This window comes from Lithobates pipiens, unplaced genomic scaffold (assembly GCF_037356315.1).
Source record: "Lithobates pipiens isolate NorthernLeopardFrog02 unplaced genomic scaffold, aLitPip1_a1.2 Scaffold_8, whole genome shotgun sequence".
Lineage (NCBI taxonomy): Eukaryota > Metazoa > Chordata > Amphibia > Anura > Ranidae > Lithobates > Lithobates pipiens.
In genome coordinates, this window is record NW_027507903.1 from 489,874,120 (window position 1) to 490,162,477 (window position 288,358).

At 43.4% G+C, this 288,358-nt stretch overlaps 1 protein-coding gene across 1 annotated transcript; it reads left to right on the top strand.

The window, feature by feature from the left end:
* The first annotated feature begins 116,565 nt into the window (after positions 1 to 116,565).
* On the top strand, positions 116,566 to 235,015 carry SYT10 (synaptotagmin 10). The gene is made up of 7 exons (XM_077469058.1): positions 116,566 to 118,222; positions 168,528 to 168,885; positions 187,364 to 187,928; positions 223,566 to 223,686; positions 231,455 to 231,626; positions 232,903 to 233,032; positions 234,063 to 235,015. Exons 1-7 carry the CDS (start codon positions 118,081 to 118,083, stop codon positions 234,132 to 234,134), a joined length of 1,560 nt encoding a protein of 519 aa, XP_077325184.1. The 5' UTR covers positions 116,566 to 118,080; the 3' UTR covers positions 234,135 to 235,015.
* The last annotated feature ends 53,343 nt before the right edge of the window (positions 235,016 to 288,358 follow it).

Consider the following 288,358-nt stretch of genomic DNA (forward strand, 5'->3'; position numbering starts at 1 on the left):
GATTTCAAGCATTTAAATAAAACACTCAGTGTTGTAAAGAACTGCATCTTTGAAATATCTTCTTTCAGCCTGCGGCGGCCATTGTTGTTATAGTAGCTGAGTCCAAGCTTCTGATCAAATTACACTCACTTTGATGGCCGTCTTATGGAGAAGGAAAGAAAGAAACACAAAAGGCTCAAGGAGAACAAAAAGAAAAAGAAATTATACTCTGTTTAATGAAGGACTACTCAAATGATTTTATTAATATAACATAAACAGCCATTTTCCAACATCCTCCTGTGTGTAATTCTGGAAGTAAAAAAAAAGGCCAAGTAAACTTTAAAGTGGATGTAAAACCTCCCCTATACCCAGCGAATGTGAACAGCCTCAGATGATACACAGAGATGAAACAAATCTCCCTACCTAAGTTTTATTTGTATATCTGCTGTCTTCAGTTTGTCTTCAGTGCACATTGTGTTAGAATGTTTTCTTCCTGTTCCAGTAGTGGGTATGGAGTCTTGGCATACACTGTGTGACAGCTGATTGGAGGAAAGGCACCCCCCAATCCCAACATGCAGAGCTGTACTGTGAATAGACCAGCTCTCTGCTAATCTGTCTCTATGCACCCTCCCTAACACAATTTTCAGGCTGGTTTTATCTTGTGTGTGGGAGAACTTGTCAGAAGTTATCATGCTATACTGAGGAACAAAGCAGCAGAAAGACATAGGACTCAGAGCTTTGGAGAGAGATAAATAAACACTACAGATATATCTGTCCATATCAGATTTCATGACTTGGGTTTACATCCATAGCAAATTGCTTTTTCATGATTTATTCACTTTTTCAGGGTATTCTTCCTGCACTTTTATAATATTCTCTTCTAATGCCATGTACATGTGAGCGGTTTTGCCGTCGGAATAAACTCTGAAGGTTTCTCCGACGAACAAAGCTGTTTTGCATACATACGGTCACACCAAAGTCTGACCGCCAAGAACACGGTGACGTACAACACATACGACGGGACTAAAAAAAGGAAGTTCAATAGCCAGTGCCCCACCATTTGGGCTCCTTCTGCTAATCTCATGTTAGTAGAAGTTTGGTGGGAGACGATTCGCGCTTTTCAGCTTTTGTGCTTTTCAGTCCCTTACTGCTCTTCAGTTTGTGCTTGGTTTGTATCTGCTTTTCAGTGCGTGTAGTCAGTTTGCATCTGTTTTTCAGTGTGTTCTTGTCCGCTCGTTTCCGATTTTCAAATCACTCTTGCTGTTCTTCAGTGCGTTCTGTTAGTTCGTTCTGACCAGCCGACCATTTTGAAGCCATGTTTTGGGTACGTACTCATCGTACAGTTCGTGCTGTATGGGGGCTTGGTGATGGGGTTCTAGCTTTGACCCAAGCCCAGTCTATGAACAAGGTGGGGAGGAGTTCATGGACCAAGAATTGGTTACTCCAGCGTGACTAATTCTCTCATATGCCTCTGCTTTGTGAGATCTAGGAGCATAATCCTGATGATTTCAGGAACTTTCTCCGGGTGACAGACCCCGTTTTTCACTGTCTGTTGTCCTTGCTGTCCCCTTATATTATGAAGCAGGACACCTGCATGCGGCAAGCCATCACTCCCAAGCAGAGGCTAGTCGCTACCTTGTGGTACTTGGTGACTGGGAGAAGTCTGCAGGACCTCAGGTTCTCTACAGGAATCTCCCCCCAGGCCCTGGGGATCATTATTCCAGAGACCTGTTCTGCCATCATTCAAGTCCTGCAGAAGGACTATTTTAGGGTAAGTTTTCTCCTTTAAAGAGGAAGTAAACTCTATCACTCTGATGCTTCTTTTCATTTAATCCATTATAATAAGTCATTATCAGACTATAGCCACTGTAATCCAGCCCAAATCGCATATTACTTACTGTTTAAATAAACTTTAAAAAACTTGTTTCCAGCGGTTAGGCAGCGCCATCTTAAGTATTGTTTTCTGAGTCCACAGTGGAGTGTATTTCCACCCTTACATTGAGCACTTCCTGTACTGTTAACCAAGCCTCCTTCTCAATCCAATGTTTCTATGGCAACCCTGCTTCCCTGTTCATAGCTTACTTGTTTATTTCATAGTATTTACTTGTGCCGATGTCTAATGTTTCCCTTTGTCGGACTTATCAGCTTCAGCTGATAAGACTGCAGTAATGGCCAAGTTTAGACTGTATGTGAGGTCACATGGTCACATGGTGTGTAGGAGGAAGCTCTGAGTGATTAGCAGAGTTCAGTGTTGTGCCGTAGAAAGTCCTGATAACAGATAGATAAGACATAGAGAGTGTGCCTTAAATCAGGGGAGATCTGGGCATGCTCAGTGACTTCATTCTACAGAACAACAAGGATTACAACAATACTAAGTAAGTAAGGAAATATCTACAAGCAGTGTTCATTAGGGTTTTTTATGCTGATTTCCATGGGACAAAGTTGTGGGGGAGGGTTTACAACCACTTTAACATCACATTCTATGTATTTTATGTTTGCTAATGTATTGTATTTCTTTCATCATTCCTAATTACCATGATTGGAATATGCTGTGGATGTCCCCTTTGTCCTCATGTATGCTGTAAGCTTTTAATGCTCCTTTTTTGGCCTACATGAATATTTGCCTTCACTAACCTCACCACAGCATGCTATCCTGGGCCCATATACACCTAGCCTAGTCACTTAACAATGTATTTTGTTAGCTCCATTGTACTGCTTTACCCTAAACATCCCCTAAAATGTGTACATATGTTATGTGTGTCCTTAAATCGGCGTTCCACCCAAAAATGGAACTTCCACTTTAAGCACTCCTCAACCCTTACATGCCACATTTGGCATGTAATTTTTTTAAGAGGTGAGTGGGGGCTTCATTAAGAGGGGGACTTCTTGTCCTACTTCCTCCTTCCATCCAGGGACTGCTTAGGCGACTCCTCCTTTCTGCTTAGGGGGCTCTTCCCTCTAGGCGATCTCCTGTGGCACGTCATAGGTCCCAGGAGAACGCCTGGCCACTCTGGTAGCACAGCGTGACTCGCGCATGCGCCGTGCGTGCCTGGCCGTGAAGGCACCGGCGGAGAGGAGGGGGAGAGGAGTGACACCCCGTTCGGCCGCATCACTGGAACGTGGAACAGGCAAGTGTCTGTTTATTAAAAGTCAGCAACTACGCTTTTTGTAGCTGCTGACTTTTAATAAACATAAAAAGCCTGGAACTCCCCTTTAAATTCAGGCAGAGTGCTTTCTTTTTGGTCCCAAACTCAGCTTGAACCCCCCCTAAAATGTTCACAATAGGCCATCAGAGGGGCTGAGGAATCTGATAAGTGGACCTTATATTTTTGTCTTGAATTACTCCTTAAAATAAATGTTATACTGATGTCGGCCAAGAATGTTTGTGTCTAATCTGCTTGCAATGTTATGTGAAAAAGTACAAATTTTTTTTTATGTTTTGACTCCACAGTTTCCTTTAATGCCACAGGAATGGCAGACTGTGGCATCCCATTTTGCCGACCGTTGGGACTTTCCCAACTGTGGAGGGGCTATAGATGGGTAGCACGACCACATCATGCCACCACCCCATTCGGTGTCTTACTATTATAACTATAAGGGGTTTAATAGTATAGTGTTAATGGCGGTGGTGTCGGCACAATATGAGTTCCTCTATGTGGATGTGGGGAAGAATCCGATTTTAGCAGGAAAATTTCCCTACCCCAGTTGCTAAACCATCAAAAGAAATTCGGTCCCGGCCATCCACATGCTCACTGTCTGAATGCTAGCACTGCAACTGCTGCCTTTTCAGCTGGTAGACTCTGCCCCCTTTTATGAATTTGTGGAATGTGCGGTACCTCAGTGGCAGGTTCCAAAACACCATTTCTTTTCACGGAAGGCCATTCCGGCTCTCTACCAGCATGTGGAAGGCAATGTCTTGGCCTTGTTGGACAGGGCGGTCAGCAGTAAGGTGCATATTACCGCTGACTTATGATCCAGCAGGCATGGACGGGGATGTTACCTTTCTTTCATGGCGCACTGGGTAACTCTGCTGGCAGCTAGGAAGGACAGGGTTCAATATTGTTGGAGCTTGTTCCGCCACCACACCTCCAAAATTCTAGTAGTGGTGTTTCTGCCACTGCTCTCTCTTCCACCCCTGCTCTTCTTCTTCCTTTATGGCCTCTTCCTCTGCAGATTTGTCCCCTGAACCCCTGTGCTCCATGGGCTTCAAGGAGCTACGCAAGCACTCAGGCAAAAAGATGCCATGCTGTACTTGCGTTAATCTGCCTAGGGGACAGGAGCCACACTGGGGCAGAGATTCTGGTAGCTCTGCAGGGGCAGGCTCAGAGGTTGACGCCATGCCAGCTTCAGCCAGGAATGGTTGTATGCGACAATGGCACCAACCTCCTCTCCGCCATCTGTCAGGGACACTTGACACATGGTCCCTGTTTGGCTCACGTCCTGAATTTGGTGGTGCAGCGGTTCTTGAGCAGGTACCCAGGCTTACAGAATCTCCTGAGGCAGGTCAGGAAAGTCTGTGGTCATTTCTGCCGGTCATATAATGCCAGTGCTGGGCTGGCTGACATTCAAAGAGAATGCAACCTGCCAAGAACCGCCTCATTTGTGACATGTCCACAAGGTGGAATGTTGGCAATGCTGCAGTGGCTGCACACGCAGCAGAGGGCCATCAATAAGTATGTGTGAGTATGGCACCAGGACAGGGTCAGGGGAGCTTGGCTTTTTTTCGCCACGCCAGTGGCTACTGATCAAGGATGCATGCACTGTCCTGTCACCCTTTGAGGAGGCCACGAGGATGGTGAGCAGTGACAATGCATGCATCAGTGATACTGTCCCTCTTGTCTTCTTGTTGGAGCACACGTTTTGTGGAATCATGGACAAGGCACTTGAGGCAGAACAGCGGGAGGAAGAGGAGGACTTTCTTACCTCTCAAGGCCCCCTTTATCCAGATAGTATTCCTGCGGGCCCACCGATCACACAGGAGGAAGAAGAGGAGGAGAATTGTGTCAGCATGGAGGTGGAGGATAACACTCAACATCAGCAGCAGTCTTCAAGGGATTGTTTTCATTCCCCAGAAACTCATGGAGTTGTATGTGCCTGGGAGGAGGTGGTCGAGGATCATGTGATCCTTAGTGACCTAGAGGACTCAGGATCGAATGCCTCTGCAAACTTACGCTGCATGGCCTCCCTGATCCTACAAAATTTGCGAAAGGACCTTCGAATTTGTAGTATCAAAGAGAGGGATCATTACTGGCTGGCAACCCTTCTTGATCCATGTTACAAGGGTAAGGTTGCAGAACTTATCCAGCCACAGAGGGAGCAGAGGATGAAACATCTTTGGGAGGTCTTGTAGAAAGGTTTGTGCAATGCGTTTCCAGAGGTTACAATTTCCTGGTGCTGGAAAATGTGTTGCTGAGGCTTCATTCAGTCACAGAGAGAGCAGTGGAGAAGGTGGCCGGCTGACCGATGCCCTCAGACAATTCTTCAGTCCTCTGCACCAAGGTCTGATCAGTTCCAGCAACCATCGCCAGCGTCTGAATTTCATGGCGCAGGAATATCTAGGGGCAAGATCAGACTTGGAGACCTTTACAACAGAACATCCACTGGGTTACTGGGTCTTGAGGATGGACCACTGGCCAGAGCTTGCTCAATATGCAACAGAGCTACTGGCCTGTCCTGCATCCAGCGTTCTTTCTGAACGCATGTTCAGTTCTGCTGGAGGCTTTGTAACCGATTACAGAGTGCGCCTGTCCACAGACTCTGTTGATCGGCTCACAATCATAAAAATTAATTAGTCTTGGATCACCAGCTACCAAGTACCTGATGCTGATGTAACCGATTGATTTTTCTATGGATGTGGGATCCCTTGAACACTGCATATGCTGAGTAACTATCCTATTATGCCGAATGTCTATCCTATTCCTCCTTAATCTTCTTGATTATAGCTTCTAAGAATATTTTTAGTTCAGGGCACCACTACCAATGCATAAGGCCACATTTTTCTGCCCCTGTATAACAGGGGCACGTAATTACAATTTTTGATCAAATATTACACAGCAAGGCCCGTTCCTACGCTCAACAAGAGTATCTGTGAGGCTTTACAGTGTTATGCCACCACCACCACCGCCTAAGACCCAATTTTTCTGACGATGTTTAACAGGGGCATGTAATTACAATTCAGGGCCCATTCCAGTGCCCACCAAGAGCAACTGTGAGGGCTTACAGTGTTCTGGTATCACCAACACCTAAGGCCCAATTTTCCACAGAGTGTATAGGGCAGGCTGTATAGTATATACAGGTGGTCCCCTATTTTCAAACATCCGACTTATTTACAAACAGAGGGAGACAACCGAAAGTGAGAGGAAATCTAACCCTAGGAAGGGAATTATCTCCTGTTAGAGTTAATATGGGAAAAAAGTGTCTCCACTGATGCTTTATCACCAATCCTAGTTTCCCTTATAACCCACAATTTTCAAAATCCTGAAATATTCTGAACAGGGGCACAGACAGCAAAACAAATGTTACAGGGGTGATAACCCTTCCCTATGTTATCCAAAACAGCTTAAAATAGATTGTTTGGCTGGAGCTACACTTTAAAAATGTACCTGTTCCAAATTACAAATAGATTAAATTTAAGAACAAACCTACAATCCCTATCTTGTTTGTAACCCAGGGATCGCCTGTATACTGCTGTTCAGAGTATATAGGGCCCCCACGCCTTTTTTTTGGGTGCGGGGTTCCCTTTTATATCCATACCAGACCCAAAGGGCCCAGTAATGGGTTGGGGGGGGGGCATGCCATTTTTCTCAATGATTTTCATCTATATTGCTGGGACTCGACATTACATTACAGCCACAAGCAGTTTTAAATTACTTTTATTCCTTTAGAAATGTCATTTTGTGCAGGGACTGTTCTAAATATGGGAAAATGTGCCACTTTACAGGCATACTATATTCACCCCCCCCAGGCACGATATTTAAAGTAATATTTCACTTTTGTTTCATTTTAAGCATTATTAAAATCACTGCTCCTGAATAAACTGTTGTTTTTAAAACTTTTTTTTGCATTGAAACATGTACCCTGGGGCAGGACCCGGGTCCCCAAACACTTTTTATGACAATAACTTGCAAATCAGCCTTTAAAATTAGCACTTTTGATTTTTCACATTAGAGTCCAATAGACTTTAACGGTATTCGCGTGTTTGCACAAAGGTTTTACCCATTCGCATGTTCTGCCGCGACCCCGGGGGGTATTCGGCTCATCCCTAGTTAGGAGGTAGGAGGGACAGTTTTACGGCTAGTTAGGTGTAAGCTGGAATTCTACTTTAATGAAAATACTTACTTGAAATTCTTTTTCTTGTTGTAAATAATTATTTTTATCGACTGCAGCATGTATTTGAAATTGGTTGAAAATGTTACTACTTCAGGGGGAGTCAATTCCCTAGCACAAACCCCCTCTCCTCTTCTGGGATTGTATAAATAAAGTCTGTACTGACCTAGCTTCCCTACCCCTCACCTCCCTACATAACCTTTTATGTAACTGCCAGCGGAGAAGTAAAGGAGAATACTATAGAGTATCACTTGAATGAATTGCTGGCATCACATCTAAGATGACAATGCCCAACAGCAGTCTCAGAGGTTTGACGTCTGCACATGGTAGACTTTTACGAGTATACACCATGCACAAAATACATTAAACACAGATATACAGTGGGTATAGAAAATATTTCCCCATCTTTAAAATAATCACATTTAGTCAGAGCCCAGACTTAAACCCAATTGAAAATCTGTGGGATGATTTGAAAACTGCAGGCCACAAACGATCACCACCAAATTTAACTGAAATTGAGCAGTTCTGCAAAGAAGAGTGGACAAATATTAAAAAGTTAGTAAAGACATATCCCAAATGTCTAAAGGCTGTAATTAAAGCAAAATGTGGTCCAACTAAATACTGACATAAAGGGGTGATCCTTTTTTCAACTCAGTGATTCTGTTTTTGATTTGTTTGTTTTTTTCTCATATGTTGGTGTTTTATCTTTCACTTATTATAAATTGGAGCAGTAAATACAGCAGAATAAAACAAAAACTGTTTCTCTTCATTTCTGGCTGCAAAGCAACAAAATGGGATTATTTTAAAGGGGGAATGATTCTTTTCTATACCCACTGTAAGCTTATAGGAAGATTGTTATTGAAAAAAATGATCTGGTAAAGTGTCTCTTTGAAAAGTACAGTAATGGTAATTTTTTTTCAGATACAGTCACACTTTCAGCCAAGAAGACAATTTCTTTCTTGTTTTTAAGACATCAATAAAGCTTTTCCATGTTGGGTAGACAGGGGCACTTTACAAGAGCGAAATATCCCTTAAGGGAAGGAACAAAAGCCCCGCAGTCGACAGCTCTGTGCGATGATATCCCTTCTCGAAAGGAGCTGTCTGGAAGTAATATTGCAACATTATTATTTACAATTACCCTTTAACACAATAAAGCGCTTATACGTGAAGTCGCAATTCTGATTCCAGTGATATATGAACCGCGGGGCCTTTGACAAAATAGTCTTTGGCAGCTGAGCAAGTCAAGTAGCAGAGCCTGTGTAATTATACCGCTTAATTTGACAGCTTAGTAGGAAAATAAAAGCATTTCCATGGAAATTTGGAGTGTCTTCCACGCTGCGTTTTTTTAACTTGATATATCAACAATGTGCCCACAGAATCTGCTGCTTTAATGTCTCAGGGGAAGACAGGGGGCTATTGTTTCTTGGAACCAGTAAACATCTGGGATACAGAGCTTCGTAAGTGAATTATATGTCCTGAGCCTGTAAGCTGTGTCGTGTAATACTCAAACATACTGCAAATGTGCTGCATAACTGAATTCTGCCTTTTATTATTTATTATTCATTACAGGTATTTATATAGCGCCATCTTTTATACAGTACTTTTACATGCTGTACATTCATATCAGTCCCTGCCCTCAAGGCGCTTACAATCTAAGGCCTCATCTCACATTCATACATACATATATTAGGGTCAACTTGAATAGGATCCAATTAACCACTTCAGCCCCGGAAAATTTGCGCCCTTCCTGACCAGAGCACTTTTGCGATTTGGCACTGCGTCGCTTTAACTTACAATTGGGCGGTCATGTGACATTGTACCCAAACAAAATTGACGTCCTTTTTTCCCCACAAATAGAGCTTTCTTTTGGTGGTTTTTGATTACCTCTGTGGTTTTTATTTTAACCCTATAAACAAAAAAAAAGTGACAGTTAAAAATATATTTACTTTTTGCTATATTAAATAACCCCCAAAAATATATTAAAACGATTTTTCCTCAATTTAGGCCGATATGTATTCTTCTACATATTTTTGGTAAAAAAAAAAATCACAATAAGCGTGTATTGATTGGTTTGCGCAAAAGTTATAGTGTCTACAAAATAAGGGATACTTTTAAGGCATTTTTATTATAATTTTTTTTTATTAGTAATGGCGGTGATCTGTGATTTTTATCATGACTGCAACATTATGGCGGACACATCGGACTCTTTTGACACTATTTTGGGATCATTGTCATTTATACAGCGATCAGTGCTATTTTCTTAAAGGGGATGTACCTGTACGACCTTTTGCCCACCCGTGCCATTCTGCCGATGTATATTGTTATGCACTGGTCAGGAAGCGGTTAACCTACCAGCAGGTCTATGGAGTGTAGGAGAAAATTGATGTACCTGGAGAAAACCCACTCTGGCACAGGGAGAACATGCAAACTCCATGGGGGTAGTGTCTTGGTTAGAATTCAAACTGATGTCCCTAGTGCAACATTTCATGGCATTTTAAATATAGTATATTAGGCTCACAAATGTACACTATAGCCTATGTGCAGTGTATTCCTCCTTTTTCATATACAGTACCTTGCAAAAGTATTCACCCCCTTGGCATTTTTCATGTTTTGTTGCCTCACAACCTGGAATTAAGATGGATTGTTTGAGGATTTGCATCATTTAATTTACAGAACATGCCCACAACTTTGAGGATGTTTTTTTTTTATTGTGAAGCAAACAAGAAATAGGACAAAATAACAGAAAAAGTCAATGTGCAACTATTCACCCCCCCCTAAAGTCAATACTTTGTAGAACCACCGTTTGCGGCTATCACAACACCAAGTCCCTTTAGACAAGTCTCTATGAGCTTGCCACATCTTACCACTAGGATTTTTGCCCATTCCTCATTGCTCCTTCAATTTGGATGGTTTGCACTTGTGAACAGCAATCTTTATGTCTGGCCACAGATTTTCTATTGGATTGAGGTCTGGGCTTTGACTAAGCCATACCAACACATTTACATGTTTCCCCTTAAACCACTGAAGTGTTGCTTTAGCCGTGTGTTTGGGGTCATTGTCCTTCTGGAAGGTGAACCTCCGCCCTAGCCTCAAATCACATACAGAGTGGTACAGGTTTTGCTCAAGAATATCTCCGTATTTAGCACCAGCCATATTTCCCTCAACTCTGACCCGTTTCCCAGTCCTGACTGCTGAAAAACATCCCCACAGCGTGATGCTGCCACCATCATGTTTCACTGTGGGGATGGTGTTCTTTGGGTGATGTGATGTGTTGGGTTTGTGCCAGACATTGCGTTTTCTTTGATGGCCAAAAAGTAAAATTTTAGTCTCTTTAGACCAGAGCACCTTCCTCCATATATTTTGGGAGTCTCCCACATGCCTTTTTTGCAAACTCAGAGCATGCCATTTTGTTTTTTGCTGAAAGTAATGGCTTTCTTCTGGCCACTCTGCCATAAAATCCAACTCTATGGAGAGTACAGCTTATTGTCATCCTATGTACAGATACTCCAGTGTCTGCTGTGGAACTCTGCAGCTCCTCCAGGATTATCTTAGGTCTCTGTGCTGCCTCTCCGATTAATGCTCTCCTTGCCCGGTCTGTGAGTTTTGGTATGCAACCTTCTCTTGGCAGGTTTGCTGTTGTGCCATGTTCTATCTGTTTGGTTATGATAGATTTGATGGTGCTCCTAGGGATCATCAAAGAATTGGATATTTTTTTAGAACCTAACCCTGACTCGCACTTCTCAACAACAGTTCTTTGGTCTTCATGGCAGTGTTTGGTTAGTGGTGCCTCTTGCTTAGGTGTTGCAGCCTCCGGGACTTTTCAAAAAGGTGTGTACTATTAGATTGCACACAGGTGGACATCATTTCACTAATTATGTGACTTCTGAAGGTAATTGGTTCCACCAGAGCTTTTTATGGGCTTCATAACAAAGGGGGTGAATACATACGCACATGCCAATTAATATTTTTTTATTTATGAAAAATAGTTTTATGTATTTATTTTCCTAATTTTACTTCACCAACTTAGACTATTGTGTTCTGATCCATCACATATAATTCAGATAAAAAAAAACATTGAACTAAAGGCTGTAATGTAACAAAATAGGTAAAAAGCCAAGGGGGTGAGGCCTTAGGAATTGTTTACACGCAGCGTATCAATGTGTAACCTGTGGAGGACTGTGTTTACCTGCATGGGTATGTACAGATGTTTTGTGCATCCCCATGCAGACAGTCCTATTCATGTCTATTGAGACGCAGTGGCTATACAGACACAACTGCTGCTCCCAATCTGACATCTGTGTGAGTACACGGCCCCAAACTCATAATGTCTGTGTTTGTGGCTGTGCACCTACACAGATATCAAATTGAGAGCAGCTGCTATGTCTGTACAGCCACTGCGTCCCAATAGACATGAATGGGACTTTATGCATGGGGATGCTCAAAACACCTGTACATACCCATGCAGGTAAACACAGTCCTCCACAGGTTACACATTGATATGCTGCGTGTAAACAATTCCTAAGGCCTCCTTCAAACAGGGTTAATAAGCTGCACCATTGCCATAGTTGCCAACTGTCCCGAATTTCCCGGGACATTCGTGGGATTAGGACATTTGTCCCGAATTAATTTTGTCCCGGGAAATGTCCCGGGAAATTCGGTTTGTCCCGGTAAATTGAATTTCCAGTTTTTTTGCCATGTTGAGCCCAGTTGCTAGAGGTCGGTGGTCGGCGGCCGGCGGAGAAAATGTCCCTGCCGGCTGCCATTTTTAAGAAGACCAGAAGCTGGTCTTCAATAGAAAACCTGTGGCGCCGCCCACCCCCACTGCCAGTGTGTGTTTTATTATATATTATTATTTATATTTATTATTATAAACTGTTTTATTAGTAATTTCTAGTGAACTAGACATGGATGTCAATACTGGATTATATTGAATATAAAATAAGTTCCCTATTCTTGAAAGCAGGAAATGTCCTGAAATATGTGGAGGATTTTTGGGTTTCGTTCTAGATATATAGAGTGAGGGTTGAAGTATTCAGATGGGAGTGTACCCGAGGTTTCTAATTATGAATTAATGTTCAGATAAATGGAGTGAGACTTATCACCTATGCATAGATGGGAAGATATGGGTGGTAGGTGGTTTAGGATATGACGTAAGTTGAGCCAATTAACCGGATGGTATCTCTTTTAAGAAAGTATTCGTTTTTTCAAACGCTGTCATTGGTGTTATTTTTAGATATAATTTTTATTATTTATTTTTTATATTTTTATATTTTTTTAGTATGTTTGTTTAATTAGGATTATATTAAATTTTTGTATGCACTCGTATAGCAAGGAAAACTTGTATTGATATAAATAATATAAGGTTAATAGTGATCACTATATTGTAAACGTAGGCGTATTGGTGACACAGCGGTTTATTACTGACTGGGGATATGTCGGATTATTAACTATGTATTAGTGAGTCTGACATACGAGTTCTGCGCTTGCGCAATTACCATGGATTGAGTATATATTGTGTAAGTAAGTTGAAGATGCAGTGAGATACTGTTCGTACGGACTGTTGGGATACTATGGATGTAGAGGGTTGTGACCAGCGGGAGCGCGTGAATCACGCTGCAGACTTGGTAACGAGGTGTGGGGACACGGAGTCCATTGTTTGTATAATGTGTGAATGGGGACATGAAGTCCCGTGATCCGCGCATGCGTGATCCGGGATTTTGTCTTCTGTGCAAGCGCTTGAGACCGGAGCGGACTTTACTTAGTGTCGAATGTGCAATATTTAGTGTCGAATGGACTTCGACGTATGCGTCTGATACCGAAGCGAACTTCTCTTGATGTCGAATGTGCATCACTTAATGTCGAATTTGCATGGGGACATCGAATGCCGCGATCCGAGCATGCGCGGACCGGGAGTCTGATTTTTGCGCGTAAGCCGGATGTCGGAGCGCACTATATTGACTATTGAATGTGCATCTGTGTGAAAGACAGACGGGGGAGGAATGGGATTGGACGATCGGATAAGAAAAGGTAGGACGCCAGACCAGGTAGCCAATCCCATGATTAAGTCTGGTATGAAGAAACATGTCGGGGGCGTGGCTATCTGGCGAACACTACTGAGCTGACATACACAGAGTTGGAAGGAGGTTTTGGACTAAGGGGACTGGACTATTAAGCTGAAGGCGCCCTATTCAAACGGACCTGTTGTGTGGGACCAGGCGGGACGTACGAGGAGGGGTGAGAGAAAGCGATCCAGTACCTTAATCAATAAGTCCGATGTGACCACCAATGCCCCAGCGTATTCAGAGCATTTTGTGAAGTTGAAGTGTGAAGTGGTTTTGAATTCTTTTGAAGAGATTTATTCGTTTATCGTTCATGTGAGTGCATAAAGAGTGATATTTTTAAAAATTAAATCAAATCCTCTGTGATTTCTTTTGAGGTATATACTTATACAGTGGAGTACCTGAGTGGAGAATATCCAATCGGATGTGCCGGTGTATTGGAACCATCTCTTGAGAGGTTTTAAAAGCTCCTTTAGCCTAGCACGTGAGTGTAAGGCTTAACAGCTGGTGAGTGTTTCCACTAAGGGGGGCTCACAATCACGGATGGTGTGGTGAAGGAGTTATTTATAATTGAGTTGGACACTGGAGACCTGCTTGTGCACTTACAGAAGGACTTTGGGGCCTGGAAATTTAATCATTTTTTGGTGGATGGACTATATTCACTTTTTTAGAGGCTTATACTGGTCACTTAATTGTCTATATGTGAACTAGTACACTCACTTATTTGTGGTGATTTGTATAATTTATGTGATTTGTGTTTATGAATATAAAGCACATTGATCCACACGGGATCACCCAACATTTTAGATAGTGTGTTGACACAGGGAATAGCGCTACGTGCAATCAATTATTTGTTTAATAGTTAAAAACTAGTTTTGATGCACCTATATATGTGTGTGTAATGTGCAGTGGGCGGCGCCACAGTTCAAAGTTAGTCTCTGCGCGGTGCGGCAACGTGAAGGACGGTATGTCGGGGGCCAGTCTGTGGATGGGATGGCAGAAGGGGCAGTCTGTGGATAGGATGTCATGTCAGAGGGGGGGGCAGTCTGTGGATGGGATGTCATGTTAGAGGGGCCAGTCTGTGGATGGGATGTCATGTCAGAGGGGGGCAGTCTGTGGATGGGATGTCATGTCAGAGGGGGGCCAGTCTGTGGATGGGATGTCATGTCAGAGGGGGGCCAGTCTGTGGATGGGATGTCATGTCAGAGGGGGGCCAGTCTGTGGATGGGATGTCATGTCAGAGGGGGGCCAGTCTGTGGATGGGATGTCATGTCAGAGGGGGCCAGTCTGTGGATGGGATGTCAGAGGGGGCCAGTCTGTGGATGTCAGAGGTGGCCAGTCTGTGGATGTCAGAGGGGGCCAGTCTGTGGATGGGATGTCAGAGGGGGCCAGTCTGTGGATGGGATGTCAGAGGGGGCCAGTCTGTGGATGGGATGTCAGAGGGGGCCAGTCTGTGGATGTCAGAGGGGGCGCCAGTGAGTCTGGATGTCAGAGGGGCGCAGTCAGTGTCTGGATGTCAGAGGGGCACAGTTGTGATCCGCTGATGGACACCAGATGTGAGGAAGGCTGCTTTGATGGACACCAGATGTGAGGAAGGCTGCTTTGATGGACACCAGATGTGAGGAAGGCTGCTCTGATGGGGCACCTGATGGTATCTGGTGGCAGGCAACATGGCTAGTGATGCGCTCAGGGCTCCTACTGATTGTGCATTATGGTGAGTGGAATGATTTCATTTCATATTACAATGTAATAATAGAAATAATGCGCTTCAATCATCCTGACACCATAACAATCATGGCGCCGGGATGATTGAATCGCTAACACCAGGTATTTGGAGTATCTTTATCTGCTGATTGTTAAACTCTGGAAAACACATTGCTATTGTGGTGTAGGATTGGGGGGCTGCTGTCCCTCTCCATCCCGCATTCATCTCAGACACTAACCACACCCCTTTGAGCCACCTCTCAAGTAAGCCACACCCAATATTTTACGTAAACCACGCCCAGATTTTGCAGCAGCGCAATACGCGCAACGCATTTTATCCTTTTCCTATGCCACACCTATAACCGCATGCCCCGCCCCTAATTATAACACAACTCCACCTACTACCAAAAAAGTGTCCCGAAATTTTTTTTTACAATGTTGGCAACTATGCATTGCATGCAGAAAAAATGCTGCATCTGGACACAACAGCACTTTGCATACAAATTAGACGATGAGCTGCATACAGAAATGCCAGAGCTGGTCAGAATCCCTAACCCCATGTGGCCACTCCACTGAGCAGTCACATGGAAATGGTGTTGGTCATTCATCTGTACAGGGTGAAAATCTGACTGTTCACACACAAAGTGTACACAGAGATGAAGTTCTCAATTGCAGATTCTTGTAGTGGAGATGCCATTTACCCATATGTCCGTGCTTCAGAACTCAGTGAGTAAAGCATGAGTTCTGGAAGAGATACCTTCCTGTTCATAATAAAATAAAAATAAGGACTAAGTATAGATAAGTCCCCCCTCCCTTTTGTTGTCTATGGCAGTATACAGCAACCCCTGCTAGGGATCAAGACTGGAGAAGCTCTGCCTAGTACATGTCCTGCTGAAAGCACTGACCAGGGTGATCGGGAAGCCCGGCATCCACTCTCAAAGACATCCTCCAGCTGCTTCTTCACCACATGCTCGTTCTCCTCCCATGCATTGTTGCCAAACGCCAATACTTTTCCTGGCAGCCAGTAAGAAAAGGGCATATTTCACCTGCTAGTGCCAGTGACAGGAAAAGGTTGCCAGTAAAAAAAATATGGCCCTGGCCATCTGAGTGGCTGCTATAGTGTGTTCGGGCGACGTGGGCGGGTCTGGTAGAGGCAGTGCCTGAGCGTGTCGTGTGATGTCATGGTGTTGCCCATACTTGCATTCCCATCTTGAGCTCTGCTGATATCCTGCAGGGGTCCCCCTAACCAGAGAAATGTTAGTGAGAAACAAGATGGCAGCCTGTCTCCTGCGGGGGGGTCTATGAGCTGTTGCCTGCTGACATGGTCCAGGCTCTGTTGCAGTGGAAGAATAAATATACAGTGCCTTGAAAAAGTATTCATACCCCTTGAAATTTTCCACATTTTGCCATGTTACAATCAAAAACGTAAATGTATTTTATTGGGATTTTATGTGATAAACCAACACAAAGTGGTACATAATTGTGAAGTAGAAGGAAAGTAATGAATGTTTTTCATTATTTTTTTTTACAAATAAATATGTGAAAAGCGTGGCATGCATTTGTATTCAGCCCCCTTTGCTCTGATAACCCTAACTAAAATCTAGTGGAACCAATTGCCTTCATAAGTCACCTAATTAGTATATAGAGTCCACCTGTGTGCAATTTAATCTCAGTATAAATACAGCTGTTCTGTAAAGCCCTCAGAGGTTTGTTAGAGAACCTTAATAAACAAAAATCTTCATGAAGGCCAAGGAACACACCAGACAGGTCAGGGATAAAGTTGTGGAGACGTTAAAAGCAGGGTTAGATTATAAACAAACATCCCAAGTTTTAAACATCTCACGGAGCACTGTTCAATCCATCATCGAAAAATGAAAAGAGAATGGCACAACTGCAAATCTACCAAGACATGGCCGTCTACCTAAACTGACAGGCCGGGCAAGGAGAGCATTTATCAGAGAAGCAGCCAAGAGGCCCATGGCAACTCTGGAGGAGCTGCAGAGATCCACAGCTCAGGTGGGAGAATCAAGACAACTATAAGCCCTTGTACACACGGTCGGAGAATCTGTCGGAATGAGTCTTATCGGACCGTGTCGTCAGATAATCCGACTGTGTGTGGTATGCATCGGACTGATTCCGTCCGAATCTCCGTCCGACCCAATTTTCCAACATGTTGGAAATATTTCCCGACCAACTGGGCCGGACGGACCTAATCCGATCATGTGTAGAGCATTTTGATCGGACCAAGTGCCACGCATGCTCAGATCAAATTCCTACATCAAAGCTATTGGCTACTAGCCTGAATGTAGTCCCATCGTAATGAAATTACGTCATCACGTTCTGAAAGATCGGATTTTTCGCCAACTTGGCCCGACTGTGTGTATGCAACAGTTTCGGACACAATCCGTCTGACTAAATCCGACGGGCAAAATCCGACGGATTTGGTTGGCAAAATCTCCGACCGTGTGTACGTGGGCTTAGTCATGCACTCCAGAAATCTGATCTTTATAGAAGAGTGACAAGAAGAAAGCCATTGTTAAAAGAAATCCATAAGAAGTCCCGTTTGCAGTTTGCAAGACGCCATGTGGGGGACACAGCAAACATGTGGAAGAAGGTGCTCTGTTCAGATGAGACCAAAATTAAACTTTTTGACCTAAAAGCAAAATGCTATGTGTGCCAGAAAACTAACACTGCACATCACCCTGAACACACCATCCTCACTGTGAAACATGGCAGTGGCATCATCATGTTGTGGGGGTGATTTTCTTCAGCAGGGACAGGGAAGCCGGTCAGAGTTGATGGGAAGATGGGTGTAGCAAAATACAGGGCAAGCTTTGAAGAAAACCTGATAGAATCTGTAAAAGACTTGAGACTGGGGCGGAGGTACACCTTCCAGCAGGACAACGGCCCTAAACATACAGCCAGAGCTACAATGGAATGGTTTGGATCAAAGCATATTCATGTGTTAGAATGGCCCAGTCAAAGTCCAGACCTAAATCCAATTGAGAATCTGTGGCAAGACTTGAAAATTGCTGTTCACAGATGCTCTTCATCCAATTTGATAGAGCTTGAGCTAGTTTTCAAAGAAGAATGAGAAAAAATTTCACTCTCTAGATTTTCAAAGCTTGTAGAGACATCCCCAAAAAGACTTGCAGCTGTAATTTCAGTAAAAGGGGGTTCTACAAAGTAATGACTCAGGGAGACTGAATACAAATGCACGCCACACTTTTCAGATATTTATTTGTAAAACTTTTGAATACCGTTTATCATTTTTCTTCCACTTCACAATTATGTACCACTTTGTATTAGTCTATTACATAAAATCCCAATAAATTACATTTACGTTTTTGGTTGTAACATGACAAAATGTGGAAAATGTCAAGGGGTATGAATACTTTTTCAAGGTACTGTATACAGGGCATTTTTTTGCCTCCCACCCCCCATCCTTGAGCTGGCCCTGCCTCTGGGACGCCCAAGGCCCCTACATGTGTATGGGCTGCCCCCCCCCCCCCCCCCGATGACGGCCTTGGTAGTGTTTTGGCAACAGGTCCACTTTAATACAAAAGATATCTTCTGTACATACTCTTGTTTCTGAAATTGTTACAGCTACTCTGAAGGCCCTGTGTGTGTCAGGGTTGTTATTTCAGCGACCATTTCAGAGCAGTGTGAATGCAGTCACTTTTGGCTTGAAAGCTCGACAACCTGGAAGGACGTTTTGCCATTCAATAGACTTCAATAAAAAAGAATCACGAGCCATTCCCATGAACCATAAAGGAGCATTAGAGCGACAATGTCGGACCCTTTTCCTTCTGAAATTCTCAGCTGTAATTTCACCGACAAAAGATCACATCTAGTAATGGAACAAATTTCTTAAACATATCCCTTAATCCAATGATTTTAGGTAACACCTGTGTTTTTCGGTAAATAAGATCAGCACAACGAGCTGCGGGGCACCCTTTCAATCTAGACATAGTTACTTGTAGTTCTTGAAAATGACACTGTTTACCATTTGCTATATTATTAACTGCACATTATAAAGCTCCTACATTTCTTTTGCTCAGAGCCGGTTCTTTGTATACTACTCAGCGCTGCATAATAAACATTTGTACGCTTAGTGGCTGTCACATTTGATGACTTTAAACTACTCATCTGTTACATCTTTTTGTGTTACTGCAGAGTCTGGGGTTTATATCATCCTTTTAAAGCCCAAGCAAACTTTGAGCTTAACCACTTAAGGACCGGGTCTATTTTTCAAACTCAGTGTTTACAAGATAAAATCATTTTTTTTGTTCGCTAGAAAATTACATAGAACCCCCAAAAATTATATATATTTTTTTCAGACACCCTAGAGAATAAAATAGCGGTCGTTGCAATACTTTCTGTCACACCGTATTTGCGCAACAGTCTTACAAGCGCACTGTTTTTGGAAAAAATACACTTTTTTAAAATAAAAAATAATAAATTATATTGTGAAAGATAATGTTACACCAAGTAAATTGATACCCAACATGTCATGCTTCAGAATTGCGCCTGCTCGTGGAACGGCGACAAACTTTTACACTTAAAAATCTCCATAGGCAACGTTTAAAATTTTCTACAGGTTATCAGTTTTGAGTTACAGAGGAGGTCTAGGGCTAGAATTTTTGCTCTCCGTCTATCGATCGTGGCGATACCTCTCATGTGTGGTTTGAACATGGTTTTCATATGCAGGCGCTACTCATGTATGCGTTCACTTCTGTAAACATCCCTTGTAATAGAAAAAGCAAGCATGACAGGCCCTCTTAAATATGAGATCTGGGGTCAAAAAGACCTCAGATCTCATATTTACGCAAAAATATTTATGCAATAAAAAAATTAAAAACAATTTCCTTTAAGAGCATTGGGCGGAAATGATGTTTGACGTCACTTATGCCAGTCAATGCTATGGAGCCAAGTGGGGGCCATCTCGGCAGCCAGCCAAACAGGGGAGAAAATGTGATTGTCTGCTGTTCCGGTAAGTGGCTGCTGCTCCGGTAAAGGCTACTCCGGTAAGTGGCATATACCACCGGAACGTGGCAGAAACCACTTTTTTTTTTCAAATATACATTTTATTTAACTCGAAAAAAGGGGTGAGGACCCCGCAGTACAAGCATAAGTGTGTATATTGCCAAGGTTACATCAAATAAACAACAAATAAATGTATACAACAGCGATTACAGTTTATCTGCTAGTAGGAAACATTTGATCAAGTGTTTATCTTCAACAAAGTATATATTCTTCATGAACAATGTTCACGTGGGTAAGTATGATAGCGGGGCTCCCCTCTCCTACTTTTCCAGCTTTTCCTTAGAGGGGGGAATCCGGAGTTACCTTAAGGTTTGTGTAGGTAGGGGAAGAGGGGGGGGGAGAAGAGAAAAGGAAGAACGAAGACAGAAAGACACAACAGTAGCCAATGTGCACAAATTGGAACAGGGGATGGGGGCGAGCTATGACCCCAGCAGGCGCTGCCCCTCGTCAGAATAGGTGAAGACATTCCATATATCCCATGTCTTCTTATGGGTCTCTTGCTTATGTTGTGCAGTGAGGATCAGATCCTCCATTTTCTTCACTTCCTCCACCTTTCTCAGCCAGTGTGCAATGGCCGGGGGGGGGGGGGGGGGGGAGTGTGGTTTCCAATGGAGGGGAATACATGCTTTTGCTGCTTTGAGTAAATGGCTCAATATGTTTTGGTGGGAATCTTTGAATGGTGTAGGAGAAAGAATGCGGTCTCGTCTGGAATAACATATTCTGTAAACTTCTGTGTGATAAGGTGAACTTCTCCCACAAACCCTTTTAGCCTAGGACAAGACCAGAAGTTGTGGATCAGGGTTCCCTCCTCCTCGGCACAGCGCCAGCACCGGTTCAAGGCAGAGGGAAAGCATCTCTTTAATCTGGAGGGTGTTAGATACCAGCGTGTAAGTTGTGTTCTTTCGGGGTGTTGGGCAGAGTATATGCCTGGGATAAAATGTGGGTTAATGGGCCTGTACCTGAGCAGAGGTCTTCGAACAAAGTTTGCTGACGTGTAAAGTTTTGAGGTCTAGGGAGTGAAAGGAGAAAGTGGTGCAGGCGCATTGCTCTCCAGAAGGGGAGTTGAAAGGTTCCCATCAGGTCGGTCAGCTCCGGGATGGATGGCCATTTACGTCAGTGACAAATTTGGCTGTATGGTCATAGCCCACTTCTCTGAGAGTGGGATATACTGTAGGGTGTAAGCCTGGTTCAAAGTTCAGGTGGCCCAGTATTGGGAACAATGGGGAGTGTTTGGATATGAGGGAGAAGTCGTTGGTGACCAGATGGCTGTGCCTTAGGGTAGCACCCATTAGCGGATGCGTCTTCAGTCCAAGAGGTAAGTCATCATAGCACCATAATGCCCCTTTAAGTAATATATGGGTCTGGGACTGTTCAACCTGTATCCAAAGTTTGGATGCCTCATTTAGTCTCCAGTCAAGTATACATCCCAGGTGGGAGGCTAAGTAGTATTGTCATATGTCAGGTAGTGCTAGTCCTCCATAATGTTTGGGGGGTGTAATTTGGGAACGACTAAAGCCGCGTACACACGGGCGGACTGTATGGCCAACTTAGTCCGTCAGACAATCAGACGGACAGTCCGTCCTACTTTCGAATGAACGGACTTGACCACACACGATGCACAAACAGTCCGTTGAAAGCTTGTGCGATGACGTGTACAGCACGTACGATGGGACTAGAAATAGGACGTCCAATACACAGCAATGCAACCTTCGGCCGTGTAAATCCTTTCTGAGCATGCGCCATACTTAGTCCGTCCAACTAGCCTACTCACGAGCGGATTGTCCGCTGAAACCAAAGTCTGACAGACAATATTACGGAAATTCCGAAATACTTAGTCCGCCAGACTGCACGCTGAAAAAGTCCGCTGAAGCCCACACACGAGCGGACTGTCCGCTGAAATGTGTTTCGACGGACTAAGTTGGCCAGACAGTCCGCCCGTGTGTACGCGGCTTTAGTCTGGGTTTTTTATGTGCCCATACGAATCTGGTGAAGAGGACTTGTACTTGCTTGAAAAAGGAAGGTGGAATCTGAATGGGCAGGGCTTGGAAAAGGTACATGAATTTGGGTAGTATGCTCATTTTGATAAGGTTACATCTTCCGAACCAGGAATGAAAACCTGGATGCCATTTCTCTAGTAGGGTGCGGGTCTTGGTCAGTAGGGGGGGAAATTAAGATCAAACGTGCGGGTTATGTCAGGGGGTAGCTTTGTGCCTAGATGTGTTAGTGCTGTATTGGTCCATTTAAAACAGAAGTTGGCTTGCAGGTCATGTTGTGGGCAGAGACCACTTTTATCTGAAAGAGGACCTCCCTCTGAAGAAGAGGATACCAGGATTATGGCAGCTATCTGCTGTCATAACAATGGTTTTCCTCTTCAAACAGCCAACGTATAATGACGGCGGACGGTCTGTAAGTGGTTAAAGTGGCTGTAAAGGCAGAAGGTTTTTAATCTTAATGCATTCTATACATTAAGATAAAAAATCTTCTGTGTGCAGGAGCCCTCTTCAGCCCCACTAATACCTGAGGCCCATCGATGAACACGAGAGACTCAGCTATCTGGGACTCTCCCTCCTCATTGGCTGAGACAGCAGTCAAGTGCTATTGGATCCCGCTGCTGTTAATCAATGTCAGTAAGCCAATGAGCAGAGCTAGAGGGGGCGGGGGCCAGCCACGGCTCCGTGACTGAATGGACACAGGGAGCTGTGGCTCGGGTGCCCTGATAGCAAGCTGCGGGGGCACTTGAAAGGAGGGAGAGACCAGGAGCACCGGCAAGGGACCCGAGAAGAGGAGCATCTGGGCTTCTCTGTGCAAAACCACTCCACAGTGCAGGTAACTATAACACGTTTGCTATTTTTGTACAAAAAAAAGGAGACTTTAGTATCACTTTAAAAGAGTGTCTGATTCCAGGAAAGCCCAGTTGGGATTTAACATGTATATAAAGGTAATTTTTATTTACATTTTAGATAGTATAGTTTAGAATATGTAAGATTTAAACTTTTTGTCAAGTTTTTATTCCTGTCTGTGTCCTCGCTGGGAGAATAATCTCTCTACTTTTTGACCATTGTCACCAAGGCAGAAATTGTAGGTAAATAAAAATATTCAGAGTTGTCTCCAAATCACGAGGTAAGCAAGAATACTCCAATTGGGCCACCTTCTCCTGTGATAATGCTTTATGTTGGGAAATATGTTAATTTTGGTTAGATTTCCTCTCATTTCCTGTTGCATCTCAAGAACAGGAAATTAAGAGAATTATCCCTGGTGGGACACAGGCAACAAAAATAATTTTTACTTTCTTAATCTAGCTTTAAGCTTTGGATTTACATACACCATAATGCTTAAAGAACCGCTATTTCCAAAAATCATATTCTTACATAATAATATTGTGTGCCTTTTTATTTATTTGTGAAGTAATCAAGATATGATCCTGTAGTTCCTAGTAAGATATGGGATTATTCTACTGACCACTTACCTTGAAGCATTAAGATTTTTGCCCATAATCAATCTTTGATGCCACATTCACCTAATGCTTTCTTTCTGTTTCAAAAAAGAATAAAAACATTTAGGCACTTTTTCTATTGGCTGTTGTGACAGTGCTGTGCTTGGCACAGTGTCAGGTGGGTTAGATGTCACCCTGAGTTCTGACTTATGCAGCTTGAGGGGCTCCAGGATGTCTGTTCTGAGTGGAGAAAACAGGGTTTGCAGTGTTCACCAGAACTGGTAACTCCATAAATAGGCTCTGGAGGCTGAAGACTTTGTAGAGACTTGGGAGGGATGAAGCCTATAATCCTGGGATCACAATATACTGGAAAAGTGGAATTCAGCATCCTTTTTAGTATAGGGGCTGTATATAGTTCAGGGCTCTCTTCCTGGAGACAAGCTGTTGCATAAGCAACATGTGTCAACAGACACTGTAGGAGTGCCGTCTGGCTTCAGGTTAAGGCAATCTGACCAGGCTGCCTTTGAGATATTTAGGCTACATTCACACCTATGCTGGTGCGACAGATGTGCATCATTTTTGTGCATCACATTTAGAGCAGCACAAAACAAGTCATGATACCTTGTTACCATGCATTTGGCATGCAAGCATTAGCAAAGTGCTTGGGGGTGCCGTTAAAATAATTAATTGCACTGTTGTGTGTCTGTAAAAGTGCTCAGGAAAACATTTTGAAAATGGTTCTGTGTCTTTATACTGTATGCCCACATCCCATATATCACACAAAAGGCATTAATTTGTTGTAGCAGGGGACTTTAGAGGGCATATAATGTAAGTAGTGGCATCATAGAGCAAAACAAATCATATAAAACATATAAAGGTTATTGTACAAATGTTATAAACCCATGTGAAAACCATGTCTAATAACAGAGGGTTAACCTGTGCATCAATACATGATATAAGGATTAATGTCACAGTTTGGCAAATATATATTATACGTTTTATACAATTTGCTTTGCTCTGCGTTGCCACTCATTATTTGCCATTTAAAGTCTCTTGCTACTAAGAATTGGTGACTTTGCCTGTAAAAAGGCTGTGCGTTTCAGGAATTCATGTGTCATGTTGGGCAGTTTGTCACAAGACTTTGCAGTCTAGATAGCCAGGATGCTGGAAAATCTATATTTGTTTGTATGACACCAAAAACTTGAGAGTATTGATATAATGTGCTGGAAGCTTCATGGATACAGCAAACAGCTTTACTTTACGGAGGATGTCTTTATTATGGAACAGGAAGAGAACACACACAAGTGCACACACAGGAAAAACTGTACTTCCTCACATTACATCATATCATTGAATACATGAACTATACACTATAATACAACAGCGCCACCTGCTGCATAGATAGGTATAATGCATACAGTATTGTCAGTTTATTAGCAACCATGCTGTTGTTCTTTCCAACAAAATGTAGTCCCCCCATACGTTTCAAAGCATACCAGACCACATGCCCTCAACATTGGGAAGTGATGAGGACAAGGGCCACCTCCTCACAATCCTGGCCTGGTGGTTGTTTAGGGGCTGTAGGCAGGAATATGGAAGCTTCCTTTAAAAATATAGGGGAACCCAGCTACCACCCCCCCATGTGAATTAGTAAGGAGCACATACCCCTGGAATGAAGGCGCATGCTTGCCCCCTCCCCCCGGCCTTCTAGGCTGCATATTTGGATATCATGTTTTTATGTTTGGGGGGGGCGACTTCATGATTTTTTTTAAATCCGTATCAAACCTGAAGCCTGGTATGAATTGGGGGGTTAGGTTTTAGGGAAAAATTGATTAGTTTGAATGGGTAGATCTAGGAGGAAGGGCAGGCGTAAGCATTAAGTTAGATGTTAGGAATTCATTTTAAATGTTATCTTTGTTTATATTTTTAAAGGTAACCTAAATATAAAGCAAAGCAGGATTCTGCATTGCAGATAAATTTACTATTTCAGCCCTCTGGATGCTCTGAACTTCAAGGTGGTCATGTGTATGATATTTTTAAGCTTACACAGATGAGCTAGGGTAGAAAAATGACCAAGTGGTCCATCAAGTCTGTCCCATTTGTTTTTAAAGCGGAGTTCCACTCAAAAATTGAACTTCCGCTTTAAGCACTCTTTGCCTCCTTACATGCCACATTTGGCATGTCATTTTTTTGGGGGGGAGTGGAGGTCTTCATTAGGAGGGGGGACTTCCTGTCCCACTTCCTCCTTCCGCCCAGGGACCACCAAGGCGACTCCTCCTTTCACTTTAGGTGGCCCCTCCCTCTAGGTGATCTCCTGGGATACATGACAGGTCCCAGGAGATCGCCTGTCCACTCCGGGAGCACAGTGAGACTCGCGCATGCGCTGTGTGTGCCCGGCCGTAAACCAAGAGCTGTCACGGCCAGGTGCCCAGAGTTGCAATGGGGGCGTCGGTAGAGAGGAGGGGGAGAGGTGTGACACCGCTGGACCGTGGAACAGGTAAGTGTCTGTTTATTAAAAGTCAGCAACTACACTTTTTGTAGCTGCTGACTTTTAATAAACATAAAAAGCCTGGAAGTCCCCTTTAAACTTAAACTTCAACTAAAATACATATTTTACATATACACGTTTGTCTCAAGCACGTGTGAATCCACTTACTGTTGACTGACTCACTACCTCTGTTGGAAGTCTAGTTCTTTTTTTTATATAACTGTTTATTTAAAAAGTATTTTCAAATTTACAAAAGGTAACAAAGAAGAAAAGACATTCCACAGATATGAACTATAAAGGGCATCAGTGCAATCATAGTACATAGTACTATAGTACATATAGTACATATAGTACCCGCATTCCTGAGCTAAAAGCACATGGATTTGAGGAAGTAAATGCTGCATTAATCATCTGTCCTTGCTAAAGATGGCCACTTCCAGAAATGCTAGGGGGGTGTTTTTCAAATTGATTTCTCGGCAAAACAAAGCATGGAGACATGGAGGGATGGGTGAGTTTGCTTTGAATATTAAAAATGAAATAAATGGCATTTTTGGTTTGTGGTGCTCGGATGTAGTGTAGTTCCACTTTAAAGCATGAGCATATTATACATCATAAGCAATTAAAATACTTTAATACCCGTAGCAGTAATAACAACCAATACAGACAGCCATAGAGGTATTGGAAGTCTAATTCAATCATCAACTACTCTTTTAGTAAAATAAGATTTGTTTTGAACTTTTCTCCTGCTAGTTTAAAGCCATGCACACCTTGTTCTTGATCCTAGCTTCACTCCCTTCCAGTATTTAAAGGTTTTAGTCATATCTCTCTTATTCCTTCTTTTCTCAAGACTATGATTAAAGTGGTTCTAAGGGCAGGAGTTTTTTTTTACCTGAATGCATTCTCTGCATTAAGATAAAAAAACTTCTGTGTTCAGCTCCCACCCAATCCCCCCCCCCCCCCCCCCGCCCCTTATACTTACCTGAGCCTGATCTCAATCCAGAGCTGTGCCTAAGAGCAGCGGCTCTCTTGGCGCTCTCTCTCCTCACTGGGCAGAGAGTCATCAGCGGGATTCTTTCGCTGGATGACGCAATTGATTATATTAAGGGACATTTTTTTTTTATTAAAGGACTTTTATTACTCATTTTTTTTACTGAATGAACACTCTGCACTGGGGGTAAATAATACACTAGTAAGTAATGCAGCCACTAGGATTTCATAATACAAAAACCCTTAAACACATACCAAAGAAATATCATCCATAGTGCTCCTGCTCCTGTGTGCTGCCATGTAAAATACTATCAAAAATAGTCCTATTTGTGAATCACTCACACCTCCCACGCTCTCAAATGCATGTGTATAGAATAGCAATCTAAGACAACTGGTGTTGTGGACCACTGTGCTCAATTTCCACAAATTTGTGATCACATGTAATAAAATCAATGTGATACATGTTTATGCAATAAAATATATATAATGTAAACCATATACATGCAGGCATATAAGTGAACCAACTAATAAACAGTGATTTCTTGTGTGAATGTAAAACAGTGGTGTAGTGTTTAGCACTTTCACCTAGCAGCAAAAAGGTCACTGGTTCAAATCCCAAACATGACACTACCAGCCTGGAGAGTTTGCATGCTCTCCCTGTGCCTGCATGGGTTTCCTGCCACACTCCAAGACATCCTGGTAGCTTAATTGGATCTTGTCTAAATTGACCCTAGTATGTGTATGTATGAATGTGAGTTAGGGACCTTAGATTATAAGCTCCTTGAGGGTAGGGACTGATGATAATGTATATGTAAAGAGCTGCGTAAATTGGCGGCGCTATATAAGTACCCGAAATAAATAAAATAAGCAAGTAATATTGTCCTTGATGCCACTATCCCCAGTGACAAGAATCAAGAAAACAGTCCACAGTGAAGTGAATTGCTGTGTGATTTACCTATTACACTCCACTCTTCAGTGAAAAAATGTGATTTAATTGACCACACACTCTGATATGGTCTAAAATCGCTTTTGACCCTTCCTAGGGGACCAAGAGAATTCCTTCCAGGGGAAAAGTGATAGCACAGATATCTCTTCCTCCTCTTAACTCTCCTCTCCTCTCGCCTTATACACAAAAAACACCAAACGTGCTTTATCCTTAAAAACACCAATGTTTATTGCTTAGAATTTCCAAATACAGTGGTGTGAAAAAGTGTTTGCCCCCTTCCTCATTTCCCGTTCCTTTGCCTGTTTGTCACACTTAAGTGTTTCGGAACATCAAACCAATTTAAACAATAGTCAAGGACAACACAAGTAAACACAAAATGCAATTTGTAAATGAAGGTGTTTATTATTAAAGGTGAAAAGAAATCCAAACCATCATGGCCCTGTGTGAAAAAGTGATTGCCCCCTAAACCTAATAACTGGTTGGGCCACCCTTAGCAGCAACAACTGCAACCAAGCGTTTGCGATAACGTGCAATGAGGCTTTTACAGCGTCCTGGAGGAATTTTGGCCCACTCATCTTTGCAGAATTGTCCTAATTCAGTTACATTAGAGGGTTTTCGAGCATGAACGGCCTTTTTAAGGTCATACCACAACATCTCAATAGGATTCAGGTCAGGACTTTGGCTAGGCCACTCCAAAGTCTTCATTTTGTTTTTCTTCAGCCATTCGGTGGTGGACTTGCTGGTGTGTTTAGGATCATTGTCCTGCTGCAGAACCCAAGTTCGTTTCAGCTTGAGTACACGAACAGATGGTCGGACATTCTCCTTCAGGATCTCTTGGTAGACAGCAGAATTCATAGTTCCTTTTATCACGGCAAGTCTTCCGGGTCCTGAAGCAGCAAAACAGCCCCAGACCATCACACTACCACCACCATATTTTACTGTTGGTATAATGTTCTTTTTATGAAATGCAGTGTTCCTTCTATGCCAGATATACTTGGACACACACCTTCCAAAGAGTTCCACTTTTGTCTCATCGGTCCACAGAATGTTGTCCCAAAAGTCTTGGGGATCATCAAGATGTGTTGTGGAGAAATTGAGACAAGCTTTGATGTTCTTTTTGCTCAGCAGTGGTTTTCTCCTTGGAACTCTGCCATGCAGGCCATTTTTGCCCAGTCTTTTCCTGATGGTGGAGGCATGAACGCTGACCTTAACTGAGGCAAGTGAGGCCTGCAGTTCCTTGGACGTTGTTGTGGGGTCTTTTGTGACCTCTTGGATGAGTCGTCGCTGCGCTCTTGGGGTAATTTTGGGCGGCCGGCCACTCCTGGGAAGGTTCACCACTGTTCCATGTCTTCGCCATTTGTGGATAATGGCTCTCACTGTGGTTCGCTGGATTCCCAAAGCTTTGGAAATGGCTTTATAACCCTTTCCAGACTGATAGATCTCAATTACTTTCTTTATCAATTGTTCCTGAATTTCTTTGGGTCTCGGCATGATGTGTAGCTTTTAAGGATCTTCTGGTGGACCTTACTGTGTCAAGCAGCTCCTATTTAAGTGATGCCTTGATTGTGAACAGGTGTGGCAATAATCAGGCCTGGGTGTGGCTAGAGAAATTGAACTCAGGTGTGGACAACCACAGTTATAGTATGTTTTAACAAGGGGGGCAATCACTTTTTCACACAGGGCCATGATGGTTTGGATTTTTTTTCACCTTTAATAATAAACACCTTCATTTACAAATTGCATTTTGTGTTTACTTGTGTTGTCCTTGACTATTGTTTAAATTGGTTTGATGTTCCGAAACACTTAAGTGTGACAAACATGCAAAGGAACAGGAAATGAGGAAGGGGGCAAACACTTTTTCACACCACTGTACATGCTCACATTCACATGGTGCTCACGGTGCACCAGTCTTTTCCCACATGTATCAAATCAGTGCATGTATTTCGTCCTGCATTGTTATGCTTTAGCTATACAATCCTCTAGGGTGACAGTTACCACAGATCCTCTATCTCTGGTCTCCGACATATGAGTGTCGTGATGTCAAGCCCATCCCCTACGCATTATGCCACAGGATCATATGGCTTCCTCAGGGGGATTAGGTGTGTGCGAGAGACCACCTTATCCAATATAAATGTGTGATAAAGAAAAAAAAGGTGTATATCTGCGCTCGGATCTTATTACAAACAGCTGTACACTATACCCAGATAGCAGGCACATTCAACATGTATAAAACAAAGTGCAACACTAAACATATGATTACATATAAATAAAGTGTAAAGTGCTATGCAATAAAGTGCATGAATCAATATATGTAAATAAAAAGTGATCCACCTAAAGTCCATAGAAAAAAAGTCTCATACAGAAATCTAAAAATCCGCGCTGAGGATGGAAGATCCATGTGGTAAGTGTAAAACAGAAGAATCACCAGCGTGTCACCCTTCACACAAAAAACAGCAACCACCCTTACTCAGGGGGTCAGAAAGCACTCAATCGAATCTCAGATCCATGCAATAGGAGCCTGGATGTCCTCTTGGATGGCCATGAATGATGTACAATGGTGAACTCACAAACAAGCCAGGGGAAAACATCCAAAAACACTCAGTGATGCTCAATAACCTTAGTGCATGAAGCATATAAAGATCCACATAGCACAATACTGTACAAGTTTCACATTTATTAAAATCATAATGCATTTGCATGAAAGTGGCATTAATGAGCATGTATACACATGTAGCAAGATCCCAAGAGCTGCTGACATCCTTCCGTATAGAGTGGGTTGTACTGCAAGATAGATTCGTGGGCACCAGATACTTCTTGAATGCAAAGAGAATTTATTTCTCTTAAACAGAACTTTGGGAAAGAAGGTTAGGGCCAAGACACCCGTAAGTAGTTGCAATGTAAATTTGCAGACTTTTACCGGTAGACAGCCATGCAGGCAAAGGCATTCAGCAAAACACCACGCCTGCAAGTGTAGGGATACTGTCTCCTATGGCAACAGCCTTAGAACAGACCTAACACACGTTGTAACAAACTCCTTTACTTTCTCTACAGTCACTTCTTGTAGGTTCTCAACCCACTGAGCTACAAGTCTATCTCACTAGACTTGTTGATTCACTGCCACTGAATCCCTTGAGATCTTCCAATCTTCACTTAAGTATCTTCCTCAAGCGTCACCCCTGCTTCTCTGCTGGGCCCCTAACTTGGCCCTCCAGATACTTCTCAAGCTTCACCCCACTGGCCTGCTCGGTCCCTGGCTTGACACACAAGGCTGCTCTGCAAGCATCACCTCTGCTGGCTGGGTCCCTGGCTTGACACCTGCTGAAGTTTCTCAATTCTTCACCGTCCCCGGCTGGTGAGAATACTGCTCTGGTACTTGCTTCACCTACTCAGTGTGGTCACTGGTAATAAGGTGGTTGATCAATTATTGTTGACAGCTTCCCCTCTACCTCCGACCATGAGAGGTTCTCCGGCTGGCAGAACCGTCACTTCTGGTTGGACTGCAAGCTGCAATCTCAACCCTATGTTGCTCTCTTGCTTCTGGATGGGCCCTCAGACAGCCTAGCAGCCAGATGTGCCCAGGATAGGCCCAAACTCCGGCCTAGCAGCCTGGGCAATACAACACACTTCCATCCAGACAGCCGTCCGTGTAGCACAAAACACTGATCACCTGACTCCACCCAAATATATAGGTTCTTCCAGCAGGCCAAGGGATGTAAGAAAACCCCTGCCCAATGGCTGAGATACTCGTAATCTGTCCTTGCTTAGCCCTTGTCTAATCTAATGTCACCAGGTCACCTAGCAGCAGAAGAGAGAAGTGCAGCAATTCCAGACTTAGCCCTTGTACACACGGTCGGAGATTCCGTCGGAATGTGTCCTATCGGACCGTTTTGTCGGATATTCCGACTGTGTGTGGTATGCATCGGACTGTTTCCGTCGGAATATCCGTCGGACCAAATTTTCCAACTTGCTGGAAATATTTTCCGACAAACTGCTCCGATCGGACATACTGTAGAGAATTCCGATCGGGCAAAGTGCCACACATGCTCAGATCAAATTCCTACATCAAAGCTATTGGCTACTAGCCTGAACGTAGTCCCATCGTAACGAAATTACGTCATCACGTTCTGAAAGATGGGATTTTCCAACAACTTTGTCCGACCGCGTGTATGTAACAGTTTCCGACGGATTTGGCTGTCGGAATGTCCGACCGTGTGTACAAGGGCTTAGAGTGAACTCAATTGATCCCTAACAATGAGCCAAGGTAACTACACCTGACAGGTAAATTCAGGAGCAACCCTGCCTAAACATCAGGGTGCTACACACATCACATCCAAAGCTGATCAGTTTCCCTAGTGTAAACCGGCCGAACTTCGATTGCGCATGTGCAGTAGCGTGTGTTCATAGCTCCTCCCATAAATGTTTGCACAGAATTTATTTAACTCCTGCTAGATTGGCTAAAATATTTCCTTCTTTGTCACCTAGTTGTTGGCATTGTAATTGCTTCCATGTAGATTTCATCCATGTATTCTGGGACTGTACAGCAATACAATTCTGGCTCAATGTAGTACAATGTGTAAATTCTGTCACAACATTAAACATAATCCCTACTGTGGAGAATTTCTTCCTGGGATTGGTCGACCCCTTAGCCCCTACAAAGGTGATCCAAACTCTCCTGACCTTGTTGTTCTATTATGCCAGAAAAAGCATCTAATGCCCCTACGATTGCGGCCTGCAAGGCTCTAATAAACAAAGCCCTACCTCTTTATAAGGCTACATATGTCAGTAGCTGGGTACTGGCAAAATCTGACAAAGTGTGGGGAGGCTGGGTGAGCGATGCATCTACTGCATCAGAGTGAGAGCTGTCTCTCTTTGCATATGTGGTTCAATTGTTTTATTAATACCATACAACTGCATGTAGTGCTTCAGGTAGGTTTATAATTTCATTGGGGATAGGTATCAGCAGTGGTGGTCGCTCCATAAGGGGCAGGGCCACTGATAGGCCAGTACAACTGACCCTGCTGTACTGGGCCTGGGCAACCTGAACAGCAAAGTAAATTTGATGTAAAAAAAAAAAAGTTATTCTCCAGCCACCGATCAGCACAGCCTTGACGCCATCACACCGTTCCCTTCGGTAAACTTTTTTTTTTTTTTTAAGGACCTGTGTTCTTGTTACATATGCCCGTGACCACGTCCTATCGTGACGAAACGCGTAGGGAGGAGGAGCGACGTCCTGACGCCACCATCTCGTGTTGTATGTTTTCGGTGTAACGGGCGCTAACCGAGACCGGCCGGCTCGGTTTTGCTATAACGATCGTTTTAATCGTCATTTCTGTAAGTGTGCATTTGTCTCTTACGTTCGATTAAAGTTACTTTTGGGTTTTACACTATTGTGAGTCTCATTGCCTTCTATGTAAATCCACGAACGGGAGTGTATCGAGAGACGAGCGGGCTCTGAAGTCCCTTACATTTCATCCGTGTAGGCCCTGGACTGGGGAATTAGTCAACTGCTTTATATGGTTCTCTGTAATAAGGAACCATTCGTTTCTGGTAAGCGGCAATAATATCATTGGTGGAGGCTGAGCACAAGTCACGTTCGTGTTGGATATCTCTACTGTCACTACTTCACTGTGGGAAACTTTGCAAATAGAGACTGTATATGGACTCTTTGAACATTGTTCCATTCTCACTATGTTCTCAAACAATTTCCATATTCATGTCTCACTAATGTTATGAGTTAATGGACCATTGGATGTCACATTATTTCAATATTGTTATAAGACAACAGATTTTTGGATGTTATACTGTTTTTTTTGCAGGTTCACCTTATATGAATATTACTTAGTGTAATTTTTATTTTCACCATATATATTTTCGGATACCCTATACGATTCCAATCTTTGGGTATCATTGGTGTAATATATTCTTTTTACACGTTTGGGTTTTATCAGCAGAGGTTTGTTTGTATTATCTCACATTTATTTGATTATTCACTCCCATTAAGGGTATTCTGTGTATAACCACACTAAGAGGTATCTGCTATTTTCACTGATTTAGTATTTTTTATCTTCATTAGATAGTCTGTTTTGTCGCATTCTAACCCTTTTTTGGCATGCGACAAACACACCACTAAGTTCAAATTTTGTTGTTTCACTTGAGAAAATTTTTTTTTAGTTTAGTTATTATTTTTGTAGCGCAACCCACTCCTTTTTTCTCTTATGCCAAATGTAGTATAACATTTGGGTTGCTGCTTCTTTCTTTAGTTTTTTGTGTAATTTCTTTTTTAAGCGCGGCGTTCCTCTGTTTTCCATTCTTGTTACATATGCGGCTGCAGTCAGAGGAGGGACTATTTTTTGTATTTCGGGCGCGGAAGAATGCGTCCTCTGCGCCCGCTCCTCATGCTGGCACAGCCTCACAAGTCCCGGCCAGCACATCCTATTAAGTGAGATCATGGAGTGATATTCCTCTCTCTCTCTCTCTCTCTCTCTCTCTCTCTCTCTCTCTCCGCGTGAGAAGAAGTAGCAGAGAGGTTAGCAGAGAGAGCAGGGGCCGGGCAAGGAATCCAATTCCAATCGAAATATTGTGGACACTCAAGAAGAGGGAGGAAGTGACTCTGCAGTGCTGGGGCGAAGGCAGCTAACAATTACACAGGTGAGGTGTGCGCTTGCTTGGGGGGGGGGTGGGTGGGCTTCAAGTTCAACATCTACTACTACTGCAGTTACCCTGCCAATACTCTGCAATAAATACCCTGCCAATACTCTGCAATAAATACCCTGCCAATACTCTGCAATACTTACCCTGCCAATACTCTGCAATAAATACCCTGCCAATACTCTGCAATAAATACCCTGCCAATACTCTGCAATACATACGCTACCAATACTCTGCAATACATACTCTGCCAATACTCTGCAATACTTACCCTGCCAATACTCTGCAATACATACCCTGCCAATACTCTGCAATACTTACCCTGCCAATACTCTGCAATACATACCCTGCCAATACTCTGCAATACTTACCCTGCCAATATTCTGCAATACATACCCTGCCAATACTCTGCAATACTTACCCTGCCAATACTCTGCAATACATACCCTGCCAATACTCTGCAATAAATACCCTGCCAATACTCTGCAATAAATACCCTGCCAATACTCTGCAATACTTTACCCTGCCAATAGGGATGGGCGAACGGTTCGCCCGGCGGTCGTTTCGCGGCGAATTTCGGCTGTTCGCCGTCGGCCCGATCGGCGGACTATTGCCGCCGTTCGCCCGGCGGACTTCCGTGTTTACTGTGTAAAAGAACTTTGACCTATGATGACACATCCATCATGGGGTACAGGACAGCCAATTGAGACATTACAGCACATGGAACTTGGACATTCCCCCTAACTTATAAATAGTAAGCAGAAAAAAAGGGGGGAAAAACTGCGCTACGGGATGTTCAAAAATGAAAAAGTGGTCGGAAGCTGCAATTCTAATGTATACCAAAAATACACCAATGAACATAAGAAAAAAAAGGGGGAACTGCGCTTAACCTCAAAATCCCAGAGTGAACAGGATGTGTGTATGTATAAAAACAAAAGTACAAAACCTAAAAGTAATACCTATGAAATCACCTCCTAGTATGGCACATATATATGCATGTGCATCAGTGTACAACACTACTCCCCTCAAGTGAAATACAATAACATAATATTAATGTGACAAAAAGGAAAGAAAAAAACTATATAGTGAAAAACAATAAAAAGGCCAATAATCAAAGGACATAAAGGAAAATTAAAAGAAAAATAAAGGTTGGTCCAAAAAAAACAAATTATGTACCTAATATTGCAAATACATAATAATAGAGCAATACTTTAAACCAGGGGTTGACAAATTTGCTTGGAATCTAGGAGCCAGCTTAAAAAGTTAGGAGCCAGGTCCGTGACGGCGATCCGGACCTGTCCATGGCCTGACATGGAGACGAGTGAGGGGAAGATAGCAGCGCCGCCATCGCCGCCCCCCCCCCCCCCCGTCTCCAAGTCATTGCCCATAGCTCTTAGAGGGACATTTTATTAATTTTTTTCAAATGACAATTTTTTTTTCAATTGCATTTTAGTGTAAATATGAGATCCGAGGTCTCTCTGACCCCAGATCTCATATTTAAGAGGACCTGTCATGCTTTTTCTATTACAAGGGATTTTTACATTCCTTGTAATAAGAATAAAAGTGACACAACATTTTTTTTAAAAGAACAGTGGGAAAAAAAAAAGTTCAAATAAGCAGAAAAAATAATAATTTTTAAACGCGCCCTGTCCTGCCCGCATATAAAATCGGTGTTCGAACCACACATAGGAGGTAGTGCCATGATCGGTAGAGCGAGAGCAATAATTCTAGCCCCAGACCTCCTCTGTAACTCAAAACGTGCAACCTGTAGAATTTTTTTAAACGTCGCCTATGGAGATTTTAAAGGGTAAAAGTTTGTCGCCATTCCATGAGCAGGTGCAATTTTGAAGCGTGACATGATGGGTATCAATTTACTCGGCGTAACATTATCTTTCACAATATAAAAAATAATTGGGCTAACTTTACTGTTGTCTTATTTTTTTATTAACTAAATTATTTTTCCCAACAAAAGTGCGCTTGTAAGTCCGCTGCACAAATACGGTGTGACAGACAGTATTGCAACAACCACCATTTTATTCTCTAGGGTGTTAGAATAAAAAATATATATAATGTTTAGGGGGTTCTAAATAAAGGGAAGAAGAGGCAGGTAATATAAAACAGGCAGAGGCATTGCTGGTTTGTCATACCAATGGCGACCACAAGAGGGCGCCAGATTCCATAAGGAATCATAGGACCGCAGAAGGCCTCAAAGCCGCGACCTAAATTTTCGGCCGCCGGCGGAACGGCCTGACGCGATCACGCTGGGGGGGTCCACAGAGACAGGATACCCCCAGCTGTGCTGCCCCAGGCGCGAGGTCGCTATTTCTAGTCGCCAATGCGACCTGGCTCCCGGGTTTTGTCGAGCCCTGCTTTAAACACCAATGATTTAAACAAAAGTGAAATATCCAAATAATTAGTCCAACACCAGTGAAAGATCTTCATAAAGAGAAGCTGGATTGAGGCACACTATCCCTTCCTTCTCCAGAAACAATGTGCGTTTTCCCGTCACCAGATATATAAATTGGCTCCTTACCAGCTAGAGGCGACCCCCCGTTACAGAGGGTCACAACAGGCGAGACAAGTTTAGATGGACATCCAGGTTGCTGCACCCTTCGATCGGTCCCAGATCATCCACAGGAAAAAGGTATAGTGGTCACTATCATCACTCCATGTTACACTCCCCACTCAGCATAATATCATATAGAGGAAACACAGGCTCCATATAGTGTAAAACCGATAACTTTTAATTTAAAATCAGAAAATAAGCACTTACATGTAAAAAGTGACAACAGGCTCGATAAGAGGCTTGCGCCGGCCGGACACACGCCAAAAAACCAACCCGTCCTTCCTGGTGTATGTCAAGCGAACACGACTGGGGTGATGTTCGTACATCGCTCCGCCCTACGCGTTTCGTAATAACTTATGTCGTCCAGCCCCGTACGAACGTCACCCCAGTCGTGTTCGCTTGACATACACCAGGAAGGACGGGTTGGTTTTTTGGCGTGTGTCCGGCCGGCGCACGCCTCTTATCGAGCCTGTTGTCACTTTTTACATGTAAGTGCATATTTTCTGATGTTAAATTAAAAGTTATCGGTTTTACACTATATGGAGCCTGTGTTTCCTCTATATGATATTACGCTGAGTGGGGAGTGTAACATGGAGTGACGATAGTGACCGCTATAACTTTATCCTGTGGATGATCTGGGACCGATCAAAGGGTGCAGCAACCTGGATGTCCATCTAAACTTGTCTCGCCTGTTGTGACCCTCTGTAACGGGGGGTCGCCTCTAGCTGGTAAGGAGCCAATTTATATATCTGGTGACGGGAAAATGCACATTGTTTCTGGAGAAGGAAGGGATAGTGTGCCTCAATCAAGCTTCTCTTTATGAAGATCTTTCACTGGTGTTGGACTAATTATTTGGATATTTCACTTTTGTTTAAATCATTGGTGTTTAAAGTATTGCTCTATTATTATGTATTTGCAATATTAGGTACATAATTTGTTTTTTTGGGACCAACCTTTATTTTTCTTTTAATTTTCCTTTATGTCCATTGATTATTGGCCTTTTTATTGTTTTTCACTATATAGTTTTTTTCTTTCTTTTTTGTCACATTAATATTATGTTATTGTATTTCACTTGAGGGGAGTAGTGTTGTACACTGATGCACATGCATATATATGTGCCATACTAGGAGGTGATTTCATAGGTATTACTTTTAGGTTTTGTACTTTTGTTCTTATACATACACACATCCTGTTCACTCTGGGATTTTGAGGTTAAGCGCAGTTCCCCCTTTTTTCTTTTTTTTTTAACTTATAAATAGACCCAATCCGGCTGCCATTTTACATTCTTTCTACTGTCACTGTAGGGAGAGGTTGCTGTGTGGAGCAGGGAGAGACTGCAGTGACCCAAATCGCTAGCTATTTGGTCCACAAAAGTTCGCTTAAGGACTGGTATCATGGTATAGGTGTTAGGTGTAGTTCAGGATATAGGTTTGAGGCACTGCTGTGCTAGTGATTGTTGCAGCAGCCTGAGTGTCTTTTGTCAGTGTAGAGAAAGGGACAGGACACTGTGTGCAGCAGGGACAGTCAGTTTAATTATTAGCTGTTACTATTAGGTCCACAAAGGTTATTTTTAAGGACTGGTATGGTAATAGGCTTGTACACGTATAATATTCTTTCTTCCAAATATAGAAAGAATATTATACTTGGCTGCTGCCCTTCTGCTGCAGTAGTCCTTTATAAGTATAGGGACTGAGGTACAGTGTGCTAATCATTCACAACCTACTAGTTCCACAAAGGTCCTTATAAGGACCGGTAAGGTCTAGGGTACTACAGTACATAGGGTTGAGTGAGGTACAGTCTGCTATTCCTTAAGGACTGGTATAGGTCCACAATATATAGGGTTGAGGTGCACTACTGCTGACTGCTGCCCTATACTACAGCAGTCCTTTATCAGTATAGGGACTGAGGTACAGTCTGCTAATCATTCACAACCTACTAGTTCCACAAAGGTCCTTATAAGGACTGGTAAGGTCTAGGGTACTACAGTACACAGGGTTGAGTGAAGTACAGTCTGCTATTCCTTAAGGACTGGTATAGGTCAACAATATATAGGGTTGAGGTGCACTACTGCTGACTGCTGCCCTTCTGCTGCAGTAGTCCTTTATGAGTATAGGGACTGAGGTACAGTCTGCTAATCATTCACAACCTACTAGTTCCACAAAGGTCTTTATAAGGACTGGTAAGGTATAGGGTACTACAGTACATAGGGTTGAGTGAGGTACAGTCTGCTATTCCTTAAGAACTGGTATAGGTCCACAATATATAGGGTTGAGGTGCACTACTGCTCACTGCTGCCCTAGTGCTGCAGCAGTCCTTTATCAGTATAGGGACTGAGGTACAGTCTGCTAATCATTCACAACCTACTAGTTCCACAAAGGTCCTTATAAGGACTGGTAAGGTCTAGGGTACTACAGTACACAGGGTTGAGTGAAGTACAGTCTGCTATTCCTTAAGGACTGGTATAGGTTCACAATATATAGGGTTGAGGTGCACTACTGCTGACTGCTGCCCTACTGCTGCAGCAGTCCTTTATGAGTATAGGGACTGAGGTACAGTCTGCTAATCATTCCCAACCTACTAGTTCCACAAAGGTCCTTATAAGGACTGGTAAGGTCTAGGGTACTACAGTACATAGGGTTGAGTGAGGTACAGTCTGCTATTCCTTAAGGACTGGTATAGGTCAACAATATATAGGGTTGAGGTGCACTACTGCTGACTGCTGCCCGTCTGCTGCAGTAGTCCTTTATGAGTATAGGGACTGAGGTACAGTCTGCTAATCATTCACAACCTACTAGTTCCACAAAGGTCTTTATAAGGACTGGTAAGGTATAGGGTACTACAGTACATAGGGTTGGGTGAGGTACAGTCTGCTATTCCTTAAGAACTGGTATAGGTCCACAATATATAGGGTTGAGGTGCACTACTGCTCACTGCTGCCCTAGTGCTGCAGCAGTCCTTTATCAGTATAGGGACTGAGGTACAGTCTGCTAATCATTCACAACCTACTAGTTCCACAAAGGTCCTTATAAGGACTGGTAAGGTCTAGGGTACTACAGTACATAGGGTTGAGTGAGGTACAGTCTGCTATTCCTTAAGGACTGGTATAGGTCCACAATATATAGGGTTGAGGTGCACTACTGCTGCCCTACTGCCCTATACTGCAGAAGTCCTTTATCAGTATAGGGACTGAGGTACAGGCTGCTCATCATTCACAACCTACTAGTTCCACAAAGGTCCTTATAAGGACTGGTAAGGTCTAGGGTACTACAGTACATAGGGTTGAGTGAGGTACAGTCTGCTATTCCTTAAGGACTGGTATAGGTCCACAATATATAGGGTTGAGGTGCACTACTGCTGACTGCTGCCCTATACTGCAGCAGTCCTTTATCAGTATAGGGACTGAGGTACAGTCTGCTAATCATTCACAACCTACTAGTTCCACAAAGGTCCTTATAAGGACCGGTAAGGTCTAGGGTACTACAGTACATAGGGTTGAGTGAGGTACAGTCTGCTATTCCTTAAGGACTGGTATAGGTCCACAATATATAGGGTTGAGGTGCACTACTGCTGACTGCTGCCCTATACTACAGCAGTCCTTTATCAGTATAGGGACTGAGGTACAGTCTGCTAATCATTCACAACCTACTAGTTCCACAAAGGTCCTTATAAGGACTGGTAAGGTCTAGGGTACTACAGTACACAGGGTTGAGTGAAGTACAGTCTGCTATTCCTTAAGGACTGGTATAGGTTCACAATATATAGGGTTGAGGTGCACTACTGCTGACTTCTGCCCTACTGCTGCAGCAGTCCTTTATGAGTATAGGGACTGAGGTACAGTCTGCTAATCATTCCCAACCTACTAGTTCCACAAAGGTCCTTATAAGGACTGGTAAGGTCTAGGGTACTACAGTACATAGGGTTGAGTGAGGTACAGTCTGCTATTCCTTAAGGACTGGTATAGGTCAACAATATATAGGGTTGAGGTGCACTACTGCTGACTGCTGCCCTTCTGCTGCAGTAGTCCTTTATGAGTATAGGGACTGAGGTACAGTCTGCTAATCATTCACAACCTACTAGTTCCACAAAGGTCTTTATAAGGACTGGTAAGGTATAGGGTACTACAGTACATAGGGTTGAGTGAGGTACAGTCTGCTATTCCTTAAGAACTGGTATAGGTCCACAATATATAGGGTTGAGGTGCCCTACTGCTGACTGCTGCCCTAGTGCTGCAGCAGTCCTTTATCAGTATAGGGACTGAGGTACAGTCTGCTAATCATTCACAACCTACTAGTTCCACAAAGGTCCTTATAAGGACTGGTAAGGTCTAGGGTACTACAGTACATAGGGTTAAGTGAGGTACAGTCTGCTATTCCTTAAGGACTGGTATAGGTCCACAATATATAGGGTTGAGGTGCACTACTGCTGCCCTACTGCTGCAGCAGTCCTTTATCAGTATAGGTACTGAGGTACAGTCTGCTAATCATTCCCAACCTACTAGTTCCACAAAGGTCCTTATAAGGACTGGTAAGGTCTAGGGTACTACAGTACATAGGGTTGAGTGAGGTACAGTCTGCTATTCCTTAAGGACTGGTATAGGTCCACAATATATAGGGTTGAGGTGCACTTCTGCTGACTGCTGCCCTTCTGCTGCAGTAGTCCTTTATCAGTATAGGGACTGAGGTACAGGCTGCTAATCATTCACAACCCACTAGTTCCACAAAGGATCTTATAAGGACTGGTAAGGTCTAGGGTACTACAGTACATAGGGTTGAGTGAGGTACAGTCTGCTATTCCTTAAGGACTGGTATAGGTCCACAATATATAGGGTTGAGGTGCACTACTGCTGACTGCTGCCCTATACTGCAGCAGTCCTTTATCAGTATAGGGACTGAGAGTTTTGTCACAGGGTCATTTAAAAAATGACAGGCAGAGGAAGAGGCAGGCCCTTCCGCAGGGGTGGTAGGGGTAGGGCAGGAGCAACAGGCTTGAGCCAAAGTGGGAAGTTGCAGAAGGTGCGTTCAATTACTTTAAAGGACGCACCAGACTTGGTTGAGTGGCTCACTCAGCCTTACTCTTCTGCACCCTCCTCATCCTCTCGATATGCACCCTCTTCTTCACTCTCTGCTATGTGCACCCCCAAAGACACTACCACCAAAAACACCACCACCACCACATACCTTCCACTTGAGTCACAGGAATTATTTTCCGATCCATATCAAGACATTTCTGATGCGCAGCCACTCTTGGCATTGGATCAGGAAGAGGAGGTAGCAAGAACCGCCACTCAGCAGTCTGACGACAGTACCTAGATCAGCCCAAGGAGGAGGTTGGTCCCCGGTGTTGCTGCCTACTCCGAGATCTCTACTTATAGCGGTGGGGAAGGTGACGTCGATGATGACGTGTCTAGTGATGTCACATGGGTGCCCACAAGAGAGGAAGAGGAGGGGAGTTCAGAGGGTGATATGGACCAGCAGATAGGGAGGAGAAGCAGGAAAAACTTACATTGCACAGGAGGGACAAAGCAGACTGCTAATGTATCAGGAGCGAGTCATCGACCATGTACGGTCACATCTGGCGCTCCCAGGACGCCCGCACATGGCTCCGCAGTGTGGGCTTTCTTAACGTGTCCGCTGCTGACAATAGCGTTGCCATCTGCAATCTTTGCAGTCAACGCATTAGTAGCGGTAAGCCCAACACTCACCTAGGGACGACCGCCTTAAGAAGGCACATGAGCAGCCATCACCGAGCCCAGTGGAAGCAACGGAACACACAAAGCCACACTCCAGGCTCTCACCGTCCAGCCTCGTCTTCTACTTCTCCTTCTCCTCTCTCCTCACAATTGTCCTCCACTCCACCTTCCATCACGCCAAGCTCACATTTTTCTGCAAAAAGGCAGGCTTCCGTGGGCCTAATGTTCGAGCGTAAAAAAATGATGACGCCGGATAACCCTCTTGCCCAACGGTTGACGGCTGGCTTGTCAGAACTCATAGCCCGCCAACTACTGCCATATAAACTGATGGACTCAGAGGCCTTTTGAAAATTTGTGGCCATTGGAACACCACAATGGAAGGTCCCAGGAAGGAAGTATTTCTCAGAGAAGGGCATCCCAGAGCTATATGGCCATGTTCAGAGGCAAGTGAATGTATCTCTGGCACACAGTGTCGGTGCCAAGATACATCTGACCACAGACACGTGGTCTAGCAAACATGGGCAGGGAAGGTATATCACTTTTACTGCCCACTGGGTGAACCTTCTGATGGCCGTCAAGCATGTAACCCGTGGCACCCGTGTAGATTTGGTTTTACCGCCATGGATTGCATGCAGGCCTGGCTCTTCTTCTCCTCCTCTTCCTCCTACTCCTTCCTCCTCCCTCTCCTCCTTGGCTAACTCCTCCTTTTCCGCTGCTAGCGTCTCTTCCGCTGCGCCGCCCAAGCTCCCCAGAACCTATTCGACATGCCAGGTGAGATGTTGCAATGCCGTGCTGCGTCTATTGTGCCTGGAAGCCAAGAGCCACACTGGCCCGGCACTCCTTTCAGCTTTGCGTTCACAGGCAGATCAGTGGCTAACACCGCTCAATTTGACAGTTGGTAAAGTGGTGTGTGACAATGGTGCCAATCTGCTTAGCGCATTGAAACAGGGCAAAATCACGCACGTGCCATGCATGGCACACGTCTTAAACTTGGTCGTGCAGCGATTCGTTGTCAAATACCCTGGGGTCCAGGACATCTTGTGGCAGGCAAGGAAAATCTCGGCCCATTTCAGAAGATCTTACACGGCCATGGCTCGCCTTGCTGACATTCAGCGGCGACACAATCTGCCAGTCAGACGTCTTATTTGCGATTGCCCGACGCGATGGAACTCAACCTTCTATATGCTTGATAGACTGCTTCAGCATAAACGTGCAGTTAACATCTACCTGTATGAACTCTGCGGCAGAACAGGTTTTGGGGAGCTGGTTTTTTTTTCACCGCGCCAGTGGCTGCTCATGCGCGATGCATGCAGACTTCTGCGCCCATTTGAGGAGATCACCAAACTGGTCAGTCGCAGCCATGGCGCCATCAGTGACATGGTACCTTATGCCTTCTTTATGGAGCGTGCATTGCGTCGTGTCATTGATCAAGCTGTGGAGGAGCAGGAGCGGGAAGATGAGGAAGTCGCAATGCTGGATGAATTCCCAGGGGGGCTACTCTATCTGAGACAAGTGAACAACAGGAGTCTGAAGAGGAGTCAGAGGAGGATGGTGCCGGGGCGGATGAGGAGGAGCAAGAAGAGCATGCTTTAAACCTTTCTGGGATCCCTGTTGTGCGTGGATGGGGAGAGGAGAATGAAGAGGACGACATTATCCTGGATGATGAGGAAGAGCCAGGCCACACCACCTCTTCCAGTTTAGTGCAAATGGGGGCCTTCATGCTCCAGTGTTTTAATAGGGACCCCCGTATAAAAAGCATAAGGGTCAAGGACCAGTACTGGGTGGCAACGTACTTAGACCCCCGGTACAAACACAAAATGGTGGAAATGTTACCGCCGTCACAGAGGGCTGTCAGAATGGAGCACTTTCGGGCCTTGCTTCGAGAAATGCTGCATTCTGCTTTTGTGTGCGCTGGCAGAGGAGCAATTCCCACTCCCAGAGAAGGAGTTGCGGGTACCAATCAAACAGCGCCTGCAAGAAGAGGCCGGTTTGAAGATGTGATGGTGACTTCGGATATGAGGTCATTCTTTCAGCCGACCCATCGACAGGTGTCATCCGGGTCCAGCATCAGGGAACGCCTAGACCGTCAGGTGTCCGACTACATCGGGTTAACCGGCCGATGTGGAAGCTCTGAGGAGTGATGAACCCCTGGACTACTGGGTGGGCAGGCTTGACCTTTGGCTTGCCCCTCGTCCTGTGTCCTGTCCGAAAGGACGTTCAGCACAGCAGGGGGGATCGTGACCGATAAGCGTACTCGCCTAGCTCACGACAGTGTTAACTACCTCACATTTCTAAAAATGAATTAGGCCTGGATCTCGGAGGAATTCAACACATGTGACCAGTAGACCATGTATATGTCTAGAAACGATTTTTTTAATCGAACACACAGACCTTCTTTCTTCATTTGGCTCATTTCCTTGTCCAAAAAAGTACACCGTACTATATGCCCGTACCCTCCTGTTTTTTTGAGCAGTGTCATATTTCTACTGGGGCTGCTTATTATGAGGGGCTCCCACCATCCCTGTGCTGTGCTGATTTCCTACTGGGGCTGCTTATTATGAGGGGCTCCCACCATCCCTGTGCTGTGCTGACTTCCTCCTGGGGCTGTACCTCTGCTGTGCATATTATGAGGGGCTCCCACCATCCCTGTGCTATGCTCATTATGAGGGGCTCCCACCATCCCTGTGCTGTGCTGACTTCCTCCTGGGGCTGCTTATTATGAGGCGCTCCAACCATCCCTGTGCTGTGCGGACTTCCTCCTGGGGCTGCTTATTATGAGGGGCTCCCACAATCCCTGTGCTGTGCTGACTTCCTCCTGGGGCTTCTTATTATGAGGGGCTCCCACCATCCCTGTGCTATGCTGACATCCTCCTGTGGCTGTTTATTATGAGGGGCTCCCACCATCCCTGTGCTGTGCTGACTTCTTCCTGGGGCTGTACCTCTGTTGTGCATATTATGAGGGGCTCCCACCATCCCTGTGCTATGCTGACATCCTCCTGGGGCTGCTTACGGTGCAGGTGTCAGTGCTGTATATCACTGTGCTGGTGTGAGTGCTTTATGTCACGCTGCTGATGTCAGTGCTCTCTATCACGGTGCTGTGTCAGTGCTGTATATCATGGTACTGGTGTCAGTGCTTTATGTCACGCTGTTGATGTCAGTGCTCTCTATCACAGTGCTGGTGTCAGATCACTCTATCACGGTGCAGGTGTCATTGCTGTATGTCACGCTGCTGGTGATCATCTCCTGCACCCTCTTCTTTGCCTACCCCGACCTTCCCTCTCCTCCATTGCCTTCACGTGCTCCACAGTCCTGAATTGTCACAATTTCACATATAAAAAAAGAATGCTTGTAGTTGTCGATCCCAGATTCACCTCATACATGTGTTATGTCATTGGCCATGTGGTGGGACTATGTTTGCACAGCTAGTAATTATTTTGTGGCTGCAAATTTGACCTGTAGGTTTGCAAAGTTCACCTTCCATTGAAGTCAATGGGGCCCGCCGCGAACGTTACGGTTCGCGAACTATCGGCCGCGTTCGCGAAACGTCCCGTCGGAAGTTCGTCCATCACTACCTGCCAATACTCTGCAATAAATACCATTTTATTTATTCATTAATGGTTTGTATTACATATAGATATTAAAGAGGTCTGTTCTCATCTGAAAACAGTATTTCTTTTGGATAATCAAACCTATAACTGGCTGGAAAAAAACAAATATCACTTGAAGACAAACCTACACTTTGTTTCAAGGTGGGGTCTGGGGAGGGGCAATGGGTGGGGCCAGGGGTGGGGCTGAAGGTGCAACCAGGGGTGGAGCCAGGGTGGAGTTGAAGGGGGCCCGGGTGGAGCTGAAGGGGGTCAGGTAGGCTGTACGGGGCCCCATGATTTCTATCAGCGGCCCTGATAAGGGGTGCAGGGGCGCCCCCACATCCATGCATCCAGCCCCCTAATTTACATGTGCGCCAGACGCATGGATTCCAATGTTTTTTTTTTGAAGCACGTGATTAGAGCCTGAGGCTGTAATAGGCTTCAAAAAAGGGTGGGCTCGGTGAGCACACCCACTTGTTCTTCTCCTGGCCAATCAGGAAGACTCTATTGGCTGGGTGCTTAGGTGCTGGGTGATTGCTGCTGTTCATCTACCACGGGGGTGTGGATGATCACCACAGTTGGTCTGCCGGGGGGGGGGGGGGGGGGGTTAGGTGGTGTTAGTTTTTGACACACCCCCCAAAAATTTTGAGCACCAGTCATCACTGGGTATCAGTCAGTAATACAGGTGGGATTTATCTGTGAAGAGTTGATTGTATATCTGGATGCCGGTATTGTATATTATATATATATTGTTTGTATATCTGGTTTGTGCTATAAACAAAAAAAAGACCGTCAATTTTGAAAAAAACTATATTTTTTACTTTCTGCTACAATACATAGTCAAAAGAAATATATGAAAAAAAAATGTATTCATCAGTTTAGGCCAATATGTATTCTGTTACATCGTTTTGGTAAAATAAAATCTCAATAAGCCTATATTGATTGGTTTGTGCAAAAGTTATAGCATCTACAAAATAGGGGATAGATTTATGGACTTTTATTTATTTTTTATGTTTTACTGGTAATGGTGGCAATCTGCAGTTTTTATCCGGACAGCGACATTGCGGCGAACAAATCTGACCGCAAGTGACACTTTTTGGGGACCGGTGATATTTTTAGTGATCAGTGCTAAAAAAAAATATGCACTGATCAATGTATAAATGACACTGGCAGGGAAGGGGTGATCAATGGGTTAACTGTGTTCCCTTGTTGTGTTCTAACTGTGTGGGGGATGAGCTCACTGGGACAACACAGTGATCACTCTTCCTGATCTCCATGTTGTTCCCTGTCAGAACGGGGATCCGCCTTGTTTACAGATCTCCGCTTTGCCTCTCTGTGGAATGACCGTGGGTGGCCGGTGGATATCGGGTGCAGCAGATCCACGTGTGTGCTCCCCTGCTGCACGCTTTAGGCAGTATCTTTTGCATGAAACAATATACAGGTACATTGTTTTTCCGCAATAGAGCCGACCTGCCATAGTATATATACTGTGGCGGCTCGGCAAGGGGTTAAAGCAATCTACTGAGCTGGCCAGAACCAGCTCTTGAGGGAGTCTATTGCACATTTTCACAGCTCTTACTGTGAAGAAACCTTTCCATATTTTCCTCTAGATGTAAAGATTGCCCCCTTGTCCTCTGTGATGACCTTAAAGTGAATAGCTCAACACCAAGTTCACTATATAGACCCCTTATGTATTTATGCATGTTGATCATATCCCCCTTAATCTCCTCTTCTCAAGAGAGAATAATTTCAGTTCCTCTAATCTTTTCTCATAGGTGAGCTCCTCCATGCCTCTTATCAGTTTGGTTGCCTTTCTCTGCACTTTCTCCAGTTCACCGATATCCTTTTTGAGAACTGGTGCCCAAAACCAAACTGCATATTCCAGATGAAGCCTTACTAATGATTTGTACAGGGGCAAAATGATCTCTCTCTCTCTGGAGTCCATACCCCTCTTTATATAAGAAAGGATTTTCTTTGCATTGGAAACACCAACTTGGCATTGCATGCTATTATTAAGCTTATGATCTACCAAGACCCCCAGATCCTTCTCCACTATTGATTCCCCCAGTTGTATTCCCTCCTAGTATGTATGATGCATGCAAATTCTTAGCCCTCAAGTGTATAACTTTACATTTATCAACATTAAACCCCATTTATCACCCAGTTGCCCAATTAAACAGTACATTGAAGCAGAGGTGGCTCTAGACTTTGTGAGGCCTTAGGCAAAACTTAGACATGAGGCCCCATTCACGCCCATAATGGGAAAAATATTATAAAAATGAACTGTATAAATGTGCATATATTAACTTAAATCCTATGAACTATGAATTCACAGTTTCTATAAATTTCTCTAACCAATTATTCTTTAATCTAATATCATTAAACATATATATATATATATATATATATATATATATATATATATATATATGTGTGTGTGTGTGTGTTACATGCACACAGATATAGATGAAATTGTGCAGCTGCCTACTTATCCTCTGTGTTGTCTCGTAAATGTGAATTCATGCAGGAGATGGTCATAGACTATGGAAAATTATACAGGAGATGGTCAAAGACTGTGCAGCCATGATACAGGAGACGGTCAGAGATTGTGTGGACATGATGCAGGAGACGGGCAGAGACTGTGTGCGGCCATGATACAGGAGACGGTCAGAGACTGTGTGCGGCCATGATACAGGAGACGGTCAGAGACTGTGCAGCCATGATACAGGAGATGGTCAGAGACTGTTTAGCCATGATACAGGAGACGGTCAGAGACTGTGCGGCCATGATACTGGAGATGGTCAGAGACTGTGCGGCCATGATACAGGAGACGGTCAGAGACTGTGCCGACAGTGATACAGGAGACGGTCAGAGACTATGCCGACAGTGATACAGGAGACGGTTTTATTATGGTAATGACAAGCAAACTCTTACCTGGCTAACACGGTATGAAAAGCTGGAGCCACAGACAAGGTGCTGAGAGACAATAACACCACAAAGATGCAGGTGATGGTCAGAGACTGTGCGGAAAATGATACAGGATATGGTCAGAGACTGTGCAACCAATGATACAGGAGACGGTCAGAGACTGTGCGGACAATGATACAGGAGACAGTCAGAAACTGTGCGGACAATGATACGGGGATGGTCAGAGACTGTGTGGCCATGATATAGGAGATGGTCAAAGACTGTGCAGAGAAATGATACAGGGGATGGTCAGAGACTGTGTGGCCATGAAATAGGAGATGGTCAGAGACTGTGCGGACAATGATACAGGAGACGGTCAGAGACTGCGCAGCCATGATAACAACAGAATGAGCATAATTGATAACTTAACAGTGTAATGCTTCTTCATGGTCAGCAGGTTTAGGGAGAGGGTAAATAACACTGCTGTATTACTTAACTGTAATAGAGAAGGTGGTACTAGTACACCATTCTGGGTGTACTGTCTGGCAGAGGAATATGATGAATCACAAAAATAGCTGCACAGAATTATAAATCTTTTGGTAGAGGAAACATTTCACATATGTGTGTGAATAGATGTTTGCCTGGCGTTAATTTTGAAAGCAGAACGAGCAAGATAAGCAGCAAGATAAATAGGGATGGCCGAACGGTTCGCCCGGCGGTCGTTTCACGGCGAATTTCGGCTGTTCGCTATTCGCCCGATCGGTGGACTATTGCCACCGTTCGCCCGGCGGACTTCCGTGTTTACTGTGTAAAAGAACTTTGACCTATGATGACACATCCATCATGGGGTACAGGACAGCCAATTGAGACATTACAGCACATGGACACTTGGACAATCCCCCTAACTTATAAATAGATCCGATCCGGCGGCCATTTTACATTCTTTCTTCTGTCACTATAGGGAGAGGTTGCTGTGTGGAGCAGGGAGAGACTGCAGTGACCCAAATCGCTAGCTATTTGGTCCACAAAAGTTCTTTTCAGGACTGATATAGGTGTTAGGTGTAGTTCAGAATATAGGTTTGAGGCACTGCTGTGCTACTGATTTTTGCAGCAGCCTGTCTTTTGTCAGTGCAGAGAGAGGGACAGGACGCTGTGTGCTGCAGGGACAGTCAGTTTAATCATTAGCTGTTACTATTAGGTCCACAAAAGTGCTATTCAAGTTATTGTTCCAGCAGCCTCTGTTTTGTCAGTTTAAATAGGGACAGGCAGGAAGCTGTGTGTGAGGCAGTGAGGGACAGTCAGTTTAATCAGCTGTTACTATTAGGTCCACAAAGGTTCTTTTCAGGACTAGTATGGTAATAGGCTTGTACACGTATAATATTCTTTCTTCCAAATATAGAAAGAATATTATACTTGACTGCTGCACTTCTGTTGCAGTAGTCCTTTATCAGTATAGGGACTGAGGTACAGTCTGCTAATCATTCACAACCTACTTGTTCCACAAAGGTCCTTATAAGGACTGGTAAGGTATAGGGTACTACAGTACATAGGGTTGAGTGAGGTACAGTCTGCTATTCCTTAAGGACTGGTATAGGTCCACAATACATAGGGTTGAGGTGCACTACTGCTGACTGCTGCCCTTCTGCTGCAGTAGTCCTTTATCAGTATAGGGACTGAGGTACATCTCTGCTAATCATTCACAACCTACTTGTTCCACAAAGGTCCTTATAAGGACTGGTAAGGTATAGGGTACTACAGTACATAGGGTTGAGTGAGGTACAGTCTGCTATTCCTTAAGGACTGGTATAGGTCCACAATACATAGGGTTGAGGTGCACTACTGCTGACTGCTGCCCTACTGCTACAGTAGTCCTTTATCAGTATAGGGACTGAGGTACAGTCTGCTAATCATTCACAACCTACTTGTTCCACAAAGGTCCTTATAAGGACTGGTAAGGTATAGGGTACTACAGTACATAGGGTTGAGTGAGGTACAGTCTGCGATTCCTTAAGGACTGGTATAGGTCCACAATACATAGGGTTGAGGTGCACTACTGCTGACTGCTGCCCTTCTGCTGCAGTAGTCCTTTATCAGTATAGGGACTGAGGTACAGTCTGCTAATCATTCACAACCTACTTGTTCCACAAAGGTCCTTATAAGGACTGGTAAGGTATAGGGTACTACAGTACATAGGGTTGAGTGAGGTACAGTCTGCTATTCCTTAAGGACTGGTATAGGTCCACAATACATAGGGTTGAGGTGCACTACTGCTGACTGCTGCCCTTCTGCTGCAGTAGTCCTTTATCAGTATAGGGACTGAGAGTTTTGTCACAGGGTCATTTAAAAAATGACAGGCAGAGGAAGAGGCAGGCCCTTCCGCAGGGGTGGTAGGGCAGGTGCAACAGGCTTGAGCCAAAGTGGGAAGTTGCAGAAGGTGCGTTCAATTACTTTAAAGGACGCACCAGACTTGGTTGAGTGGCTCACTCAGCCTTACTCTTCTGCACCCTCCTCATCCTCTCGATATGCACCCTCTTCTTCAATCTCTGCTATGTGCACCCCCAAAGACACTACCACCAACAACACCACCACCACATACCTTCCGCTTGAGTCACAGGAATTATTTTCCGATCCATATCAAGACATTTCTGATGCGCAGCCACTCTTGGCATTGGATCAGGAAGAGGAGGTAGCAAGAACCGCCACTCAGCAGTCTGACGACAGTACCCAGATCAGCCCAAGGAGGAGGTTGGTCCCCGGTGTTGCTGCCTATTCCGAGATCTCTACTTATAGCGGTGGGGAAGGTGATGTCGATGATGACGTGTCTAGTGATGTCACATGGGTGCCCACAAGAGAGGAAGAGGAGGGGAGTTCAGAGGGAGATATGGACCAGCAGATAGGGAGGAGAAGCAGGAATAACTTACATTGCACAGGAGGGACAAAGCAGACTGCTAATGTATCAGGAGCGAGTCATTGACCATGTACGGTCACATCTGGCGCTCCCAGGACGCCCGCACATGGCTCCGCAGTGTGGGCATTCTTAACGTGTCCGCTGCTGACAATAGCGTTGCCATCTGCAATCTTTGCAGTCAACGCATTAGTAGCAGTAAGCCCAACACTCACCTAGGGATGACCGCCTTAAGAAGGCACATGAGCAGCCATCACCGAGCCCAGTGGGAGCAACGGAACACACAAAGCCACACTCCAGGCTCTCACCGTCCAGCCTCGTCTTCTACTTCTCCTTCTCCTCTCTCCTCACAATTGTCCTCCACTCCACCTTCCATCACGCCAAGCTCACATTTTTCTGCAAAAAAGCAGGCTTCCGTGGGCCTAATGTTCGAGCGTAAAAAAATGATGACGCCGGATAACCCTCTTGCCCAACGGTTGATGGCTGGCTTGTCAGAACTCATAGCCCGCCAACTACTGCCATATAAACTGATGGACTCAGAGGCCTTTCGAAAATTATCTTCTGCACCCTCCTCATCCTCTCAATCTGCACCCTCTTCTTCACTCTCTGCTATGTGCACCCCCAAAGACACTACCACCAACAACACCACCACCACCACCACATACCTTCCGCTTGAGTCACAGGAATTATTTTCCGATCCATATCAAGACATTTCTGATGCGCAGCCACTCTTGGTATTGGATCAGGAAGAGGAGGTAGCAACAACCGCCACTCAGCAGTCTGACGACAGTACCCAGATCAGCCCAAGGAGGAGGTTGGTCCCCGCTGTTGCTGCCTACTCCGAGATCTCTACTTATAGCGGTGGGGAAGGTGACATCGATGATGAAGTTTCTAGTGATGTCACGTGGGTGCCCACAAGAGAGGAAGAGGAGGGGAGTTCAGAGGGAGATATGGACCAGCAGATAGGGAGGAGAAGCAGGAATAACTTACATTGCACAGGAGGGACAAAGCAGACTGCAAATGTATCAGGAGCGAGTCATCGACCATGTACGGTCACATCTGGCGCTCCCAGGACACCGGCACATGGCTCCGCAGTGTTGGCTTTTTTTAACGTGTCCGCTGCTGACAATAGCGTTGCCATCTGCACTCTTTGCAGTCAATGCATTAGTCGCGGTAAGCCCAACACTCACCTAGGGACGACCGCCTTAAGAAGGCACATGAGCAGCCATCACCGAGCCCAGTGGGAGCAACGAAACACACAAAGCCACATTTCAGGCTCTCACCGTCCATCCTCGTCTTCTACTTCTCCTTCTCCTCTCTCCTCACAATTGTCCTCCACTCCACCTTCCATCATGCCAAGCTCACGTTTTTCTGCAAAAAGGCAGGCTTCCGTCGGCCTAATGTTCGAGCGTAAAAAAATGATGACGCCGGGAAACCCTCTTGCCCAACGGTTGACGGCTGGCTTGTCAGAACTGATAGCCCGCCAACTACTGCCATATAAACTGGTGGACTCGGAGGCCTTTCGAAAATTTGTGGCCATTGAAACACCACAATGGAAGGTCCCAGGAAGGAAGTATTTCTCAGAGAAGGGCATCCCAGAGCTATATGGCCATGTTCAGCGGCAAGTGAATGTATCTCTGGCACACAGTGTCGGTGCCAAGATACATCTGACCACAGACACGTGGTCTAGCAAACACGGGCAGGGAAGGTATATCACTTTTACTGCCCACTGGGTGAACCTTCTGACGGCCGTCAAGCATGTAACCCGTGGCACCCGTGTAGATTTGGTTTTACCGCCACGGATTGCATGCAGGCCTGGCTCTTCTTCTCCTCCTCCTCCTACTCCATCCTCCTCCCTCTCCTCCTCGGCTAACTCCTCCTTTTCCGCTGCTAGCGTCTCTTCCGCTGCACCGCCCAAGCTCCCCAGAACCTATTCGACATGCCAGGTGCAACGTTGCCATGCCGTGCTGCGTCTGTTGTGCCTGGAAGCCAAGAGCCACACTGGCCCGGCACTCCTTTCAGCTTTGCGTTCACAGGCAGATCAGTGGCTAACACCGCTCAATTTGACAGTTGGTAAAGTGGTGTGTGACAACGGTGCCAATCTGGTTAGCGCATTGAAACAGGGCAAAATGATGCACGTGCCATGCATGGCACACGTCTTAAACTTGGTCGTGCAGTGATTCGTTGTCAAATACCCTGAGGTCCAGGACATCTTGCGGCAGGCAAGGAAAATCTCGGCCCATTGCAGAAGATCTTACAAGGCCATGGCTCTCCTTGGTGACATTCAGCGGCAACACAATCTGCCGGTCAGACGTCTTATTTGCGATTGCCCGACGCGATGGAACTCAACCTTCTATATGCTTGATAGGCTGCTCCAGCAGAAACATGCAGTTAACGTCTACCTGTATGAACTCTGCGGCAGAACAGGTTCTGGGGAGCTGGGTTTTTTTCACTGCGCCAGTGGCTGCTCATGCGTGACGCATGCAGACTTCTGTGGCCATTTGAGGAGATCACCAAACTGGTCAGTCGCAGCCATGGCGCCATCAGTGACATGGTACCTTATGCCTTCTTTATGGAGCGTGCATTGCGTCGTGTCATTGATCAAGCTGTGGAGGAGCAGGAGCGGGAAGATGAGGAAGTCGCAATGCTGGATGAATTCCCAGGGGGGGCTACTCTATCTGAGACAAGTCAACAACAGGAGTCTGAAGAGGAGTCAGAGGAGGATGGTGTCGGGGCGGATGAGGAAGAGCAAGAAGTGCATGCTTTAAACCTTTCTGGGATCCCTGTTGTTGTGCGTGGATGGGGAGAGGAGAATGAAGAGGACAACATTATCTTGGATGATGAGCAGGAGCCAGGCCACCACACCGCTTCCAGTTTAGTGCAAATGGGAGCCTTCATGCTCCAGTGTTTTAATAGGGACCCCCGTATAAAAAGCATAAGGGTCAAGGACCAGTACTGGGTGGCAACGTACTTAGACCCCCGGTACAAACACAAAATGGTGGAAATGTTACTGCCGTCACAGAGGGCTGTCAGAATGGAGCACTTCCAGGCCTTGCTTCGAGAAATGCTGCATTCTGCTTTTGCGTGCGCTGGCAGAGGAGCAATTCCCACTCCCAGAGAAGGAGTTGCGGGTACCAATCAAACAGCGCCTGCAAGAAGAGGCCGGTTTGAAGATGTGTTGGTGACTTCGGATATGAGGTCATTCTTTCAGCCGACCCATCGACAGGTGTCATCCGGATCCAGCATCAGGGAACGCCTAGACCGTCAGGTGTCCGACTACATCGGGTTAATGGCCGATGTGGACGCTCTGAGGAGTGATGAACTCCTGGACTACTGGGTGGGCAGGCTTGACCTCTGGCCAGAGCTTGCCCAATTTGCAATCGAACTGTTGGCTTGCCCCTCGTCCAGTGTCCTGTCCGAAAGGACGTTCAACGCAGCAGGGGGGATCGTGACCGATAAGCGTACTCGCCTAGCTCACGACAGTGTTAACTACCTCACATTTCTAAAAATGAATGAGGCATGGATCTCGGAGGAATTCAACACATGTGACCAGTAGACCATGTATATGTCTAGAAACAATTTTTTTAATCGAGCACACAGACCTTCTTTCTTCATTTGGCTCACTTCCTTGTCCAAAAAAAGCACACCGTACTATAGGCCCGTACCCTCCTGTTTGAAGAGGTTGAGCGGTGTCATATTTCTACTGGGGCTGCTTATTATGAGGGGCTCCCACCATCCCTGTGCTGTGCCGACTTCCTCCTGGGGCTGCTTATTATGAGGGGCTCCCACCATCCCTGTGCTGTGCTGATTTCCTCCTGGGGCTGTACCTCTGCTGTGCATATTATGAGGGGCTCCCACCATCCCTGTGCTATGCTCATTATGAGGGGCTCCCACCATCCCTGTGCTGTGCTGACTTCCTCCTGGGGCTGCTTATTATGAGGGGCTCCCACCATCCCTGTGCTGTGCTGACATCCTCCTGGGGCTGCTTATTATGAGGGGCTCCCACCATCCCTGTGCTGTGCTGACTTCCTCCTGGGGCTGCTTATTATGGGGGGCTCCCACCATCCCTGTGCTGTGCTGACTTCCTCCTGGGGCTGTACCTCTGCTGTGCATATTATGAGGGGCTCCCACCATCCCTGTACTATGCTCATTATGAGGGGCTCCCACCATCCCTGTGCTATGCTGACTTCCTCCTGGGGCTGCTTACGGTGCAGGTGTCAGTGCTGTATATCACGGTGCTGGTGTCAGTGCTGTATATCACGGTGCTGGTGTGAGTGCTTTATGTCACGCTGCTGATGTCAGTGCTCTCTATCTCGGTGCTGGTGTCAGTGCTGTATATCACGGTGCTGGTGTCAGTGCTTTAAGTCACGCTGCTGATGTCAGTGCTCTCTATCACGGTGCTGGTGTCAGATCACTCTATCACGGTGCAGGTGTCATTGCTGTATGTCACGCTGCTGGTGATCATCTCCTGCACCCTCTTCTTTGCCTACCCTGACCTTCCCTCTCCTCCATTGCCTTCATGCGCTCCACAGTCCTGAATTGTCACAACAATTTCACATATAAAAAAAGAATGCTTGTAGTTGTCGATCCCAGATTCACCTCATACATGTGTTATGTCATTGGCCATGTGGTGGGACTATGTTTGCACAGCTAGTAATTATTTTGTGGCTGCAAATTTGACCTGTAGGTTTGCAAAGTTCGCCTCCCATTGAAGTCAATGGGGCCCGCCGCGAACGTTACGGTTCGCGAACTATCGGCCGCGTTCGCAAAACGTCCCGTCGGAAGTTCGTCCATCACTAAAGATAAATAATTAAAATAATTAAAATGAAAAATAAAATAAGCCCTCCAGTTTGAACGACAGCCAGCCTCATTAAATGGCATTCAACTGGAATGTACATGCCCTCAGCCTGTCATTTAAAAAGTAAGGAGAAGGGCACAATGATGACCCCATCCAGTGGTGGCTGCTGCTCAAAATTTTTTGGGGGGAGCAAACAAACTGAAAAAAAAAACATAAATTGCAACCTCACTGTGCCCATCAAACACAGCCACTGTGCCCATCAAACGCAGCCACTGTGCCCACCAAACGCAGCCACTGTGCCATCAAACGCAGCCACTGTGCCCATCAAACGCAGCCACTGTGCCCATCAATTGCAGCCACTGTGCCATCAATTGCCGCTACTGTGCCATCAAACACAGCCACTGTGCCATCAATTGTAGCTACTGTGCCATCAATTGTAGCCACTGTGCCATCAAACGCAGCCACTGTGCTCATCAAACGCAGCCACTGTGCTCATCAAACGCAGCCACTGTGCCCATCAATTGCAGCCACTGTGCCATCAAACGCAACCACTGTGCCCATCAATTGCTGCCACTGTGCCCATTAACCCAAGCCACTGTGCCATCAAATGCCGCCACTGTGCCATCAAAAGCTACTAAGGTCCAAAGAGAATAAGAGAACCAACCTTCAGTATGGTGGAACTATTTTAATTCTATTGATCCAGGCAAACCAAAACCTCAGTAAAGCAGATGACAAGTTATTTTTACAATGTGGGAAAATAAAACTGTACATGATACATGAACTATTATTAATTTGAGAAAAGAAGCACTTTGCCATGAATGAAGAAACTCCTCCAAGAATTCATAATATGACCTAAAGCCCAGGCAGAGATAATATGGTCTTTGACTTGGGGTGCATTGTTGTAGTTTTTATATATATATATATATATATATATATATATATATATATATATATATATATATATATATATATATATATATATATATACATATATTGTGCTTTCGGCTAAGTCAATGCTGTATTCTAACTTGACATTACATTGGAGCAAGTACAATTTACATTATATATATATATATATATATAGATATATATATCTATATATATATAATATACACTACCTGCTCCTTGCTTTGGTGACTAAAGGTAGCAGGACTCAGAGAAGCAACACACGATGTTCTCTCTCTCTCTGCAGTGCAATCTGGGAGCTGTAGTCTCTGCAGAGCACAGGCACCAGGTGGCCATGTTGAAGTCTGTGTGCCTGTGCTCTGTGGGAGAACTACAATTTCCGCCATGCACTGGGGCCGCCGGGAAGGGCTGGGACTCGGAGGATGGCGCTGTAGCAGTGCAGCCTGCTATTGGACACAGGCAGCCTGAGCCATGCCCACACCATCCACCACCATGACAAGTGACTGAACATTAGTGTTATCCCCCCCCTCGTCCACCACCGCGGAGCGCAGAGGTGGATCCGCTCACTCTGCACCGCAGCTGTGTGCAGCGCGCCCGCCGCCCACTCATCCCGCCACTTGGGAGTCCCAGTGTCCCACACAGTACAGTACACAACAGCAGCACAACACCTGAAAGGCAAATTAGGCAATCGCGCGACAGCGAGGCCCTTTCTATGGGCGAGGCCTAAGGCAATCGCCTAATTTGCCTAATTAAAGAGCCGCCTCTGCATTGAAGTCACCTTGTAAGTTGGAGACATCCTGTAAAGGCATTATTCCACTGCATAGCTTGGTGTCATCTGCGAAGAGTGAAATGGTACTTTTTTTTTAAATTTTTTCATTATTAAAGCAACAAGACAGTGTCATATAAGGTACATTCAATAAACAATAAAGCATACAGAAGCTAAACTGAGCATTAGCATAAATGTCCTTCCATCAAAATGTTCCTAAGTATAAAACCTCTGAATGTTAAACCGAAAGACGGTCAACATAAACTGTGCTTGGTGGAAATACCGGTAAGATTGACAAAACAAAATAATATAGAAAGGATACAAATTGTTATTAATAAGGTCGAGAATCCACTAGAGACTTGACTGTATAAAGTCCCATCGAGCCACTTTGACTTATAGTACTGGGAAGTGCTATGCCACAGGAAAAAGATATAGTACAGGGGAAGAGGTTTAAGAGGGAAGGGGAGAGGGAGGAGAAAGAAAAAGACCAGTAAAAAGGGGGAAACCCTGTGCACATCCCTACGAGTATCATCAACATAGAACTTTATGCTCTATCATGACATCTTGTATTCATAAAAGAAGTCAGACAAACAAAAAATATAAAAAGAGAAGGAAAAAAGAAGAGCATAAAAAAAGAAAAGGAAAAAGAAAAAGAGGGTCAGCCAAAGGTGCATTAAGGTGCAGATATATGTCGTATCCATAGATCCCATGTCACATCAAATTTCTTAGTAGAATTGTGAAGGATACAGGTGAGTCTGTCATTAACCATGATCCAGCCAAGTTTATTCTTCATGTAGTCAAGGGGAACCATCGACTGCTTCCAATATTTAGTAATAGTTATTCTGGCTGCTAAAAATATGTATATAATTAGCTTCATGGATTTATTTTAGGGACCTCATCAGGAAGCTTTTGAAAAATCTCTGGGTTCTGGGGATCTATGGATATTAACTCCTGTGACAGAATACACCAGGTTAAATATTCAAATCCAAAATTTGGTGACAACAGAGTACTGCCACCAAACAAAGCAAGTGGGTGATGCAGATGGATTCATCCTTGCAACCCTGGTTGGGACCAAATACCAGTGAAGGAGGATCTTGTAATTACCTTCAATTAGTGTTGTATCAATAGATACTTTGGATAAAGCATAGGCATTATCTTGCCAGTCAGATAATTCAAAAGTGGTATTCATTCAAGTCCTGTTCCCATTGAATTATGTAAGGGAGCTTAGCATTTGGGTCAGTAAGAGTAGCGTATAACGTAGATACCGGTCCCCGTAGGAAGCCTCTCATTTTGGCAAGATAATACAAAGTTTGTAAGTGTAAGGGGTCATCTAACAGGTTAAGTTTAGATCGTACAAAAGAAATAAGTCAATTGTACCTAAACAATTCACTAGAGGGCATCTGTAATGTGCTCTTAAAATATTGCAAAGAATGTGACTGATCCCCATTGAGATAATCTCCTATCCTAAAAAGTCCCTTTGTTGAGCCACCATTAAAATTACAGTGGAGTCAGGCTGGGGGAGAACTCAGAGTTACAGAAAAAGGGGGCTAGCAGAATATGTGGGGACAACTGGGATTTACAATGTCGTTCTCTATCCCAGACTGCTAGGGAGTGAGATAGGGTGGGGCACAAAATTAGGGGGGGCTAGCAAGCCACATTAGGTAGCTAATGGCAAAAAGGGTGGCACAAAACAGCCTCAATAGAGACCCAGAGGGGTGGAGATCCCTTGGCTGTTGTGTAGGAAAGCTGAGTTATTTGAGCAGCTTGATAGTAAGTTTGTAAAATGTTTTGAGACATAATGTAAATTTATTCGAAATGGTACTTTTAATCCCAGACCCTATATCATTTATAAAGGTATTAAAAAGTAAGGGTCCTAACCTTGGGGTACACCACTAATAACTTTAGACCATTCAGAGTAAGAATCATCAACCACTACTCTCTGAATTCAGTCTTTTAGGCAGTTTTCTATCTACAGGAAGTCCCTGAGTTACAAACAGGTTAGGGACTGCCTGTTTGTTCTAAAGTCGGATTTGTTCGTAATTCGGACCTGCATGCTCAGAAAGGCGTTTCCGATGTTTTCCGACATTGTTTTACGCTGTTTTCCGATGTGCCCGCCGGCGCCTCCTGGCATTCGTAAGTAGGAGTCGTTCGCAAGTCGAGTGTTCGTAATTTGGGCACTCCCTGTATTTACAAACTGATCTTTCCAAGCCTGTAGACTTTACCTTACACAGTAGCCTTGTGTGGAGAACTGTGTCAAATGCTTTTGCAAAATCCAAGTTTACTATGTCCACAACCCCCCCTCTGTCCAAGATTTTACTTACCTCCTCATAAAAAGAAATCAGGTTTGTTTGACAACTTCTGTCTTTAATGAATCCATGCTCGCTGTTGCTTAATATATTTTTTTTCCAGGAAGAACTTATCTATGTGGTCTTTTATTAAACTCTCCAGTATCTTCCCGACTATAGAACTTAAACTAAAGCCCCGTACACACGAGAGAACTTATGTCCGACAGACTTCCGAAGGAGTTCTGCCGGAGTTCCGACAGAGTTCTGACGGACTTTTCGACTGAGCGGACTTGGCCACACACAATCACACTAAACTCCGACGGATTCGAATGTGATGACGTACGACTGGACTCGAATAAGGAAGTTCATAGCCAGTAGCCAATAGCTGCCCTAGCGTCGGTTTTAGTCCGTCGGAATAGCATACACACAAGCGAATTTTTCGGAGGGACCGGGTCCGGCGGAGTTCCGTCGGAAAAATTTGAAGCATGTTCCATATTCTAAAGTCCGTCAGACTTTGGCGAATCAAAAGTCCGTTGCAGCCCACACACGATCGAATAGTCTGACGGAATCATTCCGTCGGACTTTGGATGTTCAAAAGTCCGCTCGTGTGTACGCGGCATAACAGGTCTATAGTTACTTGGTAAAGACTTTGATCCCTTTTTAAATATGGGCACAATATTGGCCCTACACCAATCCAGTGGTACTATTCTTGTCATTAAAGAGTCCCTAAAAATTTGAAACAATGGTTTTGAAATGACAGCGCTCAATTCTTTTAGGATGCGTGGGTGTATGCCATCTAGTCCAGGTGCCTTATTCACCTTTATTTTGTCTAAATATTTCTGGACCAGCTCACTTTTGAGCCATTGTGGATCATTTAGGGCTGTGTCAATACCATCCCCATTATGGACATGAACTCGCCAATGCTCCTTTGTATATACAGAGCTGAAGAAAATACTTTCGGTGCTGTCACAATTTGAATGACAACTGTGGGATCATGCAACACTGTACCCAAATACATTTTATCATTTTTATATCAGCTTTCTTGTGGTGGTATTTATTCTGCACTGGGTTTTTATTTTTTGTTAAACAAATTAAAAAAGACTGAACATTTAGAAAATTTCTGTTTTAAAAATGTGCAAATAGCACATTTTTTCCTTCACTGATGTGTGATGTCTGATGAGTCTGCACTGATGGGCACTGATAAGCTTCACTGATGGGTGCTGATAGACTGCACTGATGAGGCTGCACTGATGGGCACTGAGGGGGCTGCACTGATGAGCACTGATGGCCACTGATTAAGTAGCATTGATGTGTAAAAGTGAGTACTCCTGCGCTAAAATGGATTTGTGAGTAACAAAGAAACAGGTGCTGCATACACCGTATGGACCAAACTCACGTCCAAATTGTGTACACTATAAAAGAGAGAGGGGGTGGTGTTGCGCTCCTTTATATCTTTTTAATGCACACTGAGAACTACACCATTTGAAGCACCCAGTGGAAAGAGAGGAAAACAAGGATTACCCTTACCTCCTTCCCCTACCTCCCCTGTCTGCACTTAAGAGTGAGAACGGACATCCAGGAAAGGACCAAGTTGAAGGGAACCTTACCCCCCTCCTTTATCTGCTATATGCTGTCTGCCTTACAGCAGTAAGGTAACCATTCAATTTTACCACGTGTCAGTGACGCTGAAGATTTTCTTGTGTATTTGCACTTAAAGGCACAGTGTCACCTATAAGTTAAAGACAGCGATACACAGCGTTTCAGCGCAACACCTTGCACGTCTGCACCTATATTGCACATTGGACTATTTAAAAAAAAAATTATAATAAAAAAAAAAATAATAAAAAAAAAAATAATAAAAAAAGTCCTTACCGCACTGGCTATTTGTTTAGCTAGAAGATCTGAAACCACTATTTTTTGTTAGTTTAAATCTATTGTCAATTTTATTTCATATATTTTTCTATACCAGTCACTATATGAATCATTCACGTATATATTTTGCACAGTGATATAATCACCTACAGTTGCACCTTTTAATGTGGATTTTTTTTTTTTTTTATATCACCCAATAATTGTTTTATTTATTCTCGCACAAGTGGCATAATTAATTTAGGTTTTTATATATATTTATTTATGAATGAAATTTGTCTTGCACTTTATCTATCATTGCGATATGTAGCCAATTGCACTATTTTGTTATAATTGTATCCAACATACCAAATAGGAGCACAACACCACCCCCTCTCCCTTTTAAAGTAGCATTGATGGGCACCGATAATCTGCACTGATGGGCACTGATGAAGAAGAGGCACTGATGAAGATGCACTGATAAGGTGGCACTGATGGGGACTGATATTCTGCACAGATATGCTGTTCTAATGAATACTGATTGGCACAGATAGGGCTGATCATCAGTGCCCTGATGATTAGTGCCGATCAGTGTAGGAAAGCCAGTTATTGGCTTTTCTTTCCTCACACAGTGGCAGCGCTGAGGAAAGGAAATGCAGACAACTGGCATTTGCTTACATGGGATCAGCTGTGATTGGATGCGTTTTGTCTGAGGGAAATGGCTCACCACTGATCGCCAGGCACAGATTGGTGCACAAGCGGCGTGAACGGGAGGACATCAAATGATGTCCGCCCCAAAGGGGCTGTGAATCTGCTACAGGCTGGGCGGGAACTGGTTGATTTAAAAGAGAATAGAAATGCTTACTAACATTGAATAAATAGCCAACAGGCTGCAAGGGTATATAATAATAGATCCCATGAGCTTGGCAGTTCATTCCCAGCAGACAGACAAAATTCAGCATGTGTGATGGCCGCACTCCTGTAGGCCCCGTTCTACATGTTTTATCATATGACTTTGTCAGGGGGATAGCCTTCAGCCCATTGATAGAAGAGCAAAGCTGGGGTTGAGCTGAGGGCAAAGCTGTATTCTTATGCTTATCAGTGGGAAGTACAGATCAGGAGTCTCCTTTACACTCATACAGAACTACAGTGGGGAAGTTTCATGAACAATGGCTGTGGGGATAGAGGGTCCAGCAACTACCAATTCATAGGTGTGCACAGTCTATTGCATTAGGGTGTGCACCCCAAAGCACAGTGGACAATGTCAGTAGTTTTTTATTATTAAAATTATTTTTATTAATTTTTAATTCATAAATATTATTATTATTATTTTATTATTTAAAAAAAAAAAGTATTTTTCTTAGGGGGCTCTGGTGGAATATTAGGGGTCTAAACAGAGGAAATCAGCCCACACATGGGTGGCAAACTGATCGTCTTGAAAAAGCCCTGGGTTCAGAAAACTTTTCATGCCACGTATTCCTCATATGCCAGGGGGGTCTCAATACTGATAAATAAATCCTACCCGTGTATAGTTGAGGCGGTCCATACAGACCCCCATGGCAAGTTTGTATTTGTGGTATTGACGGCCTGGCAACAAAGGTATATTATTGTAGGAGTCTATATCCCACCACCTTTCAAACCGGAAATATTTTCTGGCAGCCCGGCTGGCCATGGCAGTTTGGTGGCTAGTGCCGGATGCGTCCAACCCCGCAGCAGTTCTGGAGGCTGCTGTGATCTGTTCTGGAGGCCCTAAAACATTTACCCCTTTGAGGTCCCAAGGCTCAATAGGATTTGACCACCTCCATGCACACGACTCTGAAGGCCTGGAGGGCAGGACTGGGACTTGAGAAGTTCCCACTGAATGCAGTCTCCCCATGCGCCCCCCTATGGAACAACCCTACCTTACCCCATCTTTACTCACTACCAGATCCCAAAATATGGGCCAAATGTGATATTAAACTGTTATCTGACCTCACCACTGTCACGGCTATACACCCTTTCAATCATCTAGTATCCCACAGCAATGGGCCTCCCTCCATCTATTTCTCTATATGCAACTGTCATGCGTTTAATGCCCAAATGTTACCCGACACGCAAATAGTGCAATCCGATCTGGAGAGGGTCACAAGATATGAATGCACCAGGAAACCAACACATCTCCTTAGAGTTTCCTCTACAGATCTGTCAAAGCTCTGTCAGTGATGGACACAGGATGTCCCGGGACTAGACTCGGAGGATTGGGGGGACATGTGGGACTTCCCCTTCAAAATCCTGGTCTCACTTCGAGACTGTCTCATACAATACAAAATACTACACCAGGCATATATTACCCCTTATAGATTGCATAAAATGAGAACCTCCCTGTCGTTGGAGTGTTGGAGATGTACTGGGGATCTGGGCGACTTTATACACATCTTTTGGTCCTGCCCAGCAATTAAAAACTACTGGTCACAAGTAATATCTGTAATACAAGAAGTGGTGGGAATAGATATAGCCCCAACCATGCAGATATGCCTCCTAGGCTTAGTAGAAGAATTAGCCCCCAGGATAGTGGAGAGAACTCTGATAGGACTCCTGATTTTCTATGCCAGGAAAATCATCACTCTCTGCTGGAAAAAATGTGCCCGCTGTTCATATTGCTATGGAAAACACATGTCAATATAGTACTACCACTCTATAAGGAAACCTACCAAAATAGAGGATGCCCCAAAAAATACAATAGAGTGTGGGCCAAATGGCTAGTTGAGGCCTCCATGGCAACCACAGACTGAATGAATGAATGATTTGTATAGCGCTGCAAATGCGAACTGACTCGCATCAAGGCACTTGGTCTGTCCTGTGTTGTCCTGCTTCATTAGAAGAGGTGGGTCTTGAGTTTTTTTCTGAAGGCCCGATGGTTTTCTTCCATGCGGATGTTGGTGGGTAGCGCATTCCATAGCTGTGGTCCTTGGACTGCGAATCTTCTTTCTCCCTTAGATTTGTAGAGGGACTTGGAGATGAGTAGGCAGTTTTGGTTTGTTGATCGGAGGCTGCGATTGGGTATGTAGTGTTTTATCTTCTCACATAGGTATTGAGGAGCGTTTACTTGTGTACATTTGTGGGTGAGGCAGAGGGTCTTGAATGTGATCCTATCTTTTACCGTTAGCCAATGGAGGGTCCTTAGGGATGAGGAGATGGATTCCCAGGGTTTCTTTCCCGTGACTAGTCTTGCTGCTGTATTTTGGATGACTTGTAGGCGTGCAATCTGGTAAGCATCTGATTGAGCATGTACATAATACCACTCTACGGGTGGATGTGATTTTGATACATTGGGTGACTTTTGTATTGTAATCTCTGATATGGGTTTATTATATCTATTATCTATTATTGTCCCTTGGGTCTCAACTGAAAGATTTGATCCTTAGATATTTCAATTGAGCAGGAACCAATACAGCACTAGGTTGTTTGTTTCTTATTTTCTTGTGCACATGCTACAGCTGTATGTCACCAATTTCTGGCTGGTACTGACTCCTGCATGGGTCTAGTCCCAATGCTGTGGCAGGTTTACTGTTTGTCTGTTTGTATGTCTTACACTCAATAAAAAGATTAAAAGAATAAATAAAAATTATATATATATATATGTAATGTTTGGGGTCCTAAGTGTCAGAATAGACTTGGTAAGCAAGTGGTTAAAGTATATTTAGATACATTGGACTACACTTTCCGCTGCTTTGACCAATCCTTCAGTAATAACTGTCCACTTGTCATGGGGAACTTCTCCCATTAGAAAAGATTGATTCAAAATATTATTGGCTTAACAACTATACCCTGTATCTAAAAGTTCTCTTAGAACCCTGGGATGAATTCTGTCAGGACCCATTGCTTTATTAGGCTTTAATGGAGTTTCTGGGCCAAAAGGGGTGGCTCTGCCAGCTACTGTCTTCCATGCTTTAATATTGTCCAGTGAGGCTGCTAATCACATTCTTGCAGGAGCGTGTATATGTTAATTGCTTCTTGATGGGGCTATTTTTGCAGCCCTCTGGAAACATTCAGAAGCTGGTACGATTCCCCAGCTGTCATCCCTGTTACCATGGCAACTCTCCCACAATCCACCATAGAGCGGAAACATTACTTCTTCTTGCTTGCTGGATTGTGGTTAGAATGACGCAGCAATGGGGATGCCTACCGGAGATCATGCTAGCTTTTGAACACTCAAGTTACCATTCCATTTTGCCAACCCATGTGTCCATTCTTAGCCCCCCCCCCATTAATTGTTAGGACACTGGCAAACCAAACAATGATGCTGTGGCCAGGCCATCAGTATACCTGCAACTAAAGGCAGGGCTGCACAATTTCATTGGTTGCTAGGAAGCTAGCAGCTGGGTCGCATAGCCTCAGTGGTTGGTTTGGTGCCCTGTGTACACAGGGCAATATTACTGAACTCCAGTGAAGACAAAGGGTCTGGAATTGACACTATGGCCCCAATGTTACCCACACCCATCCATGTATTCGTGTTTCAGATAAAGTTCCTTATAGCAATCAGCAGAAGGTAGGAGAAACTAGGTTCAAATGGCAAACTTGAACTTGTGATAAAGTGGGAAGTCCACTTAAACAAACTTAAATAGCTTGTGGAAATGTCATGCAATATCAAATACTACACTGACCATATAATCCATATATTACTTATTCAAACACAGTACTGACTTTTATAATACTGTCACACAATGCACACACAAAAAGAACAGATGCTAACCACTGTGTCCTATTGTAAGTCTTTATAAGTACAAGACACTTCACTTCCCTTTTATTAGTTTTGTATGGAAGTTCTTTGTTGTTAAATAGACACTAAGTCATATTCTTTGTTTCCTATTCAGCAAATGTTCCAACAAGCCATGGTGTGAACGTTCCCTGTGTTCTTTTCTACATTAAATGTATCCCCTAGCTTTCTGAATGAAAGGTATTGTGGCAAAATATTTACATTTATTTACATATACAGTACCTTGCAAAAGTATTCGCCCCCTTGGCTTTTTACCTATTTTATTACATTACAGCCTTTAGTTCAATAATGTTTTTTTTAATCTGAATTATATGTGATGGATCAGAACACAATAGTGTAAGTTGTTGAAGTAAAATTAGAAAAATATATACATAAAACTATTTTTTAGAAATAAAAAAAATTATAATTGGCATGTGCGTATGTATTCACCCCTTTGTTATGAAGCCCATAAAAAGCTCTGGTGCAACCAATTACCTTCAGAAGTCACATAATTAGTGAAATGATGTCCACCTCTGTGCAATCTTAGTGTCACATGATCTGTCATTACATATACACACACTTTAAACATAAAGGTCACAACTGGTGCAAAAAAAATATTTACAGAAAAAAGTGTTTCAAAGAAATAAAGACATAATATAGCAACAGAGAAATAAGGCAGAATTGAAGAATAAGGATACTTGCAATTAATGTCCTGGGTTTTATGAGAGTTTGGTCAATGAGCCAGGTGTTATCGGTTCTCAAACTTGTTCCTGATTTGATGGTAAAGGAGAGCTATCAACTGTCTTGGCATTTCCCTTTTTCTCTGGGATCAAAAGGGTGTTGACAAATGCCCCTGACCAATAAAATGTCTAAAGCCCCGTACACACGAGCGGACTTATGTCCGACAGACTTCCGAAGGAGTTCTGACGGACTTTTCGAATGAGCGGACTTGGCCACACACAATCACACCAAACTCCGACGGATTCGAACGTGATGACGTACGACTGAACTCGAATAAGGAAGTTCATAGCCAGTAGCCAATAGCTGCCCTAGCGTCGGTTTTAGTCCGTCGGAATAGCATACACACGAGCAAATTTTTCGGTAGGAACTGGGTCCGGCGGAGTTCCGTCTGAAAAATTTGAAGCATGTTCCATTTTCTAAAGTCTGTAAGACTTTTGCGAATCAAAAGTCCGTTGCAGCCCACACACGATCGAAAAGTCTGACGGAATCATTCCGTCAGACTTTGGATGTTGAAAAGTCCGCTCGTGTGTACGGGGCTTAAGGAGTGTCCATGGACTGTCCTGGGTTTATGACAGTATAATGGCCCTACCTTACACACGGTTTTATACCACTATTCATATCTCCCAATATGTACTATTTGCATTCTTGAAACAGATAGATTGTTGTTCAGCATTGAATTTCATGTCCAGGGATACTAAACACAGGGTAGCTTAGATTAACTTGTCACCCAGGGGATATCTGACAGCTATCTTCCCTTCTGTAGGTGCTAGCATATTCATGTATGACCTTTATTCCTTCAGTACGACATTTCCCATTCAAAGATATACTTATTATTAATGTGTCATGTTCCTGTCTGATTTTATGAATCGTGCATGGATTTGTTACATTTTGAATTGGACAGAGGTCTCTAAAGGGTCACTTCTGGCTCTAAATGCCTTTTACGATCCCTATTAGTTTCGGGTATCCTTTTATGTTATGCTATGCTTTCCTAATGGATTTGGTCATAGTTTTACGATAGAACTGGACAGCAGTAACAGGCATCCTGCCAGAACTCAATTAGCTGTTTACAGCTCTGCACAGGCCTAAGCGCTGGTTTCTGACATCTCTTGAGATGTTGAGATAACGGCTTTTTTGAAGTGTGCTGAAGTTAAGCCTATGAATTCCATGAATTAAAGGTGGAGGGAGGGGGGTAAGATCACTGTTGCAATGTGTAACTGTTCTACATAACTGTCATGGCTGACCTATGATTCCTGAACATGATACAACTTTTCATGTATCCAGTATGTGATATCATAACGCTACCCACCATCTTCAAACCAGTCAGTGACATCACAGGCGTTTCCTTTTATTTCTCCAGCAGTGGGGGTGCGGTTATTCTCCCAGTCGATCATTCCCAGGGTACTATGAGCCCAGCCTGCATGATGACACCCCCATTAGGAGGCATGTAAATGACAGGCCAGACTCACAGGATATGGGCAGAATCACTGGATGGAGGACCAACGGCATTAGATTGAAGAGGAAGCCAAGGACACAGCTGGAACAAGTAAGTAGTGACTGGCAATATATTTTATTTTATATGTGAATGGAAAAATAATAAAAAAAACTTTGGAGTTCACCTTTCAGTAAAATGGTAATTTGCACATTCTGCGGTCCCTGGGCACAAAATCAGTATATTCTGGATGTTGAATGTGCACAGCAAACTAGGACCGCAATATTATTCTGCATGCTGTTGGGATTGGAGTGGTGACAGTTGCCATGGGTTACTGTGCTGTTCACATCCTTGTTACCCTCTCCTCTGCCTTACTAAATAAGACTAATGGTTCAAAGGGAAGAGCCAGAGCTGCTGGGCTGCCAGATAAGGCTATCGATAATATAGCTACAAATCACGTTTTATTAACCTATAGATTTTCTGTCACAGGAAAGAAGCTTCAACAAATGAGAAGGCTGGAGCTTTCACTGGCAAACAACTGCTGAAAGACAGGAGGCATTCACGAGGAAGTCAAACATGATTGAAAAGGGGAAAAATTCATTAGTTTCTTGTCATGCCGCTAAAAGGAGAAAGGAGACAATGAGGAAAGTGCGCCGATCGGCATCCGAGCAGAAGTTTGGATCGAGTCATGATTACAGGGTTCATTTAAAAATGTCCCTTGACGCTGAAACAAAAACTCTGCTTGTCTACAAAGTTTTCTTTAGATACTATTTCTGTACAATGTATCATTTGAAATAAAAAAGAGAACATTATAGTTCCATGGCTTCTTTTGCTGAATTTCCATTATTTTTCATAGCAAGCACACAGATCAAATGTGACTAAGCGGAAAAAGAAAAGAGAAAGAAAGCGTTTCGTGAAGTTAGATGAAAAAGAAACTTGGCAATTTCAACCCACCACCAATAAAAATCAGACCTGCACCCCTTGCACTCTCAGGTTGGCAAAGCTGCGCAAACCGCCATAGGTGTATGTCGGCTGCTTTAAGAGCTATAGGTTGCGCACGTGCGCGCAGCATGGCGCCGGAGCCAATGCTCGTGGCCTGTGGCTGCGATGTCCGCTGGCGACTCGCAATTCCTCCTCAGACAGCCAGAACAGGGATCTCTCAATGTAAACCGGCAGATCCCCATTCTGTCAGGGAAGTAGAGAGAGATCTACTGTTTGTAGTTATTAGGAACAGCGATCTCTCTCTTAACCACTTAACCCCTTGATCGCCCCCTAGTGTTAACCCATTACCTGCCAGCGATATTTATACAGTAATCAGTGGATATTTTTAGCTCTGATCACTGTATAAATGTCAATGATCCAAAAAAAGTGTCAAAAGTGACCGATCTGTCTGCCGCAATGTTGCAGTCCCGAAGAAAAAAAAAATCGATGATCACCACCATTACTAGTAAAAAATAAAAACTATAATACAAATGCCATACATTTTTTCCCTATTTTGTAGACCTTATAACTTTTGTGCAAACCAATCAATATACGCTTATTGCAAATTTCTTACCAAAAATATAAAGAAGAATAAATATCCAAATAAAAAAAAAATTTGGGGGATATTTATTATAGCAAAAAGTAAAAAATATTGTTTTTATTTTTTCAAAATTGTGGCTTTTTTTGTTTATAGTGCAACTACAGAGGTGATCAAATACCACCAAAAGAAATCTCTATTTGTGCGGAAAAAAAAGGACATAAATTTAAATCGACGCAGCGCTGTATCACAATAAATGGTCTGGTTATTAAGGGGGCATCTTTCTGGGGCTGAAGTAGTTAAAATAAAAATGAAAGACAAAACATTTTTGTACAGATATAAAAATACATGAAATACTTTTTTTTCCCTTTATAAGTGATCACATTCCCTCTGTTCTCAGCTGCATAAGAGCAGGAGGGAGGAGAAGAAGCAGTACACTGAGCTTCCCAGTGAATGGCTGTGCAGTGGGGGCGTGTCAGGACTTGTCTGATCATTGGTGGAGGGAAGGCTGAGTTCCCAGCATAGCTAGAGAACTGGTGTGCTCTCTTGTTTAGTAAGGTCCGTTATTAATAGGAAAGCAGAGGGACTGCCAGGAATACCAGGGATTTCACATAAATGAAGCAATACAAAGAGAACAGGATACTGGTACTTAATCATACAATTACATGGTACAGCAGCCACATATCAAGAATATGAAGTTGTGTGGTAACAAATGCTTTAATCTAGAAAAAGGCAAGAAAAACAGCATGCCTCAAAGAGTAGAAAATAAAATAGTACCTAAACTCTTATTGGAATTGGAAACAATCCTGGTTGAGCTAAGTGATGAGTGAAGCAATCCAGGTTCGATTTGGATGAATTTTGATGCAAATTGCATTGAATTCTATGTGTGGGTGCAAATTGTTTAGTCATTTCTGCCAATATGTTGTGCCACTAGGCAAGTTATTTAAAAAAAAGGCACGGGAAGCTGGGTACTGCTATGAGGAACCTTTGCCAATTTACCCACCCAAAAATATATTGTACAGCGAGGAAAGCGTGCTTTTCATGCATCTTCATATTCAACATGGAGAATACACAAACCCTTTAAGCCCTGGTTTACACTGGTGTGATTTGACATGCGATCTGACATGTCAAATCGGCGGCAATGGCAATGTCCTAATCGGTGTGACGCTGCATTTGCGGTGCCCCACCAATTTCAAAAAGTAGTTTCTGTACTGCTTTTTGCAATTTCAGGTTTGCGATTTCCATTGATATCTGTGCAGAAACCCGCACAGATGTCTGTGAAATCACCACTGAAATCGGGACTGAAATGCGGGAGCTGAACTTGCACAGCTTCATTCCTGCAGCTCAGTGTAAACCTGGGCTAAATGAAAGATTTGGGGATGCCTTAAAGGTGTATGGGGTGGTATAGAACTCTACGATTTTTCACAGATAACTACAATGACAGTATACTTTGCATAATATTTGGTTGTGAAGTGAATCATTTGTTCTTTAAAACATAACTGAAGGCAAAACTTCAGTAGAAGACCTATCAGGTTTTTATTGCTGTCTGTATCCCTTTTAGGGAGATTCACCCTCTCTATTTGCTATATTTACTATTAACACTAAAAATCAATAGGGAAGAAAAATAAGCCTTACAGGAGTTATAACCTTCCTTACTCTATTCAAACTTTAGTTTATTTTAACATTTAGCTTGGCTTGTAGAAACTGAAGAAGCAACCTAATCCACTGTTATTGGAATCATATGAGCTAAATAAAGGCTTTGCAGTAATTTTTACAGAGACATATAAAATAGCTGCTTTGAAGAGGATAAAAATTTGCCAGTGGTTTGCTGAGGCTGTCCTACCACTGACCAGTTTTTGAAAGATGTATCCTCAGAGGCTTCTGTAATAGTGAGAATCCCTGTCTCTGATAAAATGGGTTTAAAATGGACAGAGGACTCTCAAAGAGTCAGATTGAGAAGCTCCAGGGGAAGTTTTGTGAGCAGAGAAAACTGTTTTAAGTTTTCTCTGGATTTTTGTAAGTCTGGATCAGGGCTGGAAACTTGAAGAGTAGGGATGAGCCGAACACCCCCCGGTTCGGTTCGCACCAGAATCTTCAAGCAGACTGAAAATTTGTACGAATTTTAGAACCCCATTAAAGTCTATGGGACTCAAATGTTCGAATTCAAATCAAAAGTGCTAATTTTAAAGGCTAAGGCTCGGTTCACACAAGACGCGGCACGACTTGCAGCGCCGCGACCTGCCGCGACCTCAGCGGCGACTTGCAAAACGACTTCTGTATAGAAGTCAATGCAAGTCGCCCGAAGTCGCCGCCAAAGTAGTACAGGAACCTTTTTTCTAAGTCGGAGCGACTCGAGTCGCTCCTATTAGAACGGTTCCGTAGTACAGAACGGGGGCGACTTGTCAGGCGGCGAAGTCGCCTGGACAAGTCGCCCCTGTGTGAACCGAGCCTAAGATGCAAGTTATTGTCCTAAAAAAATGGTTTGGTGACCCGGCTCCTGCTCCAGAGGACATGTATCAATGCAAATTTTCTTTTTTTAAACGCCCGTGTTTTCAGGAGCACTGATTTTAATGATGCTTAAAGTGAAAAAAAAAACTGAAATATGCCTTTAAATATCGTGCCTGGGGGTTGTCTATAGTATGACTGTGAAGTGGCATGTGTTTCCCGTGTTTAGAACAGTCCCTGCACAAAATGACATTTAACAGAAAAAAAGTCATTTAAAACTGTTTGTGGTTTTAATGTAATGTCTGGTTCCGGAAATATGGATGAAAATCATTGAGAAAAATGGCATGGGTAGCCCCCCCCCCCCCCCCCTGCCCATTACCAGCCCCTTTGGGTCTTGCACGGATATTAAGAGGAACCCCGTACCCAAATTAAAAAAAGGAAAGGCATGGGGCCCCCAGGCCCTATATACTCAGAACAGCAGTATACAGGCGGTGCAAACAAGACAGGGACTGTGTAGGTTTGTTGTGTTAAGTAGAATTTGTTTGCAATTTTGAAGTGGTACATTTTTAAAGTGTAGCTCCAGTCAAAAAATCTATTTTTAAGCTTTTGGAAAACATGGGGAAGGGTTATCACCCCTGTATAATTTTTTTTTTGCAGTCCGTCTTTTTTCATCTCCCTTCCTGTTGTCTCCTTCCGTAGGAAGACGTTTTATAAGTTTGATGTTTGAAGTAGGGGCCTGCCCTATTTGCTCTGCAGAAATTTGGGCCTAAGGTGTTGGTGTTGCCACAACACTGTAAGCCCTCACAGTTACTCTCGGTGGGTGCTGGAACGCCCTGCTGTGAACTATTATATCAAGAATTGTAATTACATGCACCTGTTAAACAGGGGCTAAAAAATTGGGCCTTAGGCACTGGTGCCACAACACTGCAACACCTCACAGAAACTCTAGTTGGAGAACAGGAATGAGCCCTGCTGCAAAGTATTGCATCAAAAATTGTAATTACATGCCCCCGTTAAACAGGGGCTGAAAAATTGGGCCTTAGGCACTGGTGCTGGTGCAACAACACTGCAACCTCTCCCAGATGCTCTAGTTGGAGTGCAGGAATGAGCCCTGCTGCAAAGCATTACATCAAAAATTGTAATTACGTGCCCCTGTTAAACAGTGGCTGAAAAATTGGGCCTTAGCCACTGGTGCCGGCACCCAGAACCAAAAATGTTCTTCCAAGCTATCAGCAGGATCATTGAGGAGGAAGAGGATAGTAAGTCAACATAACAGGACAGTCACTCAGCATCAGCATAGGCAGTCTTGAAGGGATGTGACATTTCCAAAAAAATGATTTGGTTACATCAGCTTCAGGTGCTTGGTAGCTGGTGGTGATCCAAGACTGATTCATCTTTATGAAGGTCAGTCGATCAACCGAGTTGGTGGACAGGCGCACCCTGTGATCGGTTACAAGGCCTCTAGCAGCACCAAATGTGCATTCCGCAAGAACGCTGGATGCAGGACAGGCCAGTATCTCAATTGCATACTGTGCAAGCCCTGGCCAGTGATCCATCCCCAAGACCCAGTAACCCATAGGATTTTCGGTGGGAAAGGTGTCCAAATCTGACCTTGCCCCTAGGTGAACGCATCGGTCAGACGGCCACCTTCTCCACCACTCCTTCTGTGACTGACCGAAGGCTCAGCAACATGTTGTCCAGGACCAGGAGTTTGTAACCTCCCAGTCTCTGGGAACGCATTGCACAGACCTTTTTGCAAGGCCTCCCGGAGATTTCTCATCCTCTGCTCCCTCTGCGATGACAAGATAAGGTCCGCAACCTTACCCTTATACCGTGGATCAAGGATAGTTGCCAGCCAGTAATGATCCCTCTCCTTGATCCGCTGAATACGAGGATCCTTCCGCAGGCTTTGCAGGATCAGGGAGGCCATGCAGCGTAGGTTATCTGAGGCATTTGGTCCGGAGTCCTCTTGGCCACTAAGGACGACATGATCCGCAGCCACCTCCTCCCAGCCATCTACAAGTCCACGGGTTTCTTGGGACTGTAAATCATCCCTAAAAGACTACTGCTGCTGATGCTGTGTGCCAGGCTCCACTTCCATGCTGACACAATAAAGGGGGCCTTAAGAGGCAAGGAAGTCCTCCTCTTCCTGCCTCTGTTCTGCCTCAAGTGCCCTGTCCATTATTCCACTCAGAGTATGCTCCAACAGGTGGACAAGAGGTACAGTGTCACTGATGCATGCACTGTCATTGCTCACCATCTTCGTGGCCTCCTCAATTGGTGACAGGACAGTGCATGCATCCCTGATCACGGCCCACTGGTGTGGAGAAAAAAAACCAAGTTCCCCTGACCCTGTCCTGGTGCCGTAGTCGCACAGGTACTCATTGATGGCCCCCCACCACTGTTGCCTCTAGACACAGAGCCTGCTTGCCCTCTTTTATTGGCTCGTGACTGTCTGCCTCTCCTTGTTGGCCTTCCAGATATAGTAATGGCCTCAGGGAGAGGAGAACACCAGCAATTGGGGTAGCTTTAGGTGCACACTGAGCAGATGACACAGTACACCGACTGTAATTACTGCAGCTGCCTACCTGTGGTATATGAGCTGAAGAACACAAGCAATTTGGGTAGCTTCAGGTGTATACTGTGCAGGTGGCACAATACACCGACTGTAATTGCTGCAGCTGCCTGTGGTATAGGAACAGAACAACATGAGCAATTGGGGGTAGCTTCAGGTGTATACTGTGCAGGGTACACAATACACTGACTGTAACTGCTGCAGCTGCCTGTGGTATAGGAACAGAACAACACAAGCAATTGGGGGTAGCTTCAGGTGTATACTGTGCAGGTGGCACAATACACCGACTGTAACTGTTGCATCTGCCTATGGTATATGAACAGAACAACACAAGCAATTGGGGGTAGCTTCATGTGTATACTGTGCACTGGGCACAATACACCGACTGTAACTGCTGCAGCTGCCTATGGTATAGGAACAGAACAACACAAGCAATTGGAGGTAGCTTCATGTGTATACTGTGCACTGGGCACAATACACCGACTGTAACTGCTGCAGCTGCCTATGGTATAGGAACAGAACAACACAAGCAATTGGGGGTAGCTTCATGTGTATACTGTGCACTGGGCACAATACACCGACTGTAACTGCTGCAGCTGTCTATGGTATAGGAACAGAACAACACAAGCAATTGGGGGTAGTTTCAGGTGTATACTGTGCAGGTGGCACAATACACTGACTGTAACTGCTGCAGCTGCCTGTGGTATAGGAACCGATTAAAAGGAGCAATTGGGGGTAGCTTCAGGTGTATTTTGTTCAGGGGGCACAATACACCGACTGTAACTGCTGCAGCTGCCTGTGGTATAGAAACAGAGCAACACGAGCAATTGAGGGTAGCTTCAGGTGTATACTGTGCAGGTAGCACAATACACCAACTGTAACTGCTGCAGCTGCCTGTGGTATAGGAACAGAACAACACCAGCAATTGGGGGTAGCTTCAGGTGTATACTGTGCAGGTGGCACAATACACTGACTGTAACTGCTGCAGCTGCCTGTGGTATAGGAACAGAACAACACCAGCAATTGGGGGAATATGGTGCCAACGGCCCACAAAGTTCTGGCTTTGCCGAACAGACGAACACCCGGTGTTCGAGTCGAACATGCGTTCGACTCGACCACCCAGCTCATCCCTATTGAAGAGTCCAAAGAGCGTTGGGTGGGATGCAGTCTTCAGTCTTGAATCCAGGTTTTCCATAAATGTTGCATGTTGTGTATGTGTCCAGGTGCACACACTTGTCATAAGGCAGATCTGAGCATAGCTCAAAGGAGGTGGAGTAGGAGTAGGAGTTGATGTTGGAGCTGTTGCTGCAGCCAGAAAGGAAGTGTGCTTCTGTTTAGGGATCAAGGCAATTAGAACAAAAAGGTGAATATATCATGGGTTGGTGGCTGCTCCATCCCTAATCAAATTGAAAACCACATGCATCTCCCATGGGACTTTGTTGCAGCAAATTAGACAAAAGCAGGATAGATTTTTTTGTATAAAAGTAAAAAATATGTATTATATATCAAGATTAAAAATGTCTCTAATCTATATAATCAAATTCCTGGTCAGGTATTTGAATATTCTTACATACTCTTCTAACAGGGAGTGGTGATACCATATGGTGATACCATATACATAGTCTGTGCGTTGAAAAACCACCAAACTGTCTCAACGTGTTTTGACTGAATTCAGTGTTCCTCAGGGGATTTGTGGGAATATTCCTAAATAGATGGAAAAATAACAAGTATTTTGATCCAAAAATATTACAAAACCATAAAAATGTACTACAAGGTCATGTACAAGGTAACTCACATAGGTAGATAGACCACATGTAAACAAAAAACTGGCTGCAGCACATCTTGTGGGACCCCAGTGTGGATGGTAAAGTCATGCAGCCCACAGGGGATCAGGTATGGCCAAGCAGAGGCAGAAAATGCAAATGTAACCATATACAGTACTTGTAAATCTGATAATATAAACATAAGAAGAAAAAAATTGTATATTGTGGATTTAATAAATGTATTATGAAAAGCCAATAAAGTTCTATATAAAATATACCCAACCAGCAGTAACTAGACATATGTGGGAAGTGGAATATGCTAGAATGTAAACAAGGGGAATATAATATAAGTGATCAATAATAAGCACTATGAAAATATTATATGGTAGTAAGTGCAAAAAGAATGTAAAACATACCCAGCCAAGGGTGGATAGACAAAATACACTTAAGATTGAGGTAGCCCCACAAGGACCTAAATAAAACATAAATGGAGTGCAAAAAGTATCCACATGTCGTATGCAAATTAGGACTATATTAAAGGAGCTATAAGCAGGGGGATGTCCATAGGGCCTACCTTAAGAGAGGCTGTAACTAATGCCACGTACACACGACCGGACTTTCCGTCAGAATGAACTCTGATGGACTTTGACGGAGTTCCGCTGAAACGGACTTGGTTACACATGATCACACCAAAGTCCGATCGTTTAACGCGACAACATACGACCGGACTAGAAAAAGAAAATTCAATAGCCAGTAGCCAATAGCTGTCCTTGCGTCGTTGTTGGTCCGTTGGACCTGCATACAGACGAGCAATTTTCTCGTTAGGAACTGGTTCCTGCAGAAAGATTTGAAACATGTTTTATTTCTACAGTCCGTCAGATTTTTCGACAGAAAAGGACAGATGAAGCCCACACACGATCGAATTGTCAGACGGATTTGTTCCATCTGTAACTTTGCTGTCGAAAAGTCTGGTTATGTGTACACAATATAAGTGATCCTGATGTCTGGGGCAGAGAAATTGAACTGCTGTATTTATGCTGGTAAAAAGGAGGTAGGTAGATTTGCATAATTGCCATCAGCTGAAGTCATCAATCCCCCCTGGCATCCTGGGCAAATCACTCAAATAATGCCATTACTTCCGGGAGACGTGCGGCGGCCGCTACTGAACCAAAGCAACAATCTTGAGATTTATGCTGGGGAAGAACCACTGTGTGGGAAATCCATGCATGTATAAAATAGAATTTTGTTACTTTTAATAAAACTGGGCTACCACACCCTAAAACTGGAGTTATTTACTGGTAATATCACTGAAAAATGCATCTACCAATGAGCTAGACACCCCTCCCCCGTATTGCACTTCTAATTCTTTTAGGAACATACCCATCCATACTTTGGGTCCTGATCTTTTTGATAAGGACTTGACCAAAATTGTGAGAATTCTTTTAAATTTCTCCTGGCTAAATCTCTGGCTAAATACATTGGAGCCAATAGGGAAGTCAAAATTAGGGTGTTGTTTGGTGTTTTTTTAAGATGCAATGTGGCTACTGACGGCTACAGAAGCTCCTTTCAGCTATGCTGGACCTTTTTTTTGTGTGCCACTGTTTCCCTTTTTTCAAGAGTAAGAAAATGAAAAATAGTAGAAAAAAAGGTGCTTAAAAATAGAAATATATAAAGGACAATAAATAAAATGAAAACGCTACCCCAAAAATAGCCCAAGACCCCCTAAACAGGTAAAGTGAGTATCTATTTCAGCAAAAAAAATAGCAAATTTAGCCATGAAAAAGCCTAGCTTATTTCTAAATATAGCAGAGGAATAATGGCTCTGGTGCATGTGATTGTATTGCCTACCTATAACAAATTGTTAAAGATTTTATTTTTCTGTCATCATTTGGAACAATGAATAATGAAATAGTTAAATTAATCACCATGCAAATGAAATCCAAGAAAAAATTATGCTGGCAACTTGACATATCAGCAGCAGCTTTATTGCATGATCGATTGAAAACGACTCAAATATTTATGTAATGCCTGTAATATACACTTATTTGGAGTGTGGTTTCTATCACATATATTTATATAAAATTAAGTAACATTGCATGCAGTGAGGAGAGGGAAATGAATCATTTATGGTAAACCTATTTTGTTACAACTTAAGAGTTTATTACAGTGACAAGAATCAGACCTGGAGCGTAATTCAGAAAAATGTTACATGTAAATGTACTGAATAACTCAGCATCTACAACAGGGGTGCCCAATCAGTGGCCCAGGGGTCACATGTGGCCCGCGGAGCCCTCTGATGATCTGCTTTGGGATGGCTGGTTGGCAAGCCCAGATCACGGGTTCCCGACCCGGCATCCCAGAGCCAGCGGTAGAGGAAGCAATCAGTTGCATAGCAGAGCCACATAAGACGATGCTTCCTGTATAGCGCCACCTCCTGTGACAGGCGGAGTGATACCAAATGCACTCTGCCTGGAACAGCAACGGCTGGCGATACCCGAATTGAAGACTGTTATTAAAGGTATGTTTAATACTATAATCACAGTGTATATATGGGCATATCTGTTCTGCAGTGGTTACCAGGCTGCTTTCAAATTGCACTGAGCCATAGACCTCTGTTATTACCTACGGGTTTAGTGCGCTTCCAATAAGTGCACAACACCTGCAGGATATAATAGAATTCTATGGCAAGTGCAGCTAACTCACAGAAAAGCCAGAGGTGCACTGCTCTGGGTTGACCACAGCACATCAGTGTGAAAGCAGCCTCAGGCCCCTTTCACATGATCGGTCCGACCCAATCAGACCCTCCATTCACCTCTATGGAGCGGCAAATGTAAACAGACTTGTGTCCGTTTACACCTGCATACCTTCAATACGATCCACTAAAAAGAAAAAATAAGAAAGAAAGGGATCTGTCCCCTTCCATATGGGCAGATTGGAGGGCCCATAGAGTAGAGTGGGCTATGTCCGTGTCCGCTCTACATATACGGAGTGTACACAGACCTGTCATCCGCCCACTCTGCTCATTGTGGCCCACGAGTGGTTACCAAGCTGCTTAAAGAGGGATTCCACCTACAAAAAAAATATTAAAAGCCAGTAGCTATAAATACTACAGCTGCTGACTTTTAATAAATGGACACTCACCTGTCCCAGGGTCCAGCAATGTCGGCAGCCGAGACCGATCGATCGCTCGGCTCTCGGCTGCTGCCGCCGCCATTTTAGGTGAGGGAATCAGGAAGTGAAGCGTTGCGGCTTCACTTCCCGGTTCCCTACTGCGCATGCGTGAGTCACGCAGTGCACTAGGAATGGTCCACACTGTCTCTGGGATCCGCGTGTGTCCCAGCAGACAGCGCGGCGGGACAGGAAACAGCATAGACTCCCGTGGGAGTCTATGCCCGGAAGTGGGTGCAAATACCTGTCTTAGACAGGTATCTGCACCCCCCTCCCCCCTGAAAGGTGCCAACTGTGACACCGGAGGGGGGGAGGGTTCCGATGAGCGGAAGTTCCATTTTAGGGTGGAACCCTGCTTTAAGTGGCCCTTGCTCTTTAAAAGGTTGGGCACCCCTGATCTACAATATGGTTGGTGCATTGAGAAGTCTTTAACCAGTTCATAATGGGGGAAGAGGTCTTCAAACCATGACTTTTGTAAAAGGTACAGTAAGAAATATTCTCTTGATTATAGTTGGGACAGTTTCATTATTTCATTTATGTTCTTTTCTATAGTTTTTCTCCTTTTGTTCACTTGATCATTATTTGGAACTATCCCTTTAGATTTTATAATTTTTTTCTTCCAGTTTTTGATTAAGCCCCCAAACACACGAGTGCAACTTGTCATGCAATTGCCAGTTGAAAATGGCATGACAAGTCAGACCCTATTTGTGCCTAAGGAACAGTTCAAATCGGTTACAACTCCAACTTGCACAATTTTGAAAAGGTTCTTGCACTATTTTTGGGGACTTCATGTGCGACTTACATAGACATCTGTGCATGTAGTCTCACAAATGTCAGCAAGCTGCACATGAAATCACACTAACCAGCTGCTTTGAAATTACACTGAAGTTGCGCAATTTCAAAGCCGCATTTAGTATGAACCATTGCTTACTATGAAAAAACAAAAAGCAAAAATAATGAGGCGGGGGTACATTATTGACATAAGAACAGGTCCAAGATAGCTGAAAGAAACTTTCTTAACCTTCAGGAGCATTGAAACTCGTTACACTTCTAAAACCACCAAAACACACTCCAGGCAAACTTTTTTATATATACATTTCTCATTAGCCACAAAGATCAATGCACCAAACCTAATTGTAAGGTGATCATCACTGTGCTGTACATAGCTTGTACAGAGCTGTGGGAGGGACTCAACAAGCCCCACCCACTACAGGCTGCCTGTGGAAAACTACAGGAGGGGGCGGAGACAAGATTAGTCACCCCGTACAAGGAGAGAGAGCTGCAGTGGCCGGTCTTTCTTACAGGAAGCTCCTACACAGAGGAAACGTTTTTCAGTGGATTACTGCAAAGATTTGGAATGCACATCCTTTTGTATTTGGACAATATTTTCTGTGTTGATTCGATTTTTTTATTTCGCTGTCTAAACTGACTCAAATGCATTTCTCTAAAATGGTGAAATTTCAATAAAATAAAATTTTGAGGTAATGAAAATTTACAATTTCACTTATACCTAGCTGTAATGATAGGTTAGAATTTGGTTTAAAAAAAAAATTGTTGCTTTTGTTTCATTAACCGCTTTCAGACCAGTCGCCGCAGTTATACTACGGCAGGTTGGCACCCCTGTGCGAGCCGTCGTAGCTGTACTCCAGCTCTTTAAAACATTCTAGCAGGCACGCGCATGCCTGCAGCGTGTCCCCGCAGCAGATGCGTGTGCCTGGCGGGCGCGATCGCTCGTGACAGAGTGAGAACCAGGATCTGTGTGTGTAAACACACGAATCCTGGTTCTCTCAGGGGAGTAGAGATAGATTGTGTGCTTCTAATAAGTAGGAACACCGATCGGTTTCCTCCTCTAGTCAATCCCATCCCCCCACAGTTAGAACACACCTGGGGAACAGTTAACCCCTTGACCACCCCCTAGTGTTAACCCCTTCCCCGCCAATGACATTTATACAGTAATCGATGGATATATTTAGCTTTCATCCCTGTATAAATGTCACTGGTCCCAAAAAAAGTGTCAAAAGTGTCCGACCTGTCTGCCACAATGTTGCAGTCACGGTAAAAAATCGCTGATTACCGCCGTTACTAGTAAAAAAAAAAAAATGGCATAAATCTATCCTCTATTTTGTAGACGCTATAACTTTTGCACAAACCAATCAATATACACTTATTGCGATTCTTTTACCAAAAATATGCAGAAGAATACATATTGGCCTAAACTGAGGAAAACATTTATTTATTTTGTTGGGATATTTATTATAGCAAAAAGTATAAAATATTTTCAAAATTTTCGCTCTTCGCTTTTTTAGTTTATAGCGCAAAGAAATCAAAGTGATCAAATACCACCAAAAGAAAGACCTATTTGTGGGGAAAAAAAGGACATCAATTTTGTTTGGGTACAACATTGCACGACAATTGTCAGTTAAGGCTATGCAGTGCCGTATCACAAAAAATAGCCTGGTTAGGAAGGGGGTAAATTCTTCCAGGGTTTATTTTTATTTTTTCACATGTTCTCATTCACATGGCATAACTTAAAGTGCTACTAAACTCACAACAGTGAAATCAGGCTGTATCTGCAGTAAAGCATGCTTGTTATACTCACTGTGGAACATAAGGGGTTAATCCTCTGCATTGTGTCTTCTCTGATCCTCCCCTTCTTCCACAGTCTCCAAACCATCTCCATGGGGGGCAAGCTGTACTTGCTCAGTATGGTGTGTATTGTTGGAAAGCTTTTTTTTTTTCTTGAGAGAGTGCATGTGATCAGCACAGGGCCAATCAGCACTGTCCAGACAGAGAGTACGGGGCCCTGCAGCCCCATAGGACAATCAGAGGAGAATGAAAACTCCTCCTACAAGCTTTAACCAGACACTGATAAAAGTCACAAGACTGCTCTAACTGCTAATGGGAAAAGGTATTTAGCCGTTTATATTTATTAAAACTATTGCATTTCCATGTTTTGTGTACTGTGGAAGACCAGATATAGTAAATGCAGAGTCCTGAGTTTATATGTAGGCAGGGGCGGACTGACCAGTCGGTCACTCGGGCGCCGCCTGAGGGCCTGAGGTCATTAGGGGCCCGTCTCGGCCACACGAGAGGGCACTTGAAGCGGCTGTGCCCGTATCACATGCCGCGATCATGCCAATTACAATACTGCTAACGGAGCGCTGCTCCCAGCCGGCCCCTCCTTCCCTCCCGTCCGTCCCAGGTGATGTCACAACGCATACAGTACAAGCACCTGGGACGGACAGGAGGGAAGGAGGGGCCAGCGGGGAGCAGCGCGCCGTTAGCGGAATTGTAATTGGCATGATCGCGGCATGTGATACGGGCACAGGAGAAGAGTGGAGGGGCCGGCGGGGAGCTGCGCTGTTATTATCAGCATCCGGTAAGTGAAACCTGGGCCTGGCACAAGTGATGGGGGGGCAGTGGTACAGAATGCATGGGGCCCCGGATCCCCCCAACCCACAGTGTTCCCCTCTGTGAGTGCCCCCCATGTGTGAGTGCCCCCCCATGTGTGTGTGAGTGTCCCCCTGTGTTTGTGTCCCCGTGAGTGTCCCCCTGTGTGTGTCCCCCTGCGTGTGTGTGAGTGTCCCCCTGTGTGTGTGTGTGTCTCCCCGTGTGTGAGTGTCCCCGTATGTGTGTGTGTGTGTGTGTGTGTGTGAGAGTGTCCCCATGTGTGAGAGTGTCTGTCCCCCTGTGTGAGAGTGTCCTCCTGTGTGGTGTGTGTGTGTGCCCCCCTGTGTGTGTGTCCCCCTGTGTGAGTGGGTGTGCGTGTCCCCCTGTGTGTGCGTGTGTGTGTGTGTGTGAGAGAGAGAGTGTATCCCCCTGTGTGAGAGTGTATCCCTGTGTGTGTGTGTGTGTGTGAGTGTATCCCCCTGTGTGTGTGTGAGAGTGTATCCCCCTGTGTGTGGTGTGTGTGTGTGTGTGTGTCCCTGTTTGAGAGAGTGTGTCCCCCTGTGTGTGTGTGGTGTGTGAGTGTCCCCCTGTGTGTGTGTCTCCCCCTGTGTGTGTGTGTCTCCCCTTGTGTGTGTGTGTGTGTGAGTGTCTCCCCTTGTGAGTGAGAGTGTCCCCCCATGTGAGTGTGTCCCCCCCGTGTGAGTGTGCCCCCCGTGTGAGTGTGTGTGTGTCCCCCCCGTGTGAGTGTGCATGTCCCCCTGTGTGTGCGTGTGTGTGTGTGAGTGTCCCCCCCCCCCGTGTGTGGTGTGTGTGAGTGTCCCCGTGTGTGTCTCCCTGTGTGAGAGAGCGTGTCCCCCTGTGTGCGAGTGTGTCCCCCTGTGTGTGTGTCTCTCTCCCCCTGTGTGTGTGTCTCTCTCCCCCTGTGTGTGTCTCTCTTCCCCTGTGTGTGTGTCTCTCTCCCACTGTGTGTGTGTCTCCCCCTGTGTGTCTCTCTCCCCCTGTGTGTGTCTCTCTCCCCCTGTGTGTGTCTCTCTCCCCCCTGTGTGTGTCTCTCTCCCCCTGTGTGTGTGTCCCCCTGTGTGTGTGTCCCCCTGTGTGTGTGTGAGAGTGTGTCCCCCTGTGTGTGTGTGAGAGTGTGTCCCCCTGTGTGTGTGTGTGTGTGTGTGTGTGTGTGTGTGTGTGTGTGTGTGTGTGTGTGTGTGTGTGTGTGTGTGTGTGTGTGCGTTCTCCCTCCAGTTTCCCCCTGTGTGCCCCCCCATGTCTCCCTGTGCAGGTGTGGCGCCCAAGGGGGCCCCATGAGCTTCTATTGCCCCGGGGCCCCATTAGTTGTCAGTCCACCCCTGTATGTAGGGGTTGGGGTAGACGTGGAGTCACAGATACTCCTGCAGAGGCCTGGGTTTAGTAACACTTTAAAGCTAAAGTTTAGGTATAGCAATTTTTACATTGTTACATTGGTCCAACTTACCAATGTAATTCAGGCCATACATGGTCGAACTAATTTTCTTTTCAAAATCAGAAAAAAATTTTGTGATCCGATGATGCCACCATTGATTTTCGAAATTTGGCCGACCAAGCCTTCAATTTCACCTCATGTTGTTACAGAAAATAATTTTCAGGTCCGGAAATCTTCTTTTCTCTCCGTAAATCTTCTTTTATCTCCGTAAATTTTCTTTTCTTATTACATTTCTCGCACGATTCTCCCATCATTGGTTAGAAAATTGTTCGTTTTTCAAAAAATTTCCAACATGTCTGATTCCTCAAATTTTATTTCCACACAAAAATCTGCTGTTGCTGCAGCCCACTAATGGTGCGAAATTCATACGAAAATTCTTAGATACGATTTTTGAAAGAAAATTCTTTTGAAATTCAAACCGTGTATGGCTGGCATTATTTTGCATGTGCCAAACCTGTGGTATCCATGTGGAAGCTGAAAATCATTGTGGTAGGCACCATACTACAGTGAATGCTACTAGTTTCTGCATCCTGTGTTGAGCAGCTGTTTTGCAGCATTGCTGAATGGGCACTTTACAGAGAGAATGCAAGGTTTCTCCGATTGCACAAAGTGGAGTTTATGGTGTCATTGCCCTACTTTCCACCCCATCCAATTGACAATGCTTTGCATTCATTCAGAAAATGCAAAGTTTTCTCCTGAATAGCGCTTGTGCCAAGCAAATAAGAGACCACTGTAGTAGTGGTCCAAACTGGACCAATATAAAAATTGCCATACCTAAACTTCAACTTCAGATTAATGTAAAACATTTTACTTGCACTTTTTATGAAAACTCTAAAGCTGAAGTTTGCTTTTGCTATGCTGAGGGGGCTCTGCTATGCAGAGGGAGCTGGGGAGTTATTAAACATAATTAAAGCGTCATTAAACCCAGACTATGAAAAACTGTCATTACATGCCATAGGCATGTGTACTGGGTGTGCTGGGTGTGCCTGGGCTGGTAATGATTTCCCCTGCTTCATGGCATCCCCTGTATCTCCCCTGCAATGCTCCTAGCTTCCCTCTTCTTTCCTGCTGGCTGCTGCAGGGGATGTTTCAGGGTGGCTGAATGAACACAGTGAGTGATCTATACCGATTGCTCCTGTGTTCATTCTTAACTAATGTATTGCTCTGTCCTCAGTCCCTTTCTCTCTGTTTATACCCTTGATATTTCACAAACAGGCCTAACAGGGCTTCTAAAAAATAATACAAAATAATATTGTAAAAAATTATTAAAAATAATAAAAAGAAAGACTACTGACACCGTCCCACTGCCCTACAGACACCATCTACTTCTCTGTTAATATACACACACACACGTGTGATTGTGCTCTGGGGTGCACACCCTAATGCAATAGGCTGCACACACCAATGGTACATGCTATATAACAGAGTGTTCATACTCACAAAGCCAAAGAAGCATTTGTTTTGTGTAGAGTAAAATATACCTAGTTGATCCTGCCTTCAGCTGTCCCTCCCGTATTCTCTGTGTCCCCACTGCAGGTTGATATTGTGCAGACCAGCTGATGTCCTCTACTGAGCATGCTCAAATTTGAGTTCCCTTCTAAGCTCTTCATTTCCTGCTTTTTTTTTAATCTGTGCAGCACATATGGCTATAGACTAGAGCCACACATGTGGGCGTATACGCAATGGCAAATGAGATTCCCCTCCCTCCTCCATGTCCTCCTATTGCTACACACTATGGGGGCAGAATGCTGATTGATTACATTTATTAAGAGACTCACAAAAAAGTTTAGTTTTAATATAATTCAGTATTATATATACAGTATCTAATGTAATTGCTAATACCTGTAAAGTAAAAAATGGATCCTTGGATGCAGATGCTGTCTGAACAAAATGAAAGCTAGTGTCAAACATTTTTGACTCTGTCTACATCAGATATATTCACAAAAAAAAAAAAAAAAACATTTGGTGTTCAATAAACATTTATTGGGGAGATGTAAAACTGTTTTTTTTTATATTTATAAAGAACATTACCAATCAGGGCTGATCAGACACAGACTAAGGCCCCTTTCACACGGGGCGGATCAGTAAAGATCCGCCCCGTGATGATCCGCTCGCTCAGCGGGGATCGCTCCGTTGTCCCCGCTGAGCCGGCTGCGGACAGGGCGGTCTCCGCACACTGTGCGGGGACCGCCCTGTCAGCTCTCCGCTCTCCTCTATGGGGATCGGACGAGCACGGACCGTGTGTCCGTGTTCATCCGATCCGCTCTGCAGACGGACAGAAAAATAGGATTTTCCTCCGTCTGCAGAATCGGACATTTGCGGAGGCGGACAATAGCGGGTGTCTGCGGATGCTCATCCGCAGACACCCGCTATCCCATAGGGATGAATGGATGTCCGTATTTCATCCGCAAACGGATGGATGAAATACGGACATACCATCAGCATGTGTGAAAGGGGCCTTACACCATGGAGGGCATACATCAGAAGAGTAATAGAAGCCCCTCCCAAAGATCTTTTCCTGCAGATGCCAAAGAACAGGGAAAGATCATGTAACCACACAACAGTGTTGCAGGTATTTAGATGATTAAAAATGAAAAAAAAAAAAAAAATACCTGCCCTATTTGCTCTGTTTACTGTGAAAATTCCAAATTTTGAGCTGTCACTAGAACATGAACAAAAGGTAAATCTTTCAATTAGGACATTCGTTCTAGTGACCCTGGAAACAACTACAAATTCACTCACTGGAAACATTTCCATTCACTCTCTGTACTGGCTATGGGACATGATGTGAAGGAAAATCCCTACAATGGGATAGAGTTGGCAAAATGAAGAAGTTGAGAGGGGTATAACCCTCCCTTATGCTATCTAAAGAAAAAAAAAAAATCTTTGTCTTTAGTTCTACCATCGTCGACAATCACGCTAGGTCTTATTTTAGGGGAAACAGGGTACTTAATGCTTTAGAGAAAATCAAACAATAAAAATGGGCAAACTGAACAACGCTCTTTTAAAGCATGTGCGTTTGTCTCTTTAAATACTCAACATGTCATATGCATAAGCTCAGACTCAAAACTAATATATATATATATATATATATATATTTAAACTTACAAATTAAATGTATAGTAATCACTACACCCCAACATTTTATAATTACAAATTCATGTGCAAACATAAAAAATAAAAAAATAATTAGAAGCAAAATGAATAATGTCCAATATATATATATATATATATATATATATATATATATATATATATATATATATATATATATATATATATATAATCTACATATATAATCTAGTCCAAAGGGTTATTACGTGCAAATAAATAATCAATATAACTCAGTCCAGGAAATTAATGTGCAAATAAATAAATCCAAACTTCAAGGAAGGTCCAAGCTCCAGCGGCTGAGATAAATTCAGTGATAAAGTGCTAGGGGTGCAAGAATTAGCGATCAAAGTGCTCCAGTGTTGATGTGCAACTCTCATGCAAATCAATTTACCAGAAGCAAGGATCTCACACACTGGAGATCTAAATGCGCTTGTGGATATAAATGGTAAGAAACTCCACCCACCAGCTCAAGACGCTATCCGCCTCATGAGGATCACAAACCAGGAACTTCAGTTTTACATTTCACTCACAGTAATGTACACCGGTTAAAATAAAAAAGATAGGAGAAGCCTCATAGTACAGTTAGCTCCAATAAAAATTTTATAAATATTGCAATTGCAGATTCAGTAGCATATACAACAGTATAATCAAACAGCATTCTGCTGCAAGCTCCAACAGTGTGTATGCACGATGACTTTGCAAGAACAGCTTTACTGACGCGTTTCCTTTAAAAGGGCGTCTTCAGGATATCATTAACATGAATTTAAATCATTAAAAATGTTACATTTAAAATGAATAAAAAATAATAAATCCAATAGTTGACCCAGAGGGACATACAACCTATAGTGGCCCCAAAAAAGAACAGCCATTTGCTCCAAAATGTACAGACAATACAATACAATACAATACAATACAGAGAGTGCATGTCACAATCTAATAATAAAAAAAAAAAAATAGCAGTTGTAATATTAACAAATAAAAGGCAATGTTCTAAATGTAGCTATTATTAATATAGCAATTGATGTCCCAGTCTATATTTAACCCCCAAGGAGTAAATGTTTTGATGGGAATTATCTAGCGAGTGTCTTGTCGGTATATGTGTCTCCTAAGATTACTACTCCACCAATGAGGGGAACATTTATCAATTGCTATTAATTTCAGAAAGGAAGGATCCTTATTGTGACACCTCAGAAAATGTTTGAAGAGACTATTGGTGTTATTTATGAAAGGCAAATCCACTTTGCACTGCAAGTGCACTTGGAAGTGCAGTCGCTCTCAATCTAAGGGGTAGATCTGAAATGAGTGGAAGCGCTGCTGCTTTTATCATCCAATCATGTACAAGCTAAAATGCTGTTTTTTATTTGCATGTCCCCCTCGGATCTACAGCAACTTTAATTCCAAGTGCACTTTCAGTGCAATTTCAAGTGTACTTGCAATGCAAAGTGGATTTTCCTTTAGTAAATAACCCCCTATGTTCACTGAATCCATTACGGATGATGGTAAAGTGCTCCCCAATCCTTACACTCAGCACCCCCTGCATATATTGCACCTTCTACAAGGATAAAATCCCTTAAGGTTGCCAAACATCTCCGTTGTTGGGGGTCTGTCCACAAGACTGGGAGTGATAGCATCCCTCGAAGTACATGCCTTTTTGAATCTCACATTAAGTATACGCCTAATATTTGGTAATCGTTGATCCTGATCCTTTGGAATTGTCCCGTCAGAATGGCTCTCATCCAGGAGGGCCTATGGCAACTCCCCACTGGGATCAAGACATTTTGGTCAGTAGCTTTAAAATATGTTTTAGTATAAAGTGTTTCATATTCTCTGAATATCACCAAATCTATAAAGTTGATTGATGCATCACTCCTTTGACAAGAAAAATGTATCCTCCAGGAACTACTATTCATATTATACATGTGAAATTTTGATTATTTAAAGAGACAAGTGCACCTGTTTTCAGGGGGGGACTGACAACTCATGGGGCCCCCATGCAATAGGAGATTATGGGGCCCCCAGGCAATCAGAGATTATGGGGCCACACAGTATACACACACACACACAGTATAAAATCACACAGTATACGCATACATGTACACACAGTATACACAGACATGTTTCTATTGGCTGAGACGGTACTAGAGAGGTGGGACAGCTATAATCTCAGGATTTTTAGACCAAAACGATGTCGGTAAGGGAAATTTCAGAAACAGATGTAAAAAAAACAGATTTTTACATACTGTCCCTGGTTTTGCTTAGGCTGGCAACCCTGATGGGGCCTCCTAGTGGCCCGGGGCCCTTTGGGCAGTGCCCAAGTGGTCGAATGGTCAGTCCGCCCCTGCCTGTTTTATTACATGTAATTGTACTGTCTCTCTTTATTTTGTAAAGTGCTCTGCATACTGTTGACTCTATATAAATCCTGTATTATAATAATAATACTACTACTAATAATAATAATAGTAAAAATAATAATAATAACATGCATGTTTAAAGACAAGGACAAGCTGCCCTTTATAAATGTGTTGTGCAATAAACAAACAATAATAAGAAAAAATATATATATTTTATAATTAATGCATTTAAAAATAGGCCCACTAAAGGAGTTGCTTCAACCGCGGAAGAATTTACCCCATTCCTGACCAGGCCATTTTGGCGATAAGGCACCACGTTGCTTTAACTGACAATTACACAAAAGATACACAAAAGGAGAGGCGCCTCTGGGTGTAGATTTATAAACAGTTTTAATCACATAAAGTTAAAAAAACTCACATTTCAAAGGTTAAAAAAGTGTGATGGATAAAACAATCCAGGGAGTGGGAGTCATCAGATCAGTCTGCACATCCTGCCGGCTGAGACACTGGAAGCTGTCAAATCCAAGAAACTGCTGTGGATAGAGCAAGTGGAGGAACACAGGCGGAGGATGATGACATCACTGGCATGCTGCAATCGGTTTCGTGAGTGTACGGGCTGAGATAGTGAGTCAGCCGCACTCCTTCATCAAGATATAGGATTCATTGAAAAGACATGGGGAAATTTAACTTAAACTGACAATTGATCGGTCGTGCAACGTTGTACCAAAACAAAATATAAGGCCTTTTTTCCCACAAATAGACCTTTCTTCTTGTGGTATTTGTTCGCCTCTGCGTTTTTTTGTTTTTTTTGCGTTATAAACAAAAGAGGATTGACAATTTTGAAAAAAAACACAATTTTTTTTACTTTTTGCTAAATATCCCAAATTAAAAAACACATACAAAAATTATTTCTTCGTCAGTTTAGGCCAATATATATTCTTCTACATGTTTTTGTTAAAAAAAAATCGTATATTGATTGGTTTGCACAAAAGTTATAGCGTTTACAAAAGAAGGAAAAGATTTATGACATTATTATTAGTATTATTTTTTTTTATACGAGTAAAGGCGTTGATCAGCAATTCTTATTGGGACTGCAACATTATGGCGGACAGATCAGACACTTTTGACACATTTTTGGGACCATTGACGTCTATACAGCAATCAGAGCTAAAAATAGCCACTGATTACTGTATAAATGTCACTGGCAGGGAAAGGGTTAAAACTAAGGGGCGACCAAGGGGTTAAGTCTGTTCCCTAGGTGTGTTTCTAACTGTGAGGGGGTGTGACTGACTGGGGAAGGAGACAGATCGTTGTTCCTACTTAGTAGGAACAGACAATCTGTTTCTCTTCCCCTGTCAGAACAGGGATTTGTGTGTTTACACACACAAATCCTCATTCTAGCTCTCGTGCCCGCAATCGAGGATGGCCACGCACATTGGGTCCCCTGCCCTGCAGCGCGTGCACATGCTTGTTATGGCTCTTAAAGGAGCCGCCTTATATACAAGGCGATTCCCACAGGAGAGGCATCCTGCCGCTGTATACATACAGGAGTCGGTTGGGAATCAGTTAAATTCTATTATTTATACTCATCCTGTTGCTGTGTTTGCTTTATTACCTCTATTGTTCCCTCTCTTTCTCCCTCTTATCAGATAGAGGTAATGTAGACTGCCTGGAGATACTGACAATCACTTGTTTTATTTGCTCCACATTCCCACTGTTTTAAGGTTTTGCATGCAGCTCAATTGCTGATTCTGCATTAAAAAGTTATTTTCTGTAATATTTGCATATTGATGGTGGTGCTTATGCCATAACACTATCAGAGAAAAAATTGTCTATGCAAAAAAAAAAAAAAAGTAGAGAAATAATGTTATGGAAATCACAAGCAAATAAAAAGCTTATTTCCAGAAAATAGCAGATATAAACAAATATAGAAAAATAAGGAAATATTACAGTGCAGGAGCATTTTACTATGGTCACGCAACTTGGGTTTTTTTTCGCTCAGCCTACTGGGTTAAATAAAAACTTACAGTTTGTATTCAGCTGGCCATAGATGGATAAAAGTTTTTCGTGGGTAAATTTTCAGAACGTTCTCAGAATTTGTTGTTTGAAAGATTTTGTTCGCTTTTAACATTTGATTTTGAAATAAAAAACCACATACACTGAAATTTACTCACACTGACAGGAGGAGGATCTATGAGGCACACTGACAGGAGGGGGATCTACAAAGGCACACTGACAGGAGGAGGATCTACAAAGGCACACTGACAGGAGGGGGATCTACAAAGGCACACTGACAGGAGGGGCATCTACAAAGGCACACTGACAGGAGGGGGATCTACAAAGGCACACTGACAGGAGGGGGATCTACAAAGGCACACTGACAGGAGGGGGATCTACAAAGGCACACTGACAGGAGGGGCATCTACAAAGGCACACTGACAGGAGGAGGATCTACAAAATGCAAGCTGACAGGAGGAGGATCTACAAGGCACACTGACAGGAGGAGGATCTACAATCCACAATCAGTGGAGGATCGACGTATAACACGCACCCAAAAAGTCGAGTACGCTGATAAATACGGTAATTATATCATGACTAGGTGTACCTAGTCATGATATAATTAGTTGATGTTTTTGTAATTTAAAGGGACAGCACACCTATTTTTTTATTTTTCAGTATTAGGGAGTAGCTTGGATTACTGGGAGAAATTGGGAATAACTTGGATTACTGGGAGTAATTGGGAGTAATTTGGATTACTGGGAGTATTTGGGAGTAACTTGGATTACTGGGAGTAATTGGGAGTAATTTGGATTACTGGGAGCAGCTTTGAGTACCAGGGGTAAGTTGGAGTAAATTGGAGTATAGTGGAATATAACTTGGGGCCTCTGTGACTATTTTTTAACTAACTAGGGGTACTGGGAGTAAAGTGAAATTAACCCCATTAGAGTAGCTGGTAAAATGGTGGTGATGTGACCCAGTGCACATCTTGCTCCATGTATGCATTCTTTGAACTGTTCAAGGGCGAATATTGCTGTTTAAGATGTGAGCTAGTTGTTTCTCTGGAAGCCCCCGGTCCTGCATCTAGAGAATCAGGTGGCAACACTGGGAAGCATCAACAACCAGGAAAGGTGCTTGGACATTACCCAGCAGGTGCTGGCAGTGGCCAATATAGGGTGGTGGGGATATGGAGGTACAGATGCCAGAGGTAGATAGCTGGGTGACAGTTAGAAGGAGGGGTAGAGGGAGAAGCCTTAGGGAGGCTAGTCCTGAGTTGGTACATCCCAATAAATATGCCAGGTTGCATGATGTTGGGGATATCATCTCAGGGATGGCATTGCTGGAACAGCCTCCCTCCCCTAGCTACTAGAGGGAATGACTGCTCCAGTAAGGATGGGGGGAAGGATACAGGCAGGGGCGGACTGACAACTCATGGGGCCCCCGGGCAATAGGAGATTATGGGGCCCCCAGGCAATCAGAGATTATGGGGCCACACAGTATACACAAACACACACACACACACAGTATAAAATCACACAGTACACACAGACATGTTTCTATTGGCTGAGAAGGTACTGAAGAGGTGGGGCAGCAATAATCTCAGGATTTTTAGACCAAAAGGCTATCGGTAAGGGACATTTCAAAGACATATTTTTTACATACTGCCCCTGGTTTTACTGAGGCTGGCAACCCTGATGGGGCCCCCTAGTGGCATGGGGCCCTCGGGCAGTGCCCGAGTAGTCCAATGGTCAGTCCGCCCCTGGATACAGGCAAGGTTAAGGAGATACTGGTGGTATGAGACTCAGTTATTATTAGAAGGACAGATAGGGCAATCTGTCACAAAGACCGGGATTGCCAAACAGTTTGTTGTGTATCGGCACTTGGGTTCAGCATATCACATATCAGATGGACAAATTATTGGGTGGGGCTGGAGAGGACCCAGCTGTCATGCTACACATTAGTACCAATGACAAAGTTAGAGGAAGGTGGAGTGTCCTAAAAATCAATTTAAGGGACCTAGGCCTTATATTGAAGTGAAGGACCTCCAAGGTGGCATTCTCAGAAATACTGCCTGTACCTTGAACCACATCAGAGAGGCAGCAGGAGCTTAGGAAACATAACAAGTGGCTAAGGGAACTGGTGCAGGAAAGAAGGTTTTGAGTTGCTATAAAACTGGGTTGACTTTTCAGTCAGTTACCGGGTCTATAGAAGGGATGGGGGGCACCTAAATGGGGATGGTGCAGTTCTGTTAGGGGGAGAAGATAGCCAAACATTTAGAGGGATTTTAAAACTAGATGATGGGGGGAGGGATCAAAAGAAGCTTTTCAAGCTAGTGAACAAGGGTAAGAAAGTACTATGGTGGTCAATGCAACTGGAATACACAAGTTAAACACATGTGGGCTGACAGAAACATAGTGCAGCTTAGGAACGAACAGTATGTGATCAAACAAAGCTAAAAGGAATGTTCATTAACATTAGAAGATTGGTGAACAAAATGAACGAACTGGAACTACTCATACATGGGGAGGATTTGGACTTTTGGTAACAGAAACCTGGTTTGACAGCACTAAGGCTTGACACTTCTTAAATGTTTTACAGGACACTTTTATGTGTCACTTGATGGATAACCCAACTAGAAACAAGGTTCTCCTTATCCTACTAATTACTAATAACCCAGAACTGATAGTGGATGTGGAAGGGATAATTTAGGGAACATCGATCACAGCGATCACAGGATAATTACCCTCACTGTAAAGCACAGGAAAAGCAGACAAGAGGATGGGAAAGCACATTCAATTTCAAGAGAGCCAACTTTACCAGAACAAAATGGCAGAGACTGCTCCAACTCTAGTATCCTGAATGACAGTTACGTTCACTGTAAGGCATAGGAAAAGCAGACAAGAGGGCGGGACAAGCATATAAAATTTCAAGAGAGACAACTTTACCAAACTGCTCTCCATACTTCATAACACTAATGCCGTGCACACACGGTCGGACTTTCCAATGGAAAATGTGCGATTGGAGCTTGTTGTCGGAAATTCCGACCGTGTGTAGGTGCCATCAGACAGTTTCCATCGGAATTTCCGTTGCACAAAATTTGAGATCTGGTTCTTTGCCAGAAATTCCGATCATGTGTACACAATTCTGAAGCACAAAGTTCTATGCATGCTCGGAATCAAGCAGTCAGAGCCGCACTGGCTATTGAACTTCAATTTTCTCGGCTCATCATGCGTCACCACGTTCTTGATGTTCGGAATTTCCGAAAACATTGTGTGACCGTTCAAAAAATGGGAGGTCGGAAAAATAGGGATTATTACAGTGCCAAACGACTCACATAGAAAGCAAATTTAAGAAAAATATTTATTTTATTACATCACAAAAAATACAAATTTTAGAACAGATAACAGTAGAAAATTAGGGAACAATTCACAACCAATAAAAGGCCAGATTGGTACAAGGCCTTAATACAAATTTGGGTCAAGTCTTCCCTACATGTTTCGTCAAACCTTTTGCTTCCTCAGGCAAATAGGACAGACCGATAATTGAAAGAAAACTCTACAGAACAGAAAAAATGAACAATGAAACAGAGAGAAACATAACATATTTTAAACATGTTACACACAGGTATAAACAAAGTTAAATAACATACTGCATGATGTTATGGAGCGACATGAATCAAACAGATCTGCTCTCAAGTTCCCACATCACCCATAGATGAAACACACCCCATAATCTCATAAGTTCCAGCACCTACCCCGATGTACCCAGCGGTATGATGAGCACGATGTCCACCCCAAGGGTGGTAGCCCAACACCACCGTAGTGTGGCTACAGGGGGCAAACAGCAGCCGATACAGCTATAAAAAAAAAATGATATTAGCATGGAGACACTTGGCTAAAAGGCCAATATTTGTCCCAAGGAGGGTGGGCCAACATAGCCTCAATACCTACCCAATTAAACAATCAATATATGAAACAAGTTTGAAACAGGGGTGCTGAATTGATGATTGTTAATTCGATCAAGTGATCGGTGACTTGAATACTCCAAAAAAAGAGAGATATGATAGCTAGAATACTAAAACAAAATGTATAGAATACAATAAGGATAAAGCCGCTAACAGAAAAATATCAAGTATTGCAATGAAAGACGTGGTAGTTATAACTTACCTAACAAAGGTAAGATGTGTATCAATGATTCAGCAATGACACAAATGGTTACAGGCAAAGCAACAAAAATGAAGAGTGCCTGAGCTGAGGGCAGTACCATCCTGGAGAGTCCAGCCACAGATATCCTACAATAGAAGAAAATCCACTAAGGATTGAAAAAGAATAGGGAAGAAAAAGGCACAGTAAGGAAGGGGAGTGTGGAGCAAAGCTTCCCCAACCTATGTACTGACTTTAGATTAACAGAGAGATCGTAACAGCGCCTCTGTAGAGCCAGCAAACTACTGCTGGCTCCGGACAAAAAATGGCCACCGCACATGCGCAGTGTCCACACATAAGGCCTACAATGCCCATAATGCCGTGCATGGCGTTAATCACACCCCATGGCCCAAGCAGAAAGGGGACGTGGGTGGAAACAACAGACTGCTCACCAATAGGATGGAAGAAGGGAAAAAGAGAGACGATCTGGGGGACAAAGAAATGCATATGCAAGGCTCCAATGCAATACCATATACCATACCCGATCGTTCAATAATCACCCCAGATTCCAGCAGCATGTAGAGAGAGACTAGGTAAAGCTATTTTTAACAAAATCAAGAACATAATTAGAGATTATATCGAACTGACAAGTATTAAATATATAAAAAAATGAAAATCAATATAGAAATATAATGTTCTTAAGAAAGTTGCACATGTACAAATATAATAATTTTGAGCAAAATTTGAAATAGAATAATAATAAAAACAGATGCAGACATGAGACCTAAATATAACATATATAGACCGAAAGATGATAAAAAAAAGGTCTAAAACCATAGACAGTGGATCGCCATGACAGGGATATGTGAGGGAAGACAAGAAAAGAAGAAGGGGGAAAAGAAGGGGGGGAATGGGGAGGGGAAGAAATAAAGGAGGGGGAAATAAAGGTGACAGGAGAGGAGGGGAATAATGGAAAGGGAAAATAGGAAGGGGGTGGGATAGGAAAAGGGGAGGGATATCACCAAAGAAGATGGAATAGTAACCAAAAATTCTTGGACACCAAAAGATGGCACACGAAAGTACATCCAATTAATGAGTAGTTACACTTATATACATTATGTATACATTATTTTAGAAAGAAATTTCTAGAGAGAATAAACAAATTGGTATGTACGAATGTATCCTAGCTTAAAGAAACAATTTAAAACTAATATATTCATTCAAGCCAGGGTATTTGGTGGAATCTAAAGTATGTATCCACTTGGTTTCCAACTGCAGCAAAGTGGTGTCAATTTCTCCACCTTGAGCATGTGCTGGTACATGTTCCAGTGCAGAGAAACAGACCATACTTCAGTCAAAATCATGTTGATGACCAATGTGTCTATTCAACATACATAGGCGCTTGAATAGGGGCATGATATGATCTCTAACTCTCTTAAAAAAGGAGCGTTTGGTCTTGCCAATGTAATAGCATCCACATTGGCAAGTAGCCAGATAGACAACTCCCACAGTTTTACAAGTAACTCTATGTTTGATTGTGTATGCATGACCATTAGGGAGAAGAACATCTTTGAAGTGAGAGATAAAGCAACATATATCACATCTCCCACATGGAAACGTACCTCGTGACACAGAGTTATCAACATTTCTAGGCAAGGTTTCTAGGTTTGGTGAAACATGTAGGGAAGACTTGACCTGAAATTGTATTAAGGCCTTGTACCAATCTGGCCTTTTATTGGTTGTGAATTGCTCCCTAATTTTCTACTGTTTTTATCTGTTCTAAAATTTGTATTTTTTATGATGTAATAAAATAAATATTTTTCTTAAATTTGCTTTCTATTTGAGTCATTTGGCACTGAAATAATCCCTCTTTTTCCGACCTACCATTTTTTTAAACTAATTTAATGGGATGATGTACCTTATCTAAAATGGACCTTACTGACACTTTTTCCATTTGTGTGACCGTGTGTACGCAAGACAAGTTTGAGCCAACATCCCATGGATTTTGTTGTCAGAATGTCTGATCGTGTGTACGCAGCATAAGGCTTAATGTACATGGGACGTTTTAAAACCTCTCTTGAATGATTTAACTTGACAGATAATAACCTACGTGTAAAAATGTCAGTTTTGCCACGTTTAGCTGCGTTTACCACATTTACACGTATTTATAAGCTGTTACAGTTGGCGTTTCAAATGCCTCTCAACATCCATCCTGAACGCATTTTTTTGCTTTCCAAAAATGCTTCTAAACTCAACTGCCTAGAAACGACCCTGTGTACACGTACTGATAATAAAACATAGAGGAGTTCAGGGGCAGCTGCAAAAAAACACCAAACTGCTCCTATACATCCGTTTACCAGCAGCAGTGTACATGAAGCCTAAATTTGAATATTCTAGAAACCAAAAACACAACTTTAACCTACAGGTAAGCCTAGATTAAGGCTTGCCTGTAGGTGCTTGAAAAATCTCCTAGACCTACATGGTCTAGGAGATATTTGCAAATCGCCGTAAGGCGATTTCTTCTGCACATATGCCGGATATAGAAAGGGCACGCTGTGCCATTTCTAGTTTGGGTCATGCCATGACTGACGGCTCCCGCGTGCATGCGCCATGCCACGTGACTCCGGCAAGTCACAGAGCCAGAGTTTGCAGCCCCAGAAGGAAGAGGGGTGAACAATGGATGCTTGCTGCTAGCAAGGAAGACGGGGACATCACTGACTTCTCCTGCAGGTAAGTGTCACATAATGGGTTACTATGCAATGTAGTAATAAATAAGTGCACCTGTTAGTGTGTGAAACACGTCTACCATTTCTACTGTCTGTAACACTTGGGATGTTCTTTATTAAACAAGAATTTTGATGGATCTTGGAGTGCAGTCACTTCTTCAGTGTTAGTAACCCATTATGCTTTACCTTTGCAGGGAAACAAAGAGGAAGTAAAACCCATTAGGGTTTACTTCCTCTTTAAGAACATTTTAGGTAATGCCATTAGCCAGTGTATTGCAAAAGGCAACAAAAAAGAACTAGGGCTAAACCTGGGTGGCTAAATTCAACAGTGAAAAGGCACATTAGAAAAAAAAAGCCTGTCCCCTAGCAGTAGTCATTATATCATTGTATTCAGCCTGTTGGGAAGGCTTCCTGCCCCCCCCCCCCTTCCTCCGCTGGCTGAATGCAATAGCGCTGGGGGAGGCATTCCCCCATCAACACTGACTGTGTTAATGGGGCAATCAAGTGATTTTCTTTCCTTCCACCCGTGGTGAAAATAAAGAAAATCAATTCATTTATAGCTTGGGTAACATGGCGTATATCAGATGTAGCCTGTTTCCATCACTCCTCTGCCTGAGACCCCTCCCACACCAGATTATAAAGGGGTACAGTACTCCACTCACTGGCTCCACCCAAAGGAGGGACCATACTAAGTACTAACCTCTTCTTGTATGTATATGCTAGTTGCCCACTGCATATCACTATTTTGTTGTATTCCGCTTGTGTTAATGATTTTGGTGTTATGTGACTTTAAATATTCTGGCTGTTTGCTGCAAGGATTGGGTCATGTATGACCTCTTTCTCTGCAGGTGGGTCATATCCTGTGTTCTAGGATATATAGCTGCAGAGAACACACTCTTTTTCCTCCCATCCTCTCTCATTCAGGCTCCACATACTCTCTCTCATTCGGGAGGCTCCATCCATGCTCCTAGGTATAGGCCTATCCTTCAGTCTGCCTCAGTACAGGCTATTTTACTATCCTTTCCAGTATAGGTGCCTACCCCTATAATTTCCCCTACACTCTCCTTCTCATCTTTTCCACTTCAGTCTCCTCCCCAACCTATCCAGTACAGGCTTCTTCCCATTCTTTACAGTAGAGGCTCCTCCCCTTATTTTCCCTAGAGAGGTTCCTTCTCCTCATCCTCTTCAATGCAGGCTCCCCTCAGTAAAGCCATTATAGGCTCCTCCCTGTTCCTCTCTGGTACAAACTCCTCCCCCAATCTTTCCTGAAACAGACTCCTCCCTTAATCTTCCTCAGTATAGAGTTCCCTCCTCTCTTCTTCAGTATGGATTCTTTCCCTCATCCTCTCAACTAGACCCTCCACCCAACCTTTCCAGTACAGGCTCTGCCCCCTTTGCTTAACAATAAATGCTCCCCCCATCCTCACCAGTACAGAATCGCCCCCCCCAATTCTCTTCAGTACAGTCTCCACCCCCATTTTCTCCAGTAAAGATTCCACCCACCATCCTCTACAGCGGGGTAGGCAACCGCGACCCTCCAGCTGTTTTGAAACTACAAGTCCCAGGAGAGATTGCAAGACCCTGACAATCGCAGGCATGACTCTGTCAGGGCTGGGCTCAGCCCTTCCTTCTCTGAGCTGGCCGCTCAGCTGTTGGCTAATTGCCAGCTCCCATCTCTTTCCACAGTTACTCAGCTGTTGATGATACTGCTTGTCAGTCCTGCCTAATTAAGCCGTCCAATCCAGAGGAGCTCTGCCTTCGCCTTGGTCATATCACAATAAACTATCTGCTATGTTCCTGTTTAAAGACTGGCTTTACTGACATCCCTTCTGGCTCCAAATCCTGCTTGCTGTTCCACTACATTGATCCCTGAGTTCTGGCTTAGCTGACTTTCCATTCCGGTTACTGAACTTTGGTTATGTTTTGACTACGTTTGTTCTTTTTACTTTTATTATTAAACAAGTGTGATTTAACTGTACTTCTGCCTTGGTCTGATTTCATGGTTTCTGACAGTAGGCAAAGGATATGAATTCAGAAGATGCAGTCAATCCACAAGTTGGTAATATTTTTTCCAGATTGGATGAACTGGATCACGGCATGGATCAGTTTGCCATGTCCTAACAAACGCTCCTGAGTCGCACGACCTGGAATCTCCTACTGTGGCTGCCCCGATACAACCTATGTTGCAGGCCAAACCTGCTGCTGCTCCAGTCTCTGTGCAGGCACCCGCCTCGAGTATTACCTCTATTAAAGGTATGTCTGGTTCCGTTCCGCTTCCCCAGCAAATTTGGGGATGATCCAGTCCAATGCAAAAGGTCTCTCACCCAAGTTGAGGTATACTTTGAGATGCTGCCCCAGGTGTTTCCCACAGACAGAAGCAAAGTAGGTTTTGTGATAGCTTTGCTTTCTGAGAGAGCCTTGGCCTGGGCAAACCCTCTATGGGAGATGCAAAAACCTGTTGTCTTGAGTTACCTTGAGTTTGTGGCTTTGTTTAAAAGGGTATTTGACGTCCCCGCACGCTCTGCTTCTGCTGACAAGTGACTCATGACCATCGAACAGAGTATGAGAACTATTGCCGACTATGCCATTGATTTCCGTACTCTGGCAGCAGAGGTTACGTGGAACAATGAGGCCCTTGTGGCTGTTTTTTTTCATGGTTTCTCGGATACCATCAAGGATGAGATAGCAGCCACCATATATATCCACTGAACTGGAGAAGTTGATCACGTTTGTCATCCTCATTGACTCCAGACACAGAGAAAGACTCTTTTTTAAGGAGCGCTTGCGGTAACCTCCTGTACGTTTGTCTCCGAGCTTTGCAGTCCCATCCATGCCTCCCTCACCTCCCATGCCTCCTGGTACTGAGTCAGGCAGTGAAGGTAAACCTATGCACTTGGGTTTCATCTCTCTGCGGATGAGTGAGCCTTTAGGAGGAGGGAGAGATTGTGCCATTATTGTGGCCAGGCAGGTCACTTTTTGCTTTTTCCTACCCATCCCTAGGAACGCCCGAACCTTCAGGTCCTGTCATGGACAGACCTTAGGTGGCATTGTTTCATCCCCAGTTATCCAGAAGGATAAGCCCCTGGTTTTGGTCACCCTTTCTTGGGTTGAGTTGTCCATTGAGATACAGGGTAGGACAAGACCTGTTTATTGATGTTGCCTTTGTATCGAAGCACTCGATTCCGTTGCAGCTGTGTGACACTCCACTTGCCATTTAGGCTCTTGATGGGAGACCTCTACAGCCTGCCCATGTGACTCATGAGACGGTTCCATTGTCCAGGGCCGTAGGGGCTCTTCACCATGAGATAATCCAATTCCAAGCTATTTCCTCACCTAAGTTTCCACTGGTTATCCTTGGTTACAGAGGCACAACCCCACTTTGATTGGCTCCATGCTGAGGTTCCCTCCTGGTCACCACAATGCAGTGACATATGCTTCCAGAAGGTAGCCAAGGTTCTGTGCATCTCTTCACTCGCCTCCCTGCTGGAAGAGTATCGTAATTTTAGCGATGTCTTTGACAAAGGTCAAGCCGGTAGTTTGTCTCCACACTGGCCTTATGACTGCGCAAGCGACCTTCAACCTGGTGCCATACCCCCTTGTGGCCGGGTTTACCCTTTGTTGGTCTTGGAGGATAAGGCCATTGAGGAGTATGTTGCAGATGCACTTTCTGGAGGTTTCAAATCCTCGTCTCCTGCTGGTGCTATTTACTTCTTTGTGAAGAAGTTTTGTATTGATTATAGGGGTCTCAATTGTTTCACGATTAAGAATGCCCATCCGATTCCACTGATTATGGAGTTATTTGGCCGCCTCAAGGGAGCAACGGTTTTTACAAAGCTTGATTTGACAGGGGCATACAATCTTGTGAGGATTAAGGCGGGCGACCAGTGGAAAACTGCGTTTTAATACCAGAACAGGACATTATGAGTACCTCGTAATGCCTTTTAGCCATTGAAAATTCTCATCTCTGGTCAAGCCCCTGACTGATATGAAAAAAGGGAAAAATCCGGGACTTTATTTGAAGCATGCAGTCAATAGTGAGGGGTCAAGAAATTGTATATTTAATATACCGTATTTGCCGGCGTATAAGGCGGCTGGGCATATAAGACGACCCCCTACTTTTCAATTTAAAAAGTTGGTATTGTGCTGTACTCACTATATAAGACGACCCCCTTGTGCAGGAATTCCGTATGTTCAGAAACTAAGTTGGCGCCGGGTAACATGCTGTCTCACAGTATACATATAGTATACCGCCCTGAGCCAATCACGGAATACAGTGCATACAGTGCCTGCTCGGATTGGCAGAGGCTGTTACATCATCAGCCCGCGCCTCTGACTCTTACAGCCAATCCGAGCAGGCGCTGTATTCATTAATAGAATACATTGCTCGCCGGGATTGGCTCAGCGGTGTATATTGTATGTATACAGTATTACCACACACTCGGCGAGTATCCGGAGGGCTTAACATCCAGCGGACGGCTGGCATATGATAACCCCAGCTTTATATCCGGCGTATAAGACGACCCCAGCTTTTTGCTCATTTTTTTTTTACTGTAAAAGGTCGTCTTATACGCCAGCAAATACGGTAAAACATGATGAAAAATTCCATACAAATAGGTACATGGGTCACAAAAATTCATCTGTATTACATATTTTTATATTATATTGGTATTACACATTGCATATACAAAGGCTCATAGTTCATCTATATTACATATATCTATATTGTATCACTATTACGCATTGCATGTACAGAGGCTCTACGCGTTTCGTGGAGTATTTATATCTACTCTTCAGGAGCAACAATGCGTGTTATCTGAAATGAAGCATAATACGTTTCAGGTCAATGCTTTTTTTTTATTATAAAAAGTATATAACTTGGGAATTAACCCTGGTTATAAGAATACTCACAGCTACCATGCAGTAAGAGTGCAATAGTGATAGCTGGAGGCTCCCCAAGGGGCATCTTTTCCGGGAGCTGTGCTAGCGTTTGGCGATACCCCCACATGACAACACCGGGGCCCCTGACTGATATGTCCAGAAAGGACGGTAACCCACAGAGTTGGTCTCCGGAGTCCATTAGGTCTTTGAATGTCACAAGGCTGCCTTTGTTTCTGCTCCTGTGTTGGCACATCCTGATCCTACTTAACTTTTTTTCTTTGATATGGATGCTTCTGAGACTGGTGTTGGCGCCCTTCTGTCTCAACGTCCTACTTCTGCGAGTGCTATGTATCCTTGTGAATACTTTTTCAAGAAATTGTCACCTGCGGATTGCAATTATGAGATTGGTGACAGAGAGCTGTTGCCGATCATTTTAGCCCTGAAAGAATGGAGACATCTCCTCAAAGGTACCACTGTGCCGTTCTCATTCTTACTGACCATAAGAATCTCACATTCTTGTCTGAGGCTAAACACTTTTTCCCAGAAGGGCGCAATGGGCTCTTTTCTTATCTAGTTTCAATTACATTGTCTCATTCTTACCCAGTACTAAGAATGTAAGGGCTGACGCTTTGTCACAACAATTTTCCTCCCCTTCCAAGTTGGAGTCGGTTCCAGTTCCTGTAATTCCTCCAGATCATATTCTGATTACGGTTCGCACCAGTCTCACTTCTCCTTTGGGTGACAAAATTCTTACTGCTCAGGTCCATGCTCCTCCTGAGAAACCTTGTGTCCGCTGCTTTGTCTCAGAGATTCTCCATACTGCCATGCTCCAGACTTACCATTTTGCCAAGGCAGCTGGCCACCCTGGGAAGAATCAACTCGTTTGGGCCATTTCCCAACAATTCTGGTGGCCTAGTCTATGTGCTGATATAACAGCCTTCTTGGCTGCCTGTTCCATGTGTGCTCAGAGTAAGACTCCGCGACACCTTCCAGTGGGCCTCCTACAACCCATACCCAATGGAGAGAGGCCCTGGACCCACCTGTCTATGGATTTCATTGTGGAGTTACCCAACTCCCAAGACAACACTGTTATACTTATGGTGGTTGACTGGTTCTCTAAGATGTGTCATTGTATTCCACTTAAGAAGTTGCCCACTTTTAAGGAACTGGCTTCCATTTTTGCTCGGGAGATCTTTCGCATACATGGGCTACCCAAGGTGATTGTCTTGGACAGGAGTAGTCAGTTTGTGTCTCGGTTCTGGCGAGCCCTTTTGTGCATAGTTGGGAATTCAGCTTGCTTTCTCTTCTGCGTATCACCTGCAGTCTAATGGGGTTGCAGAACGAGCCAATCAGTTCTTGGAGCAATTTCTACGTTGCTATATTTCTGACCATCATAACAACTGGTCAGACCTCTTAATGTGGGCAGAGTTTGCTCACAACAGTGCCTTGAATTCTGCTTCCTGATTGTCCCCGTTTATGGCGAATTATGGTTTCCAACCTTCCATGTTGTCTGACTCGTTTGTTCCGCAGAGTATTCCTGCATCAGAGCAGCATCTCCGTGGTCTTCGTTCCACTTGGGCATAAGTTAAGGAGGCTTTGCATCATGCTAATGATAGGTACAGACTCCATGCTGACCGCAGACGCCTGCCTGAGCCTTCCTACCAGGATGGGGACAGGGTCTGGCTGTCATCTCGCAACCTCAGACTTCGTGTTCCCTCACTGAAGTTCACACCTCGGTTAATTGAGCCGTTCCGTATTCTTCGCAGGATTAACCCAGTGTCTTACGCATTAGACCTTCCTTCTAATATGCTTATTTCAAATGTATTTCATTTCTCCTTATTAAACCTTTGGCCTGCAACCACTTTACCACCTTTGTGCCTGTGCCACGTCCTCACTCTGTACAGATTGAGAACCAAGAGGAGTATGAAGTGCAGTCTATTGTTTACTCCCGTAGGTTCAGTGGGCGCTTACAGTACTTGGTGCATTGGAAAGGGTATGGTCCGGAGGAATGCTCTTGGGTCTCATCCTCAGATGTACATGCTCCTGTCCTCGTCCGTGATTTCCATAGACGTTTTCCCCTCAAGCCTGGTGGTACTCCGAGGGGAAGGGGTTGTTGAGGAGGGGGCACTGTCAGGGCTGGGCTCAGCCCTTCTTTCTCTGAGCTGGCCGCTCAACTGGCGGCTAATTGCCAGCTCCCATGTCTCTCCACAGTTACTTAGCTGTTGATAATCCTGCTCGTCAGTCCTGTCTACTTAAGCCGTCCAGTCCAGAGGAGCTCTGCCTCCGCCTTTGTCACATCACAAGAAACTATCTCCTGCGTTCCTGTTTAAAGACTGGCTTTGATGGCATCCCTTCTGGCTCCAGATCTTGCTTGCTGTTCCACTACATTGATCCCTGACTTCTGACTTGGCTGACCATCCATTTCGGTTACTGAACTTTGGCTATGTTTTGACTACGTTTGTTCTTTTTACTTTTATTAACCACTTGCCGCCCGCCCTATAACAGAAACACGCCGGCAAAGTGGTTTCAAAATCCTGACCGGACGTCATATGACGGGGTCATGATTTTGAGGGGGCACGCATTGCGGTGATCGTTGTTGCGGTGTGTCAGTCTGACACCCCACAACTACGATCTCGGTAAAGAGTCTCCGACTGAGACTCTTTACCACGTGATCCGCCGTGTCCAACCACGGCTGATCACATTGTAAATAGGAAGAGCCGGTCATCGGCTTTTCCTCACTCACGTCTGTCAGACGCGAGTAGAGGAGAGCCGATCGGCTGCTCCTCTGACAGGGGGGGTCTGTTCTGATCGATTATCAGCACAGCCCTCCAAGGATGCCCACACTGGACCACCAGGGTTGCCCAGCACAAGGTATGCCACCCTAGACCACCAGGGATTCCAGTTAGTGCCCACAATGGATGCCAATCAGTGCCCACAATGGGTATCACTGATTGCCATGCATTATTGTTTGGCACTGATTGGCATCCATTAGTACAGTACAATGCCACCTATCAGTGCCCATCTGTGCCGCCTATCAGTTCCCATCTGTGCCGCCTATCTGTGCCCATCTGTGTTGCCTATCCATGCCCATCCGTGCCGCCTATCCATGCCCATCCATGCCGCCTATCCATGCCAATCCATGCCAGCTATCAGTGCCAATTTGTGCCACCTATCAGTGCCCATCCGTGTCACCCATCAGTGCCACCTATCAGTGCCCATCAGTGCCGTCTATCAGTGCCACATATCAGTGTCCATCAATGCCACCTCATCAGTGGCACTTAATTGGTGCCACCTCATCGGTGCCCATCAGTGCCGCCTTATCAGTGCCCATCAGTGTAGCCCCATCAGTGAAGGAGAAAACGTACTTATTTACAAAGTTTTGAAACTGAAACAAAAAAAAACATTTTTTTTCAAATTTTCAGTATTTTCTTCTTTATTTAGCAAAAAATAAAAACTGTAGAGGTGATCAAATACCACCAAAAGAAAGCTCTATTTGTGGGGAAAAAAGTATAAAAATTTCATTTGGGTACAGTGTAGCATGACCGCGCAATTGTCATTCAAAGTGTAACAGCGCGGAAAGCTCAAAATTGGTCTGGGCAGGAAGGTGTTTAAGTGCCTGGTATTGAAGTGGTTAAACAAGTGTGATTTAACTGTACTTCTGTCTTGGTCTGATTTCATGGTTTCTAACAGACTCCTAGAGGCAGAGGCATGATGGGATTTGTTATTTAACCACAGCTGGCATGCTGAGGTTGCCCATCCCTGCTCTACAGTACAGACTTCTACCTCAGTCTCTCCAGTACAGGCACCAACTCCCATCTTTACAAGTACAGGCTTCTTCACCATCCTTTCCAGTACATACTCACCCCCCTATTCTTTCTAGTACAGGCTTCTCACCCCATTTTTTCCAGTAGAGGCCCCACCTTCCATCCTTTGCAGTTCAGGTTCCTCTTGCAACCTTTTCAATTAAGGCTCGCGCCATCCTCCTCAGTAAAGGCTTCTCCCCTTATCCTCTTTAATATTGTCTCCTTCTCCTATCCTTTCCAGTATAGCCTCATTGCCTCCTTTCTCCATCTTTCTCAGTATTCTTTCACTCATTACAAACTGAACCTCCAATATACTGGCCCCTAACTTGGCAGACCCTCTGCTGCCTCAACTCATTCTGCTTCTGCCTAATGCATTCTCCTTATCCGTCCATCAGTATCTCTACATAACCCTTCCACAGTTTTTTCAGAGATATTAGTATTCTCTAATGCTCGTAGTAGCGTACCGTGTTATAGAAAACAAAATAAAGATGTTTTCTGAAAGTGTCCTTATATAACCTCCTCACCTGTCTATCGGCATCTCTACATCTGCCTTTCACATTATATGATGTAAGTATAATGCTCAGAGAAGCGTGCCCAGTTAAAGAAAACAAAATGAAGATGTTTTTTGAAAGTGTCCTTATATAACCATTCCTGTTATATGAAATCTGTAAGCTATACACATTAAACATGAAAACTGAGTCCAGTTACAAAGTTCTAAATCAGCAACTATACTGAAAAAAGGAACACTTGCTGCCTTTTACAGGCTACAACAACATATATAGTGTAGAGTATGCAACATCCCACTTCAAACACAATTATAGAACACCAAAGAGAAATATCCTGCACTTATCCCACTCTTAGTGCAAATGTATCAATTGTGTGAAAAAATAAAATGTGAAAAACATATAAATAATGAGCTGCAACTTGTTGAGTCTGAACATGTGGCTTGTAAAAAACAAAACAAACAAAACAAACAAGGTGAAACTAGTGTGCTTCTCTCACTATTACCATCATATGTGTAAATATAAAATATATATGAAAATAATCACAGTGACAATTAAACCATTGCTCAAAAACATAAATATTTGCGACCAAAAAGTGACTACAATATAAACATAGTCCTTGATATTATAGAAAAAAAAGTTAATACTTTGACAATTTGCAAACAAAGTAAAAACCCACTGGATCCTAATGGCTATCTTGTGTCTGTCTGTGTCCAAAAACAAAGAGGTGAGTGACAGTGCTCAGATGAAACCTCCACCACATACAACACACGCCTCTTACCAGATTCCGAGATCTCAAGTCATGGGGATTATACATGCTGAAAATGTAACTCAAGATTGCAGCTGCAATGAGGGAGACCTGTTCCACTGTAAGTAGGGGATTTCAGACCAGCAAGTTCCCATTTAGAAAATACTTCCAATATATAGGACACCTAGTACAGGGAAACACATCTGGTGGAGCCATTTCTGAGACGTTATCCCGCAGGAGCAGGCTGGAGCTGACCGCTGCTGTGCTTTGTTATTGCTTTTCTGGTAACTTCGTTTAAAAAAAAAAGTCTGTTTTAACTAGTTACACATTGAAGTCTTCCTCTCTCTTTCTCTATATGTTGGGGGTATTTCCTAAATGGTAACTTGCTGGTCTGAAATCCTCAGATTACAGTAAAACCTTGGTTTGAGAGTAATTTGGTTTGAGAGCGTTTTGTAAGACAAGCAAAATTTTTAAATACATTTTGACTTGATATACAAGCGATGTCTTTATATAAGAGTAGCGTCATGTCACAACTGAGTATAAAAGAGAAGAGAGGCGCCTCTAAGTGTAGCAATATACAGTAGTTACATTTAATGAAGGTACATTTAGCAAAATATGGCTACACGTATGCCGCGTACACACGACCGGACTTTTCAGCGGACAATCCGACGGACTTTGCAGCTGTGGTCCGCCGGACTTTTAAACGAATGGACTTGGCCACACATGATCACTCCAAAAGTCCGACGGATTTGAACGTGATGACTTAGAATAGGGAAGTTCATAGCCAGTAGCCAATTGCTGCCCTAGTGTCGGTTTTAGTCCGTCGGACTAGCACACAGACGACCGGATTTTTCGACCGGACTCGAGTTCGTTGGAAAGATTTGAAGCAAGTTTTATTTCTAGGTCCACTGGACTTTTGGGAAGAAAAAGTCCACTGGAGCCCACACACGATAGAATTGTCCGATGGATTCCAGTCCGCCAGACCAAGTCTGTACGTGGCATTAGTTACATAGAAGGTGAGGTTGAAAAAAAGACACAAGTCCACCAAGTTCAACCTATGTGTGCGATTTTATGTCAGTATTAAATTGTATATCCCTGTATGTTGCAGTCGTTCAACTGCTTATCTAATAGTGGCCACGTGTCTTGTTAAACTCCCTTCCACAAAAAAGTTTTAGAGGTGCCTCTCATCTCTTTTATACTCTGTAGCTTCTACTGGATTTTGCTTCAAATACCCCTGTGGAAGCTGCCCATTGTGAATGGACATTTTATGGTTACACAACCTATCACATTGCTATAATCTTTTTATATGGACTATAAACTGAAGAACCTATGAATAAATGGCTGTGGAACGAATCATTTGAGTTTCCATTATTTCTTATGGGGAAATTCGCTTTGATATACAAGTGCTTTGAATTACAAGTATGTTTCTGGAACAAATAAGGCTTGCAATCCAAGGTTTTACTGTATTACGCACACCCTGCTTACAGCAGAATAGGTCTCCCTCATTGCAGCTGCAATGAGTTACATCTTCAGCGTGTATGATCTCTATAACTTGAGATCTCGAGATCCAGTGATAGGAGTGTATTGTATGTGGTTGAAGTTTCATCTGAGCATCGTCATTCACCTCTTTGTTTTTGGACACAGACAGATATGAGATATCCATTAGGATGTTTTTACTTCGTTTTCATTTCGGGAAGTGTCAAAGGACTAACTGTTATTCTGTGATACCAAGGACTATTTTTATATTGTAGTGACTTTTGGTCACGTTTTATATTTATATGTTTTTACAGCAAAACTTAAATTGTCACTGCGATTATTTTCACAAATATTTTTTATTTACACATAATACACATATGATGGTAATAATGAGAGAAGCGCACTAGTTTCACCTTGATTTACAATTATAGAATAAGCAAGCATGGTTTGCCAAAAATCAATACTATATTTTAAAAATTAACATACAATAGCTTGACTACTACAATAAAACAGAAAAAAAATATTATAAAGAAAATGTTTGCCACAGCATAATCTACCAAAAAAAAGAAATAATATGTGTAATAAAGAAATATATTTCGTAATATAATATGGTGGTTTCTAACCATATCCAAATATGTTCTTGGTGTCGCTATAGTTGGGGTGTGATGGAGTTTTCTTCTTTCTTCTTGATCCTGACTATTGTCATCTGGTTTAAATGTTTTGCATTATTTTGCATTGTCTCCATTGATTGGCAAAAGTGCCTGCTAGTCTAACTGGTTGGCATGTTGCAAACTCTTTTGTTTTTTGCACCCATATACCCCATGGTATCTAATGGTTAAAGTCTGTATCCTTGTGACATATATTTTTGTTCCCATAGCCCGATGTATGTAATGTGTTATATTAAATTGGAAGAAGCCTTTAGAAATCTAGTTTGGAGGTCAAAGTCTCCTATAAACTGTCCTAATTACACTAAGGATGTGGCTTTCTTTTTTAATGGAAGCTACCTGTTTGCACATACTCTCTACAACCTTGGGGGGGACATGATAGTGTTGGTCTGCAGCAGTGGCATCGCTAGGGGGTGGCTACTGGGGCTATAGCACCGAATCTGGGGCCCATAGCCCCGAGTCTCTTACATAGGATTGGCTCCGGGCTCTATCTGCTCAGCTGGTGGCTGGGGGAGGAACATGACTAGTTAATGTTATCAGGCACAAGCTCTTATCTATATTCAGCAGTTCCGCCAATTTAATCATTGTCCCGGCATCCACTTCTGTACCAATCTGCCGGGCAATGTAATTGTCGGGAACCGCAGCCCCCCCGATGTAAGGGAGGGCTTTCTGGGGACCGTGATGTAATGAGGGGGGCTCTGATATATATATACACACACATATTATATACATTTGTATGCCTGCCCAAGTTTATGACTTTCTTTACTTCGCTGCTATGGGCTCTAGCCCAAAATCTTTTGTAGACCTAGCAACGCCCCTGGTCTGCAAACAGCAAGAGAGAGAGACTGTGTGATGCCAGCCTTGTAAGTACAAGTACAAGGGACAAAAAAGACCCCTTCAATGCTTGGCCATTGAGAAAACCTGCAACTGCAGCATCATCACAGGCTGCATTTTTTGAGTGGCCAAGTATAGTCAGGGGAGGAGACACAATACCAGAGCTGCTGTCTATCATACTGGCAGTGCAGATGTCTTTGGGGGGTGTGGAAGTAATGAAGAGTTATGCAACCTGCACACAAGGGCTAGCTGCCATGCATATTTTTTTTTTATTGCTGTCTTGGGCACTGTTGGAAAAAATTATCTCATGTCCTGTCCTAAAATGGTAGAAAGCAAAGAAAAATCTATATATTGGTGCTTACACAAAACATGCTGAGAGGAGGAGAGAACAGAGTGATAGAGAGATGAGGTCATCACTGTGCCACGTCTTATTCACTGTCCAATCACAGGCTGGGGATAAGTCCAGGGCAATCTAGGCTTAGTGGGTGTGGGTTGTCCAATGTTGCCCATAAGACTGAGGACATCTTATGGCAGAAAAAAACAACTGCAGGGAAAAGCTCAAGCTTGAATGTGAATATTGCAGCAAGTTGGTTTTGTAATTTAAATTTTAAATTGGATATTCATTTTTATCTTATTTGTACTTCTGCTATAACTACTTTACCTTTCTTCCTCTGCACTCCCTGTCCTCTCCCCTATCTCTCTCATCATTCTTTTTTTTCTCTCTCTCTCTCTCTCTCTATTTCTACTGTATATTCTATCTCTCGTGCTCTCCCTCCCTTTCTCTTTATTACTCTATATAATCCCGTATTTCTCTGTCACGTCACCCCCCCACCCCTCCAATCTGTCTCGATACATAATGTACATACACCTTTTTATTTCATCTCCCCTCCCTTCTCTATTTCTCTTTATTTTACCACTCCCCCTCTACTCTCCCCTCCTCATACATTTTCCTTTTGCTTCTCCCCTCTTTTCTGTTTCTTCAATCTCCCCACCACCATCTTGATTTTATACCTGTCATATAAAACCAGATATCCACATACACCAAGCTTGTCTTATAACGTCAAATTTTATACTATATTCACCTTCTTATGGAAAAGGGAGAAAGCTGGGACAAGCTCTGTTCTTGTCTGCACTCTGAGCGGTTGCTACATAGGAGGATCTGATGGAGCCTTGAGAAGCACCTGTCAATTTAGCTTGGGTCACAGTCCCCTTCTTGTTCTATTTGGTTACCCCTGGAAGGACCACACATACCACTGTGGCCTGGTTTTAGTAGGGTGTCGATGCAACACCAAACACCTCTTAAAGGGTCAATTCACCCAAAAAAAATTTAGTTTATTGTTTTGTGCTAGAGAGTTAACCCACTGAGTGTCTTTTCTATCCCTCAGAGATTCTATTGGTGAGATCCCAGCGCTGAGTTCCTGGGTCTGCACACCTGCTGTCCCTTTTATGAGGGGTTCTCACCATCCCTGCTTTGAGTTCCAGGGTCTTCACATTTGCTGTCCCCTTTATGAGGGGTTCTTATCATCCCTGCTTTGAGTTCCTGGGTCTAAACACTTGCTGTGCCCATAGTGAGGGGTTTCCACCATTTCTGTGCTGAGTTCCCAGGTCTGCACCCCTGCTGTATCTATTAGAAAGAGTCCCCACCATCCCTGCTGTTAAATTATGGAGACTGTAACAGATGTTCAAACACACAAATGTGAACAAGAACTGCCAGAGCCCAAAAGCTGTGCAGGAACATAGGTATGAAATATGGGCTAAAAGTCTTGCCGCTGAAGCATCCGTGATATATAAGAAGACAGGAATGGACATACTAGGCTCCACCTTTTACAAAAACATAACTTTTGCATGACACTTTGGGGTTAATTTACTAAAGGTAAATAGACTGTGCATTTTACACTCTGTAAGAGCAATTGCTCCAGAGCTTAGTAAATGAGCAGAAACTCTGCTGACGTCCAACATCCAATCCTGTGCAAGCAAAAATGCTGTTTTTTTTTTCCTTGCATGTGATTGGGTATTCCTTGCAAAGTGAAGCTTTATCTCATTTACTAAGCTCTGCAGCAACTGCACTTTAAGACATAGAAAAGTGCACAGTCTATTTGCCTTTAGTAAATCAACCCATTTAAGTCCTTCTACACAATAAAAATATAGTGGGGGAGATTTATGAAAAGTGGAGCACTCAAAATCCGGTAAAGCTGTGCATAGTAAGCAATCAACTTCCAGGTCTTAGCCCTTGTTCACACTGCCGCTGCTACAAAGTCGCACAACTTTATATCCAACATCCCTGCACAACTTCATCATGGCTTGCATACAACTTCTTTCACAGAAGTCAATGCAAGTCATGTTGAATTCGCACCTAAGTAGTGCAAGAATCTTTTTCTAAGTTGGAGCAACTTGAGTTGCAATGATTAGAACTGTTCTATTGATGTTAATGGGAGGTTACTTGTCATGTGACTTTGAACTCTCAAGTCACATTACAAGTTGTGGCAGTGTGAACCAGGGCTTATTGTTAAAGCTTAACTAAGCAAGCTGAAGTTAGAAGCTGATTGGTTACTATATGTTTGCACCAGATTCTGTGTACCTGTTTTTGTAAATCAACTCCAGTGTGTCAACAGGATTACCCATATTTCCAGTTTGTAACTACTAGCTAGCTAGGTTTGTGTCTTACAATTCTACAGGTTTTACTCACATTAAAAAATAAATAATCTGTCCAGAGCAGACATTCAGAGCATTCAGAAACCCTATGCACTTACCTGCTGGCTATATGATGTTCTGACTTATGGACAACTTCTGAATGTATTTTGTTGGAGGCATCACCCCATATGAACTCATGCAGTTAAAACCTTTATGTTTGAAATTCTTTAGCAATATACACCCCTTTGTATTATTTTTATATGTAGAGTCCTATAGATACCACAATCCCCCTCCTGGCATCAGCTCCAATTTTATAAGATCCAGGTGTAATTATCCAGTGTATCCAGGACCCTGGAGGTGTCATCATCATAAGTATAGTCCTTTACATATGATCACATCACCCTCTTGTACTCAGCTCCTCGTGTTATATAAGATCATATAGGAAGAGAGACACCCTCTTCCTCCATGACCTGACCCCCCCCCCCTACTGACTCACCCCAATGTATAGCTATATAGCATGTGGCACCCTCCCTGCCTCTCTGCTTGCCTGCCATTGGCCAGCTGCGCAGTGTGCCGGCGCTGCCGGGAGCCTCTCTGCCTGCTATAAAGCGTTGCTAAGTACCGACTGTGAGTCTCCGAGGATGTGAGTACCGGTCCTCTCTCCATCCTTATCATACTTCTACAGCCACTTCCAGAGGATGGGTGCAACAGGCTCTCTCTATCCCTGAGACCCTCCTGGAGCCTGTACCATCCCTGATACCCTATGGCGCCTGTACCATCCCTGATACCTTCATTCAACTTGCACCATCCATAATACCCTCCTGCAGCATGTACCATCCCCGATACGCTCTTGGCACCTGTACCACCTCTTGGAGCCTGTACCATCCTTGATACCTTCATTTAACTTGCACAAGCCATAATACCCTCCTGCAGCCTGCACCATCCCTGATACCCTCCTTCAGCATCCATGATGCCCTAATGCAACGTGCACCATCCTTAATACCCTCTGCAGACAACCAAAGGCTCTGATAGCCCCGGCAGCCAATTACAGGGGCTGCGAGCTCCAGCATCTTCATCCTGCTCTTCTTCTGGAGCCTGACATTCATCCATGTTGCTTGTGTGACTTTCAGTTCTGATGTGGTCTTGCCCAGTTTTTACCCAAACCACTTTTAATGCACTCAGTGCCAGTCTGTTTTTCATCAAGGCTTAAAATCTTACACCAATTGTGAAGCCAGTGCTTATCCAGTCCTAAGACCAGAACCAGCGCTGACCCACTCCTGCAGCCAGAACCAAGTCTGACCCAATTCTGCAATACGAACTAGATCTGACCCACTTTTACAGACAGAACAATGTGACCCAGTCCTGCTGCCAGAACCAAGTCTCATCTACACTGTCAGCTTATTTCAATCCACTACTGCAACAGGTTCTGTACATGAGTCTCAGTAGCTAAGACTTACTTCTGCATCCATCGCCATCCCTGACCCGCTCCTGCAGCCACAAGCAGTTTGGTTTATTTCAGCAACAAGTCGAGCTTGTCTGCTGTGATCCTCTACAACAGCCAGGAGCAGCCAGCAGGTCCATTCCTCTAATTTTGCTCCAAAATCCACCCTATGACTCTGGACACCGATCTGCCAGATTGTGATCCACTCTCTGAGTCAGTACCAGTTATGTGCACCAGTCCGACCCACAGTGTCCACCTGTAATCTCTTAAAAGCTGTTGGCATCTGTTTCCCAGACTTTGAGCTTTTCTTGCAGCTAGTACCAGCTGTGCCCCTCTCCTGCAGCTGGCACCAAGTGTGCCTACTCTCCAGCAGGGAGTGCCAGCTGTGTCCCTCTCCCTTGCAGCCAGTGTCAGCTGAGCCCCTCTCCCCTACGGGCAGTGCTAGTCTTGCGAGACTCCCTGTTGGCATCCAGTGCCATCTGTGTCAGTTTGTATGTGTACCAGTCTCCGTATTTTATCCTGTGCCGGCTGAAAGCAACAGTTTCTCCTGGAAGAAGACCCAGTGCCCTTCGGCTACCCTCTCCAGGCTGCATCCCGCATGCTGCTGGTGGGTTTCTACTCGTGTCCGGGACTGTGGATGACCATGACATAGAGCCCTGAAGAGCCAGTCACATTGGAGATGAGTTTCCATAAAGAAGACGGTGTGAGCTTGTGCCAGAAAGCGTTGCAGATCGTGTCGGAGCTTTGCCTAGGAGGGCAGGTGGAATGGGACAAGTGCACTGGAATCTTCCCCTCCACCAACCATGGAGCAGGCAGTACAGGTAGGTGACCCCACTGCTAAACCTGGGGGAGATCCTTGTTCTTCACTGTTCACCCAACACTGACCCCCACTGCTAAGTTGGGGAAACCTCTCCCATTCACTGTGTATGCAGCACCGACCCAAAAACGAGGGAGACCCAAAGCCCTATATTGTGTACCCAACATTGACCCGACTGCTGTTCTGGGGAGGGGGGGGGGGGGGACCCCTGCTCTTCACTGTGTACCCAACACGAACTGAAAACCTGAGGGAGTGCCTCTTCACTGTGTACCCAACACTTATTGAAAACCTGAGGGAGACCCATGCCTTTACCATAAACCCAACACTAACCCCACTGCTGAGTCTGGGAAAGACCCCTGCCCTTCAATCTGTACACAAAATCGACTCCACTGCTGAGCCTAGGGGAGAACCTATACTCATACCCAAAACTGAAACTTAACTACTACTGCAACCCATTTTCCCCATCCCCACACTGTCAGGACCCTGCTTTTCCAGTTGTTGTAAGGTTACAAGTTCCACTTCCTGCATGCCTTGCTAGCCTGTTGTGTGATGGCCACCATACGCCAGAACCTTATCATCAACTTTCCAATAACCAAGAAAAAACACCTACATGTCTTAAACCTTGCAACCTGGTTTCAAATTCATTCATCCTGTTGTTACCCTTAATTTTGTCCTACCACTTTTATTATATCAATGCCCTTATCTCAGTGTCCTCTATCACATATGTTGTTCACCCCATTGTATGGCTTAGCTGCCTGTTGCACACTAAGAACTTAACCAACACCACTGGATCCCCACTACCAAAACTCCTAGATAATACATGGACACCATGGTAATGGTCTTTCCCCAAATCCTCCATATACCCTAACCCCTAACCTCCATATTCTAGTGAGGGTGGGGATAAGCCTTTTTTGTTGAACCCCACCCACATAACTCTCCACCTCTAACCTTTCCACTAAGCCAAAAGTGGCATTCAAAACACCCTTTTCTCACAAATGCAAAGCCTGAGATCATTTTGCTTTTTTTTTTCAAGGAAAGCTCTCTTTCCAAAAGCAAAGTAATTCAAGCATTGCTGGGCAACTGATTCACAAATACTTGGAAAAGTAGGGTTGCTGCCAATAGCAATCATTTGGGTTTTGCATTTAATTTTACAGAAAAAAACAAACAGGAAATATGATTGGCTGCTACTCCCCATTTCCTTATTAACCCTTCCACCTAACCAGACTGTTCCCAACACAACCCTTCCCCCAATACCACCTTTGTGATCTATCTCCAATTCTCCATCCTTCCCTTGGTCCCCTCTCCTCTTCAATCTCCCAGCTCCTCCATCCTGGGTGTCTTGCTGGATGCTGTGTGGTCCCTGTCATCCTCAGTCAATAGAGACCGGAGGAGTCTGCGATCTGGATTAATAAAGCTGCAGACTGTGTGGGCGTAAAGACAGTTCAACTTTCTCCCCTACCACATCCGAGGAATCTCCTGAAAGGAAATTATTTCACCTGATATGTCAAGGTCTGAGCGTGCTCTGCTTTGCTGATGGTGCACAGCGGTTTACCCATAAAATACCCACCACCCCAGTTTTACACTACTGTGCACCTATGTACCTATGTATGTATCACCCCCAACATTATGCTACTGTGTACCCCCAGAAAATATACATACCCACAATAAAACCCCCCCTATGTATCCCAAAACATGTCATGTATTATATGCGACATTCACCAAACATTCACTGCAGGTGAATCTTACTGCTGCTTATGTTTTATAAATATACCCCTTAATGTTACGCTACAGTTTTTTCCTATAACCCACTGCTATGTATTCCAATAAATACAAATCACCCCAATATTACATTAATGCAAATCCTTGCAATGTACACATCATCCCAGTGTTACATTGCTTGTTCCCCATTCAAAGACTCATCACCTATATATTACCCTGTTTGTACTTTCTGAACATACTAAACACCCCAATATTATCCTGCATGTTCTCACTGAATGTACCAACCACTCAAATACTACTTTCAGCTCCTATACTATTACTGTGTGTCCCCAATATTATTACACTAGCATTAGCTCTATCATAAAATGTTCATGTTAAATGTATTTCCTGCTATAGGGAGGTAAAAAGGTATAGGGTGCTAAAGGCCATTGAATGTCAGCCTGTATAGGAAAACATCTACAGCATGTGTGGTCACAAAATTGCAGGTCATATTAGCATAGGTGTGTGCAACCTATCGCATTAGGGTGTGCAGCCGAAAGATATGGACCTGGCACATTGATCTCCCTGCCAGCACAATGAAAGAGAAGTGCGTAAGTTGAAGTTGTTCCATCTATGCAAGGAGATATCTAGATAATTGTTCATCCAATCATATGTTATTATTAAATCGGCTTATGCTTTTATCTCATTGAACGTTTTAATTATTTCACTGTTTGTCCTTTCAAGACTGTCCTGATCACGCTTTCAATTGTGGTTGCTCCTGAATGTTTTTACTTGTATTCACACCCCTCCTGGTGAGCTCATCCTCACAGCTGCTCTTTTGGGCTCTTGCAGGACATTCACAAGGTTCTTAGTGCAATAGATGTTGCAGTTTCCTGGCGCCAGACTGTTTTTGTCTGTTCATTACATCTATGGTAAAATAATAGCTTAGGGTCAAATCCTATGGGGCCAGTTTTAATATGTATTACCACTGCCATAGATCAAACTACATGCTTACTACCCTGTTTCCATGGTTGGGAAGCCCTGTATAAGATAAATGTTGGGTCCCCTGGATTATAGCATGCAGCACTGCCTGAATGCTTCACCTATGTAATTATGTTGTGATTACAGATTTTCTGTATCACGAGAACACTTGTTGCTTTGTAGACTGAGTCACCTCTTCTGCAATCATTGCTGTGCGGTGTACATGCCAGGTCTGATCACAGAGGACCTTCTTGCCCACGCCACCATTACTATAGAGGTTTGCAGTCATCAAAGCCTGTTTTGTGAATGGATGGCAGAGACAGTCAATGTAACAATGGAATGTACATTGTTCTTTCACTGGAGCAGAGGCTGTGTAGGAGTCTGTCGGTATCCATTCATACTCCAGGCTCTGTTCTCCTAGTACAGGTTAGAGAATGAAAAGGCTTGGTTTTCAGTCTGGGATTGTCACATATTGTTTATGGTAAAGTAGATGTAATCTCTAACTGAAAGAAATTATTTTATTAAAGCAGTGCATATCAAAAACAATCACCATGTGCTTTAAATAATAAACAGTTTTCATCTTTTTTCAACCTGAAAACAGAAAATGATAACTATATGATACACAGTATTTTGTAAAGCTATTTAAATCTACTTAAAATTGACACTGTGGTTGCAAAAACAAATAAATAAATAATGACCCCTGTAAAAGAAGAGGTAGAATTCTTATGCTGGCCATACACTATACAAAAAATCGGCTTAAATTCGGTCATTAGACCATTCGTCCGTTTTTTCGGCCAGTTAATGGGCACAAAATCGATAATAGCTTGGACGTTTTTGAGCCGAAAAAAACGAAGAACAGGTTTGGAAATTTTTGAATTGAAAGGTCAATGTATTTCCAGTCCGACCTATCCACACTAGGTATATTTGTTATTGTTATTATGGATTTATATAGCACTGACAGTTTACGCAGCGCTTAACATCATAAGGACAGACAGTACAATTATAATACAATTTAATACAGTAGGAATCAGAGAGATGAACTGATGTAAGCAAAAATAATCATTAAAACAACCGGTGAAAGCTGGATTTGTAGCATGGCCACAAGTGGCCTATCAACTGGACTGGCATACCCACAGTAGGATCAACCATTTTACATATTTTTTTTAAATTCTTTATTTCCAGTCTCCAAAGTGTTATGCAGCATACACACGATCGGACTTTCCGACAACAAAACAGTGGATTTTTGTTGGAAGGTTGTTGGCTCCAAATTGTCTTGCATACACACGTTCACACAAATGTTGGCCAACAATTACGAACATAGTGACGTACAAGATATACGTGATATCTCCATTACGAACGATAGTTTTACAAGACCGATTTATATATATATATATATATATATATATATATATATATATATATATATATATATATAATATATATTATATATATAGGTATATGTAAAAAAACAAACATAAAATGTATTTATTTATGTCCACTGAACGATTTATTGGTCATTACATGATGGCAGCATCGTTTGCGCTCGCGGGCGAACGTTTGTTTTTAGAAATTGGGTTCGCCCAATTTTTTGTATAATGTATGGCCAGCATTAGATACATAAAATAAAGTCTGACCAGCGGACCCTCGGCTTACTTATCTTACCCTTTCTTATGCTTGCCATACATTATACAATTTTCTTGTACAGTTTTCCTTTAGCTCGCAGTCACACCGGGTATGATTTAAAGTAGTACTATTTATTTTTGTTACCCCAACATTTCATATTTCTGATATGTGCCTGCTGTACCATGTACTTGTATGAGAAAGTATCCTGTTCCTTTTGTATTGTTTCCTTTGTGTGAAATCCCTGGTGCTCCTACCAGTCCCTCTTCTTTCCTATTGAAAACTGAGCACACTAAGCAGAAGAACACACTGTGGTCAGTTCTCTAGCTATGCTGGGAACTCAGTGTGGTCTCCTCTAATGATCAGACTTATCCTGACACGCCCCCGCTTCACAGCCATTCACTGGGAAGATCAGTGTGCTGCTGCTTCTCCTCCTCCAGCTCTTAAGCAGCAGAGAACCGAGGGAATGTGATCACTTATAAAAAAAGGGAAAAAAGGGTATTTATAATGTATTTTTATATCTATACATAAATGTTTTGCCATTTATTTCTAATTTAAACTGAATGGGTTGTTTTACAAGGTGATCGTTTATAATCACTTTAAAACCCAACTTCAATCACTATTTCAGCACTACTTCTGTGATATTTGTAACGATTTTTTTTCACTTTAGTGCTACTTCAGTGAGAGGGGCTGCCCATATCACAGGGAGGAACAGTGATGTTATGAACAAAATTTTAACAAGCAAAGGGTTAATATTTAACTTCTTTCAGGCTCAAATAGTGCTGATATAGACACAGGTACAATTTGCAGCACCAATTACATTATAGCCTATGGCCGTGAAATCTTGCTGAAATCCTGAAAAAGTTTTACATGAACTACTTCTCAAATCAAACTACCGTATATACTCGAGTATAGGCCGACCCGAATATAAGCCGAGGCCCCCAATTTACCCCCAAAAAAACTGGCAAACTTATTGACTCGTGTATAAGCCGAGGGTGAGACATGCCTGTCCATCCCTGTGTGTGTGTCCGTCCCTGTGTGTCCGTCCATCCCTGTGTGTCCGTCCATCCCTGTGTGTGTGTGTGTCCATCCATCCATCCATCCCTGTGTGTGTGTGTGTCCATCCATCCATCCATCCCTGTGTGTGTGTGTGTCCATCCATCCATCCATCCCTGTGTGTGTGTGTGTCTCCATCCATCCATCCATCCCTGTGTGTGTGTGTCTCCATCCATCCATCCATCCCTGTGTGTGTGTGTCTCCATCCATCCATCCATCCCTGTGTGTGTGTGTCTCCATCCATCCATCCATCCCTGTGTGTGTGTGTCTCCATCCATCCATCCCTGTGTGTGTGTGTCCGTGTGTGTGTGTGTGTGTGTGTGTGTGTGTGTGTGTGTGTGTGTGTGTGTGTGTCCAGCCTACCTGTGTCCCGAGCCTGTGTCCCGAGCCTCCGTCCCGTGCCTTGCCTCCTTGCCTCCGTCCCGTGCCGTGCCTTGCCTCCGTCCCGTGCCGTGCCTTGCCTCCTTGCCTCCGTCCCGTGTCGTGCCTTGCCTCCGTCCCGTCCCGTGCCGTGCCTTGCCTTGCCTCCGTCCCGTGCCTTGCCAGGATCGCCGCTCTTCGTTGGCGCCTCGGCGGCCATTCTAAAATTCAAAAGCCGCGCCTCCGCCTTCGCCTGTGATAGGCGGAACACTGAATTTCCCAGCAGCCTGTGTTCCGCCTATCACGGACATCGTCTCATCCTCGTACTACGGACGAGGATGAGACGATGTCCGTGATAGGCGGAACACAGGCTGCTGGGAAATTCAGTGTTCCGCCTATCACAGGCGGAGGCGGAGGCGCGGCTTTCGAATTACATGTCCGCCGTCTGTCTGCTCGATACGCTGATCGAGCAGTCAGACGGCGATGACTCGAGTATAAGCCGAGGGGGGCACTTTCAGCCTCAAAAAAGAGGCTGAAAATCTCGGCTTATACTCGAGTATATACGGTACTTAGACACTGCCATAGAACCACATTAGATGCTACTTCAGGTATGATTTGTAAATCATATATCGTACCTGAAGTTGTATTTGTGTGACCGAAGGCTACGATTTACAAAAAACATATAATATGAGGTCAAACCTAAACAGTTTCAATTTGTATGCAATCAGGCAGGCCTTTACGCAACATAGTTGAAGGTAAATCTAAAGAAAATTGAATAAGAGAATTGTATATTGTATGGCCAGCTTTACTCATAAGTTTACTCTTGTAATGTATCTGGTGGGCATGATCCACATGCACCAAAGCGTAAACCATCTATTAAAGGTGTAGAGATGATCTTTATTTAATACATTAAAAGTAATGTATTTTGGTGCAGAGAAATGCATTCTGCAGACATGGCATTTCAACCCATCAAGGTGTCAAAATATACCCTATTTTTAATAGTTGAATAAAAACTTAGATTTACTAGTGCTAATCATCTTTGCAAGTTTGATATGATCTCTGGTCAGGTGAGTCCTCATTACAATCTGCTAAAGCTTAATGGTGACTGAAGCATCTTCAGCATCAACTCACTTTTGGCTGTTTCGGATTCCTGAATCCCGCTGTATGTTGTGGCTTCCTCCCCCAGCCCCTACATCATTCTTGTTTCTATATATCAGTGCTCAAGTGTTGTGGTTAGAGATGGAGATGAGAGCTATAGTACCACTGTGCTTACATTTCTGTGGAATTAAAGGTTTATTTTAAAGCAAAACCTCTTGATGCCTTCCTATCTGGTTGGATCTTGTACAGATCTCAATACCCCTGAAACCAAGATGATGTAATATGTTACCAGCTTCCTGGCCACCAGCTCTAGTTGACTCGTCCATTCACTTGTTCCTCAATATTAACCTCTAGAGAGAATGCTCATCACAATGATGGTATCTAGTTTGTGCTGGAGACTGCACTGGACTGACTGAATCAGTCACTGGTAGTGAATGGGTGGGTGGTTGTGTGGGCAAGTAGGTAGAAATTCCTCCTGTAGGTTGTGCCCAGTTTTAAGTAATGGTAATGAAACATCTTGGGGTTTGGGCTGCTGGCTTTTGGTAGAGCCTTATGGTCATTTCCACACGTAGACTTGGAAAAGTAGGAAGGAAGAAGCACCTGGTGTCCAAAAGAATGTGGATTTGAAGGTAGGTTAAAATGTGTTTATTGTGGGGGGAAGTGGAATGTTAGGGATAGGGTGGTGTAGATTGGCTGGTGGTGGTGGTGGGTTGAATGGTTGGTGGATGGAATGAAATGAATGATGCCTGGTGCTGAGGTGGTAGTAATGCTGGAAACTAGAATATTGTGGAGTCGCTGAAAACTTACTATAAAATCACTGTACAATTGCTGTAGAAAGCATTGTAAAGGAAACTTTAGCTAGGGGTGGATTTAGGTACCAAGAAGGTACTGGGTAATGGCTCATGTGGGGGAAGATAAGAAGTTGTCTTGGGGAGGGGTAGGAATATGGGCATATGGAGAGAGAGGAATAGTGAATGTAAGCAGTACTCGCATTCAGTAGCCGTGAAACTGCTACTTCAGCAAGGAGGATTTGGCGGCCCACTGAATCAGCGGTCACATTGAAGGTACAATAGGAGGAAGGTGGGCAAAGCCGAGGGCTATGTGAGGTCATCGCTAAGGATGGATTTCCATCATTGGAGTCACAAAATTGTGCCCACAAAACCTTTGTTCTAGAATCAGCTTTTTCTTGTTTTAATGCTCTGAATTGGTCTCAGAATAATTTCAAAATGTTTCAATAAACTTACATGAAATGACAGTATATAAATAAGACATAAATAAGTGGCCCATCCATCTAAAGAATGTATCTGCTTCATAAGTCTACAGTGCCTTATGACAACAGTTGCTGGTCAGTTTGTGTTTCGGAGCATTCTGCCCGTTAGGGCTCCCCGGTGCTAAACTCACTACTCAGTAACTGGCATTTTGATGTGATTTCTGCCACCACAGGCACACATTAAATGAGAAAATCAAGATACGTTGTATTAAATCATGCCATATTATAAATGTAATGTAATCTATCAATAACTGCTAAACTGATTACACATGGGGTTTTTGCATCTCTACAGCAATATTTCTGCAATAATTTGAAGTTCAGATTACATTGTATTTAAATCCAGTGGCTGGGTAGAAGGGATTACACAGAGAGGTGTTCTAAATAGGACTAATTTAAATTCATATAGTAGTTAATCCTTGCTTGTGAAACATGCTGGTTTTTACTTAATAACAGTGCACAAAAATCAATGGTAAAATGCAAAGTGGGGCATTGCTGTGGCTAAAGTGATAAACTCTCCTTGCCTACCTTGGGTGCAGGTTTCAATCCCTTCATGGAGTTTGTATGGATTTCCTGCACAAAGTGTGTATGTAGAGTATTTCCTTTATGGGCTTCCTGCAGGAACTGCTCTCAACTGCTTTAACATTTTCTTCATCTTTTGTCACATCTCAGGGCTGCTAATTTTATACATTCTCAATGCAGTCGGTTCTTGTCTACAGGCACTGCAGCGAGTTTCCTAATGGTGACAACAGTGAACCATGTTTGTGTAATTAAACTGTCACTTGTAGTCTCCATTGGAAACCTGTGTGACACAGTGACAATGTAGGAACACACATGGGAGTCATGGAGTGTTGTTTTGAGAATGGAGATTTCTCTCTGCAAACACCTCCTGTTGAGTCATACCCATAGCTCTGCAAACAGCAAATCGCACGCTCCTTGCTGATTGGAGAGCTCTAGCTTTGACTCAGAAACTGGCCTGTTTGACCTCTGCAGGGAAACCACTGCTTCTACACAGCATGCTGCAAATCCCTTTTCTGCAGTATGCTGACAGGGGACAGGTTTTTCTACTCAGGTTGTGGCTGTTTTCTACAGAAAACACACTGGTAAGACTTTGCACATCATTTGTTTTGATGCAGCTGAAATTTAGCCTATTTAAACTTTAACCACTTCACGTCTGGCCTATAGACAAATAATGGCTGGGCAGTGGCTTTCCCACGCTGACTGGAAACCATATCAAGTCCTGTTAGGAAGCGCCGAGCGTGGGACAAAGCCAATGACTGATCAGAGTACCAGCTCACTGCTGGGACCATGTGACCGCTGTGACAAATCACAGCAGGTCGCATGACAGTTGTACACAATGGATGGCTTCCTTTCATGTCATCGATGGTGTACAATTGTTTTGCAAACTGTGATTGGTCAATTTGATCACATGGTACAGACAGGGCCAATCACAGCCTATCTGTACCATGTGATTACTTTTGGCTAATCACAGCTAATCACAACACAACAGATTGAATGATTCAGTTTCATTCAGTAAAATGCTTGCTTATAGCAATGTAATGCACTGCTATAAGCAAACATAATGTGTAAAAAAAAAATATATATATATCCTGATCACTTCCCCAGAGCAGTACAATGGTACTATGGTAACATTATATTGCTCTGATTGCAGTGTGTTAAAAATAAAAATAAAATATGAAAAAAGAAATGTAATAAAAAAATAGAAATTAATAAAAAATAAAAAAACTAAAATTTTTTTTTTGCACTGTCACCAGTCAGTGTCTCTGATCATCGCCATGCCAGTTATATGATGACACTGTACTGCACTAGTAAAAGGATGTAAGAAAAAAAAAAGGGAAACTTATTGTGTACTAAATACATTGGACTGTCTACTTTCCAAAAAGGGGTAATTTTTTTTTTTGGGGGGGTGTATTTCTATTGGCCCAGCAATTTAGGACCTCAAGAAATTATATAGTCTGTCATATATACCACAGTTTGTGGAAACTATACTTTTCAAACAGACTAATATACACTGATTTGGGTTATTTTCAGGAAAGAAATGTTTCAGAATACCCAATAAATTTATGAAGAACAATTATTTATTTGCAAAATGTTAAAACTGAAATGAAGAAACATGCAGTTTTTTTTTCAAAATTGACAGTCTTTTTTTCCTTTATTTTGCAAAAATTAAAAAAAACCCAGTGGTAATTAAATACCACTAAAAGAAAGCTATATTTGTGTGAACAAAATGATAAAAAAATTAAGTTTGGGTACAATGTTGCATGACCGCGCAATTGCCATTCAAATTGTGACAGTGCCGAAAGCTGAAAATTGGCCTGGGCAGGAAGGGGGGAAAAGTGTTATGTATTGAAGTGGGTAAATAAAGCCAGAGCGGCATTACACAATTACAGAAGGATTCAAAAATACTGTTTAACTTTGATGCATTGCTTTGTTATTATCTGGTCCTGCAGATCCGTGATGAAAAGACTTATTGGAGTTTTATCCATCCTGTGAAATTAGCATACAATGTACAAGACTGATATGTAGAAATGCATTCATGTTTTTGTGGCTGCTATGGAAACAGAACTTGTAACTCTGACAGGCAGTATTCCATTGTCAATAAGTTGCTCCAAGCACTGGTATTTTCCACTAGATACCATTACTTCTCGAATCTTTCCCCCTCAGACTACAAACATGTTAAATAGGGAACAGCGGATTTCGAAACAAGCTTATGATTTGTTAACCAAAAGGGAGCTTCCACCTTTACACTACAGAGATGAAGAAAATAAAGAATGAGTTCCATGTGTTTTATTCAAATATAAACGTTAAATGAGTTAGGAGTTTTAACCATTTTATATGGGGACTTTAATGTGGTAGACCAACCATAGGATGGGAAAAGTTAAGTCAGCCATATACAGTTCGAAATTTTGATGAACTGACGAAATTCACTTAGTGGGAAGTCACTGAAACTCTTAATATACTTTTACCAAATGGATCACCGTTGCAATTTACATAAGCTCGTCTTATGATCTTTCCCATGCTCGATAAGTTGTATATCCTGATTACATTCTCATTTTATTTTGAGATTTGTAAGTTACAATCTTTTCCATTGTGCTTATTTATGTTTATAATATTTAACCCATTCTACTTTTATTTGAGAAATGTCCTGTTGTATTTTGGATGTACAATTTTTTTCTACTTCTGCTAATAAACTCTTTTGTAAAAGAAATCTTAGGAGAGCTTGGTGTCCAATTGCAACACTGAGCTCTCCAAGATGGCACCTGGAACACATAGCAGAGTACACAATAGACCTGTATGGGGTTTTGTATAGAAAATTATCTACACCAGTCTTTTTCAACCAGAGTTCCCCCCGAGGTTGTGGCAAGCGGCTCCTTGCGTAATAAGCAATTTCAGCCTCTCAGATAAATAACCACTAACACCAATGATTTTTTAAGCTACCCATATGGGGAGGATTCTTTCTAATGACTGTAATATAAGGGGCATTGTTCCTTTTGACCATTACCGTGAGATGTAGATATGAATAGCAGGGTTTCCCTGAAAGTCATTTCAAAAGTTCCATCATATTAATAACGTTGAGAAAGGCTGCCCTACTCCGTTAAATTGTGGACATGTAGAGACATCTAATGGCATTGCAACAGAATTTCACCAAGGAATTAAAAAGGGGTCCAAACACCTTGCTACACGGTACTGAACATATCTCTGTGGAAATGTTTCTGATTGTGTCAGCATGATGCTGACTGTATTATTGTGGATATGTTTGGTGATGTTTCCGTGAGAAATAAATTGTGTCTTTGTTGACATGTTTCTGGTTATGTACAGTACTGAATGTGTTTCTGCTAAGTTTTCCATTTGTGTCGGCACAGTATTTATGTTGTCTCTGGGGACATGTTACTCACTGGTTGTGATTGCATTATTTTGATTTGGTTCAGTTCTTGTAATAGTGGGGATTATCTTACTGAATTTATGTTCTAAGTCTTAGTAAATTATCTTGGTTCAGTACACGCTGTGCGTTGGGGGGTAATGGAAGAAGGTAACTGGCTTAAGGGACGCAAGGTATAAACCTGGCCCTGCTGCTGACACACATTGTGCAATAATGTGCTACCAACACTGGGGTGAGTGCCTGTAGACAGGGAGTGCATGAAATAGACTGGAAGAGATCAGCAGTACTGAGATGGAAAAAAGAATGAAAAAAAAAGAAAAGCTATTTAAAAAAAGCACTGCTAATACTACACAGTGCCCATAGAAAAATAAATGTTTACATCTAATTTAAAGTGGTTGTAAAGTCAAATAGAAATTACTGCCAGCTCCTCTGTTCTACTAAGCGATCCTACACTGTGTACATGTTTGTATAAAATTGTGTATGTAAATACCTTATTTCAAATTGTTTCTGGCCAGTCACGTGACCTCCGGCCATTCTCCTTCCTCGATCTAAGGGCAACAGCGGGAGGGGCCAAGATCCCCCTCTTACGTCAGCCCCTCCTGCTGTAGCCCTTAGATCGGCGGAGGTCATGTGACTGGTCAGATATGCCTCAAAGTAAGGTATTTACAGGGACAATTTTATAAAAAAACAAGTACACAGTGTAGGGTCATTTAATAGAACAGAGGGGCTGGTAGTAATTTTCTCACACACAGGAGCTGACAGGCAGGGAGGGAGGGGAAGAGAGGAGCATAGTGGGATGACAGAGGCACGTAACCTGACCATGGTAATCATGGATCAGCAGCCATGATTACCAAGGTCAGCACACTAAGGGGGACACAGGAACAGCCAAGATCAACCAGGTTTTTTTACAGCATAGAGAGTCAGATTAGATAGCACAAGCACTGTGCTGTTTAACCTGCTATAAGGGAACAGGATCTCTTTTTTAAGGGCCACAACCTCTTTAATCAGATGGGGTGACTTTGCTGAAAATGGTTTTATACCCATACTTATTATATTTTTATGTTGCTGGAAATAATGAAAACATGAGATATAGAAAAATCTGAACTTTCATATGGCATTATGGTCATTTTCTTTGGTACACCCAGGGGCACTTAAATTTACAATTTACCAATGGCAGGTAATAACATATGAAAAGAGGAAGACATGAAAGGCACAACAAATTGAGGGAATGCAAACATTGAGACAGAAATGTAATATAACTGTGAAAATGAAGAATGAACACGCCGCTACAGGTGGAAAGAAGGCAATTATCAGCTGCACATTTCAGGGCATTTAGAGCAACCAGATTTCTATTTTCCCACCTAAACTCTACTGGTAAAATATCACAGCAAGCATGCCTCAGAAATATAAGAAACCAGTGCATGGTTCCATTGGTCCAGGTCCAAACAAAACTGAAATGCCACTTTTCTGTTTACCTGTTTTTTACAAAAGAAGAAAAATGGATTTTAATAACTAAAATCATTATCTCACCCGTTTAATTTATATTTATACATTTTCAGAGAGGTTTTTTTTTCCTTTGGCATTTGCAGAAGATAAAGAGATTTAATGAGGTTTTATTAAGTGTATATCCCAGCACCAAGTATAGAGCCTGGGCTGTCGTGACAGCAAGATCGATTGTTAATGAGCAGACCTTTAAATAAACCAGTTTTGAAGTTCGAGGAGCTGGTGATAATTCTGTTATGACAAGCATTTGGTGAAAATGTGAATTACTTCAAGTTCCCCAGGCAACAGGTGAGAGATGGAGAGAGAGGGCAAGAAAAAGAGAGAGAGGGGCCGAGATACCAATAGAGCGAGAATGGCTTTGCTAGATTGTTATTGAAATGTACTTCCTCAGAAAAAAATAGGTACATGGATAATGCACTGAAAATTGCACTGTCAAATGAAAGGAAAGACAACATTTCTTTAATACTGTTTTACAGAATCCCCTCCCTACAATATCCCCCCCCCCCCCCCCCCATTTTTTACGGGTATATACTAATAAAAATAATAGATATGTAGCAAAAGAGCAATATTAGGTTGGGGGAATGCCAGACATATCTGGCAACAAATGAGTTATACACATACGCAAGCAGCAAATCTTTTGAGGGGCATTCAACTTTGCCAAAGCAGCAAATGATCAACAAATCTTTCTTTATTACTTTATTAAATATTCCCCACAATGCACTAAATTCACTTATTGTCAGGTGTGCACAAGATCTATGACAGTTAAAGATAAAACCAAAGGTCCAATACAGCTCAGTTATCATAATGCCCCAATCAGGAACATTGTTTGCAATTCAGCAAGGTAGTAAACAGTTTAAATGGAGGAGGGCTTTGCACAGCAAGTCCATAGCTGAAAAAAATATATATATGGTCGTCCATGCGACTAATAAACTCAGGTCAGTATCTAAGAGTGCCTCCTAATGGGTTTCCCTAACACTAAAAAGCAGCACATGTACGTTTTTAGTGTTCTGTCAGTAGTTATGGACAAACTTCCGACGGGACGTTTCGCTAACACGAACCGCAAACGTGGCCAAAAGTTTGCGAACTAAGTGAATCTGGGATCGACAATGACAAGCATTCTTTTTTTATCTGTGAAATTTTGACAATTCAGGAGCACATGAAGGCCATGGAGGAGAGGCAAGGTCAGGCCAGGCTATGAAGGGGGTGCAGGAGATTATCAGTGCCACAGTCAGGGCAGCGCAGTCCTGTGCCAGTGTCCCAGTGTGCCAACCTGTGCTTGAGCCCCTCCCTCTGCCCGGCCCTTACCCCCACCTATGCAGGGCTCCACTGCGGTGGTCCAGAGGTGCCAGTCCAGTGCTGATCCTCAGCCATGGTGCTGGCACTGCCTGCTGATTGGCTTCTCCGCTGCTATCTCCCTCACTGTCTGAAACCAGCACCGCAATAGAGACTGAGCAATGACACCAGCACCGAGATAGAGAGCACTGACACCAGCACTGTAATAGAGAGCACTGACACCAGCACCGTGATAGAGAGCACTGACACCAGCACCGAGAGCACTTCTGCAATTTCCCACTTTGGCTCAAGCCTGTTGCTCCTGCCCTACCCCTACCACCCCTGCGGAAGAGCCTGCCTCTTCCTCTGCCTGTCATTTTTTAAATGACCCTGTGACAAAAGTCTCTAGAGAAGTGCAATATATGTGGAAGAAGGTATATAACAACCTGCTTCAATCTGCCGTTTTGGGGGGCCATTGTTCTATCATACCAGTTATAATACTTTTTTCTAATTGCGTTTGTCACTCTTTGTAGTATCGCTGCAGAACCGCTCAGCAGTAACAATGCTGCACAGTGGAAATGCACTATACTATGCTTTTTATATTTGCAAGTATTTTATACGTGTATTACACCTCTATATACTGCACACCAAATAGTACACCTATACCAGTCCTTAAAAGGACCTTTGTGGACCTAATAGTAAGTAGCTAGTGAATTTGCAGGCTGCCCCTGCTCCAAAAACCAAACTGTCCCTCCCTACACTGAGAAATGACAGCTGCAGAATTGGTCAGCACTCAGCTCAGCAGCACATCAGTCAAGTATAATATGCTTTCTGTATTTGAAAGAAAGTATATTATACGTGTACAACCCTATATACTGTACACCTATACCAGTCCTTAAAAGGACCTTTGTGGACCTAGTAGCCAGTGATTTGCAGACTGTCCCTGCTCCAAACACCAAACTGTCCCTCAGTCCCTACACTGATAAAAGACAGCTGCAGAATCGGTCAGCACTCAGCAGCACAGCAGTGAAGTATAATATGATTTCTATATTTGAAAGAAAGTATATTGTACGTGTACAACCCTATATACTGTACACCTATACCAGTCCTTAAAAGGACCTTTGTGGACCTAGTAGCCAGTGATTTGCAGACTGTCCCTGCTCCAAACACCAAACTGTCCCTCAGTCCCTACACTGATAAAAGACAGCTGCAGAATCGGTCAGCACTCAGCAGCACAGCAGTGAAGTATAATATGATTTCTATATTTGAAAGAAAGTATATTGTACGTGTACAACCCTATATACTGTACACCTATACCAGTCCTTAAAAGGACCTTTGTGGACCTAGTAGTAGCTAGCTAGTAGCTAGTGAATTGCAGACTGTCCCTGCTCCAAAAACCAAACTGTCTCTCAGTCCCTACACTGATAAAAGACAGCTGCAGAATCGGTCAGCACTCAGCAGCACAGCAGTGAAGTATAATATGCTTTCTGTATTTGAAAGAAAGTATATTATACGTGTACAACCCTATATACTGTACACCTATACCAGTCCTTAAAAGGACCTTTGTGGACCTAGTAGCCAGTGATTTGCAGACTGTCCCTGCTCCAAACACCAAACTGATCCCTCAGTCCCTACACTGATAAAAGACAGCTGCAGAATCGGTCAGCACTCAGCAGCACAGCAGTGAAGTATAATATGATTTCTATATTTGAAAGAAAGTATATTGTACGTGTACAACCCTATATACTGTACACCTATACCAGTCCTTAAAAGGACCTTTGTGGACCTAGTAGCCAGTGATTTGCAGACTGTCCCTGCTCCAAACACCAAACTGTCCCTCAGTCCCTACACTGATAAAAGACAGCTGCAGAATCGGTCAGCACTCAGCAGCACAGCAGTGAAGTATAATATGATTTCTATATTTGAAAGAAAGTATATTGTACGTGTACAACCCTATATACTGTACACCTATACCAGTCCTTAAAAGGACCTTTGTGGACCTAGTAGTAGCTAGCTAGTAGCTAGTGAATTGCAGACTGTCCCTGCTCCAAAAACCAAACTGTCTCTCAGTCCCTACACTGATAAAAGACAGCTGCAGAATCGGTCAGCACTCAGCAGCACAGTATAATATGCTTTCTATATTTGAAAGAAAGTATATTATACGTGTACAACCCTATATACTGTACACCTATATCAGTCCTTAAAAGGACATTTGTGGACCTAGTAGCTAGTGATTTGCAGACTGTCCCTGCTCCAAACACCAAACTGGCCCTCAGTCCCTACAATAATAAAAGACAGCTGCAGAATCGGTCAGCACTCAGCTCAGCAGCACAGCAGTCAAGTATAATATGCTTTCTATATTTGAAAGAAAGTATATTATACGTGTACAACCCTATATACTGTACACCTATACCAGTCCTTAAAGGGACCTTTGTGGACCTAGTAGCTAGTGATTTGCAGACTGTCCCTGCTCCAAACACCAAACTGTCCCTCCCTACACTGATAAAAGACAGCAGCAGAATCGGTCAGCACTCAGCAGCACAGCAGTAAGCAGTGCACCATAATATACTTTCTATATTGGAAAGAAAGTACAGTGGTGTGAAAAAGTGTTTGCCCCTTCCTCATTTCCTGTTCCTTTGCATGTTTGTCACACTTAAGTGTTTCGGAACATCAAACCAATTTAAACAATAGTCAAGGACAACACAAGTAAACACAAAATGCAATTTGTAAATGAAGGTGTTTATTATTAAAGGTGAAAAAAAATCCAAACCATCATGGCCCTGTGTGAAAAAGTGGTTGCCCCCCTTGTTAAAACATACTATAACTGTGGTTGTCCACACCTGAGTTAAATTTCTCTAGCCACACCCAGGCCTGATTATTGCCACACCTGTTCACAATCAAGGCATCACTTAAATAGGAGCTGCTTGACACAGTAAGGTCCACCAGAAGATCCTTAAAAGCTACACATCATGCCGAGACCCAAAGAAATTCAGGAACAATTGAGAAAGAAAGTAATTGAGATCTATCAGTCTGGAAAGGGTTATAAAGCCATTTCCAAAGCTTTGGGAATCCAGCGAACCACAGTGAGAGCCATTATCCACAAATGGCGAAGACATGGAACAGTGGTGAACCTTCCCAGGAGTGGCCGGCCGCCCAAAATTACCCCAAGAGCGCAGCGACGACTCATCCAAGAGGTCACAAAAGACCCCACAACAACGTCCAAGGAACTGCAGGCCTCACTTGCCTCAGTTAAGGTCAGCGTTCATGCCTCCACCATCAGGAAAAGACTGGGCAAAAATGGCCTGCATGGCAGAGTTCCAAGGAGAAAACCACTGCTGAGCAAAAAGAAAATCAAAGCTCGTCTCAGTTTCTCCACAACACATCTTGATGATCCCCAAGACTTTTGGGACAACATTCTGTGAAACGATGAGACAAAAGTGGAACTCTTTGGAAGGTGTGTGTCCAAGTATATCTGGCGTAGAAGGAACACTGCATTTCATAAAAAGAACATTATACCAACAGTAAAATATGGTGGTGGTAGTGTGATGGTCTGGGGCTGTTTTGCTGCTTCAGGACCTGGAAGACTTGCCGTGATAAAAGGAACTATGAATTCTGCTGTCTACCAAGAGATCCTGAAGGAGAATGTCCGACCATCTGTTCGTGTACTCAAGCTGAAACGAACTTGGGTTCTGCAGCAGGACAATGATCCTAAACACACCAGCAAGTCCACCACCGACTGGCTGAAGAAAAACAAAATGAAGACTTTGAAGTGGCCTAGCCAAAGTCCTGACCTGAATCCTATTGAGATGTTGTGGTATGACCTTAAAAAGGCCGTTCATGCTCGAAAACCCTCTAATGTAACTGAATTAGGACAATTCTGCAAATATGAGTGGGCCAAAATTCCTCCAGGACGCTGTAAAAGCCTCATTGCACGTTATCGCAAACGCTTGGTTGCAGTTGTTGCTGCTAAGGGTGGCCCAACCAGTTATTAGGTTTAGGGGGCAATCACTTTTTCACACAGGGCCATAATGGTTTGGATTTTTTTTCACCTTTAATAATAAACACCTTCATTTACAAATTGCATTTTGTGTTTACTTGTGTTGTCCTTGACTATTGTTTAAATTGGTTTGATGTTCCGAAACACTTAAGTGTGACAAACATGCAAAGGAACAGGAAATGAGGAAGGGGGCAAACACTTTTTCACACCACTGTATATTATAAGTGTATTACAACGCTATATACTGTACACCTATACCAGTCCTTAAAAGGACTTTTGTGGACATAATAGTAATAGCTAGTGATTAAACTGACTGTCCCTGCTCCACACAGCGTCCTTTCCCTACACTGACAAAAGACATAATGTAAAATGGCCGCCAGATCGGGATCTATTTATAAGGTACGGGCTATGTCCAATTGTCCATGTGCTGAAATGTCTCAATTGGCTGTCCTGTACCCCATGATGGATGTGTCATGGGTCAAAGTTCTTCACAATGTAAACGCATATGTCTGCCGCGCGAACAGCGCCAGAAGTCCTCCGGTTTGGCGAATCGTGAATGAGCAAAATTTGCCGCGAACCGACCGCCGGGCGAACCACAAGACCATCTCTATATGTCAGCACTCAGCTCCAACAGCAGAGAGTGAACCCTGAGCACTGTTTGCTTACATATACAAAAGACTGTGCATAACCAAGACTAATAATGAGCTCTATCAACAGGTTAGATGTGGACCTAGGAATTGAGGAGTTATCCCACCCAAACTCAACAAAGCCTCCAGGTTTCAGGCCATAGAACAGAACTTAATACAATTTTAAGAAAGCTAATTCTCTTCACACAAGCCATAAACTCTGGAGTTGTATATATATTTATATATACAGTTTTTTACAAAAGTGAGTACATCCCTCACATTTTTGTAAATATTTTATTTTTCATGTGACACTGAAGAAATTACACTTTGCTACAATGTAAAGTAGTGAGTGTACAGCTTCCATAACTTGTGTAAATTTGCTCTCCCCTCAAAATAACTCAACACACACAGCCATTAATGTCTAAACCGCTGGCAACAAAAGTGAGTACACCCCTAAATGAAAATGTCCAAATTGGGACCAAAGTGTCAATATTTTGTGTGGCCACCATTATTTTCCAGCACTGCGTTAACCCTCTTGGGCATGGAGTTCACCAGAGCTTCACAGGTTGCCACTGGAGTCCTCTTTCACTTTTCCATGATGACATTACAGAGCTGGTGTATGTTAGAGACCTTCCGTTTGAGGATGCCCCACAGATGCTCAGTAGGGTTTAGGTCTGGAGACATGACATGCTTGGCCAGTCCAGGTTTCATCTGTAAATCCTTGTCTCCTGCTGGTGCTGGTTTCTTTTTTGTGAAGAAGAGTGGTGAACTGTGACCTTGTATTGATTATAGGGGTCTCAGTCATTTCATGATTAAGAATGCCTATTCGATTCCATTGATTACAGAGTTATTTGACCGTCTCAAGGGAGCAACGGTTCTCACAAAGCTTCATTTCAGAGCGGCATACAATATCGTGAGGATTAAGGAGGGTGACAAGTGGAAAACTGCGTTTGATACCAGAGCAGGCCGTTATGAGTACCTCGTAGTGCCTTTTGACCTTTGTAACACCCCGGCAGTTTACAGGAATTTATTAACGATGTCTTCTGAGATTTGTTGCAGTTATGTATGGTGGTTTATCTTCGATGATATCCTCATATTTTCCAAGTCCCTGGAGAGCCACCACACAGATGTCTGTCGTGTGCTTCATAAACGAATTGAGAACAATCTCTATTGTAAATTGGAGAAGTGCATATTCCATCGTGAACAGGTTCAATTCCTGGGTTATGTCATTTCCACTGCTGGTTTTTCGATGGACCCAGAGAAACTTTCATCTGTCTTACAGTGGCCCGACCCATTTGTTTACGTCCTCTGTAGCATTTTCTTGGCTTTGCCAACTTATTCGTAACTTCTCATCTCTGGTCAAGCCCCTGACTGATATGACCAGAAAGGATGGTAACCCACTGAGTTGGTCTCCGGAGTCCATTAAGGCCTTTGAGAGTTTCATGGCTGCCTTTGTTTCTGCTCCTGTGTTGGCACATCCTGATCCTATGTTACCTTTTATCCTTGAGGTTGATGCTTCTCAGTTGGCGCCCTTCTGTCTCAATGTCTTAACTCTGAGAGCGCTACGCATCCTTGTGGCTACTTTTCCAACAAATTGTCACCGGTGGAGTGCAATTAAGAGATTGGTGACAGAGAGCTGTTAGCGATCATTTTAGCCCTAAAAGAATGGAGACATCTCTTTGAAGGTACCACTGTGCCGGTTCTCATTCTTACTGACCATAAAGATCTCACATTTTTGTCTGAGGCTAAACGCCTCTCTCCCAGAAGGGTGCAATGGGCTCTTTTCTTGTCTAGTTTCAATTACATTGTCTCATTCTTACCCGGTACTAAGAATGTAAGGGCTGACGCTTTGTCACGACAATTTTCCTCCACTTCCACGATGGAGTCGGTTCTGGTTCCTGTGATTCCTTCTGATCGTATTCTGGCTATAGTTCACACCAGTCTCATTTCTCTTTGGATGACAAAATTCTTGCTGCTCGGGTCCATGCTCCTCTTGAGAAACCTTGTGACTGCTGCTTTGTCCCAGAGAGTCTCCATACTGCCGTGCTCCAGACTTACCATTCTCCCAAGGCTGCTGGCCACCCTGGGAAGAATCAACTCTTTTGGGCCATTTACCAACAATTCTAGTGGCCTAGTCTACGTGCTGATGTAACCACCTTCGTAGCTGCCTGTTAGATGTGTGTTCAGAGTATGACTCCACGACACCTTCCAGTGGGCCTCCTACAAACCACACCCAATGTAGAGAGGCCCTAGACCCTCCTGTCTATGGATTTTATGGTGGAGTTATCCAGCTCCCAGGGCTACACAGTTATCCTTATGGTGGTTGACCGGTTCATGAAAATGTCCCATTGTATTCCACTTAAGAAGTTGCCCACTTCTAAGGAACTGGCTTCCATTTTTGCTCCGGAGATCTTTCGCTTACATGGGCTACCCAAGGTGATTGTCTCGGAAAGGGGTAGTCAGTTTGTGTCCTGGTTCTGGCGAGCCTTTTGTGCACAGTTGGGAATTCAGCTTGCTTGCAACTCTGTGTATCACCTGCAGTCTAATGGGGCTGCAGAGCGAGCCAATCAGTCCTTGGAGCAATTCCTATGTTGCTATATTTCTGACCATAATAACAACTGGTCAGACCTCTTACCGTTGGTGGAGTTTGCTCACAATAGTGCCTTGAATTCTGCTTCCCGATTGTGCCCGTTTATGGGGGACTATGGTTTCCAACCTTCCATTTTGCCCGACTCATTTGTTCCGCAGAGTATTCCTGCGTTAGAGGAACATCTCTGTGGTCTTCGTTCCACTTGAGCACAAGTCCAGGAGGCTTTGCGACATGCTAATGATAGGTACAGACTCCATGCTGACTGCAGACGCCTGCCTGCGCCTTCCTACCAGGTTGGGGACAGGGTCTGGCTGTCATCTCGCAACCTCCGACTTCGTGTTCCCTCTCTGAAGTTCGCACCTCTGTTTATTGGACCTTGCAGTATTCTTCGCAGGATTAACCCAGTGGCTTACGCATTAGACCTTCCTTCTAATATGCGTATTTCAAATGTATTTCATGTCTCTTTATTAAAACATTTGGTTTGCAACCGCTTTACGAATCATGAGGAGTATGAAGTACAGTCCATTGTTGACTCCCGTAGGTTCCGTGGGCGCATACAGTACCTGGTGCATTGGAAAGGGTATGGTCCGGAGGAATGCTTTGGGTCTCATCCTAGAACGTACATGCCCCTGTACACCTCCGTGATTTCCATAGGTGTTTTCCCCTCAAGTCTGGTGGTCCTTCGAGGGGGAGGGGTCATTGAGGAGGGGGTACTGTCAGGGCTGAGCTTAACCCTTCCTTCTCAAAGCTGGCTGCTCAGCTGTTGGCTAATTGCCAGGTTCCTTCTGGCTCCAGATCCTGCTGTTCTACTACGCTCATCGCTGGCTCCCTGACGTTTTGGCTTGTCTGACTATCCATTCCAGTTCTTGGACTCTGGCTATGTTTTGACTTTGTTTACTCTGTTTACCTTTTTTTTTATTATTATTATTATTAAACAAGTGTGATTTGACTGTACTTCTGTCTCTGTCTGATTCATGGTTTCTGACAAATATGTATATAAATGAATTTTAAGAAGTTGTTAATTGTCCTCAGCCGAGAACAGCATAGCAGTGTAAATACATCCTATAATAGGTCCGAATTATATGCATAAAAATTAAAGTAGGTCCCATCTTCGTCCGAAGATGCCACCCCCTTCTACAACTAGTCTACAGACTTTCGTTAGCATATTTTATCAGTTACTTATAACATGAATAAAGGCTCACTCCGACTCGACACCGCTCACGCCACCTGATGACCAGCATAAGAACAGTCCTGGTACATTGATCAGTCCATCATTCAAAAGTAAGGTCAGAATTTGCCACAGCTCACTCTACATAACTAGCTAAACACCCCAAATGTCCTTGATGTTTCACAGTCCATCAAAGTGATTTCAGGTGGAGTAGAACAATATTTCCCAGTAGTTCCCTTTCTTATTTAAGGGCAACACCGGGGACAAAAAAAACATCTGCATTCAGGCAACAAGCAGCCAGGCCATGGTGCAAGGGACTGCACTCTTGGATACAGGTCCCCTTGCAATAGTAGCCTCAGTCTGTCTGCATGACAGCCGGAGACTGACGAAGATTTCTTCATTCGTTGAGAAACAAACCTGCTGAACATCACATCAGCAGATTACTTTTCAAAGGGAGGCACACTGGCAATTTTCAGAGCACTGGCCAGCTTGACTCAAGTGGGTATTCCCTATATCTGCCGGCAGTACAGCCAGCAGGAATTTTCTCCTCTAACAATACATTTTTTTCAAACGTGAAGTGGCTTCCAGCATAGTGTCCTTAACTCCACACAGCACACATTTGTAATCCAGGGGTTTAGTGAACAGAATCAATTCCATAGAATTTACTAGTAAGACCCCTTTCACACCAGGGCACCAAGAAACATATCTCTCAGCAACTTTTGGTGACAGCTTCAGAAATTATAACTGTAGAGGGATCTGGAGGAAACTATGCAAAGCTTCATCTACCCATTGGGTCTCTTTATCCAGAATTTCATCAGCCACTTTCTTTATGATGATTACCTTGGACAGCCTGGGCAGGGTCTTAGGGTCTCCATACCTAGGAGTATATATACTCTGCATTAAGTGTAGGATGAGATATTCAGTGCAGAATCTATATTCAGTCAGTACAGGCAGTGTATTTGATATATATATCAGTATCTCACAAAAGTGAGTACACCCCTCATATTTTAGTAAATATTTTATTCTATCTTTTCATGTGACAACACTGAAAAATTACACTTTGCTACAATGTAAAGTAGTGAGTGTACAGCTTGTATAACAGTGTCAATTTGTCCCCTCAAAATAACTCAACACACAGCCATTAATGTCTAAACTGCTGGCAACAAAAGTGCGTACACCCCTAAGTGAAAAGGTCCAAATTGGGCCCAATTAGCCCATTTCCCTCCACGGTGTCATGTGACTCATTACTGTTACAAGGTCTCAGGTATGAACGGGGAACAGGTGTGTTATCGCTCTCTGGTCACTGAAAGTTCAATATGGCACCTCATTGCAAAGAATTCTCTGAGGATCTGAAAAAAAGAATTGTTGCTCTACAGAAAGATGGCCTAGGCTATAAGAAGATTGCCAAGACCCTGAAACTGCCGCTGCAACGCGATGGCCAAGACTATACAGCGGTTTAACAGGACAGGTTCCACTCAGAATAGGCCTCGCCATGGTCGACCAAAGAAGTTGAGTGCACTTGCTCAGCTTCATATCCAGAGGTTGTCTTTGGGAAATAGACATATGAGTGCTGCCAGCATTGCTGCAGAGGTTGAAGGGGTGGCAGTCAGCTTGTCAGTGCTCAGACCATACGCCGCACACTGCATCAAATTGGTCTGCATGTCTGTTGTTCCAGAAGGAAACCCCTTCTAAAGATGATGCAAAAGAAAGCCTGCAAACAGTTTGCTGAAGACAACAGACTAAGGACATGGTTTACTGGAACCATGTCCTGTGGTCTGATTGGACCAATAGTAATTTTGGTTCAGATGGTGTGTGTGGCAGCAACCAGGTGAGGAGTACAAAGACAAGTGTGTCTTGCCTACAGTCAAGCATGGTGTTGGGAGTCTCATGGTCTGGGGCTGCATGAGTGCTGCCATTACAGGGGAGCTACAGTTCATTGAGGGAACCATGAATGCCAACATGCACTGTGACATACTAAAGCAGAGCATGATCCTCTCCCTTTTGAGACTGAGCCACAGGGCAGTATTCCAACATGATAACGACCCCAAACACACCTTTAAAATGACTGCTGCCTTGCTAAAGAAGCTGAGGGTAAAGATGATGGACTGGCCAAGCATGTCTCCAGACTTAAACCCTATTGAGCATCTGTGGGGCATCGTCAAACGGAAGGTGGAGGAGCGCAAGGTCTCTAATATCCACCAGCTCCATGATGTGGTCATGGAGGAGGGGAAGAGGACTCCAGCGGCAACCTCTGAAGCTCTGGTGAACTCCATGCCCAAGAGGGTTAAAGCAGTGCTGTAAAATTATGGTGGCCACACAAAATACTAACAGTATTTGGACATTTTCACTTAGGGGTGTACGCACTTTTGTTGCCAGCGGTTTATACATTAATGGCTGTGTGTTGAGTTGTTTTGAGGGGACAGCAAATTTACACTGTTATACAAGCTGTACACGCACTACTTTACATTGTAGCAAAGTGTAATTTCTTCAGTGTTGTCACATGAAAAGATAGAATAAAATATTTACAAAAATGTGAGGGGTGTACTTACTTTTGTGAGATACTGTATATACAGCCTAGTATATACTCTGCATTTAATGTAGGTTAGATATTAAATGTAGAATCTATATTCAGGCAGTGGAGTATATATAATATAGTTTAACAAAATGGCGTGGGGGTTCCCCCAAAATCCATACCAGGCCCTTCAGGTCTGGTATGGATTTTAAGGGGTGGGATCTGGGGGCCCTCTTGTTAAAGGGGGCTTCCAGATTGCGATAAGTCCCCCTCCCGCAGATGCCCACAACCAGCGGGCAAGGGTTGTGGGGATTAGGCGCTTGTCCCCATCAACATGGGGACAAGGTGCTTTGGGGGGAATTCAAAGCACCCTCCCATGTTGAGGGCATGTGGCCTGGTACAGTTCAGGAGGGGGGAGCTCCTATGGATTTTGGGGGGACCCCAACTTCATTTTTTTTGGGTGCGTGGGTTCCCCTTAATATCCATATCAGACCTGAAGGGCCTGGTATGGATTTTGGGGAGGACTCCCACGCCATTTTTATTTTGGCATGTTTTTTTCAATGATTTTTAATGTTTATTGCCACTATCAATTTTAAATAAAAAATTTTCTTTATATAATTTTGCTGCGGAACTTTTATGAACATGGGAAAAATGTGCTACTTTACAGGAAGACTAAGGGGACCCCAGGGACGATATTTAAAGGAATATTTAATTTTTATTGTTTCACTTTAAGCATTATTAAATCACTGCTCCTGAAAAAATGTCAGTTTTTAAAACTTTTTTTTGCATTGCTTCATGTCCCCTGGGGCAAGACCCAGGTACCCAAACACTTTTTATGGCAATAACTTGCAAATAAGCCTTTAAAATTACCAATTTTTATTTTTCATGTTCGTGTCCCATAGACTTTAATGGCATTCACACACATTTTTTGCTTTTTCTTATGTTCTGCTGCAAACCGAACCTAGAGGTGTTCGGCTCATCCCTACCCAGCAACAACATCTGGCTTGCAATCGGACTTATTCACGGGCGTTTGCTTTGTATGGCGAGCTTTGGGGACCCATCAAACCCACCGATCCTCCTCAAAAGATTTAGTAATGCATACCAGTGGAGCTCCACTGGCAGACAGCTCAATTTTAACACTAGCGGCAGTAGCAGAGGGAACTTCATCCTCTTCTATATCACACATTTGCTCCTCATCAATGTCACTCTACTTCCCTGTCCAGGATAATGTGTCCGAAAACAGTTTAGATAATCCAGAGGGGATGCCTGAATTGGTTACGGTGGAGCACTCTTCGGCCAAGAGATTGCGCTTGGCACTTTCCTTAACTGGCACAACCACATTGTCTCCCTTAATGGCCACAGATATTACCTCCCCTAGAGGCACACTGCTTTCACCCCTTGCATGCTTACCCGACTTTGGTACTCTTTTCCCCAGTGGCTCGGACATCAAAGCGAGCAGATGGAGCCAACCGAGGCCTCAAGGAGTCCAGGGAGAGCAGTTTCCCGCACAACTCGGGTGATGGCATGTGGACTCTTGGTATCACTCCCAGCTGGGATAGCGGCATTCTTGTCCCAATCCACCTGCAGTATCCTCGGAGGTTGAACTGGTGAGACTACCTCAAACAGCTGTTCCCCGCAACATCTGCAGACGATCCAAGGCCTCAGGTGTGTGGCCAGACCAGAACATTTCCCAGAGATCAGTCCCAAGGTCTCATAGCCTTCAGCCGTATACAGGGCAAGACTATCCCTTGGTATATACTGCACTCCAGTGTCAGCCAGGGCAGGTTTTGCCTCGTTTGGACCGAAACCAACACCCAGAGCGTACATCTTCCAATACGCCATCGTACTTCCAAACTGCGCTATCTTCTCCAACCCAGAACCAGGCTCACGTGGCAGTGCTTCCTTATCCTCCTTTGCAGAGCGAGGGCTCCTCCCCCTGCCAATGGATTGGTGCAAATACTTTCTGAAAACTGCTTGCTGCTACGGTGTGCCAAATCTGTAATGCAGTCTGTTTTAACCCTTACAGCGCTGGTCAAAAGACCAGACTGATACTCTCCCATGAGCCATGAGACTTGTTGGTTCTTCCCCATGTTGTTAGAATGCCAATTAACACAGTCTATGAGAAGTAGAGATGTTACTTGCCACTTTCCTATAAGGCCAGAAAAAAATCCTGATAGAGCTGTAGCCGGTTGCCATGGGCGACTGCTGCAAGGATAACGCTTTTGCCCCATGTTGGGCGCCAACTGTAGCCAAGTCCCAGGCTCCCTTTGGTCTAATGAGAACTTCCAGAGTTAGGGATAGCTGACATCCTTCTATGTAGAGTGGGTTACGAGGCATGGTGAGTGTGATGCAAGGTAGATTCATGGGTGCTGGACACTTCTTGAATGCAAAGAGATTTATTGTCTTCTAAACAGAACTGTGAGAGAGAGTTTTAAGGGCCAGGACACCCTTTAGTAGTTGCAATGTTAATTGGCAGACTCTAAGCCCCCATACACACGGTCGGAAACTCCGACCACAAAATCCGTCTGAATTTTTCAAACGGATTTTGTCCAAAACTGGTGTTGCATACACACGGTCGGACAAAGTTGTCGGAAAATCCGATCGTTTGGAACGTGATGACGTTCGTTCATTCCGACGGGACTACGTTCAGCCTAGTAGTGAATAGCTTTGCTCTCGTACTTTGATCTGAGCATGCGTGGCACTTTGTCCGATCGAAATTCTCTACAAACGATCGGAAAAAGTCCAATCGGATTTTGTTGTCGGAAAATTTGAGATCCTGCTCTCAAATTTTTTCCGTCGGAATTACCGACAGAAAAAGTCCGATAGAGACCACACACGATTGGATTTTCTGACAATATAATCCGGTCAGACCGTTTCCGTCTGAATTTCTGACCGTGTGTACAAGGGCTAAGACTTCTATAGGTAGACAGCCATGCAGGGAAAGGCACCCAGCATGTGTAGGCATGCTGTCTCCTATAGCAACAACCTTGATCAGCTCCTAACAAGTTACAATGAAATCGTTCACTTCATTCACAATCTCCTATTGTAAATCTTCATTTAACCACTTTCAGACCGGACCATTTTGCTGGTAAATGACCAGAGGTCTTTTTACACTTTGGCACTGCGCTGCTTTAACTGGTAATTGCGCGGTCATGCAATGTTGTACCCAAACAAAATTTGCGTCCTTTTCTTCCCACAAATAGAGCTTTCTTTTGATGGTATTTGATTGCCTCTGCGATTTTTATTTTTTGCGATATAAACGTAAAAAGACCGCAAATTTTGAAAAAAAATGATATTTTCTACTTTTTGTTATTAGAAAAATCCAATAAACTCAATTTTAGTCATACATTTAGGCCAAAATGTATTCAGCCACATGTCTTTGGTAAAAAAAAAGTCAATAATTGTATATTTATTGGTTTGCGCAAAAGTTGTCACATCTACAAACTAAGGTACGTTTTCTGCAATTTACGCAGCTTTTAGTTTACGACTGCCTATCTCATTTCTTGAGGTGCTAAAATGGCAGGGCAGTACAAAACCCCCCCAAATGACCCCATTTTGGAAAGTAGACCCCCTAAGGAAATTGATAAGAGGCATGTTGAGCCCATTGAATATTTTATTTTTTTGCCTCAAGCGATTGAATAATGACAAAAAAAAAATTTTTTTTTTTTTTTTACACAAAGTTGTCACTAAATGATATATTGCTCACACATGCTATGGGCGTATGTGAAATAACACCCCAAAATAAATTCTGCTGCTTCTCCTGAGTACGGGGATACCACATATGTGGGACTTTTTGGGAGCCTAGCCGCGTACGGGGCCCCGAAAACCAAGCACCGCCTTCAGGCTTTCTAAGGGCGTACATTTTTGAGTTCACTTCTCACTACCTATTACAGTTTTGAAGGCCATAAAATGCCAAGATGGCACAAAACCCCCACAAATGACCCCATTTTAGAAAGTAGACACCCCAAGCTATTTGCTGAGAGGCATGTTGAGTTCATGGAATATTTTATATTTTGCCACAAGTTGCGGGAAAATTACAAACTTTTTTTTTTTTTTTTTTTTTTTCACAAAGTTGTCACTAAATGATATATTGCTCACACATGCCATGGGCATATGTGAAATGACACCCCAAAATAAATTCTGCTGCTTCTCCTGAGTACGGGGATACCACATATGTGGGACTTTTTGGGAGCCTAGCCGCGTACGGGGCCCCGAAAACCAAGCACCGCCTTCAGGCTTTCTAAGGGCGTAAATTTTTGAGTTCACTTCTCACTACCTATTACAGTTTTGAAGGCCATAAAATGCCAAGATGGCACAAAACCCCCACAAATGACCCCATTTTAGAAAGTAGACACCCCAAGCTATTTGCTGAGAGGCATGTTGAGTCCATGGAATATTTTATATTTTGCCACAAGTTGCGGGAAAATTACAAACTTTTTTTTTTTTTTTTTTTTTTTCACAAAGTTGTCACTAAATGATATATTGCTCACGCATGCCATGGGCATATGTGAAATGACACCCCAAAATAAATTCTGCTGCTTCTCCTGAGTACGGGGATACCACATATGTGGGACTTTTTGGGAGCCTAGCCGCGTACGGGGCCCCGAAAACCAAGCACCGCCTTCAGGCTTTCTAAGGGCGTTACAGTTTTGAAGGCCATAAAATGCCAAGATGGCACAAACCCCCCCCAAATGACCCCATTTTGGAAAGTAGACACCCCTAAATTTAGGGGTACACTAGTGAGACTAGGTAATAAATGGCGGGTGCCCTGAAACTATAAAAAAATAACTAACCAACCAGCGTCACCTGTAACAGTTATATGGTGATCACTGGTGAAAGGGTTAACTAGGGGGCAATCAGGGGGCTTTATGCGGTAGTATATGGGGGTCCCTGGCGCTATAAAAAGCTGCGGCGAACCTAAATACCTACCTGCCTAACTAGCGTCACCTGTGACACTAATACAGCGATCAGAAAAACGATCGCTTATTAGGCTGGGTTCACACTGGAGCGATGCGGGAACGCCACGAATGCGCGGCGGGTTCCCGCATCGCATGCCTCCCGGCGGCAGTTCACACTGCCCTATGCGAACTGCTGGGAGTGTCAGTGAAATGTTACTGACACCCCCAGATCAGTTCGCATATCGCAGTGCGATCTGCAAACTCGGATCGCATGGTGTGAACACCCATGCGATCCGATTCTGCTGCGGGCCAAAAAAAGGGTCCCGTGCGAATTTGCGGCGGGTGCGGCGGGTGTGGCGGGTGCGGCGGGTGCGGCGAATGGCTGAACTCGAATCGCACAGAGATCGGATGTGATTTGCACTGCAGTGCGGTGCGAATCACATCCGTTCTCATAAACCGCTGCAATGTGAACCCAGCCTTAGTGACACTGGCGACGGGGGGTGATCACGGGGTTAAACCTTTATTGGGGGGGTTAGGGGGGTACCTTAGAACTAAAGGGGGCTAACCCTAACTGCCCTAACAGTTATTAGTCACAAATGACACCCGCCGGGTGATCAGGGGGTTAAACCTTTATTAGGTAATAAATGGTGGGTGCCCTGAAACTATAAAAAATAACTAACCAACCAGCGTCACCTGTAACAGTTATATGGTGATCACTGGTGAAAGGGTTAACTAGGGGGCAATCAGGGGGCTTTATGCGGTAGTATATGGGGGTCCCTGGCGCTATAAAAAGCTGCGGCGAACCTAAATACCTACCTGCCTAACTAGCGTCACCTGTGACACTAATACGGCGATCAGAAAAATGATCGCTTATTAGGCTGGGTTCACACTGGAGCGATGCGGAAACGCCGCAAATCCGCGGCGGGTTCCCGCATCGCATGCCTCCCGGCGGCAGTTCACACTGCCCTATGCGAACTGCTGGGAGTGTCAGTGAAATGTTACTGACACCCCCAGATCAGTTCGCATATCGCAGTGCGATCTGCAAACTCGGATCGCATGGTGTGAACACCCATGCGATCCGATTCTGCTGCGGGCCAAAAAAAGGGTCCCGTGCGAATTTGCGGTGGGTGCGGCGGGTGTGGCGGGTGCGGCGGGTGCGGCGAATGGCTGAACTCGAATCGCACAGAGATCGGATGTGATTTGCACTGCAGTGCGGTGCGAATCACATTCGTTCTCATAAACCGCTGCAATGTGAACCCAGCCTTAGTGACACTGGCGACGGGGGGTGATCACGGGGTTAAACCTTTATTGGGGGGGTTAGGGGGGTACATTAGAACTAAAGGGGGCTAACTCTAACTGCCCTAACAGTTATTACAGTCACAAATGACACCAATGCAAAAAAAAAAAAAAAAAAAAAAAAATGACATTGGTGTCACTGTGACTGGGGGGCAGGGGTAATTGGGGGGGTGATCGGGGGGTAAAGGGGGGGTGTGAGTGTGCCTGGCATGTTCTACTGTGTGTGTAGAGTGTTGGTGCAACTCACCGATCCGCTCTCCTCCGTGTCGGAACGGAAAATACCGACACGGAGGAGAGAATACATCACTTCCTCTCCTGTGTTTACATTACAGGAGAGGAAGTGATGTCACGGGGGATTCCTATTCGTCGGGAGCGATCGCGAGGGGGTGGCCATGAACGAATGGCCGTCCCCTCGTCCGGGATCGCTCCCGCACGAATACCGACCGCCGCAGGCACCGGGCGGGGGCCCGATCGGGCCCCCGACCCGCGGGAGGCAAGGGACGTACATGTACGCCAATATGCCTGCCCGTGCCATGCTATCGACGTACATCGTCGTGCGGCGGTCGGCAACTGGTTAACTGAGTTCCCAGTCTCTCTCACTAGACTTGCTGATCCACTGCCACTGGATCTCCTGAGCTCTTCCAACCTTCTCGCTTAGTATACTTCTCAAGCGTCACCCCATTGGCCTGCTCGGTCCCTAGCTTGATACACAAGGCCGCTCTGCAAGCGTTACCTCCACTGGCTGGGTCCCTGGCTTCACACCTGATGAAGTTTCCCAATTCTTCACTGTTCCCGGTTGGTGAGAATACTGCTCCGGTACTTGTTTCAGCTACTCGCAGTGGTCCCTTGTAACATGGTGGATGGCCCCTTAGTGGCAAAAGCTTCCCCTCTACCTCTGACCATGACAGGTTCTCTGACCTCCGACTGGCAGAACCGTCACTTCTGGTTGGACTGCAAGCCACAATCCCAACCCTATGCTACTCTCTTGCTTCTGGGTATGCCCTCAGACAGACTAGCAGCCAGATGTCCCCGGGATAGGCCTCAGGCTCCGGCCTGACAGCCCTGAACAGCACAACAAACGTCCACCCAGACAGCCGTCCAGGTGGCACAGACCCTGATCACCTGACCTCACCCAAATAAAATTTACCAGCAGGCCAAAGGACACAAGAAGATCCCTGCCAATTGGTTGAGATACTCCATCTATTTCTAATCTGTCCTTGCAATGCCCTTGTTTTATCTAATGCCACCAGATTCCCGTCCATCTAGTTATGGAAGGGAGGAGTGCAGCAATTCCAGAATAAGGGTGGAATCAATTGATCCCCTATCAATTGGCCAAAGCAACTATACCTGGCAGGTAAATGTACTAGCAACCCTGCCTAAACAACAGGTTGCTACATCCATTATATATACAGTATATATATTCTATATATACAGTGTATATGCATTTAGACAACCTCCCCTTTCCCGGTCATGCTCTTTAGTCTCCTTCTATCCTTTTGTCAGATTCAGCTTCAGAAGGGAACAAAATTAGATCACTGAAGCAAAATTGAGAAAAATTCACAGGAATTCCCTTGGTTTTCTCAGTTGATAACAGTGACCTTTCCACCAAGCAGAAAATGAAGTAAGGCATCGTGCTCTATAGATCATGTTATTGTTTCAACAAATGTTTATTATTATTTTTTTCCAGAAAGGGTATATTAACCATCATGCCCACACATGGGCGGTTTGTCAGCAGAAGACTTTTTACACTATAGTTTATCGAAGCAAAGTAACAGACAGTAACATTTTATGTTTCAACTTGTTAGAAGGGCGGTGTCAGTGGCGGAACTACCGCCATAGCGACCCATGCGGGCGCTATGGGGCCCGCAGCCGATCGAGGGCCCGGTGAGTGGCTTTGCTACGCGGGTGCGGGCCGCACCGGGTGACACCCGCCAGCGGGGTGACACCCTTGAGTAGCGGCAGCCGCACCACTAGCACCTGTGCCTTCTGTGCTCGAGCGCAGGCTGAGGGACGCAGCAGCGTGGACCTAAGCCACCTCCCCTCCTCTCTGTTTACATGCACAGAGGAGGAGGAGCCTGCGCTCGAGCCTCGAGGATCACACACTGCTGTATGTGGAGAATGTCAGCGCTGTTGTGAGGTATGTAAGGGGGGGTCTGCTCTGCACTACTGAGGGGGGGGGGTCTGCTCTGCACTACTGAGGGGGGGGGTCTGCTCTGCACTACTGAGGGGGAGGTCTGCTCTGCACTACTAGGAGGGTCTGCTCTGCACTACTGAGGGGGGTCTGCTCTGCACTACTGAGGGGGGGGGGGGTCTGCTCTGCACTACTGAGGGGGGGTCTGCTCTGCACTACTGAGGGGGGGGGTCTGCTCTGCACTACTGAGGGGGGGTTTGCTCTGCACTACTAGGAGGGTCTGCTCTGCACTACTGAGGGGGGTCTTCTCTGCACTACTGAGGGGGGGGTCTGCTCTGCACTACTGAGGGGGGGGGGTCTGCTCTGCACTACTGAGGGGGGGGGGGTCTGCTCTGCACTACTGAGGGGGGGGGTCTGCTCTGCACTACTAGGAGGGTCTGCTCTGCACTACTGAGGGGGGGGGTCTGCTCTGCACTACTGAGGGGGGGTCTCCTCTGCACTACTGAGGGGGGGGGTCTGCTCTGCACTACTGAGGGGGGGTCTGCTCTGCACTACTGAGGGGGGTCTGCTCTGCACTACTGAGGGGGGTCTGCTCTGCACTACTGAGGGGGGGGGGTCTGCTCTGCACTACTGAGGGGGGGGGGGTCTGCTCTGCACTACTGAGGGGGGGTCTGCTCTGCACTACTGAGGGGGGGTCTGCTCTGCACTACTGAGGGGGGTCTGCTCTGCACTACTGAGGGGGGGGGGTCTGCTCTGCACTACTGAGGGGGGGGTCTGCTCTGCACTACTGAGGGGGGGGTCTGCTCTGCACTACTAGGAGAGTCTGCTCTGCACTACGAGGGGGGGGGTCTGCTCTGCACTACTAGGAGGGTCTGCTCTGCACTACTGAGGGGGGTCTGCTCTGCACTACTAGGAGGGTCTGCTCTGCACTACTGAGGGGGGGTCTGCTCTGCACTACTGGGGGGGGGGGTCTGTTCTGCACTACTGAGGGGGTCTGCTCTGCACTACTGAGGGGGGGGGGTCTGCTCTGCACTACTGAGGGGGGATCTGCTCTGCACTACTGGAGGGGGTCTGCTCTGCACTACTGGGGGGGGTTTGCTCTGCACTACTGAGGGGGGGGTCTGCTCTGCACTACTGGGGGGGTCTGCTCTGCACTACTGAGGGGGGGTCTGCTCTGCACTACTAGGAGGGTCTGCTCTACACTACTAGGAGGGTCTGCTCTGCACTACTGAAGGGGGTCTGTTCTGCACTACTGGGGGAGGGTCTGCTCTGCACTACTGAGGGGGGTCTGTTCTGCACTCCTGGGGGGGGGGGGTCTGCTCTGCAATACTGGGGGGGGTCTGCTCTGCACTACTGAGGGGGGGTCTGCTCTGCACTACTGAGGGGGAGTCTGCACTACTGAGGGGGGGGGTCTGCACTACTGAGGGGGAGTCCGCACTACTGAGGGGGAGTCTGCACTACTGAGGGAGAGTCTGCACTACTGAGGGGGAGTCTGCACTACTGAGGGGGGGTCTGCACTACTGAGGTGGGGGTCTGCACTACTGAGGTGGGGGTCTGCACTACTGAGGGGGAGTCTGCACTACTGAGGGGGAGTCTGCACTACTGAGGGGGAGTCTGCACTACTGAGGTGGGGGTCTGCACTACTGAGGGGGAGTCTGCACTACTGAGGTGGGGGTCTGCACTACTGAGGGGGAGTCTGCACTACTGAGGGGGAGTCTGCACTACTGAGGGGGAGTCTGCACTACTGAGGTGGGGGTCTGCACTACTAAGGGGGAGTCTGCACTACTGAGGGGGAGTCTGCACTACTGAGGGGGAGTCTGCACTACTGAGGTGGGGGTCTGCACTACTGAGGGAGGGCCTGCACTGCTTGGGGCCCTGCACTACTGAGGGGGAGTCTGTACTGAGGGGGTTGTCTGCAAAGCTGGGGGGGTCTGTACTGCTGGGGGGGTCTGTAATGGGGGGTGTGGGTACTAAGGGGGATGTCTGTATTGCTGGGGGGTCTGCACTTGGGTGGGGGGTCTGTACTGATGGGGGGTGTCTGCACTGAGGGGGGTCTGTAATGGGGGGTGTCTGTACTGCTGGGGGGGTCTGCACTGAGGTGGGGTGTCTGTACTGCTGGGGGGGTCTGCACTGAGGTGGGGAGTGTCTGTACTGATGGGGGGGTCTGCACTAAGTGGGGTGTATGTACTAAGGGGGGTGTCTGCACTGCTGGGGGTCGGTACTACTGAGGGGGTCTGCACTGAGAGGGGTGGGTTTGCACTGCTGGGGATGTCCTGCACTGAGGGTGGTGTCTGCACTGAGGGGGGGCCTGTACTGATGGGGATATGCATGTGTGTCCTTCAGGGGCTGCATACAGTATACTGCATACTTTGTTGGATGAAATTAATATAAGCTGTTGCCTGGGTACTGTGCTACATGAGTGTGGGGGGGGGGGGGGGGGGGCCCATGCAACATTTTGCTATGGGGCCCTGTGATTTCTAGTTACGCCCCTGGGCGGTGTTGAACATTTTCATGGCCATTGGGGACCTTCTACTCACAGATCAGGTAATTTTTCAGCATAATACATGACCCATCTGCGGTTTCATGATGGATATTATGATAAAAGAAGGATGGGAGCCAGGACATTCTATAATAAATGCCCTCACTGTTGACAATTGCCTCGGAATCTGCAGAGGATCAGCTGCTTCATGTGTTTCTAGGAAACCAACCAAGACTATGTGTGGCTGGTTTCCAGGATTGTATAACTGAAGGTTTGAGGAAAACATTCCTGACCTTAAAGGGACACTCCTGCAAGATGTGAAAGTGGATAGGATGAAGCTGTAGCTAAGATACAAAATTAAAATAAGCAGCTTATAGCTGAGAGTAGAAGCTGTCAGTATATATACAGTGGCAAGAAAAAGTATGGGAACCCCTTGAAATGAACTGGTTCTCTGCAGTAATTTGTCATAAAATGTGATCTGGTCCTCATCACAGCAATAGACAAACACAATGTGCTTAAGCTGGTAACTCACAAACAATTCTAATTTCTTCCATTAAACATTCATAGTGCTGGAGGAAAAAAGTAAGTGAACCCTTATAGCTAATAGCTAGTTGAACCTCCTTTGGCATCAGCGATTTCAAGATAAAACAAAAAAGAGGCACCTCTAAGTGCAAAATGTTTAAAACTTTTAATATCCCAAAGGGATTAAAAACACAAGATCAATGTTAAAACGGCGCTCATCATAAGTATGGTAGGGAGGTGATCCAGCAACAGGTTTTGTCCCAGTATGTATCTCTGGAGTTCCCAAGAGTAATCCAGTCAGCATTATGAATCCCAAGGAGACGAGCAGAAGGAAACCACTGCTATGTGAACGCCAATAGTGCGGCTGCACAGCCGGGGACAGCTTGGACTGCAAATTCTGGAAGTGATGTCAACAGGAAGGGGACAGTAAAGTAGCGTGGACCACGACCGGAAGGGAGGTGATCAAGATGGGATGCGTTTCGGAACTACTGATTGGGTCCTTCTGCACACCAATGACAGGGGATTAGGAAAGCAAAGCTTTTTATGGTCTGTTGGCGGGATATGGGCGGAACTATGGGCGGGAATGAAAATGGGAAAGAGAAAAATAATAATAGCCCGGGATTGTGATGTAATCACCACTAATGATGGTAAAGATAGTTGTGCAGAATTGTACAAAGATGCACATTGAGCAAATGAGACCAGACAGAAACAAACAAAGGACAGGCTCCAGTTTGTCTATAACAGTAGGCATGTGGGTGTAAGATCTACGTTAGCACCCATATTACATGACCAAACACATACGGTTACAACTAAATGCTATGCATGAATCTGTCTATTAACCATAATGGGGTGGCGTAGATAGAGGGGGTGGCGCCCGTGCACCCTTAATGGATGGACCGCCCCTGCTCTCTTGCCCTTTCTATATTCAGCAGAATTCTTACATCATGTTAAAGAGGAGGTCCACCTAAAAAAAATATATTAAAAGTCAGCAGCTACAAATACTGCAGCTGCTGACTTTTAATAAATGGACACTTACCTGTCCCAGGGTCCAGCGATGTCGGCAGCTGAAGCTGATAAATCTCTCGGCTCTCGATGGGGGGATGGGAACGAGCGTGACTCCCACGGGAGTCTATTCCCGGAAGTGTGTGCAAATACCTGTATTATACAGGTATCTGCACCCCCTTCTCCCCTGAAAGGTGCCAAATGTGACACCGGAGGGGTGGAGGGTTCCGAAAAGTGGAGGTTCCATGTTTGTGTGAACCTCCGCTTTAAGAGCTTTTTACTTCCTCATTATGCAGTCAGTAGTCAGTATAGTTTGGATTACACTGGGCGACAGCTGATTGGAGGAAAGGCACACACCCCCTCTCCATATAGGCAAAGACTTGCGGAGCTGTCTTGTGAATCGTGCAGCTCTGTGCTAATCTATTTATAGCAAGCTCCCATGACACAAACTTCAGGCTCCCATCTCGGAGAACTTTTCAGAGGTTATCATGCTGATAACAGAGATACCGAGCAAGAGAAAGCCATGGGACTCATGCTTTGTAGAGAGAGAAAAAAACACTACAGATATGTGCAGGGCCGTCTTTAACGCAGGGCAAATGTGGCATCTGCTTGGGGCCCATTCATTGTTGTAGGGCCACAAACGTTGATAAGTCAAGTGGATTTGTTTTTTAATCCTTTCTATCCAGCTTCTATCAAGTCTTCTGACCCTCTCCTCCCACTTAGCTCAATCTGAGTGGACTGAGTCTCTTCCCCTGCGACTTGTTGCTTTTTGAACCTCCCATCCCTCCTCTGCGGGGGGCTGCCCAATGACATTGCTCTGCAAATTGAGTACACTGTCTCCCTCGGAGACACCATGTCCTACCCTGGCAACCTCTCCCACCACCCCTGATAACTTCCCAGCGAGTCTCAGCTGCTGCAAATGTGTTCCCATTTAAAACACTATTGGAAACTTATTTTACACACTTACGACCTTAAATTCTTCAGTTTGAAAGTAAGTCTGAAATCTTCACGTGTTTTTGTAGTACAACAAACCTTACTTAATTAAAAAAAAATAAAAAACTTCTTGGAGGGGGAGGGCAGGGCTGCTGCATGTTTTTATTCAGGGCAGCGATTGACAGCTGTGGCTCAACAATAATTCCCCTCCCTGCTTCCCCACCCTCAACAATAAACCCCCTCCCTGCTTCTTCACCCTCAATAATAATCCCCCTCCCTGCTTCTCCACCCTCAGTAACCCCCTACCTGCTTCTCCACCCACAACAACAACCCCCATCCCTGCTTCTCCACCCTCAACAATAAGCCCCCTCCCTGCTTCTTCACCCTCAATAATAACCCCCCTACCTGCTTCTCCACCCTCAGTAACCCCCTACCTGCTTCTCCACCCTCAGCAATAACCACCCTCTCTGCTTCTCCATCCTCAATAATAACCCCCCTCCCTGCTTCTCCACCCTAAACAATAACCACCCTCTCTGCTTCTCCACCCTCAACAATAACCCCCCTCTCTCTGCTTCTCCATCCTCAGCAATGACCCTCCTTCCTGCAGAAACAGCAGCGTGCTGGTGGTTAATGGGTGGCAATGTAGTGTGGAGGGGCTGTGCAATTATGGGGGTAGTATGGGGTAGTTATCCTGTGTAATAAGGGTAGAATACGGGGGTCCTGTGTAATAATGTGGGGGGGGGGAGTCCTGTAATTATGGGGAATGGGGGTCCTATGTAGTGATTTGGGTAGTATGGGGGAGGGAGTCCTGTGTAATGATGGAGGGGGGGGTTGCATGGGAGGGGGGAAGCGAGCCGAAAATGTATTCCCAGGGTCCAATCAATGTTAAAGATGGCCCTGTATATGTGCCCAGCTCAAATTTCATGAATCGAGATCACATCCACTTCAAGATTGCTTTGTATCCCTTTCCAGTCTTATACAAATCAACTACTCTTGATGGAATGTCTTCAGAGAGATCCTTTTTGTTAAAATGTTTGAGTGTTTTTTATCAATTAAAGTAGCTCTAAACCACACCTCTAATCTCATTTCATTAATTGGACTCCAGGTGTGCAAATTACTGACTTCAATTAGCTTTCGTAATTAGTCTGTCAGTTCACTTATTTTTTTTCCTCTGGTACTGTGAAAGTTTAATGGGTGTGTTCAGTAAAGACATAAGAAATTAGAATCGTTTGTGTGTTATTGGCTTAAGCATATTGTGTTTATATATTATTGTGACTTAGATGAGGATCAGATCACATTTTATGGCAAATTAATGCATAACACCAGTTAATCCAAAGGGTTCATATAATTTTTTTTGCCACTGTAAATTGTTGCAGAAACTCCAAATCCAACTCTTATGCCCCATATACATGATCAGATTTTCCGACAACAAATGTTGGATGTGAGCTTGTTGGCTGAAAGTCCCACGTGCAAAAACTCACACATGCTCATATTCAACTATGAGATGGAAGCTATTGGCTACTGGGTATTGTACTTCCTTTTTCTAGTCCCGTCATAGGTGTTGTACGTCACCGCGTTCTTGACGGTTGGAATTTGGTGTGGCCGTGTGTATGCAAAACAGCTTGAGAGAAATCCTGTCGGAATTCCATTGGGAAAACCATGAGAGCTTTTTCCGACCAAAATTCTGATCGTGTGTACGCGGCATAAGTGTATAACACATGCAGTCTTTCAGTTATCTGCCTAATTTATCAGCCACTAATAGGGTTGCTGTGATCCTAGCTTCTCATAAGGGGGAGATAGCAAACATTTGTAATTTCTTAACTATGTGCTAGTCTCACTTAGGCCCCTTTCACACATGCGGACAGTATGTCCGTATTTTATCCATCCGTTTGCGGATGAAATACGGACATACATGCAACCCTATGGGATAGCGGGTGTCTGCGGATGAACATCCGCAGACACCCGCTATTGTCCGCCTCCGCTACTGTCCGATTCTGCAGACGGAGGCAAATCCTATTTTTCTATCCGTCTGCAGAGCGGATCGGATGAACACAGACAGACGGTCCGTGCTCATCCGATCCCCATAGAGGAGAGCGGAGAGCTGACAGGGCGGTCCCTGCACAGTGTGTGGAGACCGTCCTGTCCGCCGCCGGCTCAGCGGGGACAACGGAGCGATCCCCGCTGAGCAAGCGGATCATCACGGGGCGGATCAGGGCGGATCATTACTGATCCGCCCCATGTGAAAGGGGCCTTAAATGTACAAAATTTTACTCATAACTTTTTACAAGTAAGAATGTTTTATCAAAAGTAACCATTTTGTTCAAGTATCCATCTTGTTCTAAATTCTGCCATTTTAGCTCACTAACACACCACCAGTACCTAAACGTTCAAGGGGCTATTCAACGAGTCAGGCTAAAAGATGCCATGCAGTAGACATGTGCGATTCGTTTCGTAAGAATTTCTCAAAATTCGTACGAATTTCTCAAAATTCGTACGTTCGGGAGGATCCGAAATACGAATTGCCGTGCGTCCGAATTCTGTACGAAATAGGAACTTTTGTTTACGAATTCCGGATTTCGGATCAGCGTTTTTTGCGGCGTTTTTTACCGCGATTCGCTGCGTTTTTTACCGCGTTTTTCAGTCATTATGCTTATTATGACTTGCAGAAGACTTCTGTGATAGAAGTCAATGTAAGTTGCCTGAAGACATCAGTGAAGGACTTTCATCCTCTCTGGGCAGGCTGCCAAGAAAAGAACAAAATGATACAATGTTTCTTCTTCAATGGGCTGAACTCCGTGTGTAGATGTTCTCAGTTTAACCAAAGACTAAATCTTTTTTGACACTTGTTGCTTACAAGTAAAAATCCAGTATTTTCTGCTAGAAAATCACTCAGAAGCCCCAAAAATTATATATATTTTTTTAGCAGAGACCCTAGGGAATAAAATAGCGGTTGCAGGTGTCATTGCTGTATGTCACGCTGCTAATGTCAGTGCTTTCTAGAGGTCGACCGAAAAAAAAGGGCTAACTTGCGTTTGAAAGACCTCTGCGCAAATGCTGTGTCACATAAAATATTGCAACAACTGCTATTTTATTCCCTAGGGTCTCTGCTAAAAAATATATATATAATTTTTGGGGCTTCTGAGTGATTTTCTAGCAGAAAATACTGGATTTTTACTTGTAAGCAACAAGTGTCAAAAAAGATTTAGTCTTTAAATGGTTAAACTGAGAACTTCTACACACGGAGTTCAGCCCATTGAAGAAGAAACATTGTATCATTTTGTTCTTTTCTTGGCAGACTGCCCAGAGAGGATGAAAGTGCTTCACCGATGTCTTCAGGCAGCTTACATTGACTTCTATCACAGAAGTCTTCTGCAAGTCATAATAAGCATAATGAGCAATGTTTTTGCCTTTAAATTCATGGTAAAGAACGTTCGTACGTAAATTCGTATTTCGTACGAAACAGAGCGGAATTTCGGACACGAAATACGAATTACGAATAAATTTTATTACGAATCGAAACGGAACAGAACGAAACAAATTTTTTGATGGCGCCCATGTCTACCATGCAGTGCTTCAGCTGGTCTGTCTAGGGGACAGGTGCCACAATGGAGCAGAGATTCTTTCAGCTCTGCAGGGGCAGGCCCATAGGTGGTTCATGCCACGGAAGCTTTATCCAGGAATGGTGGTGTGCGATAATGGCACTAATCTACTGTCCACCCTTTGACAGGGAAGGTTCACACATGTACCATGCCAGGGACATGTCCTCAATTTGGTGGTGCAGCGTTTCTTAAATAGGTACCCAGGGTTGCAAAATGTAGCCATTTCAGGTGGTTATACTTATGCCCCGTACACACGATCGGACTATCCGGCGGACTTGGTCTGGCGGACCAGAGTCCGCTGGACAATTGGCCCGTGTGTGGGCTCCGCCGAACTTAGAAAGAAGTTTTGACTCAAAATTGTGCGCTGGACTCGGCAGTCGGCGGACTTTTGAAATGAACGGACTTGCCCGCACACAGAGAAAAGTCCGTTCATTTTGAACGCGACTCCAGGTAGTGAAGGAAGTAAATTTCGCCACCTTTGGCGGCAAGATTGACACCTCGCTGGCCCCGTCACCTTGTATGGATTTAAAGGGGAAGCTCTACGCCGAAAAAACGGCGTGGGGGTCCCCCCCAAGGTCCATATCGGACCCTTACCTGAGTACGTAGCCCGGCTGGTCAGGAAAAGGGGTGGGGACGAGCGAGCGCCCCCCTTCTGAGCCGTACCAGGCCGTGTGCCCTCAACATGGGGGGGTGCTTTGGCATCCTCCGGGACTGTGACATCATAAGGAGGCGGGGTGTGACATCACCTGGTGACTCCGCCCATTGTCCCTATATAAGTCGCTGCACAACGTGTCCCTGTCATTGCGGCCAGAGACAGCGTCAAGTCAACATTTCAAGGAAGAAGAGAAGACAGCGGTGATGACAACAGAAGACCAGGACACCGCTAGTAAAAGAGCTGGAAGAAGGAAGCGGAGACCCAACAAGAAGAACTGAAGAGGGGGACAAGATCCCCGAAGTCGGAAGAAGAGGCAGCGGCGACAGAAGTCCGGGCCACCACTAGTAAAAGAGCTGGGAGAAGAAACGGAGGCCCGGCAAGAAGAACCGAAGAGGGGGACAAGACCCCTGAAGTCGGAAGAAGACCCCCGGGCGGCGGCGGCGACGAAGAAGAAGAAAGCCGGGCTCCTCCACTAGTAAAATAGCTAGCAGAAGATAGCGGAGGAGTCTGGCGAGAAGACATCCCAAGATGGAAGAAGACCCCCGGAGCTGTGCAAAATAATAAATTATTTTAAAACCTTGTGTTGTGTTTTATTTATACTTTTTTCACCAGGTGAATGGGTAGGGGTACATGTTACCCCAATACTCATTCACATAGGGTGGGGGCTTGTATCTGGGGGCCCCCGTATTAAAGGGGGCTCCCAGATTCCGATAAGCCCCCTGCCCGCAGACCCTGACAACCAACGGCCAGGGTTGTCGGGAAGAGGCCCTTGTCCTCATCAACATGGGGACAAGGTGCTTTGGAGTGGGGGGCCTCAGGGCTCCCCTTCCCCAAATCACCCCCCCATGTTGAGGGCACGCGGCCTGGTATGGCTCAGCAGGAGGGGCGCTCGCTCGTCCCCACCCCCTTTCCTGACCAGCCGGGCTGCGTGCTCGGATAAGGGTCTGATATGGACCTTGGGAGGGACCCCCACGCCTATTTTTCAGTGTAGGGCTTCCCCTTTAAGTCCATACCAGGTGACGGGACCGGTGAGGTGTTAGTCTCACCGGGGACAGGGCACTCGAGGCAGAGCAGGGGGAGGAAGAGAAGTACTTCCTTTCCTCTCAAGGCCTGCTTTATGCAGACACTATTCTTGCGACCCCACAGAACACACAAGAGGAGAGGAAAGAGGAGGAGTATTCTGGCAGTTTTGGAGGCATTGAAGCAGAGGAAGACATACTGTACGTCAAACCTTAAGAGATCATTTTCAGTCCCCAGAAACCCTGGGAGTAGTACATGGCTGGGAGGAGACAATTCCAGATACTGTAATCCTCAGTGAACCTTTGGCATCAAGGAGAAGGGTCATTATTGGTTGGCAACCCTCTTTGACCACCATTACAAAAGGGAAAGTCTCGGAACCCATCCTGCTCTCACAGAGGGAGCACGGGATGAAATAACTTGAGCACACCTTAAAGAAGAGTTTATGCAACACCTTTTCAGATCCTGTTGGGTTACAGTCTCATGGAAAAGGTCATTTTCAGGCTTCTGTTGGTCAAAAGAGAAGCGGTGGAAAAGGGGGCCACCTAAGTGATGCATTTGAAAAAAAATTTAGTCCTCGATGCCTAGGGCTGTAGGCTTCAAGATCCCATGGGCAGCATCTGCATCATATCGTGGAAGATTATCTAGGGGTAAAAACAGACACGGAGAGCTTTCCAGTAGAGGATCCACTAGGTTACTGGGTCATGGTGGGTTTGGTGGGTTTTATGGAAACAAAATGAAAATGCAAACAATTTTTCACTAAAACAAATTAAATATACTCTCACCAGTAATACCAGCCTTGCAGCCTTTAAGCAGCAGCAACACCATCAATACCACCTGCTATGCAGTCTCTAACCAGCAGCAACATAGGGAGACCACATTTCCAAACTGCCACACAGGGACAACACCCCCCCCCCCCTTCCCAAAAAAAGATGAGGGTGGGATGTAGTGCCACCAACAGCCTGACACCAGATACAGTGGCTACTTGCCACCAACAGCCTGTCACCAGATACAGTGTGCCACTTGCCACCGACAGCCTGTCACTAGATACAGTGTGCCACTTGCCACCGACAGCCTGTTACCAGATACAGTGTGCCACTACCCACCAACAGCCTGCCACCAGATACAGGGTGTCACTTGCCACCAGCAGCCTGTCACCAGATACAGTGCGTAACTTGCCACCAGCAGCCTGTCACCAGATACAGTGTGCCACTTGCCACCGATAGCCTGCCACCAGATACAGTGTGCCATTTGCCACTAGCAGCCTGCCACCAGATACAGCGTGCCACTATCCACCGATAGCCTGCCACCAGATACAGTATGCCACTTGCCACTAGCAGCTTGCCACCAGATACAGCGTGCCACTTGACACCGATAGCCTGCCACCAGATACAGTGTGCCACTTGCCACTAGCAGCCTGTCACCAGATACAGCGTGCCACTTTCCACTGATAGCCTGCCACCAGATATAGTGTGCCACATGCCACCAGATACAGTGTGTCACTTGCGACCAGCAGCCTGCCACCAGATACAGTATCCCAATTTCCACCAGCAGCCTGCCAGCAGATACAGTGTGACACTTGCCACTAGTAGCCTGCCACCAGATACAGTGTGCCACTTGCCACAAGCAGCCTGTCACCAGATACAGTGGGTCACTTGCCACCATATAGTGTGCCACTTGCCACCAGATATAGTGTGCCACTTGCCACCAGCAGCCTGCCACTCCCTCCAGGACTTTTCCTGGATGGGTAGAAGGGACAGGGTCTGCATAGTCAAACAAATCCCTGGAGCCCCCACCCCACCCCTCCTGAGCTGGGATGGTATGGATGTGTGTAAAATGAATGGCAGCAGTATTGATCAGACCAAGTTCTACAGAGGGGGATGTGTACAAGCCTTTGGGCTCACACTGGTGTGCTGCAGTTTTGGCTGCACTGCTTGTGTATCTGCAGTTTTGGCTGCAGTCCTATTGAGTTATATCACGTTGCAAGTTTTTGCCACATTTTTTGATAGTGCACCAAAGATGCAGCACGCAGGAATTTTGGTGTGCTTTCAGAAAAAACACGCAAACTAATAGATATCAATAGGACTGCAGGTAAAACGCAGGAAAGCTGCAGATACACCAGTAATGGGCCAAAACATAGAAAAACCAGTGTGAACCCACCTAAAAGCACAAGGAGCTAAGTCTAAACATATTGGCTGCAGTTATAACAGCCATTGCTGAAGGAAAAAGTAAAAAAAAAAAAAAAGCGGGAGAGAGCAGGGATATAAGAGTTCAGTCACTGAGCTCACACTTGGATGGTCGGAAGCTCATCACTCAGATATGTGTTCAGTTCACCTTACATCTGCCGGCTTCTCTGTTCACAATTTCCCCACCCACATGGCTCCTTCACTGCACTCAGAGAGAGGAGAGAGAGGGGTGGGGGAAGGCAGAGCCATTTGTGCAGGGGGGAACTGTATACTGTAACACTGTAATAACCACAGTGAGCCAATACAGGTACAGCCAGACACCCCTACATTTACACACAGCTTCTCCTGTCCCATAGACATTTATGGACAGGAGAAATCGGGCTTGTACTGCTGGCTGGGCGGGCCAATTTTAAGGCAGGGGCGTGGAGCTGCAGCTCTAAAAGCCCCTATGTTATTCCGGCCCTGATGGTAATGTGCCGCCATCCGTATAACAATGCAGAGAAGGGGGGGGGGGGGGGATTAGGAATTTATTTGAGGCGTGTATCCACTGGTAAATAAAGTACATAATAACAATATAACCATAATAACAAAATATAATAAATACATAAGAACAAATGTTTTATTATAATGTACATTCCAGCCAGACATGGTACAAATTAAAAACACTGGTCAGATAATTACACACAGCAGTGATACATTATAACCATTCATGAGGTTGTATACTAATAGAAAACTGTAAAGAGATTAAAAAAAACACAAATATAGGGGCAACTGATAACCATGTTTAGATTGATGACCAATAGTAGATGATAATTGGATGAATTTATAATAGAAACATCATCTTAATGCTCTACGGCCTTCTGTGCCATCACATGGTGGGGCCGACACGTGATTCACCACCAGTGGCCACTCTGGGAGGGATCTTGCTTGGCGCCATACGCCTGACCAGGTGATGACGCACCTCCCCATTTGGAACACCTGTGGTCTGGCTGCGGGGGTGGGTGTGTGTATATATACACACCTCCCATCACCATCACGGAAGTCTGCTTTTCTCCTGGTAGTTGTCCACACCACATTCTAGACCTTGGACACAGCCAAGTACACAAGGTAATCCTATTAGTTACTACATTTTTTGTACTCTTATTCACCTTCCCCTTTCTTTGGCTCACCTCCAAAATTGGTTTGTGTTTTATTTTATTTCATCATCTTTATTCATTTTTGGCTTCCACATCTCATTGATTTCTTCCATACCTCTTCTTTTCTTGGTATTAGCAATATATACTTTCACCCATCACTATTATCCACTGTACCGCGGGGGTCCTTATCAACCGATGTCAATGTGCTTCTCCGCTGACAGCTGAGTAAAAAAAAAATTGCTGGTACAAAAAAAACAGCATGGGGTGTCCTCCAAAATCCATACCAGACCCTTATCTGGGCATGCAGGTCAGGAAAGGGGGGAGAACGAGCAAGTGCCCACCTCCTCGACCATACCAGGCCACATGCCCTCAACATAGGGAGGGGGTGCTTTGGGGCAGGGGGGCCAAAGCACCTTGTCATGTTGATGGGGAGAAGGGCCTCATTCCCAGAACCATGGCCGGTGGTTATGGGGGTCTGCGTGCTACCACTACGCAGGGGAGGCTGTATTTGATAGGGGTTGGTGAGGCTGCATTTGATGGGCACTGGTAGGCTGCATTGATGGGTGCTTGCGAGTTTGCATTTGATGGGCGCTTCTTTAAAAAGGAGGGGTATACATGGGCAGGGCAAAGGGGGTGGAGTTAGGGGTGGGGACAAGGAGGCAGCAAAATTATGTTTTGCCTAGGGTGTCAAAAATCCTTGCATCAGTCCTGGCAGGCAGGGGGCTATCGGAAACCTGGAAGCCCCCTTTAACAAGGGGGCCACCAGATCCTGCCCCCCCCCCCCCCCCCCATGTGAATGAGTATGTAGGTAGTACCTCTACCTATTCACCAAAAATGTGTCAAAAAGTAATAATTTACCCCATGCTCATTCATATGGAGGACAGTGGGGCGAGATCTGGGGGCCCCCTTGTTAAATCCAGTTCCAGATCCTGATAACCCCCCTGCCCGCATATCAGATCAACATGGGGACAAAGTGCTTTTGGGGTGCCCCAAAGCACCCAACCCCCTTGTTAAGGGCATGTGGCCTGGTATAGTTCACAAGGGGGGGGGGGGGCTTCCTGACCTGCCAGGCTGCTTGCTCGGATAAGGGTCTGGTATAGATTTTGGGGGGGACCCTTTGCTGTTTCCTTTTAAATTTTGGCATGAGGTTCCCCTTTAAATCCATACCAGGTATGGACTGGGGGGGACCTTTTTTTTCTTTATTTTGATATCCGGGTGCCGGTGATTTGCAACTGCGAGACATTTTAAATGTGATTTGACTTGTTTTTTTTCTTTAGAAATTTCTTTTTTGCTGCAGCATGTTCTATATATGCTACAGATGCGCCACTTTACAGGCAGGCTAAGGGAACCCCCCAGGCACTATATTTAAAGGAATTTTTCATTTTTTTTGTTGCACTTTAGGCCTTAAAATCACTGCTCCTGAAAAAAACGATCCTTGTTAAAAAAAACTTTTTTTGCATTGACCTCAGGGCAGTACCCAGACCCCCATGTCCCTTTTATGGGCAATTACTTGCATATAAGCCTCCAAAATGGCCACTTTTTCACATTCTCTGTTTAAGATAGAACTTTTCCCCTGCTCGGGAATTCTGCTGTGAACTGAACGGGGGGGGGGGGGGGGGTTGCGGTCCATCTCTATCCCCCATACAGAATAATGGATTTTTTTTTTTTTTTTTTTTTTTTTTTCCAAGAAAAGTTTTATTGTAAAGGTTGCAAAAAAACTTACAGTTCAGCACATCAGAGCAGTATAGTACAGAAATGTCACATTCGAATAATGAACAGGAATCATTGAAGTAAACAGAACACATGTCTACAAAATAAGGAAACAGAATAATGGATTATTTTTATTTATATGTAAGTGTAAGCAAGACCAGCTGCTTATACTGACTCCAGTACAATTTCCTGACATTTTTGTGAAATTTCATGCCAAAATGATCAAGTATGAGCCACAGTAGCTGGTGGGATTACTTGCAGCAGCTGGGGAACAGAGAAGCGGCAGGCTTTAAATACAAAGGCTACCTGTATGTAAGTATATTTATATATCTTTTAGGCTGTGTTCACACCGCTGCGGGTGGGAGACTCGGATGTGATTCGCACCGCACTGCAGTGCAAATCACATCCGATCTCTGTGCGATGCGAGTTCAGCCATACAGATAGTATGGCTGAATTCGCATCGCACCCGCCGCAAACTCGCACAGGACCCTTTTTTTGGTCCGCAGCAGAATCGGATCGCATGGGTGTTCACACCATGCGATCCGATTCCTGTCCGAGTTTGCAGATCGCACTGCGATATGCGGACTGATCTGGGGGTGTCATTAAGATTTCATTGACACTCCCAGCAGTCCGCATAGGGCAGTGTGAACTGCCGGCGGGAGGCATGCGATGCGGGAAAACGCCGCGGATTCGCGGCGTTCCCGCATCGCTCCGGTGTGAACCCAGCCTTAAATGGTTCCTGAGCGTTATAGAAACTTCCTTTTATTTTACTACCCTGGAAATGTTCTTGCGGCAAAAAAGTCCCTTATTGACCTCATTATTTTACATTCTTGTGTCATAAAAAAAAAAGAACAGACAGACAAAACTACAAATACAAATAGGGATTGAATGCTCAAAAAACTGCAAAAGGCAAAAAACACAACAGAAAACACACTCCCTGTAAACAAAAATACACAAAAAATTGATTGGTCACTTATGTACCCAGCCCCCCTCAAATGAGAAAGTGCCACGCATAAAAGACTTCCAATATAGCATTCAATATATACTTTTTCAAGGGGACAGAAGCATTTTAAAAAACATGTCTTTCTTTTTACAGATATATCTGTCAGCCTCCTTGCCGTGGTGGTCAGTTTCTGTGGGTTGGCACTCTTGGTGGTCTCCCTCTTCGTCTTCTGGAAACTGTGCTGGCCGTGTTGGCGCAGTAAACCACTTACTTGCACCATGCAGGCTGCCCCTCCCTGCATCCCCAGCGCCCCGCCTGAAATGGTGGAAACCAACGAGAAGAAGGAAATTAAGCAGAATGGCAAGCATTCAGTAAAGGTGCAAGAAGCGGCAATGAAAATCAGCCACACTTCACCCGATATTCCTGCTGAGGTCCAAAATGCCTTGAAGGAACATTTGATGAAACATGCACGAATGCAGCGTCAAATCACTGAGCCAACATCCTCTTCAAGGTAAGAAACATATTATTTTGTGTATTTATTCAGCAGTGACATACTACACAATTACTTACAGGGAAAACTGTCAATCTAAATAACAAAGTATAATACACACACTTGTGCTCATAAGTTTGCATATCCTGGCAGAAATTATGATTTAGTGGCCATTTTTCAGAGAATATGAATGATAACACAGAAACTTTTCTTCCACTCATGGTTAGTGTTTGGCTGAAGCCATTTATTATCAATCAAATGTGTTTACTCTTTTTAAATCATAATCACATCAGAAATCATAATCACAACAGAAACTACCCAAATGACCCCGATCAAAAGCTTACATGCCCCAGTTCTTAATACTGTGTATTGACCCCTTTAATATCAATGCTTGAAGTCTTTTGTGCTATTTCTCAGATGGTAGAGCTGCTCATTCCTTTTGGCGAAAAGCCTCTTGCATGAACTGCACGTTTAAGATCTTCCCAGAGTGGCTCAATGATATTGAGGTCAGGAGACTGAATTTCCTATACCTTTGTAGCTCACACATCCCCAAAACATCAGCAATCCACCTCCGTGTTTCACAGTAGGAATGGTGTACTCTTCATCATAGGCCTTGTTGACTCCTCTCCAAAGGTAGTTTTTATGGTTATGGCCAAAAAGCTCAATTTTGGTCTCATCAATCCAAATGACTTTGTGCCAGAAGGTTTGAGGCTTGTCTCTGTGCTGTTTGGCATATTGTAAGCGGGATACTTTGTGGCATTTGCATAGTAATGGCTTTCTTCTGGTGACTTGACCATCCAGCCCATCTTTCTTCAAGTGCCTCCTTATTGTGCATCTTGAAACAGCCACACCGCATGTTTTCGTAGAGTCCTGTATTTCACCTGAAGTTATTTATGGGTTTTTATTTGCATCCCGAACAATTTTCCTGGCTGTTGTGGCTGAAATTTTAGTTGGTCTACCTGACCGTGGTTTGGTTTCAACAGAACCCCTTATTTTCCACTTCTTGATTAGAGTTTGAACACTGCTGATTGGCATTCTCAATTCCTTGGATATCTTTTTTATCCCTTTCCTGTTTTATACAGTTCAACTACCTTTTCCTGCAGATCCTTTGACAATTCTTTTGCTTTCCCCATGACTCAGAATCCAGAAACATCAGTGCAGCACTGGATGAAAGATGCAAGGGTCTGTCAGGAGTCCAGAAACAGTGTGTACAGTTTCTAATACAGTGCAGGCAGTGTACACAGTATCAAATACTGTGTGTACCGTTACTAATACACTTCTGGTGGTGTACACAGTATACAATACAGTGCAGCCGTAGTACAGTTTCTAATACAGTGCAGGAGCTGTACACAGTATCTAATACAGTGTGTACAGTTTCTACTACTTTTCTGATGGTGTACACAGTATCTAATACAGTGTGTACAGTTTTTACTACACTTCTGGTGGTGTACACAGTATACATTACAGTGCAGCCATTGTACAGTTTCTAATACAGTGCAGGCGGTGTACACAATATCTAATGCAGTGTGTACAGTTTCTAATACACTTCAGACAGTGTACACAGCATCTAATATAATGTGTACAGTTTCTACTACACTTCTGGTGGCGTACACAGTATCCAATATAGTGCAGCCGTAGTCCAGTTTCTAATAGAGTGCAGGAGTTGTACACAGTATCTAATACAGTGTGTACAGTTTCTACTACACAGTATACAGTGCAGTCATAATATAGTTTCTAATACAGTGCAGGCGGCGTACACAGTATCTATTACAGTGTGCACAGTTTCTACTACACAGTATATAATACAGTGCAGCCGTAGTACAGTTTCTAATACAGTGCAGGCGGTGTACACAGTATCTAAATACAGTGTGTACAGTTTCTACTACACTTCTGGTGGTGTACACAGTATACAATACAGTGCTGACGTTTCTAATACAGTGCAGGCGGTGTACACAGTATCTAAATACAGTGTGTGCAGTTTCTACTACACTTCTGGTAGTGTACACAGTGTACAATACAGTGCAGCCATTGTACAGTTTCTAATACAGTGCAGGCTGTGTACACAGTATCTGATACAGTGTGTACAGTTTCTAATATACTTCAGGTGTGTACACAGTATCCAATACGGTGTGTACAGTTTCTACTACACTTCTGGTGGTGTACACAGTATACAATACAGTGCAGCTGTAGTACAGTTTCTAATACAGTTCAGGCGGTGTACACAGTATCTAATACAGTGTGTACAGTTTCTACTACACTTCTGGTGGTGTACACAGTATACAATACAGTGCAGCCATAGTACACTTTCTAATACAGTGCAGGCGGTGTACACAATATCTAATACAGTGTGTACAGTTTCTAATACACTTCAGGCGGTGTACACAGTATATAATACAGTGTAGTTTGGTTTTGCAAAACAAAAAATACATCATGTCCGGAAGACCACCAAGGAGAGGCAGACACTCACAGGCCACTAAAAGAGGGCAAGCAGTCTCTGTGTCTACAGTCAACAGTGGTGGCCGTGGGGCACGCCTGTCCTTTTTTTTTTTTTGCTGCTGGTCGTGTTATTGGGCCACAACATTCAGAAGAGTTGGTGAAGTGGATAACGAAGCCTTCCTCATCCTTCTCATCCTCTTTTACCCAGACTCAGAGTAGTTTGCCTTCCAACGCAGCTGCCAAAGTGGCTATTCCAAAGGGCTCCTTGTCCACAGTCACTTCTCCTGTAGCCCCACCATCATGCACGGAGGAGTTCCCAGAATTATTCGACCACAGTGTCAGATACATGCAAGAAACTGGCAGTCATGTTTACCCAGCTGCAGCATACTGCCAAGTTTTCTCCAGTGACGAGGAGGGAGGGGATGATGAGGTCACTGGCTGTACTTGGGTGCCTGAGAGAAGAGAGGAGCAATATGAGGAGGAGGAGTAGGAGGCACAACTCCAATGAGGCAGGATGTCCTCTAAGGGGCAGCTTAAGGGCAGCCACCCTATTGCATCACACGCAGAGCTCCGTAGGTGCAGGGCGCTGCTGACTTCCTGCTGACTTTTAAAAGTTCCTTGGTGTAGGCCTTTTTCAACATGTGTTCAGCAGATCACACCTTTTCCGTTTGCAACCTATATCAGAAGTGGACCAACAGCAGCCACTTGGGCACCACATGCTTGATCAGACATATGATGACCTGGCATGCAGTCCATTGGCAACAGCACTTGAAAGACCCACATCAATGGAAAAAGCAGACTTCTCTTTGCTCCTCATCTGGGATTTCCAACCCTACTATACCTCCAGTCCTCTCAAAAACCTGCACTAGAAATAGGTGTCCCAAGTACTTGCAGCCAGTCTGCTAGCAGTACACCATCAATTGATTTTAGCAGACAAATTTCCCTACCCCAGTTGCTGAACCGTAAAAAGAAATTCAGTCCTACCCATCCACATGCTCAACATCTAAATGCTAGCTTGGCCAAATTGCTAGCACTGCAACTGCTGCCTTTTCAGCTGGTAGACTTGACCCCTTTCGTGAATTTGTGTAATGTGCTGTACCTCAGTGGCAGGTTCCAAAACCCCATTCCGGCTCCCTACCGGCATGTGGAAGGTAATGTTTTGGCCTTGTTGGACAGGGCAGTCAGCAGTAAGGTTCATATTACCGCTGACTCATGGTCCAGCAGGCATGAGCAGGGACGTTACCTTTCCCTCACAGCGCACTGGGTAACTCTGCTGGCAGCTGGCCAGGATGCAGGACAGGGTTCAGTGTTGTTGGAGCTTGTTCCGCCACTATGCCTCCAATTGATAGTGGTGATTCTGCCACAGCTCTCTACTCCCCCCCTCTTCTACTTCTTCCTCTATGGCCTCTTCTGCAGATTTGTCCTCTGAACGAGCAGTGCTCCATAAGCGTTCAAGAGGCTATGCAAGCAGTCTGCCTAATGGACAGGAGCCACACTGGGACAGAGATTCTGTCAGCTCTGTAGGAGCAGGCTCAGAGGTGGTTGACGCCACGCCAGCTTCAGCCAGGAATGGTTGTATGCGACAATGGCACCAAAATAGATTAAAAGGTGCTAGTGTGCACAACCAAAATCACCTACCTGAAACACTAATAGAAAAATATTAACGGGAAGCTGCCAACATATAAAAGTGATCTCTGCACAATTAAGGTATATGTAAAAATAGTATGTGGCGCTACCTTAATTCCTAAAATCATTAAATATTAACTAATAAAATAATTCACATCAATAATATAGTGCAATCAATCATATATGTGCAAACATATTTTCGTAATGATGTGCAAAATTAGTTTGTAGTTACTTTGTTTCAGCTAATTTTGCACATCATTACGGAAATATGTTTGCACATATATGATTGATTGCACTTTATTATTGGTGTGAATTATTTTATTAGTTCATATTTAATGATTTTAGGAATTAAGGTAGGGCCATACACTATTTTTACATATACCTTAACTGACAATGGCACCAACCTTCTCTCCGCCCTCCGACAGGTTTGGCACACGTCCTGAATTTGGTGGTGCAGCAGTTCTTGAGCAGGTACCCGGGACTTACAAGATCTCCTGAGACAGGCCAGAAAAGTCGGTGGTCATTTCCAGCGGTCATAGAATGCCAGTGCTTGGCTGGCTGACATTCAAAGGAAATACAACCTGCCCACCAACCACCTCATTTGTGACATGCCCAACAGGTGGAACTCAATGTTGGCAATGCTGCAGCGGCTGCACACACAGCAGAGGGCCATCAATGAGTACCTTTGTGGGTATGGCACCAGCACAGGGTCAGGGGAGCTTGGTTTCTTTTCGCCACACCAGTGGCTACTGATCAAGGATGCATGCACTGTCCTGTCACCATTTGAGGAGGCCACAAGGATGGTGAGCAGTGACAATGCATGCATCAGTGACACTGTCCCTCTAGTCTTCCTGCTGGAGCACACACTTCATGGAATCATGGACAGGGCACTTGAGGCACCTGAGACAGAACAGCGGGAGGAAAAGGAGGACTTCCTTTCCTCTCAAGCCCCCCCCTTATCCAAATAACTTTCCTGCAGGCCCACCAAACACACAGGAAGAAGAGGAGGAAGAGGAGGATTGTGTCCACATGGATGCAGAGGAAAACACTCAGCAGAAGTCTTCTAAGGATTGTTTTTAGTCACCAGAAACCCAAGCAGTCACACGTGGCTGGGAGGAGGTAGTTACAGATAATGTCATCCTTAGTGACCCAGAGGACTCAGAAACGAATGCCTCTGAAAACTTACGCTGCATGGCCTCCCTGATTCTGCAAAGCCTGCGAAAAGACCCTAGGATTCGTGGTATCAAGGAGAGGGATCATTACTGGCTGGCAACCCTTTTTTAATCCACATTACAAGGGTAAAGTTGCAGAACTCATCCTGCCTTTGCAGAGGGAGCAAAGGATGAAACATCTTCAGGAGGCCTTGAAGAAAGGTTTGTGTAACGCATTTCCAGCGTTTGCATTATATGGTGCAGGAATATCTAGGGGCAAGAGTAGACTTGGAGACCTTTCCAACAGAGAATCCACTGGGTTACTGGGTTTTGAGGATGGACCACTGGCCAGAACTTGCTCAATATGCAATTGAGCTACTGGCCTGTCCTGCATCCAGTGTGCTTTCTGAATGCACATTCAGTTATCCTGGAGGGTTTGTAATGGATCAAAGAGTGCACCTGTCTACAGACTCCATTGATAAGCTCATATTCCTAAAAATGAATCAGTCTTGGATCAGCAGCTATCAAGCACCTGATGCTGATGTAAATGATTGCATTTGCTATAGATCGGGGATGCCTTAAAGACTGCCTACGCTGACTATCCTATTCCTCTTAAACGTCGATGATGCTGGCTTCCTACAATATTTTTGGTTTAGGGCACCACCACCACCAAAGGCCCAATTTTTCTGCTCCTGTTTAACAGGGGCATGTAATTACAATTTTTGATCTAATATTTCACAGCAGGGTCCGTTCCTGTGCCCAACAAGAGTATCTGTGAGGGGTTACAGTGTTTATGGCACCACCAACCAAGGCCCGATTTTTCTGCCCCCCGTTTAACAGGGGCATGTAATTACAATTTTTGATATAATATTTCAATGCAGGGCACATTTCTGCGCCCAACAAGAGTAACTGTGAGGGGTTACAGAGTTCTGGTGCCACCAACACCTAAGGCCCAGTTTTTCTTCAGAGTATATAGGGCAGGCCGTATAGTATATATACTGCTGTTCAGAGTACATAGTGCCTGGGAAACCCCCACGCCATTTGTTTAATAAATTAGGTGCAGGATTCCCCTTAATATCCATACCAGATCTGAAGGGCCTGGTATGGATTTTGTGGGGGGGGGGTCTAGGCAATTTTTTTGGTAATTTTGGTATTTTTATCTATATTGCCAGGATCCGACAATACATTACAGCCACAAGCAGTTTTAAATGAAATTTTTTCTTTTACAAATGTCATTTTGCTGTGGTATTGTTATAAACTTGGGAAAGATGCGCTACTTTACAGCTGTATGAAGGACACCCCCCAGACACGATATATAAAGGAATTTTTCATTTTTATTGTTACACTTTAGGCATTATTAAATCACTGCTCCCAAAAAACTGCAGTTTTTAAAACTTTTGTTTTGCATTGATACATGTTCCCTGGGGCAGGACCTGGGTCCTCAAACACTTTTTATGGCAATAACTTGCATATAAGCTTTAAAATTAGCACTTTTGATTTTTCACTGATTGCTGACAGTGATGGGCACACAGTTCTGGCACTGGTGGCACTTACCGCGGGAAGGACGCTCAGTGTTGCTGTGCACAGATACGAGTTCGCTGCTCGTCAGATACAGGCTGATTTTAATGAAATAGTGTGTGAGTACCTTGTGTTTATTTTTTTATAAATTTGACATATGTGAAATTACTACACTATGGTACCCCCTCTTTATTGATTCATTGGGTTCCATGGAGGTATAAGGAGATTAAAGGAGAAGTTAAGCTTGTGGATCTGGAGAGAAGAACCTTAAAGGGACCATTACTTATATGCGATTATCTCCTTACCATAAGGTAAGGGGCCATTGCTCACCTGAGTGTGCAGTCACAGTAGAGAGAAAGCTAGGAAGTGGTCACTGGATTGAAATGCACACCACCTGTCACAGAAAAGCACCTGCACTTTAGGGAGACTATTTATACATACTTATTATTGGAAACATTCTAATTAAGGGTGGACATTTTATACACAGTTTTGAGTGTGTTTTTTAACGCACGTTATGATTGTCTCTGTAGTGCGTTTACTAATTTAAAGAATTTTTTTGAGATTAATATATTTTTTTGATGACAACCATCACTATTTTGGATTTTATATTTATATATTTTTAAAGGTTAGACTTAATTATTTTTATTTTTATTTTTACAATGTGTTTAGTTATTTTTCTAAATCATCTGCACTTATCAAATTAGCACATAACACCTTTTGTTCTATTTATTTACCTTCAAACTGGTTATATATTGAATCAGATGGGTATATAACTCAAAGCAATTCTGGTTTAAACGCAGAAGTCATCTCTGTAGTGCGTTTACTATTCATTTTACACCACACTAATATATTTAGCCATAGTTATATATTTAATACATAAATTCTCTGAAAAGTATCACTATATTAGGGGCTTTTTTTTTTTTTTATTGTTTATTTTACTTTTTTTTAATCTTTACACTTTCTCTTTAAGAAAAAAATGTTTTGATCACTTTTATTCCTATTACAGGGAATGTAAACATCCCTTGTAATAGGAATAGTGTGTGACAGGTTCTCTTTATGGAGAGATATGGGGTCTATAAGACCCCACATCTCTCCTCCAGGCTGGAAAGCATGGGATAAAAAAAAATCGATCCTTTTCAGCCACGATCGGGGCTTTGTTTACAACCGCTGCTTGGATGTGAAGTCATAACGTCGCCATCGCGCCTCCGACGATCATAGAGACGACTGGTGACCATCTGTTCACCGGAAATCTCTATGCTCGTCATCCAGTGGCACCAGATACTTTCTCCAGGTCCCCAGTGGCACAAGAGAGCCCGGAGGAGCACCGGAGGGGGTGGGAGGGGGGATGTCCCCTCCCGTCACCTGAAAGAATGATCAAGCGGCAGAACTGCTGCTATGATCATTCTTATGGTGCACAGAATCGCCGGCTCTAAAAGATGATACCTGAATGATGCCTGTGGGTGCAGACATCATTCAGATATCCTCACTGCAACTCATGTGATGTCCTTGGGCTGGAAGTGGTTAAAAAAAGTGTACAGGGTTGTGAATTGAGTGACCTCATGAAATCCGGCACCTCATCACTTATATTGGTAAAATAGATGCAAAGGGATTTTTATTAGGGATTATGACAGTGCCCAAGTACATGGAAGATACAATTTTACTTAAAAAGTATGAATTTTATTACATAGATATATGACAAAAACAAACAAAGGGTGCATAAAAAAACTAAGCAAAGTAAATATACAGACATTCATACTGCCCAAAGTATCTGTATGCATGGAATGGTCGCTGATGCATTTCAAGTCCCTACATGTTTCCCCAAACTATGGCTTCTTCAGAGTATTATATGGTCACCAGTGTTCAGCAATGGCTCTGGTAGTAATAAATACATAGTCAAAATTTCAATAATCAAGCAATAACAAAAAATGACAAAATATGTTGAATGTGACAAAAAAGAGTAAACAAATCATGTGTCATGGCTCATAACCTCTCCCACCCTGCAGGTCCCACCCAACTTACCAAAGAGACCCCCACAAAGGGTATGCTCCAGGGCAGTCCAACAGCCGCGGCAATGGGGGGTTCCGTGTAGCCACAGGGGGCATACAAAATCAGGATTAAGAAAAAAGGAAGAAGGTAGTCTATATTATTGGACATGACACAGTCCAATATTGTGGGCTAAATCTGGGTTAAAAAAATACGCTGGCCAATTTCTTGATTTTTTCATCATTAATGCCACTGGAGTCAGCACAGAAGAATGACAATATATTATAAGGACATTAGTGGCATGTTGACCTAAAAAGAACTGCAAAGAGTACATTAACTCGAATGCAGTAAAAGGTCCATGATGACTCACTGTCTGCTATGGTTAGAAATGAAAACATATGTTTGTATTCAGAGTAATTGTATTTGTGTAGACGATATAGCAGGGAATGCCTGAATATCAGTGGGCGGTTATATTATACATTAAAGGTATATTCCTATACTGAGAAATCCTGGAGTAAAATGCTACGGTCTGATAACATACAGCTGATTTATTCAACTCACGTCCTGTAGTAGGTGGGCTCAGGGTGCAATGCTCTGCACCCCAAACCCACCCTTTTTTTAAGCCAATTAGAGCCTCAGGCTCTAATCATGTGCTTCAAAATAAAAAAACCCTCATTGGAATTCATGTGTCCAGCGCCCTGCATTTAGATTAGGGGGCCAGATGCATAGATAGAGGAGTGGTGCACGTTCGCCTCCTATGGACGGGCCGCCACTGATGAAGGCTCTACCCCCCAGGCCTGGGCTAACAGGAGACTGCAGCATAGAAAGGTGCCATGTTCTTGTCTTTCAGGGCAACCAGGATGCTCAGTAGTAACATACAGGCATATGGAGATCCCTTCCTTGCCCATGAGGTGTTTTAACATTTTAAATGTGACTTTAAAGTGGTTGTAAACCCTTACAAACCACTTTGACCTACAGGTAAGCCTAGATTAAGGCTTACCTGTAGGTCCAAGAAATATCTCCCAAACCTATACAGTTTAGGAGATATTTGCCCGAAGACAGGCACCGCGCAGGCGCACTGAGCGTGGCATCCTCGATAACGAAGATGCCGCGCAATGCCGCGCGTCTCGGCTCCTGTGCGCATGCGCGGGAGTGACGTCATCGCAGCTTCGCCGAATGACAGCGGCGGAGCTGCGAGACCCACCGAGAAGATGGATGAGGCGTACTACAGGGGACAGCGGTGACTTCGCTGACTCCTGTGTCAGGTAAGTGACACATAATGGGCTACTATGCGATGCATAGTAGTCCATTATGCTTTGCCTTTGCAGGGAATGAAAGAGGAAGTAAACTCATCAGGGTTTACTTCCTCTTTAAAGTAGTTGTAAACCCCATTCATGAAATCTGACCTGGGCACATATATCTGTCGTGTTTACTTATCTCTTACCAAAGCTCTAAGTGGCGTGTTTTTCTGCTGCTTCATTCTTCTGTTATCAGCATGATAACTTCTGATAAATTCTCAGACAAAGGAGATAAAAAGCAGCTGTATATTTGCATTGGGGAGGGAGCTTAGAGGTAGATTAGCAGACGGCTTGTCTATTCAGACTACAGCTCTGCATGTTTCTTCATTCCTCTGCCTATGGGGGGGGGGGGGGGGGGGTGACATTCCTCCAATCAGCTTACAAACAGTGTATGCCAAGACTCCACACCCACTGCTGGAAGAGGAAACACAATTTCTAACATGGTCTGCACTTTCTAAAGAATTTACAAAGCTGAAGACTGCAGATATACAATTAAAATGTATGTAGGGAGATTTGTTTCCTCTCTGTGTATCATATGAGGCTTTTCATTTCACTGTGTATATGTGAGGGTTTACAACCACTTTAAATTCCTTAAAGCAGAATGCTACTATTACATCTGTCAGCAACATTCAGCTTGGGTGGATGACTGAGAGGGTATTCCTCTGTTGCTGTTTTTTTTTCTTTCTTGATATGTACAATAAAATATATATATTTGTCTCTAAATTCCTTAACACAGTATTAAAGCCAAATGCTTGCACATATTCTTAGATGTGATGGCTTAGTTTCCTTTTTTTAGGCTTTTTTTTATATTTTCATCTAGTGATCCAGCCAGTCTGTTGTGTTTTACTCTCCAGCAGAATGTACCAGTTTACATGGATGAGAGAAACCACAGGGGTGAACAAACTGACCTGATTTTATTTATTCATGCAAAACCTTTATCCCAAAAGGAAGAAAATCCCAAAAGGAAAAACAAAAAAACAAAAAACTATTTATTATAAAGTGTGAGCTGGAGTTTGTCTTTAATTTGTAAGTGGTACCTAAATCTACTAATAGATTTAACACTGGAGTTTTGTGAAGGGGAAGTTAAAAAAGGGCATAAAATTGTCTTCTGCAACCATTCCTCACTGTGATTCATTTTTAGGAATAGTCAAAACATGTAATTTTCTGCTGCGTTAGTCAGTTTTAAGTGGCTTTTTGGGTTGTTGTGCTTTGAAATGTTTAGCAAGAAATTATTTGCATTCTCTTACCTGAACGATTTAAAGCTTGTACCCAACTAGGTGATGTTTTCCTAAGAGACTTTTTCCATGGATATATTTAAAAGTGGATTTCAAGAATGGACAAAAACCCTTTATTACAGTGCTGCTTACACGATCTGCATATAATAATGATTTTTTGCATTTAGAAAAAGACTGTAAATAACTTCATTTTTACCATGTAGTCCTGGGTAAATGCTTCTTTAGGTGCCTTTTACTTTACATTGTCTAAGGAGAATGATGCCGCTGCTACATCACATTTCAGTGACAAGCAACTCAGACAGAGCAAAGTTACATCAGTGAAATAGATTTTGCTAAATCATAAACTCTCAATTTTGCTCATTGAACAACTTCGGCATAATTTGCCTTTGTACTTTTTGAGGTTTGGCTTCACAGTGATTCATCAGTTTTAACTGTAGGGTCTTTCAGGGTTCAATGGGCTTTTATTGTTAGGGTTATGAAAGCTCCTTTTAAATGTATTTTTAATTGTAAAAAAAAAAAAAAAATTAACTTTTATCATTATATTTAACAACAAGTATTTTTCTCTAGGTGCATTTCAAGGTATATCAGAAAGGCATGTGCTGACAGCTTCCAATCACTGACATGTGATTACCATATCTGCACTGACATGGTGATGAAGGACTATGTTGCTTAAATAAAACACTGATCGCCAACACTAAGACATTTATTACCAGAACACACCCACAGATCGCCAACCTGGTGCTGACGTATTGATCATATTGCTTTATTAGTAAACAAAGGTCAATGGTTTAGATTACAGTAAAACAAAGTCCATTCAGCATTATGACCTCTTTAGGCCTGTGGATAATGAAAGGTGCATGGTGGGTAGGTACTGCAGAGCCAAGGAATTGAATGAAGAAGATGCCACCACACAAAATTTACTTGTAGCAGAACTATTGAATATACTTACCAATAACACCAACTGGTTTAGAATAGGGTTAGCATCATGGTAAGCATTAGGGTCCTTATTTAAAGCTCTGCAGTGCAATAGAAATAATGAGCATACAAAAAGTGAACCACAAAAAATTGCAAAGGGTGTACACATGGTCCTCCCCTGAAGAGAAAGCACTCTGGTTCTGATCACCTGGGGCACAAGACTCCAGACGGCAGGTATGTACTGGCCATTGGGACTACAGGGAGCTTCCCGTGGGCCGATGGCTCAGTGGGCCGGTCAAGTGCAGTCCTGGAGCCACTCCTCTCTGACAGTGAGTGATCGCGATTTCACTCCTGTTAGGAGGAGCAGCTGCCGTCACTTGCTGGAGAGAGCATTAGGCTTTCTGCTCCCTCCAGCCTGCCGAGGGATATAGACAGCTGGCAGGCATTCCATCCTCTCTCCCCTTATCACTTGTCACTTATCACATGACTGGAGAGAGGAACGAGAAGCTGCCTTCAAAACTGTGAGTACACGTGGGAGGGGGAGAAGAGGGAGGACACTCTGATGTAAGGGGAAGTGCTGATGGAGACACTCAAAATTAAAGTGGGCCGGCCATGATGAAGTCCAGGGCCAAATTTTTGTCCCAGTCCAGCCCTGCCTGATGGGGACCCGGAGTACTCATTTTCCACCCAGCCCGAAACAAAGTAGATGTCATTCTTCAGGAGACCTGCCAAGCCAAGGTCCAGCAAGTACTAGGTGGGGCACCCCTGAAGGGTAACCTCCATGGGAGAACCTGATCATAAGGATCTACACTCTACTAAAGCATTAGAGTTAGTATTCTGAAAAGCATTACTGTTAGCAAAAGCCTTACAGTATCACTAGGAAAAGCATTAGGGTTAAGGTTATCATTAGGGTTTTGACTAGATTTAGCATTAGGGTAAGCTTCGGGTTAGTGTCATGGTTTAGATAAGATTTAGGGTTAGCATTGAGTTGTGGGTTTAGCATTTGGGTTGGTGTCAGGGTAAGCATTTAAGGTTGGTGTTATGGTTTAGATCAGTGGTCTCCAAACTGCAATCCACAGGCCAGATTTGGCCCTTTGCTTGCCTTTACCCGGCCCTTGGGGCACTATTCCTCCCTCTGACTTCAACAATGGGATATTATTCCTCCCACTGACACCAATGATGGGGCACTATTTCTCCCAAAGACACCAATGATTTGGCACTATTCCTCCTACTCCTAACCACAGGGTTGCTATGTATTTTTTTTTACTCCCACTTATCTACTCTCCACTTGCCACAGTTTGGCCTCCCAAAAGTCTGATGGACAGTAAACTGTCAGGTGAACTGGCAAATGTCTCCCAACATTCTGACATTCTGCCCATGTGTATAAGGCTTAAGTGTTGGGATTGGCTTTATCATCCATTCATCACCATGTCATTGTCTGCATTACCAAATTTTAAGCTCATTAGGCCTTTGATCCTTAGTACCTGCCGTTGTCACTGGTTGGTTTACATTGATCTAATCAAATAATTTTTATTCAGTCACTAAAGACCAGTATATTAATAAAAAATTAGGGAACACTGCCATTGTTGAAAGCCAATGAAAGGTTTCTAGAATTGCCTGGTGTCTGTACAGCATTAGGATAGACATAAGACAATTAAAACAGACAATTTTCATCAGAACGTTTATTTTATCTGATCAAAATAATTTGTATGTTTTTTCTTACGTTTTTTAGTAGAGCTGGAATGTTCAAATATGGAACTTCACTCTCCCAATCAACATTGATTATTTTTAATCCTCATGTTGCTAGCATATAGTAAAACAGATAGGAAAGTATTTCATATTTACTTTTATTTCTTCAGTTATCTCCTGGTTTCCTGGCTAGGCAAATTATGTCATACATCCCAGGAGTCTTCCGGAAGGGAGGAGAGGAGGAGGGCTCTTCTCGGCTAAGCACACTCTCCTGATTGCATGCTTGAACTAAGTGCAGAAAGTAAATGCTACATGAATTATTTGCCCTTACTCAAGATGGCCACGGCCAGAACTGCTACAGGGTGTTTTTCCAAATGATTTTTAACCAAAATAAAGCATGAAGACATGGATAGAGGGGGAGTTTGCTTTGAATATAAAAAATAAAATAAATAATGTTTTGGGTTTGTGGTACTCAGATGCAGCAAAGATCCCCTTTAAGATAATGGAAGGATAGTACACCATACATCCCACTGCCCATCATTACTCTTCACATTGGTGCCCACCTGTGTGTAGTCTAATGTCATATAACAGTGATAAACCTGTACACTATCACTGCTGATGTCCTTGTGTCTTCTTTATTGGTCTCCATATCAACAAGGCTAGGGGGATGGTAGGGTAGGTTCTGGCAATCTGCTGACAGACACAAAACATTTATGAAAAGTAATTACTCTGGAACTCTACGAGTTCAGACAGTGTGATAACGACGAGAGGTAATTTATGCAACACACAGACAATTTCTGTATGCAAATTTGGCAGACAAAAGAACAAAATTAATTGAATCTGGGAGAAATGTCATGTCAACCTATATATAAGCATTGGAGAATTATTTCATATATAATAGGCTTTATACATTACACTTTCTGAATGATTTTAACTGGCTATCGTTAAACAAATGGTGACGTGTTAATTTAAGGAGCGGGATGCGGTTCATGGGATGTAAACAGGAAAATGAGATGAAAAATGAGAAAAGATCTATGTTTTATATTTAATTAATCATCTTTAACTTTCCAGAATGCTTTTCTTTCTTATGTCTGATGTAGCCAGTGACAGATGATCAGTGGAACACAGAAAAACATGAATGCAAGAATTGGTTAACAGTGTGAATTACATATATGATATTTTAAAGGCCTATATGCATGTTATTGCCATAAAAAGTGCATGGGGACCTGGGCACTGCTCCAGGGGACATGTATCAATGTATAAAAAAAGTTTTAAAACAATTGTTTTTTCAAGTGCATTGATTTTAATAATGCTGAAAGTTAAACAATAAAAATAAAATATTCCTTTAAATATTGTGCCTGGGGGTCCCCTTAGTCTCCTTGTAAAGTGGCGCATCTGTGCAATGTGTAGAACAGTGCCGCAGCAATAATAACATTTCTAAAGGAAAAATGTCATGTAAACATGCTGGCGGCTGTAATGTATTGCTGGCTTCTGGAAATATAGATGGAAAATCAAAAAAAAAAATGGCATGGGTCCCCCCATGTCCATACCAGGCCCTTCGGGTCTGGTATGGATCTTAAGGGGAATGCCACACTAAATTGTAAAAAAAAAAAAATTGCCGTGCCCCCCCCCCCCAAATCCATACCAGACCCTTATCTGAGCATGCAGCCTTGAGGTCAGGATAGGGGAGGGGGGATGAGCGAGCGCCCCCTCACCTTAAACCATACCATACCTAACCACATGCCTTCAACATGGGGGGGTGAGTGCTTTGGGGTGAGGGGGGCACAGAGCCCCCCCTTAAGCACCTTGTCCCCATATTGATGGGAATAGCGCCTCTTCCCGACCACCCTGGGCTGTGGTTGTCAAGGTCTGCGGGCTTATCAGAATCTGGAAGCCCCCTTTAACAAGGTGGCCCCCAGATCCCCCCCCCCCCCCCATGTGATTGGGCAAAAAAAAAAAAATTTTTTGGGTCTGTCGGGCAGCGTGATTGAAGATTGATGGACGTCATGGGACACTTTTCCTCCCCAAAGCACCTTCCCCATGTTGAGGGCAAGTGGTCTGGTATGGTTCGGGGAGGGGGGGGGGGGGCGCTCGCTCATCCCCTCTCTTACCTGGCCTGCCAGGCTGCATGCTCGGATAAGGGTCTGATATGGATTTTGGGGGGGACCCCACACTGTTTTTGTGTTTAAATTTTGCCATGGAGTTCCCCTTAAAATCTATAATTCTGTCATAGGGTTCCCCCTAACCACTCCAATACACTGTATTATATACTCTGCACTTTTAATATATACGCTGCACTGTATTATATATACTGACTGCACTATACTACACTGACTGTACTATATACTCTGCAATGTATTATATATACTACACTGATTACACTGTATACTCTTTATTGTATTATATATACTACACGGACTGCACTATTTACTCTGAACTGTATTATATATACTACATGGACCACACTATATACTCTGAACTGTATTATATATATTAAACGGACTGCACTATATGCTCTGCAATGTATCATAGCTCTCACAGCACATCACGCTGTGATTTCAGTTCTTCAATGTCAGCCACATATTTAAAAATTAGGACATATGTTTGGCTACCCCTCCTTCTGAACATGCCCCAATTGTTTTGGCAGAAGCAGGAGAAAATAAGCATCAACTTCTCCCAGCTCCCCAATTTTTTTGAATACATTAAAAATACATTAAAGCAGGAGTAAACCCACTGAATTTTTTTTTACACCTGTAAGGGAAAAGGCATAATGAGCTAGTATGCACCCTCAGCGTGTCTTCCGGGTATCGCAGCTCCGGCGCTGTGAGTGGCCGGAGCCGCGATGTTGAAGTCAGCAGCTCATTGCGAGGGGAATATCTCCTAAACCATACAGGTTTAGGAAATATTCTTTTTACCTACAGGTAAGCCTTATTATAGGCTTACCTGTAGGTCAAAGTTAAAAATGTAACTATACAACCATTTTAAGAAAATGTATCTCGTAGTGATCCCAGCAATTAGAAGAATTTAGGAATGCTGGCACGGATAGTCGTGCAAGGCAACACAATGAAAAATGTAATGTTGGTTGGAGTCTGCAATTAAAGGGGTATTAAATTGCAGCTTACCAATTCTTAGTTTTCTTTTTTAAGCTTTCTTTCCTTTATTTTCACATAGCAATATGGCCAGTAAGTCTTTTGTTTTTCAAAAGAACAAGCTCTCTTGCAGATGTCGCAGTTACAGGGATGAGACAAACCATTTATACTGACAAGGGTGCTTACAGAGATCCGCTTTTTTTTATATATAAAACATTTATCCTCAACCACTTTCAGACCGGACCAATTTGCTGGTCAAAGACCAGACCACTTTTTGCGATTCGGCACTGCGTCGCTTTAACTGACAATTGCGTGGTCGTGCGACGTGGCTCCCAAACAAAATTGACGTCCTTTTTTTCTCACAAATAGAGCTTTCTTTTGGGGGTATTTGATCACCCCTGCGGTTTTTATTTTTTGCGCTATAAACAAAAATAGAGCGACAATTTTGAAAAAAACGCATTATTTTTTACTTTTTGTTATAATAAATATCCCCCAAAATATATAAAAAAATATTTTTTCCCTCAGTTTAGGCCGATACGTATTCTTCTACATATTTTTGGTAAAAAAAAATCGCAATAAGCGATTATTGATTGGTTTGCGCAAAAGTTATAGCGTTTACAAAATAGGGATAGTTTTATAGCATTTTTATTAATTATTTTTTATTATTTTTTTTTTTACTAGTAATGGCGGCGATCAGCGATTTTTATTGTGACTGCGACATTGTGAGGGACCCATCGGACATTTTTGACACATTTTTGGGACCATTGTCATTTATACAGTAATCACTGCTATATAAATGCAGTGATTCACAGGGGTTAAGTGTTCCTAGGGGTGTGTTACTAACTGTGGGGGGGGTTGGGCTTTCATTTAGTGAACACTGATCTCTGCTCCAATCACATGGAGCAGAGATCAGCGTCACTAGTTGCTAGGCAGAATGGAGAAATGTTGTTTACAACGGCATTTCTTCATTCGGCCGCTCCGTGAGACGATCGCGGGGATGCCCGCAGCGATCGAGTCCGCGGGTCCCGCGACCGGACTCACAGAGTACCCGACCAGCGCGGGAGCGCGCCGCCGGCGGCGCGCACCCGATGGCAGGGCGGCAAATTTAAAGGGACGTACATGTACGCCCATTTGCCTGCCCGTGCCATTCTGTCGACGTACATCATCGTGCGCTGGTCGGCAAGTGGTTAAAGGAAAAAAAAAAGTTTGCTGTAACTGCTAATAAAGTATTAGCTGGAGTTTGGCTTCAATTTGTTGGTGTATCCAAATCTGCAAGTGCAACTAACACTCCCCTTCCCCCAGACTGACAATGCTGCTGTCTAAAGGTGCCCCTGTACGCCGTCATCCAGGGCACTCTAATACAGGAGATTCGTTACTGGCCAGATCACCAGGTGAATTGCAGAGGGAAAAAGCCTAAATTAAAGAAAACTAACCTAACCACATTTAATGATTGGTAAGCTGCAATATATTACATTTTTGTTTTTGGGTTTTGAAGAACTTAACAAATTTTTCTAACACAACCAAATTTCTTCTATTACAATTGTTTGTTCCTCCTTCAGACACAATTCCTTCCGGAGACACTTGCCACGACAGATGCAGGTATCCAGCGTGGACTTCAGCATGGGTGTGGAACCATTGCAAAGAGGGGAAACCACCACCAGCATCGGTCGAATCAAACCGGAACTCTACAAACAGAAATCCTTTGATTCGGAAGACAATAAGAAAGAGGATGCTAAAACATGTGGCAAACTCAACTTCACCTTGCAGTACGATTATGAGAATGAACTTCTTCTTGTCAAAATCGTAAAAGCCCTGGAATTGCCAGCCAAGGACTTGTGTGGTACCTCAGACCCCTACGTGAAAATCTATCTTCTCCCAGACAGAAAGAAGAAGTTTCAGACAAGGGTTCACAGGAAAACCCTGAACCCCATCTTTGATGAGACTTTCCAGTTTCCCGTGGCCTATGACCATCTGAGCAATAGGAAACTGCATTTCAGCGTTTACGACTTTGACCGATTCTCCAGACATGACATGATTGGGGAGGTCATTTTGGATAATTTATTTGAAGTGTCAGACCTCTCCAGAGAAACCACGGTGTGGAAAGACATCTATTGTGCCACAACTGTAAGTACATCATCTATAGATCCTTGTCATGGTTGTACTAGTGTATTTGGTGTCTGTAGCTAGTACTAGTTAGTTGAATTTAACTAGGCTTATTCTGAAGGACAAGAGAGTTCACCACTCATCACAGTAGATTTCTCAGTTCTAATATCGAGAGCATACCCCAGCATTTATAGCCACACAGGTCACTCAACTATTTAAAAAAAAAATGTTTCCTAAACTTCTCTAGTGCTACTGTCGTCAGGACCTTGAGAGAATATCAGCGATGGGCCCAATGGGAGACATCCACGTCACCAGTCAGTGATATGGACACCCTAAAAAGAAAAGGACCCTTCCACTTTCCATTCTAAAAGTCTAGTCTGCTAAACAGAATAAGTGCTGTTGAATGTGATTAATAGAGTATATACATAAACTGTGTATTTGGATGCCCCAAGTCAAATCCAAATGTCTGTGTTTTTGGAAATTAGGATTCCCACAAAGTTTCTGAGGTAAAGGGACCAAAGGCTGCTTCAAAGTCTGTTTCTGCAATTTATCTGCTTCTGCAGTTACCTAATCACCCTTAGCTTGACTGTCAGTGCCACTAGGTCCTACCCTTATAACTTAGTATCCTGGCTGTTTTACTATCATCTTTTTTTCATCAATTTAGGCTGCCAGCTTCTCAAACCATTCTGCACAATTTTGCTTTATTTGCTGCCCTGTAATACACTCTATTTTAGAGCCTGGTTTTGATTAAGTGGGGCTTTTGGTTTAAAAGAAAAGTATGTTTTTTTAAAAATGTTATTTTTATTCATACCTTGGTGGATGCTCTACACTGAGAAGTGAGCGATTGAATACTGCCGATCGCTCGGTTCTCACAGCTACCCTCCTTGCTCACTGGAGCACTGAGATGTGGAAGGGGTGGGAGTGGCCGGCTCAGGCTCTCAGTGGCTCGTTAAGAGGTTGAGCCGGGTGTCGGCCCAGGCATCTAGGCCCAGTGATCTAAGCAGATCCCGACTCCATGGTCATGATGAGCCCGCTGTCTGCTGAAAATGGGTCACAGGAGTGTAAAATCAACTGCACTCCTGTGATCCACAGGATAAGTCTCCTTTAACAATTCTGAACTTAAGAGGTCTGTGAATTTTGATAAAGTTCAGGTGAAACACGACTGGTCAATTTTCTCTATTTTCCCCTGGTGATCTCCCCACAATACTCTGTACTGTACATATAGAGGAGCAGTGTTATCACCCAAAGACAGGACTACTGAACACCTTCCCCCCTTGTTGTCTTCCCTATTACATAGAGGGGAGGTATTCTGTAGTCATCAAGGAACAATTTAACAGGTAACTGTGCACTACAGGCAGACAGCACAGGGATAATTCAACAGATATTTATTTGCAGTTATTAATCATGTATAATAACATTATTTCAAAGGTATATTTAACAGACCTAAAAGGAGTTAATAAGAGGCTTTTGTTGTTAGAGTTTAAATACACTTTAAATCATCTGTGAGTTGTTCCTTTTCCTTAGCAGGTTCAAGCAGAGTCAGTTCAGATCAATCATGTCAAAAATTATGTAACAATTTAAAAAGAGAAATATGGGATTTTTTTTTTAAATCATACTTACTTGGGATGAGCTGAACACCCCCCAGTTCAGTTTGCACCAGAACATGCGAACAGACAAAAAATTTGTGCAAACATGCGAATACCATTAAAGTCTATGGGACACGAATGTGAAAAATCAGAAGTGTTATTTTTTTTAAGGCTCATGTGCAAGTTATTGCCATAAAAAGTGTATGAGTACTGCCCCAGGGGACATGTATCAATGCAAAAAAAAAAAAGTTTTTAAAATGGTCATTTTTTCAGGAGCAGTAATTGTAATAATGCTTAAAGTGAAATGAAATAAAATGAAATATTCCTTTAAATAGCATACATGAGGGTCCCCATAATCTGCCTGTAAAGTAGCGCATCTTTCCCATGTTTATAACAGTACTGCAGCAAAACGACATTCCTAAAGGAATAAATGTAATTTAAAATTGCTCGCAGCTGTAATGTACTGCTGGATCCCGGCAATATACATAAAAAATCATTGAAAAAAACAGCGTGTGCCCACCCCCCCCCCCCGTCCATTACCAGGCCCTTCGGATCTGGTATGGATATTAAGGGGAACTCCATGCCAATTTTTGTTTTTAATTTAGCGCGGGGTCCCCCCAAAATCCATACCAGGCCCTTCAGGGCTGGTATGGATTTTAATGGGAACCTTACACCAATTTTTTTTTTAAAAAAGGCGTTGGGCCCCCCCCCAAAATCCATACCATACCCTTAACCAGAGCAATCAACCTGGCAGGGGGTACTAGGTCACATGTCCTCATCAATGGGAGGGTGCTTTGGGGTCCCTCCCAAAGCGCCTTGTCCCCATGTTGATGGGGTCAAGGGCCTCACCCTTACAACCCTTGCCTGGTGGTTGTGGGAGTCTACGGGCGGGGGGCTTATCGGAATCTGGAAGCCCCCTTTAACAAGGGAACCCCCAGATCCCAGCCCCCCCTTCCTATGTGAATGGGTATCGGGTGCATTGTACCCCTACCCATTCACCAAAAAAGTGTCAAAAAAGTAAAAATGACAGGAGACAGTTTTTGACAATTCCTTTATAAAAAAAAAAGTGTCCCACAATGTAAATCTATCGTCAATCATAGCATCTGACAGTTCCTAAAAAAAAAAAGAATGGAAAAACTCCACCTCGATGGGAGGCTTCCCTGCCCACTGTTGTCTTTTCGCTTTGGCATCTGTTATATAGGCAAGGGCGGGGCCACCCGATGACATAAACGGGTGACCCCACCCCCTCTGACACAGGATGTCAGAATGTCAGAAGGGGGTGGGGGTCACTCGGTTATGTCATCGTGTGGCCCTGCCCTTGCCTGTATAACAGCTGTCAAAGCGAAAAGACAGCAGTCAAAGGGAAGCCTCTCGAGGAAGTGGATTTTTTTAAGGGTTTTTTTTTCAGGCCTGTCAGACACCATGATTGATCATGGCTTTACATCACGGGACAATTTTTTCTTTTTTTATTTCTTTTTTTTTTAGAAAGGAATTGTCAAAAACTGTCTCCTGTCATTTTTACTTTTTTGATACTTTTTTGGTAAATGGGTAGGGGTACAATGTACCCGATACCCATTCACATGTGGGGCAGGATCTGGGGGCCCCCTTGATATAGGATCTGCCCCGGTTGCCAAATCCTCTAGGTATGCCCCTGGATGTGTATGCTGTTTCTCCACCTCCTTCTCCTCCAGGCCATTCACAAAACACACAGCCCCAGGGGCTTGGTTCTGTGAATCACCAGGAGAAGAAAGCAGAGACATGACTGTAGCATAGGGGTCAACAGGACCTACAGCATTTACACCAAAGGGGTACAGAATTACAGCAAAACCTTACTAATCCCAGCATATAAATGAATAAATTTACTGGCTGTACAATAAAACCAGCATGTCAGGAAAGTGGGGGAAGTGTGCCTTTGTGGCAATAAAATAGTTATTTGCTTTAACTTGGGTAGGTTTATTGTACCCTTAGTTGGACTTGAATAGGTGCAAACTTTACCACTCCTCTTCCATATATTAACGCAGCAGCACAGAAAAGGGAATAAGCTGCCATCACGTGAAATGCAAGATAACAAAGAAGGATTTGGTGCTTTTTTTTTTTTAATTATTACCCATTTTCATAACAGCTGAAGCATACATTACATACTCTGGGGAGGAACAATGGATCTAGAACAATGCATTCTCACTATTTTCCTAAAGTTGCACTCCTATAATACAATTAACAGTTAGGAAGATTCCAAAGGATAATATATAACGTCTACCTTTGACATCTTCTCATTCTTGCGTAACCCATATCATAATTACTTCCTGTATTTCACAGGAATCTCATGGTGCTGGTAATTGCGTTCAAACCCATGTGAAGCTGTTGCTAATTAATCTCACAAGTCCCAGGCCTGAGATTCGTGAAGTAAATGATATATATCCTGAAAGTGGTATAAATGTTTAATGATGAAAGAAAATTCCTTCATCAGTTTGTGATAACACAATAGAGCCTAATTTCACACATTTTATTTTCGTTTAGTGTAGAGTAGGGTAGATTTAACATTTCTGGCAAATTTTAATTTCTGTCTGTAGGCAGGTGGACTTGTATTTGCCTTTAATTCTTAAATCCCTGTTTTGAGTCACTTCCTGGGTAGGCCCTCCCTCTTACCCACAAAAAGTTCAAGAGGAATTTCTCCGGGGTCTTTAGGAATAGAGAGTTTGTTCCTCACCACAGGATGGTGCCCCTGCACCTTAAGGGATGCAAGAGAAGGGACTAGTGGAGGCCTATTGGGACTATGAGTAGCGTGCCCTAAACAGTACACCACAGCACCCCTCCTGGAACTGAAAGAGTAAACTTTAGACTGAAAGAACCACTCAGGGACTACATTATGCCAGAGGAAGGCCCAATTCACATTAGGCAATTTTAAGTCATGGACAGAATCACTTCAATTCTGCCCACTATTCTAAATTTCATTAAAATATACAATGTGTCATTATTCTCAATAAATCACACAACAAAAAGCACAATAGGTGAATGGGTGCAAAGTGTTGCCTCTTATAGCCAATGTCTGGACTGTTGTAGTATTTTATATTGGAAGTTTACCACACAATGGATGTTTTAACCTACTTTTTACAGGTTTCAGTAAAGTTAAAGCAAATTTCCGGCCTCATTACTGTTTCAGTTGAGTGAAGTACTGCATTACTTAAGATGGAGAGTTGAATTCAGTTAAGAGTGAAGTTAACTGTGGCATGTTTAGTGCAAACCTGGTTGGCTATAAAGCTATAAAGCTTCTTTTCTCTGTTTTTTCTTTTTCCCTTCTCCTTCTTTTCTCTCTCTCCATGAATATTTTTCATTGCCACAATAAATGTAAAAATTCACATTACAATATCCTATTTTCGTTCAAGAAACTTTTTTGAATAAATACCTATCCTTGTCCTCCATTCTGGTGACTTTGCCTAGGCTGAGATGATGTCATCAGTCTGCTGCAGGCAGAAGCATGCATTTCCTCAGTCTCCTCTCCACCACTTATCAGACTGAACATTATAGTCTTGTAGCATGTCACAAAGTGCCAGGCTGCAGCAGGACCTGATCTGTGTGAGACATTTGTGAACGCAGCCAAGAACTGCATGGGCACCAGAATTTACATGATCATGTGTTGGTATCTCAGTCCAGGAAGTAGATGATGCCCCTGGGTGAAGCCTAAATTAAGGTGGCACTGTCCTTCTGAAGAGAAAAGCAGATGTAGCAGTCACAGCTGGTGCTGTATATTTGGGGGGGGGGCAAACAAGACAATCAACGCCACCCCCACCCCTTGCTCAGTGTCAAACCCCCATTGCTCGCTTGTCTGTTTGTCCCCTCCACCAGTTCTGCACTTACCCCATCTAGGCAACTTCGGCTTCTTCCTGCTAGTCAGCTTCACCCTGCATCTCTGGCTTCACAGCAGCATCCCCCTCTGTGGCTTCCCTCCCCCTTCCCTCAGCGGCCAATACGATCACTTCTCCTCTTGGCCAATCAGGTCTTAAGATCCGCTTCCTGATTGGCCAGGAGGAGAATCAGGAAGACAATAGCGAATATTAATTCACTATTGTCACACAACTGGGTGAGCTCGGGGCATATTGGCTCCCTATGTGATATCAATAAATATTAAAGGAGTTCTCTGGTCACAGCATACATGTTCATGTTATAGCATTAGGAATGTAATAAAAACACAAACAATAGTTGTTTTTTGCAATGCAATAAGCCTACTTAAAAAATCTAATTTCGTATTATGACTCTTGGTGGGCGCTGTAACGCCCTGCTGTGAACTATTATATCAAGAATTGTAATTACATGCCATTGTTGAACAGTGGTAGAAAAATTGGGCCTTTGGTGGTGGTAGTGGTGGTGGTGCTGGTGCCATAACACTGTAAGTCCTCACAGTTACTCTTGGTGGGCGCTGGAACGGGCCCTGCTGTGAAATATTATATCAAGAATTGTAATTACATAAAAATTGGGCCTTAGGCACTGGTGCCACAACACTGCAACACCTCACAGAAACTCTAGTTAGAGAGCAGGAATGAGCCCTGCTGCAGAGTATTGGATCAAAAATTGTAATTACACGCCCCTGTTAAACAGGGGCTGAAAAACTGGGCCTTAGGCACTGGTGCTGGTGCCACGACACTGCAACCTCTCACAGATATTCTAGTTGGAGCGCAGGAATGAGCCCTGCTGGAAAGTATTGCATCAAAAATTGAAATTACACACCCCTGTTAAACAGGGACTGAAAAATTGGGCCTTAGGCACTGGTGCCAGGACACTGCAACCCCTCACAGATACACTAGTTGGTGCGCAGGAATGAACCCTGCTGCAAAGTATTGCATCAAAAATTGTAATTACACATCCCTGTTAAACAGGGGCTAAAAAATTGGGCCTTAGCCACTGGTGGTGGCGCCCAGAACCAAAAATGTTCTTCCAAACTATCAGCAGGATCAATGAGGAGCAAGAGGATAGTCATTCAGCATAACAGGATAGTCACGCAGCATCAGCATAGGCAGTCTTGAAGGGATCTGACATTTAAAAAAAAATTATTCAGTTACATCAGCTTCAGGTACTTGGTAGCTGGTGGTGATCCAAGGCTGATTAATTTTTATGAAGGTCAGTCAATCATCCAAATCGGTGGACAGGTGCACCCTGTGATCAGTTACAAAGCCTTCTGAAAGAACGCTGGAGGCAGGACAGGCCAGAAGCTCAATTGCATACTGTGCAAGCTCTGGCCAGTGATCCATCCTCAAGACCCAGTAACCCAGAGCAGTGGCGTCATTAGGGTTGGTGTCACCCGGTGCAGTAAAACATGGTATCACCCCCGCCGGCACCAAGCAGACTAGCGCATTGGAGCTGCTTAACCTTCCACAATGGATGGAGCTGGGTTGAGTTTGGGGAATGTATGGAGTCAGAATGGGATCGGGGGGGGATAGATGGAGCCAGGATGGGATCGAGGGGGTGGATGGAGCCGAGATGGGATCGGGGGGAGCTGTATGGAGACAGGATGGAATCGGGGTGGGTGAGAGGGAGCAAGGATGGGATCTGGGAGTGGATGGAGGCGGGGTGAGATTGGGAGGAGGTGGATGGAGCCCGAATTGGATTGGGGAGGTGGATGGAGCCCGAATGGGATTGGGGAATGTGGATGGAGCCAGGAAGGGATCAGGGGGTGGATGGAGCCAGGATGGTATCAAGGGAGGTGGATGGAGCCAGGTTGGGATCAGGGGGATGGATGGAGCTGGGATGGGATCGGGGGGTGTATGGAGCCGGCATGGAATCTGGGGTGGGGGAGGATGGAGCAGGGATTGGATCTGAGAGTGGATGGAGGCAGGGTGGGATTCGGGGGAGGTGGATGGAGCCCGAATGGGATTGGGGGAGGTGGATGGAGCCAGGAAGGGATTGGGGGAAGGTGGATGGAGCCAGGATGGTATCAAGGGGAAGTGGATGGAGCCAGGATGGGATCAAGGGGGTGGATGGAGCTGGGATGGTATCAGGAGAGGCGTATGGAACTGGGATGAGATCTGGGGTGGGGGAGGATGGAGCAGGGATGGGATCTGGGAGTTGATGGAGGTAGGGTGGGATTGGGGGGTGGTGTATGGAGCCTGAATGGGATTGGGGGAGGTGGATGGAGCCAGGAAGGGATTGGGGGAAGGTGGATGGAGCCAGGATGGTATCAAGGGGAGGTGGATGGAGCCAGGATGGTATCAGGGGGGAAGATGGAGCTGGGATGGGATCGGGGGGAGGTGTATGGAGCCGGAATGGGATCTGGGGGGGGTGAATGGAGCAGGGATGGGATCAGGGGATGGATGGAGCCGGGATGGGATCTTTGATTTGGTGGGGGTAGAGGATATGTGCTAGGGTGTGCATTGTAAGGGGAGAGGAATCGTGCTGGGGGGTCAAACTTCAAATCTGCCCCCCTTCTACTTCTAGCACAACTCCTCTTTAACCCCAAAAAAGCACCCCTAGCACCTATCCTCTAACTCCCCCCTCTAAAATCACTCTTGGCAGCATAATTGTTACCTGCCAATGCCCCCCCAATTATCATGCGCCCCTCCTCAGCATAATACTCTTGTTATTACATACCTCAGGGCAGGTGCTGTAGCGTGGTGCCCCTCTCCCTTGGCTCTTCCCAGCCTGAGTACTTGAAACGTCAAAGCCGAGGAGGAGGGGGCTACAGTCTGGTCTGCAGTGCATTCACCCGGTGGGGACAGACATGTGATTGCGCCCGCGGTGTGGGGGTGTGATGGACGATCGGTCCAGGGCACCCTGTCTCTCTGCCTCACTCCCTCCTCCCCCCACTCTCTCTCCCCACAAATCGTGTGGAGCAGAGAACATCCCGGAAGGGAAGAAGGGAGCCACTGATCGGCGCCCCACTCAATGCGGTGCCAGTCTGAGGCAATCCTTATGTCACCCTCTGGTGGATGTCACCCAGGTGCGGGCCGCACCCCCGCACCCCTATAGCAATGCCACTGACCCAGAGGATTTTCGGTGGGAAAGGTGTCCAAGTCTGATCTTGCCCCTAGGTATTCCTGCACCATGTAAATCAGACGCTGGCGTAACCTCCCAGTCTCTGGGAACGCTTTGCACAGACCTTTCTGCAAGGCATCCTGAAGATGTCTCATCCTCGGCTCCCTCTGCGATGGCAAGATAAGGTCTGCAACCTTACGCTTGTAACGTGGATCAAGCAGAGTTGCCAGCCAGTAATGATCCCTCTCCTTGATCCGCTGAATACGAGCATCCTTCCACAGGCTTTACAGGATCAGGGAGGCCATGCAGCATAGATTAGCTGAGGCAATCGGTCCGGAGTCCTCTGGTTCCCTAAGGACGACATGATCCACAGCCACCTTCTCCCAGCCACGTACAAGTCCACGGGTTTCTTGGAACTGTAAATGATCCTTAAAAGACTGCTGCTCATGCTGAGTGCCAGGCTCCACCTCCATGCTGACACAATCCTCCTCATCCTCCTCCTCGTCTTCTTCCTGTGTGATCGGCGGGCCAGCAGGAACACTGTCTGGATAAAGGGGGCCTTGAGAGGCAAGGAAGTCCTCCTCTTCCTGCCTCTGTTCTGCCTCAAATGCCCTGTCCATTATTCCACACAGCATGTGCTCCAACAGGTGGACAAGAGGGACAGTGTCGCTGATGAATGCACAGTCACTGCTCACAATCCTTGTGGCCTCCTCAAATGGTGACAGGACAGTGCATGCATCCCTGATCATGGCCCAATGGCCGTGGGGAAAAAAAAGCTCCCCTGACCCTGTACTGGTGCCATAGTCGCACTGGTACTCATTGAATTCCCTCTGCTGTGTGTGCAGCCGCTGCAGCATGGCTAACGTTGAGTTTCACCTGGTGGGCATGTCCCAGATTAGGCGGTTCTTGGGCAGGTTCAATTCCTTTTGGAGGTCAGCCAGCCAAGCACTGGCATTATATGACCGGCGGAAATGCACACAGACTTTCCTGGCCTGCCTCAGGACATCCTGTAAGCCTGGGTACCTGCCCAAGGATCGCTGCACCATCAAGTTAAGGCCGTGAGCCACATAGGGCACATGGGTCAGTTGTCCCTGTCGGAGGGTGGAGAGGAGGTTGGTGCCATTGTCGTAAAACGCCATTCCTGGCTTAAGCTGGTGTGGCATCAACCACTTCTCAGCCTGCCCCTGCAGAGCTGACAGAATATCTACCCCAGTGTGGCTCCTGTCCCCCAAGCACACCAGCGCAAGTACGGAATGACATATTTTTGCCTGCGTACTTGCGTAGCCCCTTGAATGCCTACGGAGCACTGCTGGTTCCGAGGACAAAGCACAGGAAGAGGCCATGGAGGAAGAAGAGGAGGACGGAGTGGAGGAGAGAGGTGTTTCACAATCACCAGTAGTAGCATTTTGGAAGCATGGTGACGGAACAACCTCCAACACTACTGCACCTTGTCCTGCATCTTTCCCAGCTGCCGGAAGAGTCACCCAATGTGCCGTGAAAGATAGGTAACGTCCATGTCCATGCCTGCTGGACCATGAGTCAGCGGTAATATGCACCTTTCCAGTGAGGCATGGACATTGCCTTCCACATGCCGATAGAGAGCCGGAATCGCCTTCTGTGAGAAAAAGTGGCATTTGGGAACCTGCCACTGAGGAACCGCACATTGCACAAACTCACGGAAGGGGGCAGAGTCTACCAACTGAAAAGGCAGCAGTTGAAGTGCTAGCAAAATAGCCAAGCTAGCATTCAACCGCTGGGCATGTGGATGGCTGGGAGTGAATTTCTTTTGACGGTGCAGCAGCTGGGGCAGGGAAATTTGCCTGGTACAATGGGACGTCGGTGTACCAATAGCAGATTGCCCACAAGTACTTGGCTGTGACACACCTAATTCTACACCTTCATTTCTCTCAGTGCAGGTTTCAGAGAGGACTGAAGGTATAGTGGGGTTGGAGATCCCAGCTGATGAGGAGCAAGGAGAGGTCCACTTTGTTCTTTGGTGTAGGTCTTTTAGGTACGCTTGCCAACAAACTGAATGGCAGGTCGACATATGTCTGGTCAAGCATGTGGCGCCCAAGTGGCTGATGTGCACTGCAGTCCAGTTAACATGGTTTCCTATGGAACACGTTCTGTAGTGCAAATCTGCAAAATGCAAAAAGCACTAAAAATGCATAGGTGTGAATCCAGCCAAAAAGGGATAAAAAAGTTAAAGATTTACAACCCATCATAACAGAGGATGAAACGCTGAAAGAAATATTCCAACAACCCCCAATACTGGGTTTTAGCCAATCACCCAACCTCAGACATAAACTAATCAGCAGAAAAATTAATTCTGATTATGAAGTCACAAATAATGGAATCTAAAAACGTCACACACACAAATAGAACCTTCAGAGTCCAATCACACAGGGGTAACACGACATCCAGCGCGACTTTGGGAGGCAACTTGGACATGACTTGAGTTATGAATCACAGCGCAACTTGGGGCAACTTACAACGCAACTTGAAGTTGCCTCCAGGACAGGGGACTTTGCCAGTGGCCAATTACATAATAATCAGCTTTGTGGGAGTGATGGGTTTGCCTAGAAAACTATTTTTATTTCCTGGAAAGTTGCTTCAGTTAAGACAGGGGATCCGACTTGGAGGCAACTTCCATTGAAATCAATGGGTACAAGTCGTCTAGAAGTCGGATTGAAGTAGTACAGGAACCTTTTCTGAAGTCGGAGCGACTTCAGTAGTGTGCATTAAGACAGCTCTCATTCACTTACATTGATTTTATCATATCGTGCTACTTGAGGCGACTAGGGGTGACTTGAGGCAACTTCAAGTCGGATCCAAAGTTGCCCCTGTGTGAATGGACTCTAAATATCACAGGATCATACAGTTGTACCTCCAGTAATGTTGTGTACTTCATCCAATGCAAAAGATGTTGCAAAAGATCTTATGTTGTTGAAACAGGGCAGATGTTGCAAGCAAGGATGAATTTGCACAGACATACCATCAAGGAGCATAAAGAAGATAGTTTCTGCACACCTGTAGGACATAATTTCTCACAACTGAATCACACTATGGAAGACCTCAATGTTTTGGTTCTTAAATGGAATTTCAGAACTATCCAAGATAGGGAAACTTTTGAATCAAGAAGGGTGTCTTAGTTCTTCTTACTTCTATTTGACACAAAAAATAACGACCTACATTTAGATATAGGTTTCCTTACCCATTATCCTACAGTTTTACAACTGCCTCTATGACTATCATCACCCCCAGTCTATAGCTCTCCCTCTGTCTTATCTCACTAACTACGCTAGTTTTATTACCATTGCTGTGAATCAAAACTTCTGGGACCTTGACGAAAGGGACATACCCCAAAAGCGTGTCATGAAAAATTGTATGTGCAAATAAAAAAAGTATCAAAGATAGTACTCAGTTGTCTGTTTATTTAGAAAAGGAAGCACACCTGGCACACCCTCTGCACAAGCCTATGCCTCTGCCAGTCTTCCCAGTAGGGCCTGTATTGGAACTTAAATAAATGAATAAATTAAATTGTACATGAAGATCCAGAACCACTTGACTTTCGGACAAGTCCACCAAGTGTATAATATCGTTCCCTTCTGACCACAGCCTCTGAAGCACAATGTGGTCCTGGTCTTTTATCACTCAGTTCTCTGTGTAGAGCAGGTGGAAGACAGCTGCAGGATTGGATTGATGCTGCAGCCATCTAGGTGAGTATGTATGTTTGTTTTTTGTAAACCGACACTTCTCTTTTGAAGATATGGAAGCACCTTTATACATATTTGCCACGTGTTTAGCTTTAGGACTCAAAAATAAAGCCAAAATTGTATATCTATATTTATATCTATATCTGTATCTATATCTATATCAAAGGCATCCAGGGTAAAGCTATCCACATAGACCATCCTCCTCACTGTTGGCTCTGTCAGTCTGCAATTGTGACCGGAAAGACTACCCTGCAGTAGAGTGATCTGAATGCGTGGCTGGAACCGCTCTTGGAGCACAGAGTGGAAGGAATGACGTCCATGGCAGTTAGGAGGATGGTTTATGTGGACAGCTTTACCCTGGATGCCTGCATACTTAGATGTACCTCTTTTAATCCTTAATCATGTGAGTTTTGCTTGTCTTGCAAAACGCTCTCAAACCAAGTTACTCTCAGACCAAGGTTTTGCTGTATTAAATATATAGTTGCATAGGTAAACCCAGCCATGACTGCTTCTCTTTAAGTGAAAAGCATACCTCCCAAAGGAACTGGCCTTAGAAAAACAAGCTCTACTGGGCAATGGAGCAATTGCAAAAGATATGAAATTGGATAGGAAATGTTGATTTATCTGAGCACGGCATGTAATTCAGCATCAATCCACCAGTGAACGTCAGGGAAATTCCACAAGGAGATAATATGATTTACATACAAATGTGCTCAGATTGAATTAGAAGGCGACCATATGTTTCTGTGAGAAACGCACTCCTCAATGTTTGCTGATAAAATATGCCCAGACTTTTCTATTTTCAAGCTGATTAGGAAATTATGAATGTTCTTCCAGGCACAAAGTTGGCAGCTGTCGCTGAAAGTTCCGCCACTTGTTGTTTTTCTTAAATGCGCTGATCAAATGTTATGCCTTTGATTTTATTGAGACTGAACCCCAGCTTAACCACCAAGCACTTATACCTGTTTACCCCTTATGGACCAGAGTAATCTTTATATTTCTACAATGAGCCTATTTGGTGACAAATTTGTCATTAATTAAAAGAGAGGCATGGCATGACCCTTTTTTTTTGTGGGTCACAGGAGCCTGTGACCCAGAGTCAGGCAATAGCGGGCAATTGCCCACTATTAGTTGACGAGGCAAAGCCTCTCCATGCTCTGGAAGGGTCCTGACAATATTGTTGGGATCCACCCAGCTGCCAGATTGGTCGCTGGCTTCACCTCTCAGAGCATGGCTGAGAGCCTAAAACAGCTGCATCCCATCCTCCCCAGCCTGGTGTTCCAATTAGTACTGGAGGAAGAGAGCTGAGAGCGGTGATTTGTCAGTCACCACTCTCTGCTCAGAGCAGACCAAGTACCAAGTGGTCAGCAGTCATGTAATTGCTCAGTTCTCAGTCTTAGAACCGATATAGGACCGATAAACTGATAAAGAGCCTGCAGTCCTAAATTCTGGTCAGCTAACACAAATTTACTTATGGTAGTCCCATATGCCGGTATAGTGAGGATATAATGCCTATTAATCTTGGGCAGTGGCAGCCGCTCATGCAGGGAGCAGGGGCCTAATCCATACACCCAGTCCCTAATCTACATGCAGGGCACTGGACGCATGGATTCAAATGTTTTTTTTTTTTCGAAGCACATTATAAGAGCCAGAGGCTCTAATTGGCTTCAAAAAGGGAGGGCTCCGGGCGCAGAGCACTGCACCTCAGAGCCCACCCAGTTGTGTGACTATAGTGAATTAATATGTCTTCCTGTTTCTCCTCCTAGCCAATCAGGAAGTGATTGACCATGAGTCCTAACTCCTGATTGGGGGAGACTCAGGAGGAGACGCATGGGAGGTACCCGCTGAAGCCGCGACCTGGATGGGGTAAGTGCAGGGCCGGCGGGCAATGGGTGAGTGATCGAATGATGGGGGAAGTGGCGATCGAGCGAGTGCACGGGGGTGGGTTAAGTGGTTGGTTGGCTGGCTTGCTGAGGAAGGGGCGGGCTGACTGGCTGGGGGGGGAGGGGACATTGCTGCCTGGCTATATCAGAAGTGAGGTAATGTGTTGAAAACTTTTTTATGTATTTTTTCGTTTCTGATCATGTGTAGTCTTGCTCTTATGATTTTTTTTGTTTGAAAACCGTACAAATGAAACGAAAATCGGACATTGAGTTCACATCCGACAACAATTTTATAGTCTGCACATCCAGCTTTTGTCTGACGAAAAAGCTGGATGTGCTCATTTTTACATCCGATTTTCGTATTGTGTGTAAGGGCCTTTAATCTTAGGACTAAAAGGCCATTTTAGTTTTAGTCCCAGTTTAGTCTTCTGCAAGTGTTTTAGTTTTAGTCATAGTCTTTGACTAAAATACCATTTTAGTTTTAGTCATCGTATTTTAGTCGACTAAAATCTCCAGTACATTTTAGTCGAATAAAATCATTTTAGTCTAATAAAATCAGTTTACTCAACTAAAATCAAATGTGTTTAGTTAAATTGTAATGCGTTATTTACGCATTTCTCTTAAATTTCCTCATTATATACTCATGGAGTAAAAAAATCTAAAATCATGTTATTATTTATATTATTGAGGTTTGAACAAACTCACAGATACAGATTTAGCTGCTCTGGATGGTTTGTAATGCTACAAAGTGCTCTGGATGGTGTTGTGAGGAGGCCTGTAATGCTGCACAGTGCTCTGGGTGGTGGTCTGAGGAGGCCTGTAATGCTGCACAGTGCTCTGGATGGTGGTCTGAGGAGGCCTATAATGCTGCAGAGTGCTGGATGGTGGTCAGAGGAGGCCTGTGTAATGCACACACAGTGCTTTGGACAAAGGGGACAGGGAGGCCTCAGACCTGCTATAATTGTAATGTACTACAGTACACACTCATGCCGCCTACACATAAGCGGAATGTACGACAGAGAAAGTCAGACGGAAGTTTTTCATCATATATTCTGATCGTGTGTATGCCTCATCGACTTTTTTTTTGAAAATTCTAGAAATAGAATATGTTCTAAATATTTCTGACGGAACCAATTCCTATCGGGACAACCGCTCGTCTGTATGCTGTTCCGACGGACCAAAAACGATGCATGCTCTGAAGCAAGTACGAGACAGAAGCTATTGGCTACTGGCTATTGAACTTCCTTTTTCTAGTCCTGTCGTACATGCTGTACGTCACAGCGTTCTTAACAGTCAGACTTTGGTGTGATCGTGTGCACGCAAGACAGTTTCAGCGGAATTCCGTCAGAACTCCGTTGGAAAAACCTTCAGAGTTTATTCCCATGGGAAAACCGGTCGTGTGTACAGGGCATAACAGTTTGCTCTGCTCTCTGCTCTGGACCTGGGTGCCTGGCTGGTGGTTGTCTGTCTCGTGACTCGGTAATGTGGGACAGTCTCGTCTGGGACTTGGGGGCGGCCTGGCTGTAATGCACAGTGCTGCTCTGCTGCAGTCATCATAATACACACAGTCCCTTGCTTGCTGGGAGCAGAAGCAGACGGAGCTCCGTGAAAAACAGAAGTTAGTTCATGAGGGTTTACGGCCCTTCTTGCCATTTTCGTCCCGTTTTTGTTCATTCACAAAAACGGATTTCATTTTTATCATAGTTTTCGTCAGTGGACGAAAATGTGCTGTACTTTTCATTTAGTTTTCGTCACTGTAAAAATGTCGCTGATGAAAACTTTGACGAAAACATTTTCGTTGACGAAATTAACACTGCAAGCGGGCAGATGGAACATTGAGATGAATGGAAGAAGAAAACCCGAGAGTGTAGAAGGGTCTGTTAATATGCAGGAGTTCAGAGAGGTACAGTGGAGCGAGGTTATGAAATAAATATTGTTAATGGAGAGAGCAATAAGGTTTCCTATAACTTTCTGTCCCAGGGACAATGGCCACCAAGGCAAACAGAGAGGATGATTTTCCATAGTGGGGACACAGACAGCAATGTACACATTTGAACCTAAAGGAAGAATAAAAGCGCCACACCTAGGGATCCAGAGTCCAAAATGTTTTATTCAAACAACCAACAAGTCATCACACTTCAGCAGCCAAGCTATGCAATCTTCTTCAGGACTAGAAAGACATAGACCAATTGAAAGTAACATATAATAAAGGTACATGCAAGGTTCAAAGTTAATACAATATACTGTAACCAAAACTGAAGTAAAAGTTTTGACGTTAGACACACTTTTAGGCAGCCATATAAATAATACCTACAGATGCTGGATGACCAGTTTTTATTGTCCTTTGTTTTGCTCGTATTTTTAGGTTACTTTGCAGTAAAGCAAGGAAACAGAATCCCCTGTAGTATAATAAAGAGGAGCACCAGTTGTTTCAATATTTATTAAAAGTCAGCAGCTAAAAAAAGTGTACCTGATAACTTTTAATAAACACACACACTCACATCTCCCACAATCCAGCGATGTGGTCATCTGAGACTTCACGTTTCTCTCCCTTATCTCTCCCCGGTGCCAGCGATTCACCAGTGGGCACCCGGCTGTGAAAGCTTGTGGCTTTGCAGCCTGGTGCGCACTGTGCATGTGTGAGTTGCGTTGCATGTCCTGAATGGTCCAACAGCCATCTGTAACCTGTGACGTGTCCCAAATGACTGCAGGGAGGGAGGGGGAGAGGAGAACTTCTGCTCGGATAGCCTAGGTGATCCAAGCAGAAGTGGGAGTAGGTACCCCCCCCCAAAAAAAAACATGCCAAAAGTGGCAGGGGGGGTAGGAGTACTTAAATGTGGGTGGATCATACATACAGAGTACTACAAGTGTGCACATAACACTCACATGCACATGCTATCTAACCTTCCTAGCAAATGAGCATTGATAATAGTCTGTACATGATAGGGATCAACTAAAAAGTTACTTATAGTTTGAGATTTCCACAACAAACAGGACTCCAGGTTACTCAAGCAATTGCAGGAAACCGGGTTCTCTCGTAGTGTAGACTTGTGTCATTCCCAGATGAAGTCCCTTCTTTAGTCTTTAAAGTCTTCTCTGGCACAAACCTTCTTTGGTGTTATTGAGCCCTCATTCTTATCCTAATTCCTTGCAATAAATGTCATTGATTGGTCCAGACTGCACAATCATATCTTTCTCATGAAAGCGATCGGATGGAACTCAAGCTCCCTTGATGTAAGAATATTCAATATTAAATTACAATCTCTCCTTGCTATTTGGAGTTGTGGAGGCTATTGCATGCTTTGAAAAACTCCAAGTTCATTAAATTTATCTCCTGACATAAACAGTTAGCCATACAGCCAGCAAAGAAGCACTGGCCTATTAACTTGCCTCTACCTATTCACTCATACCTTCTAACTTTTTGAGATGGGAATGAGGGACACATATAAGCAAACGTATGTATGTATGTATGACATAGGACACCCCCCGCCACGCCCCCTTAATGGAGAATTACATTAAGAAAACTGATTAGTTAAAGTGGTAGTAAACCCGCTGACTTTTTTTTCTACACCTGTAAGGGAAAAGGCATAATGAGCTAGTATGCACAGCATACTAGCTCATTATGAAATACTTACCTTAGAACGAGGCGCCGGTATCTCACCCGGTCCACGCCGAGGTAGCTGACATTTTCCCTTGGCGTGTCTTCCGGGTATCGCGGTTCCGGCCACTCACAGCGCCGGAGCCACTTTCCCGACAAGGTCCAGCGGCTTCCAGACTTTCAGCTGAGAATCCTCGGAGCGCATGAAGTCAGCGGCTCATTGCAGGGGGAATATCTCCTAAAACGTACAGGTTTAGGAGATATTCTTTTTACCTACAGGTAAGCCTTATTATAAGCTTACCTGTAGGTAAAAGTTAAAAAAATTACTTTACTACCGCTTTATACCCACAGGTGCTTTTTTTTTTACCACTACTATTTCTTTATACTGGCTTGTGAAATTTACAAATGCAGCAATTTAGAATTTGGATGAAAGGTTTAACACTGGGAAACGCTATTTGAAAGATAAAACATGCATTTATTTTAGACAACTATATAGATCAGACCAAAATGAGAGACTAATATGGAGGAAAGAGAGACAGAGGGACTTTGTTCCAAATCAGGGACAGTCCCTCGTAATCAGAAATAGTTAGGAGCTATGATTCACCTCCATCTGAGAACAAAGAAGCAATCATAATTACTAAATGCAACAAATCTCCAAATCTATAATATAATATAATATATACTGTATATTTTACATATACAGTATATATAGATCTATCTATCTATCTATCTATCTATCTATCTATCTATCTATTTATTTATATATGTATATATATATATATATATATATATATATATATATATATATATACATATATATATATACACACTATATTGTAAACAGCATTGGGACACCTGTCTTTATACGCACATAATATTAATGGCATCCCAGTCTTAGTCCGCAGGGTTAGCCCACTCTTTGCAGTTATAACAGCTTCAACTCTTCTGGGAAGGTTGTCCTCAAGGTTTAGGAGTGTGTCTATGGGAATGTCTATGGGAATGTTTGACCATTCTCTCAAAAGTGCATTTGTGAGGTCAGGCACTGATGTGGATGTGAAGGCCTGGCTTGCAGTCTCCCTCTAATTCATCCCAAAGGTGTTCTATCAGGTTGAGGTCACGACTCAACCCAAGTCAAGTTACTCCACCCAAAACTCACTCATTCATGTCTTTATGGACCTTGCTTTGTGCTCTGGTCGAAATCATTTGGTGGAGGGACGATTATGGTATGGGGTTATCTTTTAAGGGTTGGGCTTGGCCCCTTGGTTCCAGTGAAGGGAACTTCTAAGGTGTCAGCATACAAAGACATTTTGGACAATCTCATGCTCCCAACTTTGTAGGAACAGTTTGGGGATGGCCCCTTCCTGTATCAAAATGACCGTGCACCAGTACACAAAGCAAGGTCCATAAAGACATGGATGACCGAGTTTGGGGTGGAGGAACTTGACTAGCCTGCACAGAGTCCTAACCTCAACTCAATTGAACACCTTTGGAATGAATTAGAGCGGAGACTACGAACCAGGCCTTCTCATCCACATCAGTGCCTGACCTCACAAATATGCTTCTTTTGCCACTAGGTAAGTTCACTGTCTTTTTGCTCTGATGACCATGTCACCGAAAAAGAAAGTGACTGGAAATCTAAAATTATACAGTTGCCACCAGAACGGAAGGTGAGTTTTTTCCAATGGGGACTCGTATATAAAAGGAGTTACTTGTAGAGATTTTCTGTCACTTCCTGCTTTATCTCCTGGACAGGAAGTAAAAGCACACCTCCCCTTTGGAACACAGATAGCAAGAAGTAAAACCCTACTCTGTTCAAAACTGAAAATAGTTTAGGCTATACATACAACATTAACCACTTGCCGCCCGACCTATTACAAAAAGACGGCGGCAAAGTGGTTTGATAATCCTGACCGGACGTCATATGACGTCCTCAGGATTATGAGCCGCTGCGCGCCCCCGGGGGCGCGCATTGCGGCGATCGTTGTTGCGGGGTGTCAGTCTGACACCCGGCAACTACGATCTCGGTAAAGAGTCTCCGACAGAGACTCTTTACCACGTGATCAGCCGTGTCCAATCACGGCTGATCACAGTGTAAATGGGAAGAGCCGGTGATCGTCTTTTCCTCACTCGCGTCTGTCAGACGCGAGTAGAGGAGAGCCGATCGGCTGCTCCTCTGACAGGGGGGGTCTGTGCTGATCGATTATCAGCACAGCCCCCCTGAGGATGCCCACACTGGACCACCAGGGATGCCACCAGACCACCAGGGAAAAGGTAATCCTCCCTAGACCACCAGGGATGCCAATGGTCAGCACAATGGATGCCAATCAGTGCCCATAATGGATGCCAATCAGTGCCCACAATGGGCATCACTGATTGGCATGCATTATTGTTTGGAACTGATTGGCATCCATTAGTACAGTATAACACCAATGCCGCCTATGAGTACCCACCTGTGCCGCCTATGAGTGCCCACCTGTTATGAGTGCCCACCTGTGCCGCCTATGAGTGCCCACCTGTGCCGCCTATGAGTGCCCACCTGTGCCGCCTATCAGTGCCCACCCATGCCCATCTGTGCCGCCTATCCATGCCCATCTGTGCCGCCTATCCATGCCCATCTCTGCCGCCCATCCATGCCAATCCGTGCCAGCTATCAGTGCCAATTTGTGCCACCTATCAGTGTCCATCCATGTCGCCCATCCGTGTCACCCATCCGTGTCGCCCATTCGTGTCGCCCATCCGTGCCACCTATCAGTGTCGCCTATCAGTGTCCATCAATGCCACCTCATCAGTGCCACTTCATTGGTGCCCATCAGTGCCGCCTTATCAGTGCCCATCAGTGTAGCCCCATCAGTGCCCATGAGTGAAGGAGAAAACGTACTTATTTACAAAGTTTTGAAACTGAAACAAAAAAAAAACATTTTTTTTTTCAAAATTTTCGGTATTTTTTTATTTGTAGCGCAAAAAATAAAAACCGTAGAGGTGATCAATTGCCACCAAAAGAAAGCTCTATTTGTGGGAAAAAAATGATAAAAATTTCATTTGGGTACAGTGTAGCATGACCGCGCAATTGTCATTCAAAGTGCGACAGCGCTGAAAGCTCAAAATTGGTCTGGGCAGGAAGGTGTTTAAGTGCCCTGTGTTAAAGTAGTAGTATAGGCTTTTTTGTAATTTATACATACAGATAAGCTTATAATAAGGCTTACCTGTAGGTACAAAATATCTAAATATCCGAAAATGAGCACCATTTAGGAGATATTTACTTGAGCATACTTTAGCGCATGCTCACTACACTCTCGATACAATGCGTGCTGTCCATAGAGAGAGCTGTGCCGAGGCCAATACTCCGGTGCCCGGTAGGAAGACAGGGTTAAGATGGAAGCCTTGTCAACAGTGAAGGGGCACCGCTGGAGAGCTGACTTTTCAGGTAAGTCTTTCATAATTTGCTAGTATTCAATACATACTAGCACATTATGACATTCATTTACATGGAGAAAAGTTTTTTTTTATGTTTTTTTGACTGGTTTTATGGGTTTACTACAGCTTTTAGAGACAGGGTCAGATACTATACCCTACCCAATCTCCAACCCCTTCCTTGGTTGCTTGAGAATATTACATCATCACTGTTTGGTCTGGAATATGTGAATCATTATTTAACCACATTATGACCTATTTACTTGCTTTATCAACAAAAATAAGAGCAGTGAGCAGGATACAGTACAAACAGCAAACAATTATCCTGACTAGTAAAACACTTGATAAAATGTAAGCAATTAGCCTCCATTCACTGAGTCGCAAAGAATCTGTGGAGGACCGAGATGCGGAAGACTTGCATAATGTTAATTATGTTTTATAGTCCCCGGGGAAGGATTCCGAAATGTCACCATCGTTAGCTTTCATCAAACTCGTCTTGCACTGCTTGCAAAGTTCATTCTCATAAAACCAATTGTCCTGATTCAGTCAACAGATTTTCTATGTGAACAGTGGTCTCTCCTCTGGGAGTCGTCAGCGGAACCAAGAGAGTTATTTGCACACATCACCACTGGTTGGCACATCTGTAATCAGTCAGTACACTACAGACAAGGCAAATCTAATTCTATACTATAAGGACTCATTCACACCAGATACATTGCGCTTCCTGGGTCTGCATTGGTCAATGCAGGCTCAACGCGAAGACACATAAAAAACACTTGTTTTCTGTGTGCCATGTTCACCTTATAATGCTGTGTTAAGGTTAGCTGCACAGAAATACAGCATGCAAAGGATAGTGCTGCTCATTTCAGTGCTGTGACTTTTCTTTTACATCTTGATTCGCTTTCCACAACACGATATAAGCATTCCTTCCTAATTCATCTTGTGAATGCGCCAAGAGAATTTATACTCTTAAAATGAAAGTGCACAGACCCTCCACCATTGGTCGGTGGATCTCTGTGGTTAATGAGGTTAAATGCGTGGAGGAACAAAAAGAAAAAGAGGAATTAGTGTACCCCTGTCTAATGCCGCATACACACGATCGGAATTTCCGATGGGAAATGTTCGATGTGAGCCTGTTGTCAGAAAGTCCGACCGTGTTTATGCTCCATCGAACATTTGCTGTCAGAATTTCCGCACACAAATGTTTGAAAGCAGGTTCTCACATTTTTCAACTACAAAATTTGCTGTCGGAAAGTCTGATTGTGTGTACACAAGTCTGTCGCACAAAAGTTCACGCCAACATTTGTGTGATAGTGTGTATGTAAGACAAGTTTGAGCCAACATCCTTTGGAAAAAAATCCACAGTTTTGTTGTCAGAAAATCCGATTGTGTGTACAGGGCATAAGTGTGTTACTACACTGTCAGGGTAGTGTTTATTTAAGTCTGCTGTGGTAAATACTGTTGATGATCAATATTGCACTCACATGTAATCAGTAGAGAGATGGCATTACCATAAAGCTCCAGGCAGGGTGCACACATCTTTGGTCCCAGTAGGTGGCAGCACAGAAGTTGAATAGTATAGTCCTCCAGTGGATGGCCTCACAGGAAGTGATGCAGTGGGAACCAGGAAGAGCCGGCTGTGGATGTGTAGCTAGCCGCTTCTTTGGACCGCAAGGAAGCAATGTTCGGCTGACAGAGTGGCCAGGATGACATCACGCATCATACACTTGGGTTGGCATGCAGTGCATTTTGGGGCATGAAGCCTTAGGGCCTCCCTAAATTGTAAGGAAGATCTATTTCATAACACCTTTCACAGCTCACCAACTCCTCTAGTGGGATGAGAAAGAGGGGATTTGTGTTTTGTTTTGTTTTTACTTTCCTGCCTTTCCCTCTCTTCCTCCCTTTTTATAGTTCTTGGATTAACCCCCCATTGTTAAAATGAAAGGAGTCCCACAAAACACAGATATAAAATGCTTACTATATTCACACGTCTTTACTACCTGCCAACCAAGTTTCATATTTCTGCAGTTTTGTGTGTTTGGATGTAACCATGTCATATTTTGTTGTGACTTTCTATGTGATGTTTTTTGTGACAGTGGTACACATTTATGTTACTTTTGGTGCTGTGTAATAAAGATAGAAATAAAAAAAATATATATATTTGGATAGGTGTTTTTGTCTAGTTAACCAATGCTGCTAAATTTGATCTGGGCGTCTATAATTCAAGAAGCTTCAATTAGGAAAGTATAAATTACGTTTTGTTTTTTTGTTTTTTACATTTACAGTCTTAAAGGCTTTTTTTTTTTACCTATACCCAAGTGCCAGTTCCTGCAGGAAGCAAGTTTTCATGCTATCACCAGCAATAAACAAGCTTCCATCTCTTTCCCATAACATCTTCATACTCCTGGTGGGAAGGGAGCTTGAGCACAGCAGATTAGATTGCTTAAAGACCTGCATTCTTTCTTCACTTGCCTAAGCACAGACAAACAGGGTTTATTTCATTTTGAAATGATCTTCCACCGAGCAGTAATTGAGTGATTGATAGGCTGGCAAGGAGTGCCTTTTCCAACATAACATCTGATGATGCTGGACAGAGGTGATTGCCTGACGCAGGACCAGGTGGAGTCCGTACCAAATAAATAGGGGTAGCTGATGTGTAAATCGTTCCTCTAATAGCTCATTATAGCTAGGGTTGTTTTTTGGGGGCTTCTTTGTTCAGGAAAATGCTGAATTTGTTCTGAACATTACAGATTTGGGTCTGAAAACCTAGAACCAAACATCTGTGATTTTAAAGTGGAGTGAATTTGCCGTAAAATGGGCTAAAAGCCACACAGCTTGGATAAATACATGCTTATAGCAGTATTTATGCTCATATAATTAAGTGCAGGGCTATTTAAAGTCAGTGGGGGTCTATTTATATCATTACTAGTTTCCTACTCATTTAGGCCAGGTTCGCACTAGCTGCGGCCGCGGCTCGCAGCAGTGCGTCCCTTTTCTCCATTTCAGGTGCGAATCAGTCCTGAATTTTTGCCTGAATTCAGACCTGAAATGGAGCCAAAGATGCACAGGATCCTTTTCCATTGCAAATCGCGGCCGCCCCAGAGCTGTGTGAAGCATCTCCATTGACAGCCTGTCACAGTCTCCTGCCATGGAAATTGGATGTGGAGAAATCCAATTCACATTAGTGCGAACCCAGCCTTAAACCAATACAGGACTGACTTATAATTTACCGTATTTATCGGCATATAATATGCACCTTTTCCCCCTTTAAATAGGGGGAAAATCGGGTATGCTGATATAGGCTGCCACCGAGGGGAAGGAGGGGACGAGCGCCACCAAAATAGAGCCGGATCTTCTGTGTACTTGGCTCTGCTTGCAGTCCTGCTCAGTCCCGTTCCCTGGACGGCTCCTAGCATGGACGTCCCGGCATTGGACCGGAGTTATGTCCATCATAGTATCCGAGCCAAGGGCGGGGACTGGCGTGACGCGAGCCGAGTACACAGGAGATCCAGCTATATTTTGGCAGCGCTCGTCCCCACCTATCCCTCGATGGCAGCATATATAACGGCAAGGCTGCAGATAGACACTGAGCAATGCTGTAAATGGACACTGAGCAGACTGCAGGTGGGCACTGATTAGGCTGCACATGGACACTGATCAGACTGCAGGTGGGCACTGATTAGACTGCAGGTGGGCACTGATTAGACTGCAGATGGGCACTGATTAGACTGCAGGTGGGCACTGATTGGGCTGCAGATGGGCACTGATTAGACTGTGTATGGGCACAGATCAGGCTGCAGATGAGCACAGATCAGGCTGCACTGAAGCTGCAGATGGGCACTAATCAGGCTGCATTGATGCTCACTGACCATTATTTTGCTTCAAAGTGGTTTAGTTAAAAAAAAAAAAAAAAATTTCCTGAAACTTCCCTCTTAAATTGCGGTGCGTGTTATATGCCGATAAATACGGTATATTTAAAAAAAATATGAGTGACAGGCCAGAGCACCGCTTATTTCACACAAAGGAAGCAATACAAACAGAACAGGATATATTTTTCATACAAGTACATTATATGGTGCAGCAGGTGCATATTAGGCATATAAAAATTTGCATTGATATATTATTTAATTTAATAAAACAAAAACACATGCCTATTGGCTTTTAAAATAAAGTTTAGTAAAGTAGAATTAAAGCCAAGAGCGAACATTTACTATATTGCAGTTCACCAATTCCTAGACGTGATGGCTGCATTCATTTTCTTTTTTAGGCTTTCATTATCTATTTTCATCTGATGATCTGGGCAATAAGTCTGGTGTTTTTCAAAAGAACAAGCTCTCATGAAAATGTATCAGTTACAAGGATGAGACAAACCGTTTAACACTGACAGGGTTTCTTACAATGATCAGATATTATTTATTTATGTAAAACCTTTATCCCAAAAGAAAAAAAAAATGGTTTACTGTAACTACTTATAAAGTATTAGTTGGAGTTTGGCTTGAATGTATTAGTGTATTTAAATCTGCTAGTATATCTAACACTCCCCTCCCCCAGAATGACAATGCTGCTGTCCAAATGTACCCCCTGTGCTGCTTCATCCAGAATAGGGGCACTCTATTGTAATACAGAAGGTGTGTTACAGGCCAGATCACCAGGTGAAAGCAGAGGGAAAAAAAGGCTAAAAAAGAAAACTAATGCAGCCACCACTGGCTGGTGCTATATATTTAATATTTTTTTGGGGGGGCTAGCCCCCCTTTTTTGAAGCCTATTAGAGTCTCTAGCTCTAATTACGTGCTTCAAAAAACCCCCATTGGGATCCATGCATCCTGCACTCTGTATGTAGATTAGGGGGCCAGATGCATGGATTGGGGGGGCGGTGCCCCTGCGCCCTTCATTACGACCTGGCCACTAATAAGGATTAGTAAACTACAATGTATTCCATTTTTGTTCCACCCCAATTCTGGCACATTTAACCACTTGCCGACCGCCGCACGACGATATACGTCGACAGAATGGCACGGGCAGGCATATGGGCGTATATATACGTCCCTGCCTTCCCGCGGGTGGGGGGCCCGGTGCCTGCGGCGGTCGGTATCCGTTCAGGAGCGATCCGGGATGAGGGGGCGGCCATTCATTCATGGCCACCCCCTCGCGATCGCTCCTGACGAATGAAAGTGAGGCGTGACATCACTTCCTCTCCTGTAATGTAAACACAGGCAGAGGAAGTGATGTAATCTCTCCTCCGTGTCGGTATTTTTCGTTTCGGCACCGTGGAGAGAGGATCGGTGAGTTGCACCAACACGACACTACACAGTAGAACATGCCAGGCACACTCTCACCCCCCCTTCACCCCCCGATCACCCCCCCAATCACCCCTGCCCCCCCCCAGTCACAGTGACACCAATTGCATATTTTTATTTTTTTTGCATTGGTGTCATTTGTGACTGTAATAACTGTTAGGGCAGTTAGGGTTAGCCCCCTTTAGTTCTAAGGTACCCCCCTAACCCCCCCAATAAAGGTTTAACCCCGTGATCACCCCCCGTCGCCAGTGTCACTAAGGCTGGGTTCACATTGCAGCGGTTTATGAGAACGGATGTGATTCGCACCGCACTGCAGTGCAAATCACATCCGATCTCTGTGCGATTCGAGTTCAGCCATACAGATAGTATGGCTGAATTCGCGTCGCACCCGCCGCACCCGCCGCAAACTCGCACGGGACCCTTTTTTTGGTCCGCAGCAGAATCGGATTGCATGGGTGTTCACACCATGCGATCCGAGTTTGCAGATCGCACTGCGATATGCGAACTGATCTGGGTGTGTCATTAACATTTCACTGACACTCCCAGCAGTTCGCATAGGGCAGTGTGAACTGCCGCCGGGAGGCATGCGATGCGGGAACCCGCCGCGGATTCGTGGCGTTCCCGCATCGCTCCAGTGTGAACCCAGCCTAATAAGCGATCGTTTTTCTGATCGCTGTATTAGTGTCACAGGTGACGCTAGTTAGGCAGGTAGGTATTTAGGTTCGCCGCAGCTTTTTATAGAGCCAGGGACCCCCATATACTACCGCATAAAGCCCCCTGATTGCCCCCTAGTTAACCCTTTCACCAGTGATCACCATATAACTGTTACAGGTGACGCTGGTTGGTTAGTTATTTTTTTATAGTTTCAGGGCACCCGCCATTTATTACCTATAAAGGTTTAACCCCCTGATCACCCGGCGGGTGATTTAAGTTTGAGGGTCAGATAAGGTCTGCGTCGCCCCAGGCAGCGTCAGGTTAGTGCCAGTCCCGCTAGCACCCACACACAAAGCATACACCTCCCTTAGTAATATAGTATCTGATCAGATCTATATTAGCGTCGCCAAAAGTTTAGGTTTCCTAAAACGCATTGTTAGCGGTATCAGCCCAGATACCTGCTAGCACCTGCGTTTAGCCCCTCCGCCAAGCCCAGACCAGCCCACCCAAGTGCAGTATCGATCGATCACTGTCACTTACAAAACACAACACACATAACTGCAGCGTTTGCAGAGTCAGGCCTGATCCCCGCGATCGCTAACAGTTTTTCTTGTAGCGTTTTGATACAGTCGCTGACAGCCTAGGTGCTTTTTTTTCTGTGAGTCTCACTAGTGTACCCCTAAATTTAGGGGTGTCTACTTTCCAAAATGGGGTCATTTGGGGGGGTTTGTGCCATCTTGGCATTTTATGGCCTTCAAAACTGTAATAGGTAGTGAGGAGTGAAGTCAAATATTTACGCCCTTAGAAAACCTGAAGGCGGTTCTTGGTTTTCGGGGCCCCGTACGCGGCTAGGCTCCCAAAAAGTCCCACATATGTGGTATCCCCGTACTCAGGAGAAGCAGCAGAACTTATTTTGGGGTGTCATTTCACATATGCCCATTGCATGTGTGAGCAATATATCATTTAGTGACAACTTTGTGGGAAAAAAAATAAAAAAAAATAAAAGTTTGTAATTTTCCCGCAACTTGTGCCAAATATAAAATATTCCATGGACTCAACATGCCTCTCAGCAAATAGCTTGGGGTGTCTACTTTCTAAAATGGGGTCATTTGTGGGGGTTTTGTGCCATCTTGGCATTTTATGGCCTTCAAAACTGTAATAGGTAGTGAGGAGTGAAGTCAAATATTTACGCCCTTAGAAAACCTGAAGGCGGTTCTTGGCTTTTGGGGCCCTGTACGCGGCTAGGCTCCCAAAAATCCCACACATCTGGTATCTCCGTACTCAGGAGAAGCAGCAGAATTTATTTTGGGGTGTCATTTCACATATGCCCATGGCATGCGTGAGCAATATATCATTTAGTGACAACTTTGTGAAAAAAAATAAAAATAAAAAAAGTTTGTAATTTTCCCGCAACTTGTGCCAAATATAAAATATTCCATGGACTCAACATGCCTCTCAGCAAATAGCTTGGGGTGTCTACTTTCTAAAATGGGGTCATTTGTAGGGGTTTTGTGCCATCTTGGCATTTTATGGCCTTCAAAACTGTGATAGGTAGTGAGGAGTGAAATTACAAATCTATGCCCTTAGAAATCCTAAAGGCGGTGCTTGGCTTTCGGGGCCCCGTACGCGGCTAGGCTTCCAAAAAGTTGACCACATGTGGTATCCCCGTACTCAGAAGAAGCAGCAGAATGTATTTTGGGGTACAATTCCACATATAACCATGGCATGTGTGAGCAATATATCATTTAGCGACAACTTTGTGTAAAAAAAAAAATATATATTTTTTTGTCATTATTCAATCGCTTAAGGCAAAAAAATAAAATATTCAATGGGCTCAACATGCCTCTTATCAATTTCCTTAGGGTATCTACTTTCCAAAATGGGGTCATTTGGGGGGGTTTTGTACTGCACTGCCATTTTAGCACCTCAAGAAATGAGATAGGCAGTCATAAACTAAAAGCTGCGTAAATTCCAGAAAACGTACCTTAGTTTGTAGATGTGACAACTTTTGCGCAAACCAATAAATATACAGTTATTGACTTTTTTTTACCAAAGACATGTGGCTGAATACATTTTGGCCTAAATGTATGACTAAAATTGAGTTTATTGGATTTTTCTAATAACAAAAAGTAGAAAATATCATTTTTTTTCAAAATTTGCGGTCTATTTACGTTTATATCACAAAAAATAAAAATCGTAGAGTCAGTCAAATACCTTTAAAAGAAAGCTCTATTTGTGGGAAAAAAGGGACGCAAATTTTGTTTGGGTACAACATTGCATGACCGCGCAATTACGTAATTAAAGCAGCGCAGTGCCAATTTGTAAAAAGACCTCTGGTCATTGACCAGCAAAATGGTCCGGTCTGAAAGTGGTTAACTTTGAATTTGGGGTCTTTGTCAATTTTCAGCCTGTTTGACCGAACTGCTGACAAATCTGCCGATGTAGACACTGATTATAGCCGCATTAAAGTAACACATTACACTGCGACAGCTTTGGCACCTTTTGAAAACAATGAGATGAGCTAGAAGTGCATAATGGAATCTGTTCCCACTCTAATAACCCTCTACTTTCAAATTACAGTAAGATGAGACTAAATGAATGACGGCATTCATATATTTTAGGCAAAAAATAAAAAATAAATGCTCTGAAAGGAAATGAAAAAGTGGTGCTGCAGCCTAGGGGATGTCCATTTTTGGAAGCGACATTTTATTTTGAAATAATGTTAATTGGTGTTACACAAGCTACAGATGACAGCTTTGACAGTAAGCAGCGACTATCGCAGAGTATTATGTCACTTGCTGCAAGACGCTTCCCTCCTAAATATTACATGACTCCAAATTTTCATTAACTCGCCGGCGGCGAAATGAGACAATCAGGAAAAAAATGAATGAGCCTTCTCGCTTCATCCCTACAGAGATGACTCCCAACTCTCTTTCCCTGCCTACCCCCCCCCCCCCCCCTTTTTCTTAAAATAAAACAAGGAAAGTATTGCTTGGTGCTACCTATTGACTTGGTTTTTAGTGTCGGTGTTCTATTGAGAAATGCCCGCCATCGAAAAATGCCTCTGATGGGTCTGCGCATGCACAGTACACAACGTCACCCCAGCTGGTATGTTGATCAGCTGGCGTGACGTCAACGCGGCGTGCGCAGATCGTCTGAGCCGTTATCTCACGATCTGCTAAGCACTGAGAGAGAATGAGATTGTCAGATTCTGCCTCGCTGTTGCGGGGCGGGTTTTGGCTGTATTGAACGGTGTGTTTTCTGTCTGTTGCACGGTGGCTTGAGTGTGTTAAACGGTGGGTGTTGGCTGTGTCTAAAGGTGGGTTAAAACACACACAAAACCCACCCTTCAACATACCCACAACCTGCCCCGCATAGTGAGGAAGAATCTGACAATTACATTGCAATCTTCCTTGGTGCTTAGTAGATAGTCAGATACTGCCTCCGACGATCTGCGCATGCGCTGTGTCGACATCACTCCAGCTGATCAACATATCGATAGCGATGTTTCGTATTGCGCATGCGCAGACCCATTTGAGGCATTCTTTCGACAGACGGGATTTCTCGATATATACCAGTAAGGTAAGCGCTGAATGGTGGTACAATTTAAAGTGGTAGTAAAGTCCGCTTTGCAATTTCTACTTTCTTATTATAGGCTTACCTGTAGGTAAAATGAATATCCCACTGGATAAATAGATTCACACTGGATGCAGCCAGTGACGTCAGCGTCGCATGCACTTTGAAGGTCCAACTTACCATGCGCGACCTTCAGAGCTCCATGCCGGAACTGAGTGCTCCCACACCCTTGTGCGAGAGTGACATCATCAAAGCTTTGGCCACTCACACAGCTGGAGTCTGCAAACCCAGAAGGAAGATCAGGAAGCCTTGTCAGCGGTGACAGCTCGCCGCTGGAGGCTTCGTTCTGAGATAAGTATTTCATAATGTGCTAGTATGCGATGCATACTATCACAAATACACCATTGTCTGCGTATGCCAGTCCGCCGTACTTTTGAAATGAACAGACTTTTCCCGCCAGGAGAAAAGTCCGCTCATTTTGAGCACGTCTCCAGGTAGGCGGGGCCCGCGAAGGAGACGTTGCTGGCCCCGTCACCTGGTATGGACTTAAAGGGGAACCCCAATGCCGGAAAAATTGGCATGGGGGTCCCCCCAAGGTCCACATCAGACCCTTGTCCGAGCACGCTAACCGGCCGGTCAGGAAAGGGGGTGGGGACGAGCGAGCGCCCCCCTGCTGAGCCATACCAGGCCGCGTGCCCTCAACATGGGGAGGTGCTTTGGGGAAGGGGGGCCCTGAGGCCCCCCACCCCAAAGCACCTTCTCCCCATGTTGATGAGGACAAGGGCCTCTTCCCGACAACCCTGGCCGTTGGCTGTCGGGGTCTGCGGGCGGGGGGCTTATCGGAATCCGGGAGCCCCCTTTAAAAAGGGGTCCCTGGATACCGGCCCCCCACTCTATGTGAATGAGTATGGGGTACAATGTACCCCTACCCCTTCACCTGTGAAAAAAAGTACAAAAAAAAAAACACAACACAGGGTTAAAATAGTATATTGCACAGCTCCGGGGGTCTTCGGGGGTCTTCTCGCCGGACTCATAGTTAGTAAGGTTGAATAAAGACACCAGTCCATCCAGTTCAACCTGAGTGAGTGTCTACAATTGTCCCTATTCTTGTACATTTCACACTCATATCAGTCCCTACCCTCAAGGAGCCCACAATCCAAGGTCCCCATTCATATACTAGGGCCAATTTTGGACAGAAGCCAATTAACCTACCTGCATGTCTTTGGAGTGTGGGAGGAAACCAGAGTACCTGGAGGAAACCCACGCAGGCACAGGGAGAACATGCAAACTCCAGGCAGGTAGTGTCATGGTTGGGATTTTAACCAGCGACCCTTTTTACTGCTAGGTGAGAGTGCTAACCACTACACCACTGTGCTGCCCATCTCTGCTATCTTCTGCTAGCTCTTTTACTAGCGGAGGAGCCCGGCTTTCTTCCTCACCGCCGCCCTCTTCTTCTGACTTTGGGGGTCTTGTCCCCCTCTTCAGTTCTTCTGCCGGGCCAGAAGAAGAGAAGAACAGAAGACAGCAGCGACAGAAGACCGGGCCACCGCCTGTAAAAGAGCTAGAAGAAGGCGCAGTGGCCCGGCAGAAGAACCGAAGAGGGGGACAAGACCCGCGAAGTCAGAAGAAGAGGGCGGCAGCGAGGAAGAAAGCCGGGCTCCTCCGCTAGTAAAAGAGCTAGCAGAAGATAGCGGAGGAGTCCGGCAAGAAGACCCCCGAAGACGGAAGACCCCCGGAGCTGTGCAATAAACTATTTTAACCCTGTGTTGTGTTTTTTTTTGTACTTTTTTCACAGGTGAATGGGTAGGGGTACATTGTACCCCATACTCATTCACATAGGGTGGGGGGCCGGTATCCGGGGGCCCCCTTATTAAAGGGGGCTCCTGGATTCCGATAAGCCCTCCGCCCACAGACCCCGACAACCAACGGCCAGGGTTGTCGGGAAGAGGCCCTTGTCCTCATCAACATGGGGACAAGGTGCTTTGGGGTGGGGGGGCCGCGTGGCCCCCCCTTCCCCAAGGCACCCCCCATGTTGAGCGCACGTGGCCTGGTACGGCTCAGGAGGGGGGGCACTCGCTCGCCCCCCTTTCCTGGCCGGCCGGGTAGCGTGCTCGGACAAGGGTCTGATGTGGACCTGGGGGGGACCCCCACGCCGTTTTTTTTCGGCGTTGGGTTCCCCTTTAAGTCCATACCAGGTGGCGGGGCCAGCGACGTCTCCTTCGCAGGCACCGCCTACCTGGAGACGCGCTCAAAATGAGCGGACTTTCCTCCGCGTGTGTGGGCGAGTCAGTTAATTTCAAAAGTAGGGCGGATAGTATGGCGGACTTAGTACGCCGTATTAGTCCGCTGAAAAAGTGCCGTGTGTGGGCAAGTAGCCCGTTCGGAAAGTCCGCCGGACTAAGTCCGCCGGATAGTCGGCTACGTGTGTACGCGGCAAAAGACGCACAGCATTTTTGTGCAGTGCGCTCCGCAGCCGCAACAGAGATATGTGAACCGGCTCCATAGGGAGCCAATCACATTCTCCTGCTATGCGAATTGGATGCGGGGAAACTCGCATCTAATTCGCATAGGTGTGAACCCGGCCTTAAATTTTTGGTGGTGGGGTGCTGGAGCTCCGGGAATACAACTCATTGCTGGAATTCAGTTTTTATCATTAGGGCTAAATGATATTCAGGGGCGTGGGTGTTTTCAGGAACATCATTGAGAAATGTTACTATTCCGCTGCCATTCTGCAAAGTCCACATTGAAATATTGATGACTTTCATCAGCTGTTTCTATAAATACTCAAATTACCGTGTGCAGATTATGGCAGATCCTCAGTTCAATGGCTGTGTTTGGCAGGACTTTCATTAGAGTCAAATTACCAGCCCTACATGGGGTAACAGAGGGGTTTCCTGATAATTTGTTTCTGTGATTGCTGCTACCAGCTGATTGGATGGCCGATATCTGCAGAACAAGAGTGCTGATTAAAATGCAGGGTTTTATTAAAGCTCAAATCCAGGATGATATAAAACACACCAATTAATACAACACTGTGATCTTTAGAACATTTATAAATTTATTTTTAAATGCAAGCATTGTAAGTACTGAACACGACCTCCTAACAGCCTCTTGCAATCTCTGTACAGAGGAGCTTAGACTGAGGGACGTGAGGAGCAGTACAAATAGCCAATTAGTTCATCTGCTGACAAGAAGCATTCTGATTGCTGGAGAGAGCAGAGTGACAGGAAAATGAGCTCATCACTGCTTCTTATTTTACTATCCAGTTACAGGCTGGTGGGGGATCCAGAATGATCTAAGCTCAGAAAAAGCGGGTCGAAAGTGGGAAAATCTCTGGATGAAAGCGAATATTGCAACTCTATTTGCTTGTGTTATTTTATCTTTATTAGACATGTGTGCCGTCAATAAATTTGTTTCGTTTTGTTCCGTTTCGTATTAGCTGTTAATTCATATTTCGTAATTCGTGTCTGAAATTCAATTTGGATTTGTACGAAATACAAATTTTCGTTAGGTTCATTAACTATTCGTAACAATTACGTACGTTCACTGTTCTCATTATGAGGGGCTCCCACCATCCTTGTTCTGTGCTGACTTCCTGGGTTTTTAACTTCATCATAACGAATAATCGTAATTAACGAAAATTCTTATTTTGTCCGATTCTGAATCTCCCATCGACTACCAGTACCAGTCTCCCACTCCCATAATAAAAAAGGTAATTTCCCCAACCCTCACAAAGCAGCAGAAGAAAACCTCTGATCAACAAACAAAACACCAGTCACATTTCCGCTGTAATGGAATTTGGATCCGAAAATTCGTAAACAAACTTTCGTATTTCGTACAAAATTCAGAAGCATAGCAATTCGTATTTCGGATCATCCCGAATGTACGAATTTACGGAAATTCATACAAATTTTCTCTTTGTGTCGAAACTAATCACACATAACTACTCTTTATGCTGGTATGCTGCTTTAATTCACAAATAGAAGGAAAAGTATATACTCAGTGTTTTTGATTTAGCATGTTGAACCCAATTATTTCATATTTTTACATTCTTGTTTTTTTCATATTTTTTTGATATTGTAATAAATTTAAAGATCTGTAGTTTTGTCACAAGAAGGAGCTCTTGGATGCTCAGTGCAATTACTCTCTTTCTCTCTTAAAGGGTATGTAAACCCTAACAATTAGCTTCTCTTATTTGGTCTAACTTGGTCTGTTGAATATACTAAACAAGTGATGTGTTGCAGTTGTTCAATAAGTGAAAGAATGAAAAACCTATTGATCTTAGTGGACGAGCAATGTGTAAGGTGACAAGAAAATTTAGTCACTAAAGCATGTAGCAGTGTAAAGCCTTGTACACATGGGCCAAATATTGGGTAACATTCAATAGAAAGCAGCTGTCATTCAGCCCATGTGTATGGCCCCATGGAAGCTGGCTTCAGCGGGCTTCTGTGGAAGGGTCATGACCAAAAGAGGTTCTACCAACCGGCTCCCCATCTGCACTCTCATCCAATGGCTGAGAGCGCTGACAGGAGTGTTCTACCTGGAGGGCCCTCCCCCATTCAGAACAGCTCAGCAGGGGAGATCTCTGTACTAACATCAGCAGTTTCGACCTGAGCTGTCAGGTTTTTTCATTCAACTCTCTGGGTTGAATGAAAAAATTAGAGCTTTAGAGAGTCTATCAATTCCGATATTTAGAGGGCAATGAAGAGGCAATGGAGTGGATTTACTAAAGGAAAATGCAATGTGCCGTTGCGCGAGTGCTTAGTAAATGAGGGAAACTTTGCTGACTTCCATCAACCAATCTTTGCAAAGTAAATCTTCATTTTTATTTTCATTTGCAAACTCCATAGTCTATTTGCCTTTAGTAAATCAACCTCAGTATATATTAGATTTAGGAGAAGAATTGGTGAAAAAAACAATTTTTCTGAACAAATATTGATTCATGTAAATGTGTGTGTTTTTTTTTTTTTTTAGGAAAGCGTAGATCTTGGGGAGATCATGTACTCGCTTTGCTATTTACCTACTGCTGGCAGAATGACGCTCACCGTTATCAAGTGTCGGAATCTGAAGGCAATGGATATCACAGGCTCCTCTGGTATGTTGGTAATATTAAGTGCAAATTATGCTAAACACTAGAATTCTCTATGAGAAACAAAATTGAAAACGTTCAAGGGTCAATCCACACAAAATAATATTTTAGTAACAGGTGGAGCCCGGTGTGCTTGGTCAACTCCTGGGATGTTATATACCTATAACACTTATATAACAGTGAGATCTCCTTGACATAACTCAGATTCTCTTTTCTTTAACCTAGAAGTTTTGGGTGTTCCCACCAATTGTTGCGTGTTCCAGTTTTTAGTGTTCCATTCTCAACCATTTAAAATGGGAAAAAAAATAAAAATTCCCAAAGAGAGAATTGGAAAACTTCATAATGGGCACAGCAGGTATGAAGAAAAAACTGTAAGCCCTTGTACACAAGGTCGGAGATTCCGACGGAATATGTCTGATTGGACCGTTTTGTCTGATATTCCGACTGTGTGTGGTCTACATCGGACTGTTTCCGTCGGAGTATCAGAGGGACCAAGTTTTCCAACTTGTTGGTAAAATTTTCCGACAAAATGCTCCGATTGGGCATACTCTGATCATGTGTAGAGAATTCCGATCGGACAAAGTGCCACGCATGCTCAGATCAAATTCCTAAACCAAAGCTATTGGCTACTAGCATGAACGTAGTCCCGTCGTAACGAAATAACGTCATCACGTCGGATTTTCCAACAACTTTGTCCGACCGTGTGTATGCAACAATTTCGGACAAAATCCGATGGATTTGGTTGTCGGAATCTCCGACCGTGTGTACAAGGGCTAAGGAGGTTTAACAATCTAGTATTTATCAAAAAAAAAAAAATGACCAGTTCACACCACAATTTCTGCATTCTGGATGTGATTTTGCATGTGCAACTTTAATGCGTTCCAGTGAGTTTTTGATGCGTTCCAGAGAGTTTTTTCTCTTCTTCATCTCAATTGAGGACAGTTGAGGACATGTGTGTTCTGGTGTGTTTTACCACATTTCACATTCACATTTACTGGCCAGATCACATTTCAATAAAATACCTTTATACCTACCTTTACTGGATACCGGGCGCTCCTTTACTTTCACTTCTTTCCATTAATTGTTAATGACACCCTCATGCATCTGCTGAGATGTGTGTATTCACATGCACCGAAATCCAGGGCGCTGTGGCACCATGTTATTTTGAAAAAGGATTCCACCTCCAATTTGCTTACCTTTGAACAACAGGCTGATGTTAGGCTTAATGATCACAGTTGTAGGCAAGAATTGCAAGCATGCCCCTTTACCTCCCCAGTGGGCAGCATTCAGCAGAAGTGATGGTGGATATGACCTTGGGGGGGCATGATATACATATGAATGCTGCCTCTAGTTACGTATCAATGCCACTGGTCCACGGCTATTTACATATTAATCCTAGCGCTATTTACATAACAATGCAGGTTATTTACATGTAAACACAGGGTCTGTAGGTGAGTCATCTGTACACAGCAATAGGGCAGAGCTGAGCAGCATTAGTAACAGAACTTCACACTGAGATATCAGGACACAGCACAGGACTAAACTTCAAAAGACAAGGGAATTTAAACTGGGAGAGTTGGCAAGTATGAGGCAGCTGCTAAGGGCCCCACAACAATGATGGGGCCCAGGGCAGATGCTCCTTTTGCCCTGCCTTAAAGATGGCCCTGCTGGTCAGTGACTCAATTGATAAGTTTAGCCTCACAACTTGCATAAGTAAATGAGTAATGGAATGGCAGTGTACATTGGTTCTTACCAGTGTAGTTGTTTTGTTGTGTAATGATGAGTTCCCTTTAAAAATTGACACGCAAAATAAAAAAACCTTGAAAAACCTTTTCTAATGGCAAGCAAATGTTAGCGGAAACCGAAGGGACCAAAAGATAATAAGAGATGGAAAACTTATCATCGACGGCTCAGCCCAAGATCAGATTGACAATAGATTTCTGATTACATAATGCCACTGCATCCAATTACCGACTCTACTGCAAGGAGAAAAATGACTTAAATCATTCTGAAAAGGTCCACACGAGCAAGAACAATTTACGTAATCAATAATACAGGTAATTACAGAGGATTCAGGACTGGAGAACCTGGAGACTTTCTATCAGCGAGGACTGCAGCGTAAACCATTGGGTAATTTAACATGGGATTCTTGCAATAAACATTCTCTCCCCTTCAGTTCTGACCTAACGGGAAAAAAAAAGAAGACAAAAAGTAATGGTACTTTTAGAGTTGTTTAGTCACAAGTCTGAAAATCTGCACAAAAGAAACAATCCGAAAATATTCATCATAAGACTTTAAAAAAATGTAATTCTAAATTGACTTAGAGACAAATAAGCTAAATATAGAGCGGAATTCTCTTTATGGGAGCTTATTTACCTACCAAAGTATTTGCATTTCCCAAGATGTAGCCCAACTGGTGATATGGTTTTCTACAGTTAACCAATACAGTTTGGTCACCTCCCAGCCCCTAGGCTGTGATTGGTCAGTGAATGAGCAGAAGCAAGCTTATGATGAATCTGCTTTCCCCTCTTGTTTGCATGTTTCTTGCCGTCACACCTGTTCAAAATGCTGCACCTCCCTCTCCTTGTGTGATTGTATCTATACTAAGGATATAAAGAGGATAGTTCTACCTCAGATTCAGGCACTTATACTGGTTGGATTTAAAAATGAGTTAAATTGCTTTTATTTAATATTTTAATTTGGCTGTGGTTCAGCTTTTATGTGGATGTTAATTTCCATGCATGACTTTTACCTATAGGTAAGCCTATAATAAGGTTTACCTATAGGTAGTATAAATATCTCCTAAACTTGCACCGTTTAGGAGATATTTACTGTACATGCAGCCAGTGAAATCACTGTTGCATTTGCTCTGAAGGAACAGCTACCTCTGGCATTTTTTCATAACCCTGTGCCGTTACCGTCAGCTCCCGTGTGCATGCATGGTGTAGGCTACGCCCTACGTGTTTTGTCATGCACTGACATCATACACATTGTGATCATTCATGATAAAAGGGTCATGGTGTTGACTGGTAAGCGGCTTGTGATCTCTTTTTCTGCACAGTGGTGGAGTTATACAGAAGCCTGCCTATTGGTTTCAAGCTTGGGATCCACGTTCTGTTTTCTTTCCATCTGGACTGTTTTAATGCTTATTATTTGCATACTTTATACTGCACTTTATGTGTTTTCTATATGAATTGCAGATTTTTGGATTTATTACTCAGTTTTAAGATTTTTTTGTACATTGGTATGAGATAAGCACTTTAGAACTGAGCACTACTTTATTATATTATGTTACACTTGGGAAGTCTTTGTTTATCGGGACATCAGAGTAGCAGTGGATTTTCTCATATTTTCATACTGTATGTTTTTTTCCTTTTTTTTTTTTGTCATTTATTTTTGTTGGTTTTTTTCCTGTACTGTTCTGTGCCTGTGTTCTGGACAGCAATACAAATCATTTTAAAACCAGCAAACCATAATTACAAAACATTTCAACTATCAGGAAAGCAGCCAACACAAATATCCACAGATATTTCCAACAATATATTATCTATCATTTAGGGGCTATTCTATTAAGTGCAAAATGTATTTGTTCTTAACTCAAAACACCAATCATTTGTAAGTGCTGTCCCTTTAAGTGAAAATTAAACAACCAAATATTGTGACCACGTAAACACCCAGCCCCCCCCCCCTCCCCCCTCCAAAAATGAAAAGTCCCTAGCTGCCAATACAAATTTTAATATTGAGACTAGGGATGAGCCGAACACCCCCCGGTTCGGTTCGCACCAGAACTTGCGAACGACCCCCGCGTTCGGTGCGAACGTTAGAACCCCATTGAAGTCTATGGGACTCGAACGTTCGAATTGGAAAGTGCAAATTTTAACGGCTAATATGCAAGATAGTGTCCTAAAAAGGGTTTGGGGACCTGCCTCCTGCCTCAGGGGACATGGGTCACTGCAAAAAAAAGTTTTAAAAACTGCCGTTTTGGCGGGAGCACTGATTTTAATGACGATTAAAGTGAAAAAAAAAAGTGAAATATTCCTTTAAATATGGTGCCTGGGGGGTGTCTGTAGTATGCCTGTGAAGTGCCACGTGTTTCCCGTGTTTAGAACAGTCCCTGCACAAAATGACATTAAACGGAAATAACACCATTTAAAACTGCTTGCGGTTTTAATGTTATATCTGGTTCCTGCAATATGGTTGAAAATCATTGAGAAACATGGCATGGGTAGCCCTCCCTGCCCATTACCAGCCTATTTGGGTCTTGTACGCATATTAAGGGGAACCCCGTACCCATATTAAAAAAAGGAAATGCGTGTGGCCCCCAGGCCCTATATACTCAGAACAGCAGTATACAGGCGGTGCAAACAAGACCGGGACTGTGTAGGTTTGTTGTGTTAAGTTGAATATGTTTGTCATTTTCAACCGGTACATTTTTAAAGTGTAGCTCCAGTCAAAAAAACTATCTTTAAGCTTTTTGGAAAACATAGGAAAGGGTTATCACCCCTGTATAATTTGTTTTGTCGTCCATCTTTTTTCATCTCACTTGCTGCTGTCTCCTTGCGTTTGCAAGTAGGAGATGTTTGTAAGTTGGATGTTTGAAAGTAGGGGCCTGCCCTATATTATAGCGGTATGTACTGGGTACAGAGCACGCAGACAGCACGCACTATCTTCTAACACTACTGACTGCAAGCTCTATTATTAACCACTTGTTAGCCCAATGTTTGCATAAAGTGAAAGATGAAGTTATGCTGAGTAAATAGATATCAAACATGTCACTCTTCAAAATTGCACATGCCCGTGGAATGGCGCCAAACGTCGCTACTTAAAAAATCCCCATAGGCGACGCTTTAATTTTTTTTTTACTGGTTACATGTTTTGAGTTGCAGAGGAGGTCTAGGACTAGAATTATTGCTCTCGCTCTAACATTCTCGGCGATACCTCACATGTGTGGCACATGCGAGTACATGGGGACATGGGCGCTTTAATTTTTATTTTATTTTTTTATTGTTCATTTTACTTTATTTATGTTAGTTTGACATTTTTTTCCCCAAAAATATATTTTTGATCACTTTTATTCCTATTACAAGAAATGTAAACATCCCTTGTAATAGGAATATGGGGTGACAGGTCCTCTTTACAGTGAAATCTGGGGGGTCAATATGACCCCACATCTCACCTCTAGGCTGGGAAGCCTGAAATAAAAAATAAAAAAAAAGATTCTGGCTTTGATCGTACTGGCGAGTTGGTAGAAGCACCGGAGGGCGGTGAGGGGTGGGGGGCGTCTATGGCTGGGTATTTCAGGGTATCACCGAGTATGGCTGGGTATCTCTGAGTATGGCTGGGTATGGCAATTTATGGCAGGGTATTACAGAGTATTGGCGGGGTATTGGCGGGGTACTACAGAGTAATAGCAGGGTACTGCAGAGTATTGGGGGTACTACAGAGTAATGGCAGGGTACTGCAGAGTATTGGGGGTACTGCAGAGTAATGGCGGGTACTGCAGAGTAATGGCGGGTACTGCAGAGTATTGGGGGGTACTGCAGAGTAATGGGGGTTACTGCAGAGTAATGGGGGGTACTGCAGAGTAATGGCAGGGTACTGCACTGCAGAGTAATGGCAGGGTACTGCAGAGTATTGGGGGTACTGCAGAGTAATGGCGGGTACTGCAGAGTAATGGCGGGTACTGCAGAGTATTGGGGGGTACTGCAGAGTAATGGGGGTTACTGCAGAGTAATGGGGGGTACTGCAGAGTAATGGCAGGGTACTGCACTGCAGAGTAATGGCAGGGTACTGCACTGCAGAGTAATGGCGGGGTACTGCAGAGTAATGGCAGGGTACTGCAGAGTATGCACTGGTATTGCAGAGTATTGGCAGGGAATTGAGGGGTTAAATTCGGTGAGCAGCGATGTGGGCACTGCAGATGCAGCCCACATCGCTGCTGACACCGATCTCTTTCCCCTCCGCTGTACCGATCAGTACAGAGAGGGGAGGGAGGAACATAACATGACGCCGGTTTGTTTCCAAGTGATCACTCCGTCATTTGACGGAGCAATCACGTGGTAAACGGCCGCTATGAGCGGCCGTTTACCATGATCCGTGATGCGACCCGGCGGTCACGGATGCTCTCGAGTGCGCACACCTCGGGGCACGCGAGAGCAGAATTCTGGGAGGCCGTTAATTAACGGCCTCTCAGAGTTAAACAACCCCCCTGAAGCCGTTAATCGGCAATGGGCAGTTGTTAAGTGGTTAAAGCTAGATCACTAGCTATATAGGTGAGGTGAATATAGTGGTGTATACTGCAGTCAGGGCACAGACAACAACCACTACACAGCAGCAAGATAGGAAATCAGCCAAAAACGATTGGTGTGTACTGTGTTGAAGGTACACAGAACACCCACTGCTTCAGATGCTAAGTAACACACTACACGAAGCCGCCTCAAAGGCGGCCTTATATAGTGTGGGGCGTGCACTACACAGCCTGAGCTATGATTGGCCACAGGCAGGATGCCTGTGGCCAATCATGGCTCTCCTCGCTGCCGGCGCTGCGATTGGCCAAGCATGCGGGGTCACAGTGCATGCTTGGCCAATCATGGGGCAGCAATGCACTGCGCCACCGCAGTGCATTGTGGTCCGCGCGCGCGTCACTCGAATTTTGACGCGAACGGCCCAAACGTTCGGAATTCGCCGAACGGCCGAACAGCCAATGTTCGAGTCGAACGTACGTTCGACTCGAACACGAAGCTCATCCCTAATTGAGACACTTACCTGCTCAGGGAGCCCGTGAAGTCGGCACCCAAAGCTGATCTGTCCATCGGCTCTTGGGTGCTGCCCCTACTGGGCACGCTCCAATCGCGCTGCAATTTCTGAATGGCGGAGGGGGAGAGAGGAGAGGGGCTGAACTTCCTGCGGTGAGGTCCGCAATATTCCATACCAAAGTGTAATAATTCCCAAGGAGGTGATCTTCTCCCAACCAGCGATTTAAGTCTTTCACCGTCACCAGAAAAGACAGCCAAACTCCTTATTATAAAGTTTGACTACCGTACTTAATAATGGAGGTCAAACAACGCTTGTTATTATATGCATGGCTCACTCTGGACCTACACTCGGATGGCTCACAAGATCTCCCAAAGTACCCGCTCCAAAATGTCCTCTCATTCAGCAAAGACCATGAAATAAAAGATCAAAAAGGAAGCACATAGCACATAGGGGTTTATTTAGTAAAGGCAAATCCCCTTTGCACTACAAGTGCACTGCGAGTGCACTTGGAAGTGCAGTCGCTGTAGATCCGAGGGGGACATGCAAGGAAAATAAAAAACAGCATTTTTGCTTGTACAGGTTTGTATGATAAAATCAGCAGAGATTCCCCTCATTTCAGATCAGATCTTCCCCTGAGAAAGTAGTGTTCATCATCGAGTATACTCACATAGAGCAAACAGTTTACATACAGACTGGCACCCAATGCACATCGGCACCCAGTATGCATGTGCGAAAACACAATGATGTCAGACTATGTGCCCTGACCGACACATTTTAGTAAAAAAAAAACGTCTTCAGGGGAAGTAGAAGCACCACATACAATTCGTTTGGCAGATAAGACAGCTTCCTAGCATGTATTTTATTTGTGTAGTTAGCTGTTTGCCGGAGTTTAATGCTTTAAAGGTAATTTCCATGTTCCAAAATGTAAAATTTAAGCAAAACTTGACCAATGTGTTTGCTGTTTCATGTTTGAAGGTTGTATACCAGACATATCACAGATAGTATTTGTATCTCCTAGATCCCTATGTCAAAGTCTCCTTAATGTGTGAAGGGCGGAGACTGAAAAAAAGGAAAACCACCACAAAAAAGAATACATTAAACCCTGTCTATAATGAGGCCATCATCTTTGACATCCCTCCCGAGAACATGGACCAGGTCAGCCTCTCTATAGCCGTCATGGATTATGACAGGTTAGTGTTTTGGTCTCTGAGTTTGACCTTTGACTAGGAGCCTGTCCTGAGACATGGACAAGGGCTACCCTTGCTAAACGCCTTCTGATAAATGTTATGCTTGACAATCATTTGATCTTCTTGCTTCAATACCCTGATTCACTGATAGGGAAAAAACGTTCAACTCTTCTGATGTGCATACCGTGTTTGCCTGAAAATAAGACTGGGTCTTATATTAATTTTGGCTACAAAAAAGTCATTAGGGCTTATTTTCAGGGAATGTCTTATTATTATCAGTATTTTGACATAATTTTAATCCCCCAAAAACATCTTTGTTAAAGTACTTTTTAAGATTACGTAGTTCGTTTTGTGGGAGGTTTATGTTGAGGTAGGGTGCAGTGTGTCTCCCTTTGTGGCTGTTTTATGAGAAGTACCTTTTTACAGCAGCCCTCGGTGATCATGTAACCTGCCTGAGCTCTTCTTCTCTGCTCCGAGATTCCCGCTGACGTCAGCCTGCTCCAAGCACTGCAGAGGGAGGGCCGCAGATGTCAGCCAGGAGGAGAGGAGAAGACCTCCGATGGGTCAGCGACGGCTGTGGATGGGGTATTTTGCATGATCGTTGCGGGGGGGGGGACACACTGCACCTTGTGCCAGTGTGTACATTTTACAACGCGTATACATTTAAAAAAAAATTAACTTTACTAGGGCTTATTTACGGGGTAGGGCTTATAATGCATTGCAGCTACTGCCATCTAAGGACTCATAAGTCACATAGAGCCTGCCTCATCTCCTGGCTGGAGGGCATCCATTATCACCTAGCCTGGCTGTCCCTGGCCTGCTCCATTCATCAATTGTATTTTAGTTCTTTTAATCATGAAAGCTCATCATCACCTGTGGGCATTATCTGTACATGCAAAATAAGCCTGCCTAGGAATACCCACTTCTCCAGAATTACATCCACCCATCAAGACATTCTGATATTTGAATAATTCCTCCCAAGAGCCAAAACACTGCTTTCATCATTGCTGAGGGCTCTTGTGATGAGCACTGAGTCAGGATGCGGTGATGTTTTCGGGAAACTATGTACAGCACCCTGCTGGCCTCTCTCACTAGGAATGATCTGCCTGCATTGCATAGAGCAACATGGAGATCCAGTGATTCCAAGAGGAAATGAAGAAGGCAAAATATAAGGAGTTTAAACTTTAATTTTAATTTGATTTATTCTGAATAATCTTTTGCATTTTCCTTCTGCTTGCCAGATATTTAAGTGGAAATCTAAGTGATTTTTCTTTTACAGGGTGGGCCACAATGAGGTGATCGGAGTGTGCAGAACTGGCATTGATGCTGAGGGACTTGGCAGGGACCACTGGAATGAGATGCTGGCTTATCCCAGAAAACCAATCACACACTGGCATGCCCTTACCGAGGTAAAACTCTCTTGTCTTGCAAATACAGTAACTGCGGCATCGCAACCAAATAACTGCACCATTTCTAGAGATTACCTAACACAACATATCAAGACACGTCTGCTCCTTTTACCAGGGTGTGTTAAAAGAGAAACACCGGCTGCCCTAACATTTAGGCATCCTTTAAATGCAGAATTCAATCAGTTATACTGTATTGAATGAGCAGTTCCAATGTCCAAGATGATACAAGTATATCTTGGATCAATCAATACTGATCATCCAGAAGAAGGCAACACTTAGGTCCACTTGGTTCACTTCCAGTTTATCTATAGAGTGTCGTAAAATTTTATCTGAACTCAGTCAGTGGCATTCAAATTAACTTGCTTTTCCAACTGATGAAGCATACCAAGAAAGGCCCCAACCCTCCTTTCCAAAATTACTACCATTGGTAGGAATAAGAGTTGTGGTGGATTGAAGGCCAGTCTTATGAAGTTGTTTCTAAGGCCCCGGATACCCACCATGGGGGAACCTTGGATGAATACTTGGAATATAGAAGAAATGGAAGTACAACAGATGTACAGTACGTCAGTCAAATGACCAGATCTGGTAAAAAAAGATTTGTTATTCAATGTCTATAATGAAAATACTTTGAGGGTTGCAAAAAATCCCTCTTCTTTGGGGCTTCTAGTGCTGTGGCCTTTGGTCCCTTCCTTTCAGAACATTATGGAAATCTTAACCACCAAAACAACACTCAAATTAGAATTCAGATTTGACCACCAGAATCTGTTGACTGCCAATCCGAAATTCAGGATCGACTTTAGTCTCTCACTGTCCCTATTGCCTGGTTCAACCAACCAAATTATCCCAGTGAGAATGGGTTTGCTTATGATGATAGGTTCCCCTCAGATCTATGTTTAATGAAAATATAATACAACATGCAATAATCTCAGACAAGTTATTATTACTATTAGGTTAGAAACACTTTGTTATAAATGTTAAAGTAAGATTTGAATTTTGTTATTTATTCATTTATTTATCTTTTTAAACCCAGCTTCCAGGTCGGGCTACCAGCTTTGACAGTCAAGGTTCATGCTCTTCACCGAAGCCTCCTCTAACACCGTAAAAGTTGCCGGCATGGTCTTTTCACCTGTAACTGTGGCAAATGCTTACCTATGACGTGAGTGTCCTTATCATAGTCTGTACAGCAGCCAATCAGAAAATGGTGTGACAATGCTCACTTGGGTTACGCAGCTTCCTAGATGCACAAGCAGAAGATGGGTCTGAGGCTCACGCAAAAGCCTACCCTACTCTTTGTGAAGAGTTAACCCAGAAGCGTGATCTATAACACAGACACACTCAGGAGTAACATTTCTATGTAATCTTATAAATACCCAGGTGCCACCCAACATGGCAGGGGAGAGGTACGCCTGACAATGAAGCAGTGCATTGTGGGTGCCATGTCCTACTTAATCCCTTATAGACCTCTTCCCAAATCTCATGGGGCTTACATTGTACCAGCAGTGAAACAGCAGCGAATGAATTATACACACAAAAAAAAAAGTTATTAAATACGTATGCAGAGTAATTATGCTAAAAATAAAAGAAAAGAAGAGCGATCTTACAGAGCAAAACATTTAAATATTTATATTGCTATTTACATATTTTTGTAAATTTCCATTTGGTGTTTCAATATAAAAGGGCTGGGCTTTGTGTTCTTATTTGACAACTCCCTATAGAATGCCTGTATTTTGGTTTCTTAAAAATAATTTTCCTGCTGTAGAAATCGTTTATTTACAGTTGATAAAAAACAATCTTCGGATGTATATTATTAAAGCTGAATTCTAAGCAAACAGCTAAGTACAGGGGTTAAGCGCATATAAGTGAATTTATTTACCCCGCTAAAAGAGTGTATTTCTGCCAGTCTTCTGATCCAGACACCCCAGGCTAACAGCGCAGCCAGGTTGGTGACTTTGTTTTTGTCTGCTGCAGTTAAGCAACAAACATCAAAACATATATATATATCTATCTATATATATCTATATATATATCTACATATATATATATATATATATATATATATATATATATATATATATATATATATATATATATATATATATATATATATACACAGATATACTGTGTGTATATCTATCTATCTAGATACATAGATAGATAGATAGATAGATAGATAGATAGATAGATAGATAGATAGATAGATAAATAGATAGATTTGCGACTTAGGATATCAGAAAAAAAGATAATATCAAATTAACAATACCAAAAGCACAGTAAATTGGAGGAGAATTGGTAAAATTTACCACAGCAACCAACCAGGTTACACAGTCCTTTAAATAAGGTTGCCTAGGCAAGTGCTCCAGTTTTTGTAAAAATAATAATAATAATATATATATATATATATATATATATATATATATATATATATATATATATATATATATATATATATACACACACACACACACACACACAGTGTATACATATTTTATACATTTTATTTTATTTTTTTAAATTCTACTTGAAAACAAGAACTGGCCTATTTAATAAGTAAAATACATTCATAAAGCAAAATTCTTCCCCATTTCACCACTTCTCATTAACTACTATCTATTTTATTTTCCGATTTACTTTCTATATGTGGTTATAATAATTATTCTCTCGTACATATGTGATTTTTACTTTTTTTTAATAGTTGCCTTTTAACTCTGTGAGCTGGTATGTTAAATGGTTGGTACACTTCAAAACTTATGGTTGTATGTATACTCTCTTGGGTTGAGTTTTTTTTTCCAGTGGTTGCAATAATGGATCTTGCAAAATCTCTACTTTGAAATTCTTTCATCCTTCCCTATGTATAGTAGTTCCATTCCTTTTGAAATCAAAGGAAAGAGTTTAGCTCTTTCAACAGCATCCTCCACAATTTAAAGGAAGAAAAACAAAACACAGCAAAAATGAGACACCCTCCCTCCTCCCCCATACAGATAGTCGCATCTGGGTACTACAGTGTAATGGTGTAATCGCTGAGGCCCCCATATAAGAAGTCAATGGAATATTCGCCTTGTTCTTCTGCCATATGAGTTCAGGGAAGACTGATCTTTAAAAGCCCACCTCATTTTGCCTTTTTTGTCAGTTTTTGGTTTTATTTTTCTGGCAACTTGGTGCTTGTTGGAAGCACAAAAATGAAAAATGAAAATTAGCAATACCTCCCATAGAACCTTGATTTGTTTGCTACTTCTAAAGTAAAAACAATATGACAAAGTCTCTTTTTTGCCAACTGCTGTTCATCTTGGTTGACGACTTTCATGTGCTTAAAGCGGGAGTCCACCGGGACTCAGCGTTTTTTTTTTTTTTTAAAGCCAGCAGCTACAAATACTGCAGCTGCTGACTTTTAAAATAGTGACACTTACCTGTCCAGCGCGCCCGCGATGTCGGCACCCGAAGCCGATCTCTAGATCGTCACTCGGGTGCTGCCGCCGCCATCTTGGGTATGGGAATCAGGAAATGGAGCCTTTCGGCTTCATTTCCCAGTTCCCTACTGCGCATGCGCGAGACGCGCTGCGCAATAAGGACGGTCCCCGCTGCCTCTGGGATCTGTGTGTTTCCCAGCAGGCAGCGGGGCACTTGCGGAAGGGGGCGGGCACTTGCGGAAAGGGGCGTAATCTACGCCCCTTTCCGCAGAGAGCTATCTCGGAAGTGGGTGCAGTTACCTGGATTATCCAGGTAACTGCACCCCCCTCCCCCCTGAAAGGTGCCAATTGTGGCGCCGGAGGGGGGGAGGATTCCGATAAGCGGAAGGTCCATTTTAGGGTGGACCTCCGCTTTAACAGCATTTGATCACTTATAGTGTTATTATATGCTGATGAGTTCCCCTCAAAGGTCCCAACTATGGAAAATAGCAGGTTGGTCTCTTCTTCCTAATACACTGGCAGCAGGGGTTCCACTTTGCTTTATAGGCCTATGCATGAGCTGTTTTTAGGGAGGTACTAGCAAGTACACCTGAAGCCTCCCTGTGTATTACAATGCAGTACTTATTATATAAGCATTTAATCAACATATCTGAAGGATGCTATTTAGGGGATAGGCTAGTTTACTTAATCCTGTGCAATCTTTTAACAGGTAACAGCAACACAGTAGCTGAGTAAAGAGAACACCTTATGGTACCTACTTTGCGATGGCAGGTTAAAGCTAGCCATAGATGGCTCAAATTAAATCAACCGAAATTCAAGCAGCCTATAGCTAGCTTTATACTTGTCACCGTGCGAGTACCACCTGGCTCAAGAAAAGTCAATTTAAACATCAACTGAGCCAGGTAAAAAAAAATTCAGCTCAACAATGACTGCATCCCATCAGGTGCAGTCACTGTCTGGGTATTCAGGCACCTGCTGGTGCTCCAACTGTGTAAATACAATGGCCAACTGTAGAGAGTCCTCCATCCACACTATTAGCATTAATGGGGGTGTTGATCGACTTTTTTCATTTGGCCCATGGGACTAAACAAGAAAAATTCAGCCATTTATGGCCAGCCTTTGTTTACTTTTTCTTTTCCCTTCACGGTTACTTTAAACACCTACCCCACCATCATGGTAAGAGCAGTAGTGCTGGCAATAGGAAGCACCCTCCATCTCTTGATATTTATTCCAAACAACAAACAGGTTAATTTTTGAATTTTCATTTTATTTATTTCATATATACACATAGCGATTGTTACAAGACACAATTCATTTGACTGGTTAATTAGAGAAAAAATGTGTTGATAGATTTCAGGTGATTCCCCATTGTTTTGTGGAGGGCAGGGGTAACCTGGTACATTTGGAATACAGCTTAAATGTGCATAGTTAGGGAGTACAAGTTTCTGGTCATCTGTAAAAAAGGTGGATGACCTCATACCAAATAAAAGGTCCATTAGACATGGCCAGATCTGCCTTCCTGCTTCATTCACTGAATTCCAAAGATTGAAGTGTTGATGGAGCGCTTGACACTAGAGTAAAGAATAATATGTCGGCATGTAATGAGGACAGTTCTCTGTAAAACAGGGAAAGCCAACAGTGGTTACTGTAGTAGTGATGCAAAAAAGATGGTCAAGAAGTTAGAGCGTCAACTAAATGTAATAGGTCCAGTTAACTTTTCTTGTCAAAGTGAGAGTTACACAAGTAGCCAACACATCCTGGGGGCTCAATAGCCCCCCTCCCCTCTCATACACACACATATACACACACACATATGCATATATTTTATATATATATATATATATATATATATATATATATATATATATATATATTCCTTTAGCCCTGATGAAGATAGACTAGTAAACCCCGAAATACGTTGGATACCCTTGTGACTCTCACTTTAGCAAATAAAAAGCAACTGGACCTATTCAATTAAGGTTGTGCTCTCATTTTTTGCTCCATTCATTGAGGCCTAATCCTGACAGGTCAGTGGCAGGTGACGCTCATCAATGTTACCATTCGGCCATTTGTTCAGGAAAGCTTATCATTCCATGGATACACTTGCAATGGAATCAGGCTGTACCTTTTACACTGCCCTAGGAAACTCTAGCATATGACTTACCAATTTTGTAATAAACACTGAGCAAAGCAAGTTTTCTGTAAGTCAACTTAAACAATGGTAAAGCATATCTAAACCCAAAGACAAAAAGTAATATATTTTTTCAGGCTTCTACTAATACTTTCCTTTTGGTGATCCTGCCAGTAACACACTTCCTGCCTTAGAGTGACAACGCTCACTTTAAAGGATCAATGTTGTCATCCCATGCTTACCTAAAGACTGATAACATTGTTTGAAATTTCACTCTCCTCTACAGGAAGTTACAAACACTGCATTTCTTACAGGATCAACATGTATTTTTCTGTAGCAGCAGAAAGTATACGTAAAAAATAACACCTAACATAGCCAGCACATTTACGTAAGCTGCAATATATTACATTTTGTTCTCAGTTCTAGATATCCTTACAGGGCTACCATAACCAGGTTAAATTTTACCAACTCAGAAACACTTGTGTGCCAGATTTCAGCGTGCCTTACTCCTCCACACTATACATGGACAAGTGTCTCCTCTTTTTCTTAATGAATTAAATGTATTTAATTTTCCTTCAACACATAGTTTTGCTTTCTTAATAGTGGCAAGTTCAGCGGTCCCAGTTTCCTGCGGTGAATTAAGTTGTTTGTGCTGCATCTTAAATAGGAAGGTTGGGGGGGACATCAAGTGCTATTTTTGCAGCTGCTGACCTTCCGTTTTAATGGCACTTTCAAGACAGTACATTAGAGCTAGAGCCTATTATAATGTTGTTGAAAGAGCCAATTAGTACAAGGACAGTCTGTTGCTATGACACGGACCTCTCAGTCTCTGCACAGCTTGTCAGACTGGTACAGTACACACATTAGTACATTGGAGGCCTATGCTACCAAAGGTGAGCTCCCAAGTGAGCAATGTGCACTACCCCCTGACAATAGACAATGGTTCTCACCTGTATGTACATCTCAGGCAAGCACACCCATGTTCGGTGGTAAATCTCTGGGAAATACCTTACTATGAATGAGAAAATACCACAAAATAGGTGACACATAGTTCACTCCATTTATTAAAAATCTATATAAATATAAAGAAAAAAATGACAGTAAAATTAGTATTCCTATTAAATTGAAGCTTTTTATCACTTAAAACTGAATTCCAGGTAGCTAAATAAACAGATGAAATCCATATATGGGGGCTGTTTTACCTGTCAAGAGATTTTTATGTTTTTCCATCCAGTCCTACCTGATAGGGTAATATACCTGCATTTCCTGTGCTGTAGTTAACCACTTCAGCCCCGGAAGATTTTACCCCATTCCTGACCAGAGCACTTTTTGCGATACGGCACTGCGTTGCTTTAACTGACAATTGCGCGGTTGTACGACGTTGCACCCAAACAAAATTGACGTACTTTTTTTCCCACAAATAGAACTTTCTTTTGCTGGTATTTGATCACCTCTGTGGTTTTAATTTTTTGCGCTATAAACAAAAATAGTGACAATTTTGAAAAAAAAGCTATATTTTTTACTTTTTGCTATAATAAATATCCCCAAAAAATATATAAAAAACACACATTATTTTCTCAGTTTAGGCTGATATGTATTCTTCTACATATTTTTGGTAAAAAAATCGCAATAAGCGTATATTGATTGGTTTAAAGTTATAGCGTCTACAAAATAGGGGATGGATTTATAGCATTTTTATTATTATTATTATTATTTTATTAGTAATGGCGGCGATTTGCATTCTTTATCATAACTGCGACATTATGACGGACACATCGGACACTTTTGATGCCATTTTGGGACCATTGTCATTTATACATCGATCAGTGCTAAAAAAAATGCACTGATTACTGTGTAAATGACACTGGCAGGGAAGGGGTTAAACACTAGGTGACAATCAAGGGGTTAAGTGTGTCCTAGAGAGGTGTTCTAACTGTGGGGGGAGGATGGGCTTCCACTGACATGACAGCAATCACTGTTACCGATGACAGGAGTAGATCCCTGTCATGTCACTAGGCAAAACGAGGAAATGGCTTGTTTACAAAGGCACCTCCCTGTTCTTCCGCTCCATGACACGATCGCGGGCCCCTGGCAGCCAGTCCGTGGGGCCCGCGAGCTCGGTCTATGGAGCATGAGCCGGGCGGCGCATGCACACCCACAATGCCGCAATTTAAAGGGGATGTACCTGCCTAGCCGTGCCATTGTACATCGTCGTGCGCTGGTTGGCTGGTGGTTAAAGTGGTTGTAAAGTCTAAAGGTTTTTTATTTGAAGGCTACTTTCATACTGAGGTACTTTACCGGCGCTCACACAATATGTCACAGGGGAAAAAAAATCCATTAGACATTAGCAGTGCTTTTTTTTTAAAACTACCCTTAAAACTATTAATAATTTTACATAAAAAATCAATGTGCAATTTGAAATCAACACAATGCTATGTTACAATCCCCGCTTTCATTCAGCCACAATTCACTAGCAGTCCATTAAAAAGATCATTAGTGAGCTAAAGTGACTGTGCCAAACACACAAGGTCCATATAGAAAGGTTGAAGGATGATTCAAACGTGGAAAAAACCTCCTCCACCACACCTCCTGTGCAGATCCCTGCAGGTAATACACTTACCAGACTCAGCTGGTTTAAGCGCCTATCAGAGGTACAGAAGAACCTTCTCTGTGTGTTAGACTCGCCATCAAAAAATAAAGAGAAGCAACATAGCGTAATCCCGTTGAAACTCTAATTTATTGATAAAGTTTAAAACTCAAGATAAAACACTCACAAACAATCTATTCGTAAGGCATATGATTTATAGCGTCAAACGTGCGATCACATCTAACCTTACACCGCTCCCGCAGTGTTCCCAGGATGGAAAGATCCTCACACGCTTGACTCGGTCTTGACTCGGTCAGGTGCTGCGTAGCTCCGCCCTTTACAGGCGTTACAGTGCTAAAAATAGCGCCTGTATAGCGCCTGTAAAGAGCCTCTCCTGTCTCTCTCTGTCTCTGGAGAGGTGCGTTTGCAGGACGGTAAAAAAAGTCCTGAAAGCCGCATCTTTGCAGCGCTGTAGGAGCGGAGTATACACCGCTCCTAAAGCACCCTGTCCATTGAAATCAATGTGGCAGCGCTGCCAAAGCGCCGGCAGTTTTAATCCTTTTTCAGCCGCTAGCGGGGGTTAAGTGCGCCCTGCTAGCGGCCGAATAGCAGCGCTGAAACAATGGTAAAGCGTTGCTAAAAATAGTGGTGCTTTACCACTGATGCTGCCGATGCCTCAGTGTGAAAGCAGCCTAATACATTCTCTGTATTAAGGTAAAAAACCTTCTATTGTCAGTTTCCTACCCCCAGTCCCCCAAATACTTACCTGAGCCCGATCTTAATCCAGCAGTGTGCCAGAGAGCAGCAGTGCTGCCAACTCTCTCCCTCTTCACTAGATTGCTGTCAATCAAATCCAATAACAAAGGAGCGGGGGACGGGGCCAAGCCTTGCCAAGGCTTGAGAGCGAGTCCGCCCGTGTGTCACCATAGGACTTTTATGGTGGCAAACAGAGAAGAGGAGGAGCCCAGACCACTGGCAGGAGATCACAGAAGAAGAGGACAAAGAGGGCAAAACCAGTGCATAGAGCAGGTAGGGAGGATATGTTTGTTATTTAAAAAAAAATAACTTTACAATCACTTTAAGATATACAGCTACTGTAGGTCTTGTCCCTCCCTCAGCCAATGAAGAGCTCAACTCTCTGTTACTCTGCTCTCCTGCTATCAGCATGGTGCTTGTTAGCATATTAGCAATGCAACACACTTGATATGCTCTTTGTGGAACAGAGGGATGCACCCAAGAGGCTCTTCTGCCCAAAAAATTTGATAGTTCTGAATAATTTGAAAAACAAGACGTTAGGGGCTCATGCACACAAGCTTTGCTCTCTGAAGGGAGCTCTGCATTCGGATAGATCTTCAAAGAGCTTTTGACTGTGGTGAGGAGGCATTGTATCTCCTCCTTACTCTCTACTTGAACCATGCTCTACTGCATTACACATGGTTGCAGAGCAGCCCAATGCACTTGAATGGGTCACGTTCAGTGGGTGGTATGGCCTGCCGAAAGTGATAGTTGTCATAACTCCAGCTGCGGCTGTGAAGCAAAGCATCGTGGCTGTGGCATGTATAAACTCCTAGCCTCTGCAACGTAACCTTGTTTTACTACCTTTATATAAATAGAAATAAGAATAGAGTTAACTGGTCAATAAATGGTGGTGAGCAAGTGCCGAGATGGAATTAGGGTTTGTCTATGCCCAAAGATGAGCTTTAAGTGCATCACATTTTGAGCATCCTAAAGGAATGCACTTTTTTATGTGTAAATATAGTTTTTTTAATTGTAAAAGCAGAATTACAAAGCAGGAATTAAAAAAAAATATGAGATAGTATTTATTTAATCATTATGACAGATATATGCCTCAATAATTAGAAATAATTATGAAAAAAATCACCCAGGATTAAAGTTGTGCTAAAAAAATCATAAGAATAATTCAGTTTAGTCCCTATCTTTCTAAACTTGTGAAGGTGAAGTAGACCCAAGTAGATCCAAAGAAGGCTTGACTAGTGTGCTTTCAACTAGTAAATGTTCAATTTCAATCCAAAACGGGGTTAAGCATTACTTCTGCACCACAGGACACTGAAGAAACCAGCTTATAACCTTAGTAATTTTAAACCCAAGAGAGAGCTTTGTACATCTCATTTGACATCAAAATTAAGAACAAAAAATTGATTGAACAAATAAATAAAATGTTTGCAAAACAAATGCTTCATTTTAAAAGCTAACTCCTGGATCGTTCTCACAACACCAAATCATGCCCCTTCTCCTTAGAGGTGCCTGCATGTATAGTATGTTGCTTTTTTTTATAATACCTTTTCCTGACGTCTTTAAGCTGGTCATGTGAGACATAGGGTCCTCTTCCTCTTCAGATCTTCTTTGGCAGTGGGTTACCCTCAGTGATGCTGAAAGTATCAGCCCCACTCTACGCTTCATCCCACTATGAGCACAGGGGGCTGTTATGATGCCCCTCAGAGGCAAGACTATGATGCCTTGGAATCACAGGTTGTCCTCTTTTATCAGGATTAAATGAAGGCGGACTTCATTCATCCTAAAAGACTGAGTGCAGCTAGTGGCAAAAAGGTACTGTGGGGTACAGCTCCACAAATAGTGGGTGTCGCAGCCTCTGAGCTGAATTTTACTGTTTTATAACCCAGTTCAAAAAATAGCCCAGAAAGTAAAAATACCAAAGTATTGATTGATCTTTAAAAAGAAAGTTACTTACAGATTAAGTTAACTGTAAAGCCTTTTTTATGTTTCTCGGTATAGGTTGACCATTTTCTTTCAGAATTGGTCTACCTGACCTGGATCAATGAATGTTTCTTTTAAACTATCAGTTTAATAACTTTATTTACAAGATAATGTGATCATTAACTCCTTTAATATATCTAGGCAGATCAAACAGGTTTGCAAATATTACCTCTATCGTTTTTCCCTTTCTCTTGCTGTCCATTGGGAGCTTAACTGGAATTCTCAAAGCTCCAGCCAGATTAGATTTCCACCTATTTCTTGATACATTTTTCTGTAGACATGTTGCTGTTTTTAATGCGTGTGCTTCCCTGGTTAGTTTAGATATGACTGGAAAGAATAAGCAGAGGGCATGTATAGCTAAATCAATGTTAAGAATGTTTTCTTGCATATATCAGTGGAATATTTCCTTTGTTTCTCTCTTCTTCTTTGGCACAGTTCTTTTTGTGCAGGCTTCCAATTAAGGCTACTGGTTTAACTACTTTTTTTGTTACAAAAGTTTTATTATATATTCTAAAAATGATGCATACCAACCTTACTTTGGCAACAAAAAGGCAATTTGTAACAATCCATACATCCAATCTTAATTCTGAGGATTTAGTTCAGTTTTTAGCTCTTAATCCCGGTGGACCCAGAATGGGCAATGCAAATGAGCTTCAGTTGGTTTTATTCATGTTCTGCAAATTTTTGTGAAATACTGATTCACTAATTATAACAGCCTATATCCAGCAGTGATATTGAATTTATAGTCATTATGACTAATTGTTCATCAACAGTTTTACTATAATGCCTACTTGGTGGCCCTCGGCTTTCTAAAGTTTCTAATGTTTGAAAGATACAAGAAATCCCTGCTAGTTAAAGATCATGTATGCATTAGGTTGTTTAAAATGCGGGTGGGGGTTACTGTTTCTGGGTTGAGTTGGTGTACTTGAGGGTAGGGTTTATGCAGGCCAGGGCAAGGCCTTTTTTGCCCCAGAATTTTGGCAAATATGAAAAAGCCATTAATTACTTGAAAATCCTCCACAAATGTAAGTGCATTTTTTACCGTTCCTATGCCTAGTGCCAAACAACTGAAATCTGTAATGGTTGTGTAAGATGTTTATTTCATAAAGATTTATTTTTATCCAGCAAAGCAAAAAAATAAAATAATAAAACCTAAAAAATTAATGATATTATACTTAGATAATAAATTATGAAGATGATTCAGCACTTCTGTATTCCTGCCCATGACACTTTATGCGAATGTAACCTTGTATAGCACTTGAATCGTGGAGTGCTTTAAACACTACAATACTTTGTAGTAGCAATATCTCAAGACTGTTATTAATTCCATGGAAAACAGTGGAATTTACCAATACAAGTTTTACAATAGTTTGATGTACAAATTAAATATAATGTTTATTTGCTACAGGGCAATTATATTGACAAACCAAGCACAATTCCTATTTTTATTTTCCCTTTAGTATCTGTAGATGTTTATGTTCCTTTCAGGCATTTCAAAATATACTTTTAACTTAAGGTCTTTTGCTACTTTTTCTTGACAGTTTTGCCTTGGTTTATTTATTGTAATTTTTAATATGTTTTACAAGACGTTTGCAAAGCAGACAACTCCCTGGCAGATGCTAGAGAAGAAACTATTAATAAAAATAAATAATAAACAAACATTTTAGGAGTTTATTAACCCCTTGGCGCAGGCACCTCCCGGCCCTTTAAGAGGTTTTAGATGCCGGGAGGCAGAGTGGGGTTTATGATCACGTGACTGCAGTGATTGACTGTCATGGAGGTCACATGATCGTAAAGCTTTGCGTTAGCTGCTGGTAACTGTTCCGGGAGAGCGCAGGGCACGCACTCTTGACAGAGCTGTTTTTGCAATATTGCACACAAATATGCGGGCACTCGGTGCCAAGGCCCACCCACTGAGAGGCTGTGTATTTGCTTGCTGTTGCCGTCAAGAGATTAAAGTACAACCAAAGCATCTTTTTAATTCAAAAACTGTAAAATTACCATTTTAAAATTGTGCATGAATGCACACTTGCAAATCTGTTTTAACTTTATATTATCCATATTCTATCTTTTCTACTCTGTCAATCAGCATTAAAAGTAGAGGGTGAGGGTGGTGCTATCATCTGAGGCAATATTTTCATCAGTCCCTCACAGGAAGTTCAATGCAGGTATTTTTTTTATTCTTTGGCAAGAATCAGGCATATACCAGAGCTTTCTATCTCCACCCTAATCCTCCCTCTTGCCTGCTATTTAATGTATTTGGTAAATAATGTTATCTACCATCTGAGAATGGAAAGCACGGGGCAGGACTGGGAATGGACACGTCATATTTTGCAGTGTTGGTCTCTGCACCTTATGCAAATATAGGAGCATAATGCCACGATAACAGGCAGGTGTAGAAAGCTTATGGCCTCAAAGCTGTGCAGCCAGCAGAGCTGAGGCCAAGACACCATAGAGTATTCCAGGTCTGCACATCAGCTCTGAAGCCTCCTGGAAAACCCAAAAGACACCTAGTTTTACAGGTATGCATGCATGCACTGTTTTTAACTTTTGTGTTTTTTATTTTTACTTTTACGGGGTTTGCATTAAAAGAGAAAACAAACTTAAACACTTAAGTTCTGTTTCAAACCTAAAAACATATGAGTTAAAGTTCAATGTTTTTAAAGAAGATATTTTTCCCATGCCCAGCTAAGTTCCTTTCTCTGCCTTTACGTAGCCTGGGATGGTAATTACAGTCAGCTACATTTAGGTGCTCTGCAAACATGAATACAATGTCAAAACCTCTCAAGTAATGTACTCTTATGAACACTTTTGCATTTGCGAATATTGTTGCTTGTGGCTCTTTCATGTAAAATTAGACTTGTGAGTTCATTGTTGTAACTGCTTTAAGTTAAAGAAAAATCTCAGTGTGCTTTATCAACCTCTCTATTTGTACAAATTTCTTTAAATTATTGCACTTTGATGGGTAAAATTATTCAAAATAGAATATGTATTTTTTGTTTGACATGTGTGGATCAACCCTTTAAATAACAATAGTTAATATCACTTAAAAGAAATTGCCATTAAAAAAATTACTAAACCCGTCAAAAGCTGGTCACACACTAGTAGATTTTCATATTATATTTGTAGAAACATTCATACAAAAATTCTCAGTATATGACTTGACAAATGTCATTTTAAAGCACTTCAAAATGTAGTTTGCTTTTAACATTTGATTTAGGAACAAATTGACTTTCCTGAATGAAAACCACATTCCTCATTAGAAATGAGTTTGTTCAAGAAAACACCATTAGCAATTAAAAAAATCTAATGAATGTTCTTAAAACTAAATTTTTCACATTAAATTCTACTAGTGTATTGCCAGCCTAATAGGGATGGGTAGAGTAAATAGGTAAAATTAGCTTGAAAATAAAATTACATCTTTTTGTTCTTAATTTTTCTTCATTTAAAGGGTGTGGTATTTTTTTTTTTTTGGTGTGGGGGATTAAGTAATTGTATTTTATTATTTTCTTTTTCTTTTTTTATGTATATATTTGTGCTTTACGTAAAAATAAACAAACAATGAGGGGCAGTTGTTAGCCACAAAAACAGGCCCAGAATAGCTGAAAGCAGCTTCCATAACCTCAGAAGCTATTCAAATTTTACCAAATTTTCCCTTGCTGTCTTATTAACACCTACATTTGACAACTTTTATTTTGCTAATTTCATGCTTGGGGTTTTATAATTACAAAGCTAATATTATCCATTCTGACAAAAGTTGATTCATGCAATAAAATAGAATGTTGTTCTACTCTATGGTTTGTCAAGTGTTTGACGAAGTTGCCCCATTCCCATTTCCCAGACAAGGACCTGAATAGGGCCACCTCTGAAGCTCCTTTCTAAGTCTTTCTAAGTCTTTCTAAGTTTAGTAAGCTTATAGGGTTGACATTGGGGGGGGGGGGGGAGAAGGAGTAGGGTGCTTTTGGATACAATAAATCAGGAGGGCTAGGCCTGATGAAATGGACATCTGTTATTTAAATTACCCTTACTCTTTAAAGCCTACTCTAAAAAAAAAAACTGTAAAAAAAGTCCAAGCCAAGAGATCCCACCAATGGCAAATAAGACCTGGTAACTAACTTTTTTTTTACTGAAAAGAGAATCTCCCATTATGTTCTCCAAATAATGCCATTAAGACACCTCTTAGCTAGACATAGCTTTCAGAAATATCGCTGTATTTGAGTGATCATGGATTCACTTACAAGGATGCTTTAAATTGTTCTGATTTGTGAGCTGAAACTTTGTTGGTCTGCACGATGTATAACTTTTTATTACTTTGGGATGTATTTCCCCATTCAATAAATAAAATGCAATAATACAGAATAATTACTATGAAGTCAGCATGCCAAGGATCTTTAATTAACTTGCTACATCTAGCAGTTGACATAGCGTCTTAAGGATCAAGCGCATAATTGGGTTTAGCGAATCATAAACAACATGATATGCCTTGATTATTATTCAAAGTGACAGTTTAATAAATGAACAATAAATGAAATCAAGAAGGATCTGAAGGACATCAAATGAGCATTGTAAGAATGGAAGCTAGTTTTGAATTTCAGTAAACTTTTTACAGTGCAGGCTCAGTTTGCATGCTTTCATACAGCAGCTCAATTGTTGCAAAAAAAAATAAAAAATACATTTTGAGTAGTGTTTGTTTCCAGTTATGAGTAAACACAATTGAGATTTGGATCACAAAAACCCTATCCAACTCTACTTAAGATCCACCACAACCCAGCATCATGATTCATTTTTACAAATGACATATAGATCCATTGGTGTTGAAGACACCTGAAACATATTTCTTTTGGGTAGGGGTCTCCAAACTTTCTAATCAAAGGGCCAGATTATTGTCCTTCAGACTTTAGGGGGGTCAGACTGTGGCCAGTGGGAACAGAAATTATCCATCCATTATCCAAATTATCCATCGCCACATTTGGTATTAGTGGAATGAGTAGTGACCCATCATTGGTATCATTGGGAGGGATAAAGCCCAAAGGGCCAAATAAAGGAAAGCAAAGGGGCACATCCGGCCCCTGGACCACAGTTTGGAGACCGCTGCTTTAGAGCTGGGTTCCCAGTGAGTGAATGCACTAATGAGAGTTCTCCTAAGATACAGAAATGGCTTGTCACATGGCCTTATAGGTAAACTGAATAATTTAGACATTGTTGCTCAAAAAGGACATATTAAAGATAAAAGTAATTATTTCATGATGGCAGAGCACACTTGCAGGACAGGCTATGGAAAGAAAGGACATGCCTAAAATTAAAGTGAATTGATAAAGGGTCCAAAATATTTACTTATGCCTTCAATTGACCTAATTGATTTGCTTGGTAGATAAGCAATCTGCAGATCCATCCAGTTTGGTATGAATCATCTTTCAGGCTAGCCAATCCACTCATAACTTGTGGGGATAGGGAGATTGTCTAGCCAAATGGAGGCTAACCTAAAGGAAAATCTCTATGTGGCCTACAAACTGTGTAGAGCATCTACAAATTCCTAATTGAGGTGAAGGTCACAACAAGCTCTGGTGCTGTCAGCCCCTGCTCTCATTACAATTTCTGCCTGTCCTTGGCACCCGCTACTGGCCAACCTTGTCAAAATAAGAATTCCAAACATGCCTTTTATTTTTTAGTAGTGGATTACCTACACATATTTTAATCTGTAAGGCATGTTGGAGAACCAAAAATGTCCTACCTCTACGTGTGTATGTTCTGTCAGATTTCTTGGAGGCTGCCTAAAGTGAACTTGAAGTGGTGTTCACTTTTGGTTCATTGTATTGAAAACAAAAAAAGTATGTATAAATCAAATCACCCAATCAATCTGAATTTAGACAGCTTACCAGTATAGAGTAGACAGAGTAGCAAGAGGTGACTGCTAATGGGTTTGTTTACCATAAGCTTTAATTTTCTAATCTACACTTGACAAGTGAGTAGTTGAATAAAAAAATAAAAAAAAATAATTTGAACATCAGCACAAAACATTCTATGCTTCCTAACTTAAACAGCTGACACTTTCTTTGTTTATTATTTTCTCCTACTTTTTTATAAATATTTTCACTAGGCTTTGGCTTGCCAATTCACTGTATCTGTATTTATTTAATGGGGTAAAGCTACATTTTATTTTATATATACATATATAAAATATCTTTAAATACCTTTAAAAAGAATGCACAAAACTTGAATGTTTTAATTAACAAAAAAAAATGCCTTGAGGCTTGACGTGGCCATGCGGTTATGGGGAATTATTGTGTTTATTAAAGTGTATCTGTTGACTTCATACAGTAAAGGTAGACATTTTGTAGACCAAAATAAGGTTTAGTCTTTCGGTGGGAACATCTACCAAGAGTTTAGCTCCTGATTTGGTGGTCTAGAGGCCCGTCGCCCCTATAAATATTTACAGACCACATCCTCATGAATATTGTCTCAAAAAAAAACTAAACAAAATGTACACCTCTATTGTGTATTGGCAACAGGTACCTTTTTTCAGTGCCTCGATTTCCCTTTCAGGGGTGCCACATGATGTAGCCCTGTTGTCCACCCATGACAACAGTAGAACTTTACTTTTTTTTTCAATTCCATATCCAGCAAAACATATCTCCAATATTTAGAATTTAGGAAGTCAAATTATTTTGTAAGGTATTTCCTTTTCTTCCAACTGTAGTGTAACTTTTTTATTTTCCTAAGTAATTAGTGTACCGATGAGATTGTATATATTTGTTCATGTACATAGTTAAATGGTGAGATCTATAGTAACAACAGTATTATAGAAATGGCAGGGAAAAAGACCTTAGGTGCATGCAGCCATGTAATCTGGCCAGTTCTTTTACCCATTTATATATTTTTTAAAAAGTATATATGCTGTTGTTACAGAATTATTAGGAAATTGAAAATGTATAACAAACATTTTTAGACAAATGCCTTATAATACATTGCCTTTCTGAAGGCAAAAATCTCTTATTTTGTTCTGTAGAATAAAGAAGAACAAAAAATAGATAAATAAATATGAAAAACTGCAGCAAGATAAACTGTGAAATATATTTTTCCTAATCGTGCAAAGTCAAGAACTAGATCTGTGTAGTTGTTCCATTTTAAAAGCAAATTTTGTACATGGACCAAACCTGTAGAAAACTAATATTTACATTAAGTACAACTTTAAAAAAAATCCATGTTGAAAAAATCCATATTGGAAATTTTTAGCTTACAATAGGACATTTTTAAGTATTTCAGGTCAACAATTAAAAATAAAAATATTTCAAGTTTCTTTTCAGGGTTTAAAACATGTTTTGAAAGCCGCCTTGAACAATATGCAATCCAAAAACATATTTTTGGTTGAATTATGCAAAACAATTTATCATTAAATTATGCAAGATATGTAAAAACACTTGAAAGACATTTTTATTTTATTTTAGCCACCAAGGTCTATGTAGGCTTGATACAATGTTTATATATTTAAGATTTGCTTGAGGTTGTTAAAGGCCTTCTATAAGTTAAATTAGACTTGCCAGGTTACACTGCTGCAATACCTATATATTGAAAGGAAAATAGTAAGGGTAAGAAAGTTCTTCTTTAATGATATGTGGGCATGGAATTTGTAGCATTCAAATCTTATGTATAGAAGACATCCATAGGGAAAGCCACAAAAACAAAACAAGCGGGCTGTTGATTGTCTGTGCTATATGTCGTTGGCAAATTGAACAAAATTCTTGAGCGTTTTGTAAAAATTTTCCTTGTGTCCAGAATAATGTGAATTTTTAATGGAGTTTGTGATTTGATACTTGCCTATTGTTAAAGTCAGTATCTCCAGCTTCTGTACTATATAAATTAAAAAAAAACTTTTTGAAAAATTGTGTATCTGGCTTTTTGTATGCGCTGACACAAATGTTTGTGAATTTTGAGCTATGGAGAATATATATATTTATTGTACTATAAATGGTTCATGTTTTTATTTTATGTACTTGCACTGGCCTGAAAACATATATATTGCATTTCAGTATTTGAAAAAAATGTCTGCTCTGGAAAGTGTACAAAAATGTTTGTCATTACAAATGAGTACTGTAACAGCCAAACCTCAAAACTATTTGTCATGGATTGTACAGTTTGTGATAATTTTTCTAAAATAAAAAATGAACTATTTAATTCTAATTTAAATTTGTTTCATATGTATTTTAAATAAAGTATAAAGGTATTCAAAACTGATGACTTTGTCCCGCCTTTTTTTATAGTAAAATGACCTTTAATGAACTGAAAATGCATAATTAAAGTGAACCTGTACTACATTTTAAACATTAACAGTAGCAGTTCTGCTGAGAGGGAATACTACAAGATGCTCATTATTGCAATAATTAGACAGAAAAAGCCCCCCTCAGATTTATTGTCACCTTGTGACTGTGGCCTAGCTTTGCCACTTTTCATGGGTCAGCTCCATCAACTGCCTTCTCTCTGTCCAATGACAGTGCCTGATTGGCAACTAAGGGTGTTCTTATTAGACAATAGAATTTCAGTTGGCAGAGCTTAGTCATGACATGGGGAAAGAAAGGCCCCACTAATGAAGCAAACCTATATCTGAGAAGGTAATAGGATAAGCTTTTTTTGGGTAATAAAGTTACTCAACATCATGGAGTCTTTGTTTAGCCAGAACTTTAAAAAATGTAAGTACTGCTCCTCTTTAAACAAAAACAAAAAATCTTCATCTCTAGGGACATCCTATGCAATGTGTTTGTGTTATTACAACATTGGAGCTAATCTTTTAATTTCAGCTTTTTCTTTGAGGAAATTAGTACATTAGTCTGTCTTAGTATCTACAGATGAGAAGGGAGTTAGAATCTGCATATGCATGTATAAAGGTTCTCAAGCATTTCGAAATAGAAGGCTACAATTAGTGTTTTACAAACAATTTATTAATGACCTTCTCATTATCTGGAGGGGAACCAAAGAAAATCTATGTTAATTTCTAGAGCAATTAAAGTGTCACTAGACACAAATCATAAAAGACTATCAATAAATGGTTTATCACATGCTGCTCATGCTAACTCAGTCACTATGAGATTCGTTTTCTGTATTCTGCAAAAACTTGGTTGGTTGGTCTGTTCATGTCCCCAATTCAGCTAGGAATTTTGTAGCTGTGGTGGCAACTCTGCACAAGCTCAGTTTTCCGAAAGTTTCTAGGCTGAGCATTTCCTCCTATCACATTTGAGCAGCCCATGTGAACATAGAGTCGTATACACAGTGGTAAATGGCAACCCACTCTCTCCCTTCTCCATGCCCACTAACGAGCTAAACACAATGGGGGTGGGATATTACATGTAGATTATTCTAAGACACAGGCTGGAGGGGCCTGACACAACCTGTGACTGGAAGAACACCACCCAAACCATGCTATTTCCAGAAAATAATATATGCTAATTTAAAACCGTTTATTGATAATATTTATTTTTACTCTGTATTCCAAAGCCTGTTTTCTTTTTTTTTTTGAACACGTGACCAGCAGCAGAGGGCTAGAAGCTCCTTCTGCTTATGTTTTTCTGTAGACACGCTGTGAAAGACCTGGGTCATGTGACCGTTGTATATTAGGAAAAAGGTCCATAGATTTTTTTTAACTTTCTTGATGTTAAAATTAGGAGAGAGGGTAATGGTTTCAATATGGTGGTCTACTTCAAGGAGACAGATAGGAATATGTTATCTATTTCTGAACAGTGGCCATCATCCTATTTGGCTGAAGAACATCCCTAAAGGGAAAATTATGTCAGTATGTCGTAAATGTACCAAAGATGAGGATCTTTTATCTCAGGCCAGTGTGTTAAAAGAAATGTTTATACAGAAAGTTTTATCTCCCAAAAAGCTGGATACGATAGTTGATAAGGTCTTAAAGATCCTGAGAAAGCACTTAGTACGTACAGAGGTGAAGATGGATAATAACAATGACTTACATTAGGGAAGTGTCATCATTGGTTTTAACGCACAGTATAAGCAGGTGGAAAATATATTTTCAAAGTATCTGTCCAAACTGGACCAGGTGTTGGGTCCACTCCTACCCAGGGTGCCAAAGTTTATTTATATAAATGTTTAGGAGTAGGGTAATTAGGAATATTCTGGACCCACCAAGGAGGACCTATACCTTTCTTGGCTCAAAGAGGGTTCTTTTCTTGTGGTAGGTGTAAGGGGTGCTGGACAAGGAAATCTAACTGTAGATGACGGAAAGTATTTTTGTCTACATAGACAAGTAAAACATATAAAATTCAGGATTTTATCTCATATGACATTGCTCATGTTGTATCAGTGTCAGTGTGGGCTACAAATATATAGGTTGCACGAAAAAGCCTCCAGGTTAATACATTTTGAAACACATACATATCATTGAAATAGGTTTTAAAAACCATAGTTTTCATCACATTACAGGGAAATGCATAATATGGGTGAAAATTACTACAATATTGGGGTATTTTAATATGAAGACATTTCGTCACAGGGTTTGCAAATTTAGAGCTAGATAATACTTGTTTCATTAGTGACCTGCAAATAATTTTTATTATTTTACTTATATATGTAGCTCCTATGCTTCAATCCATGTATGGTTCTTTGTAGTGCACTAATTTACATCATGCATTATTTATGCATTTACCCCCCCCTTATTTCTGCTTTTTGGGAGAGGATTAATTCAGGTCCAATGTTTTATTTCCCTGTAAAGTTGTGGGGTTTTGGGGGGTCTTTGTATATCTTTGTATATTGTATATGACTCTCTGAGGTGTTTCATTTTTTTATACATATTTGTTTAATAGCAAATAGCCTCTCCTACCTACAGTGGCCTTATTTATGTGTAAATTGATTCTTACACCCAAATTTATTGTGGTGCACTAACAGACATGCATTAGGAGGAGTTTTAGAGATTCAGTGTTTTATTTCCCTATAAAGAGGGGTGTTTTGGAAGATCCTTTATACATTTTATACTACTTTCTGAGGCATTTTTTTTTTACATAGATTCACATTTGTTTATTAGCAATTATGGTAATTAAATGTATCTTTATTTGACTTATATGTATAGTTCTTATGCCACCAATCTATTGGATTGCACTAACATACATGCGTTAAACTAAGCATGTACCCCCCTTATAGATCTAATGATTTACTTGCCTGAAAAGATATGTGATTTGGAAGATCCTTTATACTGCATTGCTATTTTTTTCACATGGATTCACCTTTTTTTATTACTTAGTGACCTTATTAACGTGTAGATGTATTCTTATTTAATTTATTTCACGTATACTGTATGTGTAGCTATTATGCCTTAATCCATTGTAGTGCATTATCCATGCATGTACCGCCCCTTATATATTAAGATTTTTTTGGGAAGGTGATTTTTTTTCCTATGCACTAATATATACAAATATCTATATTCATTTTCAATTTGCATCATGTGAAATGTTCCCCTACAGTCTCAGGTGCTGCATATGCTGTTCAGGTACTTGTGATTTTTTTAAAGTCAAATAACTTTTTATTCAAAGGATTTTCAATTTACAGAGAAAACAGCTGGCAATAACAATAAAATGAGTACACACAGTACTACAGAAGTAACCATATTGCACTTCTAAAGGAAAAGACTCTGAAACATTGAGAGTACAACAGTTAACTTGCATATAAAGGGCCATTTCAAGACACGGAAAGGCTGTAACATTTAGAAATAAACAGGAACTCAGATGCAGGGGAGGGAATAGGTCAAGGGGAAAAAAGGGAATGGGCATATTAGAATTCTCCAGAAATGCTGCAAGGTGAGTGGGGTTCAAGAAGGTTTGACAAATTACTGCAAAACTAGAAAACAGAAAGCTGCTGAATCACTAAAGGCCAGCCAACAAGTCCATGTAGTGCAAACTTTTTCAGGATCAGTGCAAAGGTGTAATTAGAACCTTCAGGGCCCAGTGCAAGAAACCATGAGTACCCCCCCCCCCCGACCTGGGAGCTTCCCTCTGAGCTTGGAGTCCTTCCCACTGATCCCAGGATGCTTTACTTCTGTTGCAGTACCCTTTATTATGGCACTGCACTGCATCCCTTTCACATGTTTTGCAGAGGGCCCCCTTCCTGATGTTGCAGGCCCCTCCATGGTGGCGAAACACCAGGGCCTGGTGGCAAGTGTGACCTTTGCAACCCTGGTAGTTCTGTCAGTGGTGTCAGTAGGACTGTGAATTGTGTCAGTCAGTAGACCAGTGTATGGCAGCGGACTTTGTCAGTAGAGCAGCGGACAGGGTCAGTATGGCAGTGGATGAGGTCAGTCATTTTTCATTTTCATTACTTTTTTTATTATTTTAACCACTTTATTTTATTTATTTATTTTTATTATTTTACAATTTTATTCTTAATATTTTGTACATTTTGGGAGCCCCGTTGAGGGCCTTTGGTGAGATATCGGGGTCTAAACAGACCTCTGATGTTTGACCTTTGAGACAGCCCTCAATCTCCAGCTCTGCAGCCTCAGCTTAACAGCATGAATGCACAGGAATATCTCTGTCCAGAGCTTCCCATTCATTCATAGTACCCATTGCTAAATGACATATTTACTGGGGACCACACAGATGCAGCAGGAAACAAGTAACCTGGATACAGGACCGGAGCAGGGATTTTTCTCTACACATGCAAAGGTGTATTTTGCTGCTCACCCCCTCCACCACAATCCTCCTGCCAAACTCGCCACACACAATAACACATCTCCTCTATTGATGAATGAATTGACAGTGCAACATCATCATTATTCATAAACCTCCTGTATTACAGTGCCTCCACTCTGGATCAAGGAGCACAGGGGGTACCGTCAGTCTGGGGGAAGGAGTGTTAAATGCAGTAGCAGATTTAAATACATTAACAAACTGAAGGTTTTGCATGAATAAATAAAAGCTGGCCATTGTAAGCACCTCTGTGTGTGGGAGATGGTTTCTCATATCCCTCTAACTACATCTGCAGGATTGCTTCTTCTGTTGAAAAATAACAGACTTACTGGCAGGATTATCAGATGAAAATAAAAGAAAGAAAGTCTATCAAAGAATAAGAATACAGCCATCATATCTAAGAATTGTACCTGGGCAGTGTGATAGAAGAGAGGGGATTGTGAGAGGAGGGGGCATTGTGACAAGAAGGGAGGCAGTGTAACAAGAGGGAGGCACTGTGACAGAAGGAGGGCAATGTGACAGGGGGAGGGCAGTGTGACATGAGGGAGGCACTGTGACAGTAGGGGGATACAGTACAGGAGGAGGGCAATGTGACAGGAGGGGCATGAGGACAAGAGGGGGCACTGTGAGAGGAGGGAGCACTGTGACAGAAGGGGGGCAGTGTGACAGGAGAAGAGCATTGTGACAGTGTGATAGGAGAGGGGCAGTGTGGCATGTGGGAGGTACTGTGACAGGAGAGGGGCAGTGTGACAGGAGGGGCAGTGTAACAGAGGGGGGTCAGTGGGACAGGAGGTGGACAGTGTGACAAGACACTGGTACTGTGACAGGAGGAGGGCATTGTGATAGGTGGGGAGGGGGCAGTGTGACAGGAGGGGGCACTGTGATGGGGTGGGGGCAGTATGACAGGAGGGGGCAGTGTAACAGGAGTGGGGCAGTGGGAGAGGATGTGGACAGTGTGACAAGACACTGGTACTGTGACAGGAGGAGAGCATTGTGATAGGTGGGGTAGGCAGTGTAACAAGAGGGAGACACTGTGACAGAAGGAGGGCAGTGTGACAGGGGGATGGCAGTGTGACATGAGGGAGGCACTGTGACAGTAGGGGGGATATAGTACAGGAGGAGGGCAGTGTGACGGGGGCAGGAGGATAGGAGGGGGCATTGTGAGAGCAGTGAGACAGGAGGAGGGCAGTGTGGCAGGTGGGAGGCACTGTGACAGGAAAGGGGCAGTGTGACAGGAGGGGGCAGTGGGACAGGCAGTGGACAGTGTGACAAGACACTGGTACTGTGACAGGAGGAGGGCATTATGATAGGTGGGGTAGGCAGTGTAACAAGAGGGAGGCACTGTGACAGAAGGAGGGCAGTGTGACAGGGGGGTGACAGTGTGACATGAGGGAGGCACTGTGACAGTAGGGAGGATACAGTACAGGAGGAGGGCAGTGTGACGGGGGCAGGAGGATAGGAGGGGGCATTGTGAGAGCAGTGAGACAGGAGGAGGGCAGTGTGGCAGGTGGGAGGCACTGTGACAGGAAAGAGGCAGTGTGACAGGAGGGGGCAGTGGGACAGGCAGTGGACAGTGTAACAAGACACTGGTACTGTGACAGGAGGAGGGCATTATGATAGGTGGGGGGCAGTGTGACAGGAGGGGGCACTGTGACGGGGTGGGGGGCAGTATGAGAGGAGGAATGAACTGTGACAGGAGGGGGGTAGAGTGAGAGGAAGGAGCCACTGTGACAGGAAGGGGGCAGGGTGACAGGAGGGGGGCACTGTGACAGGGGGGGACAGGGTGAGAGGAAAGAAACAGTGTGACAGGAGGGGGTACTGTGACAGGAGAAGGGCAGTAGGACAGGAAGGGGCAGTGTGACAGGAGGGGGGCAGTGTGACAGGAGGGGGCAGTGTTAAATATTGGAAATTATCTTGATATTCTGTAAACTTATATTGGTGAAAAAGTCCAAAATAGAAAGTCCTTCCAGTTCTTGTGTAAAAGCTCAAAATGGATTTAATAAAAAAAAATAGCATAAGATTTCAAGAAAAATATTAAAATACAGAATGTAAAAATAATATCAATAATGTAGTTAAATTCTTGAGATAAATATTGTGTGTCTCATCAGATATGTGCGTCTCCGCATATCTCCAGTCAAATGTACAAGTACTCCAGAATGTCTCCCCCGTTCTAACTTAAAAACCATTCCTTTTGTTTAAAAAAAGCACTGGCTTCAATTCAACTACCTTCCCGTTTGATGTAACAGTGGGGGTTGACTTAAAGTGGTGGGCAAATGAAAAAAAAAATTAAAAGTCAGCAGCTACAAACACCGTAGCTGCTGACTTTTAATAAGCACTTACCTTTCTAGGGTGCCCAAGATGTCAGCCGCCCGAGGCCGACACATCCCTCGGGTCCCGGCACCACCATTCAAAGTAAGGGAAACAGGCAGTGGAGCCTTGGGGCTTCACTGCCCTTTCCTACTGCGCATGCGAGAGTCGCACGGCGCTCTGTGAATGGGGCGCGCTGTGTTTTGGGACACACACAGTTCCCACAACACCGCCCCATTCACCAGAAGACAACGTGAGGAGGAGAAGACTGAAGATCACTGCGGAATAGGAAGAGGCAGATTAGGACGATCTGCCTAGCAACAGCCATTTCTGGTAAGTGAAAACATTTTTTGGGAGCCTTTTTATGCATTTTTGTTTTTTGGGTGGATCCCCCCTTTAATACAAGAAGGCTAGCTACTGAAATACAATACTTAAAACCTCTATGTAAGCTAAGCTGACATTCCATAAGAATCAGAGGGGATGGGCATAAGCAAGCTATGTCTAAACGACCAATATTCTTGAATTATAAATATAATGCTCCTAAAACTTTATATATCAATTATGCATGCATCATGTAAAGTTCTATCTTATATAAATCTCTTAATCAAGAAATATTACAGTATAACATTTGTATTCTTTACTTACACATACTTAATAAACTTCTATGTATCTTTATAAGCCTACATTATTTGAGATGATGGAAGGAGATTAATCACTACCATGTGTAAGCTCTGCAAAGAGATGCACCGACTAAGCTATAAAGCTACTGTATAATAAAATCTATATTTTCACATAAGTATAAAAGCCTGTGTATTTTACATTTCCCAATCTAGAAGAAATAAATATATATAACTCAATTATATGGTTAAGATCCAACACATTCATACTTATGTTGGTTATTATTATTATACAAGGTTTATATAGCGCCAACAGTTTGCGCAGCACTTAACAAAATAAAGGCAGACATTACAGTTATATTACAATTTGGTACAAGAGGAATCAAAGGGCCCTGCTCATTAGAGCTTACACTCTAAAAAGGGTTGCTCAATTGATAAAAAAGGTAATAGCTGTGGGGGAAGTAAAACAGTGTAATAGAAGCAGGATAGGCTTCTTTAAAGGAAAGGGTTTTCAGGGATCGTCTAAAGATGGATAGATTAGGAAAAAGTTGGACAGATTGGGGTAGGGAGTTCCAAAGATGGGATAAGCTATGCAGAAATCCTGGAGGCGAGCAAGGGAAGAGGTGACAAAGGAGCTAGAGAGCAGGATGTAGGCAGCTGTAGTACAGGGCAACCTAACTGGCCGCAAGAGAAAGTGGGTTAGCAAATGTATATAGTCATTTTTCAGCTGATTTGATATGTTTATGTGTACATATGTTCAGAGCTGTTTGGCCTCTACAATTCTATCCAGCACCATTTTGGAGAAGCCTGGTGTCCTGATAGGTTGGCCATTTTTGGGTGGATATCTTATATAGGAAAGCCCAGCCACATTGAGAACAGAACACGTGTGTCTATAGACAGGGATAGAGATTCGCTTGTCAGGGAGAGTTAGGAGAAGATAGGAAGAGGGATAGCTCAGGGTTCCTACGGAGTCATGTATCAGCAATCCTCGTTAGATGAAAGACTCCCCATTGTGGATAATAAAACCGGTGTTCTTGCTGTGAGGGAGGGACAAGTATATCATATGCCTCTATCCATCTGCTGAAGGAATACTGATGTTAGTGGGTAACATGTGTGAATATCAGCCTATACTGATACGCATTGTGTGCTTGGGTTTATACTGTGTCAGTGGAAAGTGCCTATAGTGCTGACGAATACAACTACCGCTTAAATCAGAAGTGACTGTGCTGTATATCTTTGCCTCCATGCTTGGAGTGAAACTACTTAAATTACTGCTGTAAATACACTTTCTACTACAGTCTATCCGGTAATAAACGTTGCCTGGTTTATAAAGTTAGTACGTGTGATTCCCTCGGTGAAGCCACTACACCCGCTTACAAGGAGGTCTAGGGAGGACCGAAGAGAGCGTCTTGGTTGGTATTTTGGGACAAGGTTAGTGATGTAGCTGGGGGCAGAGTTATGGATGGCTTTGTAAATTATTGTTAGTACTTTGAATTTTATTTGTTGGGTGAGTGGAAGCCAGTGGAGGGATTGGCAGAGAGGGGTGGAGGACACTGAATGGTTGGTAATGTAGATGAGTCTTGCAGCGCCATTCATTATGGACTGAAGGGGGGATAGTCTATGTAAAGGTAATGAGGAGGGATATAGTAATGACCAGTACCATAGACGTTCAGAATGTAATATATTAATATTAATATCAATATATTAATATGGAAAATATATATATATATATATATATATATATATATATATATATATATATATATATTAAATATATTAAAAAATAATAATTAATAAAAAATGTAATCGGTTAATCAATATATAGTAGAAATTAGCCAACATAAAAATGAGAGAATTGTGTACTATAATATGACAATAAATAGAGGGAGAGAAATAAAGAAAAATCTGAGGGGGGGGGGATTGCAGGTATCTACAAGAGGGGGGGAGAGGGGGGAAGCAGAAGAGGAAGGGGAAAAAGGTCTAATTTAGGGCAATGGGTGCAAATTGTAAGATGTTAGTTGTGTTTGGCTTAGTACAATACATAATGTTCTATATTATCTCTAATGTCAGGGCCGGATTACCACATATTCACTGGAATATGAACCCGCAACCCCCATATTTAAGATAAAGAGGAATATAGGAACCTATGAAAGGAATAACAAAAACAAGCTTAAAAACTGATGATGTCCAATAGTCTATCTAAAAAAGAATCAGTACAGTTGCAATCTTGATACCCTCGTTTAGGCCATCTGGTGAGAGAACATTGAGGTTGTATATCCAGAAAGTCTCTCTGGCGCATAGTTTTTTTAAAACGTTCAGCTTCTGTCAAAGATGTTGGAATTTGTTCAATGACCCATACTGTTAGGCCAATGGTGGATTTTTTATGAAACTCAGGATACTGTGCATGTCTTTACCCCCTTCAATGAGTCTTCTATCTTGGCCGAACCGCTGCCTAAGGGGGCAGATTGTGAGGCCAACATAGATTAATCCGCAGGGACATGTGACACCATACACCACAAAATCTGATGAGCAGTTGTAAAAATGATCTAGCAGATAGGTTTTACCTTTGGAGAAAAAATTTTTTTTTGCCATGCTGGACAAAAGAACAGTTTTTACAAAGAGCTTTTTTGCATTGATACATGCTAACCAGGAGTATGAGGGTAGTGTGGCTAAGGGTAGTGCAGAGAAGTATCTAGTGAAAATGGCACCTATTCAAACACTGAAACTGCTTCCCTGTGTGATGAGGACAGAGAGGGACGCAGTGCGATGAGGACAGAGAGGGACATCGTGAAAAGAGAGAGACCCTTGGGACAGACAGAGAGGGAGGCAGTGCGATGAGGACAGAGAGGGCTGCCAAGGACAGGGAGGGACACTGGGGACAGACCGAGAGGGGTGCAGCGTAATGAGGAAAGAGAGGGACGCAGTGCAACAAGAACAGAGAGGGATACTGGGGACAGACAGAGAGGGATGCAGTGTGATGATGACAGGGAGGGAATCCGGGGACAGAGAGGGATGCAGTGCGACAAGAGCAGAGAAGGATGCTAGGAACAGACAGAGGGACACAGTGCGATGAGGACAGAGAGAGATGTATTGCAGACAGGGGACACAGGGGGATGCCAGGGGGAGAGACCGTGTGGGGGTGGGGACACAAGGGGACACTGTGGGGGGACCAGGAGACTATAATGGGGCCTCCTGCAGTCCTGTTGGGGCCCAGGTCCCCTACATCTGTACTGGCTGCCCCTCCTCCCCCATCCCCGATGGTGGCAGCCAGTGGCGTAACTAGAACGCTCAGGGCCCCAATACAAGAAACCATGGAGGGCCCCCTTGACCTCCGGACAAAGTTCTTTTCTCAGAGCCCGATGGCAGAACACCAGGGCCCGGTCACAAGTGGGTGGCTGCATATAAAGGAACCGATTTCTCCATTTCCCCCCGCTTCTCCTCCTCTCCCTCCCAAAGGCATTCAGTGGCTGCACAAGGAAAATGGAGAGATGGTTTCCTCTATGTCAGTGTTTCACAATCTTTTTCCAGTCAGGGCACCCTTGAAGTATACCCCTAGGTGAATGGGGCTGCACTGCAACCCCCCTGCAACTGTGTGCATTGCATGCAGTTGCAGCCTAGTGATGATGCATTTAAGGGGTTAAAACAGGTGGTCAGTAGGCAACATATTTGCCACTCTACCGGCTGTCAAATGCCTCTGAAAAGTGATCTGAGCATGGATCGCTTTTCAGAGGAACAGCATTTTGCATAATATATTTTGCACATATATAAACACACACACACACACATAATACATGTAATACACGTAATACGCACACATATAGTATATATACATACACACACACATATATATATATATATATATATATATAATAAATGCACATATGCACGCATATATAAACCAGTGGCAGCTGGTGCTCAAAATTTTTAGGGGGGTGCAAGCAAACTGAAAAATTCTGAAAAAAAATACATCAATTGCAGCCACTGTGCCCATCAATTGCAGCCACTGTGCCATCAATCGCCGCCACTGTGCCCATCAAATGCTGCCACTGTGCCCATCAAGCTCTGCCGCTGTGCCATCAAATGCCATCACTGTGCCATCAAATGCTGCCACTGTGCCCATCAAGCTCTGCCACTGTGCCATCAAATGCTGTCACTGTGCCCATTAAATGCTGCCAGTGTGCCATCAAATGCTGGCAGTGTGCCATCAAATGCTGCCACTGTGAACCCCCCCGCCCGCTCGCTGTCTGCCCGGCACTTACCCTGTCTTGGTGGTGCAACGGGTGACGGCCATGAGTGGGGTCCTCCTTGCGTCTTCTGCCACCCTCATCTCCTGTCCTCGTCTCCTGATAGGCGTCCAATAGCTGCACTGATTGTTTCAGCTAATCAGGTGATGGGTAACAGACCCGCACACCTGATTGGTGGAGAGGTGGTTCAGTGTTAGGAAAGTGAATATTAATTAGCTTTTCTAACACCTGGGTGGACTTTGAGCGTCAAGCATGGCACTCGCAGTTCACCTATTTTGAAGCCTATTAGAGCCTATGATTCTAATTAGGTGCTTCAAAAACACCCCCTGCCACTGTAATTCAGGCGCCCAGTGCCCCAAAAGGGGCCAGACACCCAAATAGGGGGTGGCAGCAGGGGCCATGGATAGATTCATGTTATTTTGGCATTGATACTGTTGCATTGGTTAAGATATACCTACACAACGGGGGTTATTTACGAAAGGCAAATCCACTTTGCACTCAAAGTGCACTTTGAAGTGCAGTCGCTCTAAATCTAAGGGGTAGATCTGAAATGAGTGGAAGCTCCACTGATTTTTTCATCATGTGCAAGCTAAAATGCTGTTTTTTTTGTTTTTGTTGTATGCCCCCCTCGGATCTACAGTGACTTTACTTCCAAGTGTACTTTCAGTGTACTTGCTGTGCAAAGTGGATTTTCTTTTAGTAAATAGCCCCCTATATCTCATTTTGGTCATGATTCAATTTTCTACTTTAAAGTTAGAGTCATGCGTGCTGCACTGAAACTTTTGGCATATTAAACCGTTCTGCTGTAGCTGACTTTTTAGCAAAAACAAGTGCTACTGAAATTCCCTTATCCAATTCAGGGTTGGCTGTCTTAAATACACAAATGCATATCTACAAGGACTGTAGAGAGATAATGACAGAGATTGACTTCAATAATTCCCCATTCAATTCTTTATTAGATTAATCTATAGACTTTTTTTAAAATCTTTACAAGTGGTAAATCTGTTAACGACTGAACATTTGATCTGTTACTATTAATCATTAGTGGAACCTTATGTATCTCCTCCTTCACAATCAGTGCCATCTTAATGGCTTCCAATTCAGCACTTTCTGTTGAATTTTTGCTGAATAGCATAACCATTCTTTGGGTACCAAATAGAAAGACCTTCTGGACGAACCTTAATAGCTTTAACAAATACTGTCTCAAAGCCTCTTTTAGCACTTCTAAAAACACAATTTTAAGGTTTTGCAGATGCATTTGTACAAGTATCAGTTTGTGCACATTGCTGAGAATGTTCTATTATCAGATCTACCTGTACAGATTTAGATGACAAGTTTTAAACAATTATGAATACTGCTCACTTAATTCTCCAAAAAAACTTTTTCCTCTAGAAGTTTTAGTGATGGATCGGGTGTCTGTAATAAGATCTTATTAGATCTCACAATGTTTTCTGTAACTTTAACTGCAAAATAAACACTTAACAATTGCTTAAAGCGGAGGTCCACCCTAAAGTGGACCTTCCGCTCATCGGAACCCTCCCCCCCTCCGGTGCCACAATCGGCACCTTTCAGGGGGGAGGGGGGTGCAGTTACCTGGATAATCCAGGTAACTGCACCCACTTCCGGGACAGCTCTCTGCGGAAAGGGGCGTAACTTACGCCCCTTTCCGCAAGTGCCCGCCCCTTCCCGCAAGTGCCCCGCTGCCTGCTGGGAAACACACAGCTCCCAGAGGCAGCGGGGAGCGTCCTTATTCGCGCATGCGCAGTAGGGAACCAGGAAATGAAGCCGAAAGGCTCCATTTCCTGATTCCCATACCCAAGATGGCGGCGGCAGGACCCGACAGACGACCTAGCGATCGGCTTCGGGTGCCGACATCGCGGGCGCGCTGGACAGGTAAGTGTCACTATTTTAAAAGTCAGCAGCTGCAGTATTTGTAGCTGCTGGCTTTTAAAAAAAAAAAACGCGGAGTCCCGGTGGACTCCCGCTTTAATATGTGCATCAAAAGTATTTTCCATATCTGTCAAAACTCTTGAGAAGAAGCCTGTTATTTTATGATCACCTTCTTTTAACTGAGACAAGGTCACTGAGACCGAATTCTCAGATACATCAGTTTGCAATGTAAAAGGTATTGAAGAACATAATTTAACAGTATTTAACCACTTAAAGTGGTTGTAAACCCTCCTTGATAACCCTTCCCCATTAAAATCATTAATAAGCACTATCCAAATTGCTCTTTATGGATTGATCCTAACTCTCACTCTGGAATGGCGACAAACTTTTAACCGTAAAAATCTCCATAGGTGACGTTTAAAAAATTCTACAGGTTGCATGTTTTGAGTTACAGAGGAGGCTAGAATTATTGCTCTCGCTCTAACTATCACAAGTGATACCTCACATGTGTGGTTTGAACACCATTTTGATATGCGGGCACTGCTCACGTATGCTTTCATTTCTGCACGTGAGCTCAGCGGGACGGGGTACATTAAAATAATTTTTTTTCTTATTTATTTTACTTTTTATTTTTAACTACTTCAGCCCCGGAAGGATTTACCCCTTTCCTGACCAGAGCACTTTTTGCAATTCGGCACTGCGTCGCCTTAACTGACAATTGTGTGGTCGTGCGACATAGCTCCCAAACAAAATTTACGTCCTTTTTTTCCCACAAATAGAGCTTTCTTTTGGTGGTATTTGATCACCTCTGCGGTTTTTATTTTTTGCACTATAAACAAAAAAAGAGTAACAATTTTGAAAAAAACACATTATTTTTTACTTTTTGCTATAATAAATATCCCCCAAAAATATATAAAAAAAACATTTTTTTTCCTCAGTTTAGGCCGATATGTGTTCTACATATTTTTGGTAAAAAAAAGCGCAATACGTGTTTATTTATTGTTTTGCGCAAAAGTTATAGCATCTACAAAATAGGGGATAGTTTTATGGCATTTTTATAATTTTTTTTTTTACTAGTAATGGCAGCGATCAGCGATTTTTATTGTGACTGCGACATTATGGCAGACACATCGGACAATTTTGACACATTTTTGGGACCATTGGCATTAATACAGAGTTCAATGCTATAAAATTGCATTGATTACTGTAAAAATGTCACTGCCAATGAAGGGGTTAACCACTAGGGGGCGGGGAGGGGTTAAGTGTGACTTAGGGGAGTGTTTCTAACTGTCTGGGGGATGGGCTGTGTGTGACATGACACTGATCGCTACTCCCGATGACAGGGAGCAAACAATCATTGTCCTGTCATTAGGCAGAACGGGGAGATGCTGTTTACATCGGCATCTCCCGGTTCTTCAGCTCTGTGACATGCTCGCAGGTATCCCGGGCATGGTCACAGAGCTTGTGGAAAATTCAAAGTAACGTACGGGTACATTACTTTACACCAGCCGTCCCATTCTGCCAATGTATATTTGCTGGCAGCGGTCGGCAAGTGGTTAAATTGTTCTTTAGAAAAAAATAGGAAAAAAAATTGTCTCACTTTTATTCCTATTACAAGGAATGTAAACATCCTTTTTAATAGAAAAAAAAGCATGACAGGACCTCTTAAATATGAAATCTGGGGTCAAAAAGACCCCAAGTCTCATATTTACACAAAAATGCAATAAAAAACAAACGCTGGGAAATACATTCTCGCCTAGAGAATTTTGATATTTTCTCTAAACACTCATGCACTATACCATCACTAATATCCAATCCTGGGATTATTCTAGTGCAGGGGTAGGCAACTCTAAAGAGGTGGAGATCTACCTGAACAACATGGGAGAAGACAAAGATTAGTGGGCACAGTGTCACCTCCTCACACCTGATTGAAACCTCTAATTGCGATACTACCATATAGCAATTGCGTGCATTGCTTGGCAATCATGGGTTTAAATCAGGTGGTGAGGAGGCAACATATTGCTTCCTCACCACATGTCAAACACACTCGGATTGCTTTTGAGGGGAGCAGCAGTGCCCGCCACAGCACAGTGAATTTGCAAATTTCCTAGGTTAGCTGCGCTTTGCCATAGACTTCTATTATATCCTGCAGGTGTGGTGCCCTTTCTGAAAGCGCACCAAAACTCCTGCACCAGTTTTGGTGCGCTTTCAAAAAGTGCATCAAACCTGAAGGATATACAGTAATAGAAGTCAATGGCTAGGTGCAGCAAACCCACAGGAAAGCTGCAGATAGGTGTGGGTAAACCAAAGAACATCAGTTTGAAAGCAGCCCTATACTATTATGCCCAGTGTATGGCTTCACACTGTCCTGAAGATCTCTTCTTCCCTGCTGCTGGCACCATTTTAGACCCAAAAGCTGGTATAAGAGGTGGAGTGCAGTTGGTATCACTCCGCATGGAACAGGAGCCAGCACTACAGAGAAAGCAGCAGCTTATGCGGCTCTTGTTCTCTACTGCAGCTTCAGCTTTACAAGTAGTCCCTCTGCATTGCACTCTGTTTGAGGCTCTGGAATGATGGGTCAGCAAGCCCGGACCATGATCTACCAGTCACTTGTCTGCAGTCTACTGATTGATAACCCCTCGTTCTAATGAATGCATACGTTTCTTTATTAAAGCTGAAGGCAAATTTATATTGACATCTTTTTGCTAATGGTACTGAAAAATGGCTGTTCAAGATTTCCAGTACAGAGAATGCTTTGGCAATGGCATCCAGGTCTGACAGTAAATTTAAATCAGGAACAACAGGTTTGTTATTTGTAATGCATTTATTTAGTGACCCTAAATCAACTGATAAAGAATATGAACTATCAGCATTTTTGATAGGCCAAATACAGTTATTTACCACTGATTGTACTTTCTTTAATATAACTTGCTGTAAACATTCTTGTATAATAGCAGAAACTGGCAACTTTTATTGAATTTGGGGCTTAGATTCTCTACCTTCAGTGTCTACTTCAATATCTTTAAGCAAGCCTGATTCATTTTTGCTTTGACTCCAACAATGTTTATGTGATCAAACCAATTTTTTCAATTCCAGATTGGTTCTTATATGTGGCTAATTGTAATCTAAAGATATGTCAGCAAGTGCTGTGCAAATACTACCAACATCACTGTACATGGAAGGATCAATTAACATAGATTTGAGCCTATATGGATCTTTCCATATAGTTGAATTACTTAAATCTATAACCCAATTTAGTTTACTAATCACATCAATGCCAAGTTAGAAACTTTAGTTGCAACTGCATTTTCCTTTCCACTAAAACCAATTAAATTGCATTTTGAAAAATTAGCATGTACAGGTAATTTATGTTTAGTAATGTTCAGCTGCTGTGTCTATTAACCATTTAGTTTTTCTACCATTCAATAAACCTTGTACATATGGTCTTCCACTTTCATCCAATAAAATTGGAGCAACATATTCTAATTGAGGAGTCAATGATTTAATCCTGATTTTGGCAGTGGAAGTAAACCATCTCTGTTAGTGACATCACTGTTTGTCATATTGACTAAACTGTCATTGACAATGAATGTACTGATATGTTTATCTCCTGAGGCATAAGGCAGTTCAATCAACCTATTTTTTGGACATGAATTGAATAGATTGCTCAGAAGTTGATTCCTCATTTTCTAATTCCAAAGTTTTCTTTGTGAATCTAATTGATATTTTAAACATTCTCCCCTTAAATGTCCAAATTTCTTACAATAGAAGCAAATAGCATTTACTGTCTGCTTTGAAACTTTGGTTCTGCCTGTGACGTTTATCTCACCATGATTGGGTGTGGCCATACACATCGCAACTTTCTGATCTCCATCTTCAACACCTACCCTATTGATCTTTTGTTTGATTAGATTAATTTGCCTTCTAACTGTATCACTAACATTTAAATCTTGTAAACTTTGTTTTTGAACACAACATAAGTTAGGTCTAAAAATGTAAACTTCTTTACAAAAGCTTTAATCATAGCAACTGGAGTATGGTCTTGTGCAGTTCCCAAAACAATTCTATATGCCTTCTCAAACTTTCTCATAAAGATAAATGGATCATCATCACAATTTGTAAACAATCAAGTATCTTTGGAGTAGGATATATTTCTCCTGTATAAAAACTGATTAATTGCTTTAATCTGTCTGACTCATTACAATGTACTGTTTGTCCTTCATCTGTTACTATTAGTGGTTTGAATTGCTGGCTATAATTACATGGCAGCCATGCCTTAAAACATATATTTTTCTGCTCTTCAGTTATGTTAAACCTTTCTGTGTGTAATTCAAAAATGTCCACGTTATTCAAAACATTCTTATTCTTATCATAAAGAGGAATCTCTTTAGCTATTTTCATAATCTGATCAAAGATTTCAAGATTAAGTTCTGCAGCTTCATCCATAATTTTCTCTTAACAATAGCTTCATGATCCTGTAAGTCATGTTCTATAGGCCTGATGTCTGGTACAAAGGACTTTTGTTTAAGTTCTTGTCCTGGACCATAGCTAGTCTCTGCCTTAGAATTTACACAAATTCTCATTACATTATTATGGAATTCAGACAACCGAATATGTTTTATTTGAATTGCACCTTGCTGATCACCTATTTGCTTAGTCAAAATCTGGCAATTAGTACATATGCTATTATCTTGTTGTGATTCTGACTTTTTTCCTATACAAGCAACACTCCTATTAGGGTTTTCAAAAATCATGTGATTAAAAAGATTAACTAACTTTATGACATTTTTAACTGGCTTGCTAATTTTTTAAAAGAAAATTCAGATTTTTATTTATTTATATTAGACTGTAAGCATTTATTATACAAGTGTTGCCAAAATTCATCATATATACCGAATTTAGACAGATTATTGAATTCTAATTTACTCTCTCTAGATAATTCATCAACAAAATCCATTACTATTTAGGAAGAACTTTCTTCATGTAACGTGCCTTCCCTCTGTTGGTGGGAAATTATGTCATCAAGAAACAGGGTTTTCTTGCACGACGTTCTCACCAATTCTGATTCTAGGTTAATTTGATGACGCTGAAAGTTCATCTGTTTAAGGCTTTTATTTCTCCTGAAAGCTTGACTTCATAGTTTGCTGACAATGCAGCCACTTTCCCTCTCTTCAAGATGAAGGAGAAAAAGTGCAAAAAGTTTGATATTTAGACAAAATGAAACTGGTTGGCAATGATAAATATTGTGAATTATCTTGATACTCTGTAAACTTATATTGGTGAGAAAAGTCCGAAATAGAAAAGTCATTCCAGTTCTTGTGTAAAAACTCAAAATGGGTTTAATAATAAAATAGCATATCATTACAAGAAAAACATTTCAAATACAGAATGTAAAAAAAAATATCAATTATAGTAGTTATACTTTTGAGATAAATATTGTGTGTTTCATCAGATGTGCGTGTCTCCTCATGTCTCCAGTCAAATGTACTAGTACTCCAAAATGTGTTCCCTGTCCTAAATTAAAAAACATTCCTTTTGTTTTAATAAAAGTGGGCTTCAATTCAACCACCTCCCCCTGTGACGTAACAGTGGGAGTTGACTTAATACAAGAAGGCTAGTTAATGAAATACAATACTTACAGCCTCTATAATCAGCTAAGCTGACATTCCATAAGAATCAGATGGGATGGGCATAAGCTACAGTGAGGAAAAAAAGTATTTGATCCCCTGCTGATTTTGTACGTTTGCTCACGGACAAAGAAATTATCAGTCAATAATTTGAATGATAAAGAAAAGTTCTGCGCTAAATATAATAATCGTGCAAACATCTACACAAAAAACATAAACTCATATATGAATATGGGTGACATCTATAATAGTTCAATATGTGTATATAGATTACACGTGAAAAAATAATACACTCAAGATAAATCAAAAAAGTCCTTCTATGAACTGTCCGTGGAAAGGATGAACAACAGCCACCCCTTTTTTTTTTCCTTTTTACGTGAAAAGGGAATGAAAAGATTCCATCCAGGAATCCAAAAAATTGCACAATACACCATTATGTGATTACCACCACCTGGAACAAATTCAAGGCTTACCAGATGCCTCTGACCCAAACAGGCATACGCCCGAAGGATCGACACAGCTTTGTTATGAATTGGTTGAATGGTCTCCAAGGAATCGTGAGGTATAGACTGGGTTAGTGAAAAAACTCCTCCAAATCACACACGATGTCAGACTATCCTCCAATTAGAAGAGCAGACCACACTCCACCAAAAACGATTATACGGGATAGAAAGATGGAACCAACATAGCATAATTCCATAAAACTCGTAATTGTATTAATTAAACAGTATCACACTTACATTCCTGTAGTAGATATAGTGCTTTTGTCAAAATGGTTACAGCAGTGAGGTTCTCCCGACGCATTTCATCGCCCTTGAATGGCAAGTTTATTTTAACAGTGAGAGACAGAATAACAACAAAAATATCCAGAAAAACACTTTAAAAAAAAGAAATATATTTATTTGCATTTTAATGAGTGAAATAAATATTTGATCTCCTATCAATCAGCAAGATTTCTGTCTCCTAGTTGTCTTCTATACAGGTGACAAGCTGAGATTAGGAGCAGTCTCTCAAAGAGAGTGCTCCTAATCTCAGCTTGTTACCTATATAAAAGACACCTGTCAGGATGTCAGGGACAAGATTGTAGACTTACACAATGCTGGGATGGGCTATAAGACCATCGCCAAGCAGCTTGGTGAGAGCATGACAACAGTTGGTGCGATTATTCGCAAAATAACTGTCAATCTCCCTTGGTCTGGACCTCCATGCAAGATCTCACCTCATGGAGTTCCAATGATCATGAGAACTGCAAGGAATCAGCCCATGACTACACTGGAGAATCTTGTCAATGATCTCAAGGCAGCTGGGACCATAGAAAACAATTGGTAACACACTACGCTGTGAAGGACTGAAATATTGCAGTGCCCACAAGGTCCCCCTGTTCAAGAAAGCATATGCACAGGCCCATCTGAAGTTTGCTAATGAAAATCTGAATGATTCAGAGGAGAACTCGGTGAAAGTATTGTGGTCAAATGAGACCAAAATCAAGCTCTTTGGCATCAACTCAACTCACCATGTTTGGAGGAGGAGGAATGCTGCCTAGGACCCTAAGAACACCATTCCCACCATCAAACATGGTAACATTATGCTTTGGGTGTGTTTTTCTGCTAAGGGGACAGGAAAACTTCACTGCATCAAAGGAACAATGGACGGGACCTTGTACTGTCAAATCTTGGGTGAAAACCTCTTTCCCTCAGCCAGGGCATTGAAAATGGGTCATAGAGGGGTACTCTAGCATGACACAACACATGGCCAAGGCAACCAAGGAGTGTCTCAAGAACACGCATATTAAGGTCCTGGAGTAGCCTAGCCAGTCTCCAGACCTTAATCCCATAGAAAATATGGGGAGGGAGCAGAAGGTTTAAGTTACCAGAAGTCAGCCTCGAAAACCTTAATGACTTGGAGAGGATCTGCAAAGAGGAGTGGGACAAAATTCCTTCTGAGAGGTGTACAAACCTGGTGGCCAACTACAAGAAACATCTGACCTCTGTTATTGCCAACAAGGGTTTTGCCACCAAGTACTAAGTCGTGTTTTGCAAAGGGGTTAATTTCACTCATTAAAATGAAGTTAATTTATAACTTTTTTGAAATGCATTTTTTTCTGGATTTTTTTTGTTGATATTCTGTCTCTCACTGTTAAAATAAACCTATCATTAAAATTATAGACTGATCATTTATGTGTCAGTGGGCAAACATACAAAATCAGCAGGGGATCAAATACTTTATTCCCTCACTGTATGTCTAAACGACCATATATTCTTGAATTGGTGGGCGTGTCCAAGATGGCGACCTGAGTGGCAGCACATTAGGAGAGCTCTTGCTGTATCTCCTGTTTTTTACCCATATCCCTGCAGTTCCACTGCCGATACTTACCGGAGGGGAAGAGCCTAGTGCCTGACGTGGCATGACCAAGGGGAGAAAATCCACTGTCCCCTGCAACTCCGGTGAAAGCTCCAAACCTGCCAGCTGTGTGGCCGCCACTCCTGCTACAGGCTCCAACATGGCGACACAGACGGAAGAGATGGACTTGGACCCTGCTCTGCTGGAACAGAATAACTTCACCGCTCTCATGCAGGCCATCACGGACTGCAAATCCACCCTGACAGGGAAGATTGATTCGCTGCAGCTGGAACTCAGCTTAATCCTTAAAGATGTGGACACTATCTGTTCCTGAGTGACTACAGTTGAGCACCGGGGGAGTGACTCTGAAGCCATGCTGCATGACCATGTGGCCTCACTGTACACCCTCAAAGCCAAAGTTAAGGCCTCAGAGTCTTGAGCTGAAGATGCAGAGAATAGAAATTGGAGGAACAATCTCCGCACTGTGGGTCTTCCAGAGGGGGCTGAGGGGACTGATCCTACAACCTTTACAGAACGGCTGCTTCATTCACTGCTACCTCAGGCTCCATTCTTGGCCCACTTTGTGGTGGAGAGGGTGCATAGGATGCCAGCTGCCCAACCCCCTGCGGGAAGGCCCCTAGCGCACATTCATACTGAAACTCCTCAATTTCAGAGATAGGGACTTGGTCCTGCGAGAAGCCAGGAAAATTGATGTTCTCAGGTATGAGGCCACTAAGCTCATGATCTTCCCTGATTACTCCATTGACCCCGAGAGGCAGAGGAGGTCCTTTCATCATATCAAGCTTAACCTCACAAATACGAAAATTCAATACAGCATGCTCTTCCCAGCAAGACTGCGGGTGCAAGATGGCGAAACTGTATGCTTCTTTATATCTCCTAAGGATGCCTCCCAGTGGCTGGATAGAGCCTGAGAACCTCCAGATTCTGTCCCCTTACTTCACTGGCCTATACCCTTGCACAAGTGAGCATTCTGGCTATTTTATGCCTGCTACCCTGAATATATGGCGTAGTGTTGTGGCCCTGCCCTGTGTCTGTTGCCTGAGCACTCTGCTGCTTGAACTGTTTTGGTTCCTGCTCCTTCCTCTGAGAAACATAGAACCACAGCAGCTGCCATGTGCCTTACTAACCTGCAGGCCAGTGATAGCAAGGATCTCACCTACCATCACCTGGTATAAGATAAATGCTCTCTCTGTCATATACATTTGAGGCAGACAAGAATTGTTGAAGCCTTTTATTCAGTTTTTTTTTCTATGATTGGCCCATTCAGCCGTATTTGTTCTGCAACGTAACATGTACTAAGTTTTGTGCCCCCAGGTCCTCTGGGTGAAAATGCATCTGCAAGGATGTTATAGCCTGTGTTTCAGCAGACTCTCCTATGGATATACTGTGGTAGCACACAAACGCTATTTCCTCTGGTGCACCACTGTACGTGACCCTAAATTGGCAATCCCCATGTTTAGTTTTGGTATTAAAGCGCACCCTGGTTTGGGGGGTGGTGCAGGGCGGGGGGAGGGGAAGTTGTGTTGGAGTTACTTTATGTTTTTTTTTTTTGGATTATAGTTTTTATTTCCACGGTACACAATTTTGCTATATACATATTACTGAAGGTTCTCACCTTTCCTGGTCCCAGCCCTACAATGCTATATATTTGCTATATTTTCTTGTCATGGCGCTTAATGTGCCATAGGTGGAGATTCGGAGCATGTATGCGACTATTTCACACATTAAATGGCCCCCATTACCATAATCTCCTAGAATGTCAGAGGTCTAAACTCTAAAATTAAACACACCCTCCTGTTTAATTTCCTGAAACGTTACCATCCCCATATCTGTATATTGCAGGAAACACATTTGATGGGGAACAGGGTGATGGCTCTTAAAAAGGCCTGGGTGGGTTCCTGCTATGTGTTAGACTTGAGTTGGTCATTGTAGGGGTCTATATACCCCCTGAAATAAATTGAGTTATTACTGTATTAATAACGATAATTTAATAATTCATATTGATGAGGAAAGTTCCAAGAAAATCCATTCAGTTCTTGTGTAAAAACAAAAAAATTGATTTAATAATGAAAATAGCAAAATATTACAAAAACAATTTCAAAATGTAAAATATAAAAATAGCATCAATAAGTTTCTTATTCTTGAAATGAAGATTGTATAAATGTATCTTTGTGTGTGTGTGTGTGTGTGTGTGTGTGTGTGTGTGTGTGTGTGTGTGTGTGTGTGTGTGTGTGTGAGAGAAAGTTTGTCAGCCTCCTCCACTCTCCTCCAAACTGTTTCCCTCCCACCTCACTAAAAAGGTGGGGGTTACTCAGTCTCTAACATTCCCGAGGTGTGGGCTAAGAGGACCCATGTGTAAAACCTTTTAACAAAATCTGGCCAAACAATATAAGTTTTCTTTTGACTTCTAAATCAAATACTACATATATATCAGTATATAAATTATATTCATTTAAAACGCAATGATCTTAATAATATCCGATTTAAGAAATATTGTAATATTTAAGGAAGTTCTATCTTATACTTAAACATTAAAACTTTAGCATCTTAAGTAATTTGAATCCTTTCTTCTCATATGATGGGGAAGGTGAAAGGTCACTCTTAATTACTGCCATATGTGGGCTCTCCCAAGAAATGCTTATGAGCTTATAACCATGTATATACTTTCACAAGTATATAAAGATCTTATATAAAACTTCACTTTTTCTATACATAGAAGAGATATAAATTATATTTTATATATACAATTGAATTATTATTTAAGATCTCATCCATTCATAAATTCATAAATATTCTAACATTTCCCTCTCAAAATGATTAATAAATCAATATTATAATTTTCTTATCTAAATCCATTTATACCTCAAATGCATCACATTCATATCCATACATACTTTTAGATCTTAAGATAATTGACTTGAATATATTTTCAATTTTGATTCTATATAAGGAAAAGTGAACTTCATAAACCTTTTGCTTCATGTACCATTAAAATATTTTCACATTTATTATTTTCTTTTTCTTTTATCAAATAAATCAATCCCCTTAATTTCATAATTCATAAATGTAATATTGTTGTACAATACTTTGAAGTATGGATATCACTTCAAAAATGTATGTTTCATATTTTCCCTCCAAATTGTGTTTAGCATAAATCTATAATCCATACAACCAAACCTTCAAATAATCTTTGTCAAAATTTGAACTTAAAATATGTTTTTTAACTTCAATGAATTCATATATGTGAGAGGATTTTAAAAATAATTTAATATTACAATGTAAAAGTTAGTCCTTACTTGTCTATATGACTTTAGAAAAAAGTACTATTATCTTAATCAGCACCAGATGTTCCTTTTAACTTGAATGACTCTATTGTAAGGATGTTTAACCCTTTCAACTCTGAAAATACACTATATATGATTGTAAAAATTGTTGTGTAAAAAATATCTCATCTTGATATGATAAACATGTCCTGTCACATAAAAATGGTTATATGTAAGAACTGCAATATATCTGATGGGTAATTTATTTCATCAGTAGTCAAAAACCAAAAGTCAATTGTTTTTAGAATTCTTAAAGTTTTTTTTTCTTCTAATGCTTCTTCCTGGAAAAACTTTATTGAACATGAAAAGGACAACAATTAATTACAAAAAATGTATCTCTTCTTATCAATTCTTCTCCCATAACTGATATTCTTAAACCTCAAGGTTTTGTTTTCATCTGGAAGTTCTAGAAATATTAAATTTCTTTTCTTTTGGTGACTTACAAGTCAGATCCTAAAATAGAATGCAATATCATTATTGAGGATTTACTAATGCAAAAAATACCTTCATTTACTTATTCGTTTTACATACCACAATGCTAATATTTTATTATGAACTGAAAGACATATTTTAATAATAACATTTCTAATTACCTTACTTTGCTCTATTTTTCTTAAACTGACCTATACTCCTTAATCTATTATTCTATGTAATTAAACTATAACAGGATGCAATTTCTCTTTTTTTGTCATGATTTAAAACCTTGTTTTCACAAACAAAGAAAAGTTTCAAATCAACCCCAGAAGACTGAAACAAACTGTAGCCATTCACTTCTCCTCTTTAAAATTTCAGAGTAATGCCTGCTGTACTGTACTTCTAGCATTTTTCAATTCAGCATTTTCTGTAGAATTGTTGCTGAATAGCATAACCATTCTTTGGGTAACACATAGGAAGACCTGTTGAACAATTCTTAATAGCATTAACAAATACTGGCTCAAAGCCTGTCTTAACACCCTGTTCTAAAAATACCATTTACAGGCTTTCTGAATACATTTAACTGAGAATGTTCTGTTCCCAAATTTACCTGTATAGGTTTAAATTTTAAAGTTTTAAAAAAATGGGTAATATTTGTCATAAAATTCTCCTGAAATAATTTTTGTTAAAAGAATTTTTCATGACAAATCAGGTGTCTGTAATATGATCCTACTAAATCTCACAATCGTTTCTGTTACTTTGACTGCAAAATAAACACTTAAAGTGGAGGGCCACCCTAAAAAAAAAAACAATTTCATAAAAATGTCCCTGAAAATCTGAAAAAAATTTAAAAATGTTTTTTTTTTTAAACGTACCAGAAATGGCTGTTGCTAGGCAGATCGTCCTAATCTGGCACTTCCTACACCGTGGTGATCTTCAGTCTTCTCCTCCTCGCGTTGTCTTCTGGGGAAGGTGGCGCGGTCTGTTCTGGGAGCTGTGCGTGTCCCAGAACACAGTCGGCCATTCACAAAGTGCTGCATGACTCGCACATGAGCAGTAGGAAATGGGCAGTGAAGCTGCAAGGCTCCACTGCCTGTTTCCCTTAGTTGTAATGGCAGCGCCGGGACCCAAGAGCCGAGGGACGGGACGGCCTCGGCTGACTGACATCGCAGGCACCCTGGACAAGTAAGTGTGCTTATTAAAAGTCAGCAGCTACAGTGTTTGTAGCTGATGACTTTTAAAAAAAAATTCAGCTGGCCCACCACCTTAACAATTGCTTCATATTTGTGTTTTTCCCCATATTTGTCAAACCTCTGGAGAAAAAGACTATTATCTCTGGTTCGCCATCTTTTACTTAAGACAAAATTACTGAAATTTAATTCTAAGATACATCCGTTTTCAAAACAACAGGCATTGTATTCAATGAGGAAGCTTTCTGCAAGTCTTTTTTCAACATTTCAAAGGCATCTGTCTGGGTTTGACTCCACTGATCAAACACAAATTTTTTTTTTTCAAGAAATCAAATAATGGTTTAACTTTATCATCATAAAAGAATGAAAGGACAGGTTCCCCTTGGGGTTTTCAGGCAGCAACAAGAAGCAGAAATAAATTTGTAAAAATATATTTGTTTTATTAGTTCAAAGGCTTAATCGCCGTCATACATTTAAAATACGGACTCTGGTATATGTTATTACAGCATATAGATGGGTAAAGGATATATACAACATTTGGTACAAAGATAGTTACAGGAACAGTTTACAAATACATCAATATTTCAAAAGCTACAAATAGCACCCATGCTACCCCAATGCATTTCGACCTCCAGGGTCTTCTTCAGGGGGGGGACAAAACCCAAGCAGAAGGGGTGATTATATTGTATATTCTGCAAATAGTCAAAAGAAAAAAGACTTTCAATAAAAAAGTTTTTTAGCCTACAAATTAGCTAATTATTATACCTTATTTCAGTAATATTTACCAGTTCCATCAAACCGTTACTGTTCAACCAGAGACTTTTATTAAAATCTGAAAAAGAAATTAGTGCCTTCTCTCGAAGGGTCATCCTGGTACCGCTGCCCTGCTGTTCTAACCCACTTCATCCACCCACCAAACTGGGGGAAAGAAGGGGGGGAGAGGAAATCAGCTGTGGAACTGATTGCACATGTTTTTGAGTGGACTGTTTACATTTTTATATATATTTTTTGTTTTGCACTTTGCACTGGTTTTTTAAATTTATTGGAATGTTTTAAGATTGCTCTTTTTGAAAAAAGACCGCATATACGATTTGCACTTTTTGCACTTATGCATGGACTTATTAATTGATTAGATTTCGTCATATTATTATGTTTGATGCACTTTATTATTGGTATTGATATTTCATGCACTTTACTGGGTCGCACTAGTTTTAATATTTTTATGCACTATATGAATGTATTATACTATTTTGTATATTTTCATATTAATATATTTACATTATTTGTTACTATCGGGATATTACACATTGAGTGATATGGTAGTTAGCGCCACATAAAACACCCCCTTTTTTATTGGCTTTGTGAGTGTAGAGAACACTTTTATATGTGAGCAGCTTTCTATAGTTTATACCTAGTGCTTCTAGCGAGGTTGTGCACAACAGGATTTATCCATTTTTTGTGCTTTACCATTAATCTCTAAACTCTTGCTTGACTCTGTTTTAGACTTTACATTATTCTGTAACTCAAACAACTGAATATCTTTTATTTGAATTGTACTTTGCAAATCATCTATTCATTCAGTCAAAATCTGACAATTAGTACATAAACTATTATCCTTTGTTTTCCTTTTTGTACAAACAACATTACTTTTAGGAACTCCTGATATTGTGTCACTTAATCAAGTTAATAACTTGTTTGTTGAATTTTTTAAAAGTCAGTTTTGACTTTTGCATCTTAATATTTGCATTGCATCAAAATAAAACTTAATGCGATGTAAGAGTTGGTCAAGATTTCCCTTTGATGTTGAGTGCCGAGTAAAAAATATGAAAGGTGGAAGAGATTTCACTTGAGTGAGGTAAATTGAGGATGTATGGATGGTTGGGATGATCTGCACCTTGGAGCTTGAGGGCAAGCCAGGACCAGAAACTTGTCCTCTGTCATATAGGAATTGCAATGCAGATGATCTTTTGCTGCCAAAAAGCAACATACTGACATGAATAATGGATGGACACACCACTCCAGGTGAGATGAACCAGCTTAATACACTCTACACATGGGTGCCCACCCTATCTTGCCTCTGCAATGCATACAATCCAAGAAGAAAGAATTGCACACTATGACAAGTCCTTGCACCATTATTTTGAAAACTTTGTAAACAAAAAGCGCAACCAGAACACAAAAAAGCAGCTGCTAGTTGACGCGTTCACACAGACTTTGTGCTTACTCAAAGCACAAAGTTTGTGTGAAACACATTAACTAGCAGCAACTTTTTTGTGTCCTGGTTGTGTTTTTTGTTTATGGAGATTTCACAAAAAACAGTGCAAGGACTTGTGCAAGGACTTGCCATGGTGTGCAGTGGACTCCCACTTGGGACTGGCATAGTGAGATATGAAGAATCCTCTCAAGACACATTTCAATGCTTCCCATTGAATGGGGGTTGTATTGTCCTGGAATTGGGCTGCCACAAAATGGAGTCCAAGTGTGCTGAAGGGGAACAGTTGAGTAGGTCGGGGAGATGAAAATATAGTCTAGTCTGCTGTAAGTATCAATGGAGGGGCTAAAAAAAAGCTATAATCTTTACCCTGGGAGTTGAGTAAACACCAGACATCACAGAGGTTGGAGTCATGGAGGGCCTGTTTCAGCCTGTTGAGAGCAGCATGTGAGAGAGGGGAGTTACCAGATGATGAATCATAGGCAGGGTTCAGGACAATGCTCAGGTCACCTCCCATAGTGACAATACACACGGCAAAAGAGCAGAGATGGGAGGGAGACAACAGTTCAAATGATACTTAATCTTGGTTAGGAAAATATAAGTTAGTAATTGTATACATTGTATACAGGCCCGGACTGGCCATAGGGCACACCGGGCATTTGCCCGGTGGGCCGCGGACCGCCGGGCCGCATATCATTGGGAAGCTGGTCCAGTCATTAGCTCCACGGCCGCCTCCGCGGCCGGCTCCGCGGCCGACTCCGCGGAGACGGCCGCATTTATTTCTGGCACTGGCAGAGACTTGGGGGCTGCGGGCTGGGCTGCGGGCTGGACTCTCCTTGTGCCAGCGCCGCTCACCACAGCCATCTCCTCGGCCACCTCCGCGGCCTTTCACCTTTGGAGGAAATGAAGAAGAGAAGAGGTCATGTGACCGAAGGGGGAGGAGTTGGAGGAGAACTCATCTTCTTACTGTCGTAAAAGAACCTGCAACTAGAAAGGTAAGTGACAATATTGCCTGCCTCATATGTATATTTTTTTATGCATCTTTGCTGATAATGTGTGTTTTTTTTTTTTTATCATGCCTGTGCCAATGTGTTTTTTTTCATTGCCTGCCAATGTTTTTTTATGTTTTTTTTTTTTTTTATCATGCCTGTGCCAATGTGTTTTTTTTTCATGCCTGCCAATGTTTTTTTTTTTTTTTTTTTTTATCATGCCTGCCAATGTGTTTTTTCTTGGCTGATAGTGTTTTTTTTTTTTTTTTCATGCCTGGAAATGCTTTAGGCTGTGTTTACACTGCAGCGATGCGGGAACGCCGCAAATGCGCGGCGGGTTCCCGCATCGCATGCCTCCCGGCAGCAGTTCGCACTGCCCTATGCGAACTGCTGGGAGTGTCAGTGAAACGTTAATGACACGCGCCGATCAGTTCGCATATCGCAGTGCGATCTGCAAACTCGGACAGGGATCGGATCGCATGGTGTGAACACCCATGCGATCCGATTCTGCTTCGGACCAAAAAAAGGGTCCTGCGCGAGTTTGGGGCGGGTGCGATGCGAATTCAGCCATACTATCTGTATGGCTGAACTTGCATCGCACAGAGATCGGATGTGATTTGCACTGCAGTGCGGTGCGAATCATATCCGGTTCTCGTAGCCGCAGCAGTGCGAACCCAGCCTAAAACTGATCTTAATAAAAAATAAAAGTGGTCAGTCTCTCTTAGAGATCCCTTTCACACTGGTCATCTCCTGTATTAGATCCGCACTCTCTGGTCATCTCCTGTATTAGATCCGCACTCTCTGGTCATCTCCTGTATTAGATCCGCAGTCTCTGGTCATCTCCTGTAATAGATCCGCAGTCTCTGGTCATCTCCTGTATTAGATCCGCAGTCTCTGGTCATCTCCTGTATTAGATCCGCAGTCTCTGGTCATCTCCTGTATTAGATCCGCAGTCTCTGGTCATCTCCTGTATTAGATCCGTAGTCTCTGGTCATCTCCTGTATTAGATCCGCAGTCTCTGGTCATCTCCTGTATTAGATCCGCAGTCTCTGGTCATCTCCTGTATTAGATCCGCAGTCTCTGGTCATCTCTTGTATTAGATCCGCAGTCTCTGGTCATCTCCTGTATTAGATCCGCAGTCTCTGGTCATCTCTTGTATTAGATCCGCAGTCTCTGGTCATCTCCTGTAATAGATCCGCAGTCGCTGGTCATCTCCTGTTTCAAATCCGCAGTCTCTGGTCATCTGCTGTATTAGATCCAAAGTCTCTGGTCATTTCCTGTATTAGATCCGCAGTCTCTGGTCATCTCCTGTATTAGATCTGCAGTCTCTGGTCATCTCCTGTATTAGATCCAAAGTCTCTGGTCATTTCCTGTATTAGATCCGCAGTCTCTGGTCATCTCCTGTATTAGATCCGCAGTCTTTGGTCATCTCCTGCATTAGATCCGTAGTCTCTGGTCATCTCCTGTATTAGATCCGCAGTCGCTGGTCATCTCCTGTATTAGATCCGCAGTCTCTGGTCATCTCCTGTATTAGATCCGCAGTCTTTGGTCATCTCCTGTATTAGATCCGCAGTCTCTGGTCATCTCCTGTATTAGATCCGCAGTCTCTGGTCATCTCCTGTATTAGATCCGCAGTCTCTGGTCATCTCCTGTATTAGATCCGCAGTCTCTGGTCATCTCCTGTATTAGATCCGCAGTCTCTGGTCATCTCCTGTATTAGATCCGCAGTCTCTGGTCATCTCCTGTAATAGATCTGCAGTCTCTGGTCATCTCCTGTATTAGATCCGCAGTCTCTGGTCATCTACTGTAATAGATCTGCAGTCTCTGGTCATCTCTTGTATATGATGACTGTGAAGGGGGAGGAGCCAAAGCAGACACCTGCTGCTGAGTCCTGACAGAACACCGGATAACAGAAAACATGAGTTCCGCGCCGTGCTCTGCGCTCACCCCCTTATAACCTGGATAGGAGGAGCGATGGGGGCGGCTGCATATAGAACAATCATTCTCTCCATCTTCCTCCTGCAGTATCAGAATGCCTGTGAGAGGTAGAGGAGAAGCAGGAGACTGCAGGAGGAAGATGAAGAGAATGATTGTTCTATATGCAGCCGCCCCCACCCCTCCTCCTTTCCTGCTTATTACTGCTGCCCCCCCCGTGCTCTCTACACCACCCATACTCTTTGCCTTCTCGTGCTCTCTGCCACCCCCCCAGTGCAATCCACCTCAACCATGCCCGCTGCATCCCCCAGTGCGATCGACCTCCCCCAAGCCCTCTGCCACACCCCCCCAGTGCAATCCACCTCACCCATGCCCTCTGCCACCCCCCCAGTGCGCTCCACAACCCCCATGCCCTCTGCCACCACCCCAGTGCGCTCCACCTCCCCCATGCTCTCTGCCACCCCCCCAGTGCAATCCACCTCACCCATGCCCTCTGCCACCCTCCCGTGCAATCCACCTCACCCATGCTCTCTGCCACCCCCCCCCCCCAGTGTGCTCCACCTCCCCATGCTCTCTGCCACCCCCCCAGTGTGCTCCACCTCCCCATGCCCTCTGCCACCCACCCAGTGCAATCCGCCTCCCCCATGCTCTCTGCCACCCCCCCTGTGCAATCCACCTCAACCATGCCCTCGGCCACCCCCCAGTGCAATCCACCTCCCCCATGCCCTGTGCCAACCCCCCAGTGCGCTCCACCTCCCCATGCTCTCCACTGCCCCCTCCCTATGTTCTCCACCACCCTCCCTGTCGTCTCCACCTACCCAATGCTCTCTGCCACCCTCCCTGTGCTCGCCACATCCCCCCATGCTCTCCACCACCCTCCCTGTGCCCTCCATCTCCCCCTATGCTCTTTGCTGCCTCCCTGCACTCTCCACCTCCCCCCATGCTCTCCGACGCACTCCCTGCACTCTCCACCTCCCCCCATGCTCTCCACCGACCCCCCCCTGTGCTCTCCACCACCCTTGCTGTGCTCTCCACCTCCCCCCATCCTCTCTGCTGCCCCCTGTCCTCTCCACCTCCCCCCATGCTCTCCGCTGCCCCTTGTGCTCTTCTCTTCCTCCCTGTGCTCCTGCCCCACCCCATGTTCTCAAGATTCTTCCCTGTGCTCTCCATACCCCCATGCTCTTTCCTGGTCCCACCTCACCCCCCCCCCCCACATTTTTCAGAGTGGAGAGTGGGGAAGGGGCCGGTTACCATGTCATGGGCTGCTCAATCCAAAATGCCCGGGCCTATTTTTTTGTCCCAGTCCGGGCCTGATTGTATACATAGAATTGTATAAGGAGAACTTGACAAACAAGCTTCTGCCTACATCATCACCTTGTATTTTGAGGATGGTGCACAGGAGATGGTTATTAAACTTAATTGACATGGCTCACGATTTGAAAATGGGTTGGAACAATTGCTCCACTGTGTGTAATACTTTTTGCGGAAGGAGAGAGGAGTGTGGCTTTTAAAACTCAATTTTTTTGCGATTGATACAAAATCTTCGAGTGTTTCTCATTAAAATCCAACCCATTCACATTAAATGAGCAGATTTTAAGAGGGGCCATGACTGGGTAAGATGTTTGAAAACTCTGGGGGGAGGAGAGGCAAATGTGATGGACGTTGGGAAGGGATGAGGTAAAACAGTACTAAACCTCTCACTAGGAGAGCAAGGTAAATAAACATGTTAAGGCTCAGGCATATCACAGCCTAAGGGAACTTCTTAGGACGGTCTATTGGGGAGAACGGGAGGCATAGGGAAACGATTGGCAATCGCGTCCATTTTCCAGCTCTATTGATTGAACAGACTAGCAATGTGGTAAGCAAAGGGCAATTTAAAACATCAAGTAAAAGTAGAGTGCATCAGTGGAGGAGGGCATTGCCCCAGACTTGATCCTGCCCAGAACCTCCCATTCCCAGAGAGGTACAATAGACTTTGCACATAAAGAGCAGTGAAAACAACAATACTTTGTGAAAGCTAAAGAAGGATGAGACCAGGGATAAAAATACAATAATCATCCTTCCTTGGTATATAGGTTGGCACAAATTAGAGCAGGTAAGGGGGGAGGTGAAGCCCAAATATTGTAGGTATATTATGCGTTATAGAACCTAAGTAAAGGAAAGCCCATTACATGGACTTGGTTAAAAATAACCAGGTCAACCTCAGATATTGAAAGGCCACAAATATCTGGAGATTAGACCAACATTAGGGCATTAAATCTTAAATACTGAGAACAAAGAAACACAAAGTCAGGTTGAGCAGGGAAAGTCACTGTGCAAAGAAATTCAGGTGGTCACTAGTAGATTTTTTGGAGACGGGACCCAGAGATGGTGTTAGATGTTGCCTGGGAGTACAGGTGTCTGGGCTGTGCTATGAGAAGTCAGATAATAAAGGTTTCCAGGGCCAGTCGAGAAGTGGAGTGTGGCAATTGAAACAGGCTGAGAAAATAAGGGTAGGTCCCCAAGGTGTCAAAAGACTGATGTTTTCCCATTATTTGGAAACAAGTAGGAAAGGATATCCACCAGTATTTAGTATCTTTTGCTTTTAGCTGCTCAAGTACCAGTTTCAAAGTTCTATGCATAGTAAGCCTATGGTGCAAGAGATCAGAGAGCAGCATAATAGGTTTATTATTGAAAAGCATGTCGTCTTGAGATCTGGCAGCAGCCACGATAGTTTACTTTACTTTGAAAAAGAGCACCTGGCACAGAACATGCAATGCACCCTTTTAAGTTCCATGGTTAACGTTCTAGTTGGTTAAAGATGGAGCTGATGGTAGGTCCTTCGGGAACACAGTCTCGGAGAGCCCTCGGACTTGAATATTGTTCCTCCTGCTCTGGTTTATTAAGTCATCTAGATGGTAAATTAGGTCTTGGCTCTGCACGGTATAGTCATGGAGCACTTGTCATGGAGTTCGACCGTCTTTTGGAGTGCATGGCCGGCGACAGGTCCATGACTTTTGAGTCAACTCAAGTAAGATCTGTTTTTATGAGGCTCACCTCTTCTTTATAAGTGTTCTCAAGTCAACAAACATAGTGTTCCAGATCTGACCTAGTAGGTAGGGACTTAATGTAAGTTTTAAAGTCCTTGTCATCTTCTATATCCAAGGCCAACACCAGAGACCTGGCATAATGGCATAATGGTGGTGTGGCACCTGTGCAAGGGATACATGTGGAGAGGACATAGTGGCAGGGGTGGAGGCAAACCCCACTACATGCATGTCCCATAGAAGTAGACTCACATATTGTTTCTATGGTTCCTGGAGAAGGAGCAGAAGGAGATGAGGCAGTTTAGGGTGAGGAGGGAGCTGGTTCTGTGGTCCCAGGTGGCAGCTCAGAATTGTCTGCGTAATTTGGCATAGAGGCTGCTGCCATGTGCTAATGGGTGGTGGTAGTTGGTCCAGGCAGTGGCTATGAGGCTTGATCTCTGTCCCGTGCTGTAGCAAGCACCTAAATGCTCTTGGAGTGGATAGGTAGGGTGGTTGTTGGTAGGCTGGAAGGTTGCTTGTATAGCTACTGTTATGTCTGCCCAGTCAGCAGAGACAGAGCAGTGGCTCTGGATGAAGAGAGCACTGATCCTGCATTTTGTTTGGGCTAGGGTACCGCATTGAGAGAATAAAAGAAGCCCTTATATGGTTTCAGGAGAGCCGGAGCAGGGACAGAGCTGGGACAAACATGTCCTACCCTGTTATCAGCAAGCCACTTCCTCCCATCATAAGAGTTGTTCCCTTACAGTCTCTGAAGCTGTATGTTTTTCAGATATTTGTGTCCTTTATTTTTTTTTTGGTTTTATATTTTGATATTTATTAATACCCGTAATTGTAAAATTATTTTTTTACCTGTATCATACGGGTTAATGAGAGCTGTTTTCTTGCAGTCTCTGTTGCTGCACATGCCACCTGGATCTATTAGACTGAGAATTTCAGTATGTATAGTGTGATTACACACTGTTGGGACATCCTCTTGATGGAGTCACCATAGTGATGAAATGCGTTGAAGCGGACCCACAGTGTGGGTGGAAGCCAGTGTCTAGGAGTCCCAGTACACACAAAGCGTAACAGCTGTTAATTCCTCTGTACACTGGACTTTTAGTTTACTGGGGTCAGATTTATGTCTTAATGCCTATTTTTATTCACTTGATACTTATAAGTATAGTAGTTGTTTTATTAATTTACTTTATAAGACATATTACACTACGTAAGATGTTTCTTTCTGTGGGGAAATCATCCTCCTTTGGAGTCTGAAACAGCCATCTACATAGGCAGAGAAGGATTACTTGAGAGACAGCTTGAGCTTGGTTTCACTCTATTGAGGAGGGGGGACACTAGTCTGGGGTCCCGAGTAGCCATCCATGCTGACAGAGGAGGATTCCTTGAGGAGACAGCTTGAGCTTGTGTGTCCTTTCTTGATAAATATAAACAGTGCAAAAAAAAACGTGCTTCAATAGTGCATAAATACAGTAATTCATAAAAATATTATAAATCATGAAAAAGTCCTTCAATGATATGTGCAAGACCGCTATAATAATAAAGTGCATCCAAGAAAGCATGTGTGCTTCAATATCAATGTGTGTGCAGAAAGCCATGCTCTGCCACCTATTCATGCTGCCTCTTGCCTCTCACAAACACTTGAGAAAG

Excerpts from the sequence above, each read along its gene's own strand:
- SYT10 (XM_077469058.1), top strand. The coding sequence starts at position 118,081 with ATGAGTTTCCATAAAGAAGACGGTGTGAGCTTGTGCCAGAAAGCGTTG. Across the intron at positions 168,886-187,363 it reads GAGCCAACATCCTCTTCAAG|ACACAATTCCTTCCGGAGAC; the intron begins GTAAGAAACATA and ends TTCCTCCTTCAG. Across the intron at positions 223,687-231,454 it reads GGATATCACAGGCTCCTCTG|ATCCCTATGTCAAAGTCTCC; the intron begins GTATGTTGGTAA and ends TGTATCTCCTAG.